Source organism: Pieris rapae, chromosome 15 (assembly GCF_905147795.1).
Source record: "Pieris rapae chromosome 15, ilPieRapa1.1, whole genome shotgun sequence".
In the NCBI taxonomy this organism is placed as follows: domain Eukaryota; kingdom Metazoa; phylum Arthropoda; class Insecta; order Lepidoptera; family Pieridae; genus Pieris; species Pieris rapae.
Genome location: NC_059523.1, coordinates 3,990,117 through 4,196,371, shown reverse-complemented (window position 1 = coordinate 4,196,371; position 206,255 = coordinate 3,990,117). Strand labels below are relative to the sequence as shown.

The 206,255-nt window shown below is 32.7% G+C and overlaps 6 protein-coding genes across 8 annotated transcripts; 2 read left to right on the top strand and 4 right to left on the bottom strand.

Annotated features, from left to right (window-relative positions):
- Nucleotides 1–50,423: 50,423 nt before the first annotated feature.
- LOC111001508 (CD151 antigen-like) lies at nucleotides 50,424–53,211 on the bottom strand. Its single transcript, XM_022271433.2, has one exon. The coding sequence runs from the start codon at nucleotides 53,159–53,161 to the stop codon at nucleotides 52,397–52,399; it is 765 nt and encodes a 254-aa protein (XP_022127125.2). The 5' UTR covers nucleotides 53,162–53,211; the 3' UTR covers nucleotides 50,424–52,396.
- Nucleotides 53,212–57,975: 4,764 nt separating this feature from the next.
- Nucleotides 57,976–59,254, bottom strand: LOC123689788 (23 kDa integral membrane protein-like). The gene has a single exon (XM_045631387.1). It carries the CDS (start codon nucleotides 59,197–59,199, stop codon nucleotides 58,408–58,410), a length of 792 nt encoding a protein of 263 aa, XP_045487343.1. The 5' UTR covers nucleotides 59,200–59,254; the 3' UTR covers nucleotides 57,976–58,407.
- A 14,018-nt stretch (nucleotides 59,255–73,272) lies between these two features.
- On the top strand, nucleotides 73,273–82,882 carry LOC111001505 (putative serine protease K12H4.7). The gene is made up of 11 exons (XM_022271430.2): nucleotides 73,273–73,372; nucleotides 73,622–73,773; nucleotides 74,000–74,184; nucleotides 77,959–78,069; nucleotides 78,712–78,845; nucleotides 79,213–79,351; nucleotides 79,662–79,810; nucleotides 80,410–80,532; nucleotides 81,469–81,601; nucleotides 82,046–82,240; nucleotides 82,678–82,882. Exons 1-11 carry the CDS (start codon nucleotides 73,369–73,371, stop codon nucleotides 82,841–82,843), a joined length of 1,491 nt encoding a protein of 496 aa, XP_022127122.2. The 5' UTR covers nucleotides 73,273–73,368; the 3' UTR covers nucleotides 82,844–82,882.
- A 1,169-nt stretch (nucleotides 82,883–84,051) lies between these two features.
- LOC111001504 (rho guanine nucleotide exchange factor 11) lies at nucleotides 84,052–198,230 on the bottom strand. 3 transcript variants are annotated; one of them, XM_045631408.1, is made up of 41 exons: nucleotides 197,992–198,230; nucleotides 176,105–176,207; nucleotides 174,777–174,920; nucleotides 173,258–173,337; nucleotides 172,076–172,166; nucleotides 171,818–171,924; nucleotides 170,688–171,045; nucleotides 170,294–170,469; nucleotides 169,584–169,665; nucleotides 168,499–168,584; nucleotides 168,215–168,274; nucleotides 167,631–167,731; nucleotides 167,115–167,238; nucleotides 166,520–166,583; nucleotides 166,042–166,214; nucleotides 164,459–164,607; nucleotides 160,960–161,068; nucleotides 160,085–160,196; nucleotides 159,412–159,537; nucleotides 158,383–158,442; nucleotides 157,991–158,062; nucleotides 108,631–108,733; nucleotides 107,694–107,822; nucleotides 93,291–93,394; nucleotides 93,083–93,199; nucleotides 92,542–92,783; nucleotides 91,978–92,162; nucleotides 91,580–91,756; nucleotides 91,079–91,226; nucleotides 90,489–90,601; nucleotides 90,189–90,302; nucleotides 89,490–89,581; nucleotides 88,957–89,200; nucleotides 88,183–88,322; nucleotides 87,614–87,754; nucleotides 87,117–87,200; nucleotides 86,526–86,657; nucleotides 86,011–86,166; nucleotides 85,352–85,531; nucleotides 84,998–85,056; nucleotides 84,052–84,901 (listed from the first exon to the last, which is right to left on the bottom strand). In XM_045631408.1, the coding sequence occupies exons 2-41, from the start codon at nucleotides 176,202–176,204 to the stop codon at nucleotides 84,878–84,880; spliced, it is 5,058 nt and encodes a 1,685-aa protein (XP_045487364.1). In that variant the 5' UTR covers nucleotides 176,205–176,207; nucleotides 197,992–198,230; the 3' UTR covers nucleotides 84,052–84,877. The 3 variants fall into 3 exon arrangements, with proteins under 3 accessions (XP_045487364.1, XP_045487365.1, XP_045487366.1); XM_045631409.1 differs by having other exon boundaries at nucleotides 198,206–198,224; XM_045631410.1 differs by lacking the exons at nucleotides 170,294–170,469; nucleotides 170,688–171,045.
- Nucleotides 191,910–194,575, bottom strand: LOC123689800. The gene is made up of 2 exons (XM_045631411.1): nucleotides 194,273–194,575; nucleotides 191,910–194,065 (listed from the first exon to the last, which is right to left on the bottom strand). The coding sequence occupies exon 2, from the start codon at nucleotides 194,048–194,050 to the stop codon at nucleotides 191,930–191,932; it is 2,121 nt and encodes a 706-aa protein (XP_045487367.1). The 5' UTR covers nucleotides 194,051–194,065; nucleotides 194,273–194,575; the 3' UTR covers nucleotides 191,910–191,929.
- Nucleotides 198,231–200,406: 2,176 nt separating the features above from the next.
- LOC123689772 lies at nucleotides 200,407–204,550 on the top strand. The gene is made up of 2 exons (XM_045631241.1): nucleotides 200,407–200,761; nucleotides 200,858–204,550. Exon 2 carries the CDS (start codon nucleotides 200,858–200,860, stop codon nucleotides 204,362–204,364), a length of 3,507 nt encoding a protein of 1,168 aa, XP_045487197.1. The 5' UTR covers nucleotides 200,407–200,761; the 3' UTR covers nucleotides 204,365–204,550.
- Nucleotides 204,551–206,255: the final 1,705 nt, after the last annotated feature.

Below are 206,255 nucleotides of genomic sequence, written 5' to 3'. Positions count from 1 at the left end.
GTTTTAAGGTGGGCTTAATGCATAAGTACTGTACCATAAAACCTAATATCAATAATATGAAACTAATTAATATAGGAAATAAGTCTTAGCTTTCTCAATAAGAATATTTTAATAGAGATTTGACAAATATATTTATACTGATGACTTTCCTCTAATATATTCTCTATTTTATCAAAACAGTGGAGATAAGATGTATGTTACATGACGAAAAATTGAAAATCGTTTTCCTGAAGTCGTAAAATAGGTAATTCTCACGCGCCTCCGAACCGTAATCATAAACATAGAAAAAATCGTTTTCTTATATTCCGTCGTAAAATTTTACTATCGTCGGTGTACACATTGTTGGGTTAAGCGAAGTTAAACGTGGTAAAAATTTGGATCGAATTAGAATAAAACTCATACAATACTGAAATACTCAAAATTTTAACACAGAGAAAAAAAAACATCTATCAGTTTCTTAAAAGTACGGGGAATACTTCAGCAACGTGATGTTTGTTTTTTTACCGTTTTTTCTTTAAAAACATAAACAAATATCTATAATTAATAATTATGAATAAATAGGTGTCGATTCCGTATCTGATTTCTTGATATTTTTTTCTTAAAAGGCAAGCCAATCCTCTTTCTCCAGTCGTCGAAGACTCGACCTCTTAAATCTACTAATTACACACGTAGCACAAATCCATTGGCTGGCACTGCTGACGTTTGTACAAGTCCTCACGATTACCTCATGTCTAGCCACTAGACAATTAAATAATTTATTTACGGCCTGTTTCACAATCTATGGATAAGGTACCAAATAGCTATGCAACACATAAATTATTCGAAAGATAAAAGTTCCAAATAAGATACTTCGCATTTCATGACGTATAGCGTTATCTGAAAAATAGTATTCATCCTACCAATAAGTAATAAATAGTTTATTTGAAACTTATCCGGACATTGTGAAACAGACCCTAAACGTTCTTATTCAAAAAGAAGCAAAAATTAAACTAACGGTTTCCATACAGACACGTACGCACAGTGTTACAACGTATAACTTAAACACGTGTTAGATTCGGTCGGTCGGCCGTGACATAAAGAACACTGTTCAATGAGTTTTCTCGTTATAGGATAAAATGTAACTGAGGGTTATATGATTTAGCTGCGAGGTCAGTAATGTGCTTTATATAACACGCTTTGTGCTGCGATCTGATAATGCTTTTAGAGGAAAATATGTGTTTAAGCTTTTGATTTTTTTTTTACATTTATATTTATTATTGTGCGGCTATATAGTTAAAGTATGTTTGCACTAAAATAATTAAACTTACGAGCGATGATTTTTAAAGACTGGTTTTGTCTTAACTAATGTGATTTACTTAAAGTTGGTTTATATGAAGCAGTAAAATGCTTACAGATTTGTTGTGTATACCTGAAACTGTGGTAAATTTGAATAATACAGACGTTTTGATAATTGACATTTTGACAATTTTTATTATATATTTTTATTATATAATATAAGAAAGAATTGATAAGCCGAAGATAATGCAATCCCAATATGAAACTATTCAGCAAGAAATTGCCGTGACAAATAAAAAAATCGATAAAAATCATGCAAAAGTTTAAATATTTTCACATATTTTTTAAGCTTCCCAGTTATTGCACTATATCTGATCCTCTTAGCGCCACTATCTCGACTTGAGACGGTTATTTAGCGCTAGACTTCAAGATATCACATACAGAATTTCTCACTTATAAAACAAAAATATGCTTTAGCTTAGTTATTTAGTAATATTTTTTATTACAGCTTTGGAATAAAATTTGCTAGTCCTATACCTTTTTCCATCAATTTGTTATTTTAAAAGCATCTGTTATTTGTATACAAAAACATAAACTAAACATCTTCAAATGGAGATATACTCGTGATTTATTCATACTAATTTGTTACATTCCCTCAAAAGCCTGTCAAAAATACAAATACTTATAACTCGTTTTAACGAGTAACAACGAAATAACAAAAACCTCCAATAAATCTGCGGACAAGCAATTTGTCTCGTTGTTTGTGCGTAGCACTTCGTAGCTATTTGTAGCGAGCTACAGCGGCTCGTTGATCGACCGGAAACAACTTTTGATAGTAAATTACGTGAAAAACTGTTTCGGTTTCAGTTTTATGGGAATGTTTTTTTTTATAATTTTTTTTTACCAATTGGGTCACATATTATACCAACCTTTTAACCACCTCCTTTCTTATAATTTGTGTTTCATTATAAGCAAGTAGGATTAGCTTTAATTACGACGTCGAATTATAGCGTCTAATTAATTCCGGTTTCCTTACGATATTTTGCTTCATAGTACGAGCGAGTGTAAAATGAGCTCGTAGACAGAAAGCCGTGGTTGGAATTTTACAACAGGGATCAGTATCGCACTTTAAAAACACTGCAGTTGGCATACATAAGCATGAAATAATTATTCTGGTTTCAAATCTGTGGTCTGCACTATTTATCACTTATATACCTGTATTAGTTTAAGGAGAAAGTCTTCAGTCCGGCTGTATATTGGGCAAACTACATTTTAATTTGTAACTCCATAAATTTGTGTACATTGTTTTAAAAATGAATTTAGTTACATTATGTTTGGAAAATCGTTTTTTTGTGCCTTACACAAACACACACAATTCGCCTCACATACCATGAGTCTGTTTAACGATCAATAAATCATTAATCAATAATATGGTAGTTTAAATAAAAAAAAACTAATAAATAACAAGTATAACCAGCCGGTTTTAATAATAAACGAGTTCCTAGTATAAGTGATTCGTTCCTATCCGATAGAAGCGAGACGAATATAATTCATGACATTCATATTTCCATTATAAATCAGCGCCTCTACCTGCCAAGTTAAGAGTAGGGTGTCTATTATAACACTTTTTTTTCAAATGAAAGAAAAGTTAATATTTTTTATTAAATTTATTTATTGATATACCTACTAAAACTCACTTACGTGTCGGCTACATGTGTATAATTTTTAACGAATAAAACGGCTTTGAATACAGAGATTATTTAATACTTATTAAAAATCTAAATTATTGTTTTCTAAAATATTATGAAAGCTAAAAGTGTCTGCATGTAATAACAGCGTTATATCGTTCAGAAACACAGTGTTATTTTGAAGTCCCTTTGTTGCTGTATAGTATATCACAATGGTTTTAATGAAATTTCATCAGATAAATAAACTGTCCCACAATAGTCCAGAATTGTACTGTGTATAGTCTTGTCGGGCACGCGTATACGTGGACTAATGTAATACGTGCGCGGACGTACTCGCGTCGCAATATTCTAATATTGTCATCTGTTTATCTCAATATCATCATGTAAAAAGTTACATTGTAGGTTTACGTAATCCGGAACAAATATTTTTTGTCAATAGACATTTGAGAAAGAAGCTTAGTAAAAACGGAATTAAAATAATGATTTAGGAATTGAAGTAATTTTTGTGATGGTGTTTTATTTGAATATTTATATCTATTATAATTGTAAAATACAGACATAACTGTAGCTATATTCATACAAACTTTATTGGAAGTAAGGGTTATATTTAAATACCTGGTGAACCAAGAGAGACTTGACTGAAGGCCCACCAAGTCAATAAACAATAAGTTTTTGATTATTAATAACTAAATAATTGCTATAAATTATTAAAAACAATAAAAACTAAATTATATATCCTTTAACAGTTAAATTCATAATCCTTTATACTAAATAAATAATGTTAAATAACATAATTCTTACAAATTATAAATCACTAAAAAGCAAAAATCATAAATGATTTCTTGCAAAATTTTGGAAAAGATAGTTCTGTGAAATTGCAGGAGACGAAGAAAGGTTCCATTTTAGGGAAAACATGATTAGCACACACGAATAGCAGTGTTGGGCATTTGTGCATAATCTAGGACATACATAAAATAGCCTCCAATGGGAATTAGGACATTTCTCTCACACATCACATCTGTTGTCAGATAAGAGGCTGATCATGCCTATCAAACTCCAAGTATTATTTCCCTGAAGTCCACTTCTACGATGGTTACGATTACGTTACGATTACGATGGACGCTACGGATGTTACGCTCTCTAATCACTTAAATAACAAAGGAGAACTTCTAAGTAGGAAGTAAGTAGCCCTGCCTGTACATGTAAATGAATGTATAAAGACTTTCCAATGTAATTGGCTTTCTAGATATCGCTACCGAAGACTTTTAAAAATCCCGACGGTATTTCAAATTAAATATGCTTATCGTAAGTGGTATCTAAGGTTGGTAATACCAAGGGTCGCGAGGGTTTCGAAAAGCGATTACGAAGTTGGCAACCCCATAATTACTTGTCACGCCACAGACTAACTTACCACAACTCATTATTGGAAACTTTGTGGCTTACTAGTTTTAGTTTCTAAAGGAAACGTAGGTTCGAGTTTTTATAGCAAAGTTTTTGTTGCTAGGGTTTCTCCGTAAAATGAAGTTAAACGTAAATGTTTTTATCATATTTCCTGATACCGAAAAGCTTTTAAAATATGAGCCTTCAAATGTTGAGAGATGATTAAATTAAACACGAAAAGTACATAATTAAAACATTTTTTTTTAAACAACAGGGCTGAAGGCTCTCCTGCTGTTACGTGATACGCACCCCCATGGACACTCTCAATGCTAGAGGACTCGCGAGTGCGTTGCCGGCCTATTAGGAATTGGTACGCTCTTTTCTTAAAGGTCCGTATGTCGAATTGATTGGTAAATACTTCGGTGTGCTGGTTCCAAGCAGTGGTGGAATTATGAGACATTTAATATTTCTGACATAAATTTACAACAGTGAAATTTATTTATTTATTTATAAGTAATCTAACAGCTTACTTAATAGATATTATTATATAAAATACTAATACAATACAGAAAGCCAAAACAGATTACATAGATTAACAAATTAATATTAATAATTTAACATTAGTTAACATTTAAAAACCCAATTTTACCAAGAACATATCTTAAACGCACGCATTAATTCTAAAAAATATTAGCTATGAATGTAATCCTATGTACGAATAGCAAAAATCAAATAAAACTGTCTTGGAGGATTCCCTAAATCAATATCGACGTCGTCTTCACAAATAAAAAGTTAACACAAGCGACACTGAACCTTACAATGACCGAACAAAGTACATATTACACAATTAACATCTTTGAAAGATGTATGAAGAAAGGGTCAAGAAATGTTCGGAATACTTTAATATGGGATATTAAATCGATCGTGAAATATCTGTCCCATTATATCCTTTCTATGTTAAAAGTTGCAAATAAGCTCGATGGAAGTTTTGATGAACCGAAGCTCTTAACATGAACTTTATGGTCAGTAATGTCAAGCGAATTTGAAATTATAATTTTCTAGGTTTAGGTAAAGGTCTAATCAAATACATACTGGGAATTAAGATATCATAAAATAAATAATTCAATGAAACAACCTTTTTAGATTCTAGAAAGAACCTGTTCGTCGGTTTCACGATGTTTTCCTTCACCGTTCCAACGAATGTGCGCGCACATAGAAATAAAGTTCATAGCTACCGGGGATCGAAACTACTACCTCAAAGATGAGAGTCGCACGCTGGAACCACTAGGCCAACTCTATCTAGCCATTAGATATAATAATAATAAATTCCCAATCAATTTTTTTGATTACAAGTTGCAGTATTTTGTTTCATACATCAACACAACATTCTTACAAACATCACAGAACATTCTAAATGGGTGAAATATAAGTTCGCGCGGTAATGTAACTATGCTTAAAACATTTTCTACGGAGGTGGTAAATCAAGACTTGAGAACAACATTAGGGGTTCATGCTTTTCCATATTCAACGGTTGCGTGTTGGTGCTCTGAGTTCATGCGAGGAACCTCTATTAACGATGACCTCGCACGGGATGACCTACATAGCCTGAACACATGATCTAAAAGTTCAAAACATTGTCTAGGCGGACCATCGTGTCACTATTTGTTTTAGCAAACGAATTGAAGACTTCTATAGAAAGTGTCCAAAAACACATGATTTATTCCTGCTTCCTTACGCGCACCAATAATAAAATTATGTTACAAAGATGTTTGTTTTTGTTACAACACCGATGTAGACCGATATTTGTAAGTATGGGCAAAACATGGCTTACCTATTCTGATCCGGCGAATATAACAACAACAAGAAAACCGACTGTCGTCCGTCTGCACCACCACTTGAAGTGACGGATGTTCAAACACCAAATCATTTGTTTTTATAAGCTGTAGAAAAAACTTCAATAAAATTTCTACGCAGTCCGCACCTTATATTTTGCAGAGTACGAAAACAGGTCGATATATTCATTGTAAGATGCGCACATTGGAAGAGGCATTCGTAACCCAATATTGTTCCTGGGAGTTATTAAATTAATGGTTCTAGCACAGAAGCCTCTCAGTAGCGTTGGCTCTGAACTAATGAACTTCTATACAGAAATAAATCTGTGAGATTACGAAAAAGAAACTTTGATTAAGAAAGTATAATGTGGTCTTTTAAATTAAATAAGAGCCCATGCTCAGGGATCTGTTTAATTAAACTGTTGTTTAATGATATCAAAATATACATGTCTATGTTTAAAACATCAAATAGCTTTTTAATTTTTTAAAAAACTGGTGTAAGTTTATTTAACCTTTCCCGTTAAATCACGTAGCTATGAAGTTAATTTAATTAAAGACTGTCTAGGATTTTAATGTAACTCGATTTTCATTTGTTTACTCATCTTACAAGAGGATAAACAACCTTCACGACTTTAACGATGGTATGGTGAAAGTACATATCGTGAAGAACAGACTTATACTAGATAGAAAAAAGGTATTTCTAAATATTAGAAATAATAATTAAAAATGGATAAATAAAAAACTAAAACAAATTCAAAAATTGACTAATAATAGTTGGTAAAAAAATTGTTCAGGACAACAATACATCCAGTAATAAGTCCAATCCTAAACCTATGTATTTGCTTGGTTGACCGTTTCGAGTCTGTTGTGTCTACCTGCATTTTTGTTACTGTATTTGTTTTGTTAATTTTTGTATAGGTACCTTCTGTGCGTTCTAGTAATAATTATTTAGTTTTGTAATGTTTTTTTCTCAGTAAGCGAATTTTTTTAATTCATATGAGAAATAAAGTTATTCTAACCGTAATAATACATACAAGACTGGCGACAAATAATTGGTTACGTAGTTACTATACAGCACAGGATATATTAACACGTACAGTAACACTTTACACTGGCCGAATATGAACGCCGAGGTAACACTGAAAATGTTTAGAAAATTATAAAACGGCTTCATGTAAATAGTATTAATATAACAGGTTAGATAAATAACATAATACATAAAAATATATCTAATAACTAACTAATAACCTTAAAATTTAATTATTAAAAAATATTATTAAAAGGAGTCCTTTTAGGCAAGGTTCCGAAGATACTGGCAGCGTTCCCCCTTTGAATAGATAGACTAATTCTTTGTGCGAGATAGCTGCCAGCTCTTCGTTCTCCTGTGATGTCGACTAACCTTTTTGATAATCCCCTAAAAAGCCTTAACGCGCTAGGATCCCACGGACCAAGCGTCTCGACAACGAATGGGACAAAATCATATTCAAAGCCTAGACCCCTGTATTTGCAGACTTTAGCTTTTTTAGCCGCATCAAATGTAAATAGTTGTCTATACTTTTATTGTTTTTTGAAATAATCTCCGTTCTTCTCTACGCATCGTGGAACCACTGAGAAAAGCAGTGAGCCCATTCTTCCTTAGGGGTCTCTTCTATGGCATTTTCGTACGCTTACACCGCATCTTCAGGGCTCGTAAAGCGAATACCTTGAATTTTCGCCAGGTCCGGGCTGTATGGCGGATGAGACTCATTATCTCGTCACCTGTCATAGTCAAATATTCAATAGTCCGTTTTGCGGCGTGCGCTGAAGAATTGTAGTGGTGAAGGTGGATCCTGCTTCGAGGGCGCTGCTATCGAATGTTCTCCAAGACAACAGGCAAACAATCGCTGTTTGCCTGTTGTCTTGGAGACATATATAACATACCAGCCTGCAGTAACTGTACTTTCATCTTATAGCACAACTTTTGCGAAATTACCTTTCCAATCAAAGAATGAGGCAATCGTCTTTTTTCTTGACTTTTTCCTTTTTACCTTAGTCGGCCGATCCTCGAAAGGAAATACCCATTGAGCTGATTGTCTTAATGTTTCGTAGCAATATATCCAGCTTTCATCACAGAAGATGTCAAACACAGCTTTGAGTCACCGCCGTTGAACTCATCTAACATTTGGCGACACCAGTGTTTTTGGTCCTGGGTTAAAATATGTTGTAAGTAGTACACAGTAGGCTTGCCCGAGTCTGCTGATAGGTCACTCTGCTATCTTCCTCTATCATGCATCGCACAGCATTGATTCAATAGTCACTGTTAAAGAACATCTCTCACGCGGATCATCGTTGAGACTGCTACGTACACGCTGTAACTCGTTAAACCAATTGTAAATAGTGGCACCAGATCTTCATTAATACTAATCGCAGCATAGCATAGCTTTGTTGTTGAGTTAGCCCATAACAAATGTCATAATAAACCAATGACCGAAAATTTTCTCGCATTAGGTAAATGTAATTTGCCGCCAATTCACAAAAACAAATGACAAATGAATACATTAGGTTACCAAAGAGTTCTAAAATTGACTGGCCAGTTCTAAACATTTTCAGTTACCCATGTATTTGGCAAAGTAACTAGTAGAAATTCGTTGCAAATCTAATGAAAACCTCAATTCTGTAACATTATCGCCACATTTTGAACATAACCGTAATGATATTACGGTTTAAGTGAAATATATTAAATAAAGTGAATGAGCCCGCCGAAATAGAATTAACGTCGGCTCTTGTTGGCTTAATTAATATCATGTGCCGGCTTATTATATTCAATGTTTTATACGTGGAATAAAAGGCTGCATTTTGAATGGATTTTTAAATGCCAAATTACTTTTAAATGTTTTTTTTTCGATAATTGAAAGGGGTAAGAGACAGTAAAAACTGTCAAAACTTTGTTGCAGTAAAATTAATTGCATTTCTGTGTGCCAAGCATGAACTTCTATCTTGTAATTATTTTGAAACAGTCTTTAGACGTATTATTTGTAAAATAAGTTTTTAGACATAAAAATAGTTTGTTTTTCATTTATAAACTAAATATTATTCTTAGTGGTATTGTAATGAATACCATTACGAATATTATTTAGTAATAAATATACGAGATAAATAATAGATCATTTTGGAATATAATATGGAATTGGATTGTATATTATATATTTCAATCTAGTTCCATCTTTTCAGCGAATTACGTTTCTTCCATTAATACTGTTTTCCTCATAAAGTACTTCTATGTCTGACATAAAAAAATCTCTTTATATTCAAATATAATTCATAGCATATCGTCGTGTGCTAACGTAACGTAACAACGTTAAAACACGTGCTAGGTACACATTTCTTTGACAGCGCACCCTCGTATTACCCCGCGTTCCCTGTCAATCCCTTTTATTCGTCGCTTTTGAGATTCAAATTCAGTGATTATCCAATTACCTTCACTACCGACTGTCTATAATTTGACAGACCCCTTTAATTTACCTTGCGTGTTTTACTTACTAACGTATTTAAAGCTGTCTTTAAAACTACCGGTGGATTGATACTCATAGCTCATCAATATTTCAGTTTGTAAATGGTGATGATATGCTTGAAAATTTATAATTTAAAAGGGCTTTTTTTTCCCTCAAATAACATCTCTATTAATTTATAATTCATACTTCCAACGTACGTCAGATTGAGTATGAATTTAACCACTATTCTATCGGATCTTATTACTCACAATAAACGACTGTATGATACAAAATTGCATGAAACATCATTCATACAATTTTAAAACCCTTCCCAGTTTTAATGGCTCTGTTTCTAAATGGTCGCTGTCTCATTAGTACTTGGATTTATAATTTGTTTTGAGATCATTAATTTTTACTAATTAGCAAGGAAATGCTATGCACGTCAGTATTATACTTACACGTCGAATTTTTGGGTTTACGCCATGCCAGTTTCATCTCGATGTTTTCTTCACGTACAAGTGAATTATCCGCACATAGAAAGTACATTCATCACAAGTTAAAACATATAGGCTGTCACAGTTTTCTATACACAAGTCTAGTACTACTACTACTTTCATTTTCTTTCTTACTTTCGTTTTTTTCAATGCTACTAAGATAAAGAAATGATTCCAAAATATATAAAGAACTTTTAAGAAAGTAGTATAATAATCGCTCCTATAGCAATCAACACCATTTGATATTTAATACTTACGTGTAATGTGATAAATGTGACTGAATTTTTAATCTAGCCAAACTTTTAATACAATTAGTACGTACTCGCTTTGTGGATTAATTTAGTGGACACATGATTTCATTTAGTGGTTTTCTGACTGGACTCGGTGAAGAATTAAATCCCGTTTTATTGAAAATATTAATTTATTAATTCATTTGTTTACATGTACCAAAGAACCTTTTAATATGTGAAACAAAAACCAATAAAATATATAATGTTACAGGCCACTCTGACCAGTGTGTGCCCAAAATGTGTTTTCTCGTGACAGAACATGCTGTCCCTTTCACTCACCTACACTGCTTTTAATAATAATTAGACTAGCTGGTGATTAGATCATGATACTGCTACGTTAAAGTGAATTTGCCATTCGCCATATCATATTTGTTTCATGATTATAATAAATTAGCCGAATAGAAATGACAGTAGCAAAATTGGATAAAAATCAACGCCATCTTGCTGCGGAATTCGTTATTTTATCTTCTTATAGGTTGAAATTCATCAAAATTGATGATTTTGCTCAAAGTTTCGTATGCTTCAAGGGGCGTGAGGTAGACTTGCATCCAGGTCTTGGACCTTTAAAGGATAGTTGCTAAATATTGGTGTGATAAGCATCGCCTTTATTTAAATGTATACCATCCCCATACCAAGCTATTCAGATGTTTATTAAGTTAAAAACGAGAATTACTATTTTTATAAAACAAAAGATTGCTTTGTACAGTGGAAGTAAAATATATTTTGTTTTCGTCAAAACTTTAAAGCACTCTGACCTGTATTTATATGAAATTCAGTCGGAATTCGCCTGAATATATTTTGTTATTTTCTTCCTAAAATGGGATATAAGTATTCTATATTCAAAGACACGATAAGTTATCGATTTCCGAATATATGTCGATGGATTTCCTTTCCTATTTCAATGACCGAAGGTTCAAAATCCGGTTTCATTTTTAATATTTTTCGCAGCGTGGATCTATTGTATTTTGGCTGTTGTATAAAAAACAGAGAGATCAAACTAGACTTTATCGTAACGTGTTAAAGTTGACTATTGTTTGAAAATTCGTATATTAAAACACGTGTATTAGTGCCCTCTTAAAATGGGATTGGAATTAAAAGCCACTACCTTTGGGACACACAAATGTCGGGAATACTTCATGATTATTAGCTTTTGTCTAAAGAATCTAATTTAGTTCAACGTTCCTGTTTCCAAGAATTATTTCGAAGCTCTTCTGTTCCTAGAAACTTAATTAATAATTATATTACAAAAGTCCTATTAAGCCACCCTAGCTGGGTGATAAACACGATCATCGACGTGTGTTAGAACCCCAACTATGCATACATTTTTTTGTATGTGGAAAATTTATTCCGTGAAACTTGTTGTTGTTAACACAACAATGGCGTGCCGGGCACAGAACATTAAGACAAACAAGCCTCCCTAAAAAAAGTATGAAATCTCGTCGCTGTATTATTCTACCTATACTTGTACTGTGGTTGCAAAAACACTAAAATTAAAAATTACTTGTTCGAAATTCAAAAATCAGCTACGGCATATGAATACAGATAGAAAAGAACATGTAACGCTGTTAGATGGACAGATATTATTACCGACAAAGTCGAACAACAAACAATAAACAAGCTTCGTGACCTGTAGAGCCGGCACGTTCTGTTGTTTATTCTGAAGAATCAACCAATGTATATAAGAGATACATTTACTTCGACCAATATCAGTAATGGGTTATTATTAATGTGAATATAAATAGAAATGTTGGAATTGGGATTATATAACACACATTATTTTGTCTCCTTTTAGATTTCTTTGTTGTTATTGACATAGTAATTAAACGAAAGCTATTCAATACTTGTATACTACCTATACTATATGTGGATCGCAAACTTGGGCGCCTACTATAGTGCAGCATACAAAGCAGCTACAGGTGTGTCAATGGATGGAGCGCTGGAACGATGTGTGATAGGAAAGAAAAGAAGAGACAAATAAAAATACAGCGTTAAGAAAAATAACGAATGTAACAGATGTTACAATAAGTAAACTTAAAATGGAATTGGGCGGGGCACATGGCAAGGGGAACAGAGAAGTGAAGCAAAAAACTTCTTAACTGGTGCCCAAGGTACAGCAAATAGGAAAAAGCAGGTGGTACATGGCAGAGAGTGGCCCAGTGCAGAGAGGAATGGCGGAATTTGAAGGAGGCCTTTTAAAATAAAGGGCACATAGATACACGAGAAGAAGATTAATTTATTATGTTCTTGTAAGCCTAAATATAATAGATAATTTCTCGGCCATTTACGTAAACTAATTTAATTTCTTTGACGTAAAAACTGTCTCCAAGGAACTTCTATTCTCCGTGCTTAACGCCTATGTAGATGAGTGTAGGTCCGATATTAAGTCGGTAACATCTGCCAGCTCGCCGTTGCGAATACTAAACCAACTAGCTGAATTTCTGATTCCCCCTACCACGAACACTAGCGATCTGTTAGTTTGCGACAGAATCGCAATAAGTTATAAGTCGCTACTTCTTAATTTAGGAAAGACAAAGACTTTAGACAGATAATCTTTTTAGAAGAACCCTAAAATCAATCTATCAGGTCAAATATTTTGTGAGACCTTTACCGAAAACAATAGCTCAAAATCGTAACAATATCCGTATTAGCTTTGGAAAGCTTTACCAAGAAGGTCAGGTCCTTGTTTTATACACATTAATACAATTGTGATTTAAAAGCTTTTCAAATTACGCTTAATGGTTAAAAATAATTCGCTCTTTTTTCTGTAAAGCACATACATGTGGTATTCAATAACATGATTAACCTTCGTTGTTAAAATTAGTTATGCAAACAGTAATGGCATTTAGTAAGAAGAAAGATTTCGGTACATTTCAAACTTAAAAGCGTATCAAATACAATATCAAGTTATAGGCCACGCAATGTATATGAAATGTTCATAAACGTCGTAAAACAATACATTCGGGTAAGCGTGAGGTTAGTTGTCAATTCAGTTGCTACAAACTTCTGAATTTGTACTCACATTTTTTAGAAACTTTTTAAATTGCATTGGTTTTCGCAATAAAAATTCCGCTTTCACGAATAACATTGAAAACGCATGACTTATTCAATTCTGTCACTAAAGAATTATTCATTTTAAGCTTTTCATTTCTCTTTCTGTCCGTATTTTATTATCAAGAACATACATATTTACTTGAGACCTTTAAAATTTTTTGCTCATTACTGTAACATTTCTATTCTACAACCTTTTTTAGTTAGCTTAGAGTTCTGTAGGTAAATTTAGTTCAGTCTGAAATCGTAACAGTTTTTAGAGAGCTTCGTAGACCCTTGATCCGCTTTTGAAACTGGCCTTTGGACTTTTCTGAATTCGCTTTGCAGTAGCCGCTTTGATTTGTAAATTTTTTATTCTAAGAAATTTGTCTTATCCTATTACTGAAATAAAATGTGATAAACATAAAAATTAGTAACTATTAAGAGTAAATTATAAAAAAAAAGTTTTTAATTAAATAAAGTATTTTATTTAATTGGACTAACAAACTGAACTTTGAAATCGCTTTGTAATAAAGCTGTTTTGATTTATAAATTTCTTTATCTAATAAATTTTCTTATCCTATTACTGAAATAAAATGTGATAAACGTAGAAATCAGTACCTCTTAACAGTTAATAAAATATAAAATACTTTTATAAAATGTATATATTTTATCATTTTATAAAAGTATTTTATGATTTACACTGCATATAATAGCTAGTAGAGTTAGTCGTTACCAATAAAGTGACTTATAAAGAAAACAAAAGAGGCTATCTACGGAATAGTTGTAGGCGGTTTACAGGAGAGTTACGACGCACATAAATCTCTACCCAGTTATCTGAGCTACCTGCAGATGAACAAGCCGATATTTTATAGCCAAAGGGCTATTCTGAATATACGATAAAACGTTTGTTATAGAACAAGTATAGGAGCTACATGAATGACAAGGAGTAATTTTGGATTCAAACAATTTATGGAAAATAGGATATACAGGTGTCACTTATTCAACGCCATTAAATTTGAACCTGTAGGCATCTACTCATCGGTAAAGAAGACAGGAGTGTAGGCCGAGAGAAAAAGCCGGCGTAAAAAAACTCTCGGTACTCTTTTAAAAAAGCAAATCATCAAACAATACTTATTTGATAACAAATATAGCAAATTAATTAGAAGCCCTATTAAAACAGGACTAATAAATTAAATTTAAATCACATTTATGTCTAAATAGTTTGTTTCTTATTTAGGTAAAACACTTTGTTAAATTAATACTTAGTATATATCACAGCAAACATTTCTTTGAAAAATCTATGACACCGATTGCTTATTAAGGGCCGCTTACGTATTACGTAATTACAATAAGGGAGAGAGGAAGGATTGGCTTTAATTGTCTTTTTATTTGGTGATTACGTCAGCAGTAATTATTTATTTAATACCCACACATTGTCTATGCTTGAAAAGACATTGAAATGCATTTACGAGGATTCTTACAAAAAATATATGTTTAAGTACTTTTTTGGAAAGCTTTAATTACTTTTGTTGACAAGAGGGGTGGGGGCGGGGGGCAAAAACTGCTTACGAAATACTTTAACGATCCCTTAACTGTAGACAAGTTACCAACAATTAAAGATTTTATGATTTTTCCTTTTTTGGTAAAACATAATTACAACCAATATTTTTGATACCGAAACAGGCCATTAATAGATTCCAGAATAAGTCTATGACCAACGGGTGGCGATTGCGTGAAGGCTGATTTATTCGTAAGGAAACGCATAATTTAGCTGGATTCGACTCCCGACCTGACGACATGATTGATCGTTGAATTGAAGTCATCGGTCCCTACTTACTATATATTAGACCCTAGTCTTTTCAAGTCAGCCTTACCAACAATTGCGAGACATATCCTGTAAATTAGGCCTCTACGTGTCAGCTAGCTTACCATGTAACTTTACAATATCTAATTTTTGTCATTGGTGCAGCCTACACCAGCTAATGAGGTCGTCTACCAAGTCCTGATGTCGAGGAGCGCTAATGAGCTTCGATTTGTATGAAACTCAATATTGTGTGAAACGAAACACTTCCGCTGTAAGGTAAATGTGAGTATAGGTTTTACTGATGCTGCAAACTATCTAAATCATTAAGGAACCGCAGACAGTCGTCAAACATTTTTATGGTAATGTTTTCAGAGTCTGGTGCAAAATTTGTCTGGTCTGGTTTATTTCGCACTTGTTATATCGAAGTAAAAAAACGTTTTCTTAATCATGTCACAAAAAGTCTTAAAAGTGGCGCCACCTAGTTGTAAAACTGATTTTCAAACTAATTTCAATAATATGATATGATACATACTTGATTTTATTCAAGTTTTATTAAATAAACGCTCAAGTCAACTTAGATTGATTCCTTAAATAACTACAGTTTTATTTATTAAAAACACGATTATTATTGGATTTAAGAGCAGCGATGACCTAGTTAGTGGCTTCAGCGTACGACTCTTATCCCTGAGGTCGTAGGTTCGATCCCTGTGAATCAATGGATTTTCTTTCTATTTGCGCATTTAACATTCGCTCGAACAGTGAACGAAAACAATGTGATGAATTTTGCTTGAGACCCAAATAGTCGACGCCATGTGCACAGGAGGCTGATAACCTTTTTGCATATTAGATAAACATATTATGAAACATATTATATTCGAAGGCCCAGAAGGTTGCGCCACTGGTATATTGTAGTCAATTTTTAAACTTATAATATTTAGATTTATAACATTTCACAATTATACACTAAGACTGTTAAACATATTAAGAACAATGTTTGCTGTCCTAAGGTTCAAGCGTAACGATGTTTTATCCACAAGCCATAGATTTCAATGCCCACAAATGTGGCTTTGCTATCAATAAGAGATGCAATGTTAGACTGTTCGGTTCTTTGGCACCAATTGTACAGCTACCGTGAAATACTGCTTCATTGTACCTACTGTATACATACGGTTCAAGACGACGATAACATATTCATTTCAGAATATTAATATTGTAATAGTTTCAAAACCTAGAGGATTTAAAACACCTCATAACCTATAACCTTGTTTTACCTTGTCTTAAATCTCTGGGAATAATACTTTTGACTCTTGTGAGTCACGGTTCTACATCTATGTATTTCGTTGATAATATTCATGTAGTACATGGAATGTGTAGGTGTAACTTCCGATTCAGTATTTCCGGTTTATTCCTTGGTCATACATCAGAGTAAACAAATGGATATGTTGGTAATTTTTTTGTTGTCTTTGACTGGAGAAGGTTCTCATGAAGAAATAATATCAGAACGTTGTACGTAGAACATTACAAAATTAAGACAGTAATTACGAAAATACAAATTTACATAACAATTGTTTGATTTTGTCTTATATAGTTTTTCCTTAAACAAAATAACACAAAACATCTACTTTCCTATATTTATTAACCGTTTAAAATTTTCAATTAAAATTAAATATTTTATATTTCTCGTTTCTTTATCGCAGTATGTCAATAGAGAGTTGATCACGTCTGCCGATGTTTGATAGAGCAACTTTATTAGCAAGAAGTTAGTTTACCGAACGTGAGAAACGGCTTCCAGTTCACATTTTTTGCAAAACGGCTTATATTTGTACATCTGGATGAAATACTCGTTACATGTAGAAGTGAGAACATATTAAATTAACCTATAAAGCATCTAAACCATTATATTTTAGTATCTAATAAACTGGTGGTGGACAGAAAAACTGTGTCCAGTTTGTGTTTCCACCACACGAACTTTTTTTATGTAAGATTACAATAAATAATAATAATATAAAAAAGTAAATATTGGCAAAGTTGCCCGTTCATTATCTAACACCGATGCATTAATAGTACATAAACAATCAGATTTAAAATAAAAAAAAATTCTTCCAAGCAACCCTATACAACCCTACAATAAGGATAAAAGAAAGGAATATTAAAGTTAAAGTGCATGGTTGCGCTAAATCGGTGTCAGTCAAAGGAGGAAAACCATTTTGACTTTGAAACGCAAACCGGAAATGATAGGTGGTGTTCCGGCATAATGGCGCCGTTAGATTTTGGCGTGCTTACTGATATTGAACCGCACACCATACTACTGCATTTTCCTTTAATTTTATAATAATTAATGGCTTCCAGCTCTTGGAGTAGGATGCCATTAATTATGGCTTTTATTAATATATTAATTATGAAGGAAAACATAGTAAGGAAATCGACATGTCTTAGACGCAGAAAGTCGACGACGTGTGTCAGGCACTGAAGGCTGATCACCTATTTGCCTATTAGATTTAAAAATGATCATGAAACAGATTCAGAAATCTGAGGCCAGGACCTAAAGAGGTTGTAGCGCCACTGATTTATTTCTTTTTTTTTTAAATTCACACACACACCAAGTTTAAATACCTCTATGAGCAATAATTTCCTCAAATAGCCAAATTAAGCCGTTTCGTACTGATATTAAAACAAAGCACTAAATATTTTAATATATTCCTATATAATGTTCACAGTGCTCCAGACAAGATTGTATCTTGAGTTTCGAAACGGAATACACGTCTTTGGCGTAGCGTGTATAGTTTAATTATTCATAATTATGTACAAATAGCAAACAAATTTAAATTCTAAAATATTCATGATTATGAAAATATGAATTTGAATAGGAAGGTATTTTATTATCGCGAAAATAAGCGCTAATAAACGAAGAAGAGGAAGAATAATTAGTAAAACGAGGAAAAGAGATGCAGGGATCGTTCATCAAAGATTGTAGAGTGACCATACATTTGGAAATAAATTTGAAATTAGATAACGAAAATTTTCAATTTGTTATAACTTTTTATATCTACAACTGCTTATATAATTATACTTGAAGTCTCGTCTATTTATGTATTGGACACATTTCTGCGTCTTATTTTATGGCTCCATACACAGGAATAAATTTCTGCGGAAATAATTTTTTTAACTAAATGGGTGTTGAGGTGATATATGTTGGATATTATTTTTTATGTAAAAATTAGTTGAAAAGAGGATCTGATAATCTGATAATCTGAATGATTAATAATGAAACACTCCTTTATACTTGGCTCCATTTTTGGTACGTGCCTTCCTTCCCTCTTCCAGTATCCATTCTTAGGCTACTCCTGCGCCTGTGTGGGAAAAAAAATAAATATATACGTCTTACTTAATATAAATAAAACGCTTGTGATATACATTTTTAATTATTTTAATATTACTATATTAAGAAAATTACAAAAATACTGTATATTTGATTTTTATGTTAAGTAACTAATAGGAATAATATTTCATAATTAAAATGATGGAAATCCTACAGCAATCTTTGAACGAAAGAACGTCTTAAGGCAATTTTTCAAGACATTTGATCGCGAACAAACACGCTAATTGCTTTCATTGGTAATTAAGCTTTGTATATTGATCAAAAGAAAATCATTTATCTATTATTATTTAAGTACCTTTGACACTGTTATGATTTTTTTTATACTTTTCATGTTATATTTAAAAAAAATTGTACAGAAGGAACACACATTAAACTTATGTGAAGGATGAAAGATGCAGCTGTTCCTCCGGTCTATTAAGAAGAAGAGCTAATATTTCTCGACCAGTAACTAACGACTGGTTGGCCTGGAGGCTCTGGTGTTTTGTAGTTATTTTTATCCACTCTCCTTGCGACGGAAATCAGCCAGTTCAGGCAAAGCCAGTGAGATTGTTAGCGTATTGCAGGACCAAAATGAGGCTGGCGTAGTGCCCTTGATGGAAGCGAGGCGGACTTGACTCGCCTCAGTTTTATCCTACTCTTGTAGTTGGAGTCATAAGTCAATCTGAACCAATTCGACTTAGGGTCTTTAATAAAAGTGTGTACCAATTCTTAAAATACCAGCAAGGCACTAACGAAACTTCTGGCAGCCTGTGTCCATAGGCAGCAGTATAATTTAACATCAGGTGAACCCTGATAATATAATAAAATAAAACTTAGTCGAAATAACTTCGTAAGCGCGATTCAGTTTACACTTAATAGCGTGAACTACTGGATCGAATTTAATAATTTTGTGATAGGTAGTGATAATGTAGTATATGTCATACAAGGAAGTGGTAAAGCCAATAATAAGAAATACATTAATGGCGACCAATTGTATATTAAAAATACGCTACTCAATGGAAACTAGTTTAAATTGTTTAATATGCTTGTAATTAACCTGTCTCCTGCAGGTTATTATTTGTTAGGAGTTTCTAATTCAAATATACGAGTTAATATAATACAATTCAGTAGTCGACAAGTTTATGTTCATGTTAATAACATGGTATTCATTATCACAAAAGTATTTGTAGGATTGCACAAATTCTACTCCGTTATGATAAACCTATGTTTTTCTCTAATTTTTATGAGTTTCAATTTTTAACATTTTTGTTAGAAGCTTAAAGCTAAGTAGGACAATTATTTTTATAAAATTGCATTTGTATTGATTAAATAACAGTTTTTTACATATTCAGGAGGTCTGAGAATCAGCTACTATCATTCAAACCCCTAAGCGATATGAGGTGTCCAGCCCAAAGAATTATTTTTTAGACATTTTTTTTTGTTGATAGAACACAAAAAAACATACAATATAATTAAAAACTTATGACATAAATAAACTCTGAGGTTCATATAGAGAAGCATTCACAGAACAACCTAAAAAGTTTTCATTCAAGAAAACTGTACAGTCTTTCGTTACGATAGCAAAATGCTCCGTGTTGGTATGTATGTACTAAAAAGGTAGACTAGTATTCATATAAAATTCTACTATCTACGTATAAATAATGATCCCTCTATTTTTTTATGGATCTCGCTATTGAAGTAGAGTACAGTCGAAGTGCGAAGTAAAGGTCTACGTCCTCTCCGGTGAATTAGGTTTTCCCTGAATTTGTTTTAAATAATCTTTAACGCCCTATATATTGGCAAATAGGCGAAATATTGTGATTTGAAAAATTTAATTGATTATTACAATCATCATTATATTACAATATATATTGTTCATAACTTTTAATAATAATAATAATAGCCTTTATTCAGATACATTACATAACTTTTAATAAACCGTAAATCCATTCCAAAGAATATATTATAAAACTTTTAATGCTTATTCATTATAAAAATTGTTATTTGATATTTTTGTTCATTTATCAATATTACACCATGTTATGTAAAGTGGGGATTGCGAAGTGACAATCACAACTCAAATGAGCTTGGGATGAGACCCTTTCGGGTGTGTCGCTAGTAAAAGCGTAATAAAGATAGAGAATTCCTTTTGATGTCACAAGAGAGGGTAGCTTGTTATAGTTAGCCCAATTTATGATCACACCTTATCAAAATTCAATCTTATAATGGCGGGCATAATATTTAAGTATACTTTACTTATTACAGTTATAACCAAACAATGGCAAATCTTTTTTCAATTTGCGTTCTAATAATTTATTGATTTATTTCCCATATAATTCACATTCACACACTTTACAGTTATTACTTATACGATAAAACTATACAACATACACCGATATTTTTTATATTTATTTTAATTGTTTAACAATTAAGATAAATATAAAATCTAAAAAAATATAGGTGTTATAAATAACATAATAAGCTTTTGTGGACTCACCTACAGTTACTTGTGGAAATCTTATTTATTATATGTGTCGCTCACGCGAGTGGCGCCTCGCTATGTTATAGTATTTCCATTATTTCCACATTATGTACCCGATTGAGAGAATCACTGTGGACGCCATCTACCCCATCTACAGGCTATAGGCCATTAAGTAGGAAGTCACTCATAAACTCTTCACAATTATACAGTTAAGAATGTGATTTGTACACAGCAGACAATATATCGTTTAGTCAATAAAGCATTAAAAACAGGGGCTAAAAGGGGCTGCAGGATGCTCATCTGATGTTAAGTGATAACGCTGGCTTTGGAAACCCACATTGCCAGCATTCTCGTTAGGGCGTTGTCGGCGTTTTGAGAACTAGTACGATCATTTTTTGAAGGACCCTAAATCGAATTGGTTCAGAAATACTTCAGTGGGCAGCTTGTTCCGCATATTAGTGGTGCACGGCAAAAACTGCCTTAAAAATACGCTGAATTGTGGAACGACGGTCGTCGAGGTGATATGGGTTGAATTTAGTATTGCTTTCAATTATATTTCTTTGTCAACATAGATTTTAAAGCTGCAATTATGATCTATTAAAATCGCTATCAATAAGACCACAATATGTCCATCTGTCAGGAACAGACTTCGTTAGTAAAATATCGACAGAGCGGGGTGAGGGGCAAGGGTAGGGACCGAACGAAAGAAATCTGCGTTTGATGGCCTTTATTGAAACTTCTCTATTCATTACTAACTGGTAATCGTGAAGATGGTTCCATGAACAAATATTTTTTTCAATTTCGAAGCAATTAATTTTTTGTTAATTTAGTCGTAATTTATTGATTCTAGGAATTTATTTCATATCAATTGGGCAGAAAATCAGGAAGCGAAGGAAAAATAATTTATCTATAAGGGCTGCCTCTGACTCTTACTAGTTACCGAAAATTACATAACCCGCTTTCCTGGGTCGGAGTAGGTACAAAAGGCTAAAATGAAATAGACGCAAATGCGTTTGCGCTATGGCATAACCATTTTATCTTCAACTGACATATTCCTTACACTGTAATCTAAAATAGTAGGTACATTTTTACTCTTTATGTTTTAAAATTCAATTTAAAAGAATAACTTTCAAGCAAAATCAAAGCGATGAAACCCAACGGATAATGTTATATTTCATCGTCACAGATGCTAAGGATATTAATAATTTATGGACATTGGCGCTGACCCTGCCATAGATGATAGAAAATAGATATGGTTTAAAAGATAAAAGTAACAAATTAATTGATGACTTTAAATCCAGTTGGACATTTACTTCAGTCTATTTTTATTGATTGATTGTAAAACTAAAAACGATATGCAAAATAACAAAAATCATTCAACAGTGCAACAGGCGCCCTTATCGCTTAAAAGCCATCTCTTCTAGGCAACCTTATTTAAGGATATACTGATAAGTGAAAATCAATTGCTTAAGTTAGCTTAGTTTTATGCATATTTATACGAATTTCTTGATATTATAACTCTCAAATTTGGTATAGAACAATAAAAATACTGGATCTTTTCATGTATTATGAGAAAATCGGCCTATTTGAAGGAATATCCATCGCAGTAGATCACGTGTTAATTGTAAACAAAACAAATATATATGTATATATATACCATTTTTACTATTAGGTGTCCTAAAAGTAGTTTTTCTATTATAGTAAGTCAGTTAGGTAGAGGCTAGTTTTAAAAGTCGGCAACGCACTACGAGATTGTAAGTCTATGTGTGGTCGTGTCATTTAACATTACATGAGCGTTTTGCCCATTGGCTACCGATTCTATAAAGTCTAAAAGTCTATAAGTTCTAAAATATCTTTTAATATGAATCCGAGCACTAATCAAAAGCAAAACATTAAGATTTTACTATTAGTATTAGTATTACAGTAACGCATCTACGCTATTAAATCTATATCGCATGCATCTGACACATCGTTCATCATACAATATGAGCTGTTTTTATGACCTCTCTGTGTCTTATGCGTACTGAGGTATGGGGCGTGAATTTGATTCACAAGGGAACACTTGTGTGACTGATATTGATGACACAACGTATGACTTACAGTAAATATTTTTATAATAAATCCTTATTTTGTTTCCGTATCCTAATTTCCATTTCAAATGTTGGTACTCAAAGTATTTACTTATACGTGTAGCTAATTGTTAATAGTAAAATATAAGTCCTGTGGATATGGACCACTCATGAGCAAAGGCATCCTCCAACCCTTTCCAGGGCTTTATCTTGCCAATAGACTGCCAGTCTTTTCATGCTTCTTCTATGAAGTATTCAGCCCATCGTCTATTTAGGCTTCCCACTTTTCTCTGCCCTTTCATTGCCATTTTGCTGTCTGTAACCAGTATCGTGTTACCTCTCCAGACCATTGCCATTCAGACCAAGTTGTTAAACATCGGTTTCGTATAATACAAACGCATAGTTGACATTAGGTATTATCCAACTCTTCCGTGTTAATCAGTTTCTTTTTCATAGATTCTGAAGATACCATCGCTAATTTTATCTCTCAATAATATTATGATATATTCTAATTATTCCAAACTAAAAGTAGATGTTAATAATAAAACAATATATGATTTTAAAAAAATGTAAATACTTTAAAGCCAGAACAAACAGATAAAAACTCAGCAGTTTTGTGGAATCAGCCAGGGTGGATGATTTATGTGTGAAGCCTTAGGCGGTAGGGCGCCGTGGTAGGGCGGGCGAGAAAAAACTTTATTATTTATAACCTGACAACATCTGCGTTCTTTTAATGTCTTTGTAACATACGTATAAAGATCTAGAAGTGACAAATAGGGTAAAAGATAAAAAAATATCAATTAAAATTTAATTATAACGAAAATATATGAAAAATGTTAGCTGATATAATTTATTAAAAAACTTAGGCCGTATAATTGATATATTATTTCGTTTAGTCTGTGTGGCTTCAGATGTCTTTCGAGATCTACACATTCAAAAAGAACGTCTTCACTCGCTCACCAGATGTTAAGTGATACCAGCCGCCGCCCATGGATACTTTCAATGCCAGAGGCCTCGCGAATGCGTTGTCGGCCTTTGTACAAACGATAAAAATAAGTCTCCAATACCTCCTTTTAACCAAAATAAATTCACACCTATTCAAATATTTGTAATCAGTTTATGTCTTTGTTCCGTTAGCGAGTATAATTTTTCACGACAACTTGTTTTCTTGAAGGGTTGCCTAAAATAGGCAGAGATTCCTCAAGGCTCACGTATATTAATGCTTAAATCTAGCTGAATCATGCTTACACAGCATTTGTCATTGTAGTAATCAAATGTTACTCTAATATAAGGTTGAATTATGAGGCTTATAATAAAAATAAATATTTGAATATGGAACGAGCGCTAACAATAAAATTCCTTGTTCAATTTCAACCACGGTTTTAATAAAGACAAAACGTCAACGCAAGCAGCGTTCACACGATAAATGCAGAGTTAACAAGTCAAGTAGTTTTGTAACCTTTGTTCATTAGTACTGACAACATAAGGCAAATCTTACTCTAGACTGCGAAGTCTGACTTAAGTCTCACGTACATCAAAATATCCAAAATGACTTTCATGAGTTAGAGCGCGGCCACATGATGCAGTTACGGTGCGATGCGGCGCCGGAGCGGTGCCGCAACGTCATCCTACATACAAATTACTATACTACGCCACACGACGCATTGCGCCGCCGCTCGGCGTCGCACCGCAAGCACCCCGAACTTGTGACCTGCGAGACGAGGTAGTGAAGGGCTAAAATATATTGCCACACCGCAACGCCCGTGTGGCACCCTATAGTTCACAATAATTGCGGTGCGGCGCCACACCGCACCGTTACCGCATCGTATCGCCACGCTCTTAAAGCATATTTTACCCGTCGTAAAACTTTCACATTCCTATATACTTCGCCACAGAATATATCTGCCGCAGCAACTTTTGGTTTTGACCATTTTTGAAGTTAAACTTCTTTTGGCGCGTTAGGAAATAATTATAAAAAAAAATTACGATGTGCCCACATACTGACACCCTGATGTTAGCTATAGTCAAAATATTAGTCTTTTTTATAACTACATATAACTTTATTTGACTAGATGATGCGTTATATAATTACATAGTTATATTTCATTGTATAACATACCTTTTTTCTATTGTTTTTTCTATAAATTTTTTTATAAGATATTTATCTTGTTACGTCAAAGATGTATAACTTCTAACGCATGTACATCTTGATAAATAACATAGATAAAAACATCCATTAATGCACACCACAACTTTAAATATATATGTTCGTACGTAAATGTCCTTTAAAAAAAAATTGAGAATTTATCTTCGCATCTAACTTATTTAGACTTAGTAAACGAAAATGTTAACCGCAATTTTCTTCACTTTATAGTTTTTCCTTAAAGGAAATCTGCACTAAAACATTCCGATATCCCCTGGGGGTGTTTGATACCCGGATAAAAAAGACCCAGATGAATTTTCCGGGTATCCGCCTATTAATCTGTTCCCTTCCAACCGGTATCCGGATATAGCCAATTTTATTCCTCAAATAGGGTATTTTTAAGACGAAGCCAACTTCAATATCAATAACTTATCTACCTTGAATCTTTCATTTTATTACAGAAGGGGAGGAAAATTGTTAAAATTTTAAAAACCTAATATTAACATATATTGATTTCCTGACAATAATTAAACGATTCTTCGATTAATCAATTTGGCAAGCTAGCTAGATAAGTCATGACCAAATGGCTTATGGTGCGAATCTTGTCTAAAAAATATTTTCTGTCTGAAAGGCATTTTACAAAAGCTCGTCCATTCGTCGGGGAGTTGCTTGTGTCTTGTGTCAGGCACAGAAGGCTGAATAGAAAAAAAACAATTGATTACGAAAGAGATAGATAAATCTGAGTCTGTGCTCAGATTTCGTTGTTGCACTAGTTTTAGAATCCTGTACAATTTACAAAATCTGTTATACAAATATAGTCAAAGTGAAAATTATATCCTCTATTTATAGCATTGACTCTGTACGCAATTTATCTGATCCATTTACCTCCTACATGGCTTAGTGACGCCCATGCGGCGCTCTTTTCAAGGCTTATTTGTTCTATGTTGGTAGAAATAGAAGACTGATCACCTGCTTAGGCTATCGACAAAATAGAATCAGTAATGCTCTGTTTTATGTCCCACTGACGGATAAAGAGGATTCAAACAACTTAATTCATGAACTAATAGCCCTAAAATAAGTCAATTTACTTTTACATATATTTTATGTGTTTATTTCGGGAGGATTAGGTTTTCTCTTCAAGAAACTATAAACAAACAATTATAGAATCTTTTCCATTGTATTAAGAACTATTTTGTAACGAGGACAGAAATGCCTGGGGTGTTTCTTAACACGGCTTAGGGGGTCCCATTTTATCTGAAAATTGTCTAAGCGATTTCAGATGAAACTAAAGAGAGAAGAACTAAGAACAAAGAAAATTAGAAAAGACTTATAGGTTTGTCTTAAACTACGCCACAATTCTTGCAACTTTGCAAGAATATTGAATGCCATTCATTTTAATTCGTTTTAAATTTATGAGCTGTATGTAGATGTACAAACATAAGGAAAAAATGTGGAGCTTGGTTATAGCTAGCTCTCTTTATATCTAGATAAAAAATATATTAATATGTAGCTTGATGTGCCGTCTAATGTATCAGAGACTTTTTTCATAGTGTGTTAGGTTTTGTTTGTTTCCGTTAATAAAATCAAAGACGCGAAAACGTATCAACTTCAAGCTTTATTGCCTTGCTATAACAATTTCTGAAGAACTGTTTAAACTAATTCGTTGTTATTTCTAAAGCGGTTGCTAGAAGTACTCGACAAAACATACGCTTATATTAACGACCCGCAGAGAAAAGTGAAAACGCTTCAATCAGTATGTGGCCTTGCGTAAGTTTGGTACAAACAAAAAAACATTATCTTTGTTTAAAAAGATTTTATGACTGAACTTCATCGCATAATGTAGTATTGTTTTGTTAGAGGGATCGCTGACGGTATGTTAGCCTGGCCTAACAGTATATTTCAGTTTTAGCGAAACAATCCCTCTTTAACTCGTTCGTTAAGTTTAAAAACTAGTTTTAATGAATAAATCCACCACACTGGACACCACAATCTAGCCTAATATAAGCCAAATGTGTAATAAGTTATTAAAGGAAAGGTCTAACGCATACCCAGATTCCATCCATTTGGTGCCCAACCGTGATTTGAGTGCACGACCTCGCGGCTAGGAGACGCTCATAAACCCAAATTTGCTCTTATTTACCATAAAGCGTGTGCAAAAAATACACAAAGTAATTAAAAATATTTTCCATTTAATCTTTTTACAATGCGATTGAATTTTACTAGATATCTATTTACACCCCGCTATAGCCTTTAACATGAAGCACACCGCAATGTGAAGCACCTCTCACCGCCAGTAGAATTTGTTTGATCGCTACACAAATAGATTAGCACTGAAAGAAAAAGCTCTCGAAAACACGCTTTATTGAGCGCAAAAAGAAATTAAATTATAAACGATATTTTCTACAAGCTTTCCTCGAGAACCTTCAAGTGTATGTAAATTCAAAGGTTTCAAAAGCACACACGATGTTATAAAAATAAAATTATTTTAATAACATCGTTAAATATTTCTACGTTATTATAATATATATTTAGTCGCTTTAGACATATATAATATTTATAGACAAAGCGACTGAGGGCCTGTTTCATAATGTATGGATAAAGTACCTACGAAATAGCTATGCAACACATAAATTATTCGAAAGATAAAAGTTCAGATTAAGATACTTCGCGTTTCATGACGAATAGCGCTATCTGACAGTCATGAAACACAAAAATACTGTTTATCCAACCAATCTATACTAATATTATAAAGAGGAAAGGTTTGATTTTTTGTTTGTTTGTATGAATTGAATAGGCTCCGAAACTACTTGGCAGATTTGAAAAATTCTTTCACTGTTGGAAAGCTACATCATTCCTGAGTGACATAGGCTATATTTCATTTTCAAAAAAATAGGCATCCTTACTAAAATTACGATAACATTAACATTTGTTTATTATTTGATACAATTCTAACAGATGGCGCTGAGTTAAAGGTAGTAGTTTGGCAAGACGACGTTTGCCAGGTCAGCTAGTTAGTAATAAAAAGCATATTTGGAACTAATCCCGACATTGTCAAACAGACCCTAAATATTAAAAATACTTAATTGAATGCAATGTATGGGTAATATATAGTGTGTACGGCCTGTCTTTGTTGAAAATATTTTACAAATGGTTACAAAAAACTGTCGTAATTGGTACTAAACTCCCCTGGAATTGCATATGTTAGAAAATGCATACGCATTATTTATACATGTAAAAATACAGTATACTGAGTTAACAAGAGTAATTTTGACATATTATGGTAGTAAATTATATTTGATATATTTATTCATAACGGGCACTTAATTCGCGTTCATCGAACACAAACCAATAAATCAGACTGCAAATGAGTGCGGTCAGATAACTCAATGAAACACAAATAAGCGGGAAAATTTTCAAATGATTTATATTCCAGGGACAATAAATTTTTGGTAATGAACAGTGTCGTAACTAGACTGCTAGGAGCCCGAGACAGTGTCCAGTAGGCTAGAATATTTTGTTGTCGTGTAAAATATCGAAATAGCAAATGACTATTAGAGCCCTACAGGGCCTCAATGACAAGGCCCCACCCTATTGAACCACCTTATATTGCGAAATACATTTTACAAGCGATAACATTAATTTGACGCCTGCCGGTTTATTTCGAGCAATAATTTTCGAGCTGTAATTGACCGAAAATTAGATAGCAGGAGAATAAAATTGTTCTCCGCTTTTCAATTGCGAAAATCCATTTTCTCTTTGCTTATTGAAATATTGTTGCCGGTATGAATTTGAATATTATTAACATTATTATCTCTGTTTATTTTTTAATACATTTTATCTCAACGTATATTGTTTTATTCAGTTAAATCACGAGTAGGTCCTATGTTAAGCTCTATCTTGTTAACAAACACAATTCATTTTTATCTTTGGTAATTGGTTAATTCAACACAAACATGGGTAATTAATGTATATTCTCATAGAAACGCTCAAGAAAAAAAGATATATTCTCTAAACTATGAGGAGTTTCATAATATAATATTCTTGCCAAAGTTTAATTAGATACATTAATCATTGTTTACTCGCACGTCAAATCCAATCTCAATGGATTTAGCAAATATGTATTCCTCAATAATTGATTTAAATTATCACTGTGTAAGTTGTATTAAGACCATTTTTGCAGTAGAATATTTTCACTTCCGTAGCTTGATGACGATGAAAATGTAATTAAGAAAACTCAAGAATTCACATGTTCAGATGTTATTTATTGCTTTGCTTTGTTCCATTAGTTTTCTCTTAGTAACTATTTTTCTATGTAGTTTTAAACTTCGATGAGTTATATAAATATAAATGCGTTCGATGAGGGCGCCAGCTAAAATGTGGCCATATCCTTTTTATATATTTTTTATAAATTGTATTGTATTTACTTGCAACGTAGTGTTACTAAATAAATAAATAAAAAGTTAATCGGGATGAGAATTTCCAGGCTAAACCTACTCTAAGTCTAGTGCAGCGTTAATATTCATATGAATGGTTTATCGCTAAAAAGTTAACGGTTCTCAGGGGATAGGTAACATAGATAATATAAGAATTAATCTAGAAATAAAACATACGTGACGTGTATAACTTAATCAGGTTCTATAAAAAGCCCTACTTACTGTATGTCCTCATCATTATAATAATCAAATAAAAGCATGAGGTCATATTGACGTAATCATGTAAAAATATGTACTTAAATGAAGAATCGTGAATTTTATACAGTTGAAACCGGTTGTACGGATTCAACACAATAATTAAACATTTGCGAATAAAGCGTGGCTTATCATTACAAAGGCCTTGTAAAACTAACTATAGTGCATATTATTTCTTTTAGAAACTTATGAATCTATTCACGAAAACAACTTATGACAATAAACCTTAAACGTACTTGGCGTTTAATGTTAGGTCCTGGGCATTGTTAGGTGGATACAGAAGGCAGGTAATTTGCCTGCTTTAAAAGTAATAATTAGTTATATGTGAAACCCATTGTTTAGTGACGAAAATTTAATGTCCGTGAACAAGTCAATGCCTCCAACGGTAGAAGAAGAATTTGCCACAAACAGATGAGGCATGGGTAACTTATTTTTTTATATATATATAACTGGGAGCCAACGGGCAGGATGGTCACCTGATGAGCCTGTGCGATCACAACCGAATGTCAAATGTTCCAATGCTGGACGCCCAGAGGGGGATTGCCCTCATCGGTTACCAGTGATATTCCCCAGGGGTATTGGCTGTTTGAAATGCACCTTCATACTTTTTATGGGCTCCGGCATGTTATTCCAATAATCAATCAAGACAATCAATAATTGTCAAAATCGTCAATTTTGTTGAATTTATCACATATAAAAACCATTTTACAATTGTTAAAAAAGTTCAACAATTTATTGAATACAGATAATTCTCGAGCAATTTTCATTGAAAGCAATTGTAACGCCGAGAGATATTGTCCACGCTCAACTGTTTAATTACATTCTTTGCTATATTAAACGCTGAATCTCACTGAAATTGTATTCTTTTTCACTGACCGAACGAAATAGACAGATGTTTTTAGAATTACACAATTTATTTTAATAATTAAATTATTTTCTCTTAACAAATAACAAGTAACGTATGATTAATTAGGCTTTACGGCCAGACCCAATAACATATCTCAATCCATTTTTGACCATCTGAGATGAGAGATGTTAATCCAAATATTGCCAAGCCATGGATTGTAATAGCCATTTATCGATTTGTCGATACAAGATATCTATGGTAGTAGGTCGGATCGGTGTATCTGGATAGACCTTTGTGTGAAAATGACAGTTTAACTATGCTAATATCCTACCTTAAGATATAACTTACTTACCAGTTTTTAAAATAATTAAAAAGCTATTTGATATGTTTTAAACATAGACATGTATATTTTAATATTATTGGTATTGGTTTTATTTCCTCTACATATTTGGTTTATATTGATTATCAAATATCAGTGTTAACTCGGTAAAATGGAACGACAAAGAGCGTAGAGATTGCATTCTATCCGTCGCCAAAAATTGATTGTCTTCGTAGGGTTTGGTTATTGGGATGCAGATAGGAGATCGATCGACTGTCACGGTCTGATCTAAGATTGTTTTCAATCTGAGATTGTGGATTAATTATTGGGTTCGGGCTTTACCCTTTTTTAATTCGATTTTAGCTTAAGATATGCTAGTTTTATATGTTATAAAATTGCGATCAAAAGAAACCAAAAAATTTCGTACAGCCAAGTACGCTGGAGTTCGTGACTACTTCATTTGTTTTTGTTCCCGACTTTTATTTATCACTTTACTCAGGATAAATAAAACACAAGTTACAGCGGACTCACGGTAAAGTTAAAATTAATAAACATTCCGTAATGACACTTATCATGAGTTGATCGCCCGCCAACTTAAATAAAAATGAATAGCAATTTTTAGATTTCAGTAAAATTTGGCGGAAGTTCAAATGAAATCATTTCTACTGTTGGAAAAGGCTCAATAGAGGCTTTGCCAATTTTATTTCGCACAGGACTCAAGTTATCTTCGGGATATAGGGAATATAATCCAAGGAATTTGTATTTATAATTTGTATTAAAATGTGCTGCATTTAATTTCCTAAAATAGTTGTGTATTCAAATGTAGCATTTCACCACATTCGTTTAATTTTATGGTCTTAACGATATAAGTCTCTAAATACGTCATTATATTTTTCACAATTTAAAACAATAAGTAGTAAATATATGATCGGCTAAAAATATGTTAATTGAAGTAAAATTATCACAAAAACCACATTTTACGTAATGACAACCGCAAACCAGAACGATTTAATAATTATGCTTAATTTACGGTCAACATTTAAATGTATGATTCACAAAGTTGTAGAAAATTTAACACCAAGTAATGATTATTTTTAGTATCAAACGCTAGAACCATAATAATACATAGGCGCCACCATGTTTTATTGTGGCCTGACGTTCTGCGTTGTCTTGTCCTGGGTCTTGAAACAAAATTACTTTTTGACAGTGGTGAATCCACAAACAATAGACAAATACGGAAATGACATAAGCACACGCCTTGTCTTGTGTCAAACAAATTCGTTTGGCGCTTCGTTGTCAAATGGCTGGTTGGTATGGTTAACAATAGTCTGCGGTAGGCACAGTAAACCTGAAATTATCCATGAAAAGAACATGCAAACTCAGAAATCAAACATGTACAAAAATATAATCTACTAACGGCCCATCCCGGCTTTGCACGGATATTGATACTTTGTTTTTTCAACATTTTTTGTAGATGTTGATATATAATATTAATATTGTGGAACACTAATTTGTTCTCTCATCAGTTTCGCAAAAGTCAGCACATGCGATGAAAGATATTTTATACCCTAAATGTAAAAAAATGCGTATTGTTTAGCGTAATTTTAGTAGAGTCGCTTGATTATTGCGAACTGGTAGTAAATGTAAATTTACAATTAATTTTTTTGACGTTCATAAGTGTACTTGTTTACCTATATGAATACAGATATTTTGAGTTTAAGTTTGAGCCTATATTAATTATTGATAAAGTTGCATCCAAATGGTGAAGTGTTTTTAAAATCGGTCCAGTACTTTTTGAGCCAATTCCTTACAACACATACAAACCTTTGTAATATTATTATATAATCTATGAATCACTTGACGATAACGGATAATAATTGCGACTGTGATCTTTGATAATTAAAATAACTTTAAATGGAAAAAAGATTTTATCCCTGGTAAACTGGAAAGTTTATTGCCACTTTTGCGATGAACTGGCTTACAATTCTCTTTACATGCTCTTTGCGTCTATACCGTATGAGATGCTGACTTTTAAATCGCATTAGAAATCCGATAAGAAATGCCATCTAGATCCAGATCCTACTAAGATTAAATTACCCTGAAATTCACATACATGATTTGCCAAAGGAATAATATATAGATAAAGATAAGTGGGTAACATAGTTACGTCGAGCGTATAGGTCACATTATAAGACAGCCACCCCCATTTTTTACGAGTGTGGTTGCGTGTGTTTGGAGCTGTGAACAGAGCTCCCAACCACCACCTTTCTTATGTGATACGAAACCCGATTGCCTTGGTGCAAGGATCTTAATTTCCCAAGAATAAAAAAGGGCATCGTAATTGAAAACGATCATCTAAAAATTATTTAAAATACTATGGTTAAGTCATGTTCTGTGTTTAGTTTCCAAAAAACGTCTTATATATTGATACTATGTACTTTATATTGGTATATGCACTGGTACCGTCATGTCCACAAAGTCGGAACTAGAAGTAATTAAATGAGTGTTAGGTTCTTAGACTAAAACTCATTATTAAAGCAGTTTTGCTGCGTTTCCTTTGACATAAAAACCGTGGAATATTTTAAGCGAATATGAATTTTATTAATTTTTTCCCTTTTTGTTATTCGTTACTCGCATTTCGTTTTAATACTGAGATATAAAATACTTACTATTCGTTTCAGAGTTCATTCGTAAAAATAATAACATATTTTAATATCAAAGTTATAGTATTTCATTTTCAACATTTTCCTAAGCGTGCCTTTTAAAAGCTGAGTTATAAAAGGGTACACTTTTACACAAACCAGAACATTTAACTCCCCTTTAATAGGTTTATTATTTATTTTATTAAAGCATAAATTAACGCATAGAATATAAGGTACACCATACAAATTGTTCAATCAAACAAAAAATGAGTTAATTTTTATAAATATTGACACAAACATTACTATTTAACATTAATTCAACGAAGAGCGGTTCGAATCGTCGAGGACCAATCTCTCTCCGAGTGGCTTGATCCTTTGGCGTTGCGTAGAGATGTGGTGTCAATGAGAGAGTGTTCCGAGGTTCCACAAATGCGCATTTTTCAAGGCAGTTTTTGCCGCGCACCACCACTTTGCCCACCAGCTGCCCACTGAAGTATTTCCGAACCAATTCGAATAGGGTCGAGAAAGAAAAGAGCGTACAAATTCTTAAATGGCGGCTCGCGACCCCTTTAGCATCGAGAGTGTCCATGGGCGGTATCACTTAACATCAGTTGAGCCTCCTGCCAGTTTGCCCCCTGTTCTATAAAAAAAAAACTACAATCTTTTTCGTTTTTACGTAAATCGTAGTATTTAACAATACTACTTTAATTAAGTACATTCAATATACCTTATAGTAAACGCTGAAATCCTTTCTCTTCATTTACTTTGAAAAGCATACATTTAGTTTTCAGCGAGTTTCAGAACTGCTAAGAGGGCACATTGTTGCTACGTGATTTATTATTATCGCACTGGGAATCGAGACGTTTTATTTATGTTATGACCTATACCCTAGTATCTTATTTCCTTACTTTCGGTATCGACCTTAGGAATATCAGGTTTAGAAACTTCCGACGAATTAAATACATTTTATATTACAAGTAGCAAACGTACCTAGAGTATTAAGGGTATGCTTTGGCTACTCTAAAAAAAGTAAGTACAGAAACCTACCTTCCTTCGTCTAGGAAGGTACTTAGGAACTTCGGATCTCTCTCACACTAAGCCAGGTGGACGATATAATATTTTTCCCTTATTTATATAGATAGAGATTATACTGGTATGGTTTGGTAATATAGATTGTCCTGACTTTATTAACAGTGCACAATTTGCAGAAACAATGTCTTGAGAACATACCAGTTTGTTGACGTAAAATAGATTAATTACACCTACTATGAATTGTGAACTTCTTGAAACTATGAATTCTTACATAAATAAATAGCAAATATAGGTTTTGAATCACGTCGTGTTAAATATATACTGAGTTTTCTGAGTCACATTGATAGTCAACAAGGCTAATTTAATTTTCTTTGCATAAAACAATTTTATGAATCAGTTGACTCACGATCGTATAGTATGCTTCATTGAGTACTAGTCAAAGTACCTAGGCAGGGTACAAACAATTAGGTATTACATTACATTTAGACATGTTTTGAAGTCGATAACTATGTTCAAGTTGTATATTCTAGTATTTTTATATTTAGAACACCTGTTACGTAAACAGTACAATAAAACAGTGTGAATAAATAAATATTATTTTGGTATTTTTAAATCAATTTCATATACGACGGTGATAGTATTTACTAATTATTTATTTATTGAAATAAAATATTTTTGATTAATTTTAATATTTATCGTTAATCACTACTGCAATTTAGTTATTTTTTTCCATACGCCAAATATGTAGGTATAACTTCGAACGCGTGCACTAAGTTCACACACTCTTTTTTTATCTTTGGGCCTTACTATAAACATGTACCTACTTATGTGAATTCCCATAAAATTGGGCATGAATCAGGCACGCTTTTTTAGACTTTTGATAGGATTAGATTTCATAATTTAAAATCGCATGTTTAGTTACCAATCTTAAGCTGCTCTTAAAAAACTACAGTCATTTGCTAAAATTCGAAGAAGAGTTGTGACAAAATCTGGTTAGATTTCGTAATATTTTCTCCAATGATTTCACAAACTGTAAAACTAACAAAAAGCCACAACTACCCCTCAAGCCTTGATTAACTGTTATCCATTCCTAGATTCAATAAAACGCGTCCGTTCGACCGCCATTTGCTTTTATAGCAGCCATTTTGTGACGCGTGAATTTTGGCGCGAACGAGTCGCGTTATTGCGAATCGACTCGAGAGCGGATATCAAGTTTATGTCTATCATTTTATACGTTTTGAATCTTATGAGATGTCGTTTGATACTTTTAATATTTTCTTTTATAAATATAAAATTGCAATGTAATGCTACTGATCTGAGAGAGTCACCTTGTGACTTTCTGCATTGTCTCATTACTCTGTAGGTACAGTTAAGTTTCAGGCTTTTGTGTATTTTCGATTGTGTAATTGCGATTTCCTCTGAATTCTAATTCATTCAATCAAAATAGATGGTCAATTTTAACATATTTTACTTTAATAGTCATTTTTATACGATTAAAAAAGATTTACGTCTTATATAATAAACGAAATACTAAAACTTTGGAACCGTCTTCCGAGTTCAAGAAGCCCGTCAATTGTTTTGAATAAAATTGTAATTAAAAATAATTTATAATAATATTTTTTGCACGCAATGCAATTATTATATGCGCCGGTCATTATATTGTATATTGTACGTGGGAACGTGACGCATAACCTACGTGTTTTTAATTTGTTATGTTATGTGCGAATGTACAATTTTAACACGTTTGAAGTTGAAGCTTTGTACGTTTAACGTTACTTATACTAATATTAAATATTAGAACTAGTTAGAGCCTTTGTCTCGTGTGTAATTGTACCTCTTGTAAATCAAAAACTTCATTGTAACATATTAAAACGCTATTATATAATAGAGGGCACGTGTACAAAGTACACATATCAGGAGTGAATCTTCTTTGTAAATTAATTATTACTAAGGTAAAAGCCCCAATGGATGATCATGTACCAGTATATGATCATTCCATGTATTTGTATAGATATATTCACAGACATACATGTTGTATTGACACGTATGTGTTGTTAACACACTGTATACGTCTGCAAATAATCTATGTTTACTGCACCAAACGTAATAAACAGAATTGCCATCTAAAGTTCCAATATGTAACTAGTAAACGAATAGCGTGTATTTTTTCTCGATCTCCTTTACTCTCTCTTTCAATATTTCTTACTATTGCTCCCTGCCTCCAGGAAAATATTTCTTGGAGGTATATTTCTTCTACAAAACGCTGCACATCTTCGTGACGCTAAGCTATTATTGCGTTTCATCAGTAAAAAATTACCACCTTGCGCCTCAAGAAGTTTTACTTCAATAATTTATTTATTTTATACTATCTACCCTCATGTACTCAATATATTTTTTTCGCAAAACCCGCGCAAATGAAAGAAATATATACTACAATATATTACAGTAGTCTTTGTGATTCTTTAAATAATCAAGTAGGTATTTCTATTTCTATGGTATGCAATGCCGGCGGCTAAGGGCGGCTTGTTGCCGACCTTTCAGGGAAAGAAACGCACTTTTCTTGAAGGTACCTAAGGCGTATAGGTTGGGAAATACCTCTACTGATAGCTGATTCCACTGGCTTGTAAAAGTAAAAAGGCGTCGATGTGGAGAGTTTGGCGTTTCGCCTCTTCCTGCCTGGACGTCCGTTGATAGAATTCAGCCGTAGGTTACATTTTAAATTGAGTAATATTACAAATTAAACATTTGCACATAACATATTTGGCAAACAAACCTATACTTTTAACAAGTTCTTACCTTCCTTAAATAGAATAAGGTTCTTCCCTGCTAATACCTATCGTATTGTGTTTATTCGTAATTTATGGATATTTTTTACTTCTTTCCTATACTATGTTCAGGCAAAAATAAAGGTGTGGTCACGTAAAGGCCATAAAGTGAGATAAATATAAAATCATTGGGCGGAAAGTGTGGTCAGCCGTCAATGGTGTACGTGGGAACAGAAAAACATGTTTATAGACTTATTAGAAAAGGCCTGAGAGACTCGTTAATCGTGAAATAATTTTCTCGTTGTCTCCCCTTTTTTTATAGTACAGAGGCCTTTTAAGAATTCGTACGCTCTTTTCTGAATCTTTTTTTCTTTCTAAGGAACCGAAGTCAAATTAAGTCGAATTTTTCTTCACTTACCTTAAATAAACGTAACATATAACAGAATTACGTAACGTTTAATTATTAATATTACTAGTAAGAAAATTTTGTAAAATTCCCGGTTCCGTGGCATTCTTGGTTAATATTGGAAATTGTTGGTTGTAAACCTTGGTTAGTCTAAACAACATATACCATACAATAAAAGTATTTAAAATGCCGTAAACTTGGTGTAAGATTTACTACACATACATTTTTAACAGAAAGCAATATACATTTACCGAAGCGAGCTGTCAATGTCAGTTGGAAAACATGGCGGCGCGCGCGAAAAGCAATTTGTCAACACATCATGTTTGCGTTGAGAATAACGGCGAATATCGCTTCAAATTGCGCTCAAAATACTCCACCATTTAGTAGCTTTTAGGCATATCTGAACTTTTTAAAACGCTATAATTTCCCAGTACTTTGCCAATTTTCGACATAAAAAAACCACATTTGCATCATAAGCAAGCGTTTATTTTTCTGTTACGTGTAACATAGCAAGAACGTACTGAATTACTACTTTTACATAGTTATTTTGTACGATTTCAAAATTAATTATTTAAACAGTTACTATAAAAAATTTTGTCGAGCTTAGCTCAGCCTGAAAGGGTGGACTCGCGACTCGCGCAAGGGCGTCTCCAGTGAGACTCGAACCTCGCCTAGGGCCGTCGCTGGGGGTCAATCGCCTGAAGGGCAGGACGGAAGCTCACTGGAGTAAGCGAAGTACGAAGTAAAGGTCCTTTGAAGGCCTTTCCCGGTGAAGGCGGTTTTTTACCCTAGTCTGATGGTATAAAAACAACTTGACCATAAATAAAGAACAGACACGAAAAATTTAAATTAAGTATTAAAATAATATATTTCATTAAAAACTAAGTGGAATATGGTTACAAAATATCTGTAATGAAATTATGAAACAATCTCGCTATTGACATTTAATATATCTAATATTGATGGCATAATTTAAGATGCTTTGTATGAACATAGCGATACTATGCGTCATCAGTACCAACTATGTCGTAAACACGTTATACCGTGCGGTTTAATAAATAACTTTGTTAAGAATATTGTTTTTCAACTCGGAACTTGTGTAACATAATTTAAATTCAGTACAATTTTTTTTAATAACTTATATTCAGAATAAACATACAATATGTCAACAATAAAATCAGTGGTGCTACAACATTTTTAGGTCTGGCCCTCAATTTTCTGTATCCGTTTCATTATTTTTGGACTAAGGCTAGCCGGTTTAAAGCGCATATATAAATAAAATCCAATGGTGCACAGTCGGGGATCGAATCTAAGACCTCAGGGATAAGGGTCGTAAGCTGAAGTCACTACACTACTTATATATCAATCATAATCTTCTATATACCTACTTTGAATTTCCTTTTTATGTCTTACAATATAACGTAAAAACCAACCAGCACTACACTGTTATGTACAAAACATAAATAATACATCATAAAAAAATTACCTGCACCATTAACCAATTAAAATTTTAAATAAAATCAAGTCTTAACAATCTCTAATACAATGTTTTTTTAAAGTGATTAAAAAACATCACAAAATGGTATCGCGTTTGTGAAATCAAAATAATTTGCACTGGCAATTTATAGATGTGATATGACTAACAAATTAAATATTCGCAGTGAAAATGACTATGTCGCAAAATGAAAGGTACTATGGTTTCCTTTTGAGGCTTTGACTCATACAATATTAGTATGAAGGTCACGGCGTACGGTGTGTCATACAACTATATGTACCGTTAATATACTGCAATGAACAATCTCGCCACAATCGATTCATACTAAATAAAGGGGCTACACCAATCAGTAACCCATTGGCTTAATTTCAAATAAATTATAGATCATGGAGTATACGTACCTGTTTGCTACAGATCCAAGCTGATCGAAGGATACGCTGTAGCGATATAATAGCTGTACATATTACCATCATACATATTTCAATGTTGAATTTTTGTACTATAGAATATATTAATCATTAGTTTTATAATCTCTCGGTCATTTGTTTGATGAACAGGCATATTTCAAACCGAATTCTGGGATTTCGTAGATATCTTTTTAATGCCTAACCGATATATTAGTAAAACGTGAATAATTTCTCATTCACGTTTTTAATTCTTGTAAGTCTATGGGCGAAAGAAATTCCCAATTTTAGTTATTTAATTTATTATATTTAAATTCTGTCTTACACAGAATAAGCAATTATGTGATTCACTAAACAAACTCTGGTATTCCAGGACTCACACGCGGGGTCCTTCGTTACTCATAGGTCAAGAACTATCAGCTATTCCGTATCGTTAATTTACGTTGGCTATAGTAAATAATGTTTATAATCTATGCTAATACTAAAATGTGTGCTTTTTTGATTTTGTTGGATAAACTTGCTGTCTCGAGTAGAATAAATATTTTTGTGTTAGAAAAAGAAAAGGTTAGTCGACATCACAGGAGACCGAAGAGCTGGCAGCTACCTCGCACAAAGAATTAGTCTAGCTATTCAAACGGGGAACGCTGCCAGTATCTTCGGAAAATTGCCTAAAGGGACTCCTTTTAATAATATATTTTAATAAATAAATAAATAATATATAATTAATAAATTTTAAGGTTAGTTATTAGGTATATTAGAATTACTATTCTTAATCCAAATTTAATTTGAATTATAGGTTTAATGTTATAATTCTTTTTATATGCATATTTTATTAAGTATTTCTGCACGGTTTTAAGAGAAGCAACATCTTGTAATAAAAAATAATTTTAATATAAAGTATTTATAGGCAAAAAGAAATTCAATAAAATTCAAAACTAATTAAATATAAACGTGGTATAAAAACTTAATATAAAAAGTGTTTCTCTTATACCACAATTAAAAAAAAGCTTTTAAAACTACCATGGATTTTAGTATGAACTATCGAAGAAAAAGGGAAATCATAATATCACCATACAACCAAGTAGCAGATACGTGTTGTATTACGAAACTTGTAGTTTTGCGTAACCGTTTGGCCCGTAAAGGAAAGCCGATAGGAATGTAGACTAATGCAATCTTATTAGTAATTGGTTCATTTAGTTCAGAGATTTCTGCAGGAATATGAAAACTTTAGGATGATTCTTTAGATGAATTGCAATCCTCTCGGCACATTAATCAAAATAACTGGGACGTAAAATGTGATATGGTGTATTGCACTCAAAACTTGTCGATTAAAAAGATTGGCAGATAGTTCTTTCCAGAGAGTTTCTTGCCAGTTCTTCTTGCCCGTTCTACTTACAAACTGGTAGTAATGTAAAGAATTCATTTAACTTCTTTTCTGACATTCATAAGTGTACCAGTTTATCTATATAAATAAAGTTATTTTGAGTTTGCGTTTCAGTATGCCATTTCCAGAGTTATGTTAATATAAGACGGTGGACGTGTTTGAAGTGTTATTAGGCATCAATAGTTTTACTGTATGTATGCGTGCTTAACCCTCAAAAAGAGTAGTCACCGCACCCCCTTCACACCCATTTAGAGTAATGATTATACAGGAATACATGATAAAGAGGTTGTGTCGAAAGGAATGAAGAGTCAGTCACAGAAGTTTGATCAGCAACTTTGAAGTACGTTGCGGAGATATCTGAGGAAATTCTGGGTACTTTTTCCCTATAAACAGATAATATTTTCCTAATAATGACCGTCACCTTCATAATCTTTGTTAGCATATATATATAAGGTTATTAATAAAACTTAAATAAGCAAAAATTTAAAATTTTTCAAATAAAAAATATACAATATTTCTTATAAATTTCACATCTTTGTCTCGAAAATGTGACAGTGCAGCGGACGTTGCAATCACTTAATTACATTATACGATAATTGGATCGTCTTTAAATGATATCTTATGGGCACGTTCATAAGCGTAGCGGAATTTCATTATAGAGGTTAAAATGAAGAATATCACACTATCGATAATTTGCTAGACCACTATAATATTGACTTTGGTATTAGCTTTATACAAAACAAAATCCTTTAGACATGAATTGTTTTTCTAGTTTTGAGATCTTTAAAATTCCTGTATTGGCTTCGAATCAAAGATTGTATGAAAGGTATCTGCGAAAACACTGAACGTGACGTGTGCTTTCTCGATATGATTTTTTTTATTAGCTAAAATTTAATACCATTAATTAATGCTAACATATACCTACATTAATTGATATATTTTTTTTAAAAAGATGTTGGTAGTCAAATGGTATAAGTTTTAAGATTAAGTCTATGTTATATAATAAAACAATCGTATCACACAATCACTTTCTGAGCGGTTTGATTTAATGGCGTTGGTGTTTTTGAGTTGCATAGTAGATGTGGGGTCTATCAGCATCTTCTTCTTCATTTACCATACTGCACATTGTGCATAAAGGTATTTCGGATTCCAATTGTGGAAGTTTCATCATCAGAGGCACGAAATGCCATCCGTATCACCTCGAAATCCGTCGTAGACTGAGGGGTCCTTCAATAAAAAACGTTTCAAGTCACAAAAGGCCGGCAACGCACTAGCGATCTGTGTGTGTGTGTGTTTTCAGTGGTATCGTTTTATATTTAGTAAGCCTTTTGCCTGTTAGCTATTTAACAAAATTCTCAGGTTAAGGGGTTCTAGATTTCATTTCCAATGTAGATTTTTTATGAATAATACAATATGAAATTGTATTGTAGACAAAGAAAACAAAACTTTCGACTGTACTTTCAGAATTGCTTCTGCTTTTGAAATCATAAAGGAACTGTTGTTTTTTTATCTCGCGTCTCTCGTAAATGTAACCACATTGCATTATCCACTTGATATTTCGTTATTAAGGGCTCGTCACCTGCCGGGTCAAGGTTCAATGCCCGGCGCTGCTCTAATCTTCACAATCAACACTTATTCGCATAAATCATTGCTCTTCGTCCGCTCTTAATTGCTTAGTCAGCCGAATAGAATGAGAATTTTCATTCAATTTAGGTTGATGTAGATCTGTTATGGTTTCAAAGTAATTTTAAGATAACTTGGTAAAAATATAATATTTTGGCATGGAAATTACTTAAGGTTCTTTGAAAAAAAGGCTTGTAAAGCGTTTGCGAGTCTTCTGGCAATGTGAGTGTCCATGGGCACAGCTGAGCTTCCTGCCCGTTTGCCCACAGTTATAAAAAATAATATAAAAACCAATTATCCATGGTTTCACTTATTACAGTTGGTGTTAATAGTATGCATTCAATCAGCATATTAGAAATGAATAAAAATCGATCAAACAGACGTTGAAATTTATTTTGAGAACACATATTCAATTGGTTGATTCACACAAAAATCTTTTGTTAGTTACAACAATGGCTACCATAGTAGTGAAACTATATAAAAAAAGTATGTGTACTTCAAATGATTCTAAAAAATATTAGTCACGATTGGCAGGTAATTTTTTAGTACTTTTTGGTACTTCCAGAATAAGTTATAACAGCGCAATTATCATACAACAAGGGCATATGTGTGGGAACTCTATTGTGTTATCACATTGAACGGTTAAAGAGCGCGGCTCCAATAACATGAACCACTTCGACACAGATCATTGACCGAGCACTAGAAGCCTTTATTTTATGTAAGTATAAACTAGGAATATTTGTTGCTAACATAAATTATATTCCGAATTGACGTTTATTTTTTGAAAGTTTGGTACTATGATACTTTGATTATTTACAAATAATTCCACCCTTTTGAGATTTACTGATATGAATAAAATAATATATAACAGCCTTTATTATGCAATATATCGGAAACATTAAATACAATTTTTGATTCTCACGATAAAACATTTAAATAATTAAATGTCTATGGGTATATATTTTGACACGACTAAAGTCCAAATTCCTTTTTTTATATATTGTCAGTCTCTATATATGTAAATGATTTCATGAAATGAACCCCCTCATTTGGAGGGTGAAGGCCTCCTCCAGTCATTTCTATTCCTTCTCCGCGTTTTAAAACCATCATTCCTTTACTATGTGAGGCCTTGATAAAACCATACTATGCTAATTATGCCCAACCAAGTCTCGAATATCGTCGACTAAAACAATCTATAGAAGTCATTTGCACGATCAGTAAATATCTCATAATAATTAGAACTATTTTGTAAAGGTTAGCCCGGATTTAAGTCCACATTACACTATTAATTATAATCTGTGTATAAATACAACAGAGATCCACGCACTCTATATCTACTGTAAACGCGTTGACAAAAAGCGGTCAAGTGCGAGTTTCAACGAGGCATTTATTTTAATGAATAAGGAAAATAATATTTGAATAACACTACCTTCTTGAATTTTTAATAAATCTGCGAAAACCGCGTTTCATTTAGTCACCATAAATTATTTCATTAATGCCTTTTTTGCAAAAATATTGCATTGTTTGTACTTAGTTCGTATTATTGTTATTCGTCTTAGGGATTTTGGGAAGAAAATCGATTAGGTTGAGGGTGCCACAACAACATTTGACACATAAGATTATTTATTAATTATATTATTTTTATTTTAACTGTTCACTAAAGGTTTGATATTATTATACAGCCAGATTCTGTGAACCCGTGATTAGTGGATTTTTATAGTTAAACATATCTGATGTTCATTAAAAGTATTTATAATATCGCAAAAAAATCCATTACATGTTGATACCACGATAAGTATTATTTCTGCTGAATTCAGATATTCTCGTACGTACCTAAAATCCTTGAAAAAGACCTAGACGAATCACGGACGTACCTTATAAGGTTTATAATACTATATTGTATATGCTATATGGTTGCATCATTATACTTGAGGTTGCAAAACATAGTACATATTATATTGTCATAGTAAATGCCAGCCTCGCAGTATTATTAACATTCATTCGACACTATTTTTAATTGTGTTCCATTGCAATCAATGGAAATCTTTAGGTCTGTTTGATTTTTATTTTATTTTATTTTATTTTTGAAGATTATACTTATTAAACTTTATGCTAACCATATTGTGTGTTGATCCCGGTTCGATCCCGGGTTTGATGTGGGTTAACAATTATTTCGATTTTAGATTACTGATGATTTCAGCTACCAACTAAAAAAAAAATAAAAAAATAATTTAAAAAAATACCTCGGTAGGAATTTCAATATTATAATGGTTGAAATTAGATATTTAATTAATTTATTAAAACTGTAACGTAACATTTGAAAAAACACAATTTGAAAATAATATCCCCCAAATTACAGAAAGTTTCAAGAAAATCCTACAAAAGTTATTTTAATACCCGATCCGATTAAATTAATTCATTTATTTATAAATGACTCGCCATCTAAAGCTATCAATTCAAGTTAAATATAGTGTAATATGATGATAATATAACTAGCGTTTGATGTTATTTGTGCCTGAAAATCCAAATGCTGAATTTAGAGAATATACTCTCCTATTCCGAAGTTGACAAAAATTCACAAAAGAAAGATAACAAAACACTATAGGTAAAAAATAAACGCCTTAAAACCAAAATCATTTTTTGGTGCAATATACAAATATATAGTCGAACTGCTAAACTCCGCCAACTATAAGTCGCTCAAAATTATTGCTACGTATTAACATAATTTAGAAGCTATTATAGAATAGACAGCAAACCAGTTACCCTTGACCAATTTTTAAGGGCCGTTTGTAAAAGTTACGATTAGTTCACTGTTGGCTTAAACACTTTGCAACAGTGGTACTTTGTTTAAGTGTAGGGCTTACAAAATCATATACATATGTGCTTTAAAGGATACACAAAACTATTGTTTTTAATTGCTTTAATCAATTTATGCGTGATAACAATTAAAATTCAGAAAACAAAATTAAAGGTGGAATAAAAACCTCTGGTTTTAGTCAATTAAAAAAAGGCTATTCTATTTACAGTTTACCTAACACGTTCTTAAGTCTCCGGTCCACTGTATGTGTATGTTTTAGTATGTACATACTACATATACCATGCAATAGAAAATGGAAGTGATTAGACTGGCTATAATTAAATGTACATAATACTTGATCGAATTAAAACTACTCACAAACCATATTAAGAGCTTTATACCTCTGAGGTTAGACTCATAAAAGTAGGTGTGTGCAAAATGACGTCACACTGGAAACCTAGGTCATCGCCCGTAAATAAACAGAAATACATAAAATTTATGCGTTATTTGTTTGTGACAAAACCAACTGGGACAATACTGAGAGTTAGAATACTGGATTTGACTTTGATATCAACTTTAGTATGTTGAAAAATTATATAAAAATATAATATAAATAGTAAATCTACATTCCTTTATACATAAAAAGGAGTTTAAAAACTTAATATTGAGAATTAATACAGAATTAATCTCATATATATTTGATTTATCAATATATCCGTTTTATAATAAATAGTGTTAGAACGAGACTTAATTCAGAGATTCAATTTACATAACATTATTATGAATTATTATTACATTGGTTTTATAAAATATGCGATGCAATTTAAAAGTTACATACCTAACGCTGAGCTTTGGTTTTCAACATGGAGAAATTCAATACAATCAAAATTGAATACAATCAAAAGAAACTAGCCTCTTCCATACAACAAAGATAAATCATAGATCATAGATCACAAAATAGTTTATCTCTGACCTCGACAGCCCACGAGTTTTTCTGCCTAGCTATTTACTCAGTCAACCGGAGTATGTACTTGATGACATCATATTACCTGCGGTATTATGCAAGCTGGTAAAGGTACATATTATATATGACAAACAAATAAACACGCTTTCACATAAGACGTGTTGTAAATAATTTATTACCTGTATTGGGTCTCTCAACTCTGCGGCCGTGTGTTCGTTGTGTGTAATATTGAATCAAAATCAATGTCAGGAAGCTCTAATCTAATAAACAACGGCGTGTGTTTCAGAAGGCTGATCATATTCTAGTCTATGAAGAAAAATCATCAGACATAGACTTTAAAATCTGTGGACAAGAGTTTTTTTTAATTGGAAGAAATCTGGCTCCTCAGATGTCAAGTCAATGTTTGGATTAAAAAGGCGACGATTTTGGTCGTCTCAGACCTTCTCTAAAAGTCTTTGAACTTATCCCCTTACTCATAACTTAATCTTATCGCTTTAATACTTGAATTGCATTGCGTAACGACCTAGACGTAGTTTAATAATATAGATACTATACAAATTACTTTAAGTACATTGCAAAATGAAATAAAAACTAAAAGTCTTTTTAGAGTTAGTACTGTAAGGATAGAGTATGTATTTTTGTGAAAAAAATATGCATAACTCTTTAGAACAGCCTTAATAAGCTACCTTAATGGTTTAATACAGAGTTTTACATAAGACAATTATTCATAAAAAATTAAGTATAGGCTTACCATTACTAATACGATTCAAGACAGTGCAAAAGGAATATTCCTAGAAAATAATCAGAGGTGCCACACTGGTACAAAATCAATCTTTATGTACTCTGTCCCATACAGAATAATAAACATCTAGTGTACTTGAATTGGAAGATTTCATTTTCTTTGATATCCTATTTAAAGTCTATTTGCAATGAAAAATTATTAGGTTGAGCCTGCTAACATTTGTCACAGAACATTATTAATTACAATTTCTTTTATTTTAACTGTTCACTGAAGGATTGGAAAATAAAATATCTATTATTATCACACAACGAGATTTCTTGAGTTTTTGAACCCGTGTTTAATGGGTTTTATAGTTAATTATTGATATTAATTGGTAATATTTTTAATAATGCAAAAATTCATTTCTTCCTGATATAACAATAAAATTAGTCTCTATATTATTTCTACTTCATGTTTTTATAAGATATTAAAGTCTTATTAGAGTACCTTAATTAAAGGGATACTTTTTTAAGTGAAATGGTCCATAAAACAAAGTCTGTACACTATAATAGTATATGTTTAAATGTATAAATAAAATATCGATGAAAATCGTTTCTGATTTCAATTTTTGTTATCGTCAATACAGCTGTAACCCACTTACTTAATTTAATACGGTTTCAATGTACCATTGATAACAACTACGCTGAAATTCTATTATATATTATAGATTTTTTTTTGTTTCTTCGCAATGGTTTTTTGTATAAGAAGTATGGCGCTTTATAAGCTTAACAAAAATTGATACACAAAAGGGTGGAAATACAATGAAGAAGTGGCTATTTGATACCTTCTTGTTCCTTGCACCTTTACAATTTGTTACATAGACGAAAAAATATGTAACAAATTTATCTAAGACATGGATTGCTATTGGTGAATAATTATAGTAGATATAGAGTAAATGTTGTAAGCTTTTCACAAGTTATTGGCGTCCAATGTGATGAGTAGTTTCAGTGTAGAAATACTAGTTAAAATTATACAGTACAAAAAATATTATTTTAAAATAATATGTAGTATGTAATAGAGCTAAGGTACAATTAATTAATTATTTTAATAGCACATGGTTCTTACTGGCAGAAATATTAAATCATTTATTTTTATTTATTTTATTAGAATTATCAATTTAATAGAATAATAGCCCTCTTGATAAAGAGGGAAGAAAAGATGTACGAAGAATTTTAATCTATACATAAACAGGGAATACACACAACATAAAGCAACATAAATTTAAAGTCATTTAGTTTTTAAGTTCCAAGAATGCGTTGAAAGGAAACCATATATAGTTGAGAAGACAAAGATTATTCTAAATGTTATTTTACTCGCTCCTATTTTCAAAGTGGAATCGCAAAGGTTAATCTTTTTCTTTGATTTTCTTCTAGACAAATATATACTTTCTGTATCACAATCTCACGTAATTCAGAGCGCACATATACCTCCTACATACATGGACAGTTTCAGCAAAGATAAGCTACAAGAACTTTAAAATGTAACTTACTATTTTTAACTTTTAACTTTAGCTTTTTATAGTATGTTATTATCTTCGTGTATACGATATTGTGCGATAAGCTATAGCTTATTGCTTGCGTTGATATGATTAATACGATGTCACTTAACAGGATAACAACATATAAATTATAATCATAAGGTATATTTTCTTGTATGGCGGGTTTTTCTTGTTAATGCAATTTTAATATTACATGAAGGTCAGGGTTATTCAACAAGATATATTGTGAGAATTAATTAATAATATACTCTATGGTAAATGCTAAATTATATATTAAAATAACCAAATAAGAATAATTATATTTTCCTAAATTAAAGTGAACAACAAAAGTTCCAAAACCTCGACGTTGGATTGTGAAAACGCACAAGAAAACATCTAAAATAAAACAATTTTATGAATATGAATTAATATTTTACTAATAACTTTATATGAATTGTGACCAGTCTTGCAAAACGTATCCTCGTGATGAGAGATTTAACTCCGACCAATACTGCTCTAATATATTATTGAGAATTAAAATAGTTTTAGTATGCATAATAATTATATCTCTCGCATTCCTTTCCTAGTATTAATTGTGTTTTTCAGTTAACTGTTAGTCAATAATTCTAATTAATAAGTACAAACAAGAATTAAGAATTAATTAAACTTCAAATTAGTAATAGTTATCAGTATTCACGTAAGGGCACCGACCTCTTATAAAAGGTGCTTCCCGTGTTTGTTTCGTGATAAGACAATAGTTAATCTCTAAGAGCAAGTTGAAGGATGCCGTTATACAATGAGAAAGGTTTTATTCTATCTGGACAGACACTCCTTATTGTTGTTAAAGCTTTCGGTTTAATGCCATCTCCACCTACATCAGTAGCAGTTACGATGACTGCGGTCACATATTGTGTTTACATACTTACGTATTAGATCATATCTATACTATATTGAAGCTGTCGTTAGGTACAGAAATTTAGGGTCCTTTAGGTCAAGAGCATTCTCAATTTTCATCGGATTCTTGATTCAATTTTAAATCCTAATGACGTCTGCTATCTTTTAACATTAGCTTTGATTTCGATGAAACATTTTTAACGATAAGTTAATTTTAAGGCAGGCGACTTACACTGTACGGCTACAGTCATATACGAACCTAGTAGGTTAAGTCATATTCGGTCTTCATAGATTCAAATATTATCAATTTCCTATAGCAGTTTACAAACTTTAAAATAATACTAAGTAATTTCTAATTGTTAATTATCAATTAGAAATTACTCTCAATTTGTTAAAGTGAAAGTAATAGTTACGTAATTTACTATAATTAATAGTTTAATGGTTTCTTAAGTGTGTCATTAGGGATTGATGAAATCATGTACCAATTAATGTATTATGTACACTTATTAGTGTTAAATGAATAGCTGTAACTATGTGTAGTTACCAAGACGCCGAATAAAATAAATAAAAAGAGAAAAATAAAAATTCACTGAGATTCGAAAATATATATTGAAACTTTATTACATAGAACTTAAGACTAGTTTCAACTTAATGTATCAAAAATATAAAAATAACTTACATATAAAGTGATGTTATAACTTATGATTACATATTATTGCATGCAAAAACTCAAAAATGAATATGGATTTTGTACATAAACATTTCTTTGGCATATTGTAGAAAACCTATTATTATGGCGATAACGGAGAAGTCTTCGAGACTCATAAAAATATATTTATTTTTTTAACATATGGATAAATAAGGCGCCTATAAGCCTAGACCCTAGAAACAATGAAAACTGTTGGATACATTCTAGTGTTTTCGAATCATCTCTAGATCTCTGACCTGTGGGCACATTGTGTAATAAATTCTATAATATATACTTAACGATACAAAAATTGTTCAAATAAGTTATTTAGCAATCATTAGGACGGAATTACATAACACTTGTCGTCTGCATTATGTAGGACGCGCCGAAGAGCGTTGTGAAACACAAAGAAGTATTGAATACCGAATTTTAGTTTATGCTATAACTGTTTTGAGGTCGCTTCACACGGGGCCTCCTAAAGTTGTTATCCATGAACAAGCATTGTGTAACATCAATGATCACTGTCGCTTTGATCGATGTATGCATTGGAGTTTGACCTAAATTCTCATTTTCAAAATACAGGTAACTTAGTTGAATATTATTATTGTGCGTTAATTGCAGTATATAGTTATATGGGCATATGTATAAAGTTTATGTTTGTTATATTGAGTTCACATTTAACAGTGCGTCAGGTAATGAATCAGATCTTAAGTAGGAAGGAGTTTATTAAACCCACTCAAGATCCTCACATGGCCTATGACCCGCCAAATTGACCCTAATATCTAAAAGTGACAATTACATGAGAATTTTGATTAAATAACACCCGTTATAGATAATATTTTCACTTTAAATTATTTAATCATTGGAAATAATAACAATTTAAATAGTATGATTCTATAAAATGTTAAATCAAGTTTATTACATGATAGTTTATTAAGACTTCGATCTGGAAGCACATTCCTTTACAAGTAACTAATATTATGTAACTTACAAGAAATTGTGTCCACATTCGGCACGTCTTACACGTTTTACAATACAAGTAATAATAACATTAAAATATAATCATTCGCATACTATGTTTAATTTATAAAAACGGCAGTATGTGTTGATGAGGCTGCCAAACTTAATATAACATAATACTTTAAATATGGTAACATAATTTGGAATGTCTTACACTACATGGGGTAAAGATTTCTAGTATTCCTTAACCAAGGAAACGAATTTTAGCCCCTTAAAGCTTTCATAATAGTACCGAGAGGAGATGGAGATAACAATAATTGCTTAAAAACTCCCACTTTATTTGTCATTGAATATTCTGTATTCAATATTTCAATTGGATAATTTGGTTACGAGAAAAACATGTCTTGATTCGAACAGTAGCAGGTCACCCTGACAGTGACTCACAAGGAACAAAATGAACTCATACAATAATTTCGAGGCAAAATAAAGGTATACATATAATTACGAACATGTTATGTGTTTTGTCTCCTCTCGGTTCAACTAAGAAAGCCATCTAAAGCCGTGATAGAGCCGATTTCCAAAAGAAAAGTGCCTCAGGCTCGGCTCGACTCGACACAATCGGTGGATTTTTACTATAAAAAAATTCGGTTAATCTAAAGGCAATGAGGCGACAGACGAATCAATTCTATATATACCTAGCAGTAAGATGTCGGTAGAGGACTGGAGCGGAAAAATTTCACATATGACAAATGAACACAAATTGATTTCCCACAATGCATTATGCATTGAAATATCGAGATTGGAAAACCTTTGATATTAGCTACACAAAACCAGTCCTATGGCACAACTGTTGAAGGTCATTTCATACCTATTGAAGCCTTTCCTGACCCATCCATATTGCCTCCATCACCTCACTTAGCATTCAGTTTCCCCCTCTTTTCGTTCCGGCAAATAGTGCTCGACTTCTCTCAGCGAATGAAATAGTTTGTAGGCAAGAATCACACCAGCGATCTCCACCAATGATATCAACAGCGACGCTCCAGCAACGGATGAACTGATAATTTTAGTGTATACAGCAGCCACCTTAGCACAACCCAGTCTCTCATTAGCTTCCTTATCGGTGAATTCACAAGTAGCCCTGTAATAGCTGTCCTGGCAACACGTCAATGGAAGGTCGTTTCTCCAGCTCCTGTAATCACGCGCATCGTTTGCCCCACAGCATCTCAATTTCCTTTCAATCCTTCCAAAGGCCTTGAAGACATCAGGGTTTGACTGAGAGTTGTAATATCCATCGTACACTGTGTCCTTGATGAAACGGTCTGTATGCTCTCCATCGACATACACGAAAATCAGAGTGGCAGCAATTGCTTGTCCAACAACGATGAGCACCATAAATAAGCCATAAATACCGAGTAAGCCTCTGCTTTCCTTGTTAGCGCCGCACCATCCACAGAATGACACCATCATCACAAATAAACCCAGGAGTATAAACAGCCATGGTGCCACTTGAGGCCAGTAAACTCGATAGTCCAATAAGTAGTGGTTGCTGTTTCGCAACGCTACGAATTCAGATAGTTGCACGAAGAACCATATTCCCGTGGCAGCAGTCACTAAACCGAACACCGCGTATAACACATTCACAACATACAGCACACCTTTAATCATCTCCTCTTTGCCCATTGTGACGTGCGACGTGTCTCGTGGTTTGGAACGGAATGGAAACCGATGCAATCATGCGAGGAAATTTATAAACTCGCGCGCACCTAGATTGAAGCTTAGAATAAGGCAGTTAATACTATACGATACGACGACTACGGCGTTAAAGTTCGATATATGTCATTAATAGGTAGAAATATTAGCTAACGTTTATATTAATTAATGGATACTTAATTAAATTACGAATATTTTGTTGAATGTCATATTTTATTAAACTATTTTTAAATGCTTATTAGGTTCGGCAATACAATGCATATTTAATCGCTATAGCACTAAATTACTTTTAAATATTATAGCGATTTGTCATTACATTTTATAATAAAATTTGATTTTGAATGTAAATATAATTTAAAAAGCTATTTCATTGAAGCGATTTCTATATTTGCTTTCCTATTATGTATATGTATATGTATATTAATATAGTATTAAAGATACAAAACATTTTTTATTTCAATTATAAGATATGTTACAAAATAATAATCTGTATTTATCTTATTACTTTAATAGTTTATTAAATACTTTTATTGCATTGAAAGAAGGGAAAAAGGTTATTGCGAGAGACTTACTCAATGTGAAATCTGTATTGTTAAAATTTTAACAATAAACTGATTAGTCACTAGTCGTAGGAAGTAAAAATAAACTCGTATGCATATCGTATTAAAGTCGTGCACTTTAAAAGCTGTCACGTATACGTGGTTTTCCTGGCATAGCTTAAGACACGATGGCATACTTAATGTACCTGCGCAAGGTTGCGTCACGCAAGGCCATAATCGAAAGTGAAGATTTTGTTTTGCTTGACCAGAGATTTTTTCGGAATGCTTTGGACCTCTTGCGTGAAGGTTAGAATATTTTGTAACTTTTTGGCAGGGACTCGAACTGGTTTTAATTAATAATATTGCGTCGCACATCAACATGTTTTTTTAAAAGAAGATTGCAATATACTTGAACGGTAAATAATATTAGGTCACAACTGATATATTGCTTTTTTAATTCGGTACATTATAACAGAAATGGTTCAAGTTATTAAATTTCATAATAAGATAAAATTTACAGATAAGAAAAAGCAAATAGTTTAATTAACAATAAATAATATAGTATTACATTTTTGTATAAATGTACATATAACATATCTTCATAGATATGTTTCAAAACGCAACAACACAGAACTTATGCAAAAAAATAATACAATTAAAATATATACTTGTTAAAATAAAAATACCATAATTTTTTTGTTAAGCACAACAAGAAATAAAAAAATTTAAGAAAACAGACCTACAGAATAGAAAAGAAAGTTTTGTTGAACAACATTTCATTTTTTTAACAACCAATACGTCTATGAAACTTAATATATTACTATAAAAGCAGAGTCAGACATATAGTAAACCTCTTTAACTGCCTCGGAGTTTTGAGATAGAAAGGGAGTTCCACATGTACCACTATTTAAAAGAGAATTGTGTAATTTGCATTGTAAATAGAAAAAAACTTGCGTTACGAAACTTTTTCGTTGCAAAGAAAATATCTTGCGCAATATGCCCTAATGTATGTTAATATGTGACAAGATGTATGTAGGTTGTGTACATTTTTAAGTTTCTTTTCATATTTTTCTCGTAATCCACACGTGTTGAGCAGCGATTTTACTAAATGAATTTTCTATGTGCGGAATTGCACTTCAACAAAGAAGGAAATTTGCAATTGACTATCACGGAGAATGCATCATCTTGTCTGTAAAAGAAAATAAGCAGAGATCTGCTGCCTTGATAAGAGTTTTTTTTATAGAACAGATGTCAAACGGGCAGCAGGCTCATCTGATGTTAAGTAAAAGATAAATACTCTCAATGTCAGAAGCCTTGTGCGTTGCAGGTCTTTTAAAAATTGGTACGTTTTTTTTCTTACAAAGTCGAATTGGTAAAGAAATCCTTCAGTGGGCAGCTGGCTTCACATAATCGTGGTACACGGCAGAAACTCCCTAAAAAGCCCAAAAAGTGGATAGGCAGACGTCGCGTCGAGGTGAAACGCGTAGAATTTGTATCGTTGTATTGGTTACATTGGCTATTATTTAATTGAAATTTAAACTATCTGAGGGCGGACTACACATTTGCGCGTTTATTTCATTCCTCATTACAGGCAATACAGAATCAATAAATCCTTTATAGATAAAAAATATATAATTATATTATATATTAAAATTGTGCTATATATATTAAAATAGTGCTCTATTTTAAAGAATATTCTTACACACATTGCCGAGATTCATTTTCAAACTTATAAATATTTACGCAACTCCCTAGCAGTCGTTAATAAAAAAAAACTCAGTGGCTCTGCAACCGTGGTAGGTCTGGGTCTGACCTGGCCATACAGCATCTGTTTTCAATCAATCAATCTCATAGGCAAGTAGGTGATCAGCCTGAGACACGCCGCGCCGTCCACTTTTTGAGTCTGACGCAAGCCGGTTTCTTCACGGTATTATCCTTCGCCTTTGAGCGAATGTTAAATGTATAGAAAAATGTCTATTGGGGCTCCACCGAAGCCTCGAAGCCAACATTGTTCTTCGCAGCATTCGTTAATTCTCATATTAAATTACATAACAGCGACAATAAAAGCATCTTATATAGCATTATTTTATTTATCTACTTCATCATTAACAGCACAAGGCAGTGACCTCTGTCTTTATGTAAGGAGACTTAAGGCAAATAACATAATGATTGGACGAAACGCTTGCGCACAATGAGGAAGTAGCTCATACATTACGTGGCAATTGGAGGAATTACTGAGTCTCCAGTGCCCAGCTAAATGAACACTGTGAGAAAAGCATAAGGCGTGGGTGTATTTCCATGATCAGGAAACCTTGAAGAGTAAAGATCTGATCCTATTTATAGTAGGTACAATTTGTTTTTTACTAATTAAATTATGGTATGATGTATCCGTTTTTATTGAATTATTTTTTCAGTTAAATAATTATATTTAAATTTATAGTTGTTTAGTTATAAATAAAAATATCAATAACAAACAATTTCAGAAAGTACTAATAATAATGTTTATCAAAAAAGGCTATCTTATAAAGGCACCTTTTCCACCTAAAATATACTTGTAGGAAGTATATATAAGTATTTAAGAGAAAATTAAATCTAGACCTATTAATACTATAACTAAATTTACGGTCAGCAAGATACCAAATTATGGGTTAGATAGTCAAGATAGATGACTTTAATTATCTTAAGTAACGAAAAACAATTTTAAATTATACTTAAACTTCATAAATCATCGGTGATTCTGTCTATTATTAATACACGCTTTCCGTGTATATATTTCCTTGTGCCGCGTGGTGCCGGCATATAGAACAGCACCTCCATGTCTACCCGTGGGTATCGTTAAAGGCAACTAACGGTTATTAAGGGGAAGGGAAGTGACGACCCCATCGCCCTCTGGTGGTATAATTAAGCAACAACTTTTTTTCGACCAGAGCAGTCAGTTAGTTAACTAGTGGGAGCATAATTCTGCATTAGCAGCCGTATGAGCTGACACACGGGGGTAATACCACTTTCCTTCTGTAAACAAGCGTAAAGTGCCTGTAGAATATTTGAAGCGTTTCCTTTAGCATGTGGGACCCCCAGAAGCTCATCTTTTTCTTTTCTGCATCATGGCAGCGTTAATAAGAGTGTACTTCTCCCTCAGAGGCCAACAACGCACTAAAAGTGGGTGTCCATGGGCGATGTCACTGTCCTTTTTGTGCGTCCCGTAGGGTCAATTTAAAAAAAATTGTATCTGTCGTACACTAGAGGGCGTTAGTATACTGAATAGCGAAATCGATTATACGGTCTGTGTACAAACAGTATATAGATATGCTATTGTTATCACAAATGGCCGCCCTATTAAATACAGTCGTTTGTATGCAACGCGTTTGCGTCCTCTATTCAAAAGTTACATAAATTATTATTAATTATTTAATGAAATGAATTATATATTATGGGAAAAACATGATTAAACTTTTGGTTTTTCTCAATGCTGCGTTTGAATCCTGGAATTTTCTTTGTCCATTAAACATTATTATTAATCGCTCTTACAGCGGGACCATCACGGAAGGAAGGAATCATTTTTTGTTTTTGTTTAATATGCCACTGGCCTAAGGCGTGGCAGGTATTAGCGCCACAACTACATATATGTAGTTATCATATATGATATAACAAGAAGTTATTACATCATGCTTTTGCTAGTAAAATAACTCCAACGGTTCTATACCCTTATATATTAGTAAAAAACTAGTCGTATTTGCAAATTACTGGATGGTCATGGTGGACAAGAATGTCAGGTGTTTAATCTAGGTCATACAAAATTACTAATTTATCAGTATTATAAGAAAAAAAAGAAAGACAATACATTTTTCAAAATGTTATTTATCATGGTACCATAATAAAATATAAAATCTTACTATATTACAATTATATATCGTATACTAAACTTATTTAAAGTTAGCACAAAACTATTCATAAATATTATAACTAATTTATCTATGTACATTAAATGTAATTCATTTATTTATTCGAAATGTCGACATGTACTCGTATTAAAGTATAAATTGAGTAAATGCTAGATTGTGCAGTCTTAAAAATTGATAAATACAGGGCTATCAACCAAAACAAAATAATCCCCAAACTTTACCATCATTGACAAAGACACTGAGATTCTACATAAATATACTTCCTCTGACAGTATTATTTCATATTTCTACGGTGGGATTCAAAAGTATAACCCACTGCACCTATTTAATACTAATATACATTAAAAAGAGAATAGACTTGATGCGGCAAAAAGCGTGCTAAAAGATCTGCGAAGGTACAAGAAAGTAATTATTGTGCTTAAAAAAATGGGTGAGTTAGAGCCACACCAAATCTAATCTGTTACTAAATGTACAGAATATAATAAAACAATTATATAAATGGACAGGTGAGAACCCTAAGTCAAGATCACATCATTGAAGCAATAGGTTTAAAGTGTGATGTCATACTCAAAGATGTTTACAATTCTCTAAAACTTGGCCAAACTACGATTTCAAAAAACATTTTACAATCTAAAACATTTTGAAATCCCTTAAAACTGCACGACAATAAAACTTTGACCGCGGGGTCAAAGATGCCCCGAAACAGGCGTAAATAACTTTAAACTAAAAATAATCTTTGGCCAAGTTTGTACTTACATAGAAAATACTTGATCTATTACAATAGAACCTTTTTGCTCTCTGATTCATTTTTCAACGCTTGTATTCTTCGTTTCTTCGCTATTGATTTGGACAAGCCTATGGCAACTCCAAGGCTCATCATCCCAATTATAGCTGTAAAAATCGACGCTCCAGACAGTATTTTAATCACAATTCTTGCGTACTGCGCAGCGACCGTTGAACATCCGTGTCTTTCATTCGCTAGTTTATTCGTGAACTCACAGTCAATTGTGTATGCATCAAGAAATCCGTGGTAATAAGTATCACAACAGGACATGGGGAACTCATTTTTCCAGTTCTTGTAATCCCTGGGGCTGTCCGCCCCACAGCAGTGAAGCTTTCTCTCGATAACGCCAAAAGACGTCGCCACTTCATTATCAGTCTTGGCCTGGAAGTACACATCCCATACCGTATCTTTTACGAAGTCATCCGTAGATTTATTGTCGGCAAACACAAGGGCCACAACGGCTGCTGCAATTAGACAAATAATCGCTATCGACTGCGCAGTGACAAACACGGTAATCAAACCACGACTGTTTTTATGTGCACTGCTAAATCCACACGCTGACACACCCAGAACAAGCAACGCAACGATCAAAAATACCCAGGGTATTGCTTGGGGCCAGTAGACGGTATAATCCAGTAGATAATGGTTACTATTCCTTAGTGTTGTGAACTCGGTGACTTGGCAGAAGAACCATATCGACGCGGCGGCTATGGCCAAGCCCAATACCGCGTAGATCGTGTTTAAAACGTATAAGGTCACTTTAGAAATACCGTAGCTACCCATGTTGACGTGCACACTGCGCCCGCGTTTGGAATTGAATGGCGTTAAGTTGCTTGAAGCGTTGTTGGTTATATAAACTATGGTTTGTATCAAGGTTGCGTGATTCATAAGGATTAATGGAATTGGTGACGTATCAGATGTTAGTGTTACCTTAAATTATGTCTTATTACAGGCTTCACCCACGTTGATAGTATTTATAAAATTAAGTAATTGAACTGAAATATACATGGTCGTTTACGTTATATTTTAGTAGCTATATTTCTTTGCAATGTATAAATTCAAAAATTCTATATTAATTATTGTGAAATACAGTACAATTAAAGTGAAGCATACATAAGCATTGTTAAATACTTATATGGGATAAATATTATGTTGGATGGGCAGAACTTTTATAAAATACTGCGTTCTACTGAACTTGAAAATGTTTTTTCTAGGAACGTACAATTTATAAGTTTTTATTTTTCATTGTTATAAGTCATTACACAATTACAAAGTAATTAAAATGTGCCTTTGTTGAATATGCTTAAGCGCCATTTAGAACAAGGAAAGAAAATATAAAGTATATTTGCACTAAATAAGGTTTTTTATGTGGAAAACGATACAGTATATAAAATAAATGTATTTTTAATTCCTCCTCCTTTAATCTATGGAAAACTATTTTATTATAAACTATTTCTAGACATAACATTTGATAATCCCTTTATAGCGTTTGAGATTGCAAAAGAGTGAAATTAACTTAAGTTCTCATGCTTAATGTTATTTAACGAACGATTTCCTGTATCTCCTAGAGTGGTTAGAACTGATTCATTAAATATTTCTCTCCGTATTAATCAACTGATGACTTTATGTGTCACCGGTAGGTACTTCTTTGTTCCACGAAATGTAATAAAAACTGTTAAATATTTTTTTTTACTGTCATATTATCTTAAATGATAATTTAATGGATAGAGGACTAATCTTTGTTTTTAATTTATTTTATTATTCTTTATTACTTAAGATGTCATATGGAACATGGTGATTTGGTTGCAGCTCCTTAAAACCGTTGTGTAAAAGAAAAAACTTGGCGATTAAAAACAGTGACGGAGAGTTTATTGCCAGTTCTTCTCTTCCGTTCTAGGCCCTTGATTTGAGAACTGGCAGTAAATGTAAAATAAGAAATATTCAATGTATATTTCTTTTTGATGTTCATAAGTGTACATTGTGTTACCTACGTGATTAAATGATTTTTGATTTGATTTGATTCTGTATTCTAATATAACTGACAGCCATTAATGCTGATGGCTGATCACGTGTGAATTTCAACCCCTGAGATTGTGCGTTCAACGCTCGTGCGGCTATCTTTAAATCCAAAATCCAATCCAAGAAAAAAATTGGATCACTTAGACCCAAAAAATACTAATCACTAGGGGAGCTTCATAACACAAAGCCAAGACACTTTTTAATTTGACTCAACGCTTTCATTTCATTAATTAATTAATATTATTTTTCATTTCAATAATTCTCGCTTTGAATATAGTCGTATATTGAAACCCATCAAATGCAAGTTTAAAATCATGAACATACGCTTCGAAAGCAATTAGTGCTGAAGTAATAATTTAATAGCTTTTTATTATATTTTGACATTTACATTCCTGATTGTACAGTTCTTTCTAATTCGTTCAAAAGATGAGTCCTATATATCTGAATGAGAGAGAAAATTAAAGATTATTGTTATTATTAGAAAAGAAATAATAATAATAAAATAAAATTACAATTTGACCCAAAAGGATCTGACCAGTTAGCTATTTATTCAACACACAAATCGTATTAACATGAATATCAGTGCCATAATAAAATATGTTATGTAATTAATATCAGTGCCAAATATATATTCCAGATCAAGCCAACCTTAACCTTAACACTGGGATCAATAAACAAATTGTTTTAAATTAAATAAACACAGCCTTGGTTCATTTCAATTAAAGATCATTTATTGATTAATCTTTGCTTCATACGAATAAAGAATCATTATCAAGAACTTTAAAAATTCTTCTTAGGAGGTACACAATTTAAGGTTCTTCTTTTAAATAAAATTATTTATATGCAAGATCGACGCTTGCCAATAGGTAGTATGTTTTGCTGCTTTTTCAAAAGAAGTACATTATTTTTTAAATATTATTCACATTGACTTAAGGACAATGAAAGGTGTGATTAATAAAAAACATAACTTTCAAATTCAACTATAATACTTGTTATTCACACTTAGTGGTAGGGGAGCCCACGATGCTAAATGGGGATTTACTCGAGCGTCGTGGAGACCTATTGGGTTGCAAAGCTTAGATGATAAGAAGAAAAAAATGTTATATGATATATACCTTTTCATCGGTGGGGAAAGCGGCTATAGATGTTTAAATATGTAAAAAAAAACTGTTGCATGGACATACTCGAGCGCGTCAGATATTGGTAGCATCAATGTCCTACGTATTTTTAATAATGTACGTATGTTAATCTGATCATTTGCATGATGGGGGTGGTTGTACGTAAGGGTTAAAAATGAAAAAAAAAATAATTTAATCGAGCGCGTCAGGTTTTCTAAGGGGGTGTTAAGTGCACCAAAAAAAAAGCTCTCATTCAATAATCTGACGATTTCGATCAGACGCAAACTCGCAGCCGTTATTATAATGTGCAAAAAAAATTCGCCATTTTGAAATACTCGAGCGCGTCAGATTAAGATATATATGGTTCAGATTTATATTCTAAACGTACTGTCTCATAATCTGACGATTATCTAGAGGGATTTGCCTGATCTGACAAAAAAATATTAGAAAAACGGTTCACCCTAAAGGCCATCCCTGCAATTCCATTCCTGGGCGCTTAAAATTGTACTTATGAGCTCGCTGAGTTCAAAGAAATAATATTTCTATGCGTTTGAGTTCTCCCAGCTCGAAAGTCTGATAGAAGTTTCATAGAACACTATTTTTGAAATTTTCAAACCCCAATAACTTTTGAATGGATCAAGCAATTTTCCCGCGGTTGACGGTGATCGACGCATTTTTTAAGCTCTAATTATTTAATTTCATCAAAAACGATAATCCTATATGAAATGTCGAAGTTATGTGATAGAAACACTTTTTTCGGTTTTCTTTCGTTCACGATATCTCTCGAACGAATCAACCGATTTTGACCAGTTTGGTGGCGATCGACGTCGTTTTTCAAGCTTAAAGGTGGATTAGTTTTTTGAAGTTGATGGATAAAGCCGTTTAAAAGTTATTGCAAAAAAACACTTTCAAAAAAACAAATTGTTATTTTTTTAGATTTTTCAAAATTTCTCAAAATCTATCGGTCCGAAACGGTTCAAATTCACATGAAATCTAATTTTGAGGGAAACGCGGAGAAGGAAATGTAGGCATCACGCAGCTGCACGCATTTATCGCACGAACTTTATCGACGAAATTTTGTTATTTCGGCTTGCGGAAATCGTCAGATTATATATTTTTCAATATTCTTGAAGTATTTCATTCAAAATAAAAAAAAATTAGCTACGCTCGAGAATGTCACGATGACGTTTTTTTTTTACAACTTTGCTGCCCTCCCCTCTCTTTACGTCACTCTCAAATTGTCAGATTAGTGGAATATACACTTTTTAGGATGTGATTAACTCACACTACCTTAATCTGACGCGCTCGAGAATGTCTGATGATCAATTTTTTTTTACTAATCTGATCCTGTATCCTTCACGGGCGGCCTTATATATGAGCCTCATATTTGGTGGAGGTACTTAACCGGGTACAAGGTATCCCCCTGTATATTAATCTGCCGCGCTTGAGTAAATCCCGAAATCCCCTCTTGGGCTCCCCTACTATAGCAATATCGAAAGAAATAAACTATTAATATTAGTTCCAGTCACAGTAAAATCGTCTTTTTATACCTATAAGCCAAATGTTGGCATTTTTGCTGACAGGGGGGGAATAAATGGCAGTAAATGCTGCATAAAATAAGTATTGTTATACATAAACGGGCGTATTGGTATAAGTTATATAATATGCATTACATTTATTCTTAACATTTAAAAATCTTTATTCTTGTTTCACTCGACCAAAAAATCGCCTCTACTATTACATTTTGTTTAAATGTGCAAAAAAACATTACATTGGCTTTATAGCGTACAACTGCATACAAATTTTCATATAGATCTTTTCATTCAGTCTTACTAAGGTACCTAATTCCGTGTTATGACACATAGGCGCTAGTAGATACCATCTTGAGGGCGATTTCCCCTTAATTCTATGCGGCTACCGCGAAATATGAGTCATGGTTTGTAGTAAACACAACGTAGTGTAGGAACCAGTTTGTGATCTCATTTTATTCGGTGCTTGATTTGATCAATGAAACTTCCGCTTGCGGGATCGTCATAAGTAAATTAATGCTTTCAACAACCTTTGCGAGATATATTTGCACCTCGGTGTACAAGTTTTAGATGTATTTTTGATGACACGCAGTTTGTATATTTATAATATATGTAGGACGTTCTGTTAGCTATAAATCACAACGTAAAACGTTGTCTCTGTTCATTCAAATCAAATTATCAATCAAATAGATAAAAAATCAAATATTTTAAAGAAGTTTATAAGTTGTATAACTCTTAGTGCTATATATAAAGTTAAACATTATTTATTTTCAACTAAATATCATTAATGATATAATAATAATAATATAAAGCCCGTTTAATTTCCAATCGTGACAATAAATTATAGTATATTTATACCTTTCAGACTGTTTAGATTTTATACATTATTTTTATCTTGTTATCCTATATATCCTATATCCTAGCTACCTTCAGCACCTTTGATCGGAACCCCTTCACGGGTAAAGGCCTCCAACAGCTTTTTCCAACATTGTCTATGGCTTTCTTTCTCCATTCGTTTTTAGAAACTCTTCCCCTTCTTCCCCTTGGTCCTTCCCATGTAGTTGTCTTTAAAGTCCTCCTTTTATCTGTGTATCTTGCTATATGCCCCGCCCATTGCCACTTCTGTTTTAGGCCATAATATAGGGCATCTATCACTTTGTTTTTCGTCTTATTTTTTTTGCTTTTTATTTTACCTATTTTTTTATTTGTAGTGCGCTTCTTTAAATTGATTTCTGGGTTACTCCTAATTTGGTTTTTATTTTTATGTTGTACGTCCATATCATATACGTTTAGCAGCCGTATATGATTCTTACGCTATAATCATTGAATACACCACAAAAATAGTTATTATTTTATAAAAGACATATATTTTATCTCAACGAAACAGTATTTAGTGCATATAGTTCTGAAATCTCCAGCAAGCAGCATGTTTTGGAATATTTTGCTCCAATGAAATATTAAAGTGCAAGTATCGTAATTATGAGACACTTGTAAAAAGGAACCAAGGTTAACAATCAGAAACTTAGACACTAAATGAACGTAAAAATATTGAAATATAAAAACTACTTTGTTAAACTAAATACAATCGAATAGCGGTATAACTACCAATGGTTCTTAGTGTTAGATTTAAACGTATCCACTCATTTATTTTTAATAGCCTCTTTTTTACATTACAGTATTTTTTTTATTTTTCGTAGACTCTTCTTTTTTAGAATCAAAATGGAGGGGATTGGAAGAGACCTTGCCGCCTGGCAATCGGACACGCAAAAGTGGAACAAAAGAAAGAATCCACTCATTTGCCCCTTGTCAATAAAAAAAATCTTTTCATATATTGAGGACTCAACACAAATCATTTATTGACTTGTCATTCAGTCAAATTGTCAACTTTTTCACAATTTCCATAAAGTATAAAAAATACTTTGACGCACACAATTGGAACACAGAAATTTTTACCGTTTGAAATAAATTGTCTCTTGGTCTAAAGAGTCAGTGCGGTTAGATAACGTGTGTTGTGGAATATTATGAATGAATAATATTATTATTGCCTACCCTATCGGGTTTCGCCAACACAATAATATTGTGACTACGCTAACTTAAAACGTATAATGCTTTAATTTGTGCAATTAGTTATTTTAGGACCATTGTTCTTGTCCAAGCATTAACAATGAGTAATATTACATGATGTATTATTTTTGGGATTTATTTAGGACGAATACGTTTATTCGTATTATTTATAATATAAGTTATCAAATAGTATATGTATAGAATGGAAATTTTTACATCTCGTTGTTTGTTTATAAAATTCTAGATTTTCCTAATGACAACTACATCAGCCATAATATATGTTTGATATGTATGCCCGAATTTTATATCTTAGTCATGCACAATGAACATGATAATTTATGATATATATGTATTATTTCCAAACGAGAACAAGTATTTTATTGCCCATACAGACAGAAACCCGTTTGCAAAACCGAGAATTGAACTCACGATCACAAGAATCGTAAACTATATATTACTAGCGGATCCGACAGACGTTGTTCTGTCTATAATTTGAAAATTTCAAACTTTTTTTAATAAGCTAAAACATTCTGGACCATTTTGATGAAAATTATTATTCAAATGTTATGACAATATCTAACGGTCCAGCACATGGTCTACAATAACACAATGATAACAAAACTTTTTTTTAATTTGATCGCAGCGCTAACTGTCGGGACAGACTAAAATTAAAATTCGAATATTATTTAAAATTTGACAGTGCGATGGTAGCGCCGTCTGTCGGATCCAATGTAAAACATTCCAAAATCAACAATTACTAATTAATTAAAAAAAACATTGTCCAGCGGACAAAATTGTGAATCACAAGAAATATCTATATTAAGATATGTATATATATATATATGTAATTGTAAATACAGGAAACATCCTCAAGGTTAATTTGACATTTATGTGATGGGAATAGAACGCGGAACGAAATAACTGTTTTTGTTCGGTCTTGTCTTAACCCTTTTTGGATGAACTTAGTCATGCTACAGGCAACTATCTAGTCGTCGAGTCAGTGCAAAAATATGTGGTCGAATTATTGAAAGGCAGTTTCGCAATACGATTATTAAAATGAACCAGCTGTTATGCAAACCACTTAGCAGTTATCCATAATCGAGTGAATAAACTCGAACGCTTACTAAATAATTTTATTCTCTTCGAGTAAGGTTTGATAGTATTTATATTGTAAAAGAAATGTTCAATCTAGCAAGTCCCTAAAATCATTATTACTTACAGTACACTTTTTTAAACGTTAAACTATACACTGCATTTCCAAGAATGTCAAATGTTAGACTCTTAAATGGTAACCCAGGATGCCTGCAAAGCTACGAAAGGCTACATTTCGCTGTCTTCCAAAATTCAAGTCTTGGGAATCCGAAATGGAAGCAAAACGCACAAAATAAAACCAGCTCGGCTAGGCCATAGCAAAATGGGCTGTAACGCCTCTATGATAGTGATACACTTTACTATAATAAAAACTAAAACCTTAGTGTCACTAGAGGCACTAAGCGGGACTCAGCACATTTTTAAATTTCTCCTCAATGTCTTCACGCGCATGATCTTGTAGGCATAATGCTGAAACAAAAACCAACGAATGTTCCACAGTTCAAAAAACATTTTTTTTTAATTGTGTTGGTTTGAACGTGGATTTATACCATTCTTTACAACTCAAAATTAATTAAACTGTTAGATATTATTATTTATAGATAACACACTTTATTTGTAGTATATAATTCAATAACATTTCCTTAGCCTTAACTTAGTAGGTTATATTGATTCCTACAATGTTAGCTATCCGAATTTTTTTTATCTAAAATGTAAATTTTATATTGAATGCACGGTTTTTCCAACTTTTAAAAAAATCGATGTTTTCGCGTGCGTTCCTTACCCTTTTGATTAAGTAATAATTACAACGTAGTTAATATTCCGAGACCGTCAGGCATTTACCATTTAAATTGGGGTTTGATATGAAGGGTTTATCCCCAAATTTAGCTTTGTTTTGAACTTTGTTAAACTGTTTATCTTCAGTCTAGAATGTTTTATAAAATTTAACAATAAATTTTATAATTTAAATAACTCGTCGTTGTTTGAATCGGAAACTCGTTGAAGCGATAATTCTGTCGGCATAATAATAATCCTCTCGTTAAACAACAACAACATAGTTTCCAGTTTTATAAACGTAGGTATATTTCTTAAATTTCTATCAAAAGCCTGACATAATCATCACTCCACTCTGTTAAGGTTTGGAAAAATATAAATGTGAAAAAAATGAAGGCAGATAACGATTGTGATATGTGAAACTCAAAGAAATGTATGTCATCAATACTAAAGATGCTTAAATTTTAATGATATTTATGTACGAGTAATGAAGAAACTTAATATTTCATACAGAAAAATGTCTGATAATTATATTCTGAAGTTGCCGCAGTAATAAATCCTAGAGTCCAGCGCTGTCTTAATCAGATATCTTCATTTTATAATCTCGTTTGAACGCGCATTGTCCTAATTAGCAAACGTTTTTTTATGACGCTATCGTCACGTACAGTAAATTCAAAACTATAATACTATTTGGAATATGTGGTAAAACTGACATAATGCATATAATTAAGATTTAATATATAATATTCCTCACGTTGAAATTATACCACATAAAGCTTATGAATAATGACCTTTGTATCTTTATTATTTTCTCACAGATAGTATGAGAAAATAGTTATTTGTATAATAATTCCATGTTTGCATGAGTCTGAGCTATACAATAAGATACACATTTCACGCACTTGAAAACCCAGTTTCCACCTTTATCACAATAAAAATCTCTATAACGTGTGCACACAAACACAAAGTGATTCAAATTCTCTGTTATAATCATATCTGTTACAATCATTGGTACATAGACCAACCTACTGGTCTCATCACTAGGCCAGCTCACTTAAGCTTCCCTCATCGCCCGATATTGCTTCATGCGCTCAAGATGCCCCGTAGTCGACTGCCCTATAATGTTGACCTAGGCTACTCAGTTTTTCGTTTCGGAGTCTTTGACTGAACTTTTTCCGAATAGCCAGCGGAGTGAGTGTTTGTGAGTTCAAAGTATTCCTCAGATCAAGAGAATGTTAAATCAACATCAAAGTTATTGTAAATTATACAAATTTAATACAGTATAGAAAGCGGAATGTGCCCCTTGATTTTTTTTTCAATTCATTTTGTTTTTAATTTTTAATGCATGCAATATAGGACATACCACCATTTCAGCTGTATAATATCCATATTATAGCCACTTCATCCACTCTTGAAGCACTTTACTCAATTAAAACGAGCCGGCTTAGAAATAAGCCAGCTAAGCCATTCGGATTCGCTTGATTTATATTGTGCCCTTTACGAGGGAAAAAGGCCTTGGTAAACTCTATATTGTTTATTTTATTAGAGCCTAGTATTTTTGTTACAAGCGCTACGAAAACATATTAGAAACAATAAAGGTTTAAATTTAATAATTTATTCCAAATTAGCCGCATTAAACAAAACGATTTTCAAGGAATTTCGCCGGGCACTACTTCTTTGTCTACCCAGCTGCCATTCAAGCAAAGAGCGTATCATTCAGAGAAAAACACGTGGCGGTTAGCACTATATAGAAAGTGCCTTATTCGCCTCCTGTTCTTTATTCTTTATAATACATATTAATTTCATATATTTATTTTGTATTCGCTGCTCTTGACTGTATGCGTTTTAAACAGTTTCATACCACAAATTAAATAATAACGAACTAACTGATATAATAAAGCATAAATACACACAATCAGAATGAAATATTTAAATAATGTCATAACATATATATATAATTCGTTAGGTTAACAGGGTGAATTATGAAGTGTATAAGTGAAGTATCTATTAGTTAGAAGGTTTCGTAATTAAAAAGCAATTATTAAAATGAGAAACATGTTCAAATCACAGCAAACACGAAAGCAACAAAAATGCAATTGTAAAGAAATACTTAAGCGTGAGAAAATGAATAATACTGTATTTCTTAGATATAGCGTACACACGTACGTGCAATATACGTCAAGGTAATTTGCAGTAGCAGGTAGAATCTAGTTAGAATATAAAAACTAATTACATCGCTACATGGTTCGCAATCGAAGATTCTGAATTCTTTGTCCAAGACAAAGAAGACAGAGGTTACTTTAAACCAAAATTAATAAAATACTTTAGATTAAATTGCTTGGATTTAACAATTAGTGCTTTTGGCACTACTTACTAACCAAAAATAACAGACTAAATCCATTCCAGATCAATGAAAAGGTTATAGTCATGGTAAAAAGGAGAAATAATTGATTTTAAATATAGGAAGATTCATAGAATAGATTTGTAACTCATTTATATCAGAGTAAATTTATATAGGTTGCGTTACAGCGATCCAGCTACTAATGCATGTTGCATATGGACTCAACTGCCTGCGCGCATCTATATGTTAGGTCGGCTGAGCGACCATGACGATAGTCGCTTATCAGCTGGTGGCCCTTTAGATACCTGAGTAGCTGGCTGTTAAAATTGTTTTCATCAATTTGGAGAATAGTGGTCATATCTATTGTATGATAACTGGACGGAGTAAAGCGATTATAGTCAGCACTTAGAAATAGTTCCGAGTGAGTACAGGTACTGGAAAAGGCGCGTAATGACTGGAGCGAACTCAGGTGCAAAATTGGGGGGTTGTTATATAGTCTGCAATTTGAAAAATCTATCAAAATATTTTCTTCGGCTTACGCTAGTACTAACAAAGGAGTTGATTTAATTGCATAACAAAATTGCAAATTATTATCATTATAATAAGACAAAAATAACTAATGAATTAATCTACCAACTCTTATCGCAGCTAGTGCAGTAATTGTAAACGCAGGCACGTTTCACTATTGTTTCGTTTCGCTTGACACCTGCAGGACGAGCTATGTATTTATATTATATATTTGACCGACTGCGAACTATTTACACAGCCACTTCCGCTTCTCCAACGTTCTCTGCAGTGGTTTATGTAATGCGAGAAGCTCTATATTTCTTGATTAACTATTTTTGATGCTTAAGTTGCAGGATAAATATGGAAAAGGACGGAATTATAATAACCTGATATAAATATTAATAGTATGTAACTTTTTTGAAACATGTTAAGATGTTAGTATATGTTGCTGGCGACTAATACAATGGAGATGATAGGAACATGATGGCTTATGAGTCTTATTGTCTACTGGTCTTGTCTATTATCTATTGAATGAAAATATGTGGTATATGCACAACTGGAGTCAAACAATTTGGTTTATCGTAAAAACTACACTTCCTTGCTTTCTCTAGCGAAGTTACGTAAACTCACGTTTTAACTTGTACTTTTAATTTAACTTAATGCGTTAACAATTCAGAAGTCGTTAAAAGGCCTAAGTAATAATGAAAAAAACCTTTATAATTTTTTTTGTCTTTTACTGAAACTCAAAATTTAAGACATTGAAATACAGGACAACAACAGTATCGTTGATTATTATTACGCAATATGGTATTATCACATAATTAAAAGTGAGTTAATTATCTTATAGTGTTTAAGATTATAATTTAACTAATCATCCAATTAAGCGTCGCCAATAAGAGAAGGCGGATAATAGCGTATCGCCGGAATAGACTTAAGTCTGCATTAGATGTGTTAATTAATGAATTAATCAATTAATGATTTACGTGATAATGAATCATTAAACTTATTAGTGTATAATGAATTAATTACGTAACAGTACTTAGGTAAATTAAATGTTTCAGCTATATCTCTATGCATTGTAAGCATAATTTTTTATACACTTTGTATATCAGTCTAAGATGTTTAGAAGTTTAATTGGTTTATAAAGAAGCATACATATATAGAGTATATAATTCAGTTCTCAATTTAAAATACTATTTGGTCTATTTTATGATTCATGTTTGTTTGTAGGAATAGAATCTGGTTGCCTTAAAGCAATGCATGGACAAAACAAAAACAGTCCGCCCAATGCTTCAAAGAATTTTAAACGACGTGCTTTTTATTCATAAGCTTTACATATACTTGGACGGAATAAAACTTATAGGCTTTAATTAAAATATGTGGTCTGAATTTGAATTCTTGTTGAACTGTTTAAAGTAATAATACGCTATATACTGCATCAATTATATAATAAAATAATTGGACAGGTGTTGTGTAAAGTCAGCAGTGAATCAGAGGCTTAATCACCGACTCGATATAACAATCGCTGCCCGCCGCAGTACGTGCTGACATCAACAAGGATCTCATCCACTAGATACGGTATCTTCATAATTTCTGTTCTGGTGAATGGAGTACTCCATTGTGTAGAAAATTGTGAAAAGTTGTACTCAACTCATTAACGACTAAATCTTTTCAAAACTGAAATATTTGATAAGATATCTGTCAGCTTTATGTAGCATCGCTGACCATAATTGGATTGAAACCTTACTTTGTGTAAAATATATTATGGAGATTATATTTTTAAAAGAAGTTTAATTTAAATACAATAAGTACAGCGACACAGTCTGGGACTGCAAAGAGGTGGTAACGTTTAACCTTTCACCATGGAGTCATTATTATGGGGACTTGGTACGCAGGCTAAATAACAAAGTTGCGTGAGGAATAACAGTATCTCGCACAATCAATTGAACATCCACCATATTCACAGGCTTAGCTCCTAGTTAAAGCCGTTAAAGGAACATGTCAGAAGCCACACACACCTTTCAGGATTATACAAAGTGTACATCCTATGGTCTACTCATCTTTCCGTCATTACTTAAAATATTACATATATCCCCAGTTCTGTCATATTTTAGGGTCGTATGTCGACTTAGGGTCCTTCAAGAAAAGAGCGTACCAATTCTTAAAAGGCCGGCAACGTACTCGCGAGCCCTCTGGCATTGAGGGTGTCCATGGGCGGCTGTATCACTTAACATCAGGTGAGCCTCCTGCCCGTTTGCCCCCTGTTCTATAAAAAAAAAATTACCGGATTTCATTGATATTTTACTGTAAACTGTAAAGTTTATATATCCCCAGAGCTAAGGCTTTAGTCAAAAGCTTATATTTTATTAAGCTTATATTATTTCATTAATAGATCTTCGCCTCATCCATTTTCCGTAATTCCCCACCTTACTTGAATCATATCGGCGCACGTGACCATTTTACACAACTAACTCCACCACTCACCGGTAGCCGCTACGTCAGACAATTGCTAGTTAACTGTCTAACTCACTAAATTTACCAAAGAATAATATAAAACACACTTAATGCTGTTTTAATTCTATATTATTGAATTATATAAACAACAACTACTTGATACAATTATTAAAATTATACTAGAAAACTCACAAATACTAGGTTTTCTGGTGTGATGGGTTCATTTGGCGATACAAGAAACGATTTCTTTTAAAGTCTCAACATATTGTTTTGCAGGATATTACCGCGGTGGGCATTTCAATGTATCGGATGTAGAGGAAAAATAACAAAAGACGGAAATTGCTTCTTAATAGTAGACGTGACTTGACAAGGTGTAGGGTATATTGAATTCAAAATGTATATGTCTGAACTGCGAATAACACATACACAGAATCAAATACGTACTATATATACATACTATAAAGTAATATCTACAGACAATATGTGTTAATTTTATTTATTTTAATTAATGTTAAAAAAAGATATACATATATGTATAAAAAAGATGTTTAGCTAAGATATTTTACATTTCATACATGATTTTATTTATCTTGTTATATCTCCTATATCTTAGCTAAATAAACTATCGTCGATTGGAGCCCGGGTTCCGATCCGTAATGAATATAAAATACCATTAAAAATTTATTATTTATTTACAGAAATATATACCTTACAGAATATGCCGATAATGTCGCTACTGTGAATTCACTCTGCGAACAGTGTCAGAGACAGTAGTATCAGCTTCAATACAATTATGTAAAACAAATAATTATTTTGCATTTTTTTTTCATTTTACGTAAGAAAATATTTCAAGTTCTTGTAAAGAGAAATAAATATGAATAACACGTATTTATATAACGATTTATGAATTATAAATTTATTCCTATTTTGTCGCAGACGATATTATTCCATAACAATAGCTTATCAATCTGATTAGCGTTATTATCAATTACCTAATTCCTATCAATGATAACATTCGATTTAGTTTTAGTAGTGTAGTTTTTAACCGTGTTTAATTATGTGTAAGTTATATTTTATGTTTTTAAATATTACCAATATTGTCATGTCTGGCTTGATCATCTAAAAAATAATAATCACCAAACACTTACTATGTCTTAAAAGAATCAAGGTACACATTTGAACATTCTTCTAATTTCTAGTCTAAAGATTAGATATATAAAAAGTTTACTATAAGGTGTGATAGCTGAATCAAATGGAACCTTTTCCAGTCTTCTTACTTGACGAAAACCTCATATAAAAATAAATTTCAGGGCTATTGCTGTTCCTTCTGTCACCGGTTCTGGGGCTGCACATGAAGGAGCCTCCACTACCAGAATCGGCCTCACGTAATGAAGTACCAGAACGATGGCTTGATGTCAAACTCAACCACTTTGATGCCTCCAACACTGATAAGTTTCCAATGGTATGTTTTCGTTTTTCAATCATTTGCGATAATTTTTAATAAATAAAATATTTATAAATTCCAATATCTCTACAATTCAAGATTGTAGTGATTGTTTCATATCACATACTTGTATAAATAGTTAATCATACATCCAGTTTAATAAACCGTCATACATATGTGGGTGACAAATTTTTAAAACGTGATTTTGTCTCCAATTTGAGATATAATTGGATTAATCTTTCAGCGTTACTACTACAACGGTATAAATACTGCACCAACTAATAGCAACGTAGTAATATATGTGGGGGGAGAATGGGAGATCAGCCCTGGATGGGTTTCATCAGGATTGCCCTATGAGATTGCATCTTTAACCGGCAGTGGATTGTTCTATACTGAGCATCGTTTCTATGGGCTAACAAGACCATTCAGGTAATTTAGAATTTATAGTTAAAGGGTTAGGGCTCCGTATTATTTATCATGATGTAAGTACCTATACAATTTATTATTTACTAGCGGACCCCATAGACGTTGTCCTGCGTGATTGAGATATGCAAGCGATTAGGATATTAAACAAAGTATGAAAGTACCGATTGCAGCGCCATATGCTAGGCTAAATCGTTAATCTAAACCAACCAAACGCATAAAAAGAAAATCATTCAAATCGGTCCAGCCGTTTCAGAGGAGTTCAGTGACACACACGTACAGTAAAATTATATATATGTAGGCTATCCAATTTTAAAGCTAGATCAAACTGCACTTGCGTGCAAGTTTGATTTAAATTGATTAAGTAGTTTGGGCGTTCATAGCGGACAAACAAAAAAAGTCCAGGTTTCAAAGTTATAACTATTTGTATAGTTTTGTATATGTGTCACAGCATCAATTGTCATAATAATGTAAATCAAATTATAATTGTCGTATCGTTGAATGCCATTCATTAACTTTGACTTCATGAAACATACATGAGTATTTAGATATCATCAATAATATAATCACAGCGAAGCCGCACTTGTTCCTACTATGCAAATGAATGCAGCAGGAATCGAACCGTGTAACGCCCTCGTTTAGAATACGATTGCGAGGCTGCCGTACACATTGTAGAGTATATTATACTCCCATTTCACAAGATAGAACGTTCTCTGTAGCACAGCTTGCGAGCAACGAACTTGCGAACCTCCTGGCAATGTAACTGCCCGTTTGCCTCCTGTTCCCTAAAAAAAGCTTGTTTCGCTAAATCAAAACTTCACAATCTTGGAAGATTTTTGCTTAAACTACACAATCAAATTAAACGCGTCTTTCGCTTCCATTCTTAACCCAAATGCATTCATCTAAATCGGTATTTCCTTACCTGTTGTAGTAAATTTTCAAAGTAGAAAATAATTATTAAATGACATGCTCTGTGCGTCACTGAATTAAAAAAAGTACTATTGTTCCTAAATCAAGTGTCAATTAAATGAATTATTTCTTTATTATATATTGCAATTTAGTGTAAATTTCTTCCTATTTTATTTTATTGTAGTTTTTGTAACCAAATTCTGAATTATTATTTGAATTCGCTTTACGTGTCCACATGTTTTAAGGACGGCACTATTATTGTTTGAAAAGGTTCACATTTTAATGTGTCTTGGATGAGATGTGGTGGTGACCGACATCTGATAGGAAATAGATCTTATGGTACATTTATACACACACACTCTTGTGCACGAAAATACCTGCTACATGGCTAGTCTTTATACAGATATGTTTCCGCGACAGAATCGGCGGAGAATATTATTGTCGTTAAGATAACAGAGATATTTGACTTGTATACTTGTCAACCTCTTTCGATTAAGGTTAACGACTTGATGACTCAAATGAATATCGTATGAATGTATCACTATATGTATTAGTCATATGCATTAATTGTACTTATATGTGACGGATGTTTTGTTTGTAATTAGCATTTATGCGATAAATTTTAGTTTTAGTTTGGACTTACAATGAATCACAGTCATAAGATGATGTTTCTTTATCTTCAGAGTCGGTGATCCATTTATTTATCCTTTTGGAAAAAGTCATCATTTACAATCAAATCATCATTTTAAATACGTAACAACTGTCCATAGTTTTTTAATACGTAAATACCAGCTTAATAAGCTTTGTTTTTAAATATTGGACGGAGTGCTATCCTTGGGGCAGGTAGATATAATTATTATTAATTCCGAAAAGGAAATTTATAAACTCCACTCTGTCTACGAGTTATTTGAAAAGTATGCTTTTATTTTAAACCTCAAATAAAAGGATCATGGCAAATGAGATTGCTCTAGTTTTTAATTATTCGATGTTTCGGTGTAATGGCAGCCTCCATCGGAACACTATGAGCTATAAACGTTAATTAGTCGGTGCGGATTCCAAATCACGACCTAACACCGTCCCTGCGGAGCTCTATTGGTTATCGGTGTTACACGATAACTGCCTATAACCAGCTATGACTGTGATTACAATAGACAATTTCAGTAGTAAACTTCGACCCTCGATGGAGTTATCCTGTCAGAGGTTAACCACAAGCATGAAATGAATTTTTAATAACCTCGCTTGTGCTGTTCAAAAAACCCCGACAAAAAAGACAGGGATTTAAAAAAAATTGTCCTGATTCCACAGGTATCTTCTAAAATCAAATGCCCATGGAAATCCCCGGTTAATTCGCGAGCCCAAGGTTTTATATATAGTAAATGATGTCTGTTAACAAAACTTTGTAATTGCGTGCGCGAGGTATGTTTCCTGACAATATTTTCCTAACGTGTGAGTAGGTTTCACCCTTAGTGCCTTACTTGACGAACCAGATATGTTTCTATACATGAAGGACCGGGAGCAATGCTGGTCCGTCCTAATCCCTATACTAAAGCGTATTATCCCGGGAATCAGTAATAACGCTAAATGCATTTTACTACTTCCCGCGTTTCAGTCCTTTGAAAATCGAATCTGCCTTTTGACAGAATTTGAAATTTCGGACATGTCAGAATTTCCAGTGATATTTTATTCAAATCCGTCTCATATGTTATTTGTATGTGATAAGAAATGAGTATCATTTGTCATTGGTAAAACCCTAAGTACTTTTCTATAGTTTTAACGATTACAATTATTAATTAGTAGACAATGAGTAAACCGCTATGTGGAACAATACTTATCATTACTTATTAAGAATCCTTTAATTTTAGTTGTTAGAGCACATAAGGATTTTGCATGATTGCTAAGCTATAAAATTAAATTAACTGTAGCCTGTAGAATATTAGCGTGTATGTATGTTGGTAGTCGCACGTGCCAGACAGAATGGCTCGACGCCAGACCATCCGTAACGACCGATAGGGACTGTCTGATGTCTATGAATTATTGCCTTGGACAATGAATTTAACGCATTACGAGTTCAAAATATATAACATATTCGAACTATTATCTTCCTGGTATAGAACAATCACTCTCCAAACCATCAACTATAAAACTAAGTTATCGAATATTTTCTCAAATTGATTAGTTACTATAATAATATATATAGAACTATATTTCTATATAAGCTATTTTTAACGAATAAAACAGGTTTATCTTATTTCTGATTAACATAAATTAAAATAATATATGCAAAGGCTTCTCGACAAACTTATCGAACTTTTTAATTTACTTGCGATTGTGTATAATTTGTACCGGATTTGCAAGGTTTTAAATATTAGATTTTCAGCTGAGAAGGCAAATTAAGACTTTACATATGACCTTTATATTATACGAATTAGGTTTAATTAATTTAGCTGACCGAGTGACCTATGATTCATGAAGTTGCTACATATTGCAAACTAACCACTACCACTACGTAATAAACTAAATTATTATTATATATTTTGAGATGTGTTAACCTAGTGGATTGATGCGATGACCCTTTTCTCAGAGGTCGTGTTTTCGAACTTGCCATTCGTTATATTCGCATGTTCAACTCATTGACTTTAAATTAATACGTGTACCATAGAGCTGATCACGTATCTGTCAAGCATTATTAGTACAGTTTTCTTTTAAACTGTCTCAATGTAATGTGGATACTAAAGTCTTAAGACGTTATTTAAACATTAAGGAATAATTTAATTTAATATTAGAGCTTTAATTAAAATTAAGCCTTTCATTTTATGAATACAACTGCTAGTCTATATAGGATAAAACATTTTTATTTAAAACAAATTTCAGAGACACAAGCCTAACAAACCTGCGTTTTTTGAACGTGGATCAGGCGCTCGGCGATCTTGCTGAATTCATACAACACGTGAAAAGCGAAGACTTTGAAAATGGAAGATTCAGGTATGAATAATTGATATTATATTGTTTTAATAATATATTTATTTATATGTTTATTTTAAGTATATGTTTATTCTTCACAAATAATAGTAATTAATTTATATTCTTATAGAAACGCTCATGGAAAAAATACATATATTCACTCGTCTTAAAAGTCTGTTCTGAGTGACGTCAATTTTTAGTAAATGTAAATTTTTAATAACCAATAGGGACTAACTAAGTACTCAACCTAAATCAAACCAGAATTACCTTTTTAAATTTTAACATTTTGTACATACTATGGAATAGAATAACCGAATATATAGAAAAGATAGAATAGATAGAAAATCATATGAATCGAAGTTATTCGACCCAAAGTTACTCCTTTCAAAATAAATATAAAAGGGGCGAATACTAAGGCGAAATACGCTATATTTGACAACATTGTCATTTACTATAATAAACTATTTATATTTTATTTGCGCAAGTTTCACTGCAATCAAAATATGGAATCATAATTTTAAACACTATGTATATATATAAGCTGAGTTTAACATGCAAAATGCAACTAAAACCAGCATTTAGTAAAAGATTTTTGTTTCAGGTTCATTGAATTATATTAAATTCCAGATAAAAGTACATAAATAGATGCACATATTTTCTCAGGAACGCGTCAGTAGGTCTAGTGGGGTGTTCATACGCTGGCACAATGGCGACCTGGATGCGTGTGGCTTATCCACATCTTGTTAATGTCGCCTTCTCCGATAGTGGACCATTGCATGCGCAAGAGGACTTCCCAGGTAAAAATAAATTGTTATACTGAGTATCCCATGACATAACAATACGGAATAGCATTGAAAATTTAGTTGTTTATCGATTTTTTCGGAATTGTAAATCCATCGACGCGAACGTAGTCCTCGACGTGTTAATATCCAACTGGGTAACTTTTTGGCAATATTTCCTGAATATTCTTGAAAATTGTATCATTCAAATCAATGTACCGTAACAAATAAAATTAAATCCCATTCAATATTATATAATAGGATATTTTAGCGCTTAAGAATCCTTTAAGGCTTTGTAAAGTAAACGTCATTACTCATTCTTTGATAAATATTATGCTCCCAGCTTCAGTCATTATAGGCACTAATCTAGGAAATAATTTTACAGAATATTTAGAGGTAATAACTGAGGCGCTCCGCAACCAAGGTGGTGAGGCGTGCGTGGCTAATATCTCAGAGGCTGTTACACGTATGACGGACATGCTTTATACTACTGAAGGAGCTGCGCAAATCTCTACCATGTTCAAGTAAGTTTCCCCGTTGCTTATACTCAGGTCTCTTTTTTTAACTTGGGGATAGGCATTGCCCATTCTCTGCTGCAACTGCTTAGTGCGAGAGGGCTATCTGGGACTCGCTATTATACTCACTCAAACGCCAATGCACCACCAACAATTGCCATAGGCTGGATGCGGTAATAACAGAGCCTTATCCGCTTCCTGACATTCGAGTATGGGAAGATACTTGAAGTAAAAGCTATGAAGTCCAGAACTAGCAGGGATTGATCAGCATACCAACATGGTCACGTAACTAACGTAACTAGCTATCACTCTATTACAGCACCTGTGCTCCCCTGCAAGCAAACGCAACGTTAGATAGCAGTACATTTTTCTGGTACGGCATAACGGAAACGTTTGCAGTTCTAGTCCAATATGCCATGCCGGGCGACATTGCTAAAGCCTGTGGAGTCATCACTGAAGCGACTGAATGTAAGATCATCTTTAAAATAACGCTATATTTACTGTTTGAAGATATTGTAAATAAATTTTCTTTATTTATTCATAATTTTATTCATAAAGATAAATGATAAAACAATTAGCACGTTTGCTTCATTATACAAAAGTTTTATGTCCAACACATGTTTTGAAAAGAAAATATAAAAAAGTTTTGAATGTTCTGAAAGTGTAATAGTTTTTGACTTTCTTCTCCTCTCGTTCAGATATCTTTTTGACTAAAGGTTGGCTGTTAACTTGAATCTTGCGCTAGTAAACAGCTTCTCGGAGGATGTATTACCGGTCCACTTCCTCAACCAACCTTCTACCAACCTGTCTCTTGCCTTGAATTGTGTCCATTCTTGCACTATCGTGTCGTCTCGATTCGTTGAAGGACTCCAGTTGTTGCGAAGCATGCGACGGTAAAACGAAATTTCAAAATCTTTCTGCGTCTGAGTCTTCTTTAAGAGTCCATGCTTCACAGGCAAAAGAGTCCAACTCTCTATTTGATGTGGCTACACTATAATTATTACTTTTTAATTTACTTTCACGGTGTAGATTACGGATAAAGATTTTTTAATTCATTGGTTTTACAGCGGATCCTGTGCAGCGATTAGCGAATTGGATAAATAGTATGAACGAGGGGTGTATTGAATCGCGGTACTCTGTAGTTGTTGATAATCACCGCAACACTGACTTTGACTCTAAAGATGCCACTAGTAAGTAATTAAATATAATCATTTTACTGGATGCCGAAGATTCAACAGAACGCTTACAATAATCATATGTTTAATATTTACATGAGGCTGCTAGCCTATATTATAATTGCAAATAGTTGTACTAAAGCATTGCGTTGTATGTACATTGATGTATTGAAAACTAATTGCACCACTATACAATGCGATACATACAATCAAACTGAATTGATTGCTTTTCGATTAGTTTTATATACATGATATATATATTTCAACAATCGAATTGTACTATTGTTTATGTACAAACATAATTTAAATCCAATAACTCTTTTATATAAAATAAGTGCCTATGTAACACTTGCTCGTGCGGTGAAGGAAAATATCGCGAGGAATATTTTCCTTCATAAATAAAACAAATTATTTCGATTCAGGCCCAGACGTTAGGAATACTTGTAGCGCCACTGGTGACATATTATTTAAACTAGTGGGCATACTACCTTACCCACTAATTTATCCCCAAAAACCGACAAACATGTTTTGATAAACCTATTACTAGCCTACTACGTAGTGCCTGCCACTAGATTATAACTTCTCGTAAATATACACTGATATTCTGAATAAGACTTTATTACCGTATGTGTTCAGAAGCGTGAAGCGAACGAGTCGCAGTAATCAATCAGATGGTCGGCTACATGCTACAATAAACTAGTGTCAGCGCTCACATGCTACAGCAGCCGGCCAATTAGCATACGTCACTAACTAGACTATGTTACTTTGCTACGTGTTTGCGTAGTAAATTATAAAATGATTGAAAATCGAATTAGCAGACAATTTAAACTCTTACTTATGTCTATTATTTTGTTATGAACATTTTCCGGAAGCTCACATGTAAACTATCCAAATACATTAAAAGCATGTTCATTATTTATTATTCTTGATGTTTACGATATTTTTATGCAGTGCGCCTGTGGACTTATCAGACCTGTGTTGAGTACGGATGGTATCAGACGACGAGTAGCGACAGACAGCCTTTCCTGCAGACTGTGCCATTAGAATACTTCCATCAGATGTGTAAGGATTTCTTCTCAAACAAGTGAGTCGATCGGACAGTAAGCATCATATTTTATTAAATCCCGCAATAAATAACAATGTAATATATTTACTCATTCAAAGCGCACTGTAACTCTTCAAAATGACAGCGCGATTGTAATTTATTAAATTCATATTATTAAATACACATGGAGTATATAATATACAGTGTGAAAAAATCAATCTAATGAAAAAAGCATCGATTTCGTCCCATACTTTTCAAAAAAAATGAAGTTTATATATTGTAAAAAAACGTTGGTATGTAATAAATAGGAATGTTAAGCTTAAATCATAGGCGTTATGTAATTTTGCAATATCTAAATCTCTTAACCACTATAAAAATAGTTCACTATGGAATTCAGTAGGTATTTGCTACTAAATAAATATTTTAATTATTACAAGTACTCAATAGAACGCTTCATACCTTATATTTTTACTTACTTCACAGTGTAAACGAAAGTCTTCTCCGATCGGGCATAGGACGTACCAATCTCTTCTTCGGTGGAAGAACTTTGCCAGACTATGTGGTGTCTGTCACTGGTGGGATTGACCCATGGAGGCCCATGGGCCCTAACGTAACCCACAGCACTCCATTGTCACCTGTCTACTTTGTACCTGATGTATCGCATTGCAGGACAGTGATGTAAGATTGTTGCATTTTATTTACACTTATCTTAAGGAAAACACTTACAAACGCCTTTCTAGAAATGTTATAATAACCCGTAAATTAGAGTCCACTAGCATACTAAAGCCTCTTTCGATTAGTTGATCTTTTCTTAAGGTATAATTCAGACCACACAAACATCGACCCTCTGTCGTTGTGATTTACGATTGGAATCATGTATATATTATAAATATATAATATATTATAAATATATAAGATTTATGTACTTGTTCCATTACTATTAATTTTCCCATTATATTCTTGCACGAGTAGAAAAAGAATTGTATATCGATATTATGTATTACTTTTATGTACTAAAGGTTTTACTAAATAAGTTTGTATTCCCCACTTTACCAGAGGGTCCTTTCCATACATCTTTAGGAGATTGAAATATAATTTCATGACTTGTTTTTCAGGCCCATGGCGAACAGTGAAACTGAGGAAATAAGAGATGTAAAATTAGCAGTAATTGAATACATGGCGTATCACATGACAGGATCACGTACAACAGTTGCGTCCGCGCATGTCTCTGTAGTTACTCCGATAGTGTTATTGCTATCCGTTATAGCATTAATTTTGTAATTTTACTCATAACCATTTTGAAATAAATGTTTAATTTTGTATTTTGTTTAGTGTAGGCTAAAACTTCAAGATGACGTCTACGTGTATTATGTATTTGCCAGAAAGCACATTATTTGGTTTAACTATCGTAAGTCAGTTTCCTGTGATTTTATTTAACAGGAAGCAAACGGTCAGGCTTATCTGATGTTAAATGGTAACGCCACCCATGGACACCTTTAATTCCAGAGGGCTCGCGTTGGCGTTGGCGGCATTTTGTATTATTTTGTTCATACTGTATGTCAAAGTTATAAGAATCCCCGAAATAAAATTTAAAAAGAAATCTATCATGACCCAGTGGAATCATAAAAAGCAACAGTTTTAAATAAAAAACACATAAATAGTTTAACGGTATGTATTTATTGATACGACTAATTAATACATAATTATATTTGTAACATCGAAGCGGTGCGTGTAGGCAACTATACCACAGATTATATTCAAGCTAAACAGATAGAAGCATCTATAAGAAATCGAAACATTTTCAATAAATATATAAAAACTAACAATATTAAGGAATGATTAATAATGATTCCTACACGGCACCCTTTAAGAGTCAACGCAGACTGAGCACTTTAATGGATTCAGATACCACCTAACAATTCTGTAAATGAAGAAATTGTCGTAATTTTAATACAAAAGGCTACTCAATCTGCGCTAAATCAAGAATAAACATTTAAGATATATATTCGAGTTTACAAAATGTTTTACAAAAGCCCAATAGATAAAGCAAACAGGGCGCACATTCTCGTCATCAAAACTGTCAAAAATCTTTATTATTATATTATAAATCAAGTAATAGTAATTTCTATGGTGATTATGGTTTTTAAGTTCAGCGCCATCTAGCGGCACTCCCAAACATGTATCGGAAAAGAAATGTGCGCCGAGCTATAAAGTGTCGAAAATTGGATGGTTTTTGGTGTATAACTAGCCTAAGGTACAAAACATATAATATTTCTCTTGTACATACATATTATGTTACAACTCTATGGCTATCGTTAGACACTTATTATCACCTTACATATATTTCCTATATGCTGTTTCAGTTTTTTCAGAGAAATATTACCAAAAATATTCATTCAATTGTATTAAATTTCAGAATATATAATCGCAAAATGAAACAGCGTATATGGTAATAATGGAAAATACACATTAAACAAAAAACGTCAAGTCAAAAAAATGTGGGTACTTGTTAATTGTAAAGATTTATTAAATGTAATATTTAAAGCATATACTTTACAATATAAAATAGTTTTTTTTATTTCTAGTATTCCTAAAAAGTGGGTATATTGACGTTTATATGAAAAAATGCGTATTTTGATCGGTTTGGACATTAGTATCAGAATATGGCATTAAAGGTATCTCGTGGGCATTTTCTCTTAACTACTACCGACGTAACAAAGTTTTATTCGTGGAATAACAGCCGCTTACTTTTAACATTAAAGTACTATTTTAATATATATCGGAAATGTAATTTACCAAAAAATGCTTAGTGATAAAAATAGCTGAATCTGTGCAAAAACTTTTACGAACAACCAAAATCAATAAAAAAATTCTTAACATAGTATAATTGAATTTAAATTTTAAACACATATAAAAAACCTACTGAAAAAATCAGACAGAAGCTGCTTACGATCAAAATGATTTTGTATTGTCCAATAATACTTTTCGATAAAATATACACGTGGCTGTCAAATAAAATTAAAGATTTATTTACATTACATAACTTAAAATTTGCGAGACAGAAATATTGATTTTCTCTATACAAGTGATCACAATTTACGTATGGAATAAAATAAATTTTTAATACTACTTACAGAAAAAGGTAACAGAAAAAAAATTATTACAAAATATACAATTTCGAATCGCTTTACTCGATATCGGCGATCGATTCAACCCGTTGGGATTTTGATGGAATTGGCCGAGAGATGGCGTTGCACAAAGTCAAAAGACCAGCTTTTTGGTCGAAAGTCAATTTAGTTAATTCGCCAGATGAGATCAGCCTCCGTTACTGGGTTGGTCCTGGAAAAAGAAAAATTATATTTAAAACACGTTTCTCATTGATAACTTTCAAATATAAATCATATTTATTTTCTTTTTATTTGGTTGATTACACACCTGTATTGAATGGTCCACATTATCATTTGGAAACGTCTTGTCTTCACTGACTTTTTTATCTGAAATATATGTACGCTATTATAGAAATATAAAAATATCATGCCTCAAAAATTTTAACTAAATTTTTTTAGTTACTTAAAACAATATTTTTGGTTAAAATTAGCAGATCTATGTCAAGTATGAGAGAAAAATATCACTCTAGATATTTTTATTTACGATGTAACCTGAAATTAAACAAATAACAATAGTCGAAAGATGTGAATCCAGAAATAATTTCTAAAAATAGTTTAGACATAATCCAAATAAATAATGCTGCAGAGAAAGGATAGTCGCTAAAACATTAAAACAAAGTACCATGAGCGAGCCTCTCAGCCCGTTCCCTTGCAGCCGCGAGGCTTGATCTTAAGGAGGCACGATCTTGTTGCAGTGCTGGAAGGGCAGCCACCAGCCGCCCGAGAGACGCCTGTAGACCGCAAGCCACGCCCACTAAGTTCCGAGCCAATTGGGTTTCACCCGTTGCGCTTATTTCTTCCGCTGTAATTATTTGTTCATATATTTTGTGGCACTTTTTTTAAGCACCTCGATGCACTAGTAGTAGTGTAGGACATGAAAAAATTGTGCCGCTTTGGAAGGGATGATTGGCTATGTATATAATATGTTATTTATATAAAATGCAAACATAATGTAGAAAATATAGAGTAAGATCCCAGAGCGTTCTGACATAACTTATTTTCACATGGATGAAACCTTCACGAATTAGTAACGTCTAGTATACTTTAAATACCTGCCTACTTATGGAGCTTGCCCTGTGACATCTGGGCAGGTACCAGGTGAGAAAGGTAACTAAAAATATGAGTTATCTAACTTAAATTTGTATGGCTGAATTTTATATATATATGGACCAGAGCTTTTGGCAGACGCTTTAAAGCTCGACAAAAAATTAATGAAGTTTACTTATTTTGAAATAAGTTATGCCAGAACGCTCTAGGATCTTGGACTAATATAAAACTCACCAAAAGCCGCATCAACGGTAGGCTCCCGCAATTGGTTGTCAACATCAGTCAACAAGTCGAACGACTGATCGACCGACTGAGTTGGGGCCATCTCAGAGAGATGTGACGCGTCACCCGGTCGAGAGTCTTCTACCAGCGTCCAGTTGTCTGCCGATTCTGAAATATTGACTAGGTCATTTCACGAATCGTTACGTCCCGAAACAACTTAAGCTACATACATATATACATAGCTTTAATCTTACTTATGTGAACTCACTATACTCTGATTTTCATTCTGTAGAATTCTGACAACTATCATTTTTTGACATGTCAGATTTTTCAATTTCTATTATTCCATTACAAGTACATGTATATAAGGAATAGACTATGATTAACTATTTAGACATTGACAACGCCCTACGGTGAATTATAATTTTAAGGGTAAATTTGATCAGCGAACTCGCCAGGGAGCAAGCAAAAATAATAAGCGGTACTTATGCTCTACTGGAGGCTAGGACGGTAATAAAAATATTTACCATCATTACGGGGCGTGGCGGAAGGTCGCAATGTCCTACTCCGACATGAGTCGCATCGTCCGCTGCGCGCGCGCACCGCACTCGTCTCACTCAGGGACAGCGCACTGCTTAGCGCTTCGGTCAGTTGATTCGCTGTAAATTTTATAAATCCTTTTTTTAAGGCAAGTGTGAATTCCTTTTAATTTGGAGTAGAGCAAGTATAGTGTTGCTCTCGAAGTACACTGTGGACGTGGTATATCTGTGCATCGTTTTTTCTTATCATATACTGTATTATAAGAAAAAAAAGTAAGTCCAAGTCATTTCGCCGTTTTTTTACGCAAGATTTTCTTATCCTGATAGATTTTTTGATATTCAACACAACCAACGACACACATTCGAAATCTAAAGACCTTTAAAAGCTATTTTAGTCCAGTCTTTAGAATACATTTTAAATAACTCGACTATTAAATTTCGAAGAAAAAATTGATTTTGTTTGTACCCAAGTACGGATAATCGAACGAAAATATCTAAAGAAAAGAATGCATCTGATTATGAATTATACAGTCACAAAAACCGTACATAGCAATATAAAGAAATAGAAAATGAAATTACCTTGTGCTTGCGCAGCCAACAGCAGTTGATGAACGTCCGGTTCACCATTTGATACATCGTTAGGACGAAGGTCTCCACATAAGTCTAGAAAGGTTAAATTATTAGATAAAACTCTAAAGATGATTAAACTGTATTAAATAATAAAGGTCATATAAAAAGTTGTTAAAAGAAATATTTACATTAACGACCACATAGTCGTCGAATTATCTAAAAAATATTTATAAAAAACTGTATGAATTGTTAATTTAACATGTCTTAATAGTTTATAAGTCATGCTTTATAAGACATTTGATGGTTTTTACTTTTACATAACAAGCTGGTAAACACTCGAAATAAAGATTATGTAATATGTTGACAAACAAAAGGTTTTTTTATAGAGCAGGGGACAAACGGGCAGGAGGCTCACCTGATGTTAAGTGATACCGCCGCCCATAATCTTTACCTTTAACCCCCTTTTTAACCTTAAGATAAATACCTAATTACAATATTTTCCTTACCGACTTGTCCCATTGTTTCCGCAACGGCAAGTTCCGCCATGTGGCTGTAGCTTTCGGGAGGAACGCCTAACAACTCGGCTATTACCGCACTTTTCGCTTGTAATGCTTGGGATATCGCCTCGTCAAGGCGTCGGAGACGTTCTTAAATAAATAGTTTATAATTAGTTAAATGTGGGCCATTCAATAGTATACCATCACATCTTTTGATAATAAAAAAAATAAAAAAGAAATAAATAAAGCTTAAAATAGATAATAATCGTTATTTATAGCACTGCCTCTTAAAAATTTGATTAATTTCCTTAATATTAATTTGATAGTTTTCTTTGCTATACGAAAAACAACAATTCGTAGTTAAGATATGCTGAGTAGTACCTTAAGGCTGTAATTTCTGTTTTAACAAATGTAAAGTTAGTAAATATTCGGAAGTTGACTACCATTGATACTTGAATAGCATTTTATCAACTTCATTATTTTTATCACTATCATTTTGTATGTACTGTAAAAAGCATTTTTTAAAATATATATAATTAATATATCATAAAACACAAGGTTTTCAATCCCTTTATTACCTGTGTGAGACAAGACTCTCTGAGCAGTGAGTACGTCGCTAAGAGGCGGACGTACGGTCACAGCCCCGCCCTCTACCAACGCAACTTCACTTTCTGGATCACACACATGCGTCGTTATACGCCCCACTGTTGGTCGCCTTCTGAAGAAAGACATAAATTAGCCAGGTTTTAATTATCAACCATAATCTGCTAAATTTTATAGATTTTATAAAAATACTCTTTACGAGAGTTATTTTACCTCATAGTAGTGATGTTACATATATACATTTTAGTTAATTTTTTTTTTAATATGGCTTTTATTTGTGGCAACTGGGTAGATAATAATTAGAAGCGCGAACCAAATGTCAACTTACACATGTAGATAATAAAAACGTCAAATTTGTAATAAATGTTCCCAGTCGACACCCAGCTTTTATATGTATATATAATATATATATATATATATCTTTTAACAAAGAGTTTCATTTATTTGAATATCCATTTAACACCACCGAACATACTCTAGATTTACTTTTTTTCTAAACAGTAAAGAAATCTTTTCTTTAAAGCGCTTAAATAAAATTTATTTCAACCATATTTTCTATGATGATGATGATGAAACGAACCCTCGCAATAATCAATATTTATTACAGTCTTTCATACCTTTGCTAAAATAATTGTTGCAGCCATGTATCGTAAATATAAATTTTCTTTACTTTTATATAACTGAGTTGTAAAATTATTCCAAATATTTTTTATCAAAACAAAATTTCTTGACTAAAAAACTGTACAAACCTGTGTTTATCTTCCGCATTGTCCGTCTCAACAGATACAGATCTATTCAACCGTTCAGTTTTCTCTTCTCGCTCTAACGAAGCTTTCTCTCTTTCTGGCTCCGCGGAGGCTCTATCATTCGTCTCTTTCTCTCTCTCCTTGTCCTTGTCCCGCACATCGCGGTCGCTGTCACAGGTATCGTCTGGTGGAGCGCTAGACGCCGACTTCTCGGATGCATCAGACGGATTTCTCGATACGTTTATTCCTATAACACATTTCATCGTTATTTATTTTGTCCCTAAAAACGTAAGGAAGTGTTAAAAAAGAACTATATAATAAAATTACATTGAATATACGGGTAAGTCCAAATACATATATATATATATATATATGTATTTGGAGTTACCCGTAAAACTATTTGTTAAAGACATTTATTAATCCGAAAGAAAATTTTAAAGACTGGCTCAAAATTCTTGCTTTCTTGTATTTCACCCAGCAAAAGCACCGGTGCCTAAAGAATAAAAAAATTGTTTTTGTATATAAAAGATTCTAACCAGAGTCATCAGTGGATCTCGTGTGTTGATGTGTAGACGTAAGTGTGGGTTTAGTTTCAGCCAAACGCGATTCTTGTATCAGTCTCACCCATCTGAAATAAATGAATATATATATATATATATATATATAAATCAAATTTTATCTAATCTCCGCCGACATCATTTGACGTTACTATTATTTTTCAAGTAAACATAGTACAGTGCTTAAGTAAATATTATTATTTTTATCAAATAAATATCGCGTGTTGTTCTCACGTGAATGTAAGTGCGTACTCCTATTTCACCATGCCTACTGCTGATTGAGGACTTTTTTAAATTATTATTTACTAATTAATTATTATTTATTAATACTTAAGATGTCACGTAGAACATGGTGTAATGGTTACAGCTCCTTACAAATATCGTGTAAAACCAAAAACTTGGCGATTGAAAGGAGAAGGCTTGATTTGAGAACTTGCAGTTAATGTAAAATTCGAAGCATTTGGTATTTAATATGTATATTTTTAATAACATGCTGAAGTGTACATTGTTTTACCAAAATGATTTTGAATAAAATTTTGAAACGTGGACTCATATGAAAAATTCCTACAAAATTCTTGTATACTGGCACCGTGTCGATCACAGAAAAAATTACTAGCAAAATATGAGGAACCAGGCACGAACAATAGAGTTATGCATTAAATTTGAAAAAAAACTCACGTAGAATATTCGGCTGCAGTGTTGGTGGACAGCTCATGCATTTGAAAGCCGTTGATGTTCATGAGGAAGAATGTATTTCTCATGGCAGCGTTCGGACGGAAAAGAACTTTATCCCTGTTAATTAAAACTTAGATTAACTGAGAATCAATATCTAACTTTATTAATTTAATCAATTTGAACTAAAATGTAGGTATCAAATGAGACAATTTTTGAAATCAATATCTTTGTTTGAAAAGATGAAATCACTTCTGTATAACAATTATATTAAATATTTTGAATTTAAACCAGAAACCAACTAACCACTTGATAAGCGGTGACAGCATTGTATTCTGCGAGGGATGCGCTATGGGCTTCAATAAAAACCTGTCAGCTTCACGCTGTAGGAGAACCAGGCTATCATCCAGCATCAGTGCCTGAAATATTAAATGAAAATAAAAAATCAGAGGTATACAGGTAAGGTGGCCTTGTTTTATAAAGAAAAGTGCAAGCGTACAAATACACATGTCAGAAGTGACTTATTTGTATATTAATCATTACAAATGTAAAAGTCCCAATAGATGATCATGTACCAATATATGATCACTCCATGTATTTGTATATCTATATTTCTCAATGTTTGCACATTATATTACACGTTGTATACGTGCTAATGATAATATAAAAAAATCTAATTATACTGCACAAGTTATGCGTCAGAATTGCCATCTAATATGTAACTATTAACCGAATACATCAACCAATAGCGTTGATATTTTCTCTATCTTCCTTTCTCACTCTCTCAATCGCTCTCTCTCTTTTCTTCGACAAAAACGCTGCACATCTTCGTGATATTCCGTTAAAAATTTACCCTCATGCGCCTAAAGAAGTTTCAATTCAAAAACTTTACTCACAAGAACGGTCATCTTTTTAGTGTCAGTGCGCACAAGTAACTCCCCCTCTATACGAAGCGAGTGATGAGGCAACTCCAGGCGACGTAGCTCCTCCCACTCGGGAGTCATGGGAGCTCGCACTTCCAGCTTACTTTGAATTGTTCTCAATCTGGAATTGTTAATAATTTTATTACGAAGACTACAATTACACAGAGACGAAACGTTCCAAATACTACGAAAATTTGACAGATGTTAATTTGACTTCAAATGTCATGTGTCAGATTTTTATTAAATCGGAGTTGCTACTGTTATTATATTTACTTTTTCAAGTATGACCTTTGGACAATGTATTGTTTTTAGAGCAATTAAGTGTAAATAAAAACGTATTTTCTATGATATATGTATTCTGGCGTAACTTTTCTTGAGAATAAAGTCATGGTGAAAATTTGATACGTTATAATTATTGTCACACCGGAATTCTAAATCAGTAGACGTTAAATTATAACTAATTTAATAACAAACCTATGCTCATTCTCCGAGGTCCGTATAGCAGTATCAACACTATGCAATACATCTTTAGCCGTGTTCAAAGCTTTGCGAAGCTGAGCTATATCTTCTTCGCTCTCTGGGTCATCTTCACTTTGATCTTCTGTCACTGTCTTAAGGATACCTTCTAGCAGTAGTTGGTATTTCGTCAACCTGAAAGAGATTATATATTTGTCAACTGATTCATATCCCACCTGTAAATAACTTATAGAAGTTGTTCAAATTTAAGAATTAAATTTTCTAGGAATTCCTGAACGTGCATATCCCAGTCTCTTCTTTGTCTTTCTTGTTTAATTTGTAGTATTTATATATTTTTTCTATTTTTGATATATTTAAAGGTTTCATTTGAACAAAGGACTTGGATGAAACCATACCTCTGCCAAACACAGGCAAGCAAATCCCTCAACTGCAGCCTACCACAGCGAGGCAATTGTTCCCTTCCAGCCAAAAACTGGTGTAATTCTTTATTCTTACGCCGGCGCTCCCGCAATGCTTCAAGCGCCATACGCTGCCCCCGACAAAATTTAGCCAGGCACGAGGAGTAGCCGGCTTCTCCCAGCTGAAAAAAAAATAAAACAGTTTATTAATAAATAAAAATTTAAATTAGTTTAACTTGTTTTGAATTAATCAAATTTCAAAATTCAAATTCAAATCAAATCATTTATTTGCTATAATTAGTCTTACAATTAGTTACAGAAATTACAAAAATCCGCCACATATGAATAGGCTTGCAAACCAGATATATCGATGATTGTCGAATAATGCAGGCGTGTTTTACACATTGCCTATGCGTTCCGTATATACAAATACTAATTATTATTTAAAACAACATACATACTATGGTACTTGTCTTTATGTATTCAATTGATTATTTGATCAATACCCCTTGCCCCAATGTTTACCCTAAATCTTGTATGATTTACTATATAATAACGTACCGTATTAAGCATAGCATCAGCAACGGGCCGTATTTGTACAACGTGATTGGGCGCCTCGTTTCGTACAGTCCTCAATTCTGAGTACAGTCTTAAGTGGCGTTCTTTAACACTGGGCAAGTTTGGGAATAGCGCTCTCAACTCTTCAGGAGCTAGAAGATTGGCCTGTCGCTCTAAGGGCCTCAGGAAATCACCGCCAAGCACTTTAAGCCAACGCACGTGAGATGCTTCAGAGACAATCAATTCTGTAAAATAAAATGTATCTTAAAATATGTCAATTTAGTATAGAATTAACCATGTATAAAACATGATGTTCATTAGCCTCGACTTATACAGCCAGTTCAAAATTGAATGCTTCGTTCTCTTCCCCGGTAAAAGAATCGACATCAAATAAGTTCTGCGTTCACTCAAAAGTTATTCAATCTCAAGAGCAAATCAATAAATATGCCAAAATTAATGCATGTAAATAATTTACGAGTTTTGAACAAGTCAAAAGCAGATGGAAATGTTTTCACAAATACGGAGCGTTGCCAGGTTTTCTTACCATGTATAACTTCTTGTCGCTTGCGTAGCCTAGCACTTAGCACTATGGTGTCTCGTACGCCTGGCGGCAGACTGTCCGACCATTGTGCTGCCAGGGGCTCTTCTTCATCTGACCAATCTAAAGGTTCAAAATTCATAAGAAACCTATGTATAAACTGTTTATTACTTTTCGGATTTGTTATGTAATTGAATGTACAAAGTATCTTTACCTTGTTGTTCAGCCGCAACAGAGCTACTCTCGTTACTCCGAGATGATAAGCTGGAACTGCTGGAACTACCCGAAGGCGCTGTTCCCGCTCCTGGTTCCAGGTCACTGTAACATACACGCATAAAACTTACACAGTGCATAGAATATTTTTGTTTGTAATTATTTTATTAACATTTATATAATGTATTGACATTGGTGAGTTAACAAAAAATAATACTTTATCGCCCCACCTTTTGTACCATAATTACAGAGGAATTTTAATATTAAAAGCAAAACAATGACTTTATACCGCCGGGCGCCATTAAAAGAGAACGCTAGGATTACGTGAAAACAATTGTACTGGTATTAATAACTAAGAAGCAAAGGTCGAGAGGAAGCCGCTAAATAAACACGTGCAGAGGAAATAGGGCTATATTTGGGATTAACAGTCCTACAACGCAAAGCCGGGGGGGATCGCTCAAACTACTTTCTCTTAGACCAATTCGCAACCTAATACATTTGCTTTAAAATAAAGTTAGTAGTTTTTCGAAACATATTTTAAGTTACGCGCCATATTTATTTTGAGAAAAAAATAGTTATATGTTTATCGATTCATAATAAAAATACATTTCCTATAGATCTAATAATTTACCAGATGAAACTGTTACATAAGGAATAGCTTGTCTGTTTCTGATATTAATACATTACGACCCTGAAACAAACGTAGAAATCTGGGCATTCAAATCAAACTTTCGTAGATCAAAACATTATCATAATATTTATACGGTTTTGTTTGTTTGCTTTCGTTTTACTCGACCGTGTTCCTGCATAAAGGTTTTCCACGTTTTCTTTGGAGTCGTGCCCAGGGATAAATTTTATGTCCTCCAGATGCAAGGGCGTGACATAAAAAGAGCGGCTCTTGGTAGTGACTCGTCTTACGGCCCTATATTTAAAACAGCGACAAAAGAATCCATCCATATTTAACACTCACTAACGTCTAAAATAAAAGGCTATTATAAATGAATTGTGATAAAAAAAACCGGCGCCAAAAAAATTACTGGATGATTGCAATTCATTTTTTTTTTATAATAATTCACCTATCCGCAGACATAATTGTAGGCTGAATTTCACTCTCCCGAAAATTTCAATAAATATACTAATAATTAAATTATCACATATCGTCATCGTATGTATTTGTTACGCGAACAAAACCACGCTTTTAAGTACATACTGTATATATTCACATGTATAAACATATATGCTGTACTTTAACATAGCGATTAGCTAAATGAATAATTCCATAGAATCCATTACTAAGGATGGACCTTGTATTTATTCAATTATTACTTATGTATGTGCTATATAATCCTATTATAACACACGTATGACAACACGTCATATTTGTCTTTGTGTATTCTTTAAAATAAAACACATAACTCGCATTCTTATGGTTAACTTTGCTTTTGTATTTATTAGTATTAAGAATCAAACGCAAATAACTTGTGTATTATAAAACACTGCCTTATTTTTAAACTCAAGTTGAAGCCATACAAAAATAAACTTTTTCAATTAATTAAAAGTTTCATACCCTTATAAATCTGTTGAAACGTTTAACTTTCAATGACAGTTGTTGAACCAATACGAAACCATCAAAAGTTCTCTCCAAAAATATTTTATTTTTGTAATAAGAAAGTGATTGACACATCCCAAATCCTGTATCGACAGGGAGCTGTTATCTTTTACTCCAGTAACGCGACAGCTCATTATGATAAGCGACACAACATATTTTTAATAAGTTTAAAACTTTACTTACTAAAATATTAAATATGCATCTTATTATCCGTTTTAATAGACTTACTTAACAGCCATATAACCTATAATTATATAATTTTTAATATAATTATAGGTTATATGGCTAATGAAGAATATAAGTGAAAATATGTACATATATCAAGTTAACATCATCAAGCAAACATTAACAGTAATTATTATATGAAATGCTAAGTTAGTGAAGTTTTGTTATAGTGTAGGTATATTAGATAAATCACATCGTAAAAACAGAAAATGTTTAACTAAAAATTTACCGTCAAATCTCTGTTACACCATTCATCGTTTATATATATGTGTCGCAATTATTTATTCATATTCGTTTTAAGTATTATCACTTACACATTAACACAAGCTAAAATAATATGACCTATAAATACCCAAGGACTAATAAACTGTACTTAAAATAAGAAAAATAATTAAGCTTTAAATAATAACGCTTGCATTAATAAAGACATCATCTTGATTTATGCAAGCGTTATTATTATACTATTAATTATCTATCATGAAATTCACCTTTCTGACAAAGTGCGCCTTGCCAGCATGCCGACAGTAGCAGGTTGTCTGCCGGCCGGTAGCGAAACATTGCGGGAAACGCGCGGCGCTTGCGTAGCCATTTTGATTTATTACTTATCACTTACACTTTCACCTTCTTACACTTTATTTCACTTTACACTACTGTTCATTTTCTTAAAATGACTTTGGAAAAAATTGAAATATAAGCACCTCAACTACTCCTGCCACATCTACACATAGGAATACTAAGAAATTTAAAATATACTAATCGAATATTTATAACGATAGCATATTTTAAAATTTCTTTTGTTCTTTTAATTTTCTTATCAAACATATATCTGAGGCAGACCCATACTCGTAAAAGCACCTGAATCATTAAAATTAAAACACTGGCTCTACAAATAACATATAAGGCTTATAGAGGAAATCATATTTCATGAAAATAAACAAATTTTGATAGCCAAAGTATCGTTGGCTGAGTACATTTTTATGTAAAAAAATATTTACGTTAATCTTCAGCACCCTATAAAGTTCTACAAATAGATTTAGATTTATAGTTGGAAAATTTTTAGCCATCTTCCTCAAGGTATTGACTAACATGCTATTTAAAAACATTATAAGTATAACGTCACTTGTCGTTATTGACCATATTACCTCAAGACCAGGCTGTGTATTACCGTGAAAGCTACAATAGGGACTACTTTTAAAGGACAATTACTTTAAAAAGATCGCTTTTTAGAATAGTTTATTTTTTCCTTAATAACATCTTGTCTTAAATGTAATGAGAATTATATAAAAAACTGATTTGATTTCCTTCGTTGGTTATTAAGTCGGTTAGTAAAAAACAGGTCGAAATTTAATTTAACCTTTCCAGGATACGGGTATAATGCGAGAGATCCTGGAGAAGAATGAAGATCCACCCGAGGTGGGTTTAATGGGTATAGTTCACCCAGTCTCCGAATAGCAGAGATTCTGGTGTGGGTCAAGTCTTCTGCAACTTTTGGGGACAGGGGATGCGCAATGCATCCTCGGATATAAAAAGGATATGGGCTCCAAATTCTTAACAGAATTTTAACTATTATATACTGATAAACAATAAACTAAAAATTTGTATATAATAAAAATTTAGTAATAAAAAAAATGTTATTAAGTAATAACATCTGAAAATTGGAATTATAAAGGTAACATACAAATTTTATGAGTAACAAAGTTCATAGCCAGAGGCCAGCATTCAGAACGTGAGGATTTATTATCGGATATAAATCTATTTAAACTGCCAGCTGAGTATATTAATATTACGGAGGATGTTATATGTTTTAGTATTAGCATTTAGTGCTACTGAATAGTATATACGATAAAGTTTGAAACTAGATTTTTTATAGAGAAAACGGACAGGAGGCAGACCTGATGTTAAGTTATACTCTCAATACCAGAGGGTTCGCGAGTGCGTTGCCGACCTTTAGAAATTTGTATGCCTTTTTTTTTCTTGAATAAAGATCGGGTGAAGGACCCTACGTCGAATAAGTTTGAAAATACTTTAGTGGGTAGTTGGGTCCACAACACAACATACATAAGCTATTTATGTATTTCAAATATTTAAAAAATATTAATTGTCCTCGTGCCAACGCGTACTTCAACTATTGCAGCCTAACTAACTAGCTTTTGGCAGCGCTGCTTGCCTAAGTAAATCGATTAATAAAACAGACACAGAAATGTCTACTTCACGGACTTCATAGATAATAGATACTTCTGCCGCTCTACAAATACCAAATAGAAAACGGGAAGCAAATGCATAAACAAATTAATCTTTGAGAGGGACACATTACTAGGTTTTATTTGTCCCATATAAAGCTTATTAACAAGTTATAGCCATAACTGTATGGTAATTTCGCATCCGTGAAGCTGTTAGTACTTTATATATGTTTATAAGGAAATTAAGTTTTTATACTGGCGCCGTAATAACGTAATGTCATAAAAAAGGTAAGGTTGAGCTTCTTTCATTCGGTTTCTCTGTCTACTTTTAAGGATTCGTGACGATCACAAACGCTAGTAAGATATTTCTTTAAACATAATCATTCGCCACAATGTTAGAACACCAAGCGTATAATATAAATATATTCCCGGCGAACAATAATATACTTAAAGAAAGTAATTAATGAAACTGTCTCAGAAGTATGAATATTATATTTTACGAAGCCTTTTTAATTTGGTATCCCAAAAAAGTGTCACACAGTTGTCCAGAGATAGAGCGCATAAGACCCATATTTGTTCTACGATTTTTTGTAGTTTCTGAGTTTTATGTTTTTCTATTTTTGCTAAACTTCCGCTTTTTATTACTTTTGTGTATACCTTGAAAATAATATACGCAATTGTTTCTTATTCATTTAAAGTTTACACTATGAAACACTAGCTAGCCGGTTTGATATAAAAATCTAAAACCTACAAATATTCTCTCTATCTCTCTATATATCTATATATACACAAAATTGACGTACAGCTACGAAATTATTACAATATATGATTAATATTAATTTAGGCCAAGATCCAAGTGCATCGTAGGTGCATAGTGATAGTAATATCCGTTATAATATGTAATTTATCGTAAAATAAGCTAATAATATGTGTCAGCCTTTATCTTTTTGTGGATAAATTCTAACACTAATAATATCCTATACTAATACTCATCAAAGACCGTGCCAACTGTAAAAATGTCCGCCTTTTGGGGTTAGTCAATAAAATTTTAGTAAAGCAATTCCATGGCAATACTTACATATTAAAACTTGTGTTTACTCATTAAATCAATAAGAGCTGTTAATAATTTTATAATAATAATACACGGATGCTAGTTTACAAATTTGATAGAGATTACAGCTAAGATTTTTCGTTTTACTTCTTAACAAAGACTAGGTCCACAAAATTACACCCAAAGGCAACTAAAAACTTTTTCTACGTTTGTAATCCGGTACCCGCATAAGGGCTAACATTTATGTTATAAATCAAGATTTCTAGTTGATACAAATGTATGTGGGCGACGATTACTCGTATCTAACTTAATATAAACGATTCGATAAATCTAATAGCTAATAACAAAACAAAAGAACTATTGAATATATATCAATCAAAACTATTCATCCAACACTTATCATAAATTTAAAATTAATCCTTACTAATTTCACAAATATTTCTAAGTGTATCTGAGAGTATAAAATCTTATTTAAATTTACAATATAATGGCCGTCTTCAAAGCACAAATTGTCGGAAATAATTAATCAAACGTAATTTTAAATAGATCCGCCCAACACGACCGCTCGCTAGGGCGCCGCGGTTCTGACTAACGAATAACGATGATAAGCGAGGGCGGGAACTAACTTCCGCTAAGTGCACTTTATTAGGAAACTGCACTTTATTAGAAATATGGATTTGAGGACAATTGTTTGAAGTAACAATTTAATTAATGAAAAGATATACATATATTATAACGTGCAAGAAAGAACTATTGCATAATATTACGTGCTACTACTCTGATACATTTCAACATTTACGTTATTAAATTAAATATTTAGTAGTACAGTTTAGGGCTTGATTTATATATCATACTAGCGAACCCGACAGACGTTGACCTGTACAAAGTGTTAATTATAAAAATTAGTCCAGCCGATTAGAAGTTTAATTACAAACACACAGAACATTCATACTTATAAAGAGAAACTGTGACTTCTTTTCTTATTTTTAAGAATCATCGCTAGTTTCGAGACAACATGTAACAAAACTTCAAAAGCCCTTATTGTGATAACTCGTTTTTTTTTATGCTATTTATTTATTAAGACTTCGTTACATTACAATCTAAAAAATGAACATAATTAAATGAAAAGAAGGGAATCCGGCGGCCTTACCGATTTCGAGCTTTTAATCAAATACAACAAGTTCTATTTAATCTGAGACCAGAAAAGATCCAGATAAATCGTGGAAGTCGTTTTTCTTTACAGGCTTCGTTCCATTTTTAATCAAGCTAAACGCCCTCAATTCTCATGCTTGTTTACTTCGCTCTAAAGCTCCAACTGTGAGTTTAATGCAATTATAAAAGCTCCACGATGACATCACATATAGGAAAGTTTTCATACAATAACGATGGTAGGTGCGCCATGAATCGTTACACACGATCCATTGCGAAGATTATTGTTTGCAAACATGACCGACTGTAACTGAACTACGTCATACTTTTTACAGACAAAACAAACATTTGTCAAGTAATGGAAGGTATACTTAACGCATATACTAATGTAACTATAACGACATAAAATTCACCGGAGAGCGACGAGGTTTAGTATACTGTGATTTGAGAATACTCTTCTCGCTATCCTCTAATAACCTCCAAGTATACACTTGCATTTACATTATATCTATATATTATATATTTGTGAATTAAATACAATACTTACTTTTTACTTACTTTACGGTTTACTTTGGTAAAGCAAAGACTAAGAATAAAACCATATCAACGAATATAAATCATATGGCATTGTTATTTAAACTATTTTAATCCTTTAAATATTTATACATATATTATATATACACTAGTTTATTTGCACGATCTCATCTCTATACTAGGCAGGGTATTTATCTTATTAGAAAATATTGCGATGTATGCCAACGTTTGGAACCTCAGAACCAGTCATAAAGATGTTATTAGCTAACATTAGGAACTCAATGAGGCTCATGAGTTGGTTTATAAGTCATTACCTGCTTTATAGTTTATGGGAGTGTAAAACGAAGTCTTCTAGACACGATATGCTCTATGGTTGCGAAAATATTTATATATGAGAACATATTATATTAATGGCGCTGCAACCATTTTTGGTCTGGGTCTCAGATTCTGTATCTGTTGGGTGATCATTTGGCAATGTAATAGACAAGTAGATATACAGCCTTCTGTGCCTGACACATACCGTTGACTTTTTGGACAAGGAAAGCAAGAGTAGTAGAAGAGAATCTTAAATGCGAACATAGACAGAAGATCGAAGCCGGGGATCGAACCTACGACCTCAGGGGTGAAAATCACACGCTGACCTACAGTGCTCGTTCTAAGAGTAATTAATACAAAATAAAATTTCCTTTTTCACGATCCTATAAATATCATAAATCGAATTATCGTACTCGAAATATATATGGAGATCAATAGAACCTATTCCATATCAGTAATAATCTTTACTTATAAGTTTTAAAATATTAAATATAGTCTCAGCTTCGCACGGGTGGACATTTATTTTATATTTTATAAGGTAAACATTATTGTAATAGTTAGTAGGGTACCTTATTTATTTCTTGCAATAATAGCTTATATTAATCAGTGATAATATAGCATTAAAATGACGAAATAATTTTTAAAATCGGTCCAGTACTTTTTGAGCCATTCCGTTACAAATATACTTAAATACAAATCTTTCCTCTTTATAATCTTATAGGATAGAACAGTTTAAATTTAAATATAAAGAGCCAATTTGTTGAAAATTACTTCTTGATATAGATCTTTAGTATTATACAGGAGTTCCGAAATCTTAAGAAAAATTGCAAGCTAGTAAAGTGGGAGAACGTGACTTAACAAGGAAGACTTACAGCTTCGTCTCCCATTACACAACTGGGGAGGGTTTCGCAACTACCCTACTTGTCACTTGCTTTTCATTTGCTTCTATTGGATTATTAAGGAGTTGCGACCTAGATTTCATACCAAGAAATAGCACTTATTTCAAAGGACTTGTCTGTGAAATATATTAACGGCTGACTTCGTAAGTGACAATTTACTATCCTATAGGTTATCTAAACCAGAAATATTTTTTATATCGTTTATTGTAAATCTTTTATTAGAATTTATCATCTTTAAGCATTTAAAAATATAACGAAGAAATAAATTCAAACTTATACAATTGATACTATGAATAGTATTTCGATTTATGATTTTTTCTATTAACCCAAGTCGAGCTAAATAACATATCAATTGTCTTCGTAAATTTAGCTAGAATGATGCATGTTCTCAGTTGCCAAGACAGGCCTGTTCCACCAAAATTAATTGTCCACTCGCGTATTTGCGTTTCTTAGTATTTCCGCAATGAGTCAATATCTCTAAAGAATTAGTAAATAAGAATTCTATTAATAGAGAATATTTCAGCTTTAACTCATCACGCAATTTTTAGAATACATGATATTGATACTCTAAATTTAGGTAATAATGGAGTCATAAAAAGGACCCGGTATATATCTCCTCTTCAAATCTCACCTCTAAAACATCTTATTATATTATAATATAAACAGTTGAACATCAATGTGTTCATGACCTACTCACTCGGTTTTATTTATAATATAATATGATGAAATCCCAACCCGCACTCCTAAACAAAACATCCGAGCTACGAAAATCCATCAAAGTTTTCCCAGATATGATTCATATGGAAAATTTCGTAGTAATATCATGATACAAATATTTTCAAACTAACAATTTTTACACATTATTAACAAATGAAAATTATATTCAGCTTCTGTTGAGGATAAAAAAAAAGAATTGAACGACATTCCTATCTTAAGGCATCATTTAATTGTTGTTAACAACACCATACGAACAATAGTTCACTAGATCGATAAAATGCGATATATCACCTAGTTAATTTATTAATATTAAAATAGTTGAAACTTGAAATGTTATTTCGAATCCGCCCGGATATATATTTCAGCAGCTGACGGCCAAAATCGTATTATATCAAATGAAAAATTCTTTCATCATGGTCAATCCTCAAATATGATTTCAACTGTTTTTTATAGTAACTGAGAATATGTCGGCACACACTTCACGCGTATACCGTTATATTTCCAGTTCATCTCTGTAAAAATAAAAATAGTATTATTTAAATTTATTAAATTGAAACTATATAAAGTGAAATCTATAGGTCTTACTGCATATATTTACAAACAATTTATTTTTTGTTCTTTAAAATAATATTCATTTCACATAAAGCATCAACGATTTGCGATTTATAGAATGTTCCCAAACAAATTTAAGACATAAATAATCTTAAATATAAATAATTTATACAAGTTCAAATGTAAAATTTAATTCCCATAAAACATTGTTCTGCCTTGCACAATCTAGTTTTCAGCGAGTACAAAAATGAAACCGAAAGAACAACTAAGAAACAAAAGCGTAAAAATATTGCTAGACTTAAAAAAAAATTTAATTAAGAAGTCAAAATGGACTTTAGATATGATTGAAGCCGGTTCCGTCTAGACTACATAATCTCTACTTCAATGAATATTTTACAAATTTCTTTTACATGTATCCGAATATTACTTTCATGAAAAAACGTTAAATATAAGACAGAATAAGTTAGTAAAAATCAGGATCTTCTGGAGAGACTTTCTTCAAACAAAACTTAAGTATTTTGGTTTATTACAAAGTTTTTATTCATTATGTAACCGTGGGCCAAATGAAAATATGTTGAACGTTAAAGCAGCTTAAAGCTGAGTAAAGTCCATTTTTTATTAAAGTAATCACTTAAAAAACCCTTTTTTTTTAATTTATGTGTCTTGACATACATTGACTTTGATCGTCACATACACACCTGAACTATACCTATATAGGCATGTCAAAAAAAAACATTTATATAATTTACAACGTGAAATCGTATAAAAGTGCCATTGACAAAAAAGCCTAGATAATGATATCAATGGTGTTGACGTCAAATGCTACTCATGTTATCCTTTAGCTTTTGGGGATATTTTTATATCACCAAAAGATAATGATATCAATGCTGACGTTAACAAAAACAACAGGAGAAAAAGCTATTTCAATTGAAAATGATACGTCCTTTAGGTGTTTATAATACATTGCAATCAGTTTGAGCGTAATATCAAATTATCTCAGATCAATTTTAAAATTTTATCGTTGCTAGATAATTTCTATTTCTAAGAACGGGTCTAGTTTCATGTTATTTTTAATTATATTTATTAAAGTCATTAAAGCGTAATAAATAGTTACTTTTTTTTACGATTACTGATACTATTTAGCTACGAGTTTTATATTGCTAATTGTTTTAAGACGTATAAAAAAAAGTAAATTTCAAGAAAGAATTTCTTTATGAAATATAAAAAATTAAGTAAATTTCAAAAAATAATTGTTTTATGAAATATAAAAAAATTAAGTAAATTTCAAGAAAAGACAGTAACATTTAAATATATAACTGATCCCTTCCTCGTCCATCCCCTTCTAAGGGGAGTGTCATTTGTGTCTGTGCCACAGTCAACTTCAAGCTCTTAATTATTTTTAAGTAGTTTCAGAGAAATTGCAATATTAAGTACCTACCGTCGAGAATATCTTTAAATCGTTTTAGTTATTTTAAAATTAAGCACACTTAAAACTTATTTATATCTCGTAAAGGTAAACGACCGGAACAATATAAACAAATTAAGAGAATCACATATTTCCCGAATTCCGTCGCAATCGAACGGCGCCCATACACATAAAGCCGATACAAGTGGACTGGCTATAAATTACACTTTAAAGGCTCACACGGTAAGCGAGTAGCGATTTTTTTTATTAACAAGACAATATGACGTCACAATTTTACACACATCACTGACAGTAGAACCTAAGTTTAAACTGCATTAGGGGAACGAAATGCACAAAATTACGGTAACTAGCTTATATCGCCGCCCATGGAAACTCTCAATGCCTGAGAGCTCGCGAGTTTGTTGCCGGCGTTTTAAGATTGTTATAAAATATATCAATACTTACATCAAAGTTTTTGATTACTTTTCAAATTAAATATTTATTTGGAATCTGCCACGTGACGACTGATATATTAAGGTTTTATTTACTTAAACAGGAAATTGTTACGAATTTTCCTAATATCGACTTGCATTACCATAGTAAATATGTTTATGGTAAGATATATAAATACTGTAAGGTAAGATATAAAGTTAGATAAGCTCAACTCTAATGTGTGTATTCCAAATTTGTTGAGTTAATTCCAATTCCGTCCTTTCACGTAGTCGGAATACGAAAAAGTAAACAATCTCCGCCAACGCATCATCAGAAGCCTCTAAATTATACCAAAGCAAATCTCCTGGCAGTTATCCAGGGCGTCACTGCATAGCGCACCGCGCGACCATTGCGTTTTACCGAATTACTTCATTTCAGACGTGAAAAACCGCTCAATCATTTTCAAACCACTCCAGCTCTATTTTCTTTCTAAAATAATCTATTAAGGGTCTCACATTTAACACCATTTGAGAACTCCATACGTATGCCAATAAAAACCTCTAATTACAGGATATTAAAAGTAAAATGTTTCGTAATATCAGGCGACTAAAGAGCCTCATCACATTAAGAATGATATGCAAGCTCTTAGTATAGCAACAAGTATGTACGGTCTTTTCTACAGCAGAGTTGATAGCAGTAATATGCAAATCACATTTACTATGAAATTCACATTGCTTCGCAAAACAGTGTTTCAAAGCATAGTTTCAATCGGAAGTTCCACAAAGCTGTCCCACACCGCTTATCAGGTGCAGACGCGGAAACAGCTCGGTTGAAGCAAATCAATGCTGACGCAATAGCTGACGCAGAACAATACAAAGACATATATACAAATACTACGGCTATTTTAATTGAAACATTTGAAAGAAAACTTTTTTAATAGTATAAAGGCGTTCACAGACGAACTAATATTTTTAAACTTAGTAAAAACAAAATGTGAAACACATGTAAAAGCATAGTAATTCTATCTAAAACGAAAACTAGGCCGTGAATTGGTATTATCTATACGAAATTAAGCAATTATAAAGTAATTAATTGCTTTATAATGTTAATTACTATGTCATATTAGATACATTGTATTACACTTTGTATAGTGTTAAATAAAAACAACGCTCAACGTCCCTATTGTGTACTGAGGCTATTGTTTCAGCGAGGCGTGCTAGTGATGTACACTATCGATATCAGAGCACATGCAGTGAAAACATCGATTATCACATAATATCGCGGCACCAACAAATTTTTATATAGAAAATAAAGAAACAAGTTATAAAATCAATTAAAATCAAAAACATACCACATGTGCAGCTGGCACACGTGATGGTAAGTTTTTGTTATATAAAAAAAATTAATACTATAGATCTGCCTTATATTTTAGCTTGTAATAAGGTATTTTAATTTATAACTAATAATATTATTATTAAATATATTCTTAGATATTTTTTTAATTATACGTCTACATGTTATAATATCGTTCCTAGGATAATAAGAAACAAATGTAGTCAATTAGATTAAACTGTCACATTTTTTTTCTAAAATATATAAATCGATAGTACATATACGACATCCCTAGGATTATCAACGCATCGCTTGATTGTTGTAAAATTTTCAAAGAATCTATCAACATATCATAAATATTTAGATATATTCAATAGACAGCCACGTTTTAATATAAAACTCACAATATGTAACTAAAACTCCGCAACGTACGCGCGTATCGTATCGCGTTCAACGCGAGACTGAAAGCTGAAGCCTGAAATCACCTTACATTCCTGAAACCAACTGCTTTACGTAGAACCCTTAAGATATATCCGCTATTCAACAATTGAGTTCAACTTACACTGGCTTTTCAGACCAGTTTAAAAGACACACACTTTAGTTTATAATACAGGAAATTATGGTGCTAGGAAATCCAGGTTAAAATATACTGCCACATAGTTCCGATATTTTATAAGATATTTAGATAACGGCATTAATTTTTATTAACATTAGATATGATATTTTGTACGACAATTTTGGTTTCTATATTCTTGTAAACTATTATAGTATCTAGACAGATTTTTACCCTTCTAACCCTGAATTAGACGTGACATACTGTCCCAAGGGAGAAAGAGTTAATAATTATAAAATAGTTCAGGAACAGCATTTTGGTAACCTTTTCATTGTTCATGATAATAGGAGAACGGTCCTGCATTGATCAAAGATTGTAATGGGAGCGATTTTGCAATATCAACTTTCGCACATGGGAATAGAGTATATTGTTATATTACTTCATTTTTACAGCACGTTATAGACTAAGGTAAATTGTATGTACTGTATTCAAAGAAAATTTTGCAAATTTGATCTTAAATCGAGCCATGGTATAAATTTGTAAAAAATATATAGCAGTCTTTTTTATCTAATAATAAATGTTTATAAATATATCTGGAAACTTATCTCTTCTTAATGAGAATCTTTTCTCAAAACACTGAAACCTGATAGCTTTTTTAATGAAAGACAGAATTGTGTCTGCTTCAATACGATTACAGAACACTACTGAACTCTACAGGACTACGTTGAGGAATATTATAATAAATATCTAATAAAAGTATACAAACAGAAAAACACCATATATTGTCATGAAGCTCGTTCATTAACAAAGAGCCAGACCATACAGAATTTAACTGAAATTTATGAAATCAACTGAAATTGTTGCATAAGTAACCGAAAATATCTAAAGTCAACCTAATCTCTAGTAGGATAGAGTTCAAATTAAATGTTGGTCAGTTAAGCTCTTATAATGTCTAGTTCAATCTAAATTCTGATAGTGAAAATAAGAGAAATACTCGCAGACGGTACGTTAATGTTTGCTTTGAGATATATTAATTTGTAAGTTTAAGGAATTTGGTAAGAATTTCATGGTGGCTGTCTGAGAATTCATACAGAAATTGCATACACATAAATTGTATTGTGAACGCAGTATGATCGTCCTGGCTAATCCAGGTTAAACCTATGAAAAAAAGGTAACACAAGCTAAATGTTTGTCCCACGATTCACTCAACCCACTCATAACGCTATATTGTAATTTGACATATAAAAATCTAAAATATGGTACGAAATAAAATTATTACTTTTCAGTATAAATAGGGAATGTGACACTCCAATCACTATTAACAGATTCTAATATGAATGCTGTCTATTAAATTTTAATAAAAGCCGAATTTTTTAATTGCAAAAATACCGATGCCAATGTCAATACACTATAGAAGGTTTACAGATATAAATAGTTGAGAAAAAACTCACTGGTTAGGATGTGCGGTGAGACGGTTGGGATCAGATGCATTGCGATGTTTGCCCCGTCTAGGCGCGTCACGCTCGCGACAACTCTCGGCTCGGTTAACACCGCGCGATGTCGCACTCGAACCCCGCCAGCTAAAACATTGTAATTCTTATTATTAAGTATTTTGATACCCGCAGTTTAACCCAAATATTTTATTTAAAAAGTTTAAAAAATATATAAATCACATTTTTAGTTTAGAAAATAATAAACGAAAAAAGAACAAAAATCCGCTTTTTTTCCAAAAATAAGTTAAAAAAACGAAATCAGAGTAAACCTTTTTATACCATATGCATATAACATCTATCATACATTTATAGAGCATTTACATGTCGGTTGACCAAAAATACCTTTAAACCCTTACCAATGGCGGGTGTTGTTATTTTGAGAGAAAACAATTACAACAAGGCGCGGAACAACATATATAACATGAGGTTATTCAGTATTATGGTTGAATACAAACTTATGACAAATAATTAATCTGTGCAAGTCTTAAAAAGCACCTAAAATACAATATTTCTGACAGATTTGTCTATTCTTTTATACACACGCCATCTTTTAGGTAATAGCGCCAACTCCACATACACAACAAAATGCGTTTAAATAAACTTATCGATAGATGGCGTGTAATGAGAAACGAATGTTCTAACCTCTCAGAGTATAGTCATTACAAAATAGGATAGCGGATAAGATATATCATTATTATTAGACCAACTAGACCAATTTATATATCTCATGTGATCCAGTTTTATCCGCGTTAATAGTTATCGTGATGTGATAAAGACTATAGCGTTCTTCAATAATGAACTGCCTCCAAATAGTTTTAATTCTTCGAAAAATGTCGTCGTGAACTCAGCAGCTTTATGGTTAGTTAGAAGCCAGATGTGGGGCAAAAATACGTACTTGTGTTCCTTCTCTGGTACTTCTTTGGCGTTACTTTCGCCACCATCGTTGTCTACATCGGGAGTTGATTGCTCTTCTGTCGAGCCTTCACGCCTTGATTCACCTGGAAAAATACAACCATACATATTAATATATAAAATTAGCATCATTAATGAATTATTAATTTACTAATAATAATTATAATCAGCGCCATCTATCGTTGAATAGCGTAGATTTTCATGTTAATGTATGTCATAAAACCGTAACCAATTGAACTCCTTCTTCAATGGAAAAGGATTAAATGTTGATGAAACGAGTATAGTTTCTAATTATTAACATATATTAAAATTACGTCAAAACCACTAGAAAAACAATGGGAAATCATGAGGAAAAGAACTAACAAAATAAAGTCGCGTATACAAATCATCACTTATGTCACGGTAATGAAACACACAATAAATAGCGATGATCTAAGCGTCGCGAATTAGGAAAACCTTCAAGTTACGAATGCACTTGCTTTTGAACTTCAAAGCTATAATTATCGATTGATAGAAAGTTGAAGGTAAAGTTTATTTAATTGATTCACTAAAGTGTCTAAGGACTATTCAGAATCGCCCCTAATTAATTATATTGTCGAATTTTTTGTGATAGAAGAAAAAACTTTACAACATCAGTTAAGATATTCAGTTAACAACTGATTTAAAGAAGAGCTCTTTTCGACTAGATCTATGGTGAAATATAAAATATAACAAACAAGAAACAAGGATCGTCGGAGTGTAGGGAAGAGAGGGAGAGAAGAAGGGAAGGGAAAATGTCAATTTGTGAATATTTGCAATTAATATTTATTTTTCGTGTATGTACATATCATAAACATATTGAGTTTGAACTGTATTTTAATTCCATTATATATCCTTAAGACATCTTAAATAAAAATATATGGGGCAAAATCAATTTCTCTACCGGTTTCCCCATTACGTCACATGGGAGCAAAAAAGCTCATTAATTGCACCCAAAATGATGAGTCACGCGAGCGTCACCCTCAACAGTGCTTCGGTCATCGACCTTAATTCGAATCTTCATAAACATGCAAAATATGGTTTTTCTTATAAAGCAATCGAGTATAATTTTGTACATAAGACTTAAACTAAACATTATCTAAGTTTCATATGAAAGTTCTTTTTCTCTCTCTTTTTAGGAACTAAAAAATATCTCAGTAATTTTGTTTCCACAAAACTATATTGCTGTTTTGTCATTTATTAAATGAATAGCAAGTCTTAATAATATATTTACAAATATAAATCAACAATTTAAAAACGCAATTTTTTAACCATTTTCCATTTACGTAATGTGGAAATTATACAACGAATTGCTAAACTTTTCTAATAAACTAAGTCAAATTAGTAATCTCAAAGATTACTAATTTGCATCTAAAGTTTATATCTAAAACAGAGGTGTAACAAACAAATTTCTTCTCTCAGTGTAGCTCAAAATTCTTGGCAAGGGATAGTTCAGACCAGCCAATTATCTAAGGTAAAGTGTTTTATAAATAGATTTAAAAAATATGGCCAAATGGTATTTTAATTCAATGCCTAATACTGTCAACAAAGAGGCTACATTGTCTTCCACGACCATAACCAATGAGCGGGAGCCGTTTAGCATATAGTTATTGTTTCAACAGGAAATCGTGTTTACAAACATAATATTCAGAGTGCACTGCAATGCATCGCCGTAACCTAAATTTATTTGCTCCAATAACTTAGTGTTTTACTCATTGACGTCAAATATAATAATTCATTTCAGAAATTTCCAACATTTATAATAAGGGTTTATTAAGGATTTCACATTTACCACGACTTATTAAATTAGTGCATCGTTTAAGCAAAAACTCGGCGGTGTCTCTAAATGACTTTAAAGTAAATATTTCTTTACGACACGTGGCGACTTATATGGGTCGACATATTATGAAGTAAAAAGAGCACATTTGTACCATCCCAGTGGGGGGCAACGTCCTAAAGACGGCAGCACATCATGAAATGTGCGGAATCGCGATAACAGTTCACTCGCACCGCACTAGCTCCATACTGTCCTCAATGGCAAACGATCAAGAAGTTTAATGACAACTATTGAAATACAAACACGTTATTTAGCTACAAAATGTATCTAATTTTTTTTGTTCTGTTACTGTCGTTAGTATTTTCTCACATAAGACAGAACTTTAACATCCAAATAGCTTTATAACTTCACGGCATAAAAGTAAGCAACTTGACACATACAAATCACTCACAAAACTCCAAAAATCAAAAAAAATCTTCTGGCATTAAATTTTTTTGCCTGTTAAATATTTACTGCTTTATTTTGTTGTATATTGTGGGAGAGAGACTAACCTATATCTGTATTACCAAACTATTCTCAAACGCATAACAATTGATTAAAAATCATTTTCTGTCTTAAAATGTAGCCCGTTATTACCCGAAATCTTGCTAATTCGGACACAATAAAATTGCAATAAATGAGTCTGCGCGCAGGGCGATCGACATCAATTCGACGAAACGCGGCGCATCTCAGCGAATTAATAACTTGATTGTAACGCTGATATTGTAATTTTTAAATGCGTAACATTTTATGAGAGCATATATGTATGTTTATTTGAAGAATTAATTGCCCTTATGTTATGTGATCGTTACGTAAATAAGTTTCTTTAAAAAACCCTATCTGATACATTCATCTTTAGTGTTATGTTATGAGAACATAGGAGAACTTTGATTCAAATATTTTAACAATAATACAGCTTTATTAATTATAGAAATGTGGTTGTGACAAGCTTGGTCTTACGCTAGTCCCCGCTTAGAAGCAATATTCAACTTCTTTTTAAATATAAAACTATGGGACGCCCTTTTTGGGCTTCAATGCAGCCCATTTTAGTGGGTCCTTTGCTGGCCTTTGGGGGAGGGGTAAACTAACTTTGAATCGTTGGAGGTCATATATCTCAGGAAATTCGCAAAAGATAGTGCCTTGTGAAACGGACTGTGGACCGCCACCAAGGTGATGTTGATGGAATTTCGGATGAGATACGGCTTGTACGGTGTTGAAAATAGAAGGGTCCAAACAATTCCATAGTACACTTTGTAAAATTCGCAAAAATACCGCTATGTCTCTGCGTAGAGAAATAGAATCAAGCCGATCATACCGATACATTGGTGATTGACAATTCGACAAGCCCTTCACTGAATTTGGTCAAAAAAACACTTGTATTTGGGAGCACCAACCCAGTTATGATTACTGATTAGTGTACGTTAATTACTTACAAATTGCCTACTTAGAGCAACAATGTCGTACAACTAAATATCACACAAAACACTTAAATAATAATAAAGACATATTAAAAGTAAACAACAGACACTGTTTAAACAAGTTAGCATAGAACCGCGCACCGGAAGCATACATTTCGGCTGCGCATGAGTCCTACATCGCTTCAACACGCGACGGGAAGCGAGTATAAATAGCAATCCTTGCTTGTGATTCATGTCACCGCTTCTTCCCTGATGATTATTTAGGCTTCAGAATAATAAGCATACTCAAAAACAAATACAGGACATAAATTACAAAGGATCAACATTAAAATTATCCAAAATAGATATTTTAAGATGTCGCCGGAGTCAGAAAGACTTACTATTATTACACGCTATTCTTAATGGGCGGATAGATAGCCCCTAGTTGATTTAACTTCTCTTAAAATCCCTGTCCTTGTGCGACAAGATACACAAAATGTGCCTCGTACCTACGAGCTCAAATTACCTGCACAATTCGCCAATGTTTCGGGTTTTATCTAACTATGACACCAATTATATAGGATATTGATATTTTCCATCTCACCAAAAAGATGTGAGGAATTGTTTGAAGAGGCGGAAAGACTCAAGAAGAATTTTATTTTTATGTTTCAAATGTTAAATTTCAGTTCTCTTAAAATGTATTTTTGTGTATTAATGTAGGTACTTACTTGTTTTCTGTTTCTGTGTTGATTTCTATATCGTCTGGGTGTTTTGTTTTATAATATGTATATAAGCTATAAGATTACTAATAATTAAATAAATAAAATTATTAGAATTGATAAAAGCTTGGTATCAAGGAAACAAATTTGTGTATATCTTAAACCAAATTATACAAGGAAAATGGAATACAAAAGGTGTGTTTATCGAGAGACAAGGTCAGATGTGGTGACCTCAACAGCTTGTGGTCGCTGCACTAACCATTCCGAATAATTATATGGACAATCGTGCTACTCTTCTGCGAATTATTTTTAAGCATTGCATTCAAAGGTCATACGTAGTCAGTCAATGCCTTAATAAAATTTATAATTCCCCCTGCAATTCTTTACCTTTGTAAGTATTCGATAAAAATAAATATGGATCAAAATTTTAAATATTTAGAACAAAGCTGAAACAGGCGGGGGGCCTGATGTTACCATTAGCTACAGGGTCCTTCAAGGGGCGTACCAATTCTTAAAAGGCCGGCGATGTGCTGGCGAGCCCTCTGGCATTGAGAGTGTCCATGGGCGGCGGTATCACTTAACATCAGGTGAGCCTCCTGCCCGTTTGCCCCCTGTTCCATAAAAAATGTGTAAAGTGATACCGCTGCTCATGGATACTTATAGGCCGGAGCGCTCGCGATTGCGTTGCAAACCTTTTTGAAAATTCTGTTACAGTTTAATATAATTTGTTTGTTCTAACGTCGAAGATCCTAGAAGTAAATTCGATGACTAAGCCAGAACTCGTGCGCTGAATATAAATCTCGTCAATAATAAAATCCACGTACATAACATTTGAAGCAACGGGGAACGGTTCATTAACGATCAATGTTCACGATGGCATTAAAATTTTATTTACGTTTATTTGACGCAATGGGTAATGCAGGTGGCGATTTTAAATAAAATACAGGTTAAACACCCAAAAATTTAACAATAATATTTAGCCAGATGTTTTGTACAATATAAGCAGAAAAGATACCTCCATGTACGGTCAATTAAACTGCCAAAATGTCGCTTTAATTTGATACAAAATCCTAATCCAATTGGAATATAACCATAAACCCTTTAATAAACTGCAATAATAAATAATACTGTGGATAATGTTGTCTTTTATTAAGTTTTACACATTTAAAGAAAACACTATTTTATCGGATTGAAGTTATGTATTATTGTAAATTTATAATTATTTAAACATAATTTTAAATTTATCCGAAGTTTCGCGTGCTTAAATTAAATTTAAAATTATGTTTAAATAATTATAAGTTTACAATAATACATAACTTCAATCCGTTAAAAAGGTGTTTTCTTTAAATACTATGGATTCTAAAACACTACCAAAAATAATGTCATAGAAAAAGTTAAAATAGCATTTCAATGAAAAAAGGTTAACGAGAGACCCGGTCACTCTGTGGACCTAAGAGCATTAGCATCAGCGATCCATCTTCTTTGACATATCAATGGAAATCTAGGACAGATATATAAGAGCATATCAATGTGACTATAACGTATGGCTTTGTTCAGTTTTTGATGTGCCGATTCTATTAGGCTTTAAGGTTTAACCACAAAACCTAGTAACATAATATATCCGATCAAATAATATCGCTACTGTAATAATATTTTATTGCTTTTTAGATTTAGTTACATTTAGTAGAAACCTTTGTTTCAACACAGAAAGGAACAAACAAAAATTACATTAGCATCACGCGTTTCGTATATTATTGGGCAGTAGATAGAGTGGAGTATTATGTAGATGAAAGAAGACAAGAAAGACCGCATTACTATCTAGGAGGTGTCCATTAAAAAATTCTAATGAGATTACGACAATCATACCATTAGCTACATATCTAAGCGCGCACGTCAGCTCAAACGCGGATGAGATAGGCCCTACAAGGCGAACTGGTACATAAGGTCAAGCTGAGATTAACGAAAGTAACTTACGTCCAATTACGTTTAGAAAATATAATTTATCAATAGGCCCAAAGGATAACGACGTTTAAATGGCATGGACGACATTAAAACTAATATACGATAAAAGATCTACATAGTCTGACATTTTTTTACCGGGTTCCTAATATTATGATGTAGGCCTATTTAGGTCTAGTCTTAGCTACGTTAAAGTCCTTGTCCTGTAGTGCATAACAGCCTTACTCTGCCATGTGTTATCAGCGAAATGGTTGGCAGTGATGAGATATAGACTGCAGTAGTAACTTTCCGTGAGCAAGTAATGCTACAGAAGGAGACAGCAGAACGAGAGGGAGCGCTCTAGGACGAATCCTAGGGTAGAAGCCGCGGAATAAATAAGAGGAGATATGCCCAACTTCTATGTAGTGTGTACTGCAGCGCAATTTTGAGCGTACCAGATATGTAGGATGCGAGAGCAACACCGCAGCCTCTCTATCGCAGCCGTGTAGGAACTACCAGAGGTGGTTTTAGTGGGTATATTTCACCCAGTCTCTATATCATTAGCAGAGATTGTGGTGTGGGTCAAGTCCCCTACTACTTTTGGTTGATAGGAAATGCGCATAATGTGAATGCAAATGCATTTCCACCACGGATATGAAAAAATATTTTAGTCAAAAGTTTAGGTACAATAACAAGAATAATTCACTCATTATAACTACTGTAAATATATTATACATACTGTTGTTGCAATTTACGTTATCTTTAAATAATTAATGACTCTTTATGTTCGTTGTGTGTTCAAAATAAACTCTTAACTCTGAGATCATGTTTAAAGTGTAAATCTTGTAACAGACAGTATTATCATCGTTAAGACTCCAAAACATGTCTTAAATCATCACTCTGATCGTTGCTCGCCTTGAATTTTAAACGAATTATTTTTTTACCTTTTAACAGGATAACATTAAACAGTGCGGAAAATATTAAGCATATTTAATAAAAATATTCTACAAAATAATTTCGAAACGGTAAAAGCCACTTTTAATTACTTGGTGAGATTAACAGTTATTTTCTTTAAAATTCAGAGGCTATCAAGCGCGATCTAAACAATAATTTGTATTCTGTCGTTATTTATAAATAAAATAACCCAAATTGAACTTACCTCTGTTGCTAAAGAGCCACGAATTCGGCTTTGAAGTATCCGAATTTTTCTTCTTAACAATCGGACTTGGTTCTGCTATACTCGCCTGGCGACTCCTATTCATAGGCGTCTTTATACTTTTTTTCTTAGCCTTTTTCAAAGTTCCACTATGGGACTTTCTCAATGTATTCACTTTTACAGATTGACTTTTGCCTCGCACCTTACTCTTACTTCTTGAAGTTTGACGGCTTAATCTTCTCCTGTGCTCAACCTTCTTTGTAGGAACTTCATCTTCAGAATCTGATTCAACCGGTACCGCTTCTGATATAGAAGCAAACCTCTTCTCTTCTTCTAAAAATAGTTTGGTCTTAAGAATTTCATCTGGCGATATGGTTCCATCAACTTCTACGACGTCTTCAACGGGTTTCATCGATATTGGAGTCTTTTTGCGTCGCAGAAAATTAAAACTTGACACAGACGAACCTTTACTACTTTTTCGCTTAGCATCTTTGGTGTCATTTTTGTCATCTTTCTTACTGTTCTTTCTATTATTAAGTTTAATATGAGAACCGTGTAAAGAATCTTCTTCGCTCCAAAGACTTTCTCTGGACTTCTTTCTATCACAGTTTTTTTCTTCCTTTTTATGATCAAACCATTCATCACCAAGGGTTTTAACAATTTCAAGAGGATTAGAAAGAGACATAGTTTTCCTATGACCCTTTTTTATTCTGGTTTCGCCCTCTTCGTCTGTGACGGCCAGTTTTAAGGATTCCTTACTCATTGTGGGAGTTTTTCCAAGCCTGGGAAGTGCGTCATCACTCGCAGAGATGACGTCACTCTGACAATCCGCCGATTCGTACAGGGATTCGTCGCTTTCATCTCGTCGTTCTAAGAATATATTATTTTATACATTATTAACGGTCATAAGGGTTTAGAGGTTTCTAAGAAGTTTATATGCCACTAAGTTCTATAAATGTGTTTATTAAAAATTTAGCTTAAAAACTCATTATAAAAAGCATTAAAGGACAATACACGTTATTATCACATTAAGCAAAGTAGTACAAAAAAGTGTAATAACATGATTTAAAATGATGATTTTTAAATGATGGTGATTATGTCATTATAAAATAATTACACGAAGAATAACATTAGCTTTATAAAAAGCTAAAGCCATCTTATTGTGATTACAAGATAAGCTATAAATGCGTTATAATTATTGATGACATAATTTGCACTTGAGTCATGTAGTGTTCTACGTATTGTAACAACGTAGGTGTGATGCAAAATAAATAGCTCGCAATCTATTTTAAAATCCGTAATTATAGAATTTTGTACGAAATTATTAAATGCTTCCTATTACACACTATTTGTTTTTCGTCAGGTTTTTACGCGATTTGTTAATCCTACAAACTAGGTGTTAACCAGGCCACTTTTAACAGATCTTTTAAAAACTTTGTAAAATCGTTATTAACATACAATAAGCTTTCTAGAGATTAGCGACAAAAAAGGTTCACCATGTAAGCAAAGTAACAGTTTTGTAATCGCGAAAGCGCTGTGCTTTCTCTTCTAGTTTTGGTAATGTATTTAAATATTAATGAGTAAGTAATTACGAAACCCAATTACGAGTATCTAAACCCGTTCTGAATGAATATCATCGAAAGATGACCGATTACAACATCACTTTAATATCGATTGCTTTGTATGCATGAATGGACAAATTACGTTAGCAATACTAAAACAATTAAATATACTGAAGCTATTTTGATAAATTTTAATGTAGAAAATATATTGCCATAGATTCTTGATCTGATAACAATAATATATTAAATTTCGACCTTTATAAGAATAATGTAAGCCTTTTAACGTTGTTTTTTTTAAAATGAAAGCAAATTTTATAAAATTTGCTAGTTTAAATATCTGTCATAAATTACTAGTAATTAACCTAAATTGTGGCTTAGGAGGGTCGGTAAATTAGGTTAAACGTATATATTTTTATTATCTCACGCAAAGCCTCAAATTTATTGCGTATTTCCAGATTGCACATTTCTTTATCAATGATCTGTTTTCAACGTTGTAAACCTTGTAAATCATACCTATAATTTCCGAGCGAAACACAATTTTCGTATGAAGTCACATAAGGCATTTCACCTAATATAAAAATAAAGTGTTTTGCCCAATTAATAATTCAATACACAAATCGGCTTACCATTTAAATATTGTCTATATATAATTTGTTATCTAAAAGTCTAATTCAAGTCTAATAAATAATCCTACATAATATTGAAATTACATAATATATCCTATCTCATTTTCCGTTCTCGATAAGAAGCGATAACACGAACCAGTGAACAGAGAAAAGATTTTGCACAAATATTATTTTTAGTGTATTTTAAACATAAACTTCTTTGTATATTTATTATTAAGTTGCATATGTTATTAAGTTAGATTTCAGCCTCTTTAGATAGATGATTAAGTTGCAATCTTACCAGATCCGTACTAAGATGTTATACATATCCTATGTATGCTTTATTGATTTCCTGTACGAGGGGTCCACTAAGGTTTAACTTAATTTCAATTAAATTCGAAACAGAGGTCAATAACCCCGAGTTTTTGCAGACGCGGCACAGACGGTGGAGAAACTAAATAACAAGCGAAATACCTTGATACATCTCATATTTAAATAACGGTGTAAGATGAACCTTGTTTAATCGCAATTGCTTTACTAAAATAATAAATATATATGTACATCATTTATAGAAATGATCTATCAATTGACAAGTGATTGATAAATTGTTTTAAGACTTTTGTCGAGAAGTATACGTAGATTTATTCTTGATTTTATTATATTTCATCGTCCAATACATTAGCAAATTAATCATCTCATAAGCATGTTTAAAATGTATCTAGGTGCGAATTCAGACATCAGACACACTGACACCTTGACATTGAAACTTGAATTAATATCTGGACCTGACTACTTTTTTAATAATTCAACACTTTTTATTATTCATTTATACGTTTACAAAAATATTAGTGGCATAAGAACGTCTAAAACCTCAAAATAATCAACTTCATATTATACAAGGTGTGTCCAGTTCAGAATTTAATTTGTCGTTTGCTAGAAAACTACTTTAGGGCAAATATAAAGCTACGGTGTTTATTGTTTAATATTTTATCTTAGAACTTAAAGCGTATTGAACTGGAGACGCCTGTGAGCAAATTATACATACCCATAGACACTTTCATATCTAATATATCAGAATATCGTCGTCTTTCCTTATCACTTTCCGTTGACGTTTCTCTCTCGCTCGACTCGCGAGTTGGTTTTAGAACCGACGGTTTCTTCCGTCGAAGCCTGTTCAAACCATTCTCCACTTTTTCTGGGACCTTCGGGTCCCGTTTAAACCACATCATACTGACCATATAAACGTTTTACACTATTGTTAGTCACTAGTTCTCTTGACTTCACATTAAAATCACTTATATTTATTCACTTTTGTCACAATTGAACACTGCATCCGATAAGTTAACACACAATCGCACAATCACGTTTCGTACTGGTTATTTTGGTCACAAAAACAAATGACTGTATGACTTTGGCATCCATTTATATCTGAAAAGATCATAGTTGATTTATTCTCAGCGATTATTTTGAATATATAGCCAACATATACAACAATACTGTATCGCTTTCAGATTACTTAAAATTAAGATTTTCTTGGTATCAATCATTCTAAACCAGAAGTGGCAACGGGGTAGGCATATACCAAGAGTCCCAAAGAGAGACTTTAAGGACAACTATATGGAAAGGAAGAAAGGGAAGAAAGTAAAGCGGCAGCCCTAAAAAAAGTGGATAGAAGATATAGAAGCGTTAACAGGAACCGAATAGAGAAAGAAAGCTATCGATAGATATATTTGGAAATATGTAGCTAGAGGAAACCTGTACGCGTAAATTGCTTCCAATCAACGCAACAAAAGGAAATTAGGAAAATTAGGATCGAATAACGAAAAAACACATAAAAAATTTGTATCTTCAACGTTTGTAATGATTAGATTTTATTATTGAGGAAAGTGTAAGAAATTGTAGTTATATATCTGATCTTTCAATACACCGACATAAATACGGCCACAATAGTGATAAAACAGGGAACTACCAGGTCAACTAGATAACTTTGAACGGAGTCCTGTCGGATGTACGGAAACTTCCGTGCCATTTATCTATTAAACTACCGGCTAGCGCAATGTTAGCGCAAATAGGACACTTGACTGTTTGAAGGCCAAACATTAGCGCGAATACAATTTAAGTTTCAGACCTTTCTTAATCGTTATATTTTAGTAACAATTACTCTTATTTTTTATTTATTGTTTTAGATACAAATTTTCCATGACTTATTATTATTATTTTTGGCTACAGTTTCTTTATTTCACGTCTGAGGCGCAAACTTAACTCTCTTTGGCAGAATGACCAGCGTCTATAAGCAGACGTGTTCTGTAACGATGCTCAGCAAAAGCCAGCTACAACCACAACGCACACACATTACATACTTAAAATTTACATTATTGCTTTATTTTCATTCCATAATTTTGTTTTCTGTTGTGATAATTATTTATATTTTAAGTGTTTCTGTGTGCGTGTTTCGTTAGTAGTAAATGTTATGTCTATGTCTCATGTTTGTTTTACTATAAACTACCAAGTTACGTATGAATTACCTTCCATACTGTATATATAGTAAATAAAAATAAATAAAGCAAATATGAGTTTCCGTAAAAAAGTACTCATAAAAATATACCGTACAATCAATCTTTAGTAATCCCTTGAATTAACAGTATAGGTTGTTGTTATTATAATTATTAGACGTTATTGGTGTATCATATTGAAACTGCCGATAATTTACATTTTCTTTAAACAATGATCGAAGTAATTTTTTAATAAATAAAAACAATTAAATAATTTTACCGTTAATATTTTTGGTTTACACGAAAAATTAAAAACATTTTAAAGATTTTTGTTGTCATATTTGAATATGGCGATGTTCATTTTTCTACTATGCGTTTCTGTAATTTTTAAACAAAACCAAAAGGTGATAACATTGAACTTTTAATCAAGAGGGTATAAAAATAAATAATTATCGTTTTTATTATTAAGAAACGTCTCGAATGAGATCATTAATGTACAAAAGATATCCGCTGTCGTCTGATCAACTGACATTTCTTATCCTGAACAAGTGATTCATATGCAGTTTAATACGGGAAAGGAAAAAAAATGTTTAAGATTGGTGAATTTAGAAAGAAAGTGCTTGTTAAAAAGGGCATGGCTAAAAACTGAAATAATTTGTGGTCTAATACAAAAGGGAAATATTCAGAAAAATACCAGAGTTGTTTAGAAAATATTATTTGAGACTTGTTTTTGTGAATAAGTGCTTAACACAGCTTCATATATCTACTACTAAACAAGGCTACTTTAAAACTTGGTCTACAATTGCTGCTTGCAGTTTAACAGCTGACAATAAGAAAATAAGGGACACTAATCTCCTGGAGTCATATGGAGTAAACTTATGAGCTTTCATCATTTAATTTACAAACTCAAATGTTGAGTTGTAATCCATTTATATCATCAAATAACTCCCAGCTGAGACCCATTCCCCTGTCCCAAACGTTCATTATCCCTAATTAGTCGTTCAGTTCAAAATAGCCCGTAACATTAGAGTCAGTTCGGCTTCCTATGAAATGAAATCCGACGCTAAAGGAAGGAAACGGTAAAAATAGAACTCCCTTTGAAATGAAATTACATAGAATTCAAGCAAATGTGTTTTAAAAAAGGAATACATCAATATAAATATGTAATCAATACGAAAACCTAGCAGGAATACATCATTGCAAATGAATCTTTTCTGGGTAACATTTATACTGGGTTACGGGAAAAGCGGATTCAAAGTAAAAAATCATTTATTCATGTAGGTAACACAATGTACACCTATGAACGTCAGAAAAGAAATATCCATCCAAATAATTTATCGCTGTATATACCTAATATACTCAGTGAACCCAGAAAATAGTGATTATATTCTAAGTATTTTAGTCTACAGCTATATCAGTATTTCATATTAGTTCAAAACTTTATTAGTTTCGGAGTCTTTTTCAACCGGAAGTCATGGTCCTTTTTGTAAAGCGAGATTTGTTTACAAATCACGCAGTGACTACCCGGCACGCACAGGTACTATTGGACGTCGTCCAAGTGATGATATCATTAACATACAAAACGTTATTTATAATAGGAAGTTGAAAAACGTAATAGCATTTAGCTAAATTCAAACTTTACACCTTTGAAGGACATTAACTTGACATCTTACTTTTATAAAAAATACTAAATAAATACAATATTTTGTCCTATTCATTAACAGAATCGTGAAAACAAATTTAGTTTTGTATGATCGCTATACAATATTCTTAAACATGTCAAAAACATTTCCCTCCATCTGTTTTACTGTTGTCATAAATGTATGAAGAAGCAGTGCAGTGTATAAGTAGAAGTGTCTATACATTATTGTTTACAGAACCAAAAAGGCATTCATGAGCAGCAGAAGGACACTCATTTTAGTGAGTGGGTTGCCGGCCATTAAGAGAGGAGTATACTCTTTTTTCAAATAATTGGAAGTCTTATGTCCCAGAGAAGAGCCCAACTGGGACTCGATTCCACAGTTCACTAGTTCGCAAAAGAAAATGTGAAGCAAGAAGTATTCCAGCCATCAAATTTATGCGGATTACATTTAACCCAACGAACTCAATATTTTAAAGAATATTGTACCAATTAGTCAGATAAGAAATGGAGATAAAGTAAATATAGTAGAGGAAAAGTTGAAGCACTATTATGTTACAAATCCTTATATTAAATTAAAAAGCTAGTTACAAATGTTTGGTATCCTCAGCCGTGTGTTATACTTCTGTTTGAGGCCACTGCCACACTAGCCTGGAACGTGACAAAATGTGTATTGTACGCGACACAATTCAAAGAATTTATCCACACCCTATGCTTGCGCCGATAGGTCAGAATATGAAATAATATTTAAAAAAAAACTATTGAACTTGCTCTTTATAATATCGGGTGAAGGACATTCATTATCTTTGTAACTTTGTTCGCGTATCAAATATACGTAATTTAATATTTTTAATAAAAATAGGACAATATACTTTGTACTAAGTAAGAAGCGTAGTTTTTATGAAAAGAAAAACAATATAGAAAAAAATATTTATATTATTATTTCTAAGTCATTTTCTTAGAAGTTTAAATGAACTATATGACTGTCAGTATTGATTATTATTAGTTTTACCTAGTGTGGTTTTATTTAAATAGGAAATGATTCATATTTCAGCATTGTATGTTTAGATAAATGCCCGGACATTCTAAGCGTGTTATGTAAAGCATTTCCTACATTATTATGTAAATGTTATCTTATGTACTATAGTTAAACTGACTGAAACCTGTAAACATAAAAGTAGGTTTTAAATAAATTACTAATAGTGTAATCAAACTTCAAATTTAGCGTTTGAATTCTTACATAAAATGGAAAAGCATAATTTATGGGTAATATAAATAGGTGAGCCACAGAAATGTGTCTTAAGGTTTACCGTACGTACGACATAAATAACAGAATATAAGTTAATCAACTTGTGTTGATTTTCATATTTAGATATATAAATAAACCGTGTGTCTAATTTTCATGGTAATCTTAAAACACAAACCTGACTACTAACTAAAACTAAATTTTTTACTATTCTTTTCAATTTTTCCTGCATAAAACCTTCCTCAAGAGTCAAGGGATAAATTAAAAAAAAAGCCGTCTTCTAGTTTTGCACTTGGCAACATATTTTGAGATTCATTTCTATTTATAAATGTTAATTTTTTTATTAAAACTGTTAACTCACGTTACTATATTTTTGAATTCGCTACAAATGCTAAACTATGAATTGAAGAATATATGTTCAGTTCAAATGTTAGTTATAATATGAAACACATGGCTAAGCGGCCTTCGGGCCAATTGAAATGTTCACTTTGAGATGATAACGTAAAAGCAGACGGTCTTTACATTATGTAATGTATTATCGAACACGCTGATAGTAACAAAACTATTTTGAAAACATCTTGATTGTTTTGTAACAAATTCCTATAAGACATTTTTAGAGATACTAGGGTAAGTAGCCCATAAAACAATCAAAGCAAAAACTAAATTTGGATACTGTAGACATATCTACTTTGAAAAAGCGTCTCAAACATTTTGAATTAGGTTTGTGGATGTTGATGTGGATGACCTAACGGCGCTAACACATCTGCTCATAGTCTAGCTGACTGATTGCAAGATAAAGACTTATAAAAAAAAAGGTTTGTGGATTAATTACAGTGCCCGATTAATGACCTCGAATGTAACAAATATTTCGACCTTGCTTCTAGGCTACCGGGAGTCTCCTTCCTGTTTGTGCCCACCTGTCTACATTACACTGCCCTTCGTATAACACCTGTTAAATTAACCGTTTAACAATACTGCTCAAACAATATCTACTAACAAATTGAAATTCTGTAAAATGTAAAATTTCTATAAAAACAAATTTGCACGCCATTGTGTGTGGTAGGAATATGCGAACTTAAGATTGTACCACCTTACATTTCTTTGTACCATATATATAAAATCTACTACTAAAACTACTTTTCTGTTGTTTTTAAAAATTAAATCCTTCAATAAATAAACAAAAATCACTGGAATTGGTCCGGCCGTCTTCGATTGTACCGCTTAACAACATATTTTGCGATAATTTTTATTTTATTTAGATTTATTCTAAAGTAACTTCCAAGTGTGTTAAGTTTTTTCAACGTCCATAATTGTTATTTACTAATTTACACAAACAATGCTTATTTGTTTGAAGTTACTCTGACTAAAATATAGATATATATCTACGTTATAACCATTGCCAATGTTTGTTTAAAATAATACCTCAGATATTAAATGACCAGTGTAATTTTAATTGAGACACATTAACTCGTGAGAAAACTTATTCATGCTACGTTTGTAAGAAAAACAATTTTCATACTTTGAATGTTGAGCGCGTTAGTCACAATAACCCTGATCGTCACACGAGAGACAGACTGACAGACAGGTAGGTGGACGACAGCCAAATAGCATGATCGATTTAAAAATGAGAATAAACGTGTGTTATTTTATCGAGTACTACCTCCCACTAAATTTGCTTTCAATCGATCACATACACTAGTGCAGTAAAGTTTTTATACACACAATCTATTTCACAATTCCCCGGTATACCAAAAACCTATTCTTTCGAGTTTATTTATTATAACGATTATTCTGGAATATTGGAATTAAAATAATACATATTGTTTTAAACGTGAAACATTTGCCTAAGTTTGGTGAAGCTTTTAGTTTTGTAATTGTGTTTTATTTAGCTATGTTTGGGTTTCATGAATGAGATCTTGTAAGCGATCGGACCGCCCGGTGCCTCTTTAACTTATGAGCATATATGTATCAAATATGTAATGCAACAAAATGTTGATAACCACAAATTACTTTAACAGGAATTCAAAGAATGCCACTTAGCCTTTGAGTATTTTTTCTAGCTATAGTTATTTCTTGGGGAGTAGTCTTTCTTGATTACTATTTTTATCGTCAATTAAAAAATTTTAAAACAAAAAATTATATAGGTGTGCACACATATAAGACATTGAAATACTAACAGATACAAAACTCAAAAGAGACTGACTATTCAAATATCACTTTAGTTTAAAATTAAAGACTAAAAGAATAATGATCCATGTATAAGGTTATATAAATAAATATTAAAAGATTCCTTTTTATTGTATTTCACTGCAACTTAAATGTACAGACTCAACAATTATCACTGTTAAGAGCGAAGCAATTCTCAGCTCCAATACAGAGCGAGCCGGCGCGGGCGCACAAAATTAGTCTAATTTGCGAACACCGCACGCATTCGCTAGCTAGGGTTGCCAATATGGTATTATTATCATTTATCACACATTTTAAACTTTTAAAGTATATATATCATTATTTTAATTTATCTAGGCATCTCAGTCACCAGGCACTTAGTTGTAACGCGGAAGTTTCGTTAGATCACCTACTTGGCAGTAACGAAGAACACTACAAAGATAGATTTTAAACGTATCTATCTCATACCACAATATGCTTAGGACCTACTGCTTTTTAATAAATAAGATAATTTCATTACGAGTTATTTAAAATACACTAATCATATTCTTGTCTATTGTGACCCTATTCCTATGACATCATGACACACTCCCGTATGTGTCAGGCACAAGACTGTATGGGTTATAAACGTATTGTTCGAACCCGTATGATCACGTTACTAGCGATAATGGCAACAGGAAAACCAATCATAATTTACGAATTTACTCAATACAAAACCTGTATTTCACGGTATATTAAGCACTATTCACGGTAAGAACATAAGGAAGTCATGGTAATTCATAACAGTAACAGGACCTTGTCAAGAGCACGTCTTTGAAATTATAATTTCTCTACCTAAATATATTTCCGCTTTTCATTAATGCACAGCCTGGCATGGAATGATCGATATCAATGTCGTGAAATTAAAATCCTAAAATAACACCCCTTCTAAAGCAGAAATTACTTTTAAACAATTTGTTTACCGTTGACTGAATGTTTGAGCACGTTTATTCTCAATGTTCAGAGGCAAATTGTCTGTGTATATAAAACTACAAATAACAATTAATCTAGTAATTATATGAGAGATATAGCCGTTTTCAATAATTTAATAAAAAAAACAATAATACTAACATGATAAATGCTCTTTAAAATTAAATTACATGGTCCCATAAATATCAATTTATATCCGGAGACAATTCCTTATTGCGTGTCGTAAACCCTATTCTCAATGACGCTTTAATATCGAAAAGTGTGTTTCGATATAAAAATATGAATTCCCGTGGGTTGAGATAACCCAATTCCCATTAAACAATGCTGTGTGTGGGATTCTAGACACATACAATAATCAACTTAATTGCAAATGAGCGCGGTTCAATTTGGCTTGTAACTATGGATGAGTCAGGATGTAAGGACTGACAATGTGAGTACAGTTAGGTTTAGTGTGCAGGATATTCATAAACGGCCTTTTAGGAGGCAAAGGAAGTATGTACTATCAATAATTTTACTACAGAAAAACACTAAGATTTCCCGAGTTGATAGCTAGTCTCTTTCATTTGAAATATTAATGATTTTACTTACGTGACATTGAAACTAGAACAATTGAGGAAGCAAACGTTTAATTAATAACGGAACAATTATTTTAAATAAATGAAACATCAACATTGTCGTCCCTTATTAATTCATTAAGTTCAAATACAGCAGAATTTTTTAAATTCCGTCTGCCAAACAACCAAAGCCTTCAGGCACCTCTCATTTGAATTCATTGTGAATATAACAGAATAAACACTACTTATCCAGAGTTTGACATATTTGCCAGAGAGCGGATGCGATACCTAAACCGCTATTTAAGTAGTAAAAACTACTGTATGATATAGCATGCTATATGTGGTGAACATTTATAAAAAATAAATGCAATTTTTACCAACATACGATAATCTTAACAAGACACCGATAGAAACGTAGAAAAATAAATACTAAGAAGAACAATTGTATGCGCGCGCGGCGGTCGCATCGCCTTGATGGCAACATAAATAAAGTATGAGATCATTTGTCCTGAGACGCGGACAACCAATATAACTTGACCTATGGATTTCAAAGCTACCCTTTGGCAAATCTATATTTAATTCGTTACTAGATTGACTGGTAAGGGTTGAAGTCGTCATTTAATGCTGTTGAATGGATAATTATTATATATTTATGTTGCTTGACATTTAAGTTACATATCAATTTGAACAATTGTTCAGAAATTAATTATTGAATAGAAAATAACATTAATATGACATAATAGCTCTCAATAACCTGGTTGAAGAATCCGCGGTCACAATAATCCTTCGCTTAACAAGAACCGCCGAGATTGCCCCGACACCGCGTGCGTCACCAACGGTTTTGGACTGGCATGACTTGAAATTGACTTGCGATCAAGCAACACATTACACATTGCCTAACATTTTTAACATCTACGTACGTACGTTATAAACCTCAAATAGCTATTCAATGTCACAAAAGTTTATGTTACACAGATGTATAACTTAAATAACTTAGATATTAAAACAAATTTGTTCTTCTCATAAATATAACTAAACATTTTGTGATTCGAAACTTTTAAGCCAACTAACTTTTTCTAAATAAAAAACTTGAAAAAAGTGTTTTTTTTTTTTCATTAACTAAATTGCACCAATGTCCCGTTTTGAGTTTTGACTCAAAGAAATGGTGACTTTATGTGTACCTCATAAAGTCAGTCCGTTAATGAACAAGAGCAAGATCTTTCGAAATCTACGTATTCATAAAGAACGTCAACTATCTTTTAAGAAAACAGGGGGCATATACAACTGGGCAGGAGGCTCACCGGATATTAAGCGATACCGCCCGCCGCCCATGACCACTTATTGCTATTTAAGAATAAGTACGCTCCCTAAGGATCCCAAATCGAATCGATTCGGAAATACTTCAGCGGGTAGCTGGTTCCACATAGTAGTACTGCCTTAAACAACTCCTTTATGAGTAAAAGACCCAGGCCAGATACCAGGCCCAGAGGGTCCTAGTAAAGTGAAGAATTTCAGTAAAAAATTTGTGTAATTAACCTTTATCCGTTTTCAATGATACTTTATTCAAACTTTTCCCGTGACAAATGAAAACATGTTATGTTTTTTTTAAAGAAACAAAGTTCCCGACTTTCACGTGTTCTCACGTGGTGAGAGCCCACGTCACGGCTAACAATGATCTTTCCACAACACTGAGATACTTCTGAAAATGCCGGAAGACAAACATTCTTGACAAACTGTTGCGGTATCCATTACTAAGACTTCCGGGTGTCTCGGCACTCTTTCCCGAAGATTTAAAATTTCTTTGACTAATACCTAGGTATTTATTGCTGTGAACACTTATCATCTCTACTTAAATCATACAGAGAGAAGCTTAAAGTTCAGCTCGACTAGTGAATTATCATTTGATCCTTTTTAAATCTACCAGCCAACCTTGAAATTAGATATGTTTTTGTTTTAAATTCTCGTTTTTTGCATGTCTCACGTTTTGTTCGTCCTTGTATGTCATATTGCCATTTAATACAGGAAATTAGATTTTGTTTGGGAAAATTAAAATAACGTACTTTTTATCTTTTGGAATTTAAAAACATTTAACTAACATATATCGGTAATTAGAAATAAATGATTGTTACGCATTTTAAGAAATATTATTGTAAAAAGGTAGATTTTGTCCACACTTTGAAAACTTACTTTCATTTCTTGTCTGTGTTCCCCGTATTCAGGACGCAACTTCCATTGCGTTTTGAATAGATTAAGCAATTTATGTTAAAAAATAATGTATCTAATACTCAATCTACAATTTAAAACATATAATTGATAATTATCAAAGGTATTAAATACTTGCAGTACCTTCATATATAGGTGTAGTATTATAAATTTGTAATTACGATAAGTTGTGTTATTGTGATTACATGACCATAATCCCTATGCAGCTAAGGTCCTTAAACTTAATGTTTATGAAGAAATTCTCGCAGTTTTCCTTTGTTATTGAATTCCTGGCACAGTTTAATCTTAAAGATTTATAGTCTACGCGATAGGAGAACAGTAGTTCAATGGGAAAGCATACAGCAACTCTAAGCTAACTTGAAAACCAATTCAATAAAGCTTTCACGGCTTCCTTGACAAAAGTAAGACTTCACAAAGACTAATTAAAACGCATAGCCTCTTTATAGAATCATATATATCTACTATTTATGTGATATTTGCCACATCCTTAAATAATTACCTACATCCTCCTGATGATATTCATTATAATTGCCTACAGCGAAACAATTGTTTTATGAATTTGTAAACTGAAAGCGATAACCATCTTTAAACGAATAACTTACACGTTAGCTAAATCATCCAAAATAAACGCCAAGATCACACACGATTCTCTCACATTTTCACTTTGAACAAAACTATTAACTTTGAACTTTTAATACACATCCACCCCGCATCAATTACAAATTGGGACTGGCGGTATAAACAAGAGCGAGCGAGAGCCACCTGTGCACTTAAAATTGAATGATCGCTAGAGTGAGACAACGATAAAACATTGCAAACAATAGAGCGAGAGAAATATATGATTTATGGTACAGTTAAACGGTTTTCAAACTATTTAGTCATTTTCTGATATTCGATTTTATTCCTATTGAAATATGATTGGTTTTTCAATGTATCGAAATACACTTTGCGACGTTTTGGTGTGGACGTAAATGTTATTGTCAGGGTCAGCATATGGTATAGTGCGCCTGGTGCTGTCAGCCGAATTCCTTAGCAGAAGGCAGGAACAATACAAGTTATATTGCACGGTAAATTTGCAAATAGTTTAGAAAATAGTTAATACAAATGAAAAGGAAAAACTTTGAAACAAAAAATTATTTTAAACTAAATTTGTCCAAAACATTTACAACATTCGCCGTGTCATCAATAATTAAGACAATCAAATATTTAATCTAAGACCATTTTGCTTATGAAAATAGGTATTATCAGAAACCTTTATAGCACAAGGGAACAACGAAATGCAATACCATTTTACGGAAACGTTTGTTTAAACATCTATTTTTGCTTCTACTGCGAAATCAAAGTAGGCAGAATAGATTTGTGCGAATTCAAACAATTTCTTAGATATAAGAAATTACGGGAAAAGTTTATTTTACCGGAAAGAGAAACGATTGAAAACCTCCAAATTTATATAAGAATTAATAATTTAGTAAGGAAACGATTTTTTATTATTATTGAAACCTAGCACATATCTACCAGCAGTTTGATTAGAAATTAAAATACTTAAAGTTTAGTTTAGTTATAAGAAGATTAATTTATAAGAATTAAAATACTTAACAGTCAGTAGTTAGTGGTTAATTTAATTATTCTAAACACAAATTAATAATTACATATCTAAAGAACGGCAACTGAAACGATAAAAATTATCATTCTCTATTTGAATCCGTTTAGGAACTTATAATTATTAGATAAGTAGGCTCTTTATAAGTAGGTATGTATTAGAAACATTAGGCGTAAATCGATCGGTCTGTGATATACTTTGTTACACTCTTGTTCCGAGAACAATATCTCGCCTTGTACGCGTTTAGAGGAAATTTAAACCGGTTTCACGATACTATTTAGACTTAGTTGATGCTTGACGATTACGGCGAAGTTTCCCTACTAATTGAGAACAAAAATCTACTACAAGTTAGTATTCAGTACATCTAGGTATAAAAATATCGAATAAATAAATACACATACACATATAATATATATTATATAAATTACTAAGTACTTGAAAACTAAACTTTATGTAAGATATCATATTACTAAATACAAAACTCGGTGTAATCATACTCAAGCGAAAGAAACAAAAGTGTATATTCAATTAAAATGTACGTCAGAGAACGACATATCATAAATGGAAATCTAAACATTTCCCATATACACAATTACCTCTTTTGCGTAATAAAGCGCGTAGAATAAACACGCACAAATCCTTAATTCACCCATATAAGACAATATGACGCTTACATTTTAATGATTTTATTCGCAAGCGTCTTGTCGCCTTTTAAACTGCTTTAAAACAAAAAAGGGCATTAGAGCGATAAGTTCTTTGCAATAAAATTGTGAAAAAAACGTATTGTACGAGATTCATATTTTCCTCGAATCTCCGAAATATCCCGACTATCAGAAATAATATTGAAGAAATGGCTACGAGAATATCTAAAGCATGTAAACATAATAAAGGCCAATGCTTATCAGATGTTAGATATTAACCATTATATTATATCAATATTCAATATGCAAGGTTTACTTTAGTGCGATCTTTTTTTTCCGACAATCGAAAGACACACTCATGTTGGGATGAATTTTCAATAGCTACAAGAATGCCATACCTTTCTAAAGCCTATTTTAAGTTGGTGTAGTGTAAGGTATTATATTAGGTTTGAAATAGGGATGCATCGATGCGCCTTTATGCCGATATGATACCCATGCCGAATGCCGATACGATACCTATGACGTTACTCTAAAAGAAATATTAAATTTAATTAATCAAAACAATAAGCAATAAATTAAAATACCTACATTACTTTTGTTTGAAGTTTTTAATTTTTATTAAAAATGTAAACAGTCACAAACAAAGGTTTAGTTATGAAATATATGAATTACTGTAATAATCAAAATAAAATAACTAATAATAATTAGATTGACGTTAACATTGATAGTATTTTTGTTTAAAAAATAGTTTTTTTTTTACTTTTTAACTTTGTAATTAAAAAATCTAGTCTAGTCTAGTCTAAGTCTGTCTATATAAATCCCTGGGATTCCCCGAGCATAGATAGGTAGTCTCCTTTACTAGATCAATCTAGATGCACCCTGAAATTGCTTTTTTAAAGCGCGAAATTTGAAAAGTATCGTCATATCGGCAAACCCAAAGTATCGCCTATATATCGGTATAGGCATCGGATTTCTAGCATCCCTAGTTTGAAATGACCTAAATATTTTCAACTGCATACGTGTTTATTTTATTCATTTGCTATTAAGACCCTGAGATGACATCAGTATCAACTGTTTTCCTCCAACAATGCCCGATGATCACTACCCGTGTTTACATAGAGCGCTGTTTACATCGAATAAACAATGCTAGGCGTCATGTATGAGGATTAGTGAAGCCAATAATAACACAACCTACAGGCGAAAATAGTGTACGATCTACTTATAAAATCAATATTGTAATACATACATAACTCCCGCAAATCAGCTAAATACGTGCAATTTGACGCAATTACTCAACCCTATGAAAGGCAAGTACTTATTTAACCCAAGTCTTCAGGGCCTGGACGATTTAAAGTGAAGTTGATGATATACGAATGAAGCGCTTTGATAAGTCTTCCCTACAATTTCCATGGACCCTCCGTACAATCATGTTTAGACCAGCGAGCCAGTGGTTAACGAAAAAACTTGTTAATACTCTCTTCTAAAAAAAACTGTTTCTGGTTTATATACGCTGAGCAAAAATGTCTGCAAATGCGCCATAAAACTAGTCGCATTCTTTCTCAATTTTATGTGAATACAATGTTTATTATGACTGTGTATCTCGTAAGTCTAAAACTAGATCAGTCAATAATATAAATACTGCATTACGAACGAATTTGTGAGAAGCAATTATCAAGTGATAAAGCTATTTAGTAATAAAAGTAATAAACCCTTTACGGAAGTCAGAAATTCATTAATTATATTATTATCTAATGTAATTTGGCTCATGTTTAGCCAAATATAATAATCATCATCATTAGCATCTTATTTTGGTTCATTTCTGTACGGCCTTCTTCATTTTCCTCCAGAACGCCCTGCACTGGCTTCTCTGCATCCAGTGGTAGCCTACCTTTTAACAATGTCGTCACCTAGTCGCTGGGCGGACCGCGCCCTGTTTTGTTTTTGACGAAATGTTTCAAACTTTCAATTCAAGGAGCCTGCGAGTCCATCGGTTCTTGCCCATGCGCGCTACTTGGCCTGCACACTGCTGGAAATGCAACGTCGCAACGCGGTTCTAATTAGGAATTTTCGCCTCATTTCTTACACGATCACGAAGGCAAATATACCTACATATTACATATATACCAATCCGAAATAATCATGGTTTCCATACAAATCATAACCAGTCGCACATGCGCCAAGTGCGCATCTAATCCAAGGTGAGGGTTCATTGGATATACTTCAGACCTTCTCATTGGATATACTTTGACTAGTTCAGCTAGAGCTATGGTCTAGGCCGGGAGTCGATTATTATTTGTTACCCAAAAAAAAATGTATGACTTTTCAAATCCAATAGGACAAGGAAATATTTTCAAATTACATTATTTGCTTTGTTTTTCTAAGATATAATAAAATACCCGAAAGGAAAATATGAATTAATGAATGACTAGCCCGGCCATTGAATAACATTTCTATTTCGATTGATATTTCGCGGAAACGCTTCGGTTACTGTAACAATAGGCGCTCAATTGTAACAGTCAATTGGCACAGCGCCAGAAATCTTGGTCTTCTTAGAAATCGACTCTTATCATGGGATAGTCGTAATTCTATAATTTTAGGATTAGTTGATTAGTAGTATACGAATAAACAGAAATCATTAGGTGAAGCACAACTTTCAAAAGGTTCCTTCGTGCTGACAAAGGAAGGTATCAAAATATTTTATTTTATTCTAGAGTTTTTGTGTAGAAATTTTATTTTTAAAAATATTAATTTTCACTTATATATATTTGAATTAAGTAGATAAAATCTTTAGAAAATGTACTGTACGCGGCAAACCCTAAAAACGTTCAATTGTGTAACGACAGACGTCGAGGTGATACATGTACAATTTGGCATAGACAGAAATTGTATTGTTAATAAATTTAAGTCAAACTGATTTATGCATAATATATCCAGTAGTTGCATTTCAAATTGATATGGTTCTCGATGACCACGGTTGTTAAAAAGTAGTTAAATTATGTAAATAATAAAGATATAGGTACGCACAGCAGTAAAATTATATTGGTTTAGTTGAGGATATAATTTTTTCACCATTGAAAAAATCACAGGTTGCACCGCACATGTAACGCAGCTGACAACAGCATCTGCTTTTCTTAACACACAAAACACCTGTTTCCGATCGCACGTGGCGCTTTTGGTAGATTTTTCGAGATTACGGTATTAGGTATACCCTTTGTATTCTAGTAGAATATTTACGTTTCATTACTAGTACCTTGATGTGTACTTTCAAATATTTATTTTTGAAGCAATACTTCTTTTGGCGCGTTAGAGAAAAATAAGTTTTTTTTTTCTATTTTAGTGGCGTTTTTTCAACAAACGTAGAATTATGTGAAAGATAATTTTTATTTCTTTACCCGTTTTTTTATTTATTTAGTATACTTACCTGTTTAACAGCACAAAGTAACATAATCCGAGCGCATAACAAAAATGTGTCCTTAAAGAAAATATCGTGACGTTAAACACACAATAACTAAATATTCTATTGATAATTATCGGTACTGAGCAATTAAACATAATACCGTAATGTAAAAGATTACACGACACCTGTGCCATCTAGTGCTAAATAACAAGATCACCTTCAAAGTGGCACATATCGTAATACGCAGTTATATCGATAGATGGCGCTGTAAAGCATTAAGCAATGTTTAATAGATTTGAGCGTTGTATTTCTTGTTTTTACATATTTTTGAAACTTGATTTAACTTACCTTTTTCTCATACTCTTTGATACGGCTTTTAAAATTGAATCGTGAAACTTACCTGTAACAATAAATAAAACTTGAGTACACTATAATATATAGACAAGATTTTCAACATTTGACAAGAAACGAATTTAATAGATTAATTTATTTTTTGATTATTCTAAAACTTTAATTTGTGTTTATAAGTTCTATTGTTTAATTTTAATTGATGAACCATTTAAGGTGTTTAATTTTGAAATTAATTCAAAAATTAGGAAACAATCGGTTAATAAAAAAACGATTTTTAATGCAGAATGTCACATCCCTTGTTTATTCAAACTATTCAATATTATAAGAAAATTGTGAGTACTTAAGATGAATTTTATTTTAACACACCTTTAAATAACTATTAACATAGAAATTTAAAAAATATTAATCTAATAAAAACGCAACAATGCTTCGACTTTTTAAAGTGGTTCAGTCCCTATTTGTTACATGTAACTCACCGAGTATAGACCTCCGTCGATATTTGTCACGCGACAGCATTACGACCCTTAATATTTAATATGATACGCGCATTTTCTATCCTACACAACAAGAAAACAGTCTTTACTATTTAGTAACGTTTCACCTTTTACAAGCTGACGATATATTTAATTCCGACCCAAGATTCATTAGCCATCGAAAAAAATTGTAATTTTAAAGAAATTAAATGCCGACCACATTGAATGGCGTTACTTCTATCCAAGAGATGGCGCGTTACTCATTATATAATGGACGTAATTGAATTACAAGATTAAAACTGTCACTTCACTTTGAACAGTGCAAAACCCGCGCTTCATATACGTAACATGGACAGAACTGACGTTTGACTGATACTCTCCAACATCAATACTCAACACAAACAACAGCCTTTAATAGATCCACATACAAGTGATACATTTTAATCAAGCTAACCAATCGAATGGAACTTTGCTTATTGACTTATAATAGTGAAAGCATTATAATCACCTAGGCTTTTTTTTTGTCTATAACAGTCAACCAATCTATAGAGCCTCGTTACAAGTAAATTAATCAATAAGGCTTTTTATAAATGTCATAAATACTTAAATGATCCTAATCCTTGGGATTGATTTGCTCCAGTTCAAACTATTTCTATGACTCAAAATTAAAAAGAGTGGCGGAAAGTTTCTTGCCAGTACTTTTTGCCCGCTCTACGCCCTTTACTTGCGAACTGGTAGTAAATGTAAATCTACAATTTTTAATTTTTTTTTGACCTACATACAGAGTACTATATACAAGAGTTCTTAAAAAAACTAATACCTTTTAAGTTTATATAAAATGTAACGGTAATAAACACTATACAATATGAATTAATCTAGAAACCTTTAGTGTAAAAGTGGTAGGATTCACAAACAATTTGTGATTAGGTTATAGCATATATTACAATGAAGACAAATTCACACGATATTCCCACTTAATATGACTTCAACATTAATTAACAAATGGGCAGACGTTATTCTACCTATATGACTAACAGCAATAAACTAGTGCGAGCAAAGGCGGCAGCGAACAAAAGATTTAATTACGTTCTCTATACGACGCCAGACATTGATTGGTGCATTTTTTTGTATGACAAAGCTGCCCACCTGTATTTAAAAGCTTCAGGAGCTTAATTGCTTTTTCTAGAATAGAATAAATTATTTTCCCTTACTACCCATGAAATGGTACTGCTTTTAGCTAGTGGAAGCAATTTTACATAAAATTTTACCAGCATTTATAAAACGCAAAAAAATATTAAGTAAATATAATAGTAGATTACTTATTTGTATTTAATATTTAATGTAGGAACACATTTTTTTTTTAATAAAATAAATCTCTGTAAATATTTGTACTTACGGATATGACTATATTTCTACTACTAGACAGGGCACAGCTATACAGTAAGTTACCTAGGAGGATACTATTTTTGCCAATACTGGTAAATTATCTTTAAAAATGGGTGTTTTATAGTCAAACCTCGAAGCTTCGGCGCTCTTAACTTTGACTAGTTGGGATTTGACTTAGCCTTGAAGTCTTAGTCAAAGCCCAAACAAATTAAGTTGTTCATCCTCTGACTAATGAATTTTCCATAAACATAGGAAAAAAAGTGATAACGGAAAGAGTCTTCTATCGATTTGTACGTCATATAAATTTGCAAGCAATCGTAGCGGAAGCTAGTTGAACATAAACATTACTACACTATAATTTAGTGCAGTCGGATTACGCTTCCCGGTAATTCAAGAGCAGCTGTGAGCATTCCATCGGCACACTATCGTAAACTAACACTATTTTCAGTTAATGTGATCGCATGTTAGCAAACATAATATGAAAAAAATACATATAACTTGTTACGAAACTTTAAACGTATACCTTCTTTAATATATAAGACCGCGAATTAATTATATTATTTACCGAACTCGACAACATTTGTGGTCTCGCTGAATTCATTAAAAAATTTAAAACTTGCGAAATGCGTAAATTATATAATAAGTAATGTGAGTAGTTTATTACTTATTTCAATGAAAATACTTCATTACACATAATAAAATAGGCTATATGGTTAGAAAAGAAAGGCTACTAGCCCCCACACTAGGATTTCCTTAGTCGTGGGCAGTCTTCCCCATTTGACATATTAGGTATTTTAAAAGAACTTACTGAAAACTATTTTACGAAATTTTATACTAAAACAAAATAAAAACCTCATCGTGACTGGCAGAGTGGAAGGCACAAGACCTTGAGGCTGATCTCCCACTCCCGGGACCGATCAAATAAAAGCTATTACGGCTATTATCATCCCCCAGATTCAGAGGCTTGCCGAAGACAAGGGAGAGTGGAGGAAATTTTGCGGCGCCACTAACACGGCATTCAGAAATGAAGAGTGCTACTGAAAGAAGACGCTAAAAAACCGACTGCTCAAGACCGGTGAGGTCTCAACTCCAAATCATAATCTAAAACTACTGTAGCTGTTTGTTATGTATTTAATTTATTTAAGCCACCAAACGAAAAGCGTATCAATTGTGGTATTAAAACTACATAATTATATTTATCCAACGTAAATAAGTCAGCCATCAACAAAATAATAAACTAAAGGATAGGTACTAGTAAACTTATGCGCATAAAATGCAACATAAATAATAAGCCAACGAGTAAATTGGCGTAGTACCAGGAATTCGTTGAATATCTGGTTATTTCCAGCATTTCAACAATTGAATAGCGTAGTTACTAAATACTCCTATTCATAAAAACAACATAATATAATGATTGTTTTGAACAAAAGCTTCCTCCTTTCATCAGTGTCAGTGACGAGAGTAAGCGACGAATGAACGGATGCCAATTAGGATTAAAATATTATTTGGTAAGAAACAAAAATAATGCAAGGTGAAGGAATGAAGAAGGTTGATGAATATTTCATTCCAAGTGGGAATGTTTGTACGCGTCTTTATTCTTATACATACATAGTTATTAAAATTAGATACGTGACGAAATTTGCACTTTGATTTTTGATTTAAGACATTATTGCGTTTCTAACATTAAATAAGATTTAGTACATACTAAGAACAGAGCTTATATTTGGAATAATTCAAGCATGTGTTAACAATCTCTTTAAATTGAACGATAATGATGCGCAGATATTTAACATCTGATAGATTGGCATTGCAACGCGCATCCGCCAAGATCTAAAATTGAAGGTTAAATTGTGATTTTACATGAATACTATTCAAGAAATAAATGTACCTAAATATAGCCAGTGCATTATATAATTGAGGAGGAGGATCTGCTGCAGCTGAAAGCCAGCAATTGTTGGGAGGTAGCATAGAACAGGGAGCGCTGTGAAGTGTCTCGTTTCGAAGGACCTTTTTGTGCCTCAGAGCCAGGGGAGGAAGGGGTATAATATTACAAGCATTGCGTAAGACGAAACCAGGGTATTCAATTAAAAGTCGCGAGAAATGATTAACGGAATTTACGCATTCACATTCATACTAATGGACCTATTTGGGCCACTGCTTTAACGAGATACTTAAATCTCACTCTTGTCTTTTTTTTAACAAAAAAAAAGTAGTCTTAACTCCACAAAAATACGTTAAGAATATTATAACATGAATTTGAAAGATGTATTTAGGCTGATCGTGCAGTTTTTCATTATTCATACACCGGAATTTACCACTTTCATTGCAAATAAACGATTTATTAATATCCTGATGGCTGCCCACAACACAGAGAATCCTATAGTGTGGGGGAGCCAGTAGACTTTACCTAAATATCCTGTATATTATGTATAATAAAGTTTTTCTTTCTTACTATCTCTCGAGACACTAAAAACATAGGAACCTGATAGTTCCATATCTATTCAATTTATACTAAAATTATAAAGAGAAAACATTTATATATTTGTAACGAATAAACCGAAATTTGAAGTTCATATTTATTTACGAAATATTAAAAAAAATGAAACCAGGAGATAGCCATGTCGGGCCCGTATTTATTTGGAATACTGTTCAAATTATTTTGTACTAGCGGTTCTACTTGTACCTACTATAATTCTACTCTTGCGGGCTAGAAGCAATGAGCATAATGTAATTTATTAGAACATATAAGTCGGTGTTCGCCTAGACACGTCTCTGTCTTCACTCAGCAATCGACATCGTGTTTGACTGAGCGCAATATTTATTACCATCTAACCTAATGTATTGAAGCATCTAACAACATTATAGGGTATGCTTTTCAATTTAGGTAACTACAAGAACTTCCAACCGTTGAAATTCCACCCGCATAACCTTGAGAACCGTCGTTCCACAACTAAGCGTTAATTAAAGCAGTTTTTACGCGTACCACCACAATGTGGAAGCAATTACCCACAGAAGTATTCGATCCAAGTCAAATTAGGTTCCTACAAGAAAAGAACGTACCAATTTCTAATAGGCATGTAACGCGCTAACGTGCCCTATGGAATTGATTCTGTTCATGTGGGGCGGTATAACTTAAAACACCAGGTAACCCACCTCCCCGTTGGCGCCCTGTACTATAACCAGATGGTCGGGAAGTACAGTTCCAAAATATTCGCTTATATCATGCATATCACACCTTAAAATATTCATACGAATAGCGAAAGCTCACAGAATGTTATAGGTATTTCATTTATTGGCCTTGTTCAATACGTTCGTAAAACCGACGTCAGAATTTATGGTGATTTTTATATCAAGAGGCATAAATATTTGTCTTACACCAATAAATCTTTCAACTCAGATTCTTAGGGTAAGATTTATAAAAATCTTTATTCGAAAATTCCAAATGTGGTGAAAAAAAAATTACTGGGGTAATGGAAAAATTAATTTCAAAGGGTCACTCTGTTACTTTTTTTTTTCTATTTCTATGACACAGCACGATTCTTTACAATTTATATTACGCCTAGAACCCAACTAAAAATATCATTAATACTCCAAGAGCGAAATTTTATACTAATTTGTATTATTAATGTTTTTTTATGTTTATTTGAAATTACCTCTAAAACAGTATACAACCAAAACCTTAGAAGTATTTTAAACGGGTATTTGAAATTGTTCCTAGGGGGAATATTCTGTAGGGGTTGGCATCACTGAACAAAACTCATTATTAACATCGCTACATGACAATTATTCTATTCGCAGTATACCTACCAGAGACTTAATCAGCCTTTAAGTTTAAAGAACTACTTTTATTAAAAAAAGGAGTTACTACTCCGAATTAAATAAATATATTGTTTTTATTTTCGTACAAGCAATATATATCAACGCTGGATAAACCGCGAGACACAAGTTAACTACGGTGGCGGTGGTGGTTGTAGATTGTAGATGTTTAAACATATTAAATGAAACAAACTTGACGTATTCAAAGGTTATTTCTTAAATTTAAGTGACACTAATATTACCTATAAAGAATATAAACATAGTTGACGTATAGGATATTATCGGAAGCGAGACGTTACAATTTATGAGTGGGAAAAAGAAAATGGATGATCTCTAGTTTTTGGCTTCTAGTGTGCGATGATTGATAACTTTTGATACAACATACCTACGATTAGGTACTTATTAATAATTCATATATATGTAACTTAATTTAGATGACATAACTCACATCTAGACTTTTAATAAAGCTAATTGAACACCTGCTTTGTTTTCCTTTCTATGAAATTCATTAATTTTAATAATTCTTTATTCTCCTGCGCTATGTCGGTCACAAACAGAATATGAATAGGTGAATGAGTACAGGTCCATTGAACAACGCAGTTTCTTTGAATGAAGTACATTGAACAACCGTGTTTATTGTTCTTAGTACTGTTTATATAAAGCAAAACTCGGCACTCTGTAGATTCGCGTATAAACAAAATTCCGGCACAAATAAACTCTAGATAGGTTTATTTTGATATTGCAACTAAATTGTTGGATGCATAGATGCGTCATTGCTTAATTTGCCAATTTGTGGATCCAGCTGCCCACTGAAGTATTTCCGAACCAATTCGACTTAGGGTCCTTCAAGAAAAGAGCTTACAAATTCTTAAAAGGCCGGCAACGCACTCGCGAGCCCTCTAGCTTCGAGTGTTCATGGGCGGCGGTATCAATTAACATCAGATGAGCCTCCTGCCCGTTTGCCCCCTGTTCTATAAAAAATAATAATAATACTTTCAGTTGGATTCGGCAATTTAACCTTATTTTTAATTCTATCTACTATCGCGAAGATCAGAGTCTACTATACAGTTACAGAGTATACTATTATATATACAATACACAACAGAGCATCACCTGTCTGCAGCCGATCAGCGGTGAGGCTGCGCAACAGTCGTTTGATGCTGCGCCGACGTCGCACACCACAGCCTTCCTCCGCCGAGCTCATTACATTGCACTACACTTTTCACACTATCAATTTGTTCTGGTTCCAAATTACTCGTTCAACACAATATTTGTCAGAATACTATTCACCAAAATACTAGACACCAAAATTATAATGGTAAAGACTTTTAAAACTATTCTCTTCACAGTATTAGATATATATACTAGCTGACCCGGCAAACGTTGTTTTGCCATGTTTTTGTGCCAAAAAATTAAAGTTTATAATTAACAAAAAAAACATAAGGGATGATTGTAGAGGAGTGAAAATTTAGGGTTGCATGTATTTTTGTATGGTGTATCGTAAAAAAATAAAAACGAAAAAATTTGTCTAAAAAATAAATAAAAAAATTTAGGGGTGGACCACCCTTAACATTTAGGGGGATGAAAAATAGATGTTGTTCAATACTCAGACCTACCCAATACACACACAAAATTTCATGAGAATCGGTCGAGCCGTTTGCAGGAGTTCGGTTACTAACCCCGTGACACAAGAATTTTATATATAAGATATAAAATAGTATATAACACTCAAAACTCGACTGTTAAATTACTACCAATTATTCGATTAAATATCATATAGAAGAACGATGCAGCTAAGAAAGTTAATATCTGCTTAGGTAATTTAAAGTATATTAATTTATGAACCTTAAGTTAGTTTTTAATTGTATAAATCGAGAACTTGTTTTAATTATTACTAACTGGTTTATGAATCGGTTGACCGTAAGTTCGAAATTTATACTATCAATGATTCACATATAAGATTCATTACTCAACTCTGGGGGTATTTATAATGCATACTACGTCTAAATCAGGGTAATTAGACGAACGGACCCTCTGTGCAAATATCAATCACAGGAGATTACCTGGGGACATAATATAACTGTCATATATAATAGTGTATATAATACATCAAACATACATCAGTAGCCATATATTAAGTTGAGGGATAAAATGAACTTGATTTCTTAATAAACAGTACGCGCTAAGAAATTTGAGTTCTAATCAAAAATATTATGTTTTTTATATTTAACACAGACTGCATATTGTGATTAGTCAATTATTAAATTTTAATTTTTAAACGGTATTTTCAAATAAGCTCTTCAACGGATTATTCCAAATAATGGGAAATTTTTGAACTACCCTCCATTCTCAAGAATTTACAATAAAAGAAAGCATGAAGATATGTACACAATATCTTTTTGTACCGCGAAACCTGTCATAGATTCAAAGCTAAAGCCCTAAACGTGTCCATCGTATAAGTTATAACATAGCATGCGAAGGCGTGTCCGAGCTGTGCCGACAGCGCAATCTGTTGAGATCAAAGAGATTACATCTGTGTCAGACGCGACGCTACTTCCATACTGGGTATCAGATAGGGTATGATTACATGTTGCTATTAAATGGTTTAGTTTTGAGTAACATATGCAGTATCGAATATCTTGAAATACGAATATCAGTGGCAGGATTTTTTTTAAGCTCCGCTATTTAATGATACGTCATTTTTTTTAATATTGTGTGAGGCTAAAGCAGCCTCCGTTATACGTCAATGACGTAGATTCAATTCCTACAATTAACACGTATAAAAATATTTTTTTTCTGAGACAGGACGCAAACGATAAGTTCTGTATGTTGTGTCACTTACAGTCAAGTGCTCACCGACGCCTATGGACACCTGCTTCCCAGAAGGAATGCAACTTGCCGTCTAAGTTTAACTGATATAGGAATGTAAGGAATTGCATCACATCGGAATATTAAATGTAAAAGTCCAAACCTTAACCCACTTGCCTTCGAATTTGCCCCTCGATCAACCCTTTAAGGTACTTAATTTATTTTATAGAACACATAAATTATGTAAGAGCACTCTACTACCGAAATATATAGCATTTCGCTCGTATATTTTTCCAAATGCTTAAAAATACGGTTTACAGCGTATTATATCGTAGTCACCGGCGAAGGAATGACGGACGATAAAACGTTATGACCTGTTTCAGTTTACGATCAATCCACTGTTTCAATGTTTTCGTATTATTACGACAAATGTTACTAATAAGAATTACATGATGATGATCCTATGTTTTAAATTGGGATAAGCTAACCTTTTAGTGCTAGATTACTTCTAATTAATTTGCTATATTTGTTTTAAAATAAGTGTTGTTTGAAAAAGCGATTTTTAAAAGACTACTGAGAGCTTTTTACGCCGGCTTTTTCTCTTGGCCTACACCCTCTGTCTTCTTTGCCAATGAGTAGGGATGCCTACAGATCCTACCTATCTTATGTTCCATAATAAAAAAAAAATTTAATCTAGACAAAAAAATGTTTATAACTTTTAGACACTATTAAAGGAATTAAATTTATCTAATTGATTTGTTATTGTGATTCAAAATGCAACTACGGAAAACACTTTCTATTCTCGTTTCAATGTAACCACAAAATATAGGAAAAATATTTTGATAGCATTTAGCCAAGTGGCCCAAATATCATGGCTCAATGACATTTTACACAACACTCAACAAATGGGACGCTAGCACCTACATGCCTCAATTTAAAACTTCAAAGGGTTAAATACTTAAATTATCTTACACCACATTTTGGGCTTAAATTATTTAGAATGTTTTCAATACTTTTAAAGCACCTACATTCATAATAAAATACCTATTTAACCGTTTCATCTGACTTAAATCGAATCGCGTTTTCTTCTGATAACAACTCCTACTCGTGTAATTAAAACAACGCGTTATTAAAGTGGAATTTAAATTTTATTTATTTGTAGTAATAACGTTGATACATTAAAAATCTATGCAAAGGCATACCAAAGGGTTTCCTGGCTAAGAATAATCCATTGATGAGGAAGTTAGTTAGAAACATACATTCTAGTTTTATAACATTTACCTAGTTAATCTATGGTTATACTCGTATGCAACTTTATAACTTATAAACAAACGACAACAAATAAATCAAGTATTCTATTAGTTACTAAAAGTCTATTAGTATTATCTTTACAATCGATCAAAAATGAAAAAGTACATTCCTTACAACTTTGCAACCTTTTCATAGGCCATCTAAAATCGAATCACGGGTGCATCCACCCTTCACACTTTTTCAGTCGACTGACGATATTAGTGAACGTGCGGACCTAATGTAAATGAATGGACGCTAAAACGAGATTTATGAAACCAATAGGCTAGGGGCCTTTCAAGAGTTACGTAAGCACTATAGAGGTAGGGGGGGGGGGGAGGACTTTGGTGGGATTTGGTGATTACGTCAACAGTAATTATTTACTTTTTTACACATTGCCTATGCTTACTCAGAAATGCACTATCGAGGATTATGTATTATTATTTTTGAGAACTTTGCTACTTTTTATGACAAGAGAAGGGGGGATAAATTGCCGAAAATCTGCTTACTAGAACGGCCCCCCACACCAAACTCAAGGTACACTGTGAGATTAATTTCGTTACAACCATATTTTTTAGTTTTATTATTATTATTGAACAACTGTAAAACTTTTTAAATTTTAACTCAAAAAATTTCGTCAATTTTGTACATCGATTTTAATCGTTAATTTTCAGTACTTGTTTAACCGATTTAATGCCATCAAGGGCGCAAATCAAAAATTAAATTTAAAAAAAATCTAAATTTTTATTGATAATCCCGATAACTTATGGGGTTAATTATAGACTATGTGTTAAGTTACGCTACGTAATCAAAGTCGCGAGTGTATTTTATTACAAATTGTTTCGTGCACGAATGTACATAGACCTTTGGCCAGTCGCCAGAGGAGCGGGATGTTTCCCGCATTTTATTGTTCACGTACAGCAATAGATGAAGAATTATAGTCAACTTGAGACATCATAATTTATCGTTATTCACGACCATTACCTGCTGTTTTTATAAAGTTACAGTTTCGATTGTAAGTTTTACTTCAAATAAATTGGAATGAACAATCTACAAGTTCATTTAATTAATATCTAAAATGCAAAATGGACTTTAAAATAACCTTTACATTTTGCTAAGCACATTTTGAACTATATTAGACACAAGTAAAACTTATAACACTGTTCCGCACGGAGTGAATCAGCTGTTTGGCGGACGTCCAGACACCAGGTTACGTACACATTGTTATTTTTCTCGTGTAAGGGGACACAGGCATTAATCATTACACTTAACATATGCCGAAGTATGTACAAATTTTCAATTATTTATATTCGAGGGTAGCGCGTAATGTAAAATATATTGTTCAAGGCTACCCTCAATAAATTTTCGTTAGAGTTTAATAGTTATTTATAGCGCCTGTAGTGGTTCACGGATAAAAAGATTTTTCATACAAATAACGTTTTTTGCCACATATTTAATGCTTTTAACACATAATAGCTAGTCGGATACTTCGGATACTATGCAATGAGTGCATTTAATTGTATCAGAAATAAAAATATAATAAAAATCAGCGGCGCTTCAACCTTTTTACGTCTGGGCCTCAAAATTCTGTATCTGTTTCAAGATCATTTGTCAATGAGTCGAGCTTTTGGGTCTTAGGCAAGCCGGTTTCCTCACTATGTTTTCCTTCACCGTTCGAGCGAATGGTAATATGCGCACATAGAAAGAAAGTCCATTGGTGCACAGCCGGGGATCGAACCTAGGGCCTAATAGATAGGCCCCTAGGCCTACTTCACTGCTATCACAAATACTAATATTATAAGTTTAGATATTAATAATGAATCTCAACTTCGATCTCTTGCGTTTCAATGGTAGTTGAAATATTTACAAATATAACAGATTTCCCATATCTCAAGCAAATGTTTTGGTGTCAAGTGGTGGCCGATGACCTTGACCGCTTGGCGCTGTTCCATACTGATAACAAAATGCACGCGCATCGCATTCCACTTAAAGGACCTGACCCATATAGGATATATTGGGCGTATCCTAACCATTATATTAGCTGCAGTATTTTACATCAAGATTGAAAACTAATTAATAAAGAAAAATCAATACTATACTTGACCATAAGAATTAGTAGAATTATCGAATAAAAGTATAAAACAAGTATTAATTGTAAGATTAAAATATTTCTGTGTTTTGAAACTTACGTAAAAAAATCTCATAGATTTGCGCAGTCTACTTTTGATAATCCAGATTCCATTAGTAGAATTTCGAACTCGAGATTCGAAGACACTTAAAACCATATATAAATAGGCTTGTCATTACAATTAAAATCTTAGGGTTGTCTGTTGTATCTGTTGTATCCCCATGTTATTCAAGAGATAAAGCGCAGTCGCATTATTTATTTATCATGAAACAAACAGATCACTTTAATCAATTACACAGATTATTATACAGATATTATTATTACAGATCAATTTACAAATAATTATAAAGATTCGTGGCTTCAGCCGACGGGAAATCCAAATAAGAAGAGAATAAATACATACTACAATATTCATAAAATTGAAATAGATAAGGCATAAAAAATGTATAAGAAATGTTTCCACTACTTCGAAAACAAAATCAACGAGTCTATCGAGACTGTTCTATTCTAAAGCTTGAAAGTTATACAAATTAAAATCTTTTAAGCCAAGAGTCTGATACTGAACAATTTCTTCATTCCTTTGGATAGTAATAAAACCATCTGCTGGTGTAAATTGATGAAAAAAGTAATGCAAACCATATCTGAACTATTCGTCGTATTCCCTTCGCAGCCCTACAGGAGACAGTGGTGATTACAGTGAATTCTGAAATAGTATTTGTAGATCGATACCGGAACTTTGTTCTATAAACGAAACGAACAGTTGGCCGATGCAACATTTAACGTACCGTTAGCTTACACATCCTTCAAAATAAATAATTTTTACGTGCTTTAAATTATACGCTAACAACCCTATTGTTTGATTCTAATTACTTAAAGTATAATACCTACAGTATCTTCGACACTGTACCTACATAGACAATATTGTGCATAATAAATGCACTTTATGTGCATGTCCTTAAGAAATGATCATGGATCAGACACAATAATCTGAGGCCCAGACCTAAATGGTAGCAACCACTGGAATATATATAATAATAAAGTCTTATATCTAAATGTGTAACTATTGTCTGTAATAAGTTCAACATATTTGATTGTAGCTCCCGACAAGATTGTGACTTTGACTATTGTCTCTATATGTAATCTTTTTTCTTAAAAGTTTAATGCTATATGATCGCCCGTCTACTTAGAATTTAATTAAAATTTGGTCTGATTTTTACAAGGAAATAACTAAAATTTGAGATGAATACTCAACTCCTATAATATTAATTGGTATCTCTCAAATTATCAGGATGATTTAACAAATATTTAAAGATTTTTATGCTATCGATCCACGGTGTTCCCCATGCGAGAGACACGAGCCACTATTTATATTTCACATTACCCGATGCAACCGTTATATGATTTATTGCATTTTAATGTAAGCTATTAGATCTATCTTGTTCTATTTCACGTTTAAACAGATGCACATGTTATGTTACGTTAGATATTGTTTTATTTTTAATTTTCTTAATTAAGTGGTTCACGTGTTGTCTACAATTTTAGAAAATAGACAAGAAATTTAAGCCGCAAAACCCTAACCTTTTTATAAAAAAAAGCATGTCCTATCAATTGGTATACAAACACCAGCAAGTATGCGTTCCCCTCACCCTAAATCCTACATCCCTCCGTAGACGCCATGGCGCCTAAGCCATGAAATGCACAGCGACCTGCACTATAGGTACCCGTTAAATCAATAAACATAAAATCAGAAGGTTTGTGGCAATATTGGATGCTCCAAATTGGATTCAGCGCTCAGTTTTGAAACGGCGGACGTCGAGGTGATACGGGTGGAATTTCGTATTCTGGCCTGACGTCCGATGATGAATCTCAGCTGCAGGTATTAATCCGAACAACTTCTCTGAACACTCTCCATGGTAAATGCGGTAGAAGATGAAGAGTGACCCCACATCTCTACGCAACGATTTTAAAATAAAGCGAAGCATTGTGAAGTATTTTAAAGAGAAACCGAAATAAACTCTCCAAAGCTTACGTAGATGTTACATTATGGGGTATCGAATTGTTTCATAATATTTATTTATTAAGATACGGGAAGCGTTTACCACTATACCAACCAACACCGCTGAAAGATTTTTTTTACATAAATATTTAAGGTATTTATTTATTAATTTTTTTAGGTAATTAAGTTAAGATTAGTTGTTAGCTCAGGACATTAATATTCATAACTTGGTCGAAGTCATACTAGAAAGTCAACTATTGATATATCAAACAATTTGCTACACTATAAAAGTTTGTAATGATTACAATAACGCCTCATTTTAAATTTATATTATATTATGTAACAAGGTTTTGCTTGAACGAGATTTTCATCTTCAATAGAGTTTAAACTTATTTGAACCTGCAAAACTTTTACAAAGATTTCAAAAGAAACATTGCTTACAGTTCACAGTAAATAAATTAGGATATATATTACAAGCTATAAATCACAAATTTATGAAGGCTTTATATATGACAACCAATTGAAAAATTTTCTATTTCTAAAGAGACAAGAGACATCTAATGTTTCGCAACTAGAAACAGTTTTTAGTGGAAAATTAAATTGTAGTTTTTAGTATTTTTCTTTACTTGTTATTTATGTATCCCACGGTTTAAACCTTATCTGGCCTTCCACTAATAATTCAACACCAATATTAGCCAAATCGCTCCAGTCGTTCTCGAGTTTTAACGAGACTAACAATATTAAAGATAATACATAATTATTTTTACAACGTAATAAAATCATTACTATTATTGATAGGATACCGATAAAACGGAGAGAGAATTACCACTAAATTATTTGAGGAGTAAAACAGATTGCATGGGCATCGGAACTGTATGTGGCTGAAAAGTATTTTAGATCCAGGAGGCATTCGTGCTGTCTACACAGACAGTGGAGCTCCCGAATGCTTCGGTAGCAGACATCAATTCCATTTATGATCTCGCATACTTAACCGATTTCTCCGTTTAGAATCTGTCACTGGTTTGGGGGAATGTAAGCTATTTTTTGTAATTATACTTCTTTTGGCGCGTTAGGGATAAACGATAAAAGTCACACAGACTCCGTCACAAAAACCGACACCCTGAACTAGGATATTCAACATTTTAAAATAAAAATGTCCATTTATTATTAACTAGGTAATGCGTTATAATAAAACATGTATTGATACCTGCTAGTGTCGTTTTGTCTACAAAAGTAGAAGGCGAACGAAATTTTTTTTTATAAGATCTTTACCCTGCTACGCCAAAGAATTATAATTTATCACGCGTCTATATGTAACACACAAGTAGTATGTAAGTCTTAATATTTTGATTTTTGTTTAGCATATTAGTCATATGCTTGACAATAACAAACTCTGGCTTAAGGTGAAAATTTAAAATCACCAAGAGTACAAAAGAATAAAGACAAAGCGTATTTTAAATTGTCCTACTTCTTTTCAGCAGTAGGTACATTAAACAGTCTTTTTGTTAGAAACTTTTAATTGAGTACTCTCAAACAAGCACGTCCCTTTTGACTCCTGGCTCAAAGGTCAGACCTCAGTATAATCCTGTTTAAAAAAAAACAAGAGCTGGTATATTTATTAAGACATAATGATATATAGTTATTAAAATATCACAACAATTAACGTGTTATGTATGTTGTTATTGCCAAAAATATCTATGTACTAAAGATTACATTTCAGCACACACTTAACATTCCCAAGTATCAGAGAATCAAAGTGAAATACAAAACATATTGAAAAAGCTATTTAGTATATCAAAATTATTGCAAGTCGAATTGAAACAAATGTATTATTATTTTGCATGAATAAAATTATAACAGAACCTTATGTTCAGAACTAAAATCCTGTGACCTGAAAGGTTTTCATGAGTATTTCAATTTTAGATTTTCTACCTATAATCTTATTAATACACTTATTTAAAAAAATACAATTAACATAAACCATAAAAAACAAATGAAAGTGACACTACATGAAATCTAGGAACACACAACTCCGAGGAGAAAAAAGATAAGAAATAGCTGATCGGTGTACACAGAAAGCTATTTTCTTCCTCGTTCGAGACAAAAGCATTACCCAATCTCTCACGTTCCAAACAGACCTTGACACGCTGATCTCCATTGGTTTTATCGACTTTTATCCTATCATCGGACAATGTTACCTAGAGCTTCTTTTAAAATGTAATTGGACAAACTCAATAATGCTAACGTACTTTAAGAAAATAGCAAATAAAAATACCTTTGTCGATCTCTCATACATTATTTTTAGTGAGCTGTGTGTGGTTGTGTTGTCTTTGATAAATAAACTTTCGACGATTTCATACAAGACAGTAGGGAACTTGTATGAAATCCTCTAAAGTAGTCAAGTAGAAGGTAGTAAAAAAATTACGCAATCATCGGGTGTCGCTTAGAAAATTTCTGCACACGTTTGAGCTTTAGACTAACAGTCTTAGGCATAAAAAAGTACCTATAATTGTAATAATAACTATATAATTAAAATAATATATAAACATATTTAGTGGTCTATATTTTTTTTAGTAAGCAATTATCTGACTTTTGATTAAGATTAGCCGGGAGCGATTTCTTTTACATTTTCTTTTTACATAGAATTACGGCCGCGTGTAAAATTATTATCAAAGACAAATATCAACCGCCTTTGTGGTTTGGAGCTTTTTAACATGACAGAATTCAATTAGCCTCTCATCTTACATCATCTCCCATACAATCCAAGAAAATTACTTTATCGATCACGTATTAGTCAAAGATGGTTGAATAAAAATTTACACTTTCACGTAAGACACGTGTAATGCACCGAAGAAACGAACTGCAAAAGAAAAAACAAAATCAGCAAGGAACCGTCTCATTCCAGTGGAAACCTTGACCCAGTGTTTTCTATTGCTCTATTATCGTTTCCGCTACGACATCCTACTAGCGAGTCTAATAAACAGGAGCGGATTTTAAGCTTAAATATGTAAAGATCTATCGCCGATAGGGAACCATTTACCTACATATAATTTATATCGTAATAATTGTGTTTACGGTTTAAGACTTAGTAGGTATATGAATAGTATTCCATAGAAGTGCTTACTCACTAATTACTTTTAAGTATATGTGTTGTTGCATTAAAAATTACTTTTAATAAGCCTGATATTGGAAATAGTTATATCTTAAAAATCGTTATAAAGATAAATAATGTAATAGATTTTAGTTTAAACCCCGGGAATTTACTAGCAAAAACATTCGATTAATTTAAGGACAATCAAAATCGTTATACATATAAGGATATATTTAAATATTGTTTATCCAACTGAAGCTCCAGGGGCCCCACAAGAATTAAATTCGTATCTGTGCTAGCTTTCACATTACCCGCGCTTCGCCTGAGAGCAAATAGGACACTTCAGACCATCTAATTGTTTGTATTGTTCGAGAAATTGTCTTTTAAATTGGTCGGTATTTCAAAAATAAATCATATTATTAAATAAATATGTTACAGCCGTTTAATATAAAACTAATATTATATATTATATGAACTATAATCACTATTACTTTCGACGAGGTATTTTTATGTGAATATGAAGGTATTTTGAAAAATTATCACTGTAACTTTATGTTCACACAGTTTTCTTAAAACATCTGCGTATCACAAAGTATAAACTTTGTGATACGCAGATGAAATTATTAGACCCTTCACGTCTATTATTTGATTAGCACTAACATAGTTATTCCAGAAAACCCGCTGACATTTGGGTGAAATGTCAGCGAACATATCAGCAGGATGAGATACCACCGGCAGACAGATAAAATTGTACGCGCTAAGTTTACACATAACAAATCATTTGTGGCAAATTAGTAAACACGATTCACGATTAAAAAGGCCGTGAGGGGACCGAAGGCTAACATAATCAAGCAATCAAAAGGATTCGGGAAGAATGTAGTTTAAGTAATTACCAGAGCGTACAAGTAAAAAGGAATTCAATAATTGCAAAAATTTCACTAACAATTTCCGCATACAAAAGGCTGTCAAATGTAGCAAAAATATACGAGTCGTAGCTATGGCTAGGATTACGCTCTTCGTTATAAGGCATTTATCTATTTTGACAACCAAATTCAATGTGATTGTACGTATGTATACATAGCAGTTAGCAAAGTATACCGCGTGTCAGTTTTGCTTGAAGCTGATTTATAAAGTCGTCACAATAAATGTTTAGTAACACGAAAGTTATATTTCATTGTTGTTTAAACAATATTAACATAGCGAAACAGAGGTGATTAAGAATTTTTTCACACCACGTCATCGTTAACGTCCGATGGACATAAAATCCATTTGTTTTGAGTATAAAGTCGATCAAACAGAGTAGGAGCTGGATGACGCAAGACAGAACAAATAACTCCAGTAAAAACACGATTAAAGTGTGTGATTTTTTGCTGCCTCCATTTACACGGCATAGAATATTACTTTTACATTTACAGTAGTATCAAAAAGATTTTCTTTAATATTTCGCCTTTAAGTAAGCAGATTTTCTGCCCTTCATCTTGTCAGCAAAATTAAGCAAAACTCCCAAAAGTAATAGTATATAAACGGTTACATTTTTTTAAGGAATCCCAGATGGTGCATTTCGTTTTGAAGAATAGACAATGTGTGGGTGGTAATATGTGTAAATTATTACAGACCTACTAATTACTGTTGACGTAATGACCAAATTCCACCAAAGACCTTTACATCTATAGTGCTTACGTAATACTTGAAAGGCCCCTGACGCAGTGAAACATCATTAATTAGATTATCTCTCTATTAAAGTTAAACATTTTCCTTGCATTTTTCAATAACTACAAATTGATTGATGAACATTAAAAGCGCCATGAACGGAAATACAAATCGCCATACCGGAATAAACCGCTGTTTTCTTGGCGCCTTACTTTATAAGCTGTACCCTTGAGAAGGGTCGCCACTCCCATACCTAACATAATAATTAAAGTAATAGAAAGCTTCGCATAACTAAAATTTCGCGTTAAGTTTACGAGTTTGTTTGTAAACACAAAGTTCACTTAGTGCAATAAATCCTGAAACTAAATTGGTAAAGCAAATGCTATGAATGTAGGGACAAAAAGAATAACTAAAGATAGAAAATTCAACAAATTTAGTAACATTATATCTTTTTTTATTCGGTCATCTAGCTTTGATAATAATTGTTGTTAAAGTCGTTATCCTTTCAAGTCCTAATAATTATATATTAAATGTTTTAATTATAATTGCGATGCATAACGTATGAAACAAAAAGTTATGTCGTATAGTGCAGTGTGTCATCGCAAACAATAGTAGGACTATAAAGATAATTGAACTATTTCTCTCAATTGAAAAGCTGCAACACTGATTGCTTAAACCGGTTGCATTTATATTGTATCGCGTTATCAATATACAACATATTGTACATAGTTGAGTATATAACATATAGTCTCATGTGTGATATGTTAGAAAATTCAATGTGTTGTCCAGTGATACCAAGCCTTATCTTTACACAAAAAGGTCCAAAATCTTATACATGTTAGCCAGTTACGATCTGATTTATAATAATAAGCTTTTGTATTTTATTATTTTGTGCTTACAAAAACCTGCCAACGCTCGCTACTAATACATCGGTACATAAAAAATACAAAATTGGATGTAATAATATTATATTTTTTATTGTTACAAAAACAGATCGCTATGCATCTAGGTAGACTATGTAGAGGCTTATATTAGGTTGGTTTTTAAAGAAATGTAATTCTTATGATCCTGCAAGACTACAATTAAGGTCATTGACCTTTTCTATTGTAATTCTCGTTAGTAGATACCAATATGCTTCATACTAAGAAAAACCAAACAAAGCGTTGGAATAGAGTAGTGGGCCCGCGGCGACGCCTATAAATACTGATACACCGCTTTCCGGACGTCAATGAACGTAGTCACAGACAAACGTGAGTAATACGCTAATTATAATATTTAACGAGTGTAATTCATTCTCTGCTCTATGGTATGGTGGTAAGTTCCTCCAATGACATCTAAACACTTAAACTAATATTTAGTAAGCAGCATCGATTTGGTAGTTGTTTTAGTAGGGCACTATATATGCTCTTAGTGTTAGCTTTGTCGTAATTAGATTCGATTGTTCTCCATCGATTCCTTGTATTGGATAGGACAGGACATAACCCAACGGGAGTCATCGTCGCCCATGGACATCCATTTTAGTGGGCGAGTTGCCTGCTTAGTTAGGAGTATCCCATTTCTTAAAAAAATAGATTCCTTTTTTTGTGAAAATAAAATACATTCGTATTAACTTTCTTCAATAGATGTCCTAATAAATCATCACTTTTACATCGAATTAATTAATTTCAATTCACATATTGTCTCCTATATATATTCTATTGTAAAAACGGTAAGACTATAATTTGCAGCTAGCAGTCTGGAAGCCAATTTAAACCTAATTGCATTGAAGTCGTGTTTTGAATAAAACGCCGCTTATTAAACACAATTTACCAATAACTCAATGTCTTTCATACTTAAGCAAACAAGATCATACTAATATTATAATACATATTTAGCCTAAGTAAGATTATTTACAAACTGACTTAAAATTTAAAAGTAATTTCTTAAACTATATAAATAATAATGACTTGCAAAATGACAAGCTCTTGCGCTTAACAACAGTTTTGAATTTCCTTTTTTTTTAATCTTGGAACTCAGAAAATTGGAAAACATTCACGGAAAAGCCTACAAACCAGATTTTTTCTGTAAATGTGTACATAATTCTCCAAGGTTTACGGGTTATGGTTGTCCGTGATAGGCCTCAACGGGTCTTTTGTTTATATATAAATATGTATATAAGACGGTAAATAAAATCTATCTCAGACACGGATAAATGAGATTCCCTGTCTGCTAGTAGCCTGGTGTAATTAATTAATTATATATTTAATCTCATGTTTATCTCAAGGTGTTAGGTCAAGCAAAATATAATAATATTATTTAACTTAATTGCGATAAGCAAGAAAAACGACAAAGTCAGACACGATATATGACAACAAGTTAAAATATGCATTAAAAAATTGGTCAAAAAAAAGAAACACGCCCTGCGTAAATTCCAAATAAAAATCATACAAATACTGGATGAACAGAACTTCAACCTACACAAACAACGTAATACAATATGACACGTAACGCAGCCGACCGCTCGGCGCGCGAACCCCGCGTCTACTACTTTCAGTCTGAATTTCTGAAACTTTCAGGAGCTTACGCGAGCTTACAACTTACGATGTTCAACTCGAACATGCCTATAATGATTGTATTTAAATACTGAACTTCATAAACATTAATTCCAAAAAAAACTACATATTTCTTGCGATCCCTTTCAGTGCTAACAAAATTAAAATATATATAGACCAAGTATTGTTTTTTTTTTTCAAATTTAATAATGTTAGTTATGTCAAATCAATAATATAAAACAATATACAGATTTATGTACTAGTTAAACGGTAAATGAAAATGTATAGACATTTTCATCAATCAAAAGCCGATAACAGCAAATACTTCTACAAAAACATTCCCGTGAGCACAGAAACAACCGGCGGGGAACACTCAAAGAACAATTAAAATCTCTATTTATACCGACTGACGACTATGAGTCACTTTCAATAGTTGGTCATTTTAATTTGTTTTTTTTTTAAAGAACCGGGGGCAAACGGGCAGGAGGCTCACCTGATGTTAACTTAAATATTTTAATAGGATTTAAGCTATTGGGTATAAGTGTATTCAAACATACATGGTTCTCCAAACCATTAAGAGAACAGACTTTTTCAGTTACACACACACACACACACCATACACTTCTCTATATAATATTTGGTCTGTAAACCTTATAATTTTCATTTTTAATAACAAATATTTTGTACAGTAAGTTAAGGTTTTCTAAATAAATTAATTAACAAATAAACCTCACAAACCGGACATAAGACTCGTAGAATATACGGTAGGATTTTTGATATAGAGATACGCAGACATTTCAGTTTTCTACCTTTAATTGCTGTTATCAGAAAATTCATACTTTTACCATTATGAACTCGAATATTACGTTGTTGTCACTTCTCTGTGACAAAACCATATATCCCAAGGTATGTTTGTCCAAATTTTCGAACACAACTATATTCTTTTTCCTACAACAAATTTCATAAAAAAGAGTGTGACTTTACATGAATTACAATCTATTCTACACAATAATTATGACCAATAAGTAATATTATGTTGACTTAATTCAACGACTATTAATAACACATCAATTTAGTGAAACGTAAATAAATAACGCAAAGGTCAAGGTATTCTGGTCGGCGCGGATATAGAAACACTGGATGTCTCCCAACAATGTCATTCATATTTACATTGGGAAGGGCGAACGTAAATTGATAATGTTTCGGAATGTCAATTTGACTTTGTCGTATACGTCAGTGACTGTTTATCATATCTGATGTCAGCTACCGTCGCCCATGGACAAATTAATAAGTGATTAGTCATCTGTCTGTCACATATTTTGATTTGGTACATGCCACTTTCCTCCTTTACGAACGAGTGTATTAGCGCTGAGTGTATCACTGAGCATTAAACAGAAAGCCATATTACCTCAGAGTATGAGAATATGAGAGTCGCACTCTTATGACTGGCAACCTAATATTTCTTATACATAAACACATTGACTTTATAACGCTTCATGTACAAAAATGCGTCTAGAAACTGAAAATCTCGTTAAAGTTATGTACATTACATATGTGCTATTGAAGTCTATAACTTATACATTTTTTTTAATGCCGTATCTCGATAAACGTAGGTACAGGCTGTGTCATAAACAAAATGCTGAAATAAAAAGCTAAAATTATAGTTATTATATATGACCTTGACTGACCTTGATTGTGAGTAGGCGTGAGGGTCTGTTCCCAGGTGGGCTCATCTTCCATCTTCCGAAAACTGCGTTCCACTACAAAAAAAAAACAGTCCATCACTTCTAGAATATATTTTACATATCATAAGTTATGTGTGTGGAATGTCACCAATGGGCATCCTTCATAGGCATTCTGCCGAAATAATATCTATCATATTATACGCCTGGTGATGGGCGTTTTAAACGGTATTTTTGTCCTCGTTTAATAAGGCCAATGGTACTGTTTTTTATAGCAAATTTTTAAAAGTTATGATACGTCACAGTTTTAATGAAACAATACCTAAATTTAACAAATAAAGATAATTATAGAGGACAAATCAAGAATATTTTACAATATTTATAAAATATGCACTAACTGTTAAGAAAGTTCGCAGTTCCAGACGACTTTCGAGATTTCCGATCGCTTGAGTCTTGACCTGAAAAAATAGCATTATTATAAAATGTATCGCATATTATATTGGTTTTAAAAAAATCTAAGTTACAAATTCAGATTCTAATGTATACGCAATATAAATCTTAATATATATATTTCTTGTGTGCGTGTGTATGTGACTGAACTGCTCCTAAACGACTGGACCGATTTAGACGAAACTTTTTGTGCGTGTTCAATTTTGTCCGCTGGACAATGTTTTTTTAATTAATTTTCAATTTATTCGTTGTTGTTGATTTTGGAATGTTTTACATTGGATCCGACAGACGGCGCTACCATCGCAGTGTCAAATTTTAAATAATATTCGAATTTTAATTTTAGGCTGTCCCGAAATTTAAAAAAAGTTTTGTTATCATTGTGTTATACATATACATTCATTGCGGATCCGCTAGTATATATATATATATATTTTATACAAAGATATAGTAAAGATAATTTCTAGTATTTTTTTCCAGACATTCATTTTTTTATTTGATTAATATATAATTATATTTAAATTTTTGTGATGTTAGTGATCTGTTTCGTGATCGTTTATTTTTTCTATCCACCTTCTATGCCTCACACTCTGCATCGACTATTTGGGTCTAAGGCATGTTGGATGTTAAAAAGAGTACCGAGAGTTTTTTACGCCGGCTTTTTCTCTCGAGCAACACACTCTGTCTTCTTTGCCGATGAGTAGGGTTGCCAACAGGCTCGAATTTATTGACGTGGAATAAGTGATACCATGATGATCTTATGTTCCAAAATAAACGTATTTTATTTTATTTTTTATTGGTTTCCTTACGATCTTTTCCTTCATCGTACGGTGAAGTATTAAATGAGCACAAGACCACACAAGCGGGGTCACCTACAACCTCATTGCTCATTCAAAAAAATGTCTAAAATTCTATATATATTTTAATAAGAAATCTACAATTACCTAACCATTAAGCGTGAACAAATATATTAAGCTTACTTGGCATATTGTTAGGATGTATTCTCTCCATAAATCGTGATATCCGGTTGTTGTGATGTTCGCCATCGAGACAACATGTCTCTTCCACTTTACGAACGCATTCTCTGTGTAATCGGAGTTTGCAGTCTGTCAAAATTACGATAAATATATATTAATATATCTTTTCTGTTCAATATAGTGTATTGCCGGTACGCCTTAAATAATTGAACAAATACGCGTAGTAATATGCAGCACACAAATATTATTTGTATGCATAACGCATTTTTTTTTCTTATATTTAATTAAACATAGATAATTTTATATCAAAACAATGTGATTGTTGATTTATAGATAATAGAATATCTACGAGTATAGACGATAGTATAATAGTAATAATCTATTATATGCAAATGTGGTGAAACGAAACGTAGGCGATCCTAAGAACAAAAGTACTAACATACATTTTCAACCATCCACCTTAATCGACCGACATAAAATAAGTATTGTAACATAAATTCAAATAAATCTCTTTTCTTCTGGAAAACTTCGAGATAATGATTTCGTTAAAGTCCAGTTACTCCGAGTGAGACTTGGGCCATAGACATTCGTCAAATCGTATTAAGATATTTGTGAACAAATCTATTAATACCGTATTGACGTATTTCATGTTTTATTAGAGACATTGTATTCGAACCTGTGCATACAACGGCTTGTGGTGCCAGACCGCCTATAGTCATATCGCAGTGATGGCAATGGGCAACTGACGTTAAAGCGCGCAACTGCAAATGGTGGCCTCGCACTATGAACTGAAATGAAAAACAATATTGTTACTTAAAAGCGGCTTTGATCATAGTCATCATAAGTCTTAGGTCCGTATTCTAGATGAAAAAATTAAAGAAAGAAAAAAAGAAAATCTATGCAGCTGTTACCCAATTTTTTTGGTATGTAGTTTGCATATTTAACAGCGCTCAAGACGTCTAAATCTATTAAACCCGCTTTACATATGTTGATCTATATAACAGCTAATATATATGTATAATTCAATATAATAAACAAAAAACTTAATGTGTCATGTATTTTATTTTTTTAATATTCTCGTACACGATTAGACTATACAATAAACAAAATACAATATTTTTTAACGGATTATAGACATGTATTATTATATTTAAACTAAAATTATCAAACACCTGGGATCCAATAATATCCAAATTAAAATCTCAAAATAAACAACCCGCGAAAATGGAGGACACCGTGAGCAATTTCTGCAAAAACCCTACATCTTTTAGTCGATACCAACTCCGGGGAAATAAATACAGATAACAAAACATTTTCTGCAGCTGTAATACTTTTTGACATTTAACACCTTTGTCTTCAGTCACCGTGACCACGCACGCTGTAAAGCACGCGAAACGCCGGTTTAAATTTAAAATTATGTACAAATAATTATAAGTTTAAAAATACAATATTTTCGCCCTATCATATTTGTGATCAAAATTGTTGACCGATAAATGTGTGTTAAAAGAAATTAGCCAATATAACATTAGACAATGTAATTACGATACTCACAGGCTGTGGATGCTGTTTCGCTAGCTGCTTTAGTCGCTGCTTGTACAGTTTATCTCGTTGTAAGAAGGAGGGACGCGAGCCACCCACTGCAGCCGCAACAGATGCCGGCCTGACAAACATACAATAGTTATGTTACCGTGTTGTAATACTTTGTCTATTTACGTAATAAATAATAAAGCTACCAACTCCTCATTTTGGCATGACTCTATCACACACTATTCACATATTCATACATTTACGCATACTTATTTATTTATTTAAGAGATTAACGACCGCCTTATACTCGATAAATAAAGTAATATTATTTCCAGTCCAGATTTTCACAAATTTAGATAAATGTCAAAATTCGATGTGTAGAATTCAAATATATTTTACAAAAATGTTTTTTTACCTTCGTACGGTTAAAAATGGAGAAATGGATTTAAATCTCAAGTAGTATAGAAAGCTATTAGTCTTCTATTTTATAAAAAAATGTTTTTTACATGCACCATGTACCTACCCCCGAATAATTGTAACCCCACAACACAGGGGCTCGCTAGCGTGGGGACTAGCGATAGATGAATTTTGTGACAACCATATGAACAAAGTTTTTATTCATGACGGAACCCACGAACGCGTTCGATATACAAGGTATAAAGAGACATTATATTTACATTTTTGACTATTTCCTGAGTTGTCGACTACTAAAATAATAAATAAATAGTCTAACTTGTATTGTTATCTACTAACTACCTATTACTATCATCAGAAATGCAGGCATACATTTGCAAGTGTCTTCAATTATATTTAAATTTAAAAAGCGAAACGATGTAATTAATACATTTCTTATTTAAACTCCAAAGTATTAGTTATAGGTGGTATTGATTACATTAGAAACGAAAGGACATAGGCTCATTTTACCCAATTGTTACGCACATAAATACTAGAACTCAAAGTTAATTTAAAAAAAATTAAATGAACGCAAAAAGGATTTATTTATGTAATTCCCAAATAGTTACAGAAGAAATAAGGAATACATATCTAATATTCATCTTACTTATTCTTCTTTTTGTGTTTGGGTGATTGCCACCATCGCTTCCTAATTTCTCTCGCATTCACTTCACTTATTTCGACGTTAACCATATTTACTACACTTTTCGACACACATTAAATTCATACACCGAGAATAATCACTCAACTATATCGTTTTAGAACCAGAACAATTATATAACTAGAAAACATAAGGCGAATTAATATTACTTCAAGCGTCATTAATCCCCGAGTTATTTTACAGGAAAACAATCGAAATTACATTTTCCTTCTATCAAGTATGAATCGGTTGAAGTCACAGTCATTTCAGTTTGACATTTAAATTACGAAACGTTCGATGCTGCAAATTTTGAATCAACCCGCTTTTTGCGTAATTATAAAGTTCTTACCCGCAGGACATATTTGAAAAATATTAATATTAACATTAGTGTACCCTGCCTCGTTATACGATATACGTTCGTTGATTATCAGTTTTAAAACATTTCTGTACACTGTTGCTACTAGATTAAAGTACGTCTTTCGACGTAGTCACGCCTCGACCGACTAATTTCAAATCAATCATTTGCTTTGTCAAAATTAAGATTTAGTCAGAAAAATTGATTATTACACGCTTAAATATCGTTGCAATTTTTATCAATTTTAATATAAATTTCCGATAAGAACACACCTTTGAGTACTAACTATTTTTATTGATATAGTATTTTAGTCGAAGCGGTATTTGAGGTAGGCCAGACAGTTTAAATTTGACTTAAATTGAACTTGATTATATTCATAGATCTAATTTCGAAATTTTCTTTTTAACTATTCTTTAATAATATTAAGTGAGGCAAAAGTAAAAAGGAATGGTGACACTTTTTGAATCGAAAATCAACGAGTCAACATTAATGATAAGAAACAACTAACCTTCGAAAATATTTGTTTTAGTGTGGAAAGGTATTCTAGCTTACATGTGCGGTGGAAATTAAAAAAAAATTCAATGAATTCAGAACGTTTATAATTGTTATTGACTACAATTGACTACAAAGCACTGTTAGCCTAGTTTTCAACATGCAACAATCCCAAAGGTCGTGAGTTCGTTCCCCGCCTGTGCACTACTGAACTTTTCATATTAGAGCGTTTAGCATTTGTATGGTGAATGTAAACATCGTAAGGAAACTGTCATTCACAAAAGGCTGATTTATACCTTACAACAATGGTCTAGGTCTGCTTTTAGACACAAAAGTCAAGTTAAGACAGACCTAGAAGGTTGTAGCGACACAGGTCATCTTAATAATTATGTTTAATTTATTGTGTACTAGCGACCCGCCCCGGCTTCGCACGGGTGCAATACTGATACTAAATACACTACAGAAAATCTGTGAACGTTGTATATAAAAATGTGGGTTATCTATAAGAGATAGACATATACCATCACGGACTTTTCTGTAGACCTTTTCAATGTGTACAATACTTAGTACATTATTTTGATAAAACTCGTAGGGTTCAGCCTGCGTTTGCAATATAAGCGGAAAAAATGTAATTATTTACGACATCACATAAGAAACCTCAAAAATAACAGTACTTCTCCACTATTTAATGGATGTTATTATAAATATAAACCTTTCTCTTGAAGCACTCTATCTATTAAATAAAACCGCATGAAAATCCGTTGCGTAGTTTCAAAGATTTAAGCATACAAAGGGACATAGGGACAGAGAAAGCGACTTTGTTTTATACTATGTAGTGATAATATAATAAATAAAAATAAAATCTATGAAATTATTATCGATTGGATTATTGATCTATCAATATTGACAAACGAAATAAACTACTAGTATGACCGGTTTTGAAAAACTTAAGTGACAATGGCAGCTGATAATAACGCTCCTTGCTTCGACATATTCCCATTAGATCCCTCATTTTATGTAATACACCTATAACCTATAACCTAACCTAACGTAACCAAAACCAATCGTACAATTAAAAAAGTATTATTAAATTATAGACAATTTTAATAGGGTTTCTTTCATTCTAAAGTAATTCATGCTTAAAGCAAAATTAATAAATTTTCTAAATAAAATAAAATCTACTAAAAAAAAACAAATAAGACATGCTTTTTAGTATTTGACATAGACATAACATTTATTACTAACAAACCACACACAGAAACACACAAAATAACAATAATTCATAAAAAAAAATTTTAAGGAACAAGGTACGTTTTAAGTGTGTAATGCGTGTGTGGTGTGGTTGTAATTGACCCTGGCTGAGCATTAGCCAGCCACCATATATATTCTATATTTGCTATAGAATATAAATAGATTAAAAATAATAATTTTCTTTAATGTAGAAGTTGTCTATGTTTTATTATGTAATTATATCCCTCTAATGTTTTCAATATATTATGGTAAATAATAATTAAATATCATGATTATATGGTATTTATAATGGATTTTCTAATGGTACAAAGACACAAAATTTTCCTACTAACCTGCAATGCAAACACAGCGCTGCGGCAACCAACGCAGCGAGCACTGTTGCGTGCGCGTCCGTGGACGTATTCCCGCAGGGGCCGGCGGCGCCACCTTGCGACACGGCGCGGAGGCGGCTACACATTATACGCTCTACCACCACTACCTCCTATACAAAAAAAAAATGTGAGTCCTCACGGGACGACTGGCAGATGTGAAACATCGACATTATTACGTAAAAGTAATATGCAGAAAAGAACAGATTGTGATAGAAACTAAATATGTCATAATGATAAAATAGAATATTATGATTTTTTTTCCAGATAACGATGACAATTTATTAAATAAACAATTATTTTCATTAATGGCCTGTTTCACAATATCCGGATAAGTTCCAAATAAGCTATTTATTACTTATTGGTAGGATAAACAGTATTTTTGCGTTTCACGACTGTCAGATAGCGCGAAATTTCTTCGAAACTTTTATCTTCCGGATAATTTATGTGTTGCATAGCTATTTGGTACTTTATCCATACATTGTGAAAGAGGCCCTAAATACAAAAATTTACTACTGCATATAAATTGTATATATATACAATCATATAGCGTGGCGACGCGTCGCCACGGCATGCGTCGCCACGCCAGAAATCGGATTTACGTGCGGCTATAGATGTTTCACATCAAAAACTCATTTACCTTATGTATACATTTAAAAAACATACATCTCTTATAGGGAGTAATATAACCGGAAGCCCTGTGGTTTCGATACAGAAATGTGTCTGAGATTTATCTCAGAAGAGATGAGACATTTATGCTTTGGCGTGAAATTATTTCTGAATTATTATAATCAATATTTATTTTTATAGACAGTAAAAATTTGTAATTGAATAATTTCATACAGTATATTTAAACGGAATGTTATGTTATGTTATTCAAGGATTGATTGTTTAGTATGTACCTTGCAAATGTTAGCGATAAGCATTTCACGTTAAATTACGACTAGAATATTATTTTCATTGGTGTTTATTTAGCAAACTCAATTTAGGTCTGAAGCTTTCATAATAAGTCAGAGATAAGTAATAATAATATCTCATCAAATTAAGAAATATTGCCCAAAATGTTTTTGTAAATATTCCGCAACGTATATATTCTTTGACTATACACAGACAGAAAGAGTATACAAAATGTTTAGGTGTTTGCGCTATACTGATTATTAACCCATTTATAAAAGTTTTTCAGTGTGTTTTAGATACTGTTGGATATATGAATCCAAAAATTTCTTGGAAAGTAAAAGTTATAACGAGATAATTAATATTACATTATATGTATATTTCGTCTTAAGTACAGGCCATGTTTCATCCAAATAGGTTCTGTAGATTTTGATATACGTGCACACAGTTTTTTCAGATACTTACCTAAATAATAAGTAATTTTTTTAACCAATTTTATTTTTAAATAAAAGTCTTCCTGCCTCTATTTAAAAATAAAATCATCTGCCGTTGTGGTGATGCGCCCTAACAATCACAATAATACAAGGCTCGCATGTGCTTTGCCATCCTTTTCTTTAAGCTCTTTTATTAAAAAATATTGTGGGAAATCTCACCTGCGTCTTATCAACATCACACATCTGCAACGTGTCATCATCTGGGCCGTAGAGCGTCGCAAGTCCAAGTTGTCGTTTCAGTTGAAATTCGCTCAACTGCCGCGACAATTCATCCTTGGCTTGTCTCCGCGCTTTACGGAAGACGTTTCTCAGAATCTCCTCTTTCTCGAATTCTGCGGAAAATAATGATATATATAATAGGTAAATCCTTTACAATTTAGAGCATACTGTATGTACAGAAATCACGAAATATTTCGAAAGGACAAACGTATATTGACAGACCAACCGACGATAATGGTAGTGGCGTCGAAAATAAAAAGAAACCCATTATGAACTGGTAGTGGTACGTAAAATGGGAGATCAATACAAAAAATAGGTAGACGGGATAAAGGTACAGACAAACAAAGGCTATTAAAAAGGCTAAAATATTGAAGCCATAAAATACCGTTCTTATGATTTAAAAAATTGAAACACTCACCGTTTACTAATACATGTTCTATTTCATTAGCCATGTTCTCATCTACGCCATTCAGATGTAAGACCTGTGTAAAAAATAAAATTGTTTCGGGTTGAGTAGAATTTCTAATAAATTGTAGGCATCAGTCATACTCTGATTTTTAATTACGTAGAATTCTGACAGCTATCATTTTTTGACATGTCAGAGATTACACACTTTTTTGGCCGGACACATTTTTCGACTTCAATACGAGTCTGAAACTCTTGACTCTACATGCATTTCATTTGTGATTTTATTTAGTAAGATTTATAGTGTTTTAATTCTTTATAGCTATTATTTTTAGATTTTTGTTTGTTTTTTGTTTTGACACTTTATTGTATTCACTTAATTTCGCTGGTCGTGTCCACATGTTCAAGGGACGGCACCGCTTTTTTTTATATTTTCGTATGTAAGTTGATGTTGACATGTGTTTGTCCTAATTTTGTGGTCTAAATAAAAAAATAAAAAAAAAAAAAACAGCGAGTCATACTTAATTTCCCCCCCCCCATCCTAAATCCGTTACGTACTACTTGAACGCTTCCTAAGCCATTTTAATGAGATTTCAATAAGAACCTACCGCATTAGGCATGAGGAAAACCGAGTGTATTTCATATGCCCATCGTCGAAGCGTAGCAGCCGGTACACCTCCTGCCGCTCGATACGCGTCCGTCAGAACTAGCACCAGACTTGCGCATGGGCATCTGTAATAACACAATACTGTAGACATACACATAGCATTTATTACTAACAAAAGACACACAGAGAAACACACAAATAAAAAAGAATGAGATAATTTTTTTTTTTTTAAAGAACCAGGTATGTGTTCAGTGTGTAATGCGCGTGTGTTTTGGTTGTAAATGTCTAGCAGACTTTGAGTTTCATATTAAACCATCGAATCAAAATAAATATAGCTTGTACTACGTAATCAGAATTACATCAAGCTCATGTCATATGCTTACACGATCTCCGAAGTTTTTATGGTCTTCTCGAAATTTTTCCACTTGTCTCTCATCCTCCCAAGTTTCTTATGGGCTCCCAGGTTTTACGTCGGTAAACATAATTTTAAGTTAAAAATAAATAAAAGATTTCTTACCGTCTCTCACCCAACAGCCAATTGATAAGTACAGCCATTCTCGCTTTCGAATCTCGTACGGTCCGCAAATTAGAAAATAATCCCGCGTACGTCGTGTTCTCCTGGAATTAAAAATGGTAAATGTAATCATTAAATAAAATATGCTAGGGCGTAGGACATATTGTATAATGATAAATCTTTCTAATGGTAGTACTGGTAGTTCTTATTAGAAAGATCTTAGTATTTCTTATATATACAATTCTCGTGTCGCGGTATTTGTGGTTAAACTCCTCCGAAACGGCTTGACCTATCCTCATGAAATTTGTGTGCATATTGGGTATGTCTGAGAATTGGACAACATCTATTTTTCATAAACCATTTTAAAATATAATATAAGAATGTACAAACACGAACAAAATAATAAAGATTTTCAAGTCAGTTAAAAACAATATCATAACAAAGCAAGCAAGTGTTTCTTCTTTAAATTTTTGAATCCGAGTTCCACTTTTTGGACTTGTGATAAAGTAATTTGTTTCTAAACCTAAATATTATTCTGAATGAATTTTTTATAGTTTTCTTTGTAAACTTATAGAAATTACACTTACAGATGTCGGGGCGTCGTCTTCTTCCATTGATATTATAGCTCTTTGTGGATCTGAACAGGGCTGAAAATATAAAGAATAATTTATATTTATATTGATTCTAGATGCCCCTTGGAACCCGTTGTCAAGGCTTTTATTTGTGCAAGACCCTGGGACAAGATTATTATTATTCATAGTTGTAAAAAATTTAAATCATAAGATAGATTTTAAATAAACACAATTTAATGAAACATCCAAAATATAAAAGCTTACAAATTTTGACAGTTGAAAAATAATTATTTTACTACCTGCGTGGAATGCGGGTAGGGCGGAGGAGGAGTGCCGGGTGGCGGAGTGCCACGGGACCACGCCTCTTTTTCAGCTGCACCACTCGCTGCAAAATCAATGAAATTCAAATTACTAATCTAACACGTAGACTTACTTTAAATTGTTCATTATTATTTATTTCAGCTTGAGTGAGACTCTAGTCTCACCTTGAGATCGTAGGTTCATACCCCAGCTGTGCACCAATGGCCTTCGCTTTGCGCTTTCTATGTGCGCATTTAACACTTGCTCGTACGGTGAAGGAAAACATCGTAACGAAACCGGAATGCCTTAAAAAGTCAACGCAGTGCGTCAGGCCTCTGCCTCGTACGCTCGTACGTATAAGCGTCTATACGCTCATCACCAAATCATTTATTAGAAAAAAAATATCAATAAAAATAGATAAAAAAACTTTTTAAGTTAAACGGTTTTATGTTAAACATACATTGCAATGTTTAAGATTAATGTACTAAAAACCAAAAAATAATAAAATAGATACAGTCGTGGGAATTATAAACATATGCATAGACTAGATTGATAAAACCTACGTTATCCGCTATTTTGTAGCGGCTGCCATCTTGGATTTAAATTTTTTTTAATAGTATATTGTATTCTGCTTGTTGAGCCCTTTCATTTGATACCCATATTGATGGGATTAATAAAACATAAATTATCCGCCATTTTGTAGCGGCCATCTTGAATTTATAATAATAATGAATAAACATATAAGTGTATTGTCACCAAAATCCAAAGTGTATACAAAATTTCAGATTATTCGGTTGACAGGAAGAGGGTGAAATTTGAATTACTAAATTTCACCCAAGAAAAAAGAATTAAACAAACGGGGTGAGCTAAATAAAACCGTTTAAAAACCGATCTGATTCCAAGGCCAAGAAAGTTAAAAGTAATTGTTGCGCCAGAATTAAGGTGCCTGCCATGCACCTACTCGACACACTTTAGTGAACTTTTTAGTTTCGTGTATTGTAATACCATCTTTATTACTTTGTTACAAGGTGTAAATGCATATAATTATAATATGAGATATATGTCTATGACAGTCATAACTTACTTCTAGGTAACTCGTGGTCTAGATGTTCTGGTGAAGATTGACTCCTTACATGCATTACCGGTACGCTGTTTCGGTTGTCATTCTGAAAAAAAAAACATACATATAACACAAATAAATCCAATTCATTAAAAAGTCTAAAATGAACACTGAGATTAAAAGTTATTAACTAATTGTAGTGGATTAATTAAAATTTCAAAAAAGGGTGTTAGCTAAAGCCAAACAAAGCACTAAACAAACTATAGAAGCTTAGCAGATAGAGCTGAAATGAAAAATAATGGAAGCTATTTGAGATTTTGCTATATATCGATTTTATTTACTATAAGCCTCAATTTGTTAATTAACATTTAGTCATCATAACCGGCACTTGAAAACAAGATATATGATAACTATAATATAAGGCTTATAATAAACTTTTCAATAAGTATTTGATTTTCTTGTATACATCCTTAACAGGATCAACATAGTTTGTAGGAAGTTATTAAGACGATTTCTATCGATTCTTATCTATTGCACTTAATGCTAAAACACTAAAATAGAAAACCTTCTAAAACATACCTTAAAACCTGATACGCTAAATCAGATGTAACATTTATATAACAAATTAATAACCAATTATCACAATCATTTGAAAATGTGTAAACCCGCAAAATTAATTCTTAAATACCTTTCCAAAAAATGTATGAATGTATTTTTAGATCGTCCAAACTTACCAAGAGCGGTGGCGGCGGCAAATTGACCAGGGGATAGCTCATCTGTAGCGCGATGGAGTTAGGCTGAGGTCCATCTAACTCGCCGTCCAGGGAATGTGAAGACCGCCGGAACTCCTCACGAAGGACTGACGGGTTGTACTTGTAATAGGCCGGCTTTGGCATGGCCAATGGGTTCGCTGGTGAAATAAGGTATGCTTGGTTGATAGACATTTTTTTAAATATTTATTCTAGTACTTTTAGCAATCAATATTTCAGCTGCCATAATGACATATAGCGACAAAACCATTTCCCATAGACTAACTAACAAAATGCATTGGAAACAAAATTTAATTTCATTGAATAACCCAAAAAATGACCAAATACAAAATTAGGTAATATCTTCAACCAAGCATACCTTGCTTCATACCATCAGCAGAGGTAGTAACAGGCGGTGTCAGAGGACTCCTCTTCGGCCGTTCTATCGACCTGGGTGGTAGTGGAGGCGGTGAACTATCCAGACAAGTGGTAGGCACCATTGGCACTGTATTATTATGTCTCTTCTTGCCATCATCCGAGTTCTGTCTATGTAAGGGCGGTTGGTTCTCCTGCTGGAACTTATTCTGTCTCGCCTGTCTTAGGTTCCTGAGACTCTGCCCGGTTAGATTGCTGAGCGATCTCGGTAAACCGCTTAGAAAACCGGTATTCGGGGTCGGTTTGTCGTTCGTGTCTTTCGAACGGGCGAGCCGCGGCGTAGACGGTGCGACCACGTCCGGCTACAAAGTTAGTTTATTTTGTGATGCGTGCGTTGGCTTTGAAATTATTAGTGATTCCTATACCTATTAGCCGTTTTGTAACAATTTCAAAACCTTGTAGTTTAGCAAAAAAAATAAAAAACTGCATCTAGCCCGCCTCAGTATGAACGTGTTATCAAATACATTTGTTTCACATGTCTGTTTCTATAATTGAAATTAATAAAATGTCGACTATATTTGATTGTATATGATCACTTTACAGATTTTAATCAAAGTACATAATTTAATACGCACCTTTTTATATATAAGTAGGAGCAATTATATTTGAGGCACTGCCCTTGTCAAAGTTTTTAAAGCAACATAAAAAAATTATTTACGTAAAAGATGCACAGAATCAGACATATAAACAAACGCGAGGTTATTGACCCCGTTACCATGTTATCAATGTTAAGTTTACCACAAGTTAAGTTTAAAAAATTCTAGTATGGTTTGAGCGAAAAAAAATGCGTGGCTGCAAATAAAATACTGCTATGTGTACATTGACATACTGAAATTCTGGAAGGAAAGTGTTGTTTAGACTATAATAATTATTAATTATTGACTTTTCAATACCCGTTTAGTATGATTAATTTTATAGTATAAGTCAAAAAATCATTAAATTATCGTATAAAGTCTTAAACAGTCTAAACTACCTTTCTCCTAACAATCGTGACTATCACAATAACAACATAGCGCTCTATAGCTATCTCTTTCTAATTTAATGCAATATGTAAAAAGAGCGAGATAACACTACCTGTCCGGCCATAATGCTGTCGATTTTGTGCTGTAATTGCGAGCATCGCTGCTCGGCGGATTCTAACTCTGCTTGTTTGCGGACGTCGGGTACTTTTAGGAGCTCATCTGAAACAAACAAATCAAATATATAGTCTTAAGTAACCATCAATCACATTGGTTTCGCTAAACTTTATGATTGGTTATTGTAGAATTAACTGCTTAAGTCAATAGACGTAATTAATCAAACATTATATTTAGAAATTAAAAAAATACTCACTTCTTAAATCCCTAATATATTTAAGCTCCTTCTCTAACATAAGCTGCACTGTTTCAGCCTTTTGTTTCTCAATCTGCCGCTGCTTTTCCGGCTAAAACATATATAGATTTGTTATAATTAATTCCTGGTATGTTAGATAACATTACCCATTTTTTCAAAGAAATATTGTATAAAACTTTTCAAGTAAAGTTTTAGGACTACATGAAAAAGTGTTTGTTGTTTAAACTTTACACACTTTTAGAATAAAAAAAGAGTGTGTGTACTTATATATATCGATTTCCATGCCACCTAAACCTAACTTTACGATGTCGAATTTAGATGTTGGTGTGCGCGCGCATTGTAAAAATTCACTTTCATCATTTTTCTCCATCGCGCCAAAAGAGGTATAACTTCAAAAATATAAACTAAATAACCTCGTACAAATAAGCATCAAGCCTATGATAGATTTTATATAACTTATTTTGTTATTGCAGATAAATTCATTTAAGCTATAAAAATTTCTTTGGGGACAGATATATTTATGTATGATAACAAACGAAAGGGCAACCGAAAATTTTGTTTTAAAAATAACTGATATTCTGATTGACCAACAGATGACGCGTCAATCAGGTTCTTTACAATAAATACTTTAACATATTTGATGTTCAAAGTTGAGTCATTATAATGACGCAATGGTGAGGTCGAACGACAATTTATAGTAGATTTGTCAAATTCCTCAAGGCTTTTTAGGAAACTATGAACTTTAAATTTATATTGAATATTGATGTCATGCGACCTTGTTGCTGACACCTGAATAAATACATAGTGCGTTGCAACAACTTATTCTCAGTAATTTCATGCATTTATAGTAAGACTAGTTTAAACACTACATTATAATAAAATATGAAACGAAAGAGTTTGCATTTGTTTTTCCTACAAAAGATCACGGTAACCATGGTAACAAACAAGGTAATGATGGACGAATCTATAACTAAAGGGATGATTTGTCCCTTTATATCAAGACAAAAACAGCATTTGATGACAAATATACAATTCCCTATTTAAAATAGTTAATTAAGTTTTGTTATATGAATAAGGATAGGAATTATCAACCCCGCCGGTATAGAAAAAAAACTATAAAGAAACTTTTGTATTAACCTTTCTATATATTTTATTATTTTTTTATATAACGTTTTTACTTACATTAACTGGCACTGGCGCAGTTATGGGCCTTTTATGTCTTGAACTCTGCTGCACTGTTAAGACAACCATAGTCGGGTTCTCTGTAATCATTGTAAAATAAAATTAATTTACGGCAAGAAAAATGTAAAGTTTATATTAGTAAAGTAAGAAATGGCAGCACGATTCCCCTTTCATCCAGCCATCGTACGTATTTATAAATAATATTATCAACCTTAAGCATACAACCAGGCGTTGCGTAGAAATAAAATATTTGCATTGTTCAATAAATAGTAATATAGCGATACATTATTGCTAAGAAATCGATAGGCTGGCATGCACAGCCATCAGAAAAAATAATAAAAAGTAATCTTTTGTGTTATAAAAATTAAAGTCATTTGTTCCGTGTCTGAATCTTAAAAAATTATAAAATTCTACTATGAAGATGGTAGATTATGGCTTGACAGCAACATTACAGGTTTCACCATATTTTATGGTTGCGGGTTGGCGTGCTGAGTTCAACCGAGAAATGGATGTTCCATTAAGGACGACTTCCCCGCAGGGGAAGCCCTACAACGATAGTGACTGAACAAATTATTAAACAAGTTGAAAACTTTGTCTTGGCGGTCGTGTTAATGTTTGTTTCATATCAGAAGAAATAAACAATCATTTCGGTAAAAAAAAGTATCAGCGCCTTGGGTGGCCATGCTCTCTGACGCACAGAAACAAACGAGACTACAAATGTCACTAAGCTGACTTGGAAGAGACAGCCATCTTCACCTCCGCAGAAATTTTTAGCGCCTAGAGAGCCTAGCGTTGGTAATGATGGATTATCTTAATCATGGAGCCATTATTATGGAGAAATTGGGATGGCCGCCATTCAAGAAACTGGCTCAAATAGTCGAAGCATCCTTTAGGTTCATCGGACCTGGCAATTATTATTGAATACTTCTAATACAAATGATACTTTTTCAATACAAGATAGATACATATTAGTAACGAGGACAGAGGGTAAAATTAAAAACGACAGCGCTAACTATAGCCACCATGGCGCAAAGCTACCTCGGATTTAATGAGAGAGAACTGTGATTGGGCTAATATAGCTTATAGCTAATATAGCGAAAGGTCACGTTGGACTGATCAGATCAAGTCTGCCGTAGGAGGTTCACTCAAGAAATGCCGCAGGATGACCTCTAACAGGCAACGCACTTGCAAGCCCTCTGGCATTGAGTGTCCATGGTCGGCGGTATCACTTAACATCAGGTGAGCCTCCTACCCGTTTGTCCCCTGTTCTATAAAAAAACGATGGCAAAATGTCGTGAAGCGCATCACATCTGCCGCTTACCGCTCTGTCAAGAGTGTACCCGAAAAAAAGAAGTCGTGTAACCAACAAGCAATGATAATAATTAAGCACTACAAACCGAAGATACTTTACCAAACAACCACAAAACATATATTTTTTTATTTCATTGTCATTGTTTTTTAGTATATCTCAGAGCACCGGACAACTATATCAGCAAAGATTAAAATAATAAACAATTACCCTTTATCATGTGTACGACTTCCTGGTGCGTGTGATGCAAAACGGGCACACAGTCCACACGTAGTATGCGATCGCCGGCTCGAAGCCCCGCCCGCCACGCAGGACCGTGCTCCTTTACCGATTGAACGTACACCGGATTGTCACCTGTAACGCAACGATACGATTAAAACAACCTTTTTTACAATTTTTTTTTACAGAAAAATATAATCTAAATCATGGTATATTTATAGCAGTCTTGTCAGGAGCCCTCAACAGGTTTTTATTAAAAGTTATTAGAAATTAATTTAATGTCACCATACACCATGAAAGAGATTGCATGGTGTATGGTGATATTTAATATAAAACGTTTTCATACATATTTATAAGTTATTCAAATTTGTATATATTATAGATTTCCTTCATCTGAATTATCATAGTTTTCCGCGTGTTTTCTAGGTATAAACCTATTAATAATTTACTTGCTATTATAAAATTATAAAATATCCTTCGTCAAGTCGTAAAAACATCGGTTACCCATGATTACAGTCAATGTCAAATTATCTATTAATTATTTAACGTTACGAACAACGAACAGTATTATAAGATTAGTAGTTAGAGTAGATAGCAACATGTAAAATTCATTTAATATAAACCCCATAAATTAGTTATCCCAATAGAAAATCTGTAGAATAAACCCACTGGCGACCTTTTTAACCGTGTCGACCCAATTCTTACCGGACAGTTCATTAATCTAACGTGTACGATTAACATTTGACGATGCATAAATTTCAATTCAGAAAACTATGAACTTTCTCAAATGCTTACAAAATATTAGTACAGCATACATCCCCATCAATGCGTAAAATAAGGCACCAAACATATTTGTAACTGCATATTTGATAAATTTTAGATACATACAACATTGAAGCTATAAACATATATAAATAAATATTTTACAACCACCTTTGAAAAGCCGGTAAGTACATGTTTCTTCAACACAAATAAATTAGAGTAGTTTGTGGTAAGTTCGCTAGTTGGGTTGTAAAGCTATGTCAAAATTCAAAATCATTTATTTATGTAGGTAAAAAATGTATCTAATTTTACAGTTCTCAAATCAAGGGCGTAGAACGGAAGAGAATAACTGGCAATTAACTCTCCACCACTCTTTTTAATCGCCAATTTTTTGTTTGCTACAACGTTTGTAAGCAGCTGCAACTATTACACCATGATCAACATGACATCTTATGTAATTAATAATAATAAATTAAAATAAAGATTTGACCTCTATCAGATGAGGCATAGAGAAATAGGAACACGCCAATCAGCTAGTATTCAATTAAAATACTTACCGGAAACTTTCATGCCGTACCCATGCTCGTCCCTCACCACGGTGACGGTGAGCAGGTCTTCACCAGTCGGCGAGACCGCTCCAACCGTCCCGCCGAACATCACCTGCAAACAACCAAAAATCATTTATAACCAAAATCTTCTTCTTCAACATCTTCTAGTCTCCCTGTCAACTCATCAACAGACAGAAAATTGTATAGCCATAGCGTAAAGGATGATAAGTAACAATAAAACCCACAACATTTGACACCTCCCCCAAATTTAGTTACTTCACCACATATTCTATTTACCACGCAATTACAAAGACGAAAACCCTATGTAAACAGGAAACGCGAGAAAACAAAATGCTATCGCATTACACCTAGCCACTATAATAGCTCCTATTCCACAGGGAATAGGTTCTGGTATCGAGCGCGTTATTTGCAGACGTGGTCATATACGTCTAGTTAAAAATAAATTCTTATAAATCGGACGGTTCATGAATCTAGTGATGCGTCCATTGAAGTTCAAATTACTACTTCATTCATCGTTGCGTAGACGAAACATCAGTGTGAAAAGAGATTATTGAGTTACACTAGATTCGTTTAAAGTGTCGAAACTTTAAAAAGTTTAACAGTATTGTCTCAATCGGTATTACAAGATTGATAAGTTATATGCGATAAAAGAATAGATATTTGAGAAATTTTAAATTATGTGTCTAAATACGTTATGTGAAATAATAATCAACTTCGGAGAATTAAATGTTTATTTCTTTTTATTAGTAGAATCTACTAAAGCCAGTGTAATTTTTTAACACAAAAACTAACAATCAAACTGTCGATGGGCGATACATAGCTTTGCACAAAATAAATACATACATCAAATAATTTTAGAAATGTCCTTTAGATATAATTTTCAATGAGATAATATCATAGCTACCATAATAATAAGTAACATATTTGATATATAAATAACATCTTGATTGAAACTAATAAATGTAAGCCAAAATAAGCAGCCTATAATTTAAATGTGGCCGTCACTTGTCAATATTGTCAAAGTAAATTTGAGTGAGCGTAGCTGAGACGGTCAAGAACTGAGCCGTTTAGAGTTATTTTGGAATTCAATTTTTTTTTCATTGAGTTTCATCAGCATTCCGTTCTACCAACCCGATATAATAAAAGATTGGGGCACTAAACTATTAATTTTTGGATGAAAATACATATATTCTGTTATTCCTGACTGTGACGCTTTCAGGTCCAGGAAACAGTGTTATAATGTTATTAAGTATAATATGTACGGAAATATACTTAATTTAATAAAAAAGAATCACTGAATAATATTTAAATCTTCATTTTAAAATTACTTTCTACAAAATGTAATTTCACATTCCAACAGGTACTTATAGCGTGATACATATATATATATATATATATATATATTAAACATATAATATGATATTTAAAGAAACACTACATGTACATTAAGTATTTTCATTTTAACTTTTATTGATTTAGAAAGTAGCTGATTTACATAACCGCAGGATATTTTATTAATTGAATTTTAATATAATTAAGGTTATTACATCATTAATGTATGATAACAATTTTATATATTACTAAGTTATATGCCCCGTGCGGTAGAATTGTTGTCAAATACTCAAAACTCGTGTCAAAAGATTGTCACGATTATTTTCGTAGTGCTATATAATTTTAACAGTCATACATCAGTGATAAATTACTCCACGACACAGCTAAAGAATTTCCAGTATGTTATCAACGTCGCCGTGACAAATAATATACGATCAACTTTATATTATTACTTAGTATTTTATTAACACCTTGAAATTAAAGAAACGTGTTAACGATATCAAAACATGTATGTTTACTGTCAATTAAAATGTAACTATTAGTACATTTTTGTATTAGTCTCGGCACGTAACTTGGCCAATTTGTGCGGAGTGGAGAAAAGTTCATGCATCTACTTAAAGTAGAAAATACTCTAAAATACAAATGTGCACATGTCATTGTTGTTAATAGCTTTAGGCGAAATCTAGGTACATCTTTGCGTAGGATACTGAATAAACCACATTCAGGTTTTCTGAATTCGGGAGAAACGTTCAACGCAAATTTTTAAATATGTAAACCGACAAATAAAATAGTAATATGATAATTCTGTCATTATCATATAATGTACTTTATTTGTCGGATCTACTAAAGCCAACTATTAATCCTTGTGTATTGTGTGTTGCGATGCTTTGAACTTAAAAAACTAACAAACAAACACTCAGCAATACTTTGTTCAGAAGGAACCAAATACATCGATAAATCGTTTTAGGGTTGTCGTTTAATAATTTTTTTTTTATGATTTATATAACTACTTAGATTAGTGTTTATTTTATACTATTTAGATATTCGAAAACTAAAATTATTAAGTATTTCTGTCAAAACATCTAGACTTCTTGCATAGGAATATATTTAAAAAATATAATTTATTAAGAGTATGCCTAGAGCACAGACAATTTTTTTGTTGGCGTCTTACCAGAGACACGCGCGCCTGGCGCAACGACAACTTAATGACATAATGTCTAAAATATTAGCATTCCAAAACTGAGTTGATATAAGTCATGCGGTGATATCACCTTTATCAAAATCAATAGGGAGTTAATCTTCAGTATTATTTATAAAAATTTAAACAGCCACATTTGTTCAATTCCAAAATATCATCAGCTATTATGTTTACCTATTATTAAATTAAATATATCGTGTTTATAATTATTAAGTTAAACAAAATATGAACTTAAAAAAATCGACATCGCATTGAAAAAACCTCATTATCGAAGGCAATAAGTGGCCTACATACCAGGCAATATTAAAAAAAACTGGTGTCAGACAACGGTACAATAAATTTCGCGCGATGCACGATGCCATGCAAATTTTCACAAGAGCAATCTCAATCATCATGTGTTTGGGCATTTTCAGCATTGTTATGTTATATTATAAGTCTCGTATAAATGTCATTTTAAGATACAAATATTAAATGTATCTTAAGTGAAAATTTAAAAGGTCAAAAATGGAACCATGGTGTCATCATGATACAATAATTAATTATAGCTTATATAATTGTGGTGTTTCTGTTTTTATAATTATATGAAAAACCTACATAGTCTAAACTTTTTTTTAAAAATTCTAGACTAAAATAGTGGTCGGTGGACAGTAGATCAACATGGGTATAGCTAAGTCGACAAAATTAAGGACGACCTGCTGCCGTTGAAAGCCAGAAATTGGCAGGTGGCGGCACAGGACAGAGATGGCTGGAAGATTCTTATTCTGAAGAAACACTTTTTGGGCACACCCAGAGGAGTGAGTGTATAAGACAATCGTTACATACGTAAACACCCAACATGTTTAAAGCTGTTTCGTTAATAGCATTATTTGTATGCGCCATTCGTCCGATTACCGTAGAAAGCGGGTACTCACTCGCTGTTTAAATATTGTACATTAGTAAGAACAGTGTTAACAATTGGACCATAACACTTTATCACCTCTTAAAGAACAATTTAGACCGAAAAGAAAATTAACATGACATTGCCAGTTTAAGTGGCGACTTAAACTTATAACCCACCAATTCATTCCAATATCTGCAAAAAATATATATAGTGAGAATGCAAAGTACACGGTACGCCTTATTGCAAGCAGCTTGGTCTGACTGGTTAACACTGAAGTCGTTAGTATGAATCTGCTATGCATCAACGGATTTTTAAAATGCGCATTTAAGTCACAAAGGAGAAAATCCTAAAGAAACCGATATGCCTTAAACACAAAAATTTCGCCGGTGTGTCGTGCACAGAAGACTTACCAAAATGTCTCTGAACAAAAATAAATGATCACAAAACAGAACAGAAATCACTATAATCATACACTAAGAAGATTGTCTCAGCACTGGTTTAATAATAATCTTTAAAACTGGCGATACCTGCAATAACCTCTATTTCATACGATTTCTGGTGCAGATAAGAAATAAACACATCATATACTTACTACTCCTAGAAAATCATTAACACTTATCTCAAAGACATTGACCACAACTGGGTGACAAAAACCATTATAGGTCAGTCCTTAAACAATAACAGATAATATTGTTCATGAACACCAGACGTGGCGTCGCCAATAACACTCGCCGATCATCGCTAACACAACGTGCGACGCATAGATAACACATTTATAGACAATAGTCGTAATTACATACAATAGAAAATTTCAAGTGAATAGAAATTTCTCTTTTCCCATTTTTGAATAATCCACGGTAGTTAAATTGCAAATCTCAATTCGAAATGACCATATAAAATCATGTTTTAGTCTGATACTTAAGGTAATCGTTTCTTGATTAATTACTATTACTAATCTCTTCTGTTTGTAACATTGCTTTTGTAATTTTCATCAAGTTCACTTGTACACGAAATGTCTTACAAGTAAAAGTTAAAACGGACAGACCCACGCATAAATTTTACGTAGAACTTATAAATAGAGGTGGTATTAATGTTGTTGAAATAATTGAGCGCGTCAGCATTCGCTATCACAGTCTAAACATTACCGTGACGTAATGCGATGGGAATCGCGCAACGTGAGTCAACTCGAGTGCTTGGTAGATCATAGGATTTCAGTGACGAGCAATACAATAAAGTCTTGCTTATCAATTTTTTTGTGTCACCAAAACAAACATTTACTAAGAATCGAACGTGCAAAAGAGGTTACTGACGGCGACCACGTCTATCTCGAATAAACTGTATGTTTTATAATAATTAACAATGAACCAATACATTCACAGACTAAAATATGCGCAACATTGTTTGTAATATCAAGTACTACATTTTTTATTTGTATTAGGTTTCAGGTTCCTGTATTGTTCATAGCGCTTTAAGTAATACAAAATGTTTTATCACAATACTCTGTCAGAATGTCAGTTGTTTTATTATTTATAACAATCCTAAAACAAGTACATTAAAAATTCCCCAAAATAATCTCTTGAAAAATGCAATACTCTAGGCATGTTCTATGTAAGTCACATTCATAATCATGTATGTTTATTGAATGGTTGTTGTGTCAGCATGCTTTTACGGTATGATAATATCAAGTTCCCACGGCTCGCCCTAGAAGCACTCGCAGTGCTTAATTATCGCTAATGATGCGTACACCATTCATCATTACCGTTGCTAAATAATTACATACATATATTTACGTACATTTGAAATAGACAAATGTTGAATTTGATAAGGATTTTATTAAAATAATTTCTTTCTCACACACCTGGATTCAATTTACATACCAACGGTGACGTAACAAGAATGTATTGGTCATCTTAATTATAGAGCCCATAAACTTGAATGTGATTCATCGTTCCTGACTTCCTACAGGTATCAAGATCCAGGCGGGATGAAGGAAAAACTGTAAGGGGCCGAGATAATTGCGCCAGTCTGATACTAGATGCGCCCGCGGCTCTTCTAGTAAGACTTTAGGCCCGGTAAGTAGAAATTGCTGAGTAAAATGCAAGAGACTCAATAATTATTTTGAAAAGATAAACATAATAAAAAATAAAGTACTACATTCTTCATATGTTACGTTTTTAACTCTAACAACAATGTAAACGTAATTAAGTATATAAAAATATTAAACTACTTAAGTAGAATATATTATTTTCACTCTATATTCACCACTCAAGTATAACAAGGGGTAATGCTCATTCTTTACGGGTTATTAAGTGAAATACTATGCTATGCTTAAATAATGCTTAATAGAGTGATTACATCTGGCTATATTGGTTTTTTACAATGTGATTGTCCATGGGCGGCGGTATCAATTAACATCAGGTGAGCCTCCTGCACATTTGCCTCCTATTACATTAAAAAAAACTCTCGGGTCGTAATTCCTGACGCTAATCTCCACGCTTATTAACTAAGAAAGCCTGAGTGAGCAAAAACCTTGAGCCTTGGCTCGACACTATATTTTAGTATAGCCAATGGTTTGTGCGTTTTATCCACATTAACAATAAATAATCTTGTGTTACGCTTATGCAATAAATTTTAACGACACTGAATATTTTGTGTTTATTCAAACATTTCATACGCTTTAATCAGCGTAGTCAAATAGACTTTCTCTCAAATTGTTCACGTCAAAATACAAAGAAAACGTATATATGTAATATTTTAATACATTATTACATTTAACGGTTAGTTGGGCATTTTATAAGGAAAGGACTGAAAAGCGAAACCCGCTTTTCATGCGGAAATAGCACCTATGTAACTACCTGCAACGGCCTGTAACTGATTTGGTTCAGTGATCCCAAGACAAAAGATAGCTTAGAAACTTCAAAGGCTTGCAAGCCCATCTTTACTAATATTATAAAGAGGAAAGATTTGTATATATATGTAAGTATGTTTGTAATGAAATGTTTCAAAAAGTTCTTACCTACAGGACCGATTTTAAAAATTCCTTTACCATTTGAATGCTAGATTATCCCTTATTTTTAGATTAATATAGGCTATTTTATTTGCAATAAAAATTAAGGTTCCCACTAAAACTGTAATGATGTTATGTTGTAAAAAATGAACTATAAAACTTCTTTCATTGCACTGCGAAAACTATTCATGATAGAAAAAAAATGTTTCACCATATTAAAGAACATATAACAAAAACTACCCGTGCAAAACCGGAACGGGCCGCTAGTACTATAATAAACGTAGAATGAGATGTGCCTTGGTGTGGAGAATGGTCTTTTGACTGACATCATATGAAAACATTTAGGTTTGTTAATTGAGCCTCTGTAGTAATAAATTAATTCGACAGCTTTTCTGTAGCTATATCACCTTTTAAATACTTTAAGAGATTCTTCATATGAAAGTTTAGGCTAAAAGTATTTTGTTTCAACGCAAATTTGAGAACACTTGTTTCTGAAATTGGGAAATAAACAAAACCTACGGGCTACGGCGCGATATGATTATTTACAGTTTATATTTGACTAGAAACAATATCATGTTAGCAGGTACTGATAATACAGATGTTTATATGTCTGTGAAGTAGAAATTGTGTCTGCAGAAATCGGTAGTTCAAACCGAACAAAGCGATGACAAAATACAAACAAACAGACGTTTATCGCGGTGATAACCAACGACTGGGACCGCTAGCACTGACTCATCGGAAGAGTATGATAATATTGAACCAAAGATTTTATATCTATTTTTATAGCAACAGCGACAAATGCAAGGGCCCTGACATATCCGAATTTGTGGATTAATTAGATAGGATTGCGTATTATAAATTAATTACTTCGTTATGGTATTTATCTTATATGTATAAGTAAATAGATAGCGGGGACCAACCCCTGCCAATATTTATTCACTTATCAGCTTTACACTCATCGTCGTCATACACTCATACGTCAATTATTATTATTAAATTATACATATGTTGATCACCCAAGGTGTATAAACGTAAACAAGTGCAGTAAAAAACAATAAAAATTCTAAAAAGATTGTCTAGAAGACTGTTGTTGCTAACATCGAATATTCTATAGTACAGGTCTCGTTAACACAAGTTTAATGGGACAAGTCCCATTTTCTAAATATTTATACACATTTGTATGAAATAGCAATCAATTGCGATAAAGAGGCGGAATCCGCACTCCACATAGTAATTAAGTGTCCGAGATACCGGACCAGTAGTTGCGTGTAGAAAGCAAACAGGAGAATAATTGAAAAATCCTTACTCAGTCTCTTAGCACATAACAAGTCCCAATCGTATCTGCTGGAGTGCCAAAAGATGCCACAATGGAGGCACATGAAATGGTGTTTAGTTAAATAAAGTCTGCAGCGTTTTGATAGCTGGGTATAAGGTTACATAAAAAACATTCTATTATTATAATATAAATTAAAATCCGTTATAATTACATCAAAGCGACTACTTATATTTGTCGTAAAAACCGATAGTCGTAACAGCCGATGACGTTGTTATCAAGCACCTAATAAAATAGAATTCAGCCGGGACCTTTGATTTTGGTCAAAAGTGGTATGTCGTTCTTAACGATTTCGTCATAAACGATTTTGACTGTATTTATTATTCGACACAAAAATTTTACAATATTAATCGTCCACATTAGCCCTTTGGCTGCGAATAAATTATTTGTTTTATTTAATGAATGCAAAAGTCCTACGAAATGATATATTTACATTACAAGGCTAATCAACTACTTGCCCGTGAAGCTAACACGATTTTGGAAGAAACCATAACTTTGATTATGTATTTGTAAACATGAAAAGGTAGTTTAGAGCTAGCATTGAATCAACTTGTACTGTAATACAAGCGTTATTTCGTAACACGGTAATGAAAACGTTATTTGTTTACCATTTGTCAAGGCTCCGTAGTTTCTAGTTGCTAGATAATTGATTTAACGATTATTACGGGGTCATCGAGTCACTGTATCGTGTACTTTGTGATTATTTATTTATAAGAAATAATATATTAAGTAATGTTAAATTGCGTAATTATAAAAAATATATATGTAAGTATGTATTGCGGTATTAACAAAGTAAATTAGTTGTACAGTCTATCGAGTAGTATGTCGTGGTAGGACACTAAATAAATGTAATATTTATGTTTGCAGAACAGTACGATTCAGCAATAAATCGTGAGCCCAGCATGTCTTAGACCCAAATATCGACACGTAAGGCATTGAAGGGCTTATAGAAAATAATCAACGAAGTGGATGCAAAAATCCCACGTGAAAATGCTTAAACGGTAGGAACGCCTATTTATATACGCACATACAACAACGCCAAGTTCAATATTATACTATTGTTTGTTATGCCGTTCCATTGCTATATCGAGGATTTTTTTTTTAAATTAAAATGGATGGGACCTTGAAAATACATATATAGTTATGAAGTCCTGACATCACACAAATGCAAGTAAGTACATAGAACCCAGTACCAACACATCTTTCGCGGTAATAACACTAACAAAATTCTTGTTTATCGGTTATCACCTATTGCAACGTATTGCACAAAACGAGTTTGAATACTACGGACGTAGCGGCCGGATCTTGAAGCACGTACTTGTGTCGTAATATGGGAATAATCTGTTATTGCCTCAGAGCGCGCTTGCGCGTGCTAGATGGACCATTTTATAAAGACATTTCATTATGCTAGTAGTATAAGATGTTAGCTTTTATTTAAAAACAATTGTGTTTTGTCAAAGTCCAATCTATATATTTAGGTTGTATGAAACTCGGTTGTACTAGCTCCGGTTTCACTTCATTCTCATTCAGACAAAGGTTTGGGTCAAAGCACCAGCAGTCATTGTTCAGAAGCGCGGTACCCAAAACTTAAGGAGCCATGATGATCGCCAACCTTCGAAAGAAGATGGCACTATAAGAAGAATATACCTAGAGGCAATACCATTTTGTATATTTTATTTATTCCATTTTAATACGTGTTGTACAGTTTCTTTTAAAACCTTTACAAATCAAAATAATATGATTTCCTTATGCTTTCTGTTCTGAAAAATCACACAATTCAAGGCCATAGGACATCTGTAACAGTCACAGTTTCAGATAAATCAAGAAAATGGCCGCAAGATATGATGTTTATTATCAGAACGTGGCATTAAATCGCTGTCTTCCTCATTTAATATTGCTCAATATTTATTTAACGTACGGTTTTTAAAATTGACGTATAATTTTATGAAATAAAGTATCAACAATACTTCTGAATATCATTAAAACGTAGTGGTAACTGCAATAAAGCGTAAATATGAACCACATCAAACATATACATATATGTGCTCGACATTTTTAAAGTTTTTAGTAAATTCAACGGACGAGATAACAATAACCGATTCTGGGTAATATTGTTTGGTTATATTGTTGATACATCTCATCACAATATTAATTTTCTTAAAAATTCCTAATAAAAATATTTCCATTATAATTCCTGGAGGTCACAATATAAGCATCTTTGCGGAAACATGTCTCCAAACATGAAGATATTATGTAAATATAAAATTTAAAACTCATAGCCGAATAGTGTTTACAAAAAGAAATGAGGACAGACAAAATGTTTGATAGCAGCATAGACTGCAGACAAGAGGAGACAATTGAGCTTGAATAATGCTATTACCATGTTTAATTTACGCGTAAACGTCAGTGAAAGTAATTTCAATGACCGTGACAAGAAAGATTGCCATTTTTCATGACTTTTGAGTAAACTTATTCGTTGTCTTTTTTTCTGCAGAATAGTATATTTTATTACAAGTGCGGAAAGCCTGTCATTGCAAAGAGTTCTGGCCGAAACTACTCATTTTGTGCAACAAAGAACTCAACTCAAAAGAACATTTTTGGAAAATGGCGCCAACCATAAAAGAATATGAGCGTATATTTTTTTCTTTTCTTCACCCATTCTGGGTAGGCAAAGGGAACTACGCCCATACAGCCAAGTCTTCATTAGAATTTTAACACATTGAATCCAATAATTAAATATCATTAAATCTGATATTGAAACAAATTAGTAGCTTCTCTTTAAAGTATTTGCATGAATCATAAAAACTTTTGTGATTTTTTTAGTAAAAACGTCGTGGTTGGTTTTTTCTTTTTAATAGACATTGTTTTGACAGTTGGGAAATAGAACGCACGAGTGTGTAATAGCTCTCATCCCGAACGCTATGCGTCCCTGCAATACGCCACTTTTATAGCAACTGTATTAAAAAATTAAATTACCACCGATTATTTTCGTTTTACATTAATATACATAAGACGTTATTAATATAATGTATGTAAAATACTGGAAACAGTGACATCACAGTGTATAATGGCACACGTAATAAATGTCATAGCGGCTTCCTCTATGCAAATTATTTTGGCAATGAAAACCGATCGTTCGACGGGCACGTGCCAAATGCTCTCTTTGTTGGTTACGGTCTCTTGTTGATTCCCTAGAAATGCACAACAGACTGGTTATAGCTTTAAACGTGGAAAAAACAAAGGCCGACAAGGTAGTAAATTGTTTTAGAAATACATTTTAAATTTTAATATTCAGCTTGGGTTACTACTGATTTCATTTTATATGAACCTCAATAGGCACAAACAATTTCCGTGAAAATCACATTGTATTAGTAAATAAATAAATAAAAAATCAGTGGCGCTACAACCTCTTTACGTCTTGGCCTCAGATTTCTGAATCTGTTACATGATGCTAGTGCCTGACACACGTCGTCGACTTTTTGAGTCTAAGTCATGTCGGTTTCCTCACGATGTTTTTCCTTCACCGTTCGAGCAAATGTTAATGCGCACATAGAAAAAAAATCCATTGGTATAGCATTGGCATAGCCGGGGATGAACCTACGACCTCGGGTAAGAGAGTCGCACGTTGAAGCCACTAGGCCAACACTGCTCTAAAAAAATAAAACAAAAAAATATCATTAAGTACTAGAATACTACAACAAGAAAAACAGTAAAGTTGGGAGGATTTGTAAGGTTAATCTAATACAAAAACAACAAAGTTAATTAATATAATGCTATTATTTCAATAAATTATTCAATATACATTCATTATACAGTTTACACAATCAAAACAGATATCCCTTCATACATAAACATTAAAAGCAATGAGCTTCACTTCCCTTAAAAGCAGGTGTAAGGATGTTTTTTGGCCAATCAACAGAGGTCAGTCTGAATAAATTTCGTCTATCCCTTTCTTCATAATGAATTAGCATTTGTAAGAGTGGGATAGTAAACATCCCACTGTCAATTAAAATGACCTTACTTCTGTTTGCATGGGCTTATTACTTAACTGCATCGCATGATATAATTTTAACTAAACACACTATTACTCTAATAGAAAACAAGGTTAAAACTATGGAACGAAGGGGTTTTATAAGATTTTAGACTATAGGTATATTTGACTATTTAGAATATGGCAATCTTATTGATAGCCTCTGGTTTTCTCCTTCCACACTTATATATGTACCATTGATGAATATTAATAAATAAGGGCGTGCGTCTATTCTCCATCTATGCATTTTTCAAAAGTTTTGAGTCTTTATCATCTGTCATTTACGTGCTTGCCGTGTAGACTAATATGCTTTAAAATAATATTTTCGTTTCTATTGTAGGCTTCTTTTAATACCGATAAGCTCAAATATAATCTAAACGATTTATTTATTATGAATAAAGTGTATAATACTCACAAATTGTTGCAATTATGAAGTATCTTTTTAAATTGTAAGTTTTAAAGAGATATGTATAAAATTTGGCAGTAATGGCTGGAGCCTGGTATTTCGGCCGTGTTATAAGACTGTTGACGTAAGTGTCAGTAGAAATATCTAATTGAACTCAATTTTCTAAATAACTCCTCCTACGACTTATCCTACTCCAAAAAAATATAGGTAATAGATATTTTTTATTACGTAATTATTTTAATGTATGGGATCTAGCCCAGAACACTGCCTTTGCTTTTACTTCAGACAACCCTTGAGCATGCTCTCTCTATTTTAAAAGCACATGAATGCTTTAAAACATTTTCAGTGATCATTTTTTCGAGAGTAATATGTTTATGATACTAATAAAGAGATTTTATACACAAATCTGCGGAAGCTAAACAAACGAACGTCAACTACATCACGTGGACATTAACTGCTCAGCTTTGAAACCAAGGCTCCAGTGGAAAATTTATAGGCAAACTGTTAGAAAATCAAGGCTATCGTTAAACAAATTATACAGTAGATTTTTCTATTCGTTAATCGTGTCTTTGCATAGCCCGCACTGAAGTGTTGGTCCAGTTGCAAAACCTAAATATTCCCATAACCTTTCATTATCTAAGCTGAGCGTACACGAAAGCAAAAATATTTCAGAACATTTTCGAATATTACTTATCTATAGATCTTAAATTGATATACATTTTTATCATTGCCACTGGTGCTAAGGCTGAATCATCCATAAACATTACAAAACCCGACCAGTACCTACCGTTATGTGAATAGTAAAATTGATAAGAGTATATCGAACCGCGACAAAAAACAAGTATCCTACTTTAACTGTATTTGCACTAAGTAAGCTGCAGGACCGGTTGCGTGACGTAACACATAGCGTCGTGATCGATATTAACACAGTCGAGTGAAACTATGATCTACCCACTAATATTAATGCACTATTTAAAAAACCCTATTTAAATTTGATACACGGGCAAGGAGTACCAGTACATGAACAATTGCTGCCGTAACATTGCTTACGAAGCTTAAGGATGGAGTTCCTAGTCGAGACTTGGTCAACTTTCGTATATGAAAAATGTATTATACATAAATACACATAAACGTAATACTTAAATCTAATTACCGAAGCCGCTTGAAAGCTTAACCCAAGTATGTATACGTTTGCTAAGACTAGGAGCTTTTAAGAATAGGCCTCGGCTTTGAATTAAGTGTGATAATACTTTCATTTTTTCAATATTCGCAATATTAATAGAAATACAATTCAAAAATGGAATAATAAAATATGTTAATGATACTTGTGTTACTGATAACTTATAGTTAACGAATCCAACTATACAAAAAGTTTATTTATAAATAAATTCGGATTCACTATAGAATTCAATGTCGTCGTATCGTGTCATAGACAATAATATCTATGCGACGATGTAAATAATCTAAAATACCAATCTGGGCGTGCGCCAAGTTAGTGCCTGCAATGACGTCATATAGATCACTGTCGTGCCTTAGATTGGGTGGACAAGTGAACTTGGTGACAAATATTTTGTATCAATCGTTAGACACGAATAGTAAAAAAGTTTTAAATTGCGTTAAACTATTATATCTATTTCGTAATTTCCTTCGAACAATTTCGCAAATCGGATAATATAAAGATTATCTATTATTTATAATGTTGTCTATCTACTTCACAGAACACAATACATTATGTTCAGTCCCTGGTCAAAAAGGAATCTTAGAAAGAAAAAAAACTACCTAAAACAAATTAAGCAAAATATGTATTACTATTGGTATAGAATAGTATGTTGACAGCGCATCAGATATGTTGGTTTAGAGGAGTTGTTCGAATGAATACTTGAAGTCGAGGCAGAATACGAAAATATTTCAATCCAGAACTGAGGTTTTTGAGGTAGTATGTGGAACCAGCTGGCCACCGAAGCATTCTTTAAGCCATACAAACAAGGGTCCTTCTTTTCATACAATTCTTAACTGGCCGGCTACGCACTCGCGAGTCCTTTGGCAACGCGAGTGTCCATGGGCGGCTGTATCACTTAACATCAGCTGAGCCTACTGCCCCTTTGCCCCCGGTTCAATAAAAAAACGTGAAATATTTCAATATCCTTCAGGCTTGTGACTTGTCCAATTAATAATTATAGAAACTGAACTATCAAATATAAGTCAGCTCAAAGAAATAAACAGTTTAGTGAAATACTAATTGGCGTTGGCATTTACGATCAGGGTACAAAGCGCACAGTACTAACAACGGATTTATGGATTGACTAAATCTTTATGTGCCTGTTTTCTGTTCTCGGTTCATTTAGGCTAGTTTAGCGGATATCCAGGTGCTTAGTGACAACCGTCCGGGACTAATTAGATACTTAAAACTGAACTAAACATAAAATATATGTTTGTCTTTCCTGGAGAACACTAGATGAGCTACAATGTACATGAGTGTAAGTCTTAATTTGTGTGTAACTAATGAGGCCAAATAAGAATTACAATAAGATAATTGACCGGTAATTATTTCTATGTAGGACATATATGCCACGTATACATTATATATATTGAAGATAAAGATTTACTTAAAGAACCGTGTCTGTTTGTATAGTCCGGACAAAATGTCTTCCACAAACTACACTAAAATTATAAATGTTTTAGCACGTCTTATAAATTTACAAACACCGTATTTTCCATCGAAAAACAATCAGTGGCTACAAACTGTCTAGGTATGAGCCTCAGATATCGGTATTTGTTTCATAATATTTTGCTTCTCAAATAGGTAAGTAGATCAGCCTCCTGTGCCTGACGCACACCGTCGATTTTTTGCGTCTACGGCAAACCGGTTTTCTCAGGATGATTTCCTTTACTGATCGATCTAATGTTAAATATACGCACATAGGAAGAAGTTTGTGCACAGCTGAGGGCAGAACCTACGAGTTACGACCTCAGGGATGAGAATCGCATGCTGAAACCACTAGGCCAACACTGCTCGATACTTTCCATATAGCAATTATAAAAATGTTGTGTGTAATCATAATATATTGTCTACATATGTGCTGCGGGTAAAAAGTTATCCTTGGACATTCACACTCTAGATAATCTAGAGTCTAGACTATAACATAATAATTCCCCTATAAATGTTAGTTTATAATTAGCATTTCACGGCACAATTGCATCGCTGAGGTCGTGGGGGATCGGTTTTCAGGTCAAAAGACGCGACTCAGCACATAGTGTACATAACTCGAATCGAATTATTACGGTTTTGCACCATATTCATATTTGAAGATTGTATATCGTCGACGATACTGCAAAAGCGCTGATCTACTATTTGCAATAGTGCGTAACTACAAGGTTGACTACTTTCCAGGAGATAAAAAAAACTTTATAATTTAAGTGTATAGAATGATATAGCAAATCTTACTGAAATATTGGGTTCTTAGTGTACCAGGCCATCAGTCAGTGGTAGAAAAATTGCAGTTTTTGAATTTATGCGAGTTTTGCGGCACTTACGCGGTTTTTTTGTGCCAATATCAGTCTTAAGATATAATAAAATGAATAGATACGCGTAATTGAAACAATCATAAAAAGTACAAAACAATTATTTTAATCGTCAAAAATTAAATTATTATAAAACTCGTGGCAATCGGGCGGTATGACAGTTTTCAGCTCTTGTAGATGATTAAATTTTGCTTTAGTAATTTTTTGCGGACCATCATGTAGCTGTGGAGGTTCAGATAAGAGGGATTCTATTGGTTTCGCACGCCGGGGTAAACGCATGTATTCATCTGAGTACATCAATTTATAATCAATAGTACTATTCGTGTTGTACCTTAGCACCCTTATATTAGTCACACATTTGTCACCAGCAACTCGTCCTGGTCTTATAGACTCATAAACGAGATAGTCTTTCCGGCTGTAATCCTTGAAGAAGGTATAATCAGGCATCACCACATCATAGGGAAAAGGTTTTATTCTGGCTTCTTTTGATATCATCGCGTACTGACTCGGCAGGTGAATCTCGCGATTTTTTAATTTTCTTTCAATTACGGAATGCACCGAGTCTACCTCCATTTGAGTGTGTCCCTTTTCTAAAAACTTCTGGGTGATCGTTACATTATATTTGACGGCGAGCCGCAAGAGAGCATTTGAAACCACATTATTACGGTTCTGAGCTGTGCAACCATCTGTGTAAATTATCACTTCTTTAGGATCATTTTCAAGTAAGTTCGTGATGTAGGCAACAAAGAAGGAAGCATACGTGGTGGCTCTCAAATCTGTAACGGTTTCGTCAAACCAGTAGCACGTTGCTTGATGGTTACTCAAATTATAAACTGTAAAGTTATGCACACAAAGCTTCGTTTTGAAGTACAGTGCACTGGCATTTAGGTATGGGCACAACATTACGGCTTGCATGTCAGCAGTTATGGCGTGAACTTCTCCTTTGATCGCTGCCTCTTTGTCTTTATTCTTCTCTTGACGAGCTGCTGTTTTGAGTGCCAAATGTATTTTGTGCTCTTCGTCACTTAGATTGCCAGCCTTATGTGCACAACAAGTATCACACTCGTCCTTTTTTGGTTTGAAAAGGGAAATATTTTGTTGAGATAGCAAATCTTCAAAAAACTTTCGACCTGCAACAGGAGAGGAGAGAGAATTTGCACGTTTTACATATAAACGGTAAAGATGGGCCTTGGATTGAATAATGGGTTCTAAATACAGTTTTTGGCTCGATTTCCTGCAATAATGCGATGGAAGTTTGGGGATTTCTTGTAAAAAAGACAAAACAGAGAGTTTTTTTGTTATTTGATCATTCTGCCCATCAGCCTGAGCTGAAACTTCTTGAGAACTCCCTCTACTTCCTTTTTCGCCCAACCAATATCTGCAAGTCCATTCCTTGATTCCAAGCGTGCCCAAAAACATAGTTTGGCACACACGTACTTTACTATTGGCAGCTTTTAAGTGGTAAATCTTGCTCCCACTGCGTCTACTATTACTGCCGGCACCTTTAGTCTTTCGTTGTGTGTCTTGGGTGTCAATCAGGGTCAAAACATAGAGCTTCTTTTCTTTCCATGTCATCGCCCAAAATTCATCAAATATTTTCATCCGCATTTCTTCAGTGAAAATGTTGCAACAGAAAACTTTACTCGAAGTACAGCGTTCAGAAGAACATCGCATCATATTAAGCTTTCTGTTCGGTTTGGCGATGTCTTGCACATACTTTCCATCAATCTTTCTAAAACCTAAGTACTCCTTCCCCATCATTCTCTGTCTTTTATTATTTTCTCTTTTCCATGAATCTTTGTCTGCTATTGCTTTTCTTTTTCTTGTCGACGTGTGCTCCTCTTCAATAGTTCTTTCAGGGAAATTTTCGATATCTTCTAAATGAAGAAGGGACGATTCCATAACAGGAGACTGCAATGTCGGAGAACGAATGTTACCTACAAGTTCATCAATTGTTAACACAAAATCAGGGTCAGCTACTGAATCGTCAGATGAAAAGTCGCTAAAATCTGGTTTAATAGTATCTTCGCAAGTTGTCGTGGTGATGGACTCAAGTAAAACTGTCTGGTTGGCACCTGAGGTCGAAGGTTTAGGAACAATGTCAGTGTCATTGCTGAAGCTTGTGCCTGGTTGTGTTTGTCTGGCTAAAACTGATTGCCTTTTCTTTAGCAACTCCTCCCGTCGTTTGACTAAATCCTTGATCGATTCTGGGTTGGAAGACATCATCCATAACGACTAATTCTGAAAGAAACAAATTGAAAACCGTTTAATTTCAAATGTCGTCAAAACCGCGGAAGTAACAAAACTACTTTGCTTTTTCCAAAAACAAAACCGCGTAATTACAACCCCGCATCAAAATCAATTTTATCTATAAAATACAATGCAAATGTACAATCCATTATCAAACATAGCAAGCCTATACATAAATCAACAGATTAAATCACTTACCGGTACTTTCCATGCACAAATAACCACTTTTTAACAATATTTTTCACGCAGCGCTATGTTATAACTACAATTTGTTAACGTTTTGCTCAATTACGCGGTATTCTCTTCCAACAATAAACGCGGCTCGCGCATCGCGCTATTGCCGCGAAGCGCCAGAGAGCTTCTGATTGGCTTATTCAAAGTGGTGTGTTCAACAACACGCAGCAATGGGAGACTAGGATAGCGCGGCGCGCAAATTTGAATTTTGCTACTTTTTGCAATTCCGCGGTATTGCAAATGGTAGTTCAGCGCTATTGCAGTATCGTCGACGATATTTCATGTTTAATATTCATTACTTACTATATCAAAATATATTTTTTAAACATAATGGTATCGTTCGCGCTAAATTGTTTAAGGCCATATTACGCTACGACTAGGGAATGCAATCCCGATCTTGGGAGATCCCGATTCATGAACAGGATTTGAAAATATCTATAAAGATGAGTTGGCCCAATCACGCTTGTGCCAGCCAGTGTGGAGTGGGAATTTTAAGCAGTAGGGTACATAGCAACTGATACAAGATGCTGTTTATCAGAGAGCACTGGTTATCATAGGATAGGTAAATATAAGTCATTTAGGAAATAACTAATAACCACTACGAAAAACAAAATATTAAAATATTATTGTTATGTTTCGTAATTTTTATTAATTAGTTTAGTAATCATAAAAATAAGGAACAGTTTAATTCGATTTTTTTTTTAATAATATACCTTAAAACCACATCTTAGCAGTTTTCATGTTTTAGTGTTTTGATTTAAGACAATTGGTTTTCGAAAACCACTCGAGTCCACATCTCGAAAATACCAAAATTGTAATTCCTTATCCAAGAAGATCTCGAATTAACGATCTAAACTCAACTCCTTAGCTACGACCGCGTAACGCGGGTAAAATCACAGCGTGCTATAAACTAACATCCTTGAAACTCTTTGTTACTCTAAAAACATTAATGCACAGAATTTTAATAAAATTATAGTTCCAAAGTTTCAAACCGATGTACACATGTGTTAAGCTTTCTCCCGCTTGCGGCAAACGTTTGAATGGTACATACAACAAACTCAACAATAGAGCACGGAGTGTCCGGTTTCAGTGAGACCGGTAGTAAGGGGTCTAGAGAAGCGAGACCAAAAGAGGTAAGATGTCATCACGATAGTCATTTAATATATATATATATATATATATATATATATAGTACTTATAATATATTAACAACTAGACAACCAATTACAAAATCACCCGTATTTAATTACTAAACAGTATAAAGCCATACTCTAATCATAGTAACTAGTATAACACATATTATAAATCAATTTGACTGAAAGACTTGGGAATTACGAAACAATCCTTGAATGTGAATTACACTCGTCACGTTACTGCATACATTACAAAACAAATGTATCGGAGACAGATTTATGACCTGAATGGAACAGAACTTCATATAATTATAATTTCCGTCAACCAATCAATTGTTTTAACAACCATACAGTTTAGTACTTTGAACGCATACGTTCGCCTACGCGTGGACGCGTGAAGGGCGATCACGGCGGTTTCTATGCGACTGAGTATCTGGGCCTGTGTAAGTAATTAATTTCTACTCTCACATTGAACCTCATGGACAGTATTAAATCTATGGATAATATGAACTGAATGAACATCATTTTGTCATGACACTATAAAGCGTCAAGCCCTTCAGAGTCTAGGTAACTTAATGTACACTGATAAATGGGAAAAATTATTCATTAATTTACTCTAAATATATATTTATAGCCAATGCAATGATGTTTCATTGCAAAAAGGGTGTAAAAAAGATGAGAAGAACTGGCAAAAAGCTCAACACACCTTTAAATCACCTACTTTTTATATTGCAACTCAACTGCGCTTACAACACTGTTTAACTAACTTTAGTGTATTATTTCTTTCTCTCAAATTCGTTGAATGTTGTAAAATTTCATACATTTACGTTTGTTGAACTTATATTATTTCAGGAATATAACTGCCTACCTACTAATGACAAATAGTTTGGTAGATCTGGGATAAGAAAAAGGGTAAAATTATATTAGGTTAAAGTTGTATACTCCTAATTAAAGCAATTCGTATTTCTCAGGAGTGTGTGCATGATGTGGTGTTGATGAACTATAGATGGCTTATGTAGTTCTAATGGAACTGGTAAAGTAATATAGTTGAGATATTATAAAAAACAGTTATTTTGACTGTTTTTTATAATTTTAATTCTTTGCTTACTGAAAAATCAGTAAGCAAAAAAATGTTTCCTTTTTACATACAGAAATAAGTAATTTAAAGAAAGTACTTTATGGTATTTTTTTCTCATAATATTTATAGGTTTACATGAATGATTACATTCATTTTCAACTGATGCTAAAGCAAAATAATATGAGTGGTGCATAAACGATAGATGTTTAGAACACACAATTCAGTCTCCAGAATATGGGTAAATGTGTTAAGGATCTATTTATTGTTTAATCAGATATAAAAAATATGTATTTATGTCATATAAAAAAACAGTAAGGTTTCTAGCAATGCAATTATTGATAATATATTTAAAATTTAAAAAACAACAGAAGAGGGTAACTTAAAAATTATTATATTAAGTCTACTGAAGTTGTTAATTATTAACTTTATAAAATACAAAGGTTTATCTGTTATTTGTTACACAACAAACAATATTCAACAATATTTACTACTGCTCTTACATAAGCTATTCAATAAACAGTAACCCATAAAGTTCAATGTACTCTACACATATATCATTTGAACATGATTCATGTTAAATAACAATTTGATATTTAGAATATGTTTATAAATAAGACCTCACAGAATTTCAGACTGTAATATATTTATGTTCTAAACTGTGTCATTGTAAACGGTTTTGACTGTATATACTTAAGTTTTGTGTATAAGGCTAAAGCATTTCATTAATCACTTGAAAGAAAATAATAATTTATTCCATCATGAATATTAAAAGCTGTTAATAAATTTGTGATAGTTTTAGAAGATTTTTATAAGTATAAAAATAGTAATTGAAATTACATAAAACTTTTTCTATCTTTGTCCTAACTTAATTTACATAAGTTAATCCTTCAACTTTATACTTCTTGTACAAGCGATGAATTGTGATTACTGCCCTAATTTAATACAAAGTTAAATAACATCATAACATCTATCTAATAAAATAATTACGAAAGTTCCTGATTAATTTCTTGGATATTAAGATCTTGAGCATATCTATGTACATTGAATAAAATTGCTGTTGTGGTTTTATATAAATAAAAACTTGTATTGGGAATTTCATAGTCTTGGTGGCGTAAAATGTGTGCGGCAATCTAATCTAATGCGAAATGATGTCAGATTGGAGTGCAAGGCGAGCAACTTACTATGTCATACATACTCTCGTTAGTAATTAAATTGACCCCTGACCTCTTTCTATGACATTCTAAGACATTTCGTAATAATATCGAGTATATACGATTTTATAACAGTAACAAAGCAGACTTTTAACAAACATAATTTAACAGCCAGCCCCATGATCCCTCTCACTCAACAATAAAACATAAAAAAACTGTAACTGTCAAAACTTTTAAGAAATTATTTATAAGATTTCAAATAATAACAACTAATACATTACCTATGTGTGTGTGTAAATAATATTATAGTTTGTTGCTTACCGAATCCAATAAAACATAAATCCAAAAAGACAAAAAGTTATGTTGCTCTCCACGAAAACAAGACACAAAACACACAAAACTTCTGTGATCTAAATAACACAAGATTAGCACTTAATTTCACAAACCATGTACGCGTACACAATAATTTATATGAGAATACAATAATTGGACAAATCACTAGGCGTATAAAAAATAATAATAAAGTTTTATTTACGGGACGTCTAACATACTCCAACGAGTTTCAGCCATTTTGATTTAAGATTTGATTTTACTTTTGTTTTTAATTTTTTGATTTGACAGTTGACTTTTGTGATAGTCAATTGCCAATTTCTTCTACGACAACGTATACAGATGATAAAGGGTATTGTGGCTGTACTATTACATATCTGGTAAAAGTCGCAGTGAAATAAAGTAACAAATGACAGCCTGGGGTCTAGTCAAGACGGCTTAATAGTAGTGTATATAGAAAGAAGAAAACTAAATTTGTATGAAATGACAGCTAGTAGTTGGTACCAACTGCCGACACTAGATGTCATTTTCATACAAATTACGTTTTCGACTTTCTACATACACTACTGTTAAGGCATCTTGACTACCTTTGGTAGATAGTTACAATAAAGTGTGTTCTAGTGCTGCTAATTTTTGTATTTAAATTTAGTTTTATGTAATAAATTTAGTTGTATAGATAACGTAGTTAACATTATAAAAATAATAGTAAGCGACCAAAAGAGTAGATGTAGGAGTACCTACCTACTTGTCTATAAAACAATTTAGAAATCTAAATAAAAAGTTATGAATTGAAAAATAAATAATAGAAGGCATGTAATAATCATCATTTACATGTTAAAAATAATAATATATAGGTACTTTTTGGAAATTGGAGTGGTCCATTGATTAGAATCTGACAGATTCAATGCATTGCGTTATTTATTATTCTATTTTCTTAGTTTAATTAAAACTGTATGAAATTTTAACTTGCATTTTAGTGTGATGTTACTCATTATATATTTTATTCTTTTCATGGTGAGATTTTTTACTGATTAAATATTAAATTATAAGAAACTAAGTCTCCTATGTCTTTTCCAAAAATGATTGATATCGTTATGTCAGATTTATTCAGGACTGCGTACGCTGCACTATTTACTATTACTAAGGTTTTATCGGCTGGATTAGCCTTATTTACTAACTTATTATACTTTTAATTTTAGCAATGCGAATTGTCTAATTTGGAACCAATTTCCAATACTGTTAATATGTTTGATAATACAACAAATGGTATGAGTCCTAATTATTTTCACATGTTAGTTTACATTGTTACATCCAAATAATTAAAATTAGTAAATATGAATATTGTTTTCCCAGATTCAGCATATTCTGACAAAGTTTTCCAAGCCGTTAGTGATGGTGGCTATGTTTTCAGCAAGGTAGTTGGCAGAATGGTGGCAAATAAGCGTTTAGTTGGTCTTGATTCAAAGTGGTACTGGTGACAAAAATGAATAATGGATACGTTATTTTTACCTACGTATAATTTTATATGTCGACAAAACAAAAATATTTTATTTATTCAATCAAAATTATAATAATCCAATTCGTATTTTGTTTCCAAAACTAACCTACTCGCCGAGTGTTGCAATAAACATTGCCTAGAAAACGTAATAGTCCATTGAAATGTTACATTTTTTAGGCCTAACCTTGCGTTTTTTAGAGGACGCAATATAATTTTTTCGATGTATGGGGGGGTTAGTGTAAAGCTAAAAACAAGTTTGTGGGGTCGCCACCCTTGTCCCACGGCCAACATCTTGAAAAAAGGGGTTGAAATGGTATTTACGATATATCTCAAACTTTATATTTGATAAAAAAAATTGTTAACATTATTTGTTGCAAATTAAATTCTCTACAACTTGTCTGGTCCAGTAACTTTTTGTCGTAGGTTTTAACAGTTACACTTGTATTATGTGTATATCGTTAGCGTTCTTCATCTCAGAACATAATGAGGGAAATTCAATATCCGGTATTTGGCACGAACACTCAGTGTCTTTTTGCTTGTTACGACGCGTCAGGTCAAATCTTTTTTTCCTCTTATTACTATGTTTGCAAATGAACGAGCCCCCGGATATCGGGGGCTCGTTCATTTTTTCGCCTGATTCCAGGCCTTGAGGAAAAAGTATAAAAACTTACCAAATACTGAAGAATATAGACTGAAATGAATACTGAAGAAGACAAATTAAAAAAATAAACAATTAAGTTAAACTACTACATACAATTATATACAAATTGATCTTTTATATCAATTAAATTAAATTTATAAATTTTACTAAAAAATAGTATTTTTTTTATTACAAATATAATATGACCCATCATTATATTAATGTTGCCAATTGCCGACATTCTTTAGGAGCGCCACATATTATTTTCTATAAATTGATAGTTCGAACTTCGAAGTCTAAAACTTAGGCTTTCGCATTTTTTACGGTTAAAAAAGCACCACAAAGAAGGAAAAGATGATAAAAAAATATTGTAGGCGTTATTTTTGTTGACTAAAGGGTGCAAATGAACAAATTTGTTGTTTTTAAGTTATTTAAAGCACTGACGGATCGCCGCTGAGTTCACAACTGTGCTAGACTTGAATAAAGGATATAGGTAACTCAAGAAGTACGTAAGTTGTACATACATACTTTGAAGTAAAAGTAGTATTGATTACTGCCTACTACCCACTTGGTATCTGTGGTGGTTTTGGATTTTTAGGAAATATTTTTGATCATTGTTGATTGTAAGTACACTGACTTTCTTGTTGCTTGTACAAGTTGTACACTTGTTGTATATAATTTGACAATTCCTATTTGGTGAATAATTTCTTTCTTTTCAGATGGATGAAACTATAATCTTAAAAGGAAATAATTTGGGTGAAAGGCACCAATACTATAACCATCTAGTTAAAGAGAATTGCTTTAAAAATAAAAACTTTGAGAGTTTACCAAAAACTACCTCTATTGATAAAATATTAAAAATTGATATTGCCAATCATCACAAACATGTTGCATTTATAATAAAAACTTTAAAAAATGATGACATGCTTTATGTTAGCAGAGCTTTAAAATCATACTGGTTACTAAATTTTGAGTACGCTTACATAATTAATCCAGTCTACTTGGAAACCAATCTGTTCCCAGAAATGAGCAAACCAGGAGTAAATAAAATGAAGCATTGGATAAAAGCAAACTTAAAAGATCCTCAGAGATGTGAAGATTTTTATACATACTATAAAAATGATTTTGAAGAATCAATCAAATACCTTAAACATTGTTCTTCGCTATTCATTTTAAATGAAGTTGTAAATATTATTGAAAAATTAACTCCAAAACATTTAAAAATGCTCTGTCAAGTCTGTCCAACTGTTGCTAAATCTTACTTTGAATGTTTGCTTAAAAATAATAATGCCATAATGAATTACAGAGATAGTGAATCTGAATTTTTAGAGAGTTTTAAATGTATTCTCAAATTAGATGGAAATTTATATTTAGATCTAATTGAATCCTATTATACTCAGGGTCATTTAAGTCCTGCTGCAACTCAATATATTGTGAAAAATTTTAAAAGTAAATTTTTAGCTAAACAAGAATTGTATACATCACAAATTCTGGATGTTAATACTTTAGCTAGATGTTTAACTCCAAATGAATGTAGAGATCTAGTATTTTATCTTGCCAAGGCAGAATATTTACATGATTGGTTTTCTTATAAATCTGTTGAACCATTGATTAAAAGACTATCTCTTGAAGAAAGAACTTCTTTAAAGAAACTGATCTTTATTGATAAAGCTGTTGGAGAAAAAGTCAAGGAATGGCCTTACAGAAAACCAGAATGTCCAAATTTCATTAACATTACTGACCATATATTTGAAGATGAAGAATACCTGAAAATGCTGGTTAAAAAGAAAATGACTCGTTATTGTTTAATGTCCATGGAGCATAGAGTTGTGAAGAAGAAAACACTGCTTGATCGGCTGTTTGATAAATATAGATTTGCTGGATTCTCAAAGACATATGTAGAGCTTAAAAATCGTTTGCAAGCTGAAAGCACCATTGAAGGTAGACAGAATATTTTACTTGTTCTTATTAGCAAGAGTGGTGGAGTTTTTGAACATGTAGACACACTAATGAAATTGCTGACTGAAAAGCATAAAAATGAACCCAGTAATCTTCGGGCTACAGTTGTAAGGTCTCTTATTAAAAGGCTTAAGTTTTGGAGAATGCCAGAAGATATTTGGAATCTTATGCTAACACTTGCACATGGGCTGGGACTAGATGGCCATGATGGTAATCCATTGTGCATTGAGGGATTACATGCTGTTATACTTCGCAGTATTTTAAATGGAACTACACCAACAGCTGACCTAATGAAAGCTTACTACAATCACTTCACAACTTTCAAAGACTTCGGTTTAAATGGATCTGAAGTAGTTGAAGTGAAAAAACATTTACCAACTATACTGCAAGGTCGGCCAAAAGAGTTTGTCGCTGTAGTCTCAACATATAAAATTAAAGATATTACTAATCTTGAAGACAATTTGGCAAAGTCAGCAATCGGTAATGTGGATTTAATAAATTCATTGTTTGATAAAAGAATAGCAAGAAGGCAACTTATTGCAGATACTTTTCCAATTAAACAATTCGAAGCATCATACATTAATGCTTTACGCCATAATCCTTCATTATTAGGGGATGGCGTAATCTTCGCCTCATTAGCCGTAAAAGAGAACACAAATCACGATCGTTTCTTGCGAACACTTAAAATTTATTTTGGAGAAGCAGCTGGTCTTGCTGATCAACATCTCGCGGCTTTAAGCGATGCTTTAAACATTGCACCTAAACCAAGTTTGGTCCGCCCCATAGTGATGTTGTCTAGCACTGAAAGTATTATAAAGAAAATAGACGAATTAAGAAAAAACAAAACTAACGCAGATCTGAAACTCGCTTCGAGGTTTCATAATAATATTCATACATGCAAGCCACATATTAACATAGACAATGTTGACTGGAAGATACTTGGTTTAAAATCTGTGGGAAACAATATCTTAATCAGTAAAAGTATTTCATTGGAGCACAATATAAAGTCATGTCTCCAGCGACGTGAAACTTTTCCTTTAGCATTAAGACTTGCGTTGAATACAGCTTTTGAAGTAGAAACATTCACTTTTGTAGCAGTAAGAAGTCCTAAGATTGCGATTAAAGTAGCTGTGTCATACTACTTTAATGCATCACTTACTATGCCACCTGAAATGTGGAAAATAGTTAAGGAAATAATATTGAGATTTGACTATGACAAATTGCCTCGAAAAGTTCTAAATCACTTAACATACCAAAGCGAGATTCCCAAAAATATTGAAGCTGATTACTGGGCCACAGTTTATCAGGCACGAATGCGTGTTAGCCGACAGAAAGCTATGCGTGCTCTATGCAAGGTAGAAAAAATGTTATACCAAGTTGATAAAGATGTAGTAACCAAAATTGTTAACGACTTTATTAAAAACGATATAACTGTTGAAAACCTAACCAACTATGAAAATTTACATTCGCGTGATATTGAGGTAGACAAACCGTCACATGTTATAGAAAACAACTTTATGTGTTTGTGCATGAGAATAATTGGAAAGTACCTACATTTTGCTACAAGTAGTGATGAGCAATGCGAAATTATAAAAAATACTTTAAATCCGTTCTTTGATCACATTGAAAAAATTTGGAAAGATTTGGAAGATAAATCATACATAGTTAATTGTTTAGACGACTTTTTAAAATCGTTAAAATGCACTGAAGCCTTTAAAGATAGGCGATATGTGTCCGGTGAACTTGTTTTTACTACAATTACATCAAGGTTAAGTTCCTTTATGGCACTAAATGAATACTTCTACCAATATATGAAAATAAATTTTACACAATTGTACTGCAGCGCCATAAAATCAGCATTAAAACTAAATCCGCACTGCTTTGAAAGTGATGATAAAACTGAGGCTATGCACATAGTTGGAACCAAATTCGGAGAATATATTGGAAATGGAATCGTAGACTTAGTCAGCGAATATTTCTTCTCCATTATAGAGATATACAAGGAAGGCCTCAAACATTTCCTTTCAGAATATATTCCATATAAAGAAAGTCGGTTAAATTTCATAGCCACAGTGACAAGAGGTATTTTGAAAATAGATAAATTGGAAGCCTATTTGATGGCTGAGAGCCTTTATAGAGAATACAAAACTTCTTGGAATAATGCCAAGGATATAACAGAAACATTGCTGTCATGTAAATATCTGGAAGTAAAATGTTTCTTAAGTCATGACAAATTTGCTGATTCAAACAATTTTTATTTTTATTAGCATAGTTATTTAATAGTTACTTTGTAAATAATATTATATTTCGCTGTTTTTTCGAACGTGATCTTTGAACTTTTTTGCTTTGATTTATTATTTATCTTGTTTTGGCATAACTAAAAAAGTTAGCCGGCAGTGTACCTGTAATTTATTATTATTAAGGTAATCTAAATAAAAATATATTTCTACTTTTGTGCAACATTTTATTAAAAATATAACTTATGGAGTCGTAATTAACAATACATGCGAGCTGACAAACATAATATGCAACCTATATACATTCTATAGTAAATTACACAATATTTACTAAGAGATACGTTTTCAAGTCGACTTAGTTAAAAAAAAGGTTTAAAAAGCTTTATAGTTATTTTAAAAACTCTATCTCATGGTAGGCAATTACAAAATCAACACAAGTTCGTAAAATAATTGTAGTAACAACAATTTAGAAAAAATAACACGTTATGAAGAACGCTACCTTCGTTATGGCCATAAACATAAAAATGAGAGAAATATTTAATGGTTTTTTTAGTGGGTTAGCTTCTGATAATGAATAATTGTATTAATTTTGTGTAATCGATGTTTTATGAGATTTAATAATATAATAATAGTGACGTCACAGCCTATGGCTCACTATCTGGCACAAGATTAGATTTATTTATCAAATCTAATTAAGTCGACTTAAATTACCCTGCATTTCATTGACCTGAGTGATATATAATAAATAGCCAATAAACTGTGACTGAAGCAGTGTTATGAGCAAGTTCCAAACCAAAAACGACCATTTTGTTTCTTCGGAAATCGAACGTATGACTTCCTGTTTTAACACTATGCGATACTAGAAAAGGGGCCACAGGGATCTAAACCTCTTAAAACTATTTCATGAATTAAACATTAGTCTGGAAAATGACTAGGTTTTATAGGAAAAATATGATCACAGTAAATATTCTAATTGTATATTTCATAAGACCTAATGTAAACATAGAAATTCATTTGTAGTAAGGTGATAATTTGGATTATAACTAAGTATATTGTTATTAAATAATTGCATAACTGTTCTGAAGCCAACGATTCCTAATTCCTCGATCTAAGATTGCGTATTATTTAGTCATTAAATATAGGGATAATACGCAAATTCATGACCTATTTACAAGTTAAATAGTTTCGAAGCCAATGAAATGCAGTTTCAAATAAATTAATCTATCTACGCTTATTTCTCCTTGTTTAACGCCTCAATAAATTCCTCCAATTTCTCTTGAACTTGTCGCACGCGTTCTGTAAACAAAATCATTAATATAGTTCACAAATTTTCTGAAGATATATTCAAGTATATTATAATGTCGTCTATATGTTTTATAGTCAGTAATGACAAAACATTAGTAAAAACATATTAAGGTACTATGCGGTTCCCCTGCAATTCTTCAGTCTTAAGAATGGTCTGAAGGTTTTCTAGGTAAATACTTTTAAAGGCATAAATATTTTTTAGGACTCATACGTGTAGATATTAAGTTCTTAAAATTGTTCTCGGTCTTTAGTAGGCTTGTACGTACGGTCTAATAAAAGAAGGCAAGCAGTGAGGCATACTACCTATAAATAAATTATGAAGTTAAGGATATATGTATCAGTAAATCCTGATCCGAGAACTGTAATTGCAAGTGGTTGGCAATTCAACAATCTACTCGCTTGTCGCCCTGGGTCAAAATGCTTAGTGCGACTCCCGGGGAGCCCAATGCGACGATATGGAGGGCTTACAAAAAAAATTGGAGTTCTAATGGCGAAGGAACTTTTCAAATCATTCCTACAGTTTTAGAGTCAATGCAAACCAACAATGAAATCTTTCCTCTTTATTTCTTCCTCCACTTTAATGTAAATTATAAGGCCGCTTCTAAGCTAAAAAGAT

What these genes read in the sequence shown, in the direction of transcription:
- LOC111001508 (XM_022271433.2), bottom strand. Translation starts at nt 53,161, where the DNA reads ATGGGCAAAGAGGAGATGATTAAAGGTGTGCTGTATGTTGTGAATGTG.
- LOC123689788 (XM_045631387.1), bottom strand. Translation starts at nt 59,199, where the DNA reads ATGGGTAGCTACGGTATTTCTAAAGTGACCTTATACGTTTTAAACACG.
- LOC111001505 (XM_022271430.2), top strand. An exon ending in GGGCTAACAAGACCATTCAG is followed by an intron (nt 74,185 to 77,958) that starts GTAATTTAGAAT and finishes AACAAATTTCAG; the next exon opens with AGACACAAGCCTAACAAACC. An exon ending in CAAATCTCTACCATGTTCAA is followed by an intron (nt 79,352 to 79,661) that starts GTAAGTTTCCCC and finishes ACTCTATTACAG; the next exon opens with CACCTGTGCTCCCCTGCAAG.
- LOC111001504 (XM_045631408.1), bottom strand. Translation starts at nt 176,204, where the DNA reads ATGTTCGGCGGGACGGTTGGAGCGGTCTCGCCGACTGGTGAAGACCTG. An exon ending in TGTTGCGGCTGAACAACAAG is followed by an intron (nt 93,200 to 93,290) that starts GTAAAGATACTT and finishes TTGAACCTTTAG; the next exon opens with ATTGGTCAGATGAAGAAGAG. An exon ending in CGCCACGCCCCGTAATGATG is followed by an intron (nt 86,167 to 86,525) that starts GTAAATATTTTT and finishes TCAATATTTCAG; the next exon opens with AATCGGCAGACAACTGGACG.
- LOC123689800 (XM_045631411.1), bottom strand. Translation starts at nt 194,050, where the DNA reads ATGATGTCTTCCAACCCAGAATCGATCAAGGATTTAGTCAAACGACGG.
- LOC123689772 (XM_045631241.1), top strand. Translation starts at nt 200,858, where the DNA reads ATGGATGAAACTATAATCTTAAAAGGAAATAATTTGGGTGAAAGGCAC.